General features: G+C 43.9%; 4 protein-coding genes across 5 annotated transcripts; 2 read left to right on the forward strand and 2 right to left on the reverse strand.

The window, feature by feature from the left end:
* Positions 1 to 5,579: 5,579 nt before the first annotated feature.
* PUS10 (pseudouridine synthase 10) lies at positions 5,580 to 110,900 on the forward strand. Of its 2 annotated transcripts, XM_066595732.1 has the most exons (19): positions 5,580 to 5,736; positions 9,405 to 9,540; positions 10,839 to 11,033; positions 14,488 to 14,574; positions 29,552 to 29,586; positions 32,831 to 32,942; positions 35,319 to 35,380; positions 42,304 to 42,349; positions 51,899 to 51,963; positions 55,359 to 55,444; positions 59,576 to 59,701; positions 62,178 to 62,234; positions 62,318 to 62,394; positions 66,619 to 66,671; positions 66,968 to 67,085; positions 70,283 to 70,425; positions 74,404 to 74,503; positions 77,586 to 79,765; positions 80,093 to 81,366. In XM_066595732.1, the coding sequence occupies exons 2-18, from the start codon at positions 9,415 to 9,417 to the stop codon at positions 77,622 to 77,624; spliced, it is 1,527 nt and encodes a 508-aa protein (XP_066451829.1). In that variant the 5' UTR covers positions 5,580 to 5,736; positions 9,405 to 9,414; the 3' UTR covers positions 77,625 to 79,765; positions 80,093 to 81,366. The 2 variants fall into 2 exon arrangements, with proteins under 2 accessions (XP_066451829.1, XP_066451830.1); XM_066595733.1 differs by lacking the exons at positions 77,586 to 79,765; positions 80,093 to 81,366 and adding an exon at positions 110,781 to 110,900.
* Positions 85,311 to 138,462, reverse strand: REL (REL proto-oncogene, NF-kB subunit). The gene is made up of 11 exons (XM_066595731.1): positions 138,160 to 138,462; positions 122,497 to 122,529; positions 121,347 to 121,483; positions 117,123 to 117,277; positions 115,978 to 116,069; positions 100,156 to 100,296; positions 97,158 to 97,262; positions 96,490 to 96,702; positions 93,645 to 93,698; positions 92,325 to 92,414; positions 85,311 to 90,435 (listed from the first exon to the last, which is right to left on the reverse strand). The coding sequence occupies exons 1-11, from the start codon at positions 138,164 to 138,166 to the stop codon at positions 89,753 to 89,755; spliced, it is 1,710 nt and encodes a 569-aa protein (XP_066451828.1). The 5' UTR covers positions 138,167 to 138,462; the 3' UTR covers positions 85,311 to 89,752.
* A 44,567-nt stretch (positions 138,463 to 183,029) lies between these two features.
* On the forward strand, positions 183,030 to 184,161 carry LOC136620762 (protein kinase C delta type-like). The gene is made up of 4 exons (XM_066595735.1): positions 183,030 to 183,084; positions 183,262 to 183,324; positions 183,484 to 184,038; positions 184,117 to 184,161. The coding sequence occupies exons 1-4, from the start codon at positions 183,044 to 183,046 to the stop codon at positions 184,139 to 184,141; spliced, it is 684 nt and encodes a 227-aa protein (XP_066451832.1). The 5' UTR covers positions 183,030 to 183,043; the 3' UTR covers positions 184,142 to 184,161.
* A 32,586-nt stretch (positions 184,162 to 216,747) lies between these two features.
* Positions 216,748 to 254,415, reverse strand: PAPOLG (poly(A) polymerase gamma). The gene is made up of 22 exons (XM_066595736.1): positions 254,243 to 254,415; positions 243,105 to 243,263; positions 238,436 to 238,502; positions 236,441 to 236,522; positions 236,247 to 236,356; positions 236,086 to 236,139; positions 234,156 to 234,267; positions 233,092 to 233,181; positions 231,845 to 231,983; positions 231,672 to 231,744; positions 230,947 to 231,067; positions 230,699 to 230,783; positions 229,196 to 229,249; positions 228,708 to 228,827; positions 228,428 to 228,537; positions 227,967 to 228,088; positions 227,713 to 227,888; positions 225,966 to 226,081; positions 224,751 to 224,968; positions 223,990 to 224,061; positions 219,717 to 219,776; positions 216,748 to 219,452 (listed from the first exon to the last, which is right to left on the reverse strand). Exons 1-22 carry the CDS (start codon positions 254,257 to 254,259, stop codon positions 219,354 to 219,356), a joined length of 2,256 nt encoding a protein of 751 aa, XP_066451833.1. The 5' UTR covers positions 254,260 to 254,415; the 3' UTR covers positions 216,748 to 219,353.
* Positions 254,416 to 288,358: the final 33,943 nt, after the last annotated feature.

Here is a 288,358-nt window from a genome sequence, read left to right on the forward strand (position 1 = left end):
AGGATACACGAGAACGAGGGGCGGACATCGTTTACCCGGCAGTTCGCACGCAAAAAAAATGCTACTATAGTAGCCAGTGTTTGTGTACTACATAGTAACATAGTATGTAAGGCTGAATGAAGACAATGTCCATCTAGTCCAGCCTGTCTAGCCTCCTGTGTTGATCCAGAGGAAGGCAAAAAACCCCAAGGGCAGAAGCCAATTAGCCCTTTTGGGGAAAAATTCCTTCCCGACTCCCTAATGGCAATCAGACTGTTCCCTGGATCAACCCCTAATAGTTCCTACCTGCCTGTATACCCGGATTGACAATTAACCTAAGATTTATAGCCTATAATGTCCTTCCTCTCCAGAAAGACATCAAGTCCCCTTTTAAACTCCTCTATGGATTTTGCCATCACCACTTCCTCCGGCAGAGAGTTCCACAGTCTAACTGCTCTTACAGTAAAGAATCCCCTTCTATGTTGGTGATGAAACCTACTTTCCTCTAATCGTAGCAGATGTCCTCTTGTTACCGTTGCAGTCCTGGGTGTAAACAGATCTTGGGAGAGATCCTTGTATTGTCCCCTCATGTATTTATACATCGTTATTTGATCACCCCTTAGCCGTCTTTTTTCTAGAGTAAATAATCTCAATTTGGATAGCCTCTCTGGGTATTCCAGTCCCGTCATTCCATGTATTAGTTTAATTGCCCTTCTTTGAATCCCTTCAAGCACTGTGACATCTTTCCTGAGCACCGGTGACCAGAATTGTACGCAGTATTCCATGTGAGGCCTGACAAGTGCCTTATATAATGGAAGGATAATGTTCACATCCTTCGCCCCTATACCTTTTTTAATGCACCCCAAGACTTTATTTGCCTTTGCAGCAGCTAACTGGCATTGGTTACTCCAGTTTAGTCTACTATCCACTAATACCCCCAGATCCTTTTCCATATCACTTTTCCCTAGTGGTACCCCATTAAGTGAATATTGGTGACATCCATTTCTCCTGCCCATGTGCATAGTCTTACATTTTTCAACATTGAACTTCATTTGCCATTTTCCTGCCCAAGCCCCCAGCTTATCCAGGTCCGTTTGTAGCCACACATTGTCCTCCGTTGCATTAATTATATTGTATAATTTTGTGTCATCTGCAAATATTGATATTTTGCTGTGCAGCCTCTCTATCAGGTCGTTGATAAATATGTTGAACAGAGTGGGGCCTAATACTGAACCCTGTGGCACCCCGCTAGTGATTGTGTTCCAATCAGAGTATGAGCCATTTATTACCACCCTCTGCTTTCTATCATTGAGCCAATTTTTTACCCACTTACACACGTTTTCGCCCAGTCTGAGCTGCCTCATTTTGTATATTAGCCTATTATGTGGCACGGTGTCAAAGGCTTTAGAGAAATCCAGATATACGAGATCAATAGATTCTCCCTGGTCCAGCTTAGAGCTTACTTCATCGTAGAAACTGATCAGATTTGTCAGACATGAGCGACCCTTCATGAATTCATGCTGGTGAGGAGTTATTCCCTTATTGTCCTTGAGGTACTCATCGATGGCGTCTCTCAGAATCCCCTCGAAAATTTTTCCCGTTACTGAAGTGAGACTTACTGGCCTGTAGTTACCAGGCTCACTTTTGCTCCTTTTTTTGTAAATTGGAACCATGTTGGCAATGCGCCAATCCAATGGTGCTACACCAGTCTTGATAGTGTCTAGAAATATTAGGTATAGCGGCCTAGCTATCTCGTCACTTAGTTCCCTTAGTATCCTTGGGTGTAATCCATCTGGGCCCGGTGATTTATCAATTTTAGTCTTCTTTAGTCGCTTCCGCACCTCCTCCTGCGTTAGGTATGAGATATTTTGTGAGGGGTTCATTTTATTCCCCTGCATCTCGTGTGGCATTTCCTTTTCGTTTGTGAATACACTTGAGAAGAAACTGTTTAGTAGATTTGCTTTCCCTTCGTCATCATCAATGATTTCTCCTGCATTATTTTTTAAAGGGCCAGTGCTCTCCCTGCAAATCCTTTTGCTGTTAATATAGTTGAAAAATAGCTTCGGGTTGTTTTTGCTCTCTTTGGCGATCCGTCTTTCTGCTTCCTTCTTGGCAGTTGTGATCTTATCTTTGCATATTTTGTTTTTTTCCCTGCATGATTTTAGCGCTTCTTCGCTGCCTTCTTGCTTTAGTAGTTTGAACGCTTTCTTTTTTTCGTTTATTGCCCCTCTTACCGTCTTGTCGAGCCACATTGGTTTCCTTTTAGTTGAGTTTCTTTTATTTTTAAAGGTTATGAACTGCTCACATGAGGTGATTAGGATCCTTTTGAACTCCTCCCATTTGTCCTCTGTACCGTTATTTTTGAGGATGTTGTCCCAATTAATGTTACCGATAGTAGTTCTAAGCTCATCAAATTTTGCTTTACTAAAGTTTAGTTTCTTTGTCGCTCCCTGATAAGGCTTCCTATTGATTGACAGCTGGAAGTTGATTATATTGTGGTCACTGTTCCCCACGTGCCCCTCAACCTGCACCCCCTTTATACGTTCCGGTTTGTTGGTTAGTACTAGGTCCAGAGTGGCCCTCCCTCTTGTTGGCTCCTGCACAAGTTGGTTCAGGTAATTGTCTTGAATTACTCTCAAGAACTTATCACCCCTGTGAGATTTGCAGGTTTCCTTCTCCCATGTTATATCTGGATAATTAAAGTCCCCCATGATAATTACTTCGTTGCGCTTTGACACCTCTTCTATCTGCCTTAGTAGTAAGTTTTCAGTTTCTTCTGTTGCTTTTGGTGGTCTATAGAAGACCCCTATCAGGATTTTGTTATTTTTTCCACCCTGTATTTCTACCCACAGAGATTCCACCTGTTCGTCTCCTACCCCTATATCCTCCCGTAGCCTCGGCTTCAAGTTCGATTTGACGTACAGACATACCCCTCCCCCTTTCTGGTTCCTTCGGTCCCTTCTGAAGAGATTGTACCCCTGTAAATTCACCGCCCAATCGCACTTATCATGGAGCCATGTTTCCGTAATTCCAACTATATCGTAATTTTCATCAGTCATTCTTGCTTCAAGCTCACCCACTTTACCAATCAGACTTCTTGCATTCGTGGTCATACAATTTATATCATTTTTTTTGTTTTTTAAATTTGTTTTGTTGCTATTCGTACTTATGGCTGATCTATCAGTTCTAACTGTACTAACCCCCCCCTGCTCGACCCCCATTCCCTTTGCTTGGACCCGGATCGCTAGTTACACTGGCTACCCCACTATTTCTCATTTTACCCTCCCCCCCAGTCCCTAGTTTAAACACTCCTCCAGCCTTCTAGCCATCTTATCCCCCAGCACAGCTGCACCCTCCCCATTAAGATGCAGCCCGTCCCTACGGTAGAGCCTGTAGCCGACAGCAAAGTCAGCCCAGTTCTCCAGGAACCCAAATCCCTCCTTCTTACACCAACTCCGGAGCCACTTGTTTAGCTCCCTAAGATCCTGCTGCCTTTCTAGTGTGGCTTTAGGTACAGGTAGTATTTCCGAGAAAACTACCCTGGAGGTCCTCGCCCTGAGCTTGGACCCTAGGTCCCTGAAATAATTTTTGAGGGCCCTCCATCGACCTCTAACTTGTTCATTGGTGCCAACGTGCACCATGACCGCTGGATCTTCACCAGCCCCTCCCAGTAATCTGTCAATCCGATCCGTGATGTGTCGAACTCGAGCGCCAGGAAGACAACACACCGTTCGACGATCCCGGTCTTTATGGCAGATTGTCCTCTCTGTCCCCCTAATAATTGAGTCTCCCACCACTAGAACCTGTCTAGCCTGCCCTGCACTCCCCGTCCCCGTCTCACCGCAGCAGTCATCTCCCTGGTGTTCAGAGGGCATGTCGTGCTGCAGCGGTGCTGGCTCTGTAATGGCATCGCCCTCATCTGCCAACGTTGCAGCCTTGTTGGGCTGTGCCAGTTCAGGACCAGCCTCCCTGGATCTATTCCCTCTACGCCTCCTTCTATCTGTCACCCAGCTGACTGCCTGCTCCCCCTGCTCTTCCGTACCACCATCCGCCCCCGCCTCTACCCCAGCGAGTGTCTGCTCAGTGAGCACCAAACTCCGTTCCATGATGTCAATGGCTCTCAATGTTGCCAGTTGCCCATTTAGATCCAGAATTTGGGCTTCTAAATGTGCGACGTGCACGCATCTTGCACAACAGTATACACCCTCGATCGGCTGATCAAGGACCGCATACATTGCACAAGTAGCACACTGGATGACATTGCCAGACATGGAGCTCATCCTAATGGGGATCTACAATTTACTTGTGGAAGTAGTGAAGATAGACTTGTTCACACTCCGCTCACACGCTGCCGCCTCCCCTCAACCGCTCACACGCTGCTGCAACCGCTCAACCGCTCACCCGCTGCTGCAACCACTTAACCGCTGCTGCAACCGCGCAACCTCTTAACCGCTGTTGCAACCGCTCAACCGCTCACCCGCTGCTGCAACCACGCAACCGCTCACCCGCTGCTGCCTCCGCTCACACCTCCGCTCAACCGCTCACACGCTGTTGCAACCGCTCACACGCTGCCGCTCTCGCGCAACTGGTCAAAAATTATTTTTTTTCCCCCCTCACAAACACTTAGACCCCCAGACACACACACACAGAAGACACAACTAGGGCACACCAGATACACAGAAGACACACAGCTCACAAACACACACAAAAGATACTTATCGGCTCCTCCACTCCTCCTGGTGACGTCACCCGCTCTCCCGGCGGCCGCTCACTCTGCCCTCCTGTCTCAGCTGCTCTGCTGCTCCGTTCTGGTCCCCTCTGCTGCTGCTGGCGCTGGACCCCTGGTGGCCTCTTGCCCATTCATTGAAATGGGCAATTAGTGTAATTAGTTCAATTTGTGTTCTTTCCACAAATGTTCAGGATAAAAGAGAATAATGCATATAACTTGAATATCTGGTAAACCCCTTAAGGCCCCCTGCCCAGGAGCAGGAGCCGGCCCACGGTACTCTGCAGGTCAGCCTATCTGACAGATAGGCTGATCGCGGAGAATCGGGGCAATTCGCAGCATGCTGCGAATTGCCGGCCGCGAGCAGAGAATTGCAATGATTCTCCGCTTGCGGACAGGGGCTGGCGCTTTCCATAGCAACACTATGGAAAGCTTCAGCCAGCGTAATTCGCCGGTGATTTACCACCGGCGAATTCACGGTCCCATTCACACGGCAATATTTGGAATTTACATCCAGCCAAAACCAGGAGTAAAACTTGTAGAGGAAATCTAATGGAAAGATTTGCATCTCTCCGGTATTTTAGACCCGCTCCTGGTACCGTCTCGATGAAACATAACACAACAGCGATGTAGGACAGGGGTAACCATAATGAGTGCAGGAAGCACATTTATGACTGTGAGGTTTGAAACAGACAAACAAAAAAAATAGAAACCCTACCTATTTGTGCAATGCACTATCTATGGTCATGCGCTTCACACAGCTGCCTGCAGGGGGAGCTCTTACGCTCCATTTGTTTCTCTTCTGCATTTCCCTCTCACATTGAAGCTGCTGGTCCGTCCCTGTAATTCTTCCCCCGGTTACATGTGGCCCAAACAGTTCGGTCCTTGTGTTTTAGTTCGTCTCGTCTTGCAGGACTGTTGCTGTCGGTGTGTTGGACATACATGTGCCCGGTGTGAGGCCTTCCCTGAGCTCGGAGTCAGAGTTACCTCCTGTACCGCACATTGCTGGAGGCTGTCTGACCAGTGCATTGGTAAGAGGTGCAGGATAATGCTGCAAGCAGAGGGGTTTCATGGTGTATACTTGTAAGTGAGTGAGTGAGTGAGTATATATATCTGCAGGATCGCTGTGCCATTCAGGTGATTTAACCCCTTAAGGACGCAATATTTTGTTTCTTGCCTTTTCGTTTTTTTCTCTCCACTTTTAACCCCTTAATGACGCGGCCCTTTTTTTCCCTATTTTTGTTTTTTCCTCCCCCTTTAAAAAAAATTATAACTCCTTTATTTATCCATCGCCGTCGCTGTATGAGGGCTTGTGTTTTGCGGGACGAGTTATATTTTTCACTGGTGCTATTTAATGTACCATATAATGTACTGAAAAACTTTTACAAAATTCTAAGTGGAGTGAAATGAAAAAAACCGACATTCCGCCATCTTTCAGTGCATCTTGTTTCTACGGCGCACAAACGGCAACAAAAGCGACATGATAACTTTATTCTATGGGTCAGTGCGATTACTATGATACCAGACTTAGGGCTTATTCAGACGCTTGTATATTGGCCGGGTTTTCTCACCTGGCCGATATGCGGCGTCTCTCTCTGCAGGGGGAGGAGGGTGGAAGAGCCAGGAGCAGTGCTCTGAGCTCACGCCCCCTGTCCTCCCCCTTGCCACTATTTATAATAGGAGGGGGTGGAGCTCCCCATCCCGACTCCTCCCATTGCAAATAGTGGCGAGGGAAGGAGAGGGGGCGTGAGCTCAGGGCACTGCTCCTGGCTCTTCCACCCTCCTCCCCCTGCAGAGAGAGACGCCGTATATCGGCCGGGCAACAAAACCCGGCCAATATACGGTCGTTTGAATGCGCCCTTATATAGTTTGTTTTTTGCTGGACTACTATTTTTTTTAAAGGCATTAAATTTTTTAAAATAATTTTCTGCCGCCATCTTCTGCGCACGATAACTTTTTTATTTTTCCACTGGCGTAGTTGTAAGAAGGCTCATTTTTTGCAGGATGCCCTGTAGTTTACGTTGGTACTATTTTTGAATGCACACGACTTTTTGAGCGCTTTTTATTGCATTTTTTCTGAGACAGGGTGACCAAAAAAGAGCATTTCTTGCGGGGTTTTTTTCAGACAGCGTTCACCATGCGGGGTAAATAATGCGTTACTTTGATAGATTGGACTTTCACGGATGCGACCATATCAAATATGTATTTTGATTGTTTTATGATTTTGATTCTTTTATTATAGTATGGCAAAAGGGGGTGATTTTAAACTTTTATTACTTTTTTTTTTACAATTAGTAAAACTTTATTGATCCTACTTTGTCTTTCTTTTTTAGTCCTCCTAGGCCCTGGGGGACCACAACTAGTGATGCTTTGATCGCTCCTGCAGTATGATGTAATGCCATAGCAGTAGTCTATCAAGCCACCCCACAGGAATAGCTTGATAGGCATGCTGCCAAGATAGCCCTGGGGCCTTTTAAAAGGCCCCTGGCTGCCATGACACCTGCACGGCTCCCTATGATCTCATCGGGTGGGCCGTACGGGATGCTCGAACATTGTTTAGGGGACTTAAAGGGTTAATAGTGCCAATCAGCCTTGCGGCTAATTGCAGCTATTGCCTGTGGCTGTCAGCTGTAAGAAACAGACGGCACCTGCGCTGTATGAAGAGAGATCGCGGGGCAATCTCTCTTCGCACATACCCCGACCCTGCAGGACATAACTGTACGTCCTATAGCGGAAAAGGGTTAAAAAATCATTTTATTTAACCATCGCCGTGGCTGTCTGAGGGCTTGCTTTCTGTGGGAAGACTTGTATTTCTCAATGGTGCTATATAATATATAATGTACTAGAAAATGTTAAAAAACTTCTAAGTGAAGTGAAATAGAAATTAAAAAATGAAATTCTGGGTGCGTCTTGTTTCTACGGCGCACAAACTGCATCACGAATGTCCTGGTAACTTATTCTGTGAGTCGGTACAATTACTACGATATAAAATTTATATTGTCGTTTTTGTTTTTTTTTGCTGTACTACTTCTAAAAAATAAAATTATTTTCTGACCGCCATAACTTTTTAACTTTCCGTCAACGTAGCTGTGTGAGGGCTCGTTTTTTGTAGGACGGCCTGTAGTTCCTATTGGTACGTTCTGGAGTACACATGAGTTTTTGATCGTTTTTTTATAGAATTTTTTTTCCGGGGGATTGGGTAATGGAAAAAATAAATTGTTGTGTATTTTTTTTATCTGACGACTTCACCATGTGGGGTAAATAATGCACTGGGGTGGTTTCACAGATGTGGCTGCAAATACCGGAAGGGCGCTTTTTCTTTCGTCCCAAAACCAGGCAGCTGGCTGGAAAGTGGGGTCTGCCGGGCGCTGTTCAGTTCCGCCCAGAGACGGAACCAGTCAACCGTGGAGATTCCCCTTTCTGCTCCCCAAATGGAGCAGGAAAGTGGAATTCCCAGCACAGGCGTGAAAGCGGCCTCAGGCCCCTCTCACGCAGGTGTTTAGCTAAATGCCACTCGGAACCACAGCATTTTACCGCAATTTTGAGTGGCGTTTTTGAACATCTGTCACAGCGCTTTGTAACGCACCCCATCATTGTGATGGGTGGTGGGGTGCATTAAAAAAACGTGAAAACGCTGAAGAATAGAACAGACAGCGCTCAAGAATCGCGGTGTTACAAATGCAGGTCTGAGGAACCCATTAAAATCAATTGGAGTGTTGTATCACGGTTAGTGGGGCACTTGGGACACCGAGCTAATTTGGGCAAAAACAGGGTGTGTGAGAGTGGCCTTACGTTAATAGATCACACTTTTATGGATGCAGCGATACCAAATATGTTATTATTTTTTTTTAATTATAAATATGGGAAAAAAATTTCTTATTTAGACTTTTTTTTACCTTTTATTTTTTTAGTAAACTTTTTAACCCTTTACAATCCAATTTTGGATTCAGGGTTTCCTAGGGGGCTTTCTCTTTATGTCATTATACAATGGCGCCATCTGCTGGCTAGAGCCAGTACTGCGGTATGTGACATGCTGGAGAGGCCCCCGACAACAGAGCGGCCAGTAATATACAGTAAGAATACCCTGCCGGACGTCTTCCGACATCGCAGTTGTACAACCTTCAATCAGAATGTCTATAGACGTCAGACAGTGGATTGGAAAGGGTTAAAACTGATTTTTACACTTTTTTTTGCAGTAGTTTAATTACTGCTATGTTATGATATAATACGATCTGACAGGCAATCTATTAAGCCACACCACAAGTATGGCTTGATAGGCCATCTGCATTGGGAGCTCTGAGGGCTTTCAGATGGCCGCCGGCTGCAATGGCAACGGAACGGCATCTAAAAATCTCATTGTGGTGGCCGTTCAGGACCCCAGGCTCAGATCGGGGAATTTAAATGCTGCTGTCAGAATTGACAGAATTTAGAATCTGCAGTATTTTTGAAGAGCCCCCTTTATGAGGCTTGGTAAGAGTGTCTCCCGTTCATGCAAACTATGTGCCTTGCTGCTGCTATTGTGAATGGTCATTTATATGAACAGGCACCCCTATGATAACACATTTTAGGGAAAATGCTTTGAAAGTCACGGCTTTTGGGGCAAAATCGGCTGATTTCCAGGGGTGCCAAAAGTAAGACTTGGGGTGATCATCTGTCATAAATAAAGTGTGACATTTTGTTTTGTTTTCCCGTCCCGCAGGCCATATAACATGCTTGTGATAGAAGAGAAGTACAGACCAGTTGCTGAACTCTTATTGCCTTCAGGAACATGCCCAAGATGTGTCCTTCGTTTCTGCTGCGTCGGATCCCATGCACCTTATCAGCTTCCATACAAGGTATTCTTTTTACAGTACAAAATATCTAAAGTCTTGGTTGTACGTGTGAAATAATTTTCGTGTTTATCTGAATATTTGACCCTTTTTAAAAGGCTTTGAAATAAAATATTAAGCAAATTTCACTTTTCCTTTGCTGGGGGACAGGCTAATGTTAGGGTCCTTGTACACAGGATGACTGTCATTGCTAAGGCACCCCAACAATTATTTCTCCTGGGCTTTTAAAAGGAGCAATAATCGCTCACTGAATTGAGGTGGAGCGTGCCAGAGATCTCTTCCAGGTGCCTGCCTCCATTCGGAGTAAATGGGCCTAGATGAATGACTGCCTCTTTACAAGGGGCAATAGTCGCTAGGTTTTAGGGGAGCGAAAAACCAAGCAACTCCATCAATTGAGTGATTCTGTGGGTCTTTTGAGCGATCACTCGGGCGACTATTGGCCCATGTAAAAGTATCATAAATTGTGTAGTCTTCACATAATATGTATTAATGCCACCTCGAAAAATGCTTGTCTATGTGAGATAAAGAGTCCTTTCAGGGGTTACAGCTCCAACACAAATCTTTTGGGACTAAATTTATCTAAGTGGAATTTTTAGCCATTTTTCCCTCTGCAGACTCCATCTTTAATTGTAAGTTTTTCCTAAGCTGATGGTGTAGATCAGTGTTCCCCAACTCCAGTCCTCAGGGACCGCCAACATGTCAAGTCCTCAGGATTTCCTCAGTATTTCCTCAGTATTGCACAGGTGATGTAATTATTGTCAGTGCCTTAGACATTGCAACAGGTGTGCTTACTATAGGATATCCTGAAAACATGATCTGCTGGTGGTCCCTGAGGACTGGAGTTGGGGTACCCTGGTGTAGATTACCTGCACAGCACACATAGAAAGGAGGAGGTCCTGCTCTCTTCTCTATGTAGCATAGCCTTAGTAGAAGCAGAATGGAGGATTTTGTAGAGAAGTACTGAGCAGTGATTCCTGCATTGGGGTGACGTAAAACACTTACTAGAATAGCAGCAGCTGTCTTTGTATGTCTGCCTGAATCTGCTGCCTCCTCTTTTCTCCATAGACCTCTATAGACAGCATCTACCCATATCTTTCAATGGGCTGACCCGTTTGGAGATGGATTTTAGCAGTATTTCAGAGTAATTGATCAGTGCAGGAAGCAAGGGGAGAAGTAGAAGTGGCTGATAAGTGGAGAAAGAAGCATTTTTCTCTAATAGAACATCTTGTAAAGTTTCTTAAACTTGCTCGTACTATTCATTTATGCTAAGTTTGTTGGAACGACAATGCCTATTTAAATTTTAGGAGCTGGCTGATGAGCTGTGGAAGTTCCTGGCGAGTGATGGAGATATTTCCCCACCAAGTAAGAAGGTCCGTTTAGAAGACTCAGAAGAGTGTAAAGACAAGGCACAAATTCCCAGAGATGTCGAAGCTCCTCAGACCTGCAATCTGTGCTTGGGGATTCTGCAGCACCTCTGCAGTCCGGAGTTTGTTCAAAAGGTACTGTGCAGTAAAGCAAGACGCTGCACTACTTTAGTTTCCTAGCTAAGTTACATACACCTCTTTCATAAAAGCGTAATATGGAAACATTTTAGCATTTATATTATGAGTGCAATGCCCGGATATAACTTGGTTCAGCTGAATTGAAATTAGATCGCCATAAGGTTTTGTGGTGATCTAAATTGGGAGCCTCTGGACATTGCAGCCATAATATGGCGTTCTAGCGGTAGACCAGGATTTCCCCAATTATATGGTGCTGTCTATCTGCTGGATGTTGGGAAATCCGCATCAGATACAGCTTACTGCCATGCACAATGTCTGATAACAGAAAATCAGGATTCTCTCACACCGGCTTTTTATCTACTCAGTCATCCAATAATAGACAGAACCAGTATTTTAAAGGCAATTGATATAGACTTCCAACATAGCAGCCCAATTCTTTTATTTTACCTTTCAAATTGCATGCCATTCCTGCTGTTCATAGCCTGGTACTCCTTTATCGGTCATCATTATGATAAATTTATGATTTTGTGGCAGCCTTAGGCCTCTTTCACACGGGCGCCCGTGATTTTGCTGTAAGAAAACAGCATCTTTGTGTTACGATCGTGTGGGCAAACTAAGCACGGGGCCCACACGATCGTGACCAAGAAAGGGATGGATACACACATGGGTGCACACGGGTTTCAGCCAACTGACCCTGTGCTACAAGGGAGGATGACATGGCCCTACCTAAATGGGGACATCTCCCCAATAAAGGAAGGCCCAGCGGTCTTCGGATCTGGGCCCTAGCTGATCCTATGAACCACGCACCAGAACAGGATACATACACATGCCACGTGACAGGGACAACTGGACAGAGAGAGCTGACACACACAGCTGGAATCACACCATACAGCAGCCAAAATACAAACACTAATAGGAGATGATAAGCTGAATATAAATACCAGGTATTAGTTGACATTTTGATCAAAACTTGGAAGCTAGCAGGCCACTTCACGGCTCCTAGCTATACCGCTAGTCCCTACACTAACCAGGAGTCCAGCGACGCCAACTTCTCTTGCAGCCACCATGCATAGAACCTGTTCACACCACAAACAGAGACAGAATGAGCACTGATCACACAGCAAGCTGTGACAGGACAGAACAGAGCACAGATCACACAGCAAGCTGCAACAGGACAGAACAGGTCACATAGCAATTTGAAGTAACATGACTGCTCACCCTGAACACCAGACAAACACTGACAGGAGCTGGGTTTATATGTGAGCAAAGACCCAGGGTATTGGCTAGCAGGAGATCACCACACCCAGCCAGCTCAATCATTCAACACCTGTGAGCTGTGCTGCTGGAAACCCCAGTACTACAGGTCCCAGCAGCACAACGCAACACTTTGTACCTACAATTTTTCAGCGATATCGCTGCTTTTTCTGAGAATAATCTGGCATCGCGTCTGCTTGCGATAAATACGTGCGCTTTTTCCTTTTTTTATTGTAAAAGTCAATAGGACTAGTCAAGGAGGCCGCATAGCAAAACATGGGCTACAGAAAAAATAAATCACAAATCGTGGCAAGGTAGAGCATGACGCAATTTTTTTGCTCAAAAGATAGCATCAGAGAAAACACCGCTAATGTAAAGGAACCTATTCGAAGGCATGGGCTTCACATACATGCGTTTTCTTGTGCTATTGAATCGTGGCAAAATCGCACAATTTTTGTCGCCTGTGTGAAAGCGTCCTTAAAAGCAGCATGTCACCACCATAAAATAAGTTATGGTTCTGAAAGCCCATGTTCCAAGGAGTCTGGGGATGTAGTTTTTATATTCACCCTGCTCCGCGTTCCTGCACTTTCACCCATGACAGCACTTATGAGAGAGCCTGCTTCCCTTCAGACAGGAAACAGGAACCTCCCAGATCTCTTTAAGGATAGAAATACTTTTCACCTCCTTAGTTCTTGTTTCCTGTGCATAGGACAGGTTGGAAATGCTGAGGTAGCTGCTGCTTGGCTATCTCGGCTCTTTCAAGGATTCCTCCAGAGCTTTAAAGATGGCTGCCTGCATGTCTGGTGTAAATCTCCGCATGGAGACACTGGGTAAGCCAGGAATCGTCCTCTTGCCCCCTTTCTCTGGCGGTCAGGAAGGGAAGGTTCTTTTTTTTTTGTTGGTTTCAGGGTAACCATCTCCTTCAGGTTTGGGAGAACCCCTCAGTAGTGGAGTGCTCCCTGGTTTGCTGAACCTGGACTGGAGGTTTTGCCGTATGTGACCTCTTGTTTTGTCCGGTGTCTTCATCAGCAGATGGAGTGTGTACTAATCGGGTGGACACCTAGTATGACCACTGATTGGAACTGGGGAGAGAAAGGATTGCTTTCTAAGATCCTCAGCCACTGCTTAGTGGAATAACCTTGTATGTGTAAGGGATTGGATTTCACCTTTGCCTTATCCCACAAGAATGGAAATTATGGCGGATGGCTCTCCATGCGCTCAATATCTATGGCTGATAGCCTTGGGGCTTAGAGCCCAGATATCAAAGGTGATTGACATTTCATGCCATCCAAGATGGCCAATAAACTGGGAAAAATGTTCTCTCCTACCAGATTTCCGGTTTATTTTTCTAGGAATTCTTCTAGATTCGAGGCTTCAAACCAGCTTTTTTCCTCATTAGAAAATTCAGAGAATTGTAGAGAAGATGGAGAGTATAGGGCGCTCTAATTGGATTTTAATATGGGAGTCTATGCCTGTACTGGGGATAATGACATCCTGTATTCGAGCAGTAAAATGCGATCCGTTGCAGTCAAGAACCCTTCGTCTGTGAACTACAGAACTGTAAATGCTACTCGCGGTCAGACGTAAAACAATGACTAACAAACGCTCAAAGTACTCACCTTGCACAACTGCATGTATAAGCAGATGGAATAGATAGTAACAGGGACCTGGGGATACTGATAGTTACTACAAACAGGGGGCAGGCATTCAAATATTGCCTTGCAGCTGATTGGAGTAGGGAAGACATGATGAGAAGTGTGGGAGAGGAAGTCCCGGACAGTACGGCGCTGGCGAAGCACCCCAACACCACCTATAAGTGGATTGCAAACAGCAGGGCACAGAAAAATAGGAAAATCTGCATGAAAAACTGAATTCATAAAGCTCAAACTGGGTGCTAAGCCATGCTTCAAATAATCAGAAACTACTTTCAAAGTGCTCATACTAGAAGCATGTAGGCATTTAAATCCATGCTGTTGTTTTTTAATCTCTAGTCTCACTGAAATGCTGAACTAAAAACAGTTTTTTTTTTCACTTTTCTCTTTCTATATTCTCTTCTATCCTTCTCTTGTGACTTATACCTCTTTCATGTAGTGGGCTATGGGCTATGATCTTGTTAGCAATGAAGGCAGCTTTCTCTCTCGCTGTCCATGGGTCATTGTTCTGTATTGACAATATGCATATGTGATTTTATCTCTAGATCCTTCAGAGAATCCGGTCTGCTGGGTACGAGTTCCAAGACTTTGTTTTCTCAGTGTCTTTGCCGGCACAGCTGTTAGTGAGAGAGGTACGGTAATATTTGTATTGCTGCTTACATTGTAGTAGGAGAGTATACTATTTTACTGCTATTTTGTTTACATATATAAATGTTAAAGAAATGCTGTAGTTCTTAAAAAGAAACAGTCGTCAGGATTCTTACTTTAACCCTTTCCAATCCACTGTCTGACGTCTAAAGACATTATGATTTAAGGCTATACAGCTCCGATGTTGGAAGACGTCCGTCGGGGTTCTCTTACTGTATATTGCCAGCCTCTCTGCTGTCGGAACCTATCCAACGTGTCACCTCATGTAGTACTGGCTTTAGCCAGCATATAGCGCCGTTGTGTAACAGCTGACAAAGCGTAAGCCCCCCTAGGACAACCAGAATACAAATTGGATTGGAAAGGGTTAAACTGACACCTTGGCACTTAGAGTCACATATAACACGTGCCACGTAGGGCTGGGCGCTTTTGATAGCAATTAAATGCTACGTTTGCCCTGTGTGGCCATCTGTCCCCATCTGAAGCACATTGGCTCAAGCTGACTAAGCTTCGACATCACCGGCACTTTTTATATTCGCTGGGAGCCAATGGATTTTCGCACCCAGTGTCTTGTTGGCTCAGCACTTGCCGTAGGGTAAATCTTCTACATTGCACACAGTTTGTAATGGTAATAGTTGAAACTGAGATGCAGAGGCTTCAGTTATCAACAAAGGGCTGCAAAGTGCAAGCATTTCATTTTTACTTGTGCTGACATCAGCAGCTAGATGGGGCTGACAGGCAACAGAGGGGGCATGCATTATGTAATGGCACCATGACTTGGGGCTCCAGTGGCGCAACTCTGTGGCTCATAGCAAGAGTATTTGGATAGATAGTGCAACGTTATGAACTTACGTTTTCTGGTTCCTGGACAATTTTCTGTTTTATATAAACATATGTTTGGAGTGTATTAAATGTGATTGTTAGCGCTCTAGTGACGAGTGAAAGCTTACCAAACTTTTCAGACAACTTATGCTTATTTAATAGCCTGTGTGTTTCTACTAAATCTTGCAATATACTTCCATTAAAATATTTATTTTTGTTTTACCACTTTAAATCAGCCACTGCTCGTCATTAGGCATTCATCTTCTGTAACATAGTATGTTAGATTGAATGAAGACAATGTCAATCTAGTTCAGCCTGTTTTAACCCCCCTCGTTGGTCCAGAATCATCCCCCTAGAGTAATGGGCCAGCTGTTAACATCTCTTTTCAGATGTAGTATATATGTTCTGTATATGCGTATTCACTGCATATGTACAGATAAAATCAATAGGGCCTTCTTGAGTTGTTTTTTTTTTTTTGTGTGCATGAAAAACAATGAATATGCATGCAAAACCCCCGCAATAAGCAGGGATTACACACAGTTTGGGTCTGTGAATGAGCCCTTAAAGGGGTTTTCTGAGCTTTATTTTTTTTTTATTATTCAGACCTCTAATTCATGAAAAATAAAAGGGCTTTACATGTTCCTTCCTCTCCCTTTACAAGGCATTAAAGGGGTTGTCCCGCGCCGAAACGTTTTTTTTTTTTTTTCAATAGGCCCCCGTTCGGCGCGAGACAAACCCGATGCAGGGGTAAAAAAAACAAACCGGATAGTACTTACCCGAATCCCCGCGCTGCGGCGACTTCTTACTTACCTTGCTAAGATGGCTGCCGGGATCTTCACCCACGGTGGACCGCAGGTCTTCTCCCATGGTGCACCGTGGGCTCTGTGCGTTCCATTGCCGATTCCAGCCTCCTGATTGGCTGGAATCGGCACACGTGACGGGGCGGAGCTACGAGGAGCAGCTCTCCGGCACGAGCGGCCGCATTCAGAAGGGAGAAGACCGGACTGCGCAAGCGCGTCTAATCGGGAGAAATTAGACGGCACCATGGAGACGGGGATGCTAGCAACGGAACAGGTAAGTGAATAACTTCTGTATGGCTCATAATTAATGCACGATGTATATTACAAAGTGCATTAATATGGCCATACAGAAGTGTATAACCCCACTTGCTTTCGCGGGACAACCCCTTTAAACTGAGTGGAGCTACTTGTACAGAAGAAGTCACTGAGGCAGAGGGAACTTGGTATTTGAAACTATGCCCTTCACAGATAAGATCCCTTAAAACCTAACCTTCATTAACCACTTAAGTGACGCATTTGTTCGTTATTTATGGGTTAAAAAAACATCACTTTTTTATTAGCAGTTTCAATTCTATGATTTTTTTTTCTGTACTTGGAAGTGTAATGTTTTTAAAAATATTTAGTGTAGTTTAGGAGATATGATGCAATGGGATGCAGGCAGTCCCAGCAGTAATTTTGAGGGAAGGGCCTTCCCTGAAAATCATCCCTATCTGGTGTAAAAAATATATACTCACCTCTCCAAATGGTACCCTAAAAATCATCCCTAGTTTGTGTTAAAAATCAAAAAAATATACTCACCTGTCCACCACTGTCGGGGTCCAGCGGGTCTTGCCGCATGTCTCACTGGCTTTGCAGTGAACATCTTTCAGCCAGTGGGGATTTAAAACCCCCCGCCGGCTGAAAGTGCTGTCTCTGATTGGCTGAGCGCTCAACGAATCACAGTCAGCCCTCAGCCATTCCTTGAGTGACAGTTGAGGGCTGCCTGTGATTGGTCACAGCGCTCAGCCAATCACAGGCAGCGCTTGGTCCATTCATTGAATTCTATGAATGGACGTAGCACTGCCTATGATTGGCTGAGGGCTGTGACCAATCACAGGCAGCGTTCAGCTGTCATTTAATAAATGGCTGCTGGCTGCCTGTGATTGGCTGAGCGCTCAACCAATCAGAGACACCGCTTTCAGCCGGCGGGGATTTTTAAATCCCCACAGACTGAAAGATCTGCAGTACAGAGTCGGGGAGACACGCGGCAAGACCCGCCGGACCCCGACAGCGGCGGACAGGATAGTTTATATGTATATATATGTATATATGTATATATGTGTAAGTGTGTGTGTGTGTGTATGTATATGTGTGTGTGTGTATGTATATATATATATGTATATATATATATATATATATATATATATATATATAATATAATTTTTTTTAAACATTTTTTACACACGTTTGGGATGATTTTCGGGTAAGGTCTTATATTTCAAGCTCCTCCCTGAAGATCATCACCGCTGGGTGTCCCCTCCTCAGTGAACACTGTGACGACACTGTCACAGTGTTCAGCGATGAGGGGACTGCAGCTGGGATGAAGGAATCTTCTGCCACTGCTGTTACAGCAGTGGCAGCAGATAACAATCATCGTCTATTGATTTCAATGGGGCCCGAGCCACTCTCGCACGTTGCATGGGATGCATCGGAGACAAATTAGACAAATTAAAAAATTTTCTCCAAAATGCATGCCTAACGATGGAGTCAGGGAAGTGGTTAATATAATCCTAAAAACTAAGGGCCATATAATAACATACAAGACAGACAGATAGACAACCAATCAATGTCCCTGGGGGCACTAGAGGGATCGAGTCAATGACCCAGTACAACCACCCGCTAATGGGAGAAACAGCGGTAAGTACACTAGACCAGAATATGGATGTCTCCTGGTACAGTATGCCCACCAGGCAGCAAGATTATACTTATATTCGGAATCTCGTATACATTCAGTAGTATGTGTCCCAAGGGGTAGTGCAGAGGGATAACTCTATAATACCCTACACTAGCACACTGATGAAGGATAAGAGGTGAGTAAGAAAGATCGGAGTGTGAAAGATCGGATCCACTACACTCCCAACAATTCTGCCTGATGCATTCAGAGTGACAAATAGTAGGAGTCAGAATCAGACCCCACTCATTCATGCGTCTTCTTCCTGCCTATAGTTTGAGTCCTTAGTTGAGCCTACAAAATACAACAATGCCCTACACTAGAGAAACAAAATGGTGATTCAAGACCTACATGTGGCCTGAAGACATAGCTCTTTCCTGGAGTTAAATAAGTGTTAAGATAATTCAATAGAATTAATAAGCATCATAGATGGTTTGAGCGTTTCAGTCAGACATCTAACCTCATCAGGAACCCTTAAGTGGTTTTCAAAAAGAATTCCAAATTTTGATTCATCTGACCATGGAACATTTTTCCAATTTTTAGCTTTGGCCCACAGAAGACATTAAAGTTTCTAAATTGTTGATGTATGTCTTCTTCTTCGCATGATACAGCTTTAGCTTGTATTTGTGGATTACAGGGTGTTCACAGACAATGATTTCTGGAAGTATTCCTGAGCCCATGCAGCGATTTGTATGGCTGAATCATGCCTGTGTTTAATGCATCGACGCCTGTAGTTTTGGAGTATCCGATATTGACCGTCGGCCTTGTCCCTTGTGCACATGAATTTCTCTAGATTCTATGAATCTGTTGATGATATGTTTTGTAGATGGTGGGATATTCAAAGTCTTCACAAATCATTGCATTCTTTTACATGTTAGGGTGCAAACATTTTTGGAATTGGGATTGCATCTTTGGATATATTGGTAAAGGCTTTTATAGTTCCAGTTTGCATCTCATTGTTAATAAGGAAAATGTAATCTTGTGCTTGTTAGATGGTCCCATTATTACAAGTGGCTTCTACTCCTCCTGATGGCCATGATCCAGCATCCACGTCTTTTTCCCTACAGTGGAATATTCCATGGATGTATAATATGCACATAAATGTATCTGAGCGTTCATTTTATCAGATCAGGAGCTGCTGAGTTTTGCATTTTACATTATTTCAGAGGGCATTTTTATCTTTGCTCACCGGTATGCTCAAGAAAGTGTAGAACAGCTGAGTCAGCGGATCTGCAGCCACCACTACGAGCCTCGGACCATTTCATAGTGGCTTTTCAGGTGGTAGTAGATTTATAGTGTAAAGCTGATGTAGTGACCAAAAATATAATGTACATCCACCTAATAAGCATATTTACAATTCAGAGACAAAAACTATAGTTTAAGAGAATGTTACCAGTATACCAGTAGAGGGCGCTCTTACGCAAGTAAAATATTTATGTACTTTTGCTGTGTCTTGTTTGTATACATTGAAGGAGTTTGCCGATTGTGCACAAACTTATTACATGGGCCAGTGGCGTTCATTGTGAGATGGATCGGTCCATGTTATGGCTTCTGTTGTATAAGCAGAAGCCATAATGCAGATGTGAACTCCGCCTAAGATACGCCTGAGCTGATCAATAAAGGTCCAATCACTGGGACTTCGGAACAAAGTGAATGGTGCTCATCTGCAGAGCCCCGCGGGGTCAGGAGTAGCGCTATGGAGAATTAAAATCCGAAGGGGTGACTGTTACTAGCTTTGCATCACCCTTTGTATTACTTAAACCCTTCTAGATCCTATTTGCTTGTTCCTCATTGTGGGTGGAAAACCCCTTTATTTTTAAAGCAAAAGTTCATTTTCTTGGATATTAGTGATTGACCTTTGCAGCAATGAGAAGGGAATTGCTGATATAGGGGAACCTAGTGTTTAACATCTTCAATAAAACCTCTGAGATCACCGAATTGTTCTATGCAGGTTCAGGCCAGGTTAAAGGGGTTTTCCCAACCACCTTGCCAGGGGCTGTTTGGAGAACTGCTACGTTGTCCTATGTAAATGAATGGGACTGGCTATAATAACAATCACCATGGTTGGATGGGGTGTTGCTTTGTCTAAGAAAAGTCCAAAGATTTTTCACAGCTCTGCGCTACCCTGCGTGGATGTAGTGGGGCAATTTATTAAGGGTAAAGGGTTAAAATGTCACTTTAAACATGGTAGGAATAACACTGCCACTCCTGGTTGCCCCTAATATCTAGCAGGAGCGGCTCTTGCAACTTGCAGATCGAAGTGTAGCTCTTCATAATAATGCCACTTAAAATATATTGGGACTCGAAGGGTTAAAATATGTTATTTGGCAAAAAAAGGATTATCCTCCTAGCAAGTGTAATGTATTTAGAATTTTAAGGGAGCTCTCTGGTTACTTTCTGACCTTTTTAGTGCCAGGTGCAAATGTGTGAAAAAAATATCCAACAGTACTTACCCGTCCTCGGCCTCAGTGATCCAACGATGAAGACTTGTGATTCTCCTGGTCTTTGCTGTCAGCTGAATTCAGGTGACCGTTGCCTGCCAAACACAGGCCACAGTCACCGCCTGGCATCGGTGCTTACATCCTGAGTATCAAGATGCCAGGTATTCGGAATGGTAATGCTGCGGCCTACTGAGTTCAGCTGTTAACAGAGACCGGGAGAACCGTGGGGCTGGATCGCCGAGGATGGGTAAATACTAGAGATGAGCGAGTATACTTGCTAAGGCACATTACTCGAGCGAGTAGTGCCTTAGCCGAGTATCTCCCCGCTTGTCTCTAAAGATTCGGGGGCCGGCGCGGGTGACAGGTGAGTTGCAGGGGGGGGGGGGGTGGAGAGATCTCCCCTCCGTTCCTCCCCGCTCTCTCCCGCCGCTCTCCGCCCCCCGCCGGCCCCCGAATCTTTAGAGACGAGCCGGGAGATACTCGGCTAAGGCACTACTCGCTCGAGTAATGTGCCTTAGCGAGTATACTCGCTCATCTCAAGTAAATACAGCTGGATTCGTTATTTTCACACCTCTGCACCTGGTATACAAATGTCAAAACATAACTGGTCAACCCATTTACCCCCCCCCCCCCCAGCAGTCATATTAAAATTGGAAAAACTCTTGTAGAAATGTCACTTTTTTTGTAGCTTTTGAATTTGTGTTATATAAATATATTTGATGCAGACCTTGGTCGCCTTAGGCCGGTCTCACACTGACGGGTCGGATTCCGAATGCGGGAACCTGCAGCCAAATCAGTCTGTGACCCCGGCCGGCAACCGCGCATACCTTATTTTTTTCTGTAATGCGGAAGACCGCGGACACTAAATAATTTTTTTAAATATTTGTACTCGCGGCCTATCTGCAATGTCAATTGCGGATGGGCTGCACGTTGGACAGCTTCCATTGACTTCAATCTGCACAAAAATAGAACATGGTGTGATTTTATTTCTGATTGCGGATATACAAGTGTGCGGAATACCGCGGATCGTCCACACGGGTGACTATCGCATATGAGACCAGTGCATTTTTGACTCTTTAATAACATAACTGCTTTTAGCTTTATAAACTAGTAAATCGTATATCCTTTTGTGTTCCAGCGGTCAGAACTCTTTCGTTTTTTCCTCGCTGTAGTTGTATGGTCAGGGCTGTGGAGGCGGTCAGCCAAAAATCACACACTGATTCCTTCTTGTAAGTGATAAATTATTGTATTAAAATGGCGTTCCCGAAGTTGTATAAATATTATGTTACCCTTATTCTTCGGATCATTAGGATTATGACAACACCAAGTTTATAGAGACTTTAGGGTGCATTCAGATGACCGTATATCGGCCGGGTTTTCACGCCGGCCGATATATGGCGTCTCTCTCTGCAGGGGGAGGAGGCTGGAAGAGCCGGGAGCAGTGCACTGAGCTTTCACCCCCTCTCTGCCTCCTCTTTACCCCCCTGCACTATTTTCAATGAGGAGAGGCGGGACGGGGCGGAGCTAATTCCCGGCACTTGGGCCCCGTCCCACCTCCTCTCATTGCAAATAGTGCGGAGGGGTGGAGAGGAGGCAGAGAGGGGGCGGGAGCTCAGGGCACTGCTCCCGACTCTTCCAGCCTCCTCCCCCCTGCAGAGAGAGACGCCGTATATCGGCCGGCGTGAAAACCCAGCCGATATACGGTCATCTGAATGCACCCTTATTCCGTATTATTACTTTTGCATAATATGAACATTTTTTATTTAATTTTTTTTTTTTTGCAAAAATCCTTTTTTGTGGCACTATATGCTAGCAGCAGAACGTTTTTATTTTTCAGTCGACTGAGTTGTATGAAGGCTGTTTTTTGGGGGGCCATACCATTTTTTAAAAATGATTTATTCCTGTTTTGGAGAAGCGAGATGATAAGAAAACTAGTATTTTTTTAATGGAATTTACCATGCTGGATAAATAATGTAATATTTTATAGTACGGGTTGTTATGAACATGACGATACCAATTCTGTATATTTTTTGTGTTCTCTTAATTTTTTTTCAATATTTAACACCTTCCCGCTATAGGACATACATTTATGTTGCAGGGTCGGGGTATGTACGCAGAGAGATGGCAGGGCGACCTCTCTTCATACAGTACGGGCGCCGGCTGTTTTATTACAGCTTACAGCCGGGGGCAATAGCTGCAATCAGCCACGTGGCTGATCGGCACTATTAACCCTTTAAATACCACTGTCAATTCTGATGAGATTGCAGGGAGCCATGTGGGTGTCAAGGCAGCCGGGGGCCTTCTGAAAGGCCCCAGGCCTGTCTTAACAGACTGCCTATCAAGCAGTCTCTGTGGAGTGGCTTGATAGACTGCCTGCCCGATCGCAGTATGATGTAATGCCATAGCACTAAAAAACAAAAATACATATTTGGTATTGCCACGTCCGTAAAAGTCCGATCTATCAAGGTAACGCATTATTTGTCCTGCACTGTGAACGTTGTCCGAAAAAAAAAAAAAGAAAGAAAGAACACCAGAAATGCACTTTTTCAGTCACCCTGTTTCCCTGAAAAAATGCAATGAAACGCAATCAAAATGTCATATGTATTCCAAAATGGTACCAACATAAACTACAGGATGTCCTGCAAAAATTAGCCCTTGCACAACTACGTCTACACAAAAAAACCAAAAAAAATCTGTTATTGCGCACAGATGATGGCGGCAGAAAATAATTTAAAAAATGTAAATGTCTTTGAAGAAAAATAAAAATAGTACAGCATAAAAAAACTATACAAGTTTGGTATCGTAGTAATCATACTGACCCATAGAATAAAGTTAGCATGTCATCTTTGTTGCAGTTTGTGCGCCATAGAAACAAGACTCACTGAAAGATGGCGGAATGTCCTTTTTTTTTTTTCATTTTACTCCACTTAGAATGTTTTAAAAGTTTTTCAGTACATTATGTGATACTTTACATAGCACCATTGAAAAATACAACTCATCCCGCAAACCACAAGCCCTCATACAGCGACGTCGATGGATAAATAAAGGAGTTACAATTTTTAAAAGTGGGTAGGGAAAAACGAAAATGGTGGGGAAGAGGGGAAGGCCGCGTCCTTAGGCTGCATTCACACAAACGTATATTGGCTCGGTTTTCACGCCGAGCCGATATACGTCGTCCTCATCTGCAGGGGGGGGGGGGGGAGAGGATGGAAGAGCCAGGAGCAGGAACTGAGCTACCGCCCCCTCTCTGCCTCCTCTTCACCCCTCTACACTATTTGCAATGGGGAGAGGCGGGATGGGGCGGGGCTAATTCTCGGCACGTAGCGCCGCCCCATCCCACCTCCTTTCATTGCAAATAGTGCAGAGGGGCGGAGAGGAGGTAGAGAGGGGGCGGGAGCTCAGTTCCTGCTCCTGGCTCTTCCATTCCCCCCCTTCCTCCTGCAGATGAGGACGACGTATATCGGCTCGGCGTGAAAACCGAGCCGATATACGTTCGTGTGAATCCAGCCTAAGGCGTTAAAGGGGTGTCCAGGCTGTCAGTGCAGGATACATCAGGCTCTGAGTTGACAACACTGCAGCAACCCCTATGTAGTGGTCCGCACTTTTAATTGCAGGCATAGCTCTAATTGGAATCAAATATGTTTCCTGATTGATAACAACATGAACAAAGCTTCATGTCCCCTTCCTTAGACGGGGAAACAGGAAAATCCCAGATCTTCTCTGCTGCCTGTTTGTCTCCCCCCTCCCTTTTTCTTTTGCACACGAGCTGAAGTGACAGCTGTAAAATCAGTATTCCCGACCCCACTTCAAACGGCTGCAGTCCCGGATTAGTAAGGACTGTCAACATGGTTTTGCTGTCAAATCTTGGAACCTGGAACTGCAGCCATTTGAACTACAACAAGCTCTGTTCATCTAAAACTCCATTGTCCCTTTCCTGCAGAAAATACAGCAAACAAAATAAAAAATACAAGATGTATCACTCATACGATCCAAAGAGAAAGTGAAAGAAAACTACTAAAAAAAATGATTGTATAGGCCGCCTGCAGACGGCTGGGTCAGATCCGGCTGCGAGAATTCTCGCAGCAGGATGTGGACCTGTGCCCCTGCACAGCTCTGTGTTTCACCCGCTCCCGGTGTCTCCTCTGCCCTGTGATGTGCCGGCTGCCACTCAGCCCGCGCATGCACAGGGCGGAGCCGGCTGTCACTACTGACTTTTCTGTGCAGCCTCTGCGAGACCCACGCAGAAATAGGACATGCCGTGATTTGTTTTCCGCGCATGTTTTCACGTGGACAAATCGCGGCTGTGTGCATGAGACTGCATTCTCTAATGCAGTCCTATCCAAGCGGGCGCAGGTGGAAATTCTATGGGAAATCCCGCCATGGAATTTCCGACCGTGTGCAGGGGGCCTATTAATATTAGGCTGGCTGCACATGGGTGGTTCGGATTCTGCATGTACCCAAGAATCCGACCTTGTGCTCAGCCGCCGTCCTCCCGTACCTGTATTTTCTTCTTTTCTGCACTGCGGTTGGTCCTCATGACTCGCTGTCGGAGATGCGCAGTGCAGATTTATTTTTTAACTCCTGCTTTTCCCGCCGAATCCACGGCCCATCTGCAGTGTCAATTGTGGACAAACCGCGGGTCAGACGGCTTCCATTGACTCCGTCTGTGCGGAATCCGCAGGAAAATGGAGCATGCTGTATTTTACTGTGTACTTGCACACCAAAAGTCCTAGGGATAGGGATGCCCAAATGTGCACACAATACGCTATGAGATGCGTGAAACACTGCGTAATTGCAAGAAAACCCACATCTGGAATTCATGAGACTAATTAGGTATTTCAACCGATGCGTATTTTTTTGTCGTGAGCAAAATCACAGTAAAGTGCACCACTGCGTATGCAAAAATGTGTAGTTCATTCTGCACATACGCAGTACTCAGGCGCACGCAAATACGCATGAACTTGTGTGAGAGGGGCCTTGGGGTGTGTTCACACATAATAGATTATGATGTGCATCTGCACCAAGATTCACACCATTTGTTGCAGATTTTGACACTGTTTTGTCGCGCATTCACAGCAGATTTCACCTTTTCAGTTGTAGGGGGGATTCTGCTGTAGATCTGCACAAAACTCTATGTTAAATTCCACCCCTTTTCCGCTATGTCTGAACATACTCTTACAATATATCTGGCATCTGTGATTTGTATCAATTGGCGTAGGATTTTCTCTTTTAAAGGGTTTGTTCACATCTTATGTTATGGCTCTAACGCATCTGCAAAAAATTTACGCTACTTATTGCATATTTTAAAGTGCCATTAATTTCCAGTTGCTGTACAACTGAAGAGTAGGGGGTTGAACAACTGAACTACATATACTACTGGTACTACATATATAACTACATTACTTTGCAGTGTAGTTTTGATTAAAAATTGTTTATCTACACTTTCTATGCAGATCTAAGTTAAAGGAGTTTTCCAGAGAAAATACTATCTTCAAGTTCAGTAAATGATTAGCTGGGGTCCTCCGCTTGGGACCCCTGCTGATCTTGGGCACCAGTGACACAAATACACAGGGTTCGGAGCGGAAGCTGCTGCTCCAACCCCTGTGTAGTGGCCAGTGCTTGTAACTGCAAGCACAGATCCCATTGACTTCAATGAGAGCCGCACCTGCAGATACAAGCGCCAGCCACTACACAGGGGCTGGAGTATCTGCTTCCGCTCTGACCCCTCTGTAAATGGGTGCCTGATCATCTGGGACCCCATGCGGTGGACCCCAGCTAATCCACTACTGTTGACCTATTCTGAGGATAGGTCATCAATTAGTATTTTCCTATTTATGGCACATCCACAGGATACTCTATAAACATCTGATAGATACAGGTCTGGAATCTACTGATCTCCGTCCTGCTTGATGTGGTGCTTGTCGGCTGCCACATCAGGACGGAGAAAGAATAGAATGTTGGCCACGTACGTGTGCCGCTTTCTTTCTTTATTTCTGAGGGTGTCGTGGAAGCAGATATGCACATTTGCTGAACCGTCTTTTTGACTTCGGTAGAGCACGATGGAGACAACCGCGTGCCGGCACAATCATTGCAAGGAGCTCTGAACTGTACAAGTGGGTGGCCATCACATGAGAGAAGGGTCATACTGAAACACAGCAAGTAGAGAACTTGACTACCATGAGGAATTGATACAGAAAGTATCTCAGAAAATTGCACAACTTTTTAGCATACAATGAATAGACTTTATTTGCTAAAAATTGAACCCCTCTTTAACCCTTCAAGGACATGGCCTATTTTGGGCATCAGGGCGCAACGATTTTTGGCGGATTTTAATCTCCATTTTTTTACAAGCCATAACTTTTTTATTTTTCTGTCTACGCGGCTGTATAAGGGCTTGTTTTTTGCGTGGCGAACTGTAGTTTTTATCGGTTCCATTTTTGGGTACATAGGCCATATTGTAAAACTTTTATTATTTTATGATCGCAGGGAGAGAAAACGCATCAATTCTGCCATAGATTTTTTTTAAAGCGGTAATTATGCAGCATAAATGACACAACCATTTTTTTCTGCGGGTCGGTACGATTACAACGATACCAAAATTCTTGTGTTTTTTTTTAGGTTTTTCGCCTTTTCTGCAATAAAAACCCTTTGTTTGGAAATCTTTTTTCTTTTTATTCTAAATCGCTGCAAGTCCTATAACTTTTTTATTTTTCCATGTACGGAGCTTTGTGAGGGCTTATAGTTTACGAGATGAGCTGTAGTTTTTATTGGTACCATTTTGGGTTACATACAGCTTTTTTGATCACTTTTATTGCGTTTTTTGAGAGGCACAATGCTAAAAATTAGCATTTTGCCTCAGTTTTTTAGCGTTTTTTTAACGCTTTTTGCTGTGCAGGATAAAAAACATGTCAACTTATTGTACGTGTTTTTATGGACATGACGATACCAAATATGTGGGATTTTATTTTTTTTTTATGCTAAAATGAGAAAAAGCCCCAAAAAGGTTTTTTTTTTTACATTTTTTATTTTTTTGTACATCATTTTGATATTTTTTTTACACTATTTGTGTCCCTCTGTGGGACTTGCACCATACCACTGATGATCGCTATGATAAGACATTGCAGGACTTCTCTCCTGCAATGCCTTATCGCTTACTACAGCAATCACAGGCACTGGTATCTGGCATCCTATTGCTATGGCAACCAGTCAGACTCTCTGTGATTATATCGCAAAAGACTGATAACATCACAGAGGGAGCGCGCTCCCTCTGTGAACCCTTCCCATGCTGCGATTTACATAGCTCACGTCAGGGAAGGGGTTAACAACGGGGAGCGCATCTCCGATGCACCCCCGCTGTTGCAGCTGGAGGCCGGCTATCACTGATAGTCGGCTCCCACTGCCTGATAGCGGGAGATCTCTTATGATCTCGAGCTATCCATATGACGTAAGGATACGTCCAGTTGCAGGAAGTACCCCACTGCCATGACATACCCTTACATCATATGGAGGGAAGGGGTTAACGATAATCCACTTGTTCTGTGTTGATTGCAGATCAAAACCTTCTTCTCCTTTTTGTCCGCTTGTGTCTTGTCTCTCGCTTGCATGACACTTGGTATGACTGGTGACTCATACACTGTGTCAGACAAGTATTAAGGGATTTCCCTTGTGAGTCCCTAAAGTGTTTCCCCTCCTACTACATGGTAGTGAAGAATATAACAGCACTCTTGGATGTAACATACTATTACGTCATTTTTGTCATACTTGTATGAAGTTAACGTGTGGGACTGAAGAGACATGGGGGGACGTGGGGGGGGAAGTCCCGTTCTCTACTTTACATTCTGCTTTTATTCAAACAATACAATGAAATATGATGACATCCCTTACATTTACCCTGCAGCTATATGCATGAATACATTTTTGGGTGATTTTTTTTTTCTTGTTTGTGCTCCTGCTTCTGCAATACAGATGCTGGCTATGGTAACAATTTTGGCCCATGTTTATTATCAATGATGTACTTTGCCACACTGAAATTTGAAAAGGTAGTTGACAAGAACTTAAAAGGGTTTTCCAATGACCATAACACCCCCTTCCCTAAATACTTGTAATAAATGCTATAAACTGCTACCCGCACTGTGGCACTGCAGAGGTATTGTTCCATCTCTCTTATTTGCATATTACCCAGAGGAGCATGAATGGCCTTATAAGTCTCCTCACTCACTCACCTTCTAGGTGCTCTCCCTAAGGAGAAAAGACAGCGTTCCTGAAAAACATACTGTAGCATCACTCTCTGCCCCTGGACAGAACGTGCAATTTCAGCAGGCACTGAAAACTACAGGTCCCATCTTACCCCTTCCGCTCTTGTATCCCTGTTCCACATTGCTCTGTGGAAGAGGGTAGCTGGCATGTTTACATTTCATCATCACAATAACAGCCCCTCTAGCAGTCATGTGGTATGATGGCGTCCAACACAACAAGGGAGGGCGACAGTATTCAGTCACACGGGCCATTGTTAGCGCGTCATCATACTCAAAGGAAATACTATAAAAAATTCGGAAGGTGGGTGGGGGGTTGCGGTCGGGGGTGGTGGGGGTGGGGGAGGGAGAAAGATCTCTCTCACTCTCCCCCCCGCCGCCCCCCGAATTTTTTCGGACGAGTATGCAGTTACTCGAAAATACCGATGCTCGCTCAAGTAATTGCCTTAACCGAGCATGCTCGCTCATCTCTAGTCACTCAGCCCTTATTGAAGAATTCAACCAAGATGTTGTAAAAAGAGGAGTTTTTTTTTAAATTTCAAGTATTTCAGAGCTTGACAAACAAATGGTTAATTGCAAACCCCCTGGTGAAAAACCTTCCAACCTTTAGATGCTCAGCTTTTAAATGAAAAGCCTATGTAAACATACGGAGAAGTGGTGATAGTAATCAAACTTTTTTTTTCTTCTTTCCTTTTGGGTGTGTCTATTCCTGAGTGTAGCATTCTGCATGGCTGCAAGCACAACAGGAAATGAGGTGAGTAATCGTCCCCGCACTCATCTGCTGTTACACACTTTTGTTTTTGCATCTAAAATGAAACTGAAAAACCTCCAGGTCCGTTTACTCATACAGAGCCGACTGTTTCTCATATCTTAGAAAGTGTCCCTCAAAATGCTATAAGTTATAGGGGTTGTTCGAGTTAAAAGTTTTGTCCCCCCCTATGGCCACAACATGACAAATAGCTCATACTCTCCTTTCCCTGCTCATTCCCCTGGGTCGCCCTAGTGATGTCATACTTGCAGTCGGTCATTGGCTGCAGCAGCCTGTACCGTCCTGTAAATGGGCTGCTGCAGCCTGTAAGCATGGCGTCACCAGGGAGGTGGGGGACGAGTGGGGAGTATGAGTTATTTGTTATGTTGGGGCCACTGGGGTGTTGTTTTGGACAAAATGTTTAAAGGGGTTATCCTACAAAGAAAAGTTATACCCTATCCACATAAGGGATAACTATATCTGATTTGTAGCTGTCTGACTGACCCCCATCAATCATGAGAATGGGGGCCCTGAAGGTCCCTGAGAGCGGTCTTGCATCTACACTGCCGTTTCATTTATTTCAGTGGGACTGTCGGAGATAGCCACATTCAAGCACTCGGCTGTCTCCAGCAGTCCAATTGAAATGAATCCTCTGGATACAGGTTGACTTCTATTCGTGGGACAACCCCTTTAAAAGGGACGTCTACTTTTTACATTTTTTGACATATCAGTTAGGCTTATGATCAGTCTAATAATGTATTGACCAGTACCACCAAGCAAATTTTACCCCTTTACATTGTATATTGCAGTCCACTGCCTTACTGTGGATCAACAAGGGGATTGAAACAGGCTGAACTAGATGGACATTGTCTTCATTCAGCCTAACATGCTATGTTACTATGTAACTCTGGAGGCAGACCGTCAGGCTTTGTTCACACTACCTTTATAACTTCTGCTCTTAAAGGGGTTTTCTAGGAGTACTCTAGTGATGACCTGTGCTCAGAATAGGTCATTAGTAGTTGATCGGCTGGGGACTTCTGCTGTCTGAACTGACAGCAGCACTCAGGTGAGCGGCACTGTCGCTTCAGTCCATAACTAGCACAGCACTGTATATTGTATAGTGGTTTTGCCTGGTATTGTAACTCAGTCTCACTCACTTGAATGGGACTGAGCTGCACTGCTCTCAGGCCATATGACTGATGAATGTGACTTCACATGCCGGAGAAGAGGTCGCAGTGTTCACCTGAACACCATGGCTTCTCCAATCAGCTGATCGTCAGTGATCCCGAACAGCGGACCCCACAATTAACTGTTGATGACCTATACTGAGGACAGGTTATTAGTAGTGTATTCCCAAAACACCCCTTTTAAAAGTGCCTTGTCTGGTATGATTATATTCTTTTCTGATGCATCTGATTGACTACAGATCTCGATATTCTTGCCATCAAAAACAGCATAACCCGGACAGAATGGTAAAAGATGTCATGTGGACATAGCTGGAAACATTTTTCCAGGATCAGAATAAAGCCCAATGTCCATGTGCGGATCTGATTTGCGGAATCCGTGCAGATCACCCGCGCTGAAAATCCGCAAATCAAGCCACCCATAGGGATACATGGGTGTCCGCAAATGAAATAAAGCATGCAGATTTTAGTCGATGGAAGTCATCCGATCCGCTGCCCGTCCGCAATTCAATTGGGGACAGGCCGCGGATTTCACGAGAAAGCAGGAGTTAAAAAAAAACTCCACTGTGCATGTGTGGCAGCGCGCCGGACGGCGCTATCACACATATCCGCAGTGAAGTAAATAGAAGACCCGGACGGGTAAGTAGAAGACCCGCAGTGTCCTCGGCCCCCGGCAGGGTCGGATTCCGTCGCGGGCCCGTGCATGCGGAATCCAATCCACCCGTGGACATAAGGCCTAACAGGTCTACTCCAGAAACGGCACCACCCGTGTCATTAGGCTGTGTCTGGTGATGTAGTCCGTCCCCACTGATGTGAAGATCACAGGTAAAGCAGTATCTCTGAAGCTTTGTAAAACAAGTTACATGTTGTCACCTTATGAAGCATATAACTTCCACTTTGAATCACCGGACAACCCCTTTAAAGCATATTAACCACCTTTTGTGATATGTAGAGGTACCTCATATATAACGCCCCCCCACTTTGGCTTAACCCTGGGTTTCCTTATCTTCTGATCCTGCCAGAAGTTATTCCTGGACTCCATACTTGGCTATAGTAGTTACAGTAATGACAAGCTTTGTAGTTTTGAACATCTACAAACCAAACATGAGTTCCCTCCAAGCTGGGCACGGTAATGTGGACTTTTTAGAAGCGGCTGAATTTGTTCCTCATTATCAAAAAGGAACAAAACCTTCCAGGAAATTAGGCTAGAGAAATCCAAAATAGGATTCTTTAACGGACCACTAGATGCGGTGTGGACCCTGAATCTTCAGGAGGCAAAACTGTCACCATGCTACACTGACACAAGAAATGGCAACACCCAGTTGTTCACTTATACATTTCCAGGAGACATAACAGAGGAATAGTGCAACAAAGTGCTGAGAGAGATGCTCCAGAGTTGTTATGTATACATGTATTTACTGCAGCAGACCTGTCAGGAGAGGTGACAGGTGCTCTTTAAATAAAAAGATTACTTTTGGCTTCTGGAAGTAAACAGCAGTGTTCACGATTTTGTAAATGCCCCATTTGGACGACGGCATGAATGGGTGATGTCACCACTGGGTTGTTGGCGCTCGTGCAGAGGGTTTTGACAGGCAGATCATTGCTGGGTTCTCGCTTAGCACTTCACATTCTATATGAAGCGGGGAGCGTTAACTCTGCAAGAAGCCAGCGATCCACCGAGGATTATGCTGGTTGCTGCTTTCACATGTGTCGGGCGTTCCGTTTTTTTTTCTCCGTTTGGGGAGCAGGAATCTCCTGGCCGAACGTCATCGTCTTATGACAGAACCGAACATCATAGAACGGACCACGTTGACTATAATGGGATCCGTTCAGCTTCTGCTCAGTTGTCCGGCATTAAGCCGGAAGAAAAAGTGCTGCATGCAGTGCTTTTTCATCCGGTATTTTAAGCCGGATCTGCGACACAACCTCCGACTGAAAGTCCCAACGCAGATGTGAGCCCGGCCTAATGTAGTGCTAGCCAAGTAATAAGCATCCAAAGTATATCTCCTACTTTTATGCAGTGCTGATTGTCTTCACTCACAGACCTTTTCATTATAACTACACAGAAAGCAAGACCATCTCTTGCAAAAAGCAGATATTATCCAACTGAAGGAGGCATACAAATGGATAATTCACCCCATGATCTCTGAGGAATTGGGGGTACAAGCAGTGAGCAAGGTAAGAATGTGTTCTTTGGAAATCTAAATTGAATAAACAACAATATAGAACTTGTACAGATCCTGCAACTTTAAAGCCTGGTTTAGACACAATGATTATCGCTCAAAAGATCGATCACTTTGCGCTCCGGGCGAGGGATGCAGAAGACAAGCGGAGCCGCTTGTCTTCTGCATCCAGCTGTTCTCTGCTTGGAGTGCTCAACTAGTATACAACTGAGTGCTCCGTGTGGAGTATGAAGAACACAGCTGGACAGCTGTGTTCTTTATACCCCACACGGAGCGCTCAGCTGGTATACATGGACATTGGGCCTCAAAACTTTATTTTTTTTTTTTTTTACACTACGCTGTTAATGTAGCACACATATACAATTTTTATAGCCTGACAGTAAATATATGTCAATGGCCATGCAATTTGTGTAACGGGCTGAACTATTGTTCATCCCCTTAAATAAATTGATGTAACGCATCAAACTTTAGTTTGGCACATGCTACATTTGTATATCTTGATCAGGAGAATTTTTTGTTGGCTTGTTCAACGGCAACCTCAACTTCATCTCTAAGGGGACGGTCTGACTGCCTCTCAAATCTCCTTCAAGAGGTAAAAGGGGTCAGATAGGATGGATTTTAAACTTTTGTAATCATTTGCTTCCCTCAAATAGACCTAAGAACGTGACTGCCTGTTTGCAGGGAATGGAGGCAGGCGGCTGGAGGAGATCTCTGGGCCGTTCTGTCTCCATCCATAGAACGACTATCACACTGGAGAGATGGTCGGTGGGACGGCTGTCAGGCGCTTATGTGCCCGACAGTCGTCCTGTATGAAGGGATCTTTACATGGAGCTACTATTATTCAGATAGTCGCTCAGAAAAGTAATTAAAGGGGTTGTCCGGCGCCGAAACGGGTTTGTTTTTTTTTCAATAGCCCCCCCGTTCGGCGCGAGACAAACCCGATGCAGGGGTTAAACAAGAAAACCGCACAGTGCTTACCTGAATCCCGCGCTCCGGTGACTTCTTACTTACCTGCTGAAGATGGCCGCCGGGATCTTCTCCCTCGGTGGACCGCAGGTCTTCTGTGCGGTCCATTGCCGATTCCAGCCTCCTGATTGGCTGGAATCGGCACGTGACGGGGCGAAGCTACAAGGAGCCGCTCTCCGGCACGAGCGGCCCCATTCGGAAAAGAAGAAGACCGGACTGCGCAAGTGCGTCTAATCGGGCGATTAGACGCTGAAAATTAGACGGCACCATGGAGACGAGGCCGCTAGCAACGGAACAGGTAAGTGAAAAACTTCTGATAACTTCTGTATGGCTCATAATTAATGCACAATGTACATTACAAAGTGCATTAATATGGCCATACAGAAGTGTATAGACCGACTTGCTTTCGCGGGACACTCGATCATTTGCTTACACAGTGATGGATGTGTTCGGTGAGTTATCGTTCATGCAGGGGAACTCTATGCAAATGTGTTTGCACGTTGTTTAAATACGAACGACTGTGACTTCATACCGGACAACTTTTGATCAATCCGCAACTATTTTTTTATGGAAAGCTGAAGCAATACAGCTAGCAACTTACCGCTCGTCACACTGTTGGTGGCCATGTCTCCACTGGACAACTATTGATTTGAATTTGCTCTTTCAAGCGTTTATTCGACCTATAGCCGTCTCATATAAAGGTACCTTAAGAAAGACGAGACTTTAGGCCTCATGTCCACGGGCAGATTTGATTTGTGGAAACCGCACGGGTCACCCGCACAGAAGATCCGCAATTCAAAGTGCCCACAGGAAAGCATTGGCATCCACAACTGAATTTAAACATGTGGATTTGATTGGTGGACCGTTTTGTGCGGAAAACAAATCGCAGCTGCTCCATTTCAGTGCGGATTCCGTGCGGACGGGCGATCTGCGGATTTGAAGGTTAAAATCAATTAGGGAGTTGGAGAAAAAGCTGTGTGGTGGGGCTGTGGATGATCCGCAGTGCATGCATGTACATCCGAGCGGAAAAACCATTACATCCCCGATCTCCCGCAAATGCTTTCTGCAGGTCTCCCGCTGCGGAAATCTGCATGCAGAATCCTATCGACCCGTGGACATGAGGCCTTAACTAGCTCTCCAGAATGAGTACCTTGCATAGGGAAGTCCAGATCTCCTCTTCCTTGATGCTTTTGATATAACATCACCGAACCCTGAATGTTAAGGTTTGATTAAAGACCTGTTTTAATGCTGTTTGTGGCATGTAGTAGCTTCATAGTTTCACTTTGTAGTAATCTCACAGAGAATTGGTTTCCTCTCTTGACACTTGATCACCATGCAGAAGTGTTCTCCTTTCCTCTGTTTGTTTACCGCACTTCTATCACTAATATCATGTTTTTGTTTTTAGAGTCTGTTTGAAGTTGGGGTGGTGTTTTGTCACCAAGATACAGATGAGGACTGCCACTTCCTGTAAGTAATACTGCCCAAAAGATCTTAATCTATTTTTTACTACATTGTTAGAGTCAAATTCCTCACTTATTATGTATCTTAGTCATAGTATTAGCTAAGGGAAAACACTGTGCAGGTCATTTGCACATTACTCATCTAATACATTTACAGTAATCTTTGGCTCATTCACAATAAGACTTTTTGTTTACATGCAGGTGGAACAAGCATTTACATTAGAAAGTACATCTCCTAATTAAGGGTGAATGCAGACAGCCGGGTCAGATCCCGCTGCGAGATGAGACCTGTGCCCCTGCAGTGACTCGCAGCTCACCTCCTGCGGTGTCTCTCTCTGCTCTGTGATGTGCCGGCTGGCACACAGCCGCACATGCGCAAAGCAGAGCCAGCGCGTCAGCAGTGAGGTTTTTGTGTGGGTGTCTGTCCACTCCTGACCCCTCTGTAACTTGCCCCGGGTCTGCCATCCTCTTCCCTCTCACGGCTCCTGTCACTCACCCCGCTGCTCTCCCTTGTCCGCTCCCCCCTCACGGCTCCTGTCACTCACCCCGCCGCTCTCCCTTGTCCGCTCCCCCCTCACGGCTTCTGTCACTCACCCCGCCGTTCTCCCTTGTCCACTTCCCCCTCACGACTCCTGTCACTCACCCCCGCCGCTCTTCCCTGTCCGCTCCTGGCTCCTGCGCTGTCAGTTTTCCCCCGGCCGCGCTACCATCTGCGCTAGAAATCATGGCTGAATGGAGGTCGGTGCCGCCGCTGAAGCCAGCGCAGCAGTCAAGATAAGCGGTTGATCACTTCTGCTCTGTGCCCCCACTGCCACGGCCGGCCTCCCTTCTCCACAATAATGTATCTTTGGCGGTCTCCCTCCTCAGCTGGAATGTATCTGCGCACCCACCGCCGCCTCCCTTCTCCGCTGCAATTTGTCCTCGGATCCAACAGCATCCCACAGAAGCCGTACCCACTCTCTGACTCCCTGTGCCCCGACGGGTGATAGCCGCTGTGAAGGTAGCCAATCGGGAGCAGTGGGCGCTCCCTATAACTCCCCCAGGACACATCCATGTCTCCACCCATAGTTCTGGTGGAGACAAGATGCACCAGTACCTCCCACCTTTCCCATGCTGCTTTGCATAGCCCTTCTCCAATGAGCTGTAAGGCAGCAACTGAATGCCTGTCTCTTTGTTTCAAGTAACTAGCATTGTCTCCATGTCCCTGTTACTACAGAAGTCAAATACCTACTGACAGGCAGTGGATTGCAAGGGTGCTGAAAGAGAGACCCCCTAGTAGCAGCCACTTCAAACTTGATTTTCAGCGGTAAAACAAAAAAAGGTTTAATACAAATTTCTTACAAGATTGATAATACCCACACAGGGTGTTATATGAGCCTAGGTTGTGTGAAAAGTTAGTGTCCATCTTCATTTTCATTTCTGCAAGCACTCCAGTGAAGTTAGAATTACATTGAATAATATGTCAATTTGGATACATGATATATATTTTACATATAATTAGTTTGCAAAAGTAATATCCTTGTACGCCACAATTAGCAGAAAGCCACTTAAAAAAATAATCCTGGTGTAGCTTCCATTCTAAACTGTGAGTATTGATCTGTGGGCATTGATGGGAACAGATGAGACAATTTTTCACTGCCACTGAACTAAAAGTTTGGAAAGGACACAGAGGCACTGAGATACTTAGCGTTTTCAAAAACTTAAAAAATTGGGTAAGGGCGGGGAACAAAATAACACATAATGCAATACTCACTAGACAGACGTCCCACCGGACAAGCGCAGCTGCTTCAATGCTGGTGGCTGACTTGAGCAGTGATGCACTGTGTCATGTGATCACTTATGCTAATGATTGGCTGCAGTGCTCATGTGAACAATGAACTGCATATGACCACTGCAGGAGCATCCAGGACCAGAGCAGTTGTGCTGGACTTGCTAGTGAGTTACTGCCCATAGTCACATTTTGGAAAGCCCTTTTAAACCATCTCCTTGAGTGGAGATGCACGTGCCGGCGGCAAGTATTTAGCTTTGCTCCTCAGTAATCTACCAACATCTTTTTGCAGGATGTAGGTTTATGTTCCTGAGTAGCAGTTATTATGTATATGTGTAATATTTAAATATGTTACAGTTTGTCTAAGAAAATAATTCAATAGAAAACTTAAAATTATGAAAAAACTTTTTGGGATAAATTAAAAATTTGAAACACCTAAGAGAGTGAAGGACAATAATAGAAAAAAAAAGGAAAAACAATATTTTAAAAAAAATAACATTAATCTGTTTAGTATTAACCCCTCCAGTACATCTGTCAGCTTATTTAACCCCTTAGTGACGGCCCCATTACCTTTTTACATCCTGGCTTTGTGGGCTTTAATCCTCAGGGACGTAAACACATGCATCCCCTGAGGATTAAAGCCCTGCAGGCTCTGGACGTGACAGCTCCATGTTGTAGATTCACGGAGGTAGCAGACAACCTGGCGTTGTCATGGGGGCCCGCGGGAAGGTAGTGAGTTTAAATTGAATTCTGTATTTGATGGGCAGCCAGTGCAGCGGCTGGCACAGGGCAGAGGCGTCCGAGTAGCGGCTGGACAGGAAGATGAGCCTGGCTGTCGCATTCAGGATGGATTGGAGAGGGGAGAGTCTGGCGCGGGGGAGGCCGATCAGCAGCGAGTTGCAATAATCGAGCCAAGAGTGGATGAGGGCAACGGTGAGCGTTTTTAGCGTGTCCATGGTGAGAAAAGAGCGGATTTTTGCGATGTTGTTAAGGTACAGCTGACATATTCGGGCGAGAGATTGGATATAGTGGGAAAAGGAGAGATCAGAGTCAAATATAACCCCAAGGCAGCGGGCGTGCTGTCTGGGAGTTATGGTGGCGCCACAGTAGAGGGTGGAAACACCAGTAGGTCAGTTTTTGAGGGGTTTAATTTTAGGTAGAGAGAGGAGATAGATGTCACCAGGACCTCGGTGACTGGTCCAAGGGTCCGTGATCGCTGCTATCCAGTGGATAATGGTGATCATGGAAAAGTTAAAAAAAAGTAAAACAAAGTAAAAGTTTCCCCTCCTCTCATGGATTGGATCCATGAGGGGAGGTGAAAATACTCACACCTGTCCTCCGCGATGCCCCGCATTGATATGGTCCTTCCGGGACCTCACGTCGACTTCTGCATGTGCGTGCACGATGGAAACGTTCGACGCGTGCTCAGAATGGCTGGCGCCCCGGGAAATTTAGTTTCAAAGAATTTTATTAATTTTCGGCAATTTATAGCAGTATATTATCCAAAGATAAACCCCTCGTGGGGGGATTTCAAAATGAAAAAAGTTTATGAAACAAAACATAACATAATAAGAATTAATGAAAAATCAAGGTAATGACTTCCACACATATTGTATCGCATGCTTTTTCAGATTAGTTTTGCTGCTATCTATATTTTCCTTAGGACTTCTGTATCCCTCCCTAGACGACCATTCTCCCCATCTTATTGTTGAAGGGCCTCTATAAGACCCGGAGCTCAGACACTGATTGCCACGTCTTTACGAACATCTCCATCCTATCTACCCTGATAGCTGAAAGCTTCTCGTATACCATCATACATGGGGTTCTATCCCTGATCGGACCTATCTGCAGTACAGGCGATAACCATTTATGCTGCTGATTGTTGAAGCCTAGCTGTTTATCCGCTAGTAAACATCTCTTAGGGGCCCTAACAAAGGGTTTGCCAATCACCGATGATACAAGGCCAGCTACCTGCACCCAGATTGATCTCACCTTCGAGCAGGTCCACCAGATGTGCAGAGTAGAGCCCAATTCCGCGCATCCCCGAAAGCAGGACAATGTGCGGTTCTGAATAAATTTGCTAATAATTTCGGGAACCGTATAGAATCTGTGGGGAATCTTAATTGAGGTCAATGTCTATGTTAAAGTGACACTTCAGATTTCCAAAATTTGGCTTGGTCATTAAGGCGCAAACAGGCTTTGTTAAAAGGGAACTTGTCCCCTGAAAAATCCACAGCTGTAGTGTTAAGCAGTATGACACAAGCGGAACACACATGCTTTTACCCCAAAAAAGCCTTTCAGCCTTTTTAGAAATTCTTACTTTGAAAGTAGTGCCCTCAATATGCAAATCATTCGCCTTGAGTCAAAGAGGTAGTGCCATAACCCAGCCTCTCCTCTTGCTCCCCACATCCCACTATATATGCACATCAGCGCTGACAGTGCTGAAATGACGCAATGGTGCCGTGCTCCTCTCTCTATACTTTGGTGAAATTTCACCAAAATGCGTCGGAAGACAACCGGAGAGCATGGCACCTTCATGAGACTTCAGCACTAACTACCAGCACTGATGTGCATACACAGTGGGAGGTGGCGAAGGGGAGGAGAAGTCGGTTATGGCAGTGACATGCTGACTTTGAGGGTTCATGGTGCCATGTCTTTGACTTGAGGTGAATAATTTGCATACTTAGTGCACTACTTATCTCTTTAACACCACAGGGCGTACATTTACATCCTGGGTGTAAGGGATTTGTTTGGAGTGGGATAATGAGCCGATAATGCTTCATACAAGGCAGATGTAGGATGTCTGTGATAGCAGACACCTACTTACAAGAACCCAATCAATGCTAATGCTGATCGCAGCTGTTAACCCTTTAAATGCAGCTGACCCCTATGGGTCTGCCATAAGGTATGCCCACAGCCCCCCCTCCACCTGAGCTTTCACCAAGGTTCTCACGCCTATGACAGCTTTCCTCCACTTCAGGCGGATAGTGGCCGTTCCCTACCTTGACGACATTTTGGTAAAAGCTCCTACTCGTTTGGACTATCTCTACAGTTTCTAGGTCACTCTGGGCATTTTATTACGGTTTGGGTTCAATATCAACCACCCCCCTGCCTCTCACCTCTCACGTCTGATCTTTCAGGGTCTGTCATTTGACACAAAATGGGCCCAAGTTTCGCTCCCGCCGCAGAAAGTACAACTCCTTCAGTCAAAGGTGCGCTCTCTGCAGACCATTCACCATTACATGAGTGCTTGGACTGATGGTCTCATCCTTCTAGGCCATCCCTTTCAGGCAGTTTTAAGTGCAACCTCTCCAGTGGGCCATTCTCTCCTAGTGGGACAAATCAGGAAACTCTCTGGATCGCAAGATCCGACTATCTTCACAGCTTCAACACAAACTTCTATGGTGACTAGACACTTCACAGATCGTTTGGGGCCACTGCTTTCTGACAGTTCACTGACAGGTACTCACAACGGATGCCAGTCTACCCTGCTGGGGGGCACACTGCAGAAACCTAACAGTGCAGGGCTCTGGGACAGCACAGACGTCTACCCTCCCGATAAACATTTTAGAACTTCGGCCCATTTTTCTGTCACTTCAGCACTTCACACCCCAGGTAACTGGCCTTCACCTCCAAATCCAAACTGACAACTGTTGTCACGTCCATAAATCAGCAAGGAGGGAACTACAGCTTGGTAGTCATGGTAGAAGCAGCGTAGATCTTGACATGGGCTGAAGATCACCTTCTGGCACTCTTAGCGGTTCAAATACCAGGGGTGGACAATTGGATAGCCGACTTCCCGAGCAAAATAACAGTCGACAGGAGAATGGGAGTTGCACCCTGGCTGTTCTACAAACTCTGTCAGACATGGGGTCATCCATATGTTGATCTGATGGCATCCAGATTCAGCCAAAAACTATGTGTCCAAATCCCAGGACCGTGAGGCTCAAACAGTGAATGTCCTAGTAATTCTGTGGACCGAATTCCAGTTCCCATACATCTTCCCTCCCTTTTCTCTCATACCTCGACTTCTCAAGAGGCTTCTTTGTAAGGCCGCTACGTGATTTTCTCTGCATACCTTCGCTAAATTTTTACCTTGCACACTTTTGCGTCGGCTGACACCTCTCTCGGTCGATGAGTCTTGCAGACAGCTGTAAACTGACCCCATGTATTTCAATTAGCTCTTCCCACCCTTGAGGGACTGCTCTGGAACAACCCATGGTCCTGGGCTGTGTCCCCAAGTACAGCGGCCGGGAAAATCAGCTTTTTATACTTTCTCATTTATTGGGGGACACAGCACTTGCCCAAAGCATTGTCAAACGTTGTTCACATTTTTACCATGTTCTCACCCTTGCCAGAGCATTCTTCCTGGAGGTGCTCATGGTTCTGAGCTCTTTTAAGGTTTACATTTTTCTATTTCAATGTTGTTTAACCTGTTTTTATCCACCTTGTTGCTCCTACTGCTTGCATTCAAACCAGTCAGCTTGGTGCCTGCAGGGAATAATATCGCCGGTGGAAGGATCTAAAGGCCCTTGAACACGCAATGATTATCGCTCAAAAGCCTTCTTTTGAGCGATTATCATTGTGTGTAAATGTGCTCCCATCGAGCACTTGCAGTGCCCTTTTCGTCCATCACTGATTTCGGGTCCGCATGAAATTCTCGTCCCTCAGAACAATAAGATAACACGGACCGCACGCTGTGTTCTCTGCGGGCAGCACTGATAACAGCTGATAACATTCTTTAACAGCTGTCCTGCTGGAGGACAATAGCGATGTATTTAGAGAACAGACCACCAGCTGTTCTCTAAATACACGCAATAAAGTGCTAAAGGACTGATTTAGCCTATTAGTACCTATGCAAAATGAACAGTTTCTGATGAATTTTGAGCGATCATCTGTGTGTGTAAATGTACCTTTGCACTTTCTTTGCTTAGTGTCCGCCTCCTCGCGGAAAAATCTATCCTCAAATTATGTATTCTATATTCCATTCTGTTTCTCTTCAGCTAAGAAGAATGAGGGGGCACAATGCTGTTTGGTACTCCCGGGTTAGAAGGAATAGTCTGTAGTGGGTTTGCAGCTTCATTCAGGAATTGTGCCTTGACTCAGTTGCCTAATCCCCACCGTTAGCCTTTTTATAATGAACTATTTCTTATGTTTTTTAGGGCCACAGTGTGCAAGGATTGCTTTAAACCTGCCAAAAACAAACAGGTAAGTTAGAATATGGGTTTTCATGTACAGAGTTTATAAGATGCTTTGCCTATTTGTATACTGCAGATCTCATTTACAAATGCTTGATTGAAAATGGATACGTTATAGGTCCATGAGCCATTATTAGATTATCGATGCAAAGAAAGATGGATTCAGATTGAGCCAATGAGAACAAGTAAGAGCTGCCACTAATGAGACAGAATTTACATTTAGGGGCATTTTCATAACAGCGATAACTGGATAACAGCGATCATGTGACTGGGGCCGCTCACCGCAGCCCCCGATGACTGCTCTTAGCTCTTGGTTACCTGTGGTCACACTCCTCAACCCATGGACTTTACTCTACAGGGCCGTCATGGTTTTACGGCCCTGTAGAGTAAAGCCCAGACACCCAGGACGTGAAAAGATGTATGGGTGGTCACTAAGAGGTTAATGTATGCACTGGGAGCTTTCCCGGCATACATCAAACATATCCCATAAATTCAGTGTCAAAGTAGCCTCATATAGACTTAAACCAGCAAAACAAGAGCCGTCGCCTTATTAATTTCATACTGTCATAGAGCCTTCACTTCCTCCAATCATAGTGCAGGTTGACATAAGATAACATGAAGTGTCGTCCCTGTGGATGACTCCATTGTGCAGAATGTTAGGGGATCTGGATGATGGAAGGTGTACATATCTGAATCTTTTTATAGCCGTAGATCTGTAACTTTTCCCCTTTTTTTCTTTTTTTCCAACCTCCTTCAGTTGGCTTTATATTTTCTAACACCTACAGAATGATGTTTAACGATGTCTGTAATATGTATTAATACCTTATTTAAATTAGATGTGACTAAAGAGGAAGTAATAGGAGGAGGAGGAAGTTGTGTTGGAAAATTGTCTTGTTTATTTACTCGCTGTTTCTAGGTGTGTTCTGTACGAGGTGAGAAGCACCTTGCTACTAGACTTTGTCTAAGTATATCTAGAGTACTAGTTCCCACTTGCCGTTTTACATCCTGGACCAGGTAGCCAATTGTGCAATTAAAGCACACCCAACTTTTCAGTGTACTTTTGCTCATCTGATAGCCTATGTATGTCTCATCAATCTTGGTATATACTTTAATTTTTTTTTTTTAGTTGTACCACTGTAAATCCAGTTTAAAGGGCAGCCCCTCTTCTCTCAGATCTGCAGTTAGTATGTAGATGAGAAGGTAAATAGATTAGTGATATTCCCCTTTACAGGAGGGAGAAGCCTACAGTGGCCGAAGTTTCATAGAATAGTGAGCAGTAGATTAGAGTGCCCTTGATAGATTGTTTCATAGGTCTACACGTAGAACAGTCTCAATCCCTACGCCTCTGCTGAAGATGTAAAGAAACACGTAGAGTTCCTGTCATTAGTAGGGATGAGTAACGCCCCATTTACACACAACGATTATCGCTCAAAATTCGCTCAAACAATGTCTTTTTAACAAAAATCATTGCATGTAAATGCTACCATCGTTTGCTTTTTGTCCGAATGATGATTTTTAGTTGAGTTTAAAATCCCTTGTTCAGCTGGAGAGCTGATAGCGGGGACCATAAGCTGTGTTTACCTCATGGGAATTCTGATAACATTGTAATCACCTGCAGTCCTGTGGCAGAACAAAGGGGCTGTATTCAGATAGCAGACCACCTGCTGTTATCTGCATACAGTGCAGGGAGGCTCATTTACATGCAAATTAAGCCAATGAGCTGCTAATAGGCACCTATGCAAAATGATCACTCAAACTGTCAACCATCCTATCTTTTGAACGAATTTTAAGCGATCATGTTCGCGTGTAATTGGGGCTTAAGCCACAACTGCTGCCCAACAGGTCGGAATGTGGAGACTTCAGGCTCAGATGGGAGAAAGGATGTCCATGCAGAGCCAGAAGGGGCACAGTTTCTGCTTGTGGAGAAAGTGTGACAGCACTTGTCCATGCAATTCTCTTCTGGTTAGGGCTATATTCCCTGTCATGTTATAAGACCCGTTGAAAGGTCGGACATTGACATGAAGGAAAGCTACCTTCTACTAGTTGGTGTCACTGAGGCTTCTTTTAACTTAATTTATGTTTAGAACAAGCAGAAATGTTTCGTCATTTATTAAAACACGTAACACCAAAAAGGTACAAAACAGGGCTGAATATTCTGGAAATGGTTGTGAATCAGCTGAGATACTGTGTAGCGAGAGGTGCACTGCCCAGATAACCTGATAACCAGACAGCAACCTGACAGGGAGTCTAAGAAACAAATATGAGATGGCCAGACAGATAAAAATGGGAAAATCTTAAAGAAACTCCCAAACAGATTTGGGTTCAGTTATAGTGGGCTACGTTTCATTATGTTTTTATAAGTTCTCATAATCCTTGGAATGAATCAGATGTGATTTAAGTCATCATTACAAATTTTGGGTGAAGTTAAGTTAGGCCCAATGTCCACGGGCAGATCTGATTTGTCACCCACACGGAAGATCCGCAAATCAAGCCAGCCATAGGGATACATGGGCATTCACAAATGAAATAAAGCAATGCAGATTTGATTTGCGGACCATTTGGTCCAGAAAAAAAATCGCAGCATGCTCCATTTCAGTGTGGATCCCGCACGGATGGCTTCCATTGAAATTAATGAAGCTGTCTGATCCGCAGCCCGTCCGCAATAGATTCCATGGGAAAGCAGGAGTTCAAACATTTTTTTAAAAATGTACTGCGCATGTGAGCCGGCTGGCGCTTCTGCACGCATCCGCAGACCCGAAAATAGAAGAGCCGGGCAGCACGCAGAAGACTCGGACAGGTAACTGCAAGGTCCTCAGCTGTGCGCAGGGTCGGATTTCGCTGCGGGCTCCTGCATGCGGAATCCAATCCGCCCATGCTTACCCACGAAATTTTGGTAGGTCCCTCATCAAGGTTTAGGTCTGGAGTTAGGTTCCCTTTAACCCTGCAGTTATGTTGCCTAAAGCACAGTTAACATGAACCTGGGACAATCTGCCCGCATAAACAGGCCTCACAAGAGAACTCTGTCATGATTCGCTTGTTCAAACGAGAAATGATTTGGCGTACATGGACCCTAAGACATACATACCTGCTGTGTACATACCTATCCTAGGTTTGTGCTTTGCGCAGCATGACCCTGGTGGAAAGTTCCATTTTAAGTAGTTTTTGGTGGGATTTCTCATTTTTCAGTGATCCATTACTACCAGGGGCGTAGCTAAAGGCTCATGGGCCCGGGTGCAAAAGTTTATCTGGGCCCCCCCCCCCCCAACTTTTTTTAACCCCTTAACGCAGAGACGTAACTTGAAGCTCCTGGGCCCCAATGCAAAACCTATAACAAGGCCCCCAACTATAATGCTTTATTCATAGTACTGGGCTCCCTATATGGAGAGGAGAGGCCTTATGGGCCCCCTAAGGCTTCTGGGCCCGGGTGCAACCGCATCCCCAGTAGTTACTACTAAACGGAGTGCCGCTGTGACTTCTTCCCAGAGTAATCGTTTCCATCTTTAACAATTATGGTTATAAAGTGTAGTAGCGTGAACAAGAAATGAACTGTACAAAGTATAGGCCCAATGTCCACGGGCAGATTTGATTTGTGAAATCTGTGTGGGGCATCCGCAAATCAAGCCGATCATAGTGAAGCATGAGCGCCTACAAAGGGATTAAAGCATGCAGATTTGTTTTGCACACCTTTTGGTCTGAAAAACAAATCGCAGTATGCTCCATTTTTGTGTGGTTCCCACAAACGGCTTCCATTGAAGCCGGACATGCTGTGGATCCTGCGGGAAAGCAAGAGATTTAAAAAAAAAAAAACTGTACTGTGCATGTGTGACGATGAGCCGTGATGACCATGGACAGTACAGGGAAACCGGAAGTGGAAAGATCTGTGCGGATGCCGCTGCCGGAATAATAAAGGCACGCGGGGCACACTGGCCGTGGGTCGCGCTGGATTCCGCTGGAGACAGGCTACATCTCTATTGAAGTATATGGTGAATGCAATGGCAAGGAATTAGCGAATGGCGATCAGGTAATTTGCAAGTAGCTATACAGGGGACCCCCAAAATTAATTTTACCTGTCGGCCCTGGGTACCCTAGTCTGACAGTGGAGGAATGAGGGAGGGTTTCATCATGTGCTATTCCGCCTGCTGACAAGCCGGAGGAGCTTGTGAAATCCTGATGATGTAAATTAAAGCACATTTACTAAATGTAAGGAAGGCTGTGTTGTGGTTCCTTCCTACAGGATTGACCACTTTGAGGGCCCCTTGAAAGTAAACACCGCAATCGACACACAGCCCACCAGCATTATCAAAATATTAGTGCTCCCTGCACCTTAGGAGAGTCGGACTGACTGTCAGACAACAGCCCTATCCAGCTCAGCCTACCATTAACCCCTTGAGTGGCACGCCCGGAAATTTTCCGGGATGAGCTCCACTGCTCATAGCGACATAGCCCGGAAGATTTCCGGGCTATGTATCACTATGGGAGCTGCAGAGCACAATGCCACAAGCTGTGACAGTGTGCTCTGCCTGCACTGTCCCACAGAGAACAAAGCAAGGGCTTTGAAAAACCAGCAGAAGATATTGCCGATATGCCGGCAATCTCCTGCTTTGTTTACAGGTTGCCATAGAGACCATCGGCTTGTCAGAAGCAAGCCGATGGTCTCTGTGGCAGGGAGAGCTTGGTGCTTGGCTGTGAGAGGACAGCTAGGTACCTGCTCTTACAGCAGAGATCAGAGAAAACCTCTGATCTCTGCTGTGTTAACTCTTTACATGCTGCAGTCTATGTAACTGCAGCATGTAAAGGGCTGTCACTGCAGCATGTAAAGGGCTGTCACCATCGGACCCCTGAAATGTGATCAGGGGGTCCTGATGGGTCCCTAAAGGGACAAAAAAATAAAAATAAATAAAAATAAAAAAAGTTAAAAAATTATTAAAAAAAAAAAAAAACACTTGTCTCCCTTTACTTTGTAAAAAATCAAAAATACAATCACACATGTGGTATCCATGCGTCGTAATGACCCAGAGAGGGAAGTTAATACATTATTTAACCCCTTAATGTCATGGCCCCTTTTTTTCTTTATTCCCCATTTCTTTTTTTCCTCCCCCCTGTTTAAAAAAATCAAAACTTGTCCCGCAAAAAACAAGTCCTTATATGGCCATGTCAATGGGAAAATGAAAAAGTTATGGCTCTTGAGACGCAACAGCAAAATTAGTTGAAATTCAATGATTAGACCATTTTAAAAAACCTGCCCTGGTGGGCACGACAGGGTGGTAGGAAACCCGCCACTCAAGGGGCTAAAGGGGTTGTCCAAAATATATAAAAAGCGGCCCATCACCAGAAATTATGATAAAAATATATACTCTTGCCGTGCCACCCATGCCACTTTCTGGACCAACTCTTTATGAAGATACAAAGACAAGTTTGAAAGTGGAGGCACTTAAATCTACTTCATTTTGCCTATCCATCATCCCACCGCCAAGTAACAGCACACTACTTGTGTGACCGACCTCGCAGGATAAGGGTATTTACGAGCCTAGTATTCTACAGATCCTTTGCATGGCACAGAGGTTATTCCGTTGTCTGCAGCAGGTGGCAGCACGGGTAAAAGTGGACATTTGTTAAACATTTACTTCTGTTTTCCTCGTCGTGGGACAGTTTTGCAACTTCAATTGTTGGTTCCTCTTTTGTCCATGTTGTTGAAACACATTGCTGTACTTTGTATAGACGTTGCAGTCTATGAACTGATTTGTTTGTATACTATTTAGAAGTTCTTTAATCACTTTAATGAGATTGCAGAGGAGTTTTCAAAAGTTTTTATTTAAAGGGGTTTTCTGAGATGAAAAGAAAAAATAAAGGCCCAAGGAAGGGGAATAGCATAAAATAACAAATCATCGGGCTCTGCAGTGTAGCCGTCATATGAGTTTATTGCTGGAGCCAAGTACAGATAGTCCCCGACTTGCGAACATTCGACTTACGAATTTCGCTAGATACGAACAATCTGTACAGCACAGTATGATGTAATGCTATGGCATTACATCATACTGTGCAGGGACCGGGCAGGCTTCTATCAAGCCTGATGGAAGCCTGTCCGGTCACATCGCGGTTGCTGGGCAGCCGGAGGCCTTCTGAAAGGCCCTAGGGCTGTCTATGCAGAGCGCCTAGCAAGCCGTGCGCTTGATAGGCACTCTGCATAGGCAGCCCTGGGGCCTTTCAGGAGGTCCCCGGCTGCCTAACAACCACACAGCGTCCCGCGATCACATCATGGGATGCTGTACGGGCCCCCTGAACGTCGGGTGCAGGCTGTTTCTTACAGCGGGCACCTGGCGGCAGCAGTTCCGACGAGCCGCGCCGCTCGTCAGAACTGTTAACACTTTAAATATCGCTGTCAGAGCGGTATTTAAAGTGTTAACAGTTCCGACAAGCGCCACGGCTCGTCGGAACTGCTGCCGCCGGGTGCCCGCTGTAAGAACAGCCGGCACCCGACGTTGTATGGAGCGGGATCCACCCGCGATCCCCTCCATACAACCATTTGTTCGACTTGCGAACAAAACGGACTTGCGAACGGGCTCCCGGAACGGAACCTGTTCGCAAGTCGGGGACTAACTGTAAATGAAGACTGGTGGGAAGCACTGGAGCGGTGCTGCTGGAACATTGGGAATTTATTAGCTGAGCCGGTGGCTTTCGTTATTTTATGCCGGTCACCCTTTTGGTCAATGTTTTTTAATCTTGGAAAATCCCTTTATGAATAGTTTCACGCACAGGTTTCTTTTTTTTTTTAAGAAGCCACAGCTTTTGTGACAGTTTTTTATGCCGTTTTTTGAGCGAAGCTCAGAATTGGGTTCAAAAGGAATTGGAAATCTAAGTTTTGTTCAAAGAACTGCATTCAGAACTGCACAATTTATCAGCATCTGCTTTCCATTATTGAGTTTTTAGATTACTCCAGTCCATCTGAAGTATGATATGAATGGATTTCCCTGTTTTTCTCTCATTCCTCAGTAATGCATGGTTTTCAGTTAAAGGAGTTGTCCAGATGTAAACTACTTATGGCCTACCCTTAGGATGGTAGATTGGTAGGGGTCTGCAGATCAGCTGGTTTCCAGGCCAATCCATTCATGCACTAAGCCGATTTCTGCAAAAAGTAGACAGCTGCACTCCCACTGCAGTGGCCAGGCTTTGTATTAAAGGCCATTCACTTCAGTGGAAACTTGGTCTGCAATTCCAAGCTTGGCCACTGCAGTGGGAATGGAGCTGTCTACTTCCTGCATTAATCAGCTCAGTGTATGAGCAAACTGGTCTGGTGAACAACTGATGCTCAGGAATTCTGGACAGCAGACCCCTGCTGATCTATTATTGTTGGCCTATCCTGCACATAGGCCATCAATAGTTTACAACTAGACAACCCCTTTAAATCATCTATGTTGTGTATGTATGAACCATTACCGTCTCCTGACATTTCAGAAGGGTTTAGTTACAGGTTGTCGTGAATGCAACCTGTAGGCATTCTAGCGCTACAGGTCAGGCTTGCTACGTAAGAACGACCAGGAATGGCTTGTAGCAGATCCCCGGTAGGTCCATATAAAAGGATCCTGAGGATGCCGGAGGCTGCTAGAAACGCAACAGTAAAGTATTGATGATGTAGCTGCTTTTCAAATTCGTTTTTTCATTTTTGAATCAAGTTTTTGGATTTTAAGCTTCTTCCAAGTCTTGGATGAGCTGGCCTTTCTACAGTAGTTCAGTGTCCGTGGATATACGAGTATGCTCTGTCCTCAGCACTTGGAGTTGGCTGGTGAGCTGGATTTCTCTATATTTATAACATGCAAATATTTCCTGATCCCCGTTCACAAATTCCTCTTCATTATCCATATAGTTCAATAGAAAGGTGGCTGCTTGCACATGTGGCACTGTTTCCACTAAAGTAAGCTGTACTATAAAAACTTGTCTTTACCTAAGGCTTGGAAGCCATGCATGGGGGGTCACCAATCCGATCCAACTTCGGACGTCTTCCAACAATATTATTTGGCCTTTACTGCTCTGATGTCGGAAGATGTCCAACACTCTTTTTAAAATGTGTCTGCCCGACCGCTTTGCTGTCGGAGACTGTCCAATGCGTTAACTACTGTACTTCTGGCTTTAGCCAGCAGATGGCGACGGTTGTTTTTTTGGGGGCAGATAAGGAGTATGCGGGTGGTAGAAAAATTGGAAATGGTTAATATGAGCCTATGCTCAGTGCCATTCATTCATTAAAATAAGTTGGACAGGAGATTCACAGTGCTAGCAGCTAACCCTTAGCATGCCCAAATGGTCATGGCTCGGGCCAAGCAGCTGGGGCAATGCCAACGCAGCGGGTACCAGCTGTAACACTGACACCCTGATGCAATGGCCAAAGTCTTAAGAAAGCTCATGGGTGCTGGAGAAGTAAATCATTAGCAAAGGGTTGTGGTTTGTGATGATGGAGAGGAAGAGAGTCTGGACTAGGCTGGCAAGAAAACCACTCAAAGGACTGTCTGAAACTCACAGGCTGCAAGTACAGCGTGAAAATTGAGATCACGGGGTAGTGGAGTCACTGCGGGCAGTGAACATGGTACAGTTGTCTGTCAATCCTCCATCTCATATATCAGTTGGTTCATGATATGCATTTTAGGTGACAGACTTCCTTTAATGTCATTTATGGTGAACGCCATAAAAAACTAAACCCCAAAAACTATGTTTTTTTTTAATACTCGATATGTTGGAAAAGTAAAAAAAAAAAAGTTATGTAATTAAAAAAAAAAGATAAAATTGTTTTGTGTCATTAAGGCCAAAAATGACTGCATCCTTAAGGGGTTACAGATCCGTTTAGACATCCTTGATCGTTCACTGCTAAGGGTCTCCCTCTTTTGCTTGTGTGTGAAAGCATATGAGCGCCAGTCATCCTGTCGAATACTACCGTCTCCGTGGCCAGATCACAGAGGTTTGTCCTCTTATTGAAGTAGATGTCTATGATGAGACTGAAAAAAGTAATCATCTGCTCCTTTGACAAGATCAAAAATAGACGGGAAGGAGACATGGAGACGTTCCATCATCTCTGGAGCGCTGGGTTTACTTTATTTTATGGAAACCGAGGTTCATCACCAAGGATTAATAATACCCCCTAAAGGCTCATGGGCCCAGGTGCAAAAGTTTATCTTGGGGCCCCCAACTTCTGTTAACCCCCAACCTTAGGATTACTTTTAACCCACCATTTTAACTGCCCCAATTAAGATATTAATCTTTGTCATTTTTTAAATTCTATTCACATGGCATGTTTCTTCAAGAGCTGTCATTGGTTTTTCTTTTTTTATTGTATGTTGACTGTTTGACTGACTTACATTGTGATTATCTCCCTACCATGATCCCAGTTTCACTTCCTTACCCTTAAATTAATAAATAAAGAATATATATATATATATTAATTTGAATGACATAGTTCTTATATCATTATACTACTTATGTGTTGTAGAAGAAACCAATGTGTCATGTAATGTTCCATCCGCTGTACTTTCAGCTTTGCCATGCAGATAATGGTCTAATGCTTGTGTTCCTGCAGTCTGTCTTCACTAGAATGGCGGTCGTCAAGGCTCTAGACAAGATAAAAGACAATGATTTCTGCATGTGAGTTCCGTTAACTCCACTTCTCAGTACCAAGTACATTATTAACAGAAGAGTGTGGAGGAGAAGCTGCGAAGAGGAAGTACAAAATACCTGCTAGTCGTTAATGATCTGCTGATTAATTCTTTTACATTTTTCTCCCGTCTTCTTTTTTTGGAAGCTGTTCAGAATTCACAGAATTATTGTTTGCTTTAACTATCAGAATATCTCCCACCGGTCGGCCCATCAGCGTAACGCTTCTAGATGCTTGGGTGGAATATTTCTTTCGGTTACAGCACCGTAAACATTTCTTAAAATTAATATTAAAAGGGGATATCCCGGCAAACAAACTTTCTGGAAAGGTGCTCACTGTGGTGGTGAAGCCTAAAAAAGACATACCTCAGGATCCCCCGCGCTTTCCACATGTGAGCTAATCACTAACGCAGACGTCACATGTTTCTCATGTCAGTGATGTCATCACTGCAGCTGGCGGCAGAGGGCAGCGGGGCATCGGGCACTTAGGAACGGGATGGGCTTGGGATCTGGGGAGGGGAGTATGTCTTTTTTTATGTTTAAGCCTTTCCAATCCACTGTCTGACGTCTGAAGACATTCTGATTGAAGGCTGTACAGCTCCGATGTCGGAAGACGTCCGGCAGGGTATTCTTACTGTATATTACTGGCTGCTCTGTTGTCAGGGGCCTTTACAGCATGTCTCATACTGCAGTACTGGCTCTAGCCAGCAGATGGCGCCATTGTATAATGGCAGAAAGAGAAAGCCCCCTAGGAAACCCTGAATCCAAAATTGGATTGCAAAGGGTTAACCTTTCCAAAAATATTTGTTTACTGGGATATCCCTTTTTAAAGGTCACATTTCTATTTTCCTTTGCTATGGTATTTCAACGGAATTTTATCCCATTTTTTATATATATGAGCTTGTCACCTGCGACTTCGTCCGCGTGGAATTTGTATTTTTTATCTAATCTGTGTTTTGCTGTATAATGAAACGTAAAAAGTTGAAATAATGAAAGGAATGTAACTGCAATCTGCTGTCAGCCCAGTTCTGTACGTTTTTGGTCCTCTTTTGCTAGAATATAAAGGTTTTGTGGGCTGTATAGTAATTTTCGCAGCTTGGGCCTTGCTAGTGCTACACACTAAACATGACTTGCACTTGTGCGGCATAATAAAGAAAGACCAAAAAAATAGATCAAAAATACGATTATCAAAAGAAAATTAAAGCTGCGCTGTGATTGGTTGCTATGGGCAACACGGATTTTCTTTAAAATCTCAATCTATGTTAATTTGACTTTTGTTCAAGTTTTAACCCCGGGCAATGCCAGGTATTCCTGCTAGATTAATAATTGCATATGTGCAGCAATTACATCTGCCCTCACAGGTTTGGCCGGTTGGAGGAGGTTTAGCTTATGAAGTCCCCCCCCCTTCCCCTCCGCTCCGATGCACTAATAATCGCATACGTACAGCAACGACGGCTGCCCTCACGTGTCTGCCCATTAGTGCACCCTCTTCCCCTCCGCGTCGCTGCACGGTGCTTGACTGGAACGGAGGTGCGCCTGCGCATCACCAAATAAGTCTGTCTTGTCACGCTCCCTAGACCAGGGGTCCCCAACCACCGGTCCGCGAACCAGGACCGGACCGTTAGGGTTTCTTTGCCGGTCCGCGTCGCCGCAGACCAGCACGGTACTGTTGTACCTTGATGTCACGTCACTGGAAGCTAGGGGCTGATCGGAGTTTGGAGTGAACGCCCCCTAGCTTCCAATTGGCTAGTACTGCGGCAGGGAGGACACGCTCCATCATGTGCTGTTGTCTGCTACCGGTGGCGGGGGTGGGGGCTCGCCAGCATAGCAGTGAGTGCACGGGAGCGAAGAGCATAGCGGGGTCCTCAGGAACCACGCCATCAGAACTGTATGACTTCTAACTCTACATTTCGCTTACAGCAGCCAAAATAATATTTTTTTCTATGCAATGATCCGTGATCATCTTGAATTTGTATGTGACTCCTAATTATGGCAATTCATGAATGCTTATGAAGTGTCCGACCCCTGCTCAATCCTCTTAAGATAAATCATTTAGCAACTGATTGGCCTGCTGGGCAACTTGAAGGAGTTTTCCAGGTCTAAGATCTATCCTCAGGACAGTCCATTGGCTGGAATCTACCTATCAAAACCCCAACTAGCTGTTCTTCAGGGTTGCACCAAGCTGCTGTCTGCTAGAAGCCCACAGTTCCTTTCGCTCTGTGGCGGCTAGAATAATACTGCAGTTCCTTTCCACTAGAATGGGAACTCTGCCTGGAATACCATTCCAGACCACTGCAGGATGTATGGAGCTGTGTCTCCCGCACACAGCTGCTTCATTTTTCTACCGTGCTTTCTCCAGCTGCCCCGTTGAAATGAATGGAGTGGTAGTGAGTGTGCTTGACCACTGCACCATTCATTTGACATTGGTGGAGGTCCCATTGACTTGACCATCACTGATCCAATGCTTATTTCCTATGCTGTGACAATCAAGGTCACCTCTGGTTGGTTGGCCAGTTGTTGGGCATTCATCCAAATTGTGACTAGCAAGTTGGAATTTGCAGAAATGATTCACATTATCATCCAGTAAATCCTTTTACAGTGAAAAACTCTGTTTATTACCAATAGTTTCCATATGTATAGTAAGGGTTCGTTATTTACTTAGCTGAACCTTCTTTACATGTACATAGCTAACTGATAAAGAGAGGCCTCAGGCCTGATAAGTAAATGGCTATACAGCATAATCCATCATTACATATTGTAGTAACTAACATGTAGTGTGATCCATGGTATATAAGGTTGTTCTAGTCCACCTATGTGGGTGCAGAACTGTCAAATTAACCCTCTCCAATCCACTGTCTGACGTCTGAAGACTTTATGATTTAAGGCTGTACAGCTCTGATGTTGGAAGACATCCATCGGGATTCTCTTACTGTATATTGCCAGCCTCTCTGCTGTCGGAGCCTATCCAACGTGTCACCTCATGCAGTACTGGCTTTAGCCAGCATATAGCGCCGTTGTATAACGGCAGAAAAAGAGTAAGCCCCCTAGGAAAACCAGAATACAAATTAGATTAGAAAGGGTTAAAAGACTGGTCATCAGGACTCTCCCAGATTGCTACCTGCATATCATGGATGCAAAATATAATATTGTCCTGCTTTTCCGTATCTTGTTGATATATGATTTGCATATCCTGTTTGCATTCCTGATTCTTTTATGTCTCCTTTGTTATTATATGTTGATATCTTGTATGTTTTGCACTTTGTGTAAGCTTTATTAATGCATGCACGGTTGCCACTGAAATAAGAAATGACTTCCATAGATGAGCGATTCTTAATGAGACAATGACTCAAGACTAAAAGATTTTAAATCCTTGTTCTATTTTATAGTCGCTTCCCATGGCCTCCATCTTCTCCAAAGACAGCATGTCAACTTGTTGATATCCAGTGCAACCATGCATCCGTTTTCGTGGCAGGTAATTTTTTCGTATATCTCTTGACTCTGTATTTCCCTTTAACTTGTTCATGGGAGGAATTTATATTTCATTGATTACAAAGTGTTTATTTCCTGGAGGTTAATACACCAAATCAGGCTCTGTGCTGTGGGCTTCTCCACCATTGAGTTTTCCTTCCAGCTGTGTTATCTGTTGTGCTTAAAGGGAAAATATCATCAGAAAATGACCTTTTATATAAATCACATTTTTAAAGAACTTTTAGTGTTTTTTTTTCTGTTTTTTATTTATTTTTTTAATTTTTGGCCACAAGCTATATTTAAAAAGAAAATTCCTAAAATCCTGCATTTTTCACACTGACCACAGCGCCTAATACTAGTCTGTCACTAATCTGTAGAGAAAGCTTTGGAGCAGTTATCTCACTATCACATGCAGATTACACTGAGAGGTGACAACTATATGTAGATGACACTGGATCCACCATTCACAATAGGTGATAGGCTGTGACTATGTACTCCACTTCCTTTTACAATGACCCCTGCACAGGTTACAGAGCATACCTAGAAGAGTCTGCCATATATGTCAGTGCGTCCCTTCTTGTCCATTGTGTGAATGGCCCATTAGGCTGCTGTAAACATCTCTCTAAATGCCCTTAATGTTGTTAAGTGTAGCTCAGGAAAGCTGGCCGCCTCCATAGTCATGTATAGAGAACAGAATAAAAGATTCTACAGTCAGAAAATAAAAACCGATTAGAAAAATGTTTCTCTATCTGGTTTCAGTTAATACAAAAAAATGTTAGTGACATAGTCCCTTTAAAAGGAATCTGTCATCACGTTTGAGCCCCATAACCTGAGATGGCAACTTTGCAAGGACACAACGTTGGATTAGGAGACCCTGTGAGTATCAAACACAGCTCCCTTTTCCCTCAGGTTTGAGCCCTGTAACGTAGGTTATGGGTCTCAAACATGATGACAGGTTCCCTTTGAGTTACCTTCAAAGGGGTTTTCCAGGACTAAGATATTGATGATCCATCCTCCAAGATAGATCATGAATATCAGATTGGTGGGGTTCTGCTGCTTGGAACCTCTGCTGATCAGCTGTCTGTAGTGGCTGTGGCTCTCCTGTGAGCAACGTGGCTACTAAGTTGCCTACTTGCACAGTGCCGTACATTTTATTTACTTCAATAGAACTTGGCGTGCAATACCAGCCAGAGCCACTGCATAGTGCAGTGGTTCCCAACCTTTTCGGCCTTGGGGCACCCCTGGGAAAAAGGTTTTATCGCGCGGTGCTCCTACCAAAAGGGGGTGTGGTCAGAGGCATGGTTAGGGGCATGGTTAGGGTGTGGCTTATTACAACATATTATATATTCCACATTGAATGTCAATTTTTACGTGGGATTTTTTTCACAGGGGCACCTCTAACCAAAATGTTTACATGATATACAAAATCTAGTCACTTACAACATTTTTTAATGATCATTTTTAGCTACTCCCTCCCTCCAACATTTTACATGCAGCCATTCCCTCCCCCACGCATATTAGCCTTTTACTCCCCAACTCCACACCATTCGTAACCTGATTTGTTGTTTGGATTTACGCATTCACGGTGATTGGTTGTTTAGGTTGGCTTGTGTAGAGGTGGGAAGTAAAAGGCTAATATGCCTCCCCCACTATTTTACACGCGCCATTCCCTCCCTCCACCATTTTACAAACGGTCATTCTCTCCCCTCCCTCTCTCCACCATTTTACATGCAGTCATTCTCTCCCCTCCCTCCCTCCCTCCACCATTTTACATTTGATCATTCTCTCCCCTCCCCCCACCCCCTCCACCATTTTACATGCGGTCATTCTCTCCCCTCCCTCTCTCTCTCCACCATTTTACATGCGGTCATTCTCTCCCCTCCTTCCCTCCACCTTTTTACATGTGGTCATTCTCTCCCCTCCCTCCACCTTTTTACATGTGGTCATTCTCTCCCCTCCCTCCACCTTTTTACATGTGGTCATTCTCTCCCCTCCACCATTTTACATGTGGTCATTCTCTCCCCTCCCTCCACCATTGTACATGTGGTCATTCTCTCCCCTCCCTCCACCATTGTACATGTGGTCATTCTCTCCCCTCCCTCCACCATTTTACATGTGGTCATTCTCTCCCCTCCCTCCACCATTTTACATGTGGTCATTCTCTCCCCCCCTTCACCATTTTACAAGTGGTCATTCTCTCCCCTCCCTCCATTACCCCCCCCCACGCACCCACCACCACCTTACATGTGCCCATTACCCCCTCCCCCCCCCCAAGCACCCACCATCACCTTACATGCGCCCATTACCCCCCCTCACACACACACACCCACAACCACCTTACATGCGCCTATTACCGCGCCCCTCACACACACACCCACCACCACCTTACATGCGCCCATTACCCCCTCCCCCCCCAAGCACCCACCACCACCTTACATGCGCCCATTACCCCCCCCCCCTCACACACACACACCCACAACCACCTTACATGCGCCTATTACCGCGCCCCTCACACACAAACCCACCACCACCTTACATGCACCCATTACCCCCCCCCCCCCAAGCACCCACCACCACCTTACATGCGCCCATTGCCCCCCCCCCTCACACACACCCACAACCACCTTACATGCGCCTATTACCGCGCCCCTCACACACACACCCACCACCACCTTACATGCGCCCATTACCCCCTCCCTCCTCACGCACCCACCACCACCTTACATGCCCCCATTATCTCCCCCCACCCACACACCCACCACTACCTCACATGCGCCCGTCTTCCTAATTGGCAGCCAAATATACAGTGCCACATAGCATCCATAAAATAAAAGGGTTGTACCAGAATTTCAAGTTATCACCAGTATTGTGGATAGGGGAAGATTTAATGATTGGTGGGGGTCTCTCTTCTAAGACCCCCAGCAGTTCAAAGAACAGTGGTCCCCTTTCCCTCGTCCTCCTCACTCCAAGCTTGATGACCCCCACCATCACCACCCCACCGCGGTAAGTAAGAGAATGCATGGAGCAACTGTCTCGCAAGCGTGGTACCACTCCATTCATTTTTCATGGGACTGCAGAGATAATTGACTGGCAAGCACTCTGATATTTCCATCAGCCCCATTAAAATACATGAAGCGCCGACCGTATACTGTAATGTCATTGCAGGCAGGAGAAGCATCCCTGCAGTGATGAGAAGAGGTTGACATGGGACTTCCCCGTTGGTGGAGGTCTCAATGGTGAAATCCCCACCAATCAGCATGATATCCCCTATTCCATGGATAGGGGTAACTTGTAATTCAGGCACAATCCCTGTAATGTCTATTTGCCAATGGTGTAGCACAATGAAGGGGTTAAAGTGAATCTTTCAATCTGTTTATGTGCCTTTTGGGCAAGTTCATGTAGGATTTCATGTGCTTTTTCCTGAGAAGTGACTTCTGTCTGACCACTCTGCCTTAAAGGTCTTGAGAAGTGCAAAAATGCTCCTGCAGTGTTCTCTGAACCCCATATTGGACATATGGAACTCTACTGTGTCAATTACAATTGGGTTATCATTCACTTCCATGGCAAGTGCCCTTCTCCCCCTATTCCTCAGTTTGGCCAGGTGGCCAGCTCTAGGAAGGGTCTTGGGGGTTCTAAACTACTTCCAGTTAAGGGTCATGGAGACCGTTGTCTTGACCTTGAATGCTGCAACAATTTTTTGTAATGTTCCCAAGATTTGTGACTCAAAACATCCCTGCCACCGAGGTCTACAGATGTTTCGTTTGACTCAATGCCTTTTTTTTTTTTGCTTTCACATGTATTGCCAACCCTGGGACCTTGTAAAGATAGGTCTGTGCCTTTCCAAATCACGTGCAACCAAGTAGTAGAAACATCTTGAGGATGATCATTTGAAACAGGATGCACCTGAGTTCAACTTTGTGTCATAGCACAAGGGCCTGAACGTGGATGTGATATTTCGGCTTTTTTATTTTTAATAATTGTGCGCAAATTTCTTTAAAGCCGATTGCATTTGGGAAAAAAATCGGTTTTAAACTAAGAATAGTAAATAACAAAACTATGGAAATGAGGTCTGACTACTTTCTGAATTCGCTGTAACACATTTTTAGGGCAGTTCATAGTTGTTATTACTTTGCAGGAAGATATAACAAATATTCAAGGACTTTGCCCCAGACCCCCTGGGTCATTGATGGGGAGAGGAAGATGGAGTCTTCAGTGGAGGAATTGATAACAGAACAGCTTATGGCGGTATTTAAAGTGGACAGTAAGTATGCAATATCTCTTGTAGAATGGTTTTAATTACACTCCATTTTCAAGATAGGACGGAGCATGAGAACGTGTCTGTTTACACCAGAGACTGAAAACCCAACTAGACCAAATTTTGCTCACAGCTAACATGTGGATACAGTCTTATGCAATTTAGGTAATGCTCTGAGAGCTTAATATACACTCTCCTACCAAAAGTAATTGGACGCCTAAACAAGAATCTAAAGTAGTATTTATTTCCATATGTTAATACTTAGTGGGGCCTCATTTGATCCTAATGACATCCGTCATCTCTGCAGCATACTTTCTACTAATGTCTGATACACCTCAGATGGTATTTCCCTCCATTCATTCTGCAAACAACTGGGAAATTCTCTTAAAGAAGATGCATCGGGCCGTCTACAGTGGTGCAAAGAGCATCATCATGGCACAGTTGAGCAATGGAAGAACATTCTACAGAGGGACAAATTGTGCTACTCAATCTTCAGATCAGATGGAGGTACCTGGGTGTGGAGGATGTTGGGGACGCCTTTTGTCTGAGTGTGTTCTGCCAACAGTTAAGTATGGTGGAAGTTCTGTTATGGTCTGAGGATGTTTTATGTTACATGGTTATGGTCTGTTGTTTTTAGTGCAAGAACCATGAACATGGAGGTGTAGTTTGGCATTGGAGACAATAATGTGACAATACTCTGGGAACGGTCAGCAATATTTCCAAAAAGATAACACGCCTTGTCACAAATCTAACGCCTTTTTACATTGGTTTGAGGATATGGATGTTCCATGATGGGATTGGTCTACACAGTCATGACCTGAACAATATTGAACATCTTAATGATGACCTGGAATGTTGAGTCAGGAAATATGAACAGCGTCCAACTTGTTTGAGAGCACTCACCAGACATTTGCAGGATGAATGCAGGGAAATAACTGCAGAAGTGCATCCGATGTCATTAGGGCCAAAAGCGGCCCCACTAAGTATTAACATGTAAGTAAATACTACTTTTGATTCTTGCTCAGGTGTCCAATTACTTTCGGGAGGATGGACTATTAGCAGTACAAGGCTCTGGTCACATCTGTTGCAAATTCTGTCAATTTTGATGCCGAAAAACGCAGGGCTAGTTTTTCTGTCAAAACGACAGACACCTCAGTAGATCCTAACGGACCTCATTCTAAGTCATTGCCGTGCAACAGATCCGACACGGCATTTCTGTACAGTTCCTGTTACAATGAATAGGGGCTTTACAACAAGGATCTCTTAGTGGGCACAGAAGTCTTGGAAAATGAACACACGATTTGTGAGACTTCCTCTGCTTAACCACATGAGGTCTGGGCTGTAATTATTTTTAAAAAGGTTTACGTCGCCCATTGTAGAAAAAAAAAGTGTGGTATGATATTTTTTACTGCATGCTATTGTAAAGATTAGTTTAGTCTTTTTTTTCTTACAATATATGGGCCCAGTGGAGGCCAAAAGGGCTTTTTAAAAAAAAAATTCCGTTAGGTTAATATAACCCTGTAGATATGTTTAGAGAGATATTTCTAAAAACTGCAGATTCAGGGTAATACATAATGCGATTTCTCACTCTGATAACTCCGGCTCTGATACAGAAAACAGAAAATCTGCAAACAAAATTGAAATGTTTAAATTTCACTTGCACTTTTCTTTAATGGCTGTGAAACACTTCAAAGGTCAAGAAACGTACTAAATGTGGTTTGGAATACTATTAGGGTACAGGTTTTTTTTTATAATGGGGTGATTTATAGGGGGTTGCTCTTACACTGGCCCATTAAACCTACTTCAAAACTGAACCGGTTCCTGACGATCAATGCAATCGTCTTTCCCATAACGACGTATAGTTGCGAAAATTGGACGCTCAGGAAAACGGACAGAAGGAAAATTGATGCTTTTTAACTATGGTGCTGGAGGAGAATGCTACGGATACCTTGGACTGCCATGATAACTAACAAGGTCGTGTTAGATCGTATCAAACCGAAAATATCACTAGAGGGCAAAATCATCAAACAGCGGCTCTCTTTCTTTGGCCACGTGATGCGCACTAACTCACTGGAAACAGTACTGATGCTTGGCAAGGTCAGTGGAAAGAGAAGATCAGGACGACAAAGAACAAGATGGCTAGATACAGTCAAGGCTACCAAGAAGATGTCAATCGCGGGATTGAAAGAAGCCGTGAAAGACAGGAATGATTTACTTCAGTCCATTTAAAACTGACAGTCACAGGATTGATTGTAGATTGCTATTACCAATGTCTTAAACATCAACTCACTGCTTCACAGTCCATACATGCTCACTAATCTATATTCACATCATAGTCTAGAAATAAGGAAGAACCGCATCCTTTTTACAGTATATATTAATGCAGTGTCAAGGATAAGAAAATGCCATTGCCGTATATCATATAAGTGCTTTTCATGGGAACATGAATGGATTTTTATACCACTTTTTCTGTCTTTGTAAGGTTTTAACTTCTCATCTTCAGGAAGAGAGGATGTGGATGTCAGGACTCTTGGGAGAGGTTTGTAATAAGGTACATGCTCATGAAAAAGAACATCTATCACTTGTACTAAACTGAATCTGCAGAACTCTTCTGTCTTTCAGGAAGGCCGTTTGCAATTGAACTTGTAAATCCCCACAGAGTCCAGTTCACAAGACAAGACATGAAAGATCTTCAGGAGGTGATTGTGCTACAACCATTGTGCTTTGGGGCTTATTCTCCATGAGCCTTCATCACGGACTTAATTTATGTTCTCAGTGCTCTCAGAAAGTATTAGACCCCCTATGGCGCTGTAATAAGTCTACACATATACAGTATTTATGAATGACAACCACCATGGATTGCCATGGGAGTCATTTGTGACTCCTTCAGAAGTTCAAAGGCGATGCAGTAAAAAATCACAGCAGTTCTACACAGTTGAGTCACATTACTTTGACTACCATGCAATATCCAGAGTAACTGCAGTGTGACACACGGACAGCAACTAGATGGGCTGGAGGGACTCGGTAAGGTGCTGGTAGGTTGTTTCAGGTATCTAAAGCCATGTTGATTGCATTGCAGCCCACAGTTGCTGGAGGGTGCTTAGCGGAGGAACCATAGAGTGAACATGACGGCTGAGGTAGTCCCACAGATGCTCAATTGGGTTCAAGTCTGGGGAATTAGGGGGCCAGGGAAGTTTTGGTCATGCTCTTCCAACCAATATTGGACTTGCTAGAAGATCCCAACTGCCCCAGGCAAGACAAACCGCCGTGCATGGGTATACGAGATCAGCAAGGATGGATTCACAACCAAATTGATTCAGAGTGCCTTCCACATGGATGAGCGGCCCAGAGAATGCCATGAAAAAATTCCCCAGACCATAACGCTGCTGCCACCAGCTTGTGTTCTTCTAGCATTGGTAGCAGAGTGTTTTTTTTCTCTGATGTTTCTCACCTGACACATTAACGTCCATCCATTCAATAAAGCAGAAAACATGACCCATTGGAGAAGGCAACCGTTTGCCAATCAGTGGTGGTCCAATTATGATATTGCCATGCAAAATTAAGCCTTTTTCTTCCCATGCACCTTTGTTAGCATAGGTGCCATGACCACCCATCTGCTTCAGAGCCCCATACACAGTAGGGTTTGCAGAACTGTTGTTTTAGACACACATATGGTGGTCCACTGGTTCATGTTGAGCTTCTCCACTGTAGCGTATTGGTTAGCTCTCACCCACCCTTGTAGCTGACATTCACCTCTCACATGGTGCTCCACAGTTTCCACTGTTCTTCTCAACAGTGCCATTTGTCCTCTCGTGATACACTTTTACCACAGCAGCACATAAAAACTTCACAAACTGTGCTGTTTGACAGATACTGTAACCCTTGGCCCAAAAGTCAATAATCATCCATTTTTGCAAACTATGCCTTTTACCTATGATGGCAACAAGTGATATGTGATAAGATAGCCTATCACACACCTTATATACAAACCAAGTCAGCCAACAATATTTCACTTCCTTCATTACTATGCGCTGCCAATGTCAAAAGTAGGAGGTGGTCATAATAATGTGACCTAACTATGAAGTTGTATCCATATAATTATCCTCTTCACGAAATGTAGCTGTGCGCATCTTGATGGCCACCAGATTGCTTTGAAACAGTATTACCCAACTAAGAGTCACCTGTGTCTCTTGGGTCTGCTCCATATAGTTCTCCTGCTGTTGAGAGCATCAGATACTATAGTCAAAAGTATTACCTAGGATCTCCTTGAATTACTAAAACTTTGCATTATGGTCAAAACCACATCATTGTTTATCCTAGTGTTAACCACCAATCTAAAGAAAGGAGCAAAAATCTGTCTGTACAGATAAAGTGCTCACCTTGTTGGATTGTGCGAAATGAGAATAATACCACTACGTTTCTTTTCACATTTGTATCAGAGGCTCAGTTTAGCGCATCCGGCGCAGATCTGGCATAAAACGCCAAAAAAGTAATGCATGGAGGACTTTTTGTCTGGTAAAAATGCTAGACGGGTGCATTAAACGAACGAACACCATTATAGTCAACAGAGTCCATTAGGCACAGTTTGGTTCCTTTATGAGACGGATCTGTTCATTCAGGGAATTCCACTTTCCTGCTCCCATAACAGCAGAAAAATGGAATTCTTAGCGCATATGTGAAATTAGCCTAAAGGGTTTTAACATCATGGTGCTTCGCCTGCTTACTGGAGCCATGAAACCTGAAAAAAGGTGCCAGTCCCATAATGTGTAGTAGTAATAAGTGCATTAAATGACCCTCCGGTTTCAGTACAAAATTTTGGCCTGGAACTAGAAGGAGCAGTTATATTACCTGCTGTTGGTCTTTTGTGCTGAGTTCCATTTTCAGCTGTTCAAGATGGCTGACATAATTTTCAGGGAGAAAGGAAGGGGGTGGAGTAAACCCAAAGGAGGCTTGACACCCAGGTATATAACCAGGACTCAAACAGCCTTGAGAAGGGTTACAGAAAGCAGGTGGTAGAGGTGCTGCCAGCCAGGTAAACCCACCAATGGTAGGCAGACTAGGTATGCAGAAAACAAAGCTATTGCCTTGGCGCAACTCTCCAATAAACGTCATGAGACCATAGGATGAAATATCCAACTTCTCTTTTATTTAGTGAATTCAAAGCCAGCAAAAGATACATGGGAAGATGTAAGCCCCTTAATCAGTAATGCAGGAAGAAATTATTATATGGAAGGGTAGATGCAACACACGTTGTGTATATTGCAATGATGGAGGAGAGTTTAAGGGCCACCTGCAGACGGGCGGAAATTCCGCAGTGGGATTTCCCGTGGAATTTCCGCCCCTGGAAGCTGCCATAGGATTGCGTTAACAAACGCAATCCTATGCAGAAGGCCCACGATTTGGCCGCGTGAAATCTCACGTGGCAAACAAATCGCAGCATGCTCTATTTCTGTGCGGAGCTCGCAGAGCCCACACAGAAACGTCACTCGCCGGCTCCGCTCTGCACATGCGCCGGCTGCCCGTCAGGCGGCACATGAAAGAGCCAGGGCCGCGGGGGCAGGTGAGTGTCACGCTGCTCTCTGCAGACGCTCGGGTCGGGTCCCGCTGCGAGAATTCTCGCAGCCGGATCTGACCCGACCGTCTGCAGGCGGCCTAAAAAAGAGAGGAAAAACATTAGCCACCCCAAAATAATATAAAAATATGTAAATACATAGCAAACAACCATATTACATCGTATGATCGGATGGAGGATGGCAAAGCAAGAGGTAAAAAAACAATAAAATTGATCACGGTAACAAACAAAGTTGTTCAATCAAAGTAATATTCCATATACACGTTTGCATTCTATCTTTCTTTTACTGCATTGCATTATATTCATACATTAACGTGTATGTGAAATATTGCTTTGGTTGAATACCTTTGACTGTTACCATGCTGAATTTTATTGTTTTTTGACCTCTTGCTTTACATTCCTTCATCCGGTTTGTTTATTACATATAAAAAAAATTTTTTTGGTTCATGTTTCCCCTCTCATTTTTACACTCTTCTTCCTATTCGCAATATACACAACGTATGCTGCTTTTACCCTTTTATGTGTCAGTTTCTCCCTTCATGGCTGATGAAGGGCTTTACCCCAAAACACGTATCTTTTACTGGTTTTTAATTCACTAAATAAAAGAAGTTCGATATGTTACCCTCTTGTCTCATGACTCAGACTGGAGACTTGCGCCAAGACGCCATCTTTGTTGGCGCTATGTTTAGACTTCCTAATCCCCTACAGTGTATTGATCGTGTTCGACTACCAATGCACTCAACCTATTCTCTGATTGATCTCCCTTCCTTTTAATCTACTGTCCACTGCCTGTTGTCCTGTTATGTTATCTCTAGGACAAGTGTAAACAGGGGGTGAGTCATTTAAGTGTTTAGAAAGCAGAGGGGAGGAGTACAAGAGCAGCAGAGACTTGCACAGAGGTGCCTGTAGCTAATAGTAAGTGATTGTTTACTGTGTTTTAGCTATTGGAATCACATCTGCTCCAGTGTCCTCCCTGATAATGTGTCTCTATGGGTGTGTTACATACAGTTAAGGATGAGGATATGCACTTTTCTCTGTGTGCAGTGTATAGAAAACCTCAACACAGCAAACTCCTCCTACAAGCTCAGAGAGAACTAAAAATCAGATATCGTTGCATAAGGAAAAAATGGTGTTAAATACAGGTTAAAAACCATATAATGGCCAGATATAGTGTTCCTCTTACACACACGCCAACGTATTGTAAAACGTCATGTATGCTTTGAACACCTTCCTAATGAAATAGTTCCTGAGGTCAGCACTCTAAAATTCAGCGTATTACAAAGAGAGATACAGACTTCTACAAAAATGTTTGTTCAGTATTGCCTATTTCTTCATTTTTTTCACATTTCAGGAAATCAACAACAGTGACAAAATCAAAGTCCGGGACTTGCAGATTGTTTCGAGGTGAGAATTTGTATCGGAACGCCAGGCACCTTTTGTGATTTTGTATGCGTATACCATATTGAATAGGAATCTTGTGTCAGTACAGGAAGATAATGCAGAATGATCCATGATCATCAGAAACCATAGCTGCCATAATGCTGTTGATTCCAGGTGATGTTCATGACAAATCTGCCTCAAGAATGAGCATAGACAAGTGTATACAAGGGCTTTTCACTATTTAACCATTTGTCTCTCTAAATTGATTGTGTAATACATAGATGAACTATAATTGCAATGAATGCACATTTTTATTCAAGGGAGGCAGTAGCCTACATGAAAGAAGGGGAAGAGGAGAAGACTAAGTGCTACAGCGCACTGATCTGGACGGAAAAGCCTATAGGCAAAGAAGACATAGAATTTCTCAGTGACATCAAGGTTTGTTAGTATTAGTATCACTGGTATTGTGTCATAGCTGTAGATGCCTTACTTGGAATACAAACGTGTTTAATTGTTCTGCAGTGCCTGGGCATATCTAGAAGCTGTTGGTGCAAAGCAGCACTGGAACTTGCATACAGAATCCCCATATTTTGAGTGCATTGTCTTTGTCTGATCAGGATGCGACCCCATTATGTGTTTGCTTCTGGCACATTCATTCCGCTCTATTGTAAATTAAATTCACAGAGATAGTATGAATTAAAAATAACTTTAATTGCTTAGGCCCCCTGTCCACAATCGTGTATTGGCCGGCGGATCACACAGGCTTAAGCAGGCTGAAGCTTTTCATAGTGTTGCTATGGAAAGCGCCGGCCGCGTGTCCACGAGCGGAGAATCATTGTGATTCTCCGCTCGCGGTGGGCAATTCGAAGCATGCAACGAATTGCCCCGATTCTTCGCGGTCAGCCTATCTATTAGATTAGGCTGACCGGTGGAGATTCGTGTGCGGCTCCTGCTCCCGTGGCGGAGATCTGCCACAGGACTTAGCAACACCCGTGGACAGGGGGCCTTAGTCATTAAAATGATAATATGAGAACTCAGCATCTCCTTTATTTAACCATCAGGATACAAGTAGCATAAAGTTCTGACCATGCGTAACAATAATTATCAATATGCCAAAATTAACATTCAAATAGATCGCCCACTATAATCTTTTGTAACCATCTATTAGTATCTTATGGTGGATACAATGTGCCACTAAATGTATATAAAAAAAATTGGTATAGGTTATTGGCCCAATGCGTTTCTGCTGCCGACATAGTTTCCTCAGGAGGAAGCCTGTTACGGCACGTTTGCCTTACTATGCTGACCTTAACTAGGAGGGGCTCCGCCTCCCCATTGATGCCAGTCCAACACTAGCCAATCAGAAGACTAGACATCATACTGGGATTTCGGTCACATGTCTTTGATGTCAGATTTTCATTGTTTGGCCTGAGGAGAGCTCCGCCTTTCTGTTACCATGGTTATCAGGATACTATTGTGTTCCTGTGCATATAGTTAGTTTCCCATTGAATCCTCATGTTAATGACCTTATTTATCTATTAGAGCAGTGGTAAGCTAATGTGTTAATACGGGACACCAATATATGGATTATCAAGCCAGTACATGATGCCTGTATATGGCTATATCATATATGCTAACGAATGCCCAAACCTTAGATTGTATATGGATTGTAGTTGAATACAGTTACATCGGTATGTTATAAAGACATTATATTTTGACAATTAAATGAAGCATGTGTATGACTGTATCTCATACAAATATAACTTGCGATATATACAATCATGTTATGTGCGGCGGTGTGGAAATATTAGGAGCTGACCTTACCTTACTTATGCTTAGTGTCACCCTCCATTAAAACCATGCAAATTTCAGCCGTTTACCCCTAGCAATGGTTGCGCTACCTTATTTGGTTATTCTCTGTTCTTGGAAAAAGACTCATATAAACCTATGAATAAAGTCCCTTCTGTTATGCACAGGGTAAGAACTTGATCATACTGAGCAGTTTCCAAGTCTTCCATTCAAATGAGGACATTGCATATTAACCCTTTCCAATCCACTGTCTGACGTCTGAAGACATTCTGATTGAAGGCTGTACAGCGCCGATGTCAGACGACGTCCGGCAGGGTATTCTTACTGTAAATTACTGGCCGCTCTTTTGTCGGGGGCCTCTCCAGTATGTCACATACTGCAGTACTGACTCTAGCCAGCAGATGGTGGCATTGTATAATGGCAGAAAGAGAAAGCTCCCTAGAAAACCCTGAATCCAAAATTGGATTGCAAAGGGTTAATGGCTCTTAAATAAAACCAAAATGTTTCACAGAATATAAAAACGTCTTTCTTAGTATTAGCAAAATCAATAATAAACTCAATTGATTTGTTGTTTGTATTGGATAATGTGATGCAGCAATAAATTCAGTTTTGTATATGTTCCCCTGTGGAAACTATGTCGGTAGTGGAAACGCGCTGGGTCAATAAACCATATCTATTTTGTTATACATTTATTGGTACAATGTTTGCACAATAAGATAATAATAGATGGACTTTAGTGGGTGAGGTAGTTGAATGTTAATTTTGGCACATTGACAACTGTAATGCATGGTCAGAACTTTAGGCTTCTTGTAGCCTGACGGTTAAATAAAATACAGTGAGTCTGATATTAGCATTTTAATGAGTAAACAATTATAGTTATTTCTAATTCGTACTATCTCAGTAAATTGGATTAAGGCCCATTTACACAGTCTGATGATCACTCAAATGACAGTTTGTGGGACAGCTTTGAGCGATCATTTTGCATAAACTATTAAGTCGCTACTCAGCTACTTAAGAGCAATTAAGTGTGCAAATGAAGCCTTAGCTGAATGCAGTTAATAGCCCGAGGGCTATTATCTGTGCTCAGATCCTTTGTTCTCCAGTGGGAAACAATCCTATCAGCACTCCCAGTGGAGAACTGCTGATAAGACTGACTGACGATTTTTAGGTTGGACTGAATTTAACGATCAGCTAGCAGTGCACGAAAAGTGCATGATGGGCGCACATTTAAGGCCCATTTACACGAGCTGATGATCACTAAAAAAATCGCTAATCGGTGATCGTTTTAGCGATAATTGGTGCGTGTAAATGTGCGCCCATCATGCACTTTTCGGGCACTGCTAGCTGATCGTTAAATTCAGTCCAACCTAAAAATCGTCCTTCAGCCTTATCAGAAGTTCTCCACGGGGAGTGCGGATAGCATTGTTTCCCTGTGGAGAACAAAGGATCTGAGCGCAGATAATAGCCCTTGGGCTATTAACTGCAGTCAGGGAAGGCTTCATTTGCACACTTAATTGGTACTTAAGTCGCTACTTAATGGTTTATGCAAAATAATCGCTCAAATTTGTCACTCAAACTATCCTTTGAGCGATCTTCTGCTGGTGTAAATGGGCCTTTATACGCAACAATTACCACTAAAACGATTGCCTTTTAGCGATGTTTTTTTTTTTTAAAGCGATCATCAGCTGGTGTAAATGGGCCTTTAGTCATTCTAATATTTTCAGTGATTTGTATTGTTAATTAAGTAACTTTGCTTTAAGTTCCTACATATTCTAATTATCAGTACTGTGTTATATATAATGTGTTGTCTGGGATGTCTCTTACAGGAATTGAAAATCATACAAAAAACTCCTCTCCGCGTCCTCCACAGGCGACCCCTGGCTTCACGGTCTAGAATAATTCACACTATGAAAGCAGAATACGTGGATGAACACCATTTTCGCCTGTATTTAAAGACACAAGCCGGGACGTATCCTTTCTCAACCATTACAGCAGCATTACAAATACGCAGAAGTTTTCTAATGTATGATTGATCACTTTTGTCAGGTCAGATCTGTTGCTTTTCTCAAAAGTTAGAGGAATCCAGGATTAAATTCCAGATACTTATTTATCATATTGATGGGAAGTCGAGAAACACTTTGTGTCTTTGTTAATAGAATATAGAGAAGGTTCAGGCCCGGGATCCTCCCTCAATTGCTATTTCCAGAGAATACTAGAGAACACAGCACAAATGAAGTCTAAAGCGTACAAAGTATTTTTTATATTTGTTTTATACACACTATGGAATTAGGCTGCTTGTGGGGCAGAGCGCTAAGGCAGCCACAATATATCTGATGAGTAGGGTTGAAAACAGACAGAAGTCCAACTTTTCAATCTGTCCTACGGTGTTGTTCAAAAGGAACTCATAGAATGTTTAAGGCAAGTTTCCTTAGCTTGAGGAAAATTCATTTTCTACTTCAAATCTTTGCAAATAGTATAATCCCTGGATCACCAACTCTTCTCCAGCTATCTAGTGTCTAGAACATGTAATATTAGTACACTCAAGAAAGGCGTCCAGGCCCCTCATGAACTCTTAGTGAGTTCGCCATCACTAGTCAGAGAGTTCCATAGTCTCACTGCTCTTTCAATTTCTTTCCTCTAGATGTAGACGATGCCCCCTCATTACAGTCACGGTCCTTTGTATAAGTAGATCATGGGGGAGATATTTGTATTGACCTATATTTATATATGGTAAGAGATTTTTATTTTTTCTTTAAACTTGATCATTCTAGTTTTTAGAATGTTTCTGAGTCCTGTAGTCCAGCCACTCTATGCACACTACTGCTCTATTCATTTCAAAGATACTACCAGAGAGGGCAAAGTTCAAGCACTGTGCATTGCACATTTATTTGGGGATCTTCGTGATCGGTGGGGGTCCCAGTGATTAGACCCGCACTGTACAGAAACTTAACTTTCAATGTTAGCACCACCCCTTTAACATTTTACTTTTCAAATGTTTGCCTGCTGATTCTTCAGACATCCAAAAGGATGAAGGGTTCATGAAGTAGAAGAACTTATGGACATTATCCTACTAAAAGTAATTAAACACCTGTGCAAGTATTAAAATGAGTATTTGTTTATTACTTAGTGGGACCTGCTTTGGCCGTAATGATATTGAATACTCTCCATTGCATACTTTCTACTAACGCCACATATGCTTCAGGTGACATTTCCCTACCTTCATCTTGTAAGCATCTCGCAGGTTCTCTCAAAGAAGATGGACAGTGTTCATCATTCCTGACCCGACATTTCAGTGCAACCCAAAGATATTCAGTAGGGCTTAGGTCGTGACTCTGTGCAGGCAGTCCAATCGTGGAACATCATACCCTCAAACCAACATATAACAGTGTTGGATTTGTGACAAGGCACGTTGTCTTGTTGGAAGTATTGCTGACCATTCCCAGAGTAGTACCACATTGTCAGCAGCATGTTATTGTCTAGAATGCCAAGGTACACCTCCATGTTCATGATTCTTGTCACTACAACCAATGGACAAAGACCGTACCACATTAAACATCCCCAAACCATAACAGAACCTCCGCCATAATTAACTGTTGGTACAACACGCTCAGCCAAAAAGCATTCCCCAGGCTCCTCCACAGCCAAGTATCTGCATCTGATTGGAAGATGGAGGAGCGTGATTCGTCACTCCATAGTGTGTTTTTCCATTGCTCAACTATCCAATAATGACACTTCTTCCATCATTGAACATGGAGCGGTGCATTGTGCTTCGTGATGGATGGTTTGTGTTCATAACCCATATATCCAAGAGGGTTGACTTCCTTCACAAACTACGGCTGACACCTCCAAGGGTCGGCATCTTATGTAGCATAGTTTAGGACACATGACATGCTAATAAGACACAATACTCTACTGATAGGGGTGTCCAAATACTTTTAGTACGATAGTGTTATGTGTTTTGGTCAGAGTGGTGAAAACCTTTAAAAAAGTGCATGTGTTTGTGTGTGTATGTAATATACACACTTGACAAAACTTGATTTTGTCACATTGTTAGAGAACATTTCCTACTTCTCCAAAAAATGTGGAAGCATACACCGTATATAAAGTGCATGTTTCCTTTACGAAATATAACAACGTGCCGCCAGCACATATACTCACAAGTAACTTGACAGGAGTACAATGGGACATGCAAACCCGTAGATTTCCCATGTTACGGGAACCTTTTTCGTGTCATAAGCATCAGTTCTTTTGTGTGTGATGAGTCCCCTCTTCTGTCTTGTATTTTTGCTCACAGTCTACATGGTTGGATGTAAGGTGATGTGCTGCTCACAAAAAGACCATAGGAACCTGCGAGTCACGTAGGACACACTTCCGTCATGCTTCAGCTGCACGTCAATAAAATTGAATGGAAATTGCACACTATTGAAGAGGTAGCCGAGGCCTTAGTATGACATGAATAAATACTAATTTTACATTTACAGAAGGAAGAAGTCAACAGTAAATGTAGAAAAGGGAAGGTGAACTGAGAGGACAGTGTTGATGAGACAATAGTATTTCAGGAATAACGAGGTAAACTACAATGGACATTCCGATGTGGGAAAAAACAGTGCAAAAATAACATGTTAAAGTTTAGTGGGCATTCCAGAAGACTGATGTCAGAGATATGAGCTCAACCAACCAAGCTTTTGATATAGTAGCACATGAACATGCATTTTTTCTCCTTTTCCCCTCAGCAGAACAGAGGTCATAATGATATACCTCCAAGCTCATTGTTACTTGATTAGTACAAACTTGCCTACAGGACTTCACCAGAGCAGCACCCATCCTCTGGAACGTTCTACCCCAAGGTATCTAGGCAATTCCCGATGTACGAAATTTCAGACGCGCCTTAAAAACGCACCTCTTTAGGAAGGCATACCAAATTTCCTGACCTAGTCCCCCGCCCCTCCCTATGGCTCAACACGCCTTCCACCCAGCCTATCACATACGACCTCTACCCCTGTACCTCCTTACCGCCCCACCCCGTTTGCTTTCTTATAACTGATTTCCACATGAAATCCCCTACTGCCTGTGTTCCCCATGCTTCACTCACCCCCCCTCTTTGTACCTCCTGTACCACCCCCACCCAAACTGATTGTATCTCACATTGTAATTGTTTTACTGTTTGCAATTCTCCCATGCTTGAAAGCGCTGCGGAGTAAGTTGGCGCTATACAAATGAAGATTATTATTATTATTATTAGTAGTAGTAGTAATAACCCTTAAAGGGGTGGTCTTATGAAGGCAACCCTTGTCCATATGCCCGATTAGGGCATATGAATATCATAGTGAGGAGTCCCATGCTCCAGAGTAGAAAGCCTACAGTGGTCGACTTGAGCCATCCAGGTATTACAGTAGATAGCGATTCATCTGGATGGCCGCCATATAATACAGCGACATCTGTATTACAATCTGAAAGGTATTTTCTCCATATGAGACATCATATTTAACAAAATTTCCTTGTTTAGACATTGACAACCAACATGGCTGCTCTTCTGTTGTCATCATTTTTGCATAAAATGTTTGAATGCAAGACTTAGCTTAAAATCATTGATTCTAATTTTTGGATAATGGTAAGTACGTGCCACAAATTAAAGAGGAAAGTAGAAGCAATACTGATTAGCAACTACATATATTGTCTAAACAGATTGAAAGAGAAGTCTCCAGTGAGGTAGTAGTGGAATGTAAATGATCCGCTCATTTTACACGCCGCATGATGTGTAAGGAGGAAAAGTATGTCAAGTTGAGCCAAATATACTGTATTCAACCACTTGTCCCTTTTTCGTTGATTTGTACATTAACGCACTTAGGACAGAATTAATAAATCTGCACCGTGTTTCTAATGACAGCCCTGTAGGTATAAACACAACTCCATTCTTCAAAGTTTTACTTCCTTAACAGTTATGCAGTTATATCAAAGAGTTTGCACATGGTGACTTTGGGAGAACCGTTCCAAATATAAGCTCCATGTTGAAAACTACAGCTGATATTCTTGAGCTGGATGTAGAGGTTAGTACTGGAATCTGTGTATCAGTGTCTAAGATTGGGAAGTAAGTTGTGAGTCCTACAGGGAAAAGGAGTGAATATGTATGAGCTAATCACCTGCTGGTATATGTGGATGTACAGATAATAATTGCATTAGTGTGCAAGGGTTTGGGGGACATAGTGGGATGGGGGGGGGGGGGTTGAGTTCTGAGGGGGAATGTAGAAGAGGGGTAAACAGAAAATTATTGGATTAGGGAATCTGATAGGCTTCTCTAAAGCAATGTGTTTTAGGGCATGCTTAAAATTGTGGGAGGTGGGGATTAACCTGATTGCATGGGGTAGCATATTCTAGAGACCTGGTGCAGTTTAGGAAATATCTTGGGGACTGGCATGGGGGGGGGCAGATTAAGGAGGAATTTAGTGTAAGCTCATTAGCAGATAAGAGCATGGGTAGGGTTGTAGACAGAGATGAGGGAGGAGATGTAGAGCGGTGCTGCACTGTAAGGAGCTTTATGGATGGGAATGATACGTTTGAATTGTATTCTATAGTGGATGGGTCACCAGCACAGGGTGGTAGCACCAGCTCATTCACTATCTTTCCACTGAGCTATTACAGGGCATTCTATGATAGTGCCAGGGGATGGTGGAGGAGATCAGTAGGACAGAAAGTAGAGAAAGTTACCATTACAGAGGGCTGTAATTCACTCTGGGTGAATTTTCTGCTTTAATCAGCAGTGAGGGGAAAGTGATTAGCAGCTGCTCAGAGAGAAGGTTAGAGATAGCTGTGTAGTATTGAGTGGGTGTGGCTATGCTACACACCCTCTGGAAGAGGGGGTGGGGGGAGCTGAGCTTGTGCTCCTTTATGAGAGACAACAGCAGATCAGTGCTGAGAATGCCCCTGAGCCAAAATTTATATGTAGATTGACCTGCAAACCAACTATGAGACTTTATAAATGCCCAAGAAGGAGAACTCAATGAAAAACAAACAAGTGCATCATTTTTACTGCAAGAACTTTGTAAGATATGTACACTATATGAACAAAAGTATTTGGACACTGCAGAAACACTGCAGAAAATCAGCAAATATGAAAATACTGAGTTTGCTGGGATGGGCATGGGTAAAATAAAAAGCTGCTCATTTTGTAATAAGTATTCATTCATCCGATCGTGCACTGGTGACACAAACTGAAGCGACTGATACGACACCGCCACCCGCGCCCATCTTCACAACAATCTCTTCTCAAGGCTTTGCACGAGGAATGGCGAGCTATTCCTGCACAGAGAACTTGTGGAAAGTATGCCTCCACGTGTTGCCGCTGTAATACAAAAGGAGGGCCAACACGTTACTAAATAGAATAATAAAGCACTTTTTCTTAAAAACATGCAGTGTCCAAATACTTTTGTCCATACAGTGCATATATAACCTCTAGCTTGGCTATATAAATCTGGTTTTCAGAAAGTTCCCCCTAGTGGTTGCTGTAGTCAGACGGAATATGTTAATTTATCTAAATCAGGGGTGTCAAACTCATTTTCACCGAGGGCCACATCAGGCTTATGGTGACCTTCAAAGGGCCGATGGTAAGACAGTACAGTAAGGGCTGGTTCACACAAGTGTATTTGCGTACATAATATGCAGTGAATAGAAGCCATTGGTTTCACTGAGTTCATTCACATGATGTATGTTTTCAAACAGCATGACCTATTTTGTTGCGTACTACGCACCCCAATAGGCCATTAAAGTGAATGGGCCGCGCAAATACGTGATAAATGCGAAGGAAACCTGTATATTCACTGCATATTTGCGCACCATTTCAGTGGGCCCATCTGCGTTCTTTTTTGCGTGCTCAAATATGCAGGCATAGGCGATTTTCGATTGCGCAAATACGCAGCGTATTTGTGCGACCGAAATACGATTACTCCCGTGTGAACAAGCCCTAATAGTGACCCTGATAGTGGCCCCAGTGAAAATAGTGACTCTGATAGTGGCCCCAGTAAAAATAACGACCCCCACAGTGGTCCAATTAGTAATAATAACCCCCTCAGTAGTAATACCCCCATAGCAACATTAACCCCCCTCAGTAATAATAACAAGCCCTCCTTCAGTAATAATCACAAGCCCCCACCTCAGTAATAATAATAAGCCCTCCCTCAGTAGTAATAAGCAGCCCCTTCAGTAGTAATAAGCAGCCCTCCTCAGTAATAATAAGCAGCCCTCCTCAGTAATAATAATAAGCCCCACCTCAGTAATAATAGTTCCCCCCCCAACCCATATACTTACCTCCTCCTTGCTGTCAGTGCCGCTCCCCCTCTGCTCGTGCTGAGCCCAGATGCACACTGACATCAGTGTTCGCCGGGATCAGCGCTAACAGCATGATTACCAGCGGGGAGCCTAACCCCCCTCAGTAATAGGATTAGCCCCCCTCAGTAATAATAAGCCCCACCTCAGTAATAATAATAATAAGCCCCCCTCAGTAATAGTAATAATCCCCCTTCAGTAATAATAATAAGCCCCCCTCAGTAGTAATAATAAACCCCTCTCGGTAATAATAATAAGCCCCCCTCCGTAATAATAATAAGCCCCCTCCCTCAGTAATAATAGTTCCCCCCCCAACCCATATATTTACCTCCTCCTTGCTGTCAGCGCCGCTCCCCCCTCTGCTCACGCTGAGCCCGGATGCACACTGACGTCAGAGTGTGCGCCTGGCACGCTTCTTCTCCGAGTCCTCTCCTGCAGAACTGATGAGCAGGGGACTCAGAGGAGGAGGATCCCGGCTGCACACTGACGTCACAGTGTGCGCCGGGATCAGTGCTAACAGCATGATTACCAGCGGGGAGCTGTGGCACCCCAGATGGTAATCGCTGCAGTGGTGAGCGGTGTCGGCACGCCGTGGGCCACATAACATGAGGCAGCGGGCCGGATTCGGCCCGCGGGCCTTGTGTTTGACACATGTGATCTAAATGGTTGTGTGAGGACGAACAACAAAATTATGTTCATAATTGCAGAAACTCTTTAAAATATTTATATTTCTGCTCTCAACACCACAATTTTTCAGATTGACTTTAAATAGTTAAATCCATTTTCTTTTCCCTTTTTGTCTTTTTTCAGTCGGTTGATGTGGACTGGCCACCTGCTTTAGAAGACTGACGTTTTGCAAGCGTTTTTCCTTGGTGTTTGAAGGGTGATATGAATCTTGTGAACAGTGCCACAATACTGGACAAAACAATATTAACCCTTTTTCCTCTTCCAATCTTTAAGGTACCTGTCCTGCTGTTCTATGCCCCATGCAGCCAGGATGCATAACTACAGTCCTCACTATAATGGCAGATTGCGCTGCTAGTTAGAGGTAACCAGGAGCCGAAATGATCACCTCCTTCTCATAAAAAAAACGCTAAACACCATGCTCAAAGTGAGCACTCTGTTTAGTGCTTGGGCTCAAATGCTGAAGCTTCCTTCCTACATTCAGGCTGTTGCCATGAAAACGTGACTTCTTAATCATGTTATAGGCTTCAAATTGTCTCTGGATGCATCTCTTCCCTATGTCACAGTGTAACTATACTAATAATACACAGCTGTACTGTTCATGTCCTTTACCGAGCATGCTGAGTAGACCTCCACAGAGCAGGAAAAAAGGGAACACTTGACCATTCCTCCCTACAAATGTGTTTCAGTTCATCAGTATTTCTGGGATGTCTTGCATCCCAACGCTTTTCAGGTCATACCACAGCATCTCATGTGGAAATCAGCTGTAGTGTGTGAATAACAGATGGTTTTAGTGCTGTCTGGAGTTTTGGAGGACACGAGTCGTCTATGACCGTTTTGCTGTGGGACCTCTTTGAAAATAGACCGGCCGCACTGGTATGTCCGCCCCTGGAACAAAGGATTGCAATTTTTACTGTTTACCTTTTGGTTCTTACTCACCACTTTCAGGATTGCCTGTTGTTTGCTAAGAGAGATCTTAACGAGATGCCCACGTCTAGGGACAGTAGCAACAGTCTCAAATTCCCTGATTTGTAGTATGCTATAATACGGAGTAAATAGAAACCATTATTTCAAAAGGTTTAAATTACGTGATTTTGGGTGACTTGGAAAAAAAAAAAAGCAGCACGTTTTATTTTGGTTCATGTTATGGACCAAAACAGGCCATTGAAGTCAATAGGAATGCGCAAATATGCATGATACCAATTAGCTCTTGGATAAATCATTAAGGGCGCCTGCAGACGGGCGGGTTGGATTCCGCATGCGCGGCCCTGTGCCCGGCCAGTGACCCCCGTGTAACTGTCCGCAGTCTTCTGTTCTGTTTTCCGGTAGTGCCGGCTGGGGCACATGCGCAGTACAGTATAGGCCGCTCCATTGCTAGGCGATGACGTGGATCCCACGACCTTTCTGCAATGGTGATTCCATTGACTTCAGTGGAAGCCGTCTGCATGGAAGCCGCACAGAATCGCAGCATACTGCGATTTCTCCTCTGTGAGCGGAAAATCATAATCTATTCTGCTCGTGAACATAAAATTGCGTATTGCCATAGCATGCTTTGCCCGGTACTTGCTGCGAAATCCAAAGGCGGTCTCCTGCTCCAGATTCTGCAATGAAAATCTGCCCGTGTGCATGAGGCATAAGGTTCGTTAACTTTTTCTCCCTGAACTATGGATGTTTACTCAATAACAGACATGAACAATACAACTGTTGGTGTGTTATTAGTTTAGTTACATTGTGTTTGCTTATAATTAGGATTTAGAGAACAACCAGTCCATATTTTATTAGTAAATAATGCTAAAATTTAGGTAATTACAAAGGGTGCCAGAACATGCAGCATTTCGCCACCAGAAAAACCTAGGCTGGGCTCTGCTGCTTGCGGTCGGCACCTGGGCTTGTCATACTGTTTGAATTGAGAAGTTCATGTGCCAGCAGTAATCTGTGTTTACTGCATGTGTGTTGCAGTGAGGAAATGCTGCATGTGCTAGCATCTTAGGGCTATGTCTACATGGGATGGGTTTGCTGCGGAATGTCTGCTGTGGACATTCTGCAGAAAATCCACATTAAAAAAACGCACCATTTGGTACAGATTTTGACTCAGATTTTTCTGTAGAATTTAACCCCCTCATTATATGCAGTACTGTAAATGACATGCTGCAGATTTAAAATCCGCACCGCATGTCAATTTCTGCATGGGTTATGTGTAGATGGGATTCTGAAAATCTCATCCACTTTGCTGCTATTGTCAATGCTGCAGATTTTCTGCAAGGCGGATATGCACAGGAATTTGATGGCAAATCCGCCCTTTGTAAGCCTAAGGCCTCATGTCCACGGGGAAAATCAGTTCCGCTGCGGATTTGTAACGCGGATTTGGGCTGCAGATGCAGTGCGGATGCACTGTAATTGTCTTTTATTTTTCATGCGGAGATCAATTGAGCTATGTGCTCTGTGTGCTCCCGCATGCGTGATCCGCACTAAAATGGAGCATGTCCATTTTTTTTCATGCTCCAGAAATTTTTTAATTACCATCCGCGGGTATTTATCTATCCGCGGGTGGTCAATGCATTCCTATGGGGCACGGATCCGCGTGCAGGGAAAATGCTGCGGATTTTAATTCTTATTTTCCCCATGGACATGAGGCCTAAGGGTACATTAACTTTCACTTGCAACTGCAACACGTAAAATAGAAAAAGCTTGTACAAAGATACTTTGCGCCCATTAATCTATAACGGCTAATGGTGAGAGACAAACTAGAATAGGTATACCTTTGCCTTGGATACTTTGCAACTGTGTACATTGGGCAAAGTACGCACATGGTATCATGTATATGAGAGGATTATTTTATAAAGTTACAACAATGAGTTCACAAAGCCGAAATGCTGTGTTTCTTCTGCAACAGGTTTCGGCTGAGAATTGGCTGCAGAAATCTGTAACATTTTACAGTAGCAACAATGTGGATGAGATTTCAAGGGATTTCATTACAGCTGCCGTATAAAGAACCCGCAGTGTAAATTCATCTGCGGTGTGGATTTTAAATCTGCGGTATGTCAGTATACACTGCAGATTTTTAGTGCAGATTTCACCTCTTTAAAGTTGTATCAAATGCAGAGCGAATCTCCTACTGTGTAAAAGGAACTATATGTGGACGTAGCCTAAAAAACTAAAACAAGGGAATTTTTTTCTGTTTTTCCATAGGTAAAAGTAAAAAAAAAAAAAACTTTAATGATTTTGTTTTGGTACCTTTAGTGTCACCAGTATTACAAAACAATGCAAAAAAAAATTAGCTCTTGTATACAACAACAGCAAAAAAAAGTCGCCTTCAGAATGTGTCATTCAGATGGTAAAATTTTGCCGTGGACATTGGGGCATCTGAAGGCCTCCGTAAATTGGATCATGTTGATCTATCATTTTATGTGGTTTACAGTTATTGCATATTATGTAAATTATGTTTATAAAGGAAGAAAGAATGCTGAAAGTCAACAAGGAAATGGATTATCTTCAGCATAGATTTAGCATGCTGCAGCAAAGTCACATGATGGTTAAAACACTCAATTAGGGGCTCGTTCACATCAGTTTTCCCTAGAAAACAGGAAGAAATAGCGCTGCAAGCTGTGCTATTCCATCCTGTGAATTCTGGAAAATCCTAATGAATGTGAGTGAACCCTATTGGTGTAGTATATTTAGTATATATTGTCATAGTGTTTCACTGGTTTGGGGAAGGTTATGAGGGGAATTACAGGCATTCCGTGGAGATTCCACATTGATTACAAGTGCTGAAGGAAATATATCAAACATTTAAAAATGTGTATGCTGAACTGTTTGCAGACAGGGTGCTCTGTACTGCTTGTTCACTGTATGAGCCATGTGTATTTTTGAGTTTTACATTTTTTTAAGAATAAAATTCCACACTTTGTTGTTGTGTTGTTTACTCAGGAGAGCCTTTCTTTTATAGAGATTCGGATTCCTGCCATTGAGTTAAATGATACATTTCTGGCTGCCTGCAGTCACCACTAGGGGGAGCTCACTGCATGTAGACCTATGTAGCTAGTATTATTTTTTGACTACCATATATGAGTCTTTACAATAGGAAAGATGTGTGAAAATGTATTTGTTTGTTCTTCAAAAGCTCCTACATGCCTTGATGGATCTCAGCAGAACCTGGTACACAAACTCTTCATGATCCAACTTAACAGCCCCCCTGCCCAGTTGTTTAACTGTTGCTCATTGCAACCAATGACGGCAGAGCTTTCATTTTACTGGGGTAGCTTAAGGAATTATGATTGATTGCTATGTACAACACTTTTATACACTTTTAATAAATGAGACCTATTGTATAATCTGTGGTAAAATAAGATGCTTTCGGATTCAGCGTGGTGAATATTTTAGACGTATGCTTGATCCAGAATGCCTAAAAAAACAGAAACCCATTGGACAAGTCCTGCCGAAAGAAAAGAAATTGAGGGAGTGAGACAAGCAAACAATGTGACCAGTGAAACATCCTAGATGGCTTCACTCCCATTTAAATCAATGGGAGATGAGGCCTCCAGGATCAGAAACGGAAATGTAATAAGAAGCAGCACTATCATTGATTTCAATGGGAGTGAAGGCTTGGATGATGCTTCCATCTGACCCTGATGATGACATTTGGCCCTGCTGCACTGACAGCAGGTCCTGTGATCAGCTGATTTCCATGGATCCTGAGGACTGAGTCCCATGTAATCAACTAGTGATAGCCTAGCCTGAGGATAAGTCACTAACAGTCCTTAAAGGACTTTTCCGAGGAAATCCCAAGGACTCCATTTGGGCAATTTTTTTCACTTAAATTCATGTTTTTGGGGCTGACAATCGTTTTTGAAATAGCGTTTAATAAAACAATTTGCAGTTTGTCTTCTTCAGCTTCTATATATCACTGTATGTAAAAACTGCAGACTGAATCTCAATAGATCTGCCAGTGAGGCTGGACTAATGGCTTGGTTTTCAGCCCTTATCTCTCCTATCCTGCAAGTTCTTATTGGCTAATTTATGACCACAACAAAGAAAAACTTGCAGAAGAGGAGAGAATAGAGCGAAACGAAGCTGTCAGTCCAGCAATCTATTGAGACTCAGTCTGCAGTTTCTACATACAGTAATATGTAGAAGCTGCAGAAGACAAACTGCAAACTTTTTCATTAAACCCTATTGCAAAAATGATTGTCAGTCCTATGCATGTAAATGGAAAGATAGACCTTTAAATTCAATCAGTAACACTTCAAAAAGTTACAATGTAGCCCTAGCTTCATGCTGCACACATTTTAGTCTAATGTACTATGCATGTGAAAAATACATACCGATTAAGTAGGATCCCAACAATACAGTACAATACAAAAAGTAACTAAAGACCCCCCATCTTTAAGAAGATTATGCTTTATACATTATTTAAGTCATTGCAATTGTTTCAATATAGTTCTACTTTAAATCTAGGAATTATGGTTCCTTTCCGTGACCACAGAAATGTAGGTTGCAACACCAACCTAGAAATACAGTATATTTCCATTGCACAAGCACTGACGGCAGCTTCCTCTGTCGGGTTCCTATATATTGTGTGTGAAAACAGTAATACATACTAGAGGACTTGCTGTGAGCAGCCGAGGACTCTGACGTCTAGTTATTCATTGCCTACTATGATCCGTCAGTGGCTGATGTGGGAACTTTCCTTGTAGTAGGGGCAGACTCTAAAGTTATTGGTCTATGGTAAAGTAAAAAAAAAAGAGTAGGCGGGTGTCACATGTACACCCTGTATGAATTCACACGCAACACCTCATGTCTTCCAGGTGTTAAATGTCTTTTGCATGTTCCTTCTATCAAGTACTAGGAAATAGCCTAGATTTCTATTTATAAGCCATCTCAGAACATTAATAATTAGCTAGTTATTAAAATAGCTTTCAGCACAACCAAGATGTTCGCTAGTTATTAAAATAGCTCGATTCCTAAGCCCCGTGCTGGCGGGTCTTTCATCTCTGTAAGACTTTCCATTAGTGTGTGTGCAGTAGCGTGGGCCACAGTTGTCATCAGTAACTACTCACGTGCATCAAACCAAACCAACTCTGCCTAAAAGCCTAACTACGACTACTTTGCTTTACACGTGAGGTACACTGGCGTTGCTTCCAGTTAGAGACTGGACATGTGGTTAATGCATGTGTGGGAAATTGTATGATAGCATGATCACTGACATTAGGCCATGCCAACACATGACTGTACTATACATGCTATAATAAAAGGGCATTCATATATAATGTAGTACAGGCAGCTGTAATTAAACTCTTATTTGGGTTTTGCTACTATAAGAAGTAATGGTGCTGGACCCTTAGCAAGCACTTTGACCACTCCATTCTCGGGATTGCTAAGTGGTCCCTGTCCACCTACCATGCAGGGACCTACAACACAGCCCCATTCAGTTAATTCTTCGGTCCCCCTTGGTCTCATGATTGCCATGGTTTTTTAGAGGTCGGACTTACACCGATCAGGTTATCATGACATATCTGATCAATGACCGTCAGGTAGAAAAAGAGTGTCCGTAATAGGTATAGGTAGTGGCAAATAAGCAGTTAAACGACCAGAATCTGTACGTTACACCCGCTGTGCCCATGGAATCACCATGACGTAATTGTGCAGTATATTGGATTAAAGCTGACCTACAAAAAGCATTAGGATAAATGATGCATTCTGATTGGTTCTGAAGCACACATTATTTTTCTACCCTTTAACCTATTCCAATCCACTGTCTGCCCTCTGAAGACATTATAAATTAAGGCTGTACAGCTCCGATATTGGAAGACATCCGTCGGGGTTCTCTTACTGTATATTGCCTGCCTCTCTGCTGTGGGAGCCTATCCAATGTGTCACCTCATGCAGTACTGGCTTTAGCCAGCATATAGCACCGTTGTATAATGACAGAAAAAGAGTAAGCCCTCTAGGAAAACCAGGATACAAATTGGATTGGAAAGGGTTAATCTTTACATAAAATGGATATATTTTTGAGACCACCTAATTTATAATTAGTGACACAGTACATTATTTTATTACTGTGCAAGAGCATGGCTGGCCACCAGCTTGTGGAGAGGCAGTATTGGGTGAATGTAGGCTGGGGGGGGTAATGGCTTCCTTTGACCCACCTGGCCAAATGATCTTTCGTAGCATTGAGACATTTTGTGAAGCTACATTGCTCACCCTCCTCCTGGCTCTGTCATCGTATGAGCACCCCTGTAATACCATTGCTTAGTTCTGCTACTGCATTTATGTTATGAGCTTGGTTCTATAACTGTTTTTATGTACTGAGCTTGCTTCTGGTGCTGTATTTTTGTTATAGACTTGGATTTGTTATTGTATATATGTACTGAGCTTGAATCTGGTACTGTATTTATGTTATAGGCTTGGTTCTAGTATTGTATCTGAGATTGGTTTGTGCTGTGTTTATGTTGAGTTTGGTTCTGGTGCTTTATTAATGAGCTTGGTTCTGGTGCTGTAGTTATATATTGAGCTTGGTTCTGACACTGTATTTATGGAATGAGCCTGGTTCTGGCTCTGTATTTATTCACTCAACTAATGCTGCTTTCTGCACAAGAAGAATACAGGGAGACTGCCTATCAGTGCAATATATACAGTTTTTTTTCTTATGACCGGGTAGAGGAGTGCAAAACAAATTCCACACAGGGCACCATCTAACCTAAGGCCTCCACTGTGCGGGAGCTTCCTATGGGGACATGCCCAAATAAATGTGCATCACCAATGTATAGAACAATTAATAGCATGCAGTGATATTGGATGGTCCCATAGAAATGTCAATGCTTTGAACTGAAAGCAAAAAAAAACAGCACTACATATTTTTGCTATTGATTTATTAATAATAGATGTGTTTAAAACAATCAACTACAATATACCTGGAGATTGGCATAAAACTTCAATTCCGATTTTTACAAGTTCCACATAAAAAATTAGGACATGGTAAAAAAAACAAATGTTCAAAAGACTTCTCAAAAAATGAGAAATTTGACTAAGCTTCTTATGTAGATACACAACATTGCTATATACAAGCATATGAGAACTTTATCAAGACAATAGAAATCAATCATAAGAGCTTTCTTTGGCAGTAATCTTCCATCTAGCAGTAGAAAAAAATAACGTATATCGGCACAGGAGTGCTTACAGCGCCATACTGCATGCTTTAAATATATAAGTAACTGGACTTTATCTTTGAGAACAACCGAGATGTTTCCTATAAGGATTCCAGATAATTCTGTATATACTGTACCTATACCGGGGTATGAGGTATATGAATGTATGCGGCCACTGTGTGGTCATATGACACGATGCTGCGGTTTTTATTCTGCAGGATTGTTCTATACAGCATAGCAAAACTATTTTTTATCAGAGGACAGCACTGTTAGTGATGGATCTTATAATATCTATAGCCCATGAATGCTATTAAACCGGTGCAGTGTGTAATATTGAAGCGACCCTCCGAGTTTCAGTGAACAATTCTGGAGGAAGGAGGTAGTATATTACCTAAACTTGATCTTCTCCTCCGTCACTCCATTAGGCCGGTACTGGTCCTGTTTTCTGGCAGCAAAGATGGCTGCCATCATTTTATAACTGGACTGTGCATTGTGCTGTAATTGAGCGGCGCTGATTAGCTGAGCAGCGCTGGCCAATCATAGAGCAAGTATGATGCATTGGTAGTCTAACACTACCAATGCCCTGTGGGTTACTAGTTAGTCTAAAGCGGCCAGCATGAGCATAGCTATAAGTGGTGCAGAGGTAGAAGTCTCTAGCAGACCTTGAAGCTTTAGGGAGTCCAAAGGCTCATCTATCACATAAGACACCAGCATTATAAATCGCACATGGTCGGGAGGGGGCCCTGTTGAAAATTTTGCATTGGGGTCCAAGAGCTCCTAATTACGCCACTAGGTGGTGGTCATCTTGGCCGCCTGGAAGCAGTAGTGGAACTAGCCCAAGGAAGGGACGGAGGAGAAGATCAAGTGCAGGTAGAAGACCCACTCCACCCTCAAAATGGTATCCTGAAACGGCAGAGTCACTTCAAAGCAGAACATATCCGTAAATAATTAAGAAAAGTTGGCAACTAATGCCATCTTGACTTGGCAACAACATCACTTGCAAGAAATGAATAAAATTCAGTAATTGCAATATTTTTCATGGAATGGCAGGAGATACAAAGCAGTTATTACAATGAGCGACACCATGTATACATAGCATAGGGCTCAAACACACCCTTAGCTCCTTTTTATATTTACTCGCAGCAGACGTATTGCAGAAATGTCACTTCCGTTAATCTGACCGGAGTTGTTCTGCTGGAAAACACATCGATATTTGCATTCAGTTGAACTGGGACAGTGTTATGAATTATTGCAACAAATCCGACAATTGCGAATGTACCCTAACAGATCACCAGTGACAACGCTTAAAGGGGTTGAACCACAATTACAAGTTATTCCCTATCCACAGCATAGGGGATAGCTTGCTGATCAGTGAGGTCTCACCACTGAGGCCTCCAAGAACGGGGGTCCAATGTTCCCCGTCCTCACTGCAGCATTACTGCACCCCCGCAGTGAGGAAGAGACTCAATGAAGCGCTGGTCACATTAACTCCATTTATTTTCAATGGGTCTGTTGCAATGTCCCTGCTGCACACGCTCGGGTATTTCCATCAGCCCCATCAGAATCAATGGAGCGTCGACCGTGCAAGCTCAACCAGCACTCCATTCATCGTGATGTCACTGTGAGAGGGCAAAGAAGAGACCATCACAGTAAGGCTTCTTTCACATAGCGTGAAAATGGCCGGCGGGTATACGCTACGTTGGGGTAGAAAAACCTGGTGAATGGGCACACAAATAAAACATTTGTACGCCTGTTCATATGGCCTGGTGAGCCGACCTCACCAGGACATCTCCCATTTTCCCTCCCTCCCCATTGCAGGCTTACAATGGGAGGGGGCAGGGCGGGGCTAAGCGCTCGTCCAACCCCCTCCTCCCATTGATGGCTATTGATAAGGGGTGGGGAGAGGGTGGTCGCTTGGCTCCGCCCATGTCCCGTCCCTTATCTATAGCCATCAATAGGAGGAGGTGGGGCGGATTGGTGCTTGGCTCAGCCCCGTCCCGCCCCCTCCCATTGCACAGAACGAGAGGGGAGGAAGACAAGTGAGCCTGCACGGACGGGGGAGAGAACAGAGGGAGGGAGTTTAGCAGCCACACTGCTAAACTCGCTCCCACCTACGGCCGCTGCCATGGGCTTCCATAGGGCGTATGGAAGCCCATGGCAGCGTTTTTACGTCTCGCAAATACGCCCATGTGGTCTGATGCATTGGAATCCAATGCATCAGATCACAGCGCATATCACAGCCGGCCGATATGGACTCGTGTGAAAGAAGCCTAACGGGCAGAGTAGGACAAGGGAGTTCATTCTCGAGATGGCGGAGGTCTCAGCAGAGACCCCACTGATCAGCAAGTTATCCCCTATTCTGTGGATAGGGAATAACTTGTAATTGTGGTACAACCCCTTTAATTATAGGTTTACCTTCTTTTCTTCTATATTTATATATAATGCACTGAGTTTAATTTGTTGATCCAAATAAATAAACGCTAACTACAATATTACAATGTTTCAGACACTTTTTGCTCATTTTCCTAAAAATTGTAGATAAATTCCATTTTGGAACTCTATAATCACACCCCATCGATCAGGTGCATTGGATAATGGTAACACATGTATATTGCTTAGCAAAAAATAAAGTAATCCACTCAGTGGCAAAAAAGAAGTCACTTGAAACAACAATGCTTTTTTTACATGCTAAAAAGAATTTGGTGAAATCGAATGGGCAGCTGTATATCACTTATTGACACTTGATTATATACTATTAAGAAAAGATCCAAACTGGTGCACCGAAGTGCTGTATCCACCAACATGATATATGCAGTGCCGGCTCTATGATGGATCATGAATCTGTGACACCAATGGTGGGACTACTAAGGCCAAAGTATGAGACTGCTGGCCACCTTGTTACTAGTTTATTCTTCAAATAAAAGTTGTTTACAAGTGATATGTTAATTAGCTCATTTAGCCGAGACCTAGTTAAAATGACACAGTCATTATATCTATTCATAACTATCTGCCTACTAGCAAATATTCTGGTAGTCGTTAATGTAAAAAAAAAGAGTATAAAAATAAGATCACGCCATAAGCAACATTTATACGGTAAAACAAAACTATTTAGAAAGAGCACTGTCGAAACTTTGTATCTATATCAGTACTTTTGCACTGGCCAAGCACATGGTTATTGTGGTACTTCTTCTGATTGCCTCCAAAGTGATACTAGTGGTCCCAGATGAAGTGGATTCATCCCTTGTCATCCTTGAGATTCAGAGACGTAGTTAGATTTATCTTGTGAGCCGTCTTAGCTCTGCTGAATACATCAGAGAAACCATTGTGGTGCAGGACATATATGCATGTGATTTTTCTGCCCACTGATCAGCACTTCGAGAAGACTCACCAGGTGTCAGTTTCCTGCCAGGCAGCTCTGTTCCCACAGCAGTGGCCAAGTTTGGTATTGTAAGCAAAGTTCCCATTTACTTCAATGGGAACTTTGTTTGCAATACCAAACCTGGCCACTACAGTGGGACTGGAGCTGTCTGCTTCCTGTATTGAGTGCACTGGCCTGGCAAACACCTGATCGGCAGGGGTCACTGGCGGCAGCCTACTGCTGATCTACTATTGATGGCCTATCCTTTACATAGGCCATCAGTAGTTTTCAACCCATTAAACTAACCTCCTCTGGGAAAAGTTACATTTATTGTTTCATTATATTTTGTTACCCATGAGTTGCCTATGTCTGTTTCAGTGACTTCCAAGCATCATTATGTCCATAATAGGATGACTTAAATATCTTTATAGAGAAGTAAGCACAGCCATAATACAAGAACCACTGTCTATAACAAATGGAATATACATCAGTTCTAGAAATTACTGAGGGATAGCTGAACATTTTTTAAGTGCTTCACAAATAAGACCCAAAGGAGCAGGTTCTGTTGAGGAATTGCAGAGGCCACATCTAGACACTGTTCTTGGATACAAAAACTGGAAGAGGTATAACCATACTTGTCTTTTGAAGCCTGTTCCAGAATGCAGCATGGCTATTGATTGGTCAATATTATCTTGGATTTCGCTTGTCCAGAGGAATAAGTATTAACCTAGTGGTTCCTGAGGTCTGTCAATCTAGCTTCATTGCAAAGACAACACAAATTTCTAAATGTGCTACTCATTGGCCATACTCTTTGATATATTCTCAAGGATGGTTTCGAATTCCGAATCAACACTCATAATATAGTCACCTGCTCCCAACATATCGCCACATGACTGGCTTGACATGTTGTCGGGTTGCGTAGAATGAAACTGAGGACTGTAAAAGTTGGCTTGAGGAATACTGGAGCTAGAAGACTCATTCATTGGATTCATTATCATCGGACTAGAATCTGTGTCATATGCGTCTCGGGGATATGGTGTTCCACAGATAATGTTCTCGGTAGATATGGTTGGGTAACTGGATTGCAAGAAAGTAGACATTCGAAATGTATTATTAGCCAGATCTTTCTCCGATATATTTGTGGCCTTTTGCAAAGTGGGATTAGCGTTTGAGTAAAATATAGCATTTGCATCCAAAGGGCTAGCAGGAATCTCTGGAGCTTTCCTCATTGAATAGGCTTTATGTGCTGATGTGTTCATTGTGGTGCTTATACAGTAATCACAATTCTGGACATTAGTTGCATTGGACGACATGTTTGCATGATGCCAAAGAAAATTCTGAGCACTTGGTGCTGTGGATACATTTCCTGTATCTGGCAATGTATTGAGGGTGAAAGGGAACCGTGGTACACTGGACCTTGGCAGAGTATCTATTCCATTTGGAGGTGGCACGCATGTCTCATTCATAACTAATTCTGCGAGGAGGGAAAGAAAAAACAATGTTTTAAGTCATTTGTTCATCCGATCAAAGTAGGACTGGCTGAGATAATATCATTGCAACATGATTAAAGTATACCTCCAGTGATGATGGTAGCTGCGTTGCCTATTTGCAATGCTATTGTACAGGCCATCTTACAAGGAGCTTTACGAGAGAGCTTGTGTCTCTTGCTATCAGTTAATCTTCTGGAGTTAGATTGGCTGTCAACATCTGGAGGTATATTTTAATGAGGCTACATTAAAGAGACCCTCCAATTTTGGGGAAAAAACTCTGTCCTGGGATAGGAAGTGGTGTATTACCTGCAGTTGTACTTCTCTGCCACCCCTCCGATCTGCTAGTTTTTGGCTTCTTTTTTTTTTTCTTTGCCCGTCCAATATGGCTGCAGCTTTTTTTTAACTAACCTAATACACACTGTGCACTGCTCTCTGATTGGCTAATGCTGATCACATAAGTAGGTCTGGCCAACCAGAAAGCAGGTATACTGCATTGGTAATCTAACACTATCAATGGGCTATGGGGATTAGGTATTCTAAAGATTACATTGGTTGGCCATCATGGATGGCTGAAAATTGGACCTGAAACTGATAAATTAGAAGGAGGACAGAGAAGAACAACCGCTAGTAATTTAGCCCTCTCTTTTTTTAGTCCCGGAATAGAAGTTTGTCCCAAAACCAGAGGGTCACTTTAACTACATCTAATGGTTTATATTATGGTGTGCAGTCCATGGACTAGATAAGACTCATTGAGTTCACTTTGCATATACCTCTCTTGCTAATTTTGCTGAGATCTGAAGCTAAGGCCCTTCAATTGAGTATTTTAGTTAATCCAACCTGTCGATTTTGATGCCATACTGTACTTGCAGTATATTGTCAACAACCATCCTTTGTCTATACTTAATATAAAGTTTACATAATATTTTTGGCCACGTGAGTTATTTTCAATCTATACATGTTATGCTTTCAGGGAAAATTGTCCAATATCAACGACAGTAGTGTGATTATATACTTTGTTAGGCCTCCCAACGCATCAACTTCTTGAATATTGGTTATATTTAGAGATGGGCGAGTATACTCGCTAAGGCACATTACTCGAGCGAGTAGTGCCTTAGCCGAGTATCTCCCCGCTCGTCTCTAAAGATTCGGAGGCCGGCGCGGGTGACAGGTGAGTTGCGGCGGGCAGCGGGTGGGAGAGAGAGATTTTCCCTCCATTCCTCCCCGCTCTCCCTCGCTGCTCCGCGACCCCCGCCAGCCCCTGAATCTTTAGAGACGAGCGGGGAGATACTTGGCTAAGGCACTACTCGCTCGAGTAATGTGCCTTAGCGAGTATACTCGCTCATCTCTAGTTACATTGAGTACATACCAATTGATCTCTACATGTTTGGTAATCCATTGCAAGATTCAGAAGGAGAAGCAGCTAGGCAAGACTAAGCTTTGCTCCTTCACCACATTATAGCAAACGTGCAGAAAACTAGGAGGCAAAAGACCATGGCTTCTCTCCTAAATTTCCATAGGACTACCGGTAGTTCAGACACTTGTAGAAGCTAATACAGGCGAACAGAGTTTGCTTTCTGCCTTTTTTCTTATTTATTTCTACATTTAGGCCTCCTTTTAAGTAAGCAGCAAATCTATAATTGTAAACTGACATTTACATTACAATTGTGCTAAGAAAGTAGAGCAGACCTTGCTGATTAATGTGCTCCATTCATTTCAACTTCCGGAATGGACCTATATGCACCAATGGTTGTGGTTGTGTAGGGTCACCTGACGCATTATACATTGCACTAACCTAATTAAATCTTGGAATAGGTTAATTATTAACCAAAAGACTATACATATCTCTGGTGAGATTCTGAAACTATTTCAATACCTTTCTTAATAGGTCGATCTATCACACGTAATGGTTGTATTGTCGGTAATGGTTTTGTTGCTTTTGCCACTTGATTATTTCGAAGTGAACCTGCAAGAGAAATACAACTTAATATTGTACCTATAATTGCCAAATACTAAGCCAATCCATATAGCTAATGATCTACCGTATTATAGGTGGCCCTGTTAATGTGCTAAAGTCATCAAAACTACTCTTAGTGATCCAGTCTGATTGGCCTTAACCGTGATTATGTTATGTCTCTGTTAACCAAACAGTTGGTAACAGTCATTGGAAATCTGCTCCACTGGTTGAATTACTCGTTATACCTGTTGTGCGCTATTAGGGGTAAATGTTACAGTCGTTCATGTCAGAGCTGGAACAAGGCTTGTCTTTGCCCGGGGCAAATATTTAGTGTGGCGCCTCCATGAAATGAATAGTAACACATTATATATATATTCCTATGCTGCACACATATACTGTATACTATGCGGTACTGCTGTGAATACTACATATCTCCCAACTGTCCAGAGAAATATGTGGTAAAGTGAATGTGGTTTATGCAAATATGCTTAAAAGTAAGGATTCCGAGGTAGACATGGTGTGTCACAAATGAAGATACAAATGTTGGGAGGTATGTATATTATACAGACGCGTATACACAATACATTTAGGCCGCTCTCACATGGGCGTATTGTCATTGTACTTCGTGCATGCAATTTTTCCGCATGCAGTACACAATGCCAATAGTCCATTGGTTTGTATTGGACCATTCGCACCAGCTTTTTTTTTCGTGCATGTATTACTCGTTTGAAAAGAATCACAACATGCTCTATCTTGGCGCATATTACATGCCCATAGACACCAAGATAGTGCATAGGGATTGGCAGCAAGTACGCATGTCATCGCGTACTTTCTGCAAGCTGGCACATGAGACTCTTGTGTGGTACACCGGCTCACACAGTCATGTGAGCCGACCTAATGCACATTAAGCACACAGATACATGCTCACATAAGTGTATACATACACACACCCATCTCTCCAGCTGTAAGATAGAGCGGTTTGGATCCAGTTACAACAGCTGGTAAGAAGCTCCAGCTGCTCTAGCTTACACTAGAACAGACAGAAGAAGGAGGGAGAAGGCAGAACTTCCAAAGATTTATGCCATGTGAAACCAACTCCTCAACTCCACCTGTCTGAACCTGGGGCAAGTAACTCGGGTGACCCCCTCACTATGACCCTGCATCATGGGGGGCATTTTAAAAGAAAGAATAATTTTCCAAATTGATGTTTTCACCTTGAGGAATTGTACTTTTACTCACCATAAAATTTGTGCAGCATGTCCTCATTTTTTTTCATCTTCTTAGCATAATGGTCTAAATAGGGTTCAAACAAAACACATTATTAGAGTAACCTATACATGCATAGCTATGGCTCAAGCCGAATAATAATGCAGCTCCATTTTTAAGAATTACAGCTGATACACCATATTGTTGGCACTATAAGACACACCTGGTTACAGGACGCACCCAAATTTAAGACAACTGAAAAATATTTTATGCTAATTCAAATTTCTTTGGTGGTTTAGGAAAGTGAAGGGATTAATGTCATCATTAACTTTGTTCTCATGATCCAAATTTGGAGTCCCATGCAAGGGCAGGCAGTGTGTTTTGATGGGGTTCTTAATGACCGGACACTTCAAACGGAGAAGTTAGAATGGTTAATTATTAACGATTTTACTAGAGACAAAGAAGAAAGAACCTTAGATGAATCTTATGGAGAGGTCTGCGAACGAAAACTCCGAAAAGTTCTGCAAAAAACTCATTAAAAGCCTATGTGGAATAGTCTTTAGTCCAGGCAGAGCTCCTAGGTAGATAAGTGTAGGGGGAGCCTGTATATTGTTCCATACTATGCTATAGAATGATGGGACATTCAACAGCTGGTTACATGAGAGCAGGAGGCTTACCCACAGAGCAACCACTTCACACAGCAGTGCCTTGGGTTGTCCGCTCACTCCTGCTCAAGGAGAATTTGAGGCAGGATGGTGCTAACAGCCATGTGAGGCTGGTCCGCTGAGGAGAAGTCCAGGGAGGGAGGAGGAGACACTGCACTGAGGGCTTGCCCGGGAAAGGCAGTGAGTGCCATCCGATGGGGTAGGTAACTCCAGGGGATGTTTTATTGCTGACTGTTAGTGGCAGGGAGTTTGGGCAATGTTTTAATAAATTGAGTGCCAACAGAGTAAGATGGCAGTTCTAGGCAGTCAGGTGCAAATTATAGGGGCAGTTCTTGTTTCCTGTGCCAAGCAAAGTGCTCTATAGACGCTGAGCCCAAACATTAAGGGAATGATCATGGAGGGGAAGGAGGATCTGGCACGGTCGCCTGCCCCTGAACTGTTGCTAAAAAGTGAGTCTTAGGCCTCCTTCCCACGAGCGTGACGGGCTCCGCCGCGTAATATTACGCTGTGAAGCCCGTCACGGCGCCCCCCAGAGCCCCTATACTTACCTGCGGGAGATAGCGTGAAATCGCTTCCCCGCCCACCGCCGCCGCGTCACCGCCCGTCACCGCCCACCGCCGCCGTGTCACGTGACGCGGCCGGCCGCGTCATATGGCGTCATATGACGTGCGGCGGTGGGCGGGAAAGCGTTTTTTCACGCTATCTCCCGCTGGTTACAGCGGGAGATAGCGTGAACGGACGGCTTCCATTGACTGCAATGGAAGCCGTCAGTGCGTACAGCCCGTCCTCACCCGCAGAAAATAGAGCATGCTGCGGGTGAGGACGGGAGAAATCGCGGTGCGTAATTCCGCGGTGGAATTACGCATCGTGAGCATTGTGCTATTAGGTTCAATAGAACCTAATAGCTGCGGGCAACGCAGCGGATTTTCGCCACGAATTACGCGGCGGAAATCCGTTCGTGGGAAGGAGGCCTTATAGTCTAAAAAATACAGTGTGCCTATATATAAAATATACATGAGGAAAGTCCTAGTTATATAGTTGTCTCAGCATGCAGCATTACCTGAGCCCCCAATGTCCCCTACAGGTTTCAGGTAGCCCTCGCCTACAGTACTGTTCTCCAGTCAGCATCCTACAATCATCCTCTGCTCTGCTTACAGCCATCTGCACCCAGCTGCTTTTTAATCACTTTCTCACATTTTCCTATACAGGTTTTCTCATGTCTCCCTCTGGAATTTCTTGTCTCACGCTATCCGCTATTTGTAATTCTTTGAGTGCATGAAAACTCACTTCTTCTTATAAGCATAACACTTTCCAATCCAGTGTCGGCTCTTGTTCGACATTAAGATTACCCTGCATAGCTCCAATGTTGGACAAGGGCCGACACGTTTCTAACAGTATGCAGGACAGCGTTACAATGTTGGAGGCTGTTCTTCATATGTATGTTACAGTATGCAGGAAAGTGCTTCGATGTCGGAGGCTCTTATACATGTTACAGTATGCAGGACAGCGCTCTGATGTTGGAGGCTGTTCTGCATATGCATGATACCATGTGCAGGACAGCTCTCTGATATCGGAGGCTATTCTACATGTAACAGTATGCATGACGGCACTCCAATGTCAGAGGCTGTTCTACATGTTACAGCATAAAGTACAGCGCTGCAATATCAGAGGCTGTTCTACGTGTTACAGCATGCAGTACAGCGCTGCAATTTCAGAGGCTGTTCTTCATGTTGCCATATGCAGGACAGTGCTCCGATGTCGGAGCGCTGTCCTGTATACTGTAACATACGTATGCAGAACAACAGAGTGCTGTCCTGTATACATTAGGAGCTGCATAATGGTTTCTACACCATTGCTCAACTCCTGTTCCAATAGTGCCTCAACCGGATAAAGCTAGAAGTTTGTCACCTTATTGTTTATTCCTTAAAGAAGTTGGCTGAAAATTTACAAAATTTGCCTGTCTCTGGTAAATAATGACATAAGTGAATAGAGCGAAGCTGCAATACCAAGTGTATCAAGTTTATACTGTAGTTACATTTGTCGTAACATGATGGTTACGATCGCAATAAATAAGTCTTGTAAAAATATGCAGGACAGTGTATATATATATATATACAACATGGCTCCCTGTGGGAGGCCCACCAATGTCTACTATACTATTGTTGGCAGAGGACGCATACAAATAGCACAGTTTGGGCCTTTTCAGAATTTACCTTTCTCACAAGGAATATAACGGAAGTCCATGGGTTCACTGACTTCTTGGTCCGATGGTCTTCTAAGTTGCATTTTCACCGTTGTGACTTCAGTGATGTCAAAAGGAATCGGAGGGGTCTTAAATACTATAGCAACTTGACGGTGAACATCTGCCTGCGCAAATTGTCCTTTATCTTCCCAAGTATTGGTGAAAAATCGAACCTCAATGTCATCTATAAGAGATTAAAGAGAGGAGGCAACAAGAACTTGGGTTAGAATAATATACTGTATGTGCTACATTTATCAAACCCAACAGGTGGACCTAGGTGTTAGTCGAAGCAAATATTTCCACCAGGAAATGTAAACTTTTAGGTTGTCTTCTGTCAAACTTTTTTAAATGCTCGTTTTTGCCATTCCATAAGCATAGATAGGCAGATTTATCAAGAGACAGAAATCGGGGTGACAATCCCGGTGGTGTGGGTAGTCATATTGGTTGTCAACCATCAAAAGCGCTGCGCAATAAGTTGGCGTTATACAAATAAAGATTATTATTATTCCCAAGAACAAAACTAAGAAAGGTTAGAATGCAGTTTTATTTACTAGTAATTTCCTAATTACTTTTGGAAGAAATGTTTCCTATAGTAGAAGTATAAAATATGTAGAGATAGAGTAAACGTGAAATCTGCACCTTTTTGAACTTTATCACATAACAAGAATATTTCATCTCCTCCGGCGGCGCTACCACAGTTCTTATTGACTCGGCAGATGCGAAGTTCTGCAGTGTTGGGAGCACCTGGGATGAGAAATTAGTTTAATCAATAAGTAATACAAAATATTAAATAGTAATTCACATAAAATGTGTCCTTAAGAAGCAGAAGAACGACTGTCATAGTGCAGCGAGTGTGGAGCTAAATCAACCAATCAGCTATATCTCCTTAAAAGATATTAATGCCTTTAGGGCACAATTTTTTACTTAAATACAAGTATTTTGGGCTGACAATCATTTTCACAGTAGGGTTTGATTTAAAAGGTTGCATCGTTTGACTTCTGTAGCTTCTACAACGGACCTAGATAAGCTAGGGGCTTGGGCAGAAAAATGGCAAATGAAGTTCAATATTGAAAAATGTAAGATTATGCACATGGGCAGGAGAAACGGATGTCACCAATATATACTAAATGGGGTACTGCTAGGGAAAAGTGATATGGAAAAGGACCTGGGGGTACTAGTGGATAGTAGACTAAACTGGAGTAACCAATGCCAATCAGCTGCTGCAAAGGCAAATAAAGTCTTGGGTTTTATTAAAAGCGGTATAGGGGCGAAGGATGAGAACATTATCCTTCCATTATATAATGCACTTGTCAGGCCTCACATGGAATACTGCGTACAATTCTGGGCACCGGTGCTCAGGAAAGATGTTACCGTGCTTGAGGGGGTTCAAAGAAGGGCAACTGAACTAATACATGGAATGACGGGACTGGAATACCCAGAGAGGCTATCCAAATTGGGACTATTTACTCTAGAAAAAAGACGGTTAAGGGGTGATCAAATAACGATGTATAAATACATGAGGGGACAATACAAGGATCTCTCCCAAGATCTGTTTATACCGAGGACTACAACAGTAATGAGAGGGCATCCGCTACGTTTAGAGGAAAGCAGGTTTCATCACCAACATAGAAAGGGGTTCTTTACTGTAAGAGCAGTTAGACTGTGGAAGTCTCTGCCGGAGGATGTGGTGATGGCAAAATCCATAGAGGAGTTTAAAAGGGGACTTGATGTCTTTCTGGAGAGGAAGGATATTATAGGATATAAATCTAAGGTTATTCGTTAATCCAGGTTTACAGGCAGGTAGGAACTATTAGGGGTTGATCCAGGGAACAGTCTGATTGCCATTAGGGAGTCGGGAAGGAATTTTTTTCCCCAAAAGGGCTATCTGGCTTCTGCTCTTGTTTTTTTTTTTTGCCTTCCTCTGGATCAACACAGGAGGATAGACAGGCTGGACTAGATGGACATTGTCTTCATTCAGCCTAACGAACTATGTTACTATGTTACCTTATATAGACTCTGCAGTCTTAAGTCTCAATAAGAGAAGCTAGGCTGGGCTGACAGCTCGGTTTTCAGCTCTTCCTTCTTTTCTGCACATTTTATTAGCTAATTAATGACTGCAACAAAAATAATCTTTGTTGTAGTCATAAACTAGCTGATATATGAGTGCAGGAGAGGACAGAGCAGAGGGAAGCTAAGCCCATCAGTCCAGCACACTGACAGATCTGTTGAGACTAAGGCCTCATGTCCACGGGGAAAATCAGGCCCGCTACGGATTCTACATGTAGAATCTGCAGCGGGTCCCTCCTGCCCCGCGGACATGAGCGCTGAAAATAGGAATTTAAAAGAATATACCCATCCGGAGCGGTTCGGGAAAGTCTTCTCTTCCTCACGGCCGGATCTTCTTTTTCGGCCGGCGGATGAACTCGTCACGGCTGCGGCACGTCGCCGACGTGCCGCGCGCATGCGCCGGGCACATCCGCCGAGCCGAAACAAGAAAGATGCGGCCGTGAGGAAGAGAAGACCTTCCCGGTCTGCTCCGGATGGGTAAATTCTTTTAAATTCCTATTTTAGGTCTCCCGCGGATCCGGACGGCTTCCATAGGCTTCAATAGAAGCCCGCGGGAGCCGTCCCCGCGGGAGACCCGCATGAAAATGGAGCATGGTCCAGATTTTTTCATGCTCCATTTTTAAAAAAATCATTTTTATTGACCATCCGCGGGTATTTATCTACCCGCGGGTGGTCAATGCATCCCTATGGGGTGCGGATCCGCGCGCGGGAGAAGAGTTAAAATCCGCTGCGGATTTTAATTCTTCTTTTGCCCGTGGACATGAGGCCTTAGACTGCCGTGTCAATATGCAGTGATATGTAGAAGATCCAGAAGACAAACTGTGATACATTTATAATCAAATTGTATTGTAAAAATTGTCAGCCTAAAATACATGCATTTAAAGGGAGATTCTGGGCTTTTTTAAATGATGACCTATCTCCTGGATTGGTCATCAGTAGTTGATGGATGAGGGTCTGCCACTTGGGGCCACTGTCTATCAGCTGATAGTTTGACCCACTGCAGTTAAAAAAGCCCAGAAAGCCCCTTTAAGTGGAAATACATTCACCGTAAAGGTATCCATAGCTTTTATGGTGCCCATACACTTCAATAGCTGTCAGCCAAATGCTTGTTCAGCTCCTAAGCATTTCTCCTGATGCTCCCATACACATATATGCTTGGTTCAGCCAAGCATTCATGTGTTTCACATGGGGTCATTGGAGAAAGTCACAGTCAGAGAGCTCTCATGGCAACTTATTTTCATGGGGAACAAAAGGATGAACGTTGAAATTCAACGTGCCCGATCCATCTTTCCCCCAACGTCTTTTCTCTGGGGAACGTTTCTAGACTCCCATACATATGTGAGAGGTGTCCAATTCTGCCAAAAAGCAGGTTCAGACAACTTTTGTCTAATGTGTATAAGGGCCTTTACTTTTTAGTTTATGCTTTCATTTAGTCTATGAAGATGAGAAGTAACTTTTGTGTATCATTCTTTGAGTCTGGGAAACCTTTGCACATTAATGTCTTCCAGACTTTGTGTCTTGGTAATTTTTATTGACAAGTTGATAGTTTACCATTTTCTGGAGGACTTACGGTTGTCATAAATCGGGTTGGAAACAATTGGATGTAAAGCTCTGGTGTAATTCCCATGCTCATCAGCAAGAAACACTTGGAAGCACAATCGTACAACATTTAGGTCGTAATCCTCAATCGTCAACAGCTGGTCATCTCGCACTGTGGAGGGGAAGACATTATGTGCAATATTACTTAAAGTGCACTTGTCGTCTCAGATGACTTTTCAGAATAAGCTGTTGTGTATACATGAGGAATAACACTATTTCTGGCCATTATATGGCTTGTATATGGCATCTCTCAGCAGTCTTTCACTCTGTAGGCTGTAATTCTCAGTTTTCCCTGAGCTGGTGGGTGTAAGCTATCTGCTATGATGTCTCCCATACACTGCACACAGAGGAGATCCCGTTTGCCCTATATATCTGTAGAACACTCTCATAAGTAACAGCAGCATGGAGGATGTTATACAGCAGTATGGAACATGTCTTATAATGCTCTTGAAAAATGAAAGCTGTGCAGTGATTGGTTGCTATAGGCAATATGTCAGGTTTACTGTTAGATTATTTTGATAAATCCCGATCACTGTCATTTTCACTGTGTTATTGCCATGTCATTCAATAGGCTATTCACTTTTAACAATAGATTCAGATGTGTGCAAAAAAAGGCAATGGAAAATATGCAGCTGGAAATCAATACTGAGTCATACATGGCAATAAGAATACTTTCTGAAATTTATGTGAATAGAACAAGGTGGCATTTCTCAAAGGTAAAATTAAGAAAACACCTTTCCATTGAGGTTTTATGAACTGCAAGGGTCCTCCCACATGGTATCAGATTTGGAGAGGTTTCTGCTACCCTGGGATAGGCTATGAAATTCTCAATATTGAAGTGTGTTTGTTCATCAGCTGAAATTATTTTATCAATTTCAAGAAAGCTGTTAATAAGTTCCATTCTTTTCTGTATTTATCAGATACCACTCAAAGTTGAATGTGACTTAAGACCCATTTACACGATTATCGCTCAAAATTCACTCAAAAGATGGCATATGAGCGATAATCGTTGCATGTATACGCTACCATTGTTCACTCACCATCTGATCGATGATTTTAAGGTGAGCTTAAAATTCATAATTCAGTCGGAGAGAGATAACAGGGACTACACGCTGTGTTCTGCATGGGAGTCGGAGATTACATTGTATTCTGCCGAAAGCCCATGCGTTAACGATGGAGCTGTGTGCAGAGCTAATGGACACTGATGTCAATTAACACTTTTTCAGCTTCATTTGCATGTAAAAGAGCCTCAAGGAGCTGTCTGCAGACAGCTCCATTGTTCTCGCATGGGCTTTTGGCAGAATACAATGTAATCTCCGACTCCCGTGCAGAACACAGCGTGTAGTCCCTGTTATCTCTCTCCGACTGAATTATGGATTTTAAGCTCACCTTAAAATCCTCGATCAGCCGGAGAGTGAACAATGGTAGCATATACATGCAACGATTATCGCTCATATGCCATCTTTTGAGTGAAGTTTGAGCGATAATCGTATACATGCAAAGACAATCTTTCAAACAATTGAAAGATTGACAGTTTTAGCAATCATTTTGCATAAAGTGTTAATGGACACTAATGTCAATTAACACTTTAACACTTGAGCGATAATCATTGCATGTATACGCTACCATTGGTCACTCTCTGGCTGATCGAGGATTTTAAGGTGAGCTTAAAATCCATAATTCAGTCGGAGAGAGATAACAGGGACTACACGCTGTGTTCTGCACAGGAGTCAGAGATTACATTGTATTCTGCCGAAAGCCCATGCGAGAACAATGGAGCTGTGTGTAGAGCTCAGACCACATGCTGAGCTCTGCAGACAGCTCCTTGAGGCTCTTTTACATGCAAATGAAGCTGATAAAGTGTTAATTGACATTAGTGTCCCTTAACACTTTATGCAAAATGATTGCTAAAACTGTCAATCTTTCAATTGTTTGAAAGATTGTCTTTGCCTGTAAATTGGCCTTTACAGAGTAGTAATATACTACAGATATGTACAAAACTAACCAGAGTTTGCCTGGACAAGCGTCCCTGCAGTAGAATGTGCTACATGTAGGGTTATAACATATGGCCTATTACAAAGCGGATCTGCTTGTCCTATTTGTCCAGTAACAGCACTACTCTTAATCATGGGTCGTGTCTAGTATTGCAGCTCAGCCTTGGTGTGACACTGAGACTATGCACTAAAGTGGCATTGTTTCTAGAAACATTCCTTTTTCTAATCCTTGACAACCCCTTTAAGACCTTCTTAAAATGAAAAGACAGAGTTGGTCTTAAAAAGTTATCCATTCTTCTGTACATAAAGTTTAAAGGAGATTTCCAAGTTATTGATTTTAAAGAGTTTTAGTTGTCATGTTAGTGTGAGTTGTAATCCTGTATTGTGGGATGCACCCATCTATTGGTTGGCCTCTGTGGTACCGGTCACATTGCAGATTAAGTTGCATGCAGTCGCTCCTCCCCAATCTGGGCTGGGTTGAGTGGGTGGCTGCATATAAGTCTGCAGTGGACAGTTTACCTCCTCTGGTTTATAGTCTGGCTTGCTGCATATTGTTAGGTTCTACAGCCATTGTGCCGATCCTACGGCCCTTGTGATGGTCTTATGGTGATTGTGCCTGCTCTGCAACTTATCAGGGACTGCACTTTTTGTCTCTTTTCTAGTGAAATATGTTTTTGTGTTCCCCCTCACCTCTGTGATTTTAATTTACTTTACAGTGAGATAGTGTAGGTTCTGACGTATGCGGTGTGGCCCGTCAGCTTATGCGTCTTGGCCAAAACGCTAATTAACACCCACATTTTATTAGTGTGTATTAATATTTCCTTTATGCAGTTTGCTATAGACTTCTGGGGGAGCCCAAGATGTCAGCCAGTGCAGCCCATTGTTGAGATGTGGGGCAACCCACTGTCATGTCAGTGTGAGTTGTAATCCTGTATTGTGGGACGCACCCATCTATTGGCTGGCTTCTGTGGTATTGTTCACATTGCAGATTTAGTTGCATGCAGTCGCTCCTCCCCAATCTGGGCTGGGTTGAGTGGGTGGCTACTAGAGATGAGTGAGCATACTCGGGAAGGCGATTTACTCGAAAGAGCATCGCCTTTTTCGAGTACCTGGGGCCACGGGAGGAGCAACCCCCCGCTCAACCCCGCGGCCCACCCGAATCTTCAGGGATGAGCCAGCAGTTACTCGAAAAAGGCGATGCTCTCTTGAGTAAATCGCCTTGCCGAGTATGCTTGCTCATCTCTAGTGGCTACATGTAAGTCTGAAGTGGAGAGTTTAGCTCCCCTGGTTTATAGTCTGGCTTTCTGCATATTGTTAGGTTCTACGGCCATTGCGCCGGTCTTATGGCGATTGTGCCTGCTCTGCACCCTATCAGGTATTGCATTTTTGGTTCTTTTCCAGTGAAATAAATAGTTTTAAGCCCCCTGTGCCCACAACTACATAAAAGTAATAGCATCGGCGCATTAGACAGGTGACGTAAACCTATTGATTCCCTGTAAACCTGTCATGGGGGCTTCTAATGTAGAAGCCCTGAGGCAGTTTTACGGGATGTCAATGATTACATCACTGCTGGCCTCCCATTGGCTACAATAGTCACATGGATAAACAACCCACATCACCGCTGCAGCCGATGTAAATAGAAGACTAGAGCAGTGGCGAGGGGCAACAGGGAAGCACTTCACAGCGGGGGAGAAGTATTGTAGGGGTTTTGTTTAACCCCTTATGTCTTGCCCGATGCCACCTTTTTAATAACCGTAGTACGAATAGTTTTGCAACTTTTAACATGCTTTGATTTTCAGTTCCTTAATGCTTCAAGATCTCTGCTTACTCAATAACTAGAAACAGCACTAATACACATGAAACATCTGAATAACACAACTTGCACAACTGTGGCTCATACTGACCACATAAAAATGCAAGGTTCTTAGTGCATATTTTGATCAAAGCATGTTCACCCATCTGCCACATCAAATCGCACCTGATTGGACAAGTACCTAGCCCCGAAACACATCTCTCTTTGGGCCAAAGGCCTCCAGTATACACAGGACAAGCTGGATACCTGGCTATATACTTTCATTGAGTTATGATTTACATAGGCGTATTTGCATGAGAAAATTTTTGCGCACACATTATGCCGAAAATAGAAACCATTGATTTCAATGGGTTTGTTCAAATGTGTGTATCTTGTGTACGCAATTGCGTTGCGCAAAAAAATAACACGGCATGATGTATTTTCCTGCTTATTTATACAGGAAAAGAACACATCCAAGAATTTGGCCATTTCAATGGTTGTGAGCATCGGTGCATACTTTTTGCATGCGTAACTTGCGCGTGCAAAAAGTACAGTTAAAAACAGTTGTACGGCAAATATGCAACTTTCATTACGTAAAACACTTGCAAATACACACACACAGATGTGAATGAGGCCTAAGGGACAGATGGAATGAAAGACAAAAGTGAGGGCAGCCACTCCCCGCCAATGCAATGGCCCAAGGAGTGGTGTCTTTTAGAGCTAGATACCTCTTCAGTAAAACCCCATTTACACTGACAGATGATCGCTCAAAAGTCGCTCAAACAATAGTTTGAGTCACAGTTTTGAGCGATCGTCTTTGCATAGTCTAGAGTAGCTCAGTAGCTACTAAAGAGCTATGCTGGCAGAGCGGGACACTGCCGCTATCGCTCGGTGAACAATACAGCTCTTCTGCATAAGCAAACAGCTGTATTGTTCACCGCGATTACAGGTCACGTCCCTCTGTGAACTACCAGCGGGACACAGACTGTAAGAATCTTATCAGCGCTGCCGACTGTAATATGTTCTTCGCTAAATTCAAGTAAACTAGAATTGAGCGAGGAACGACTCGTGCACGAAAACTGCACGATGTCCGTGCATTCAGACGCAATGGTTATCGCTCAAGAGACGGCTTTGAGCTAATTTTGAGCGAGGATCGTTTTGCCTGAACGTGGCGGATGGGCCCACATGCTTTGATCACATTATGTGCTAAGAACCTTGCATATTTATGCAGTTAGTAAAAACAATACTTGTGTAATTTTATTCAGATCTTAAATGTGTACGAGTGCTGAGGCGTCTGTTTCTGTAGCAGCCAAGACCACATCAAAAACATCAACAATTTGCAACAAAATGTATGCAGATTTTAGGTACAGTTTTTGATGCAGTTTTAATCATACCTCAACTGCACATTCTAAGTCACAAATGTCCTGGAAGTCTGAGAAACTTTATAACTTCAAGTTTTTCTAGCTAGATAATACAATTTCAAAAGGATGTACTTTTTTAAATCACTTGTTACAAAAAACGTATTAAGAATGTATCTACAGTGACTTGAAGCAATGGTAATGTCACCAATGTATGAAATGTGTAGGCACTGGAGGATTATTCAGCCCACGAAATATTCCTCTATCACAATTGACAACCCATCTGTGGTTAATGTTAGTATTTCAGAATCATGTGGTAATAAGAACATGTGATAGGGTTAAACATAAAACATAGTTAAATACTTCCTTCACGCCCATAGATAAAAGTAGGTGGAGGAAGATGATACCCACATTGGTAACAAGGTGCAGCCATAAGCCTATTCAAAATGTGACTTTGGGTCTTTGAGCAGAAGGTAGGAAACCGTTTGCAGAATTAAAGGTCAACAAATGTAACATATCGAGTTTATGGGGGAGAAGTATAAAACGAGTGCTGGTGAAAACTGCCCACAGCAGCCAATGACACGCCAGTCTACATTTTCACACCTGCCTTTGGCCTCATACACATGATAAAGCTATGTGAAGCCACATGGTACAACACCCAATCATGGAAATATTCTCCCACAGTACCATTGTTCCGTGGGTACTACCAACCAACACATTCTCCTGTCGTAACAGTAGCCACTAACAGAGATGATCTGGTTCTGCTAGGACCCTGCAGCTCTGTTTTGACAGAGAATACCCAGCGGTCACGTGATCACTGGATTAAATAGCAGGAGTAACATTTCCGCTTTCAATTTCTACTGCATAGCACTCATTGAGTGCTATGTAGCCTGCAAGAGAGAAGGCAGAAGTGGTTAAAAACTGCCTTCTCTTCCAGGTCCTCAGCTGTGACTAAAACCCCATGTACACACACAGATGATCACTCAAAGTTTGTCAGAGACTGACAGTTTTGAGCGATCATTTTGCATTAGCTACTAATGGGCTAATCAGCCAATTGGTAGCAAACTAGCTTCATTTGCATGTATTTAGAGAACAGTGGGTGGTCTGTTCTCTAAATACATCTTTATTGTTCTCCAGCAGGACAGCAGCTGAAAGAATGTTATCAGCACTGCTCGCGAAGAACTCAGTGTGCGGTCCCTCTTATCAGGGACGATGGGTTTTAAGCTGAGCTGAAGTCAGCGATGGACGAAAAGTGCTCGGTAAGTGCACGATGGGTGCACATTTACACACAACGATTATCGCTCAAAAAATGGCTTCTGAGCTAATTTTAAGCGATAATCGTAATGTGTAGAAGGGCCTTAAGCTGTGCAGGACAGGAGCTTTAATCTCAAACCATATTTTTTACTATCAACCGGCATTAAAGCCCAGGCCCAAGCGCTGTAAATTTACTGTGCCCCATTCTTAGGGGGTTAAGCAAATGCACTAAAAGGATAATCCATAATGCTTTGCACAACAAGGGGGCATGGCCTAGCAGGAAAAGGGGTGGTGGTGTTGGCTTACATATAATCTTTGTCAGTTAGGTCATGATATTGGCACAAACAAAGCCAACTGATAAGTGGCTTTGTGTTGCACAATACTGGTGTAGACAAAAGTGTCTAAAGATGCACCAGATTTATCATACAGCATAAGTCAATGTGATAAATTTGGTGCATTTTTAGACTGGGTACTGGTGCATCTTGTCTCCACCGGAACTAGAGGTTGAGACATGGGTTGTCCTGTTTGAGTTATAGAGGAAGGGCATGTGACAGCCACAATTTAGTATTGGCTGATGGACATGAAACTAGGTCACACCTCTCCTAGTGGCTCTGGCAATGTTCCTGCACTGCCCTGGCATCTCAGCATCTGTGCCCGCTGTAAGTGTTCCCCCTGGCAATCTGCCATCTCCACTCCCGACCCCGCTGTTGCTTTAGGCGCCACTTTACCTTCATCTCCCTTTTGCCCTGCCAGCTCCAGCGCTGTTAGAGTCCCCCTGGCCTGCCATGGGCACTAGAATCTGTCCTCCCATCCGCCTCCAGTGTTCAAGCCACCCACGCTCTCACATGGCTGCATGCATGGACCTGCCGGCACTCTTACCCCGGCCTGCAACATGGCTGTACGTACGGGAAGGGGGAATGAGCTACACTCCCGTCCCCCGCTGTCACTCTCTTTGGAGGCCTCCCATCAGCGCAGGTATCTGCTATCCCCTCGCCGACCCCGCTGTCTCTCGCCGTGCGCTATGGCTGAACAGCAGCTGTGAGTCCCTCGCCAGAGTCAGACAGCACAGTCCACGAGGGGGTGGTGAGCACATCCCTAACACAAACCTTAACCCTAAGTCATCCCTAACACTAACTCTAAGCCAGGGGGGGGGCGTTACGTGGGTGTTCCCTGTCACTCTGCCCGGCCAACCCATGTCTACACCCCTAGTTCCAGTGGAGACAAGATGTACCAGTACCTTTACACTGTCTGTTCTGAGTATACACTCGCTCACAATTACACTGGATTAGTATATCTGCTTCAATTTGCGCATTGAATGGCTGTGATTGATTAATCGAGCACTGCAGTGATTGGCAGAGCTGCGACGCTCAAGAACCAATCACAGCCAGCGCTTCCTGGAAGAGCCAGTACTGGGGGAAAACTACAAGCAAGTGCTGGAGCTGCGGAGAAGAAGTGCACCAGAGCAGAAAGCACCTGATAGGTGATGTATTGTGTTTTTTTTAGTGCAGCAAGGGGGTTATTTTAGGGGAAACAGTAGGATTTCCTACTGTGAAAGTTGCATCGCACCGCACGAAAACCGTGCTTTCGTGCGATGTAATGCGACACAAAGGAATGTTGTTTTTCTTGCAATGTAGCAGCCTACAAAACATCGCTAATGTGAAGGAACCCATTAGAAAGCATGGGCTTCACATACATGCGATTTGCAGCACTGTCACATAGTGAGAAAATTGCGCGATTTTGTCGCCTGTGTGTAAGCGGCCTAAAGCATTAGGTGAAGCTTGAAAAGCAAGTCTGCTAATTATAATGGGTGTCCACATACTTTTATCTTTGCAATGTGTGTCTTGTAACCATCTGAATATCAGACAGAATGTTTCAATGAACCACAAATTACTCAATTATTGACTCAGCAGTGCTGACATAGAGACCGAGTCTGTTCCGAAGATTAAATATGTTCTAGCTGTGATCACATAACCTGTGAACTTACGCATCACTACACATTACACTTCCTCTTTTGCGATATCTGCATCAATGATCTGCCGTCCGGCATTGTTCCTATAGTTAGAGTAATAAACATCAGTAAATAACGGTCACTTCCTCTCGCCTGCTTCTTTCTTCCAAAAGGTCCCTTATCATTATAACGCAGTCTATCGCTATATTGTAGACCAAACGCAGAGGTCATTGGTGATTATCAGCCACGCCGATGGATACATCATGCAAAGGAAATCGTCTAGCCCAGGGGTGTCTATCTAATTTTCACTAAGGGCCACATCAGCCTTATTGTTGCCTTCAAAAGGCTAATTGTAATTGTAAGACTTTATAGTAAGGTTTGTTCACATGAGCGTATTTGTGCAGCGTATTACATGTGCAATATGCAGCGAACAGAACCCATTGCTTTAATTGGGTTAATTCACATGAGCATATAACGTGATGTGCTATTAAAAAATATGCGTGTCGGGAGGGTATCATCCCTCTTAGGGCTCTTTCACGCAAGCATATATCGGCCGCCATTTTCACGGCCAGCCGATATATGCTACGATCGGAGGCGTAAAAACTTGTGAACGGGCACACAACTCTAATGTTTGGGCCCTGGCGCATATGCCCTGAGGCCACCATGCTGCTGCCCCTTTTCCCTCGCCGGCTCACCTCCGCTCTCCTCCCTTCTGGCTGTTTGCAATGGGAGAGTGTGGGACGGAGGCGAAGCTAAGCTCCTGACCCCTCCCCGCCCCTTGTTCACAGCCAGCAATTTAAGGAGGCGGGATGGGGTGGCGCTTAGCTCCTCCCCCTCCAATTGTAATCAGCCAGAGGGAAGGGAGTTTAGTAGTTATGCTGCTAAACTCCCACCTCCCTTCTCCGGCCATCATAGGAGCCCATGCAGCGGCTGACGTATTCCGGCCCAAAAGATAGCTGCTGGCCTATCTTTTGGGCCTGATGTAAAAGCTCCTGGCTCTATATTGGCTGGCCAAACTCTTTTATGTTGCGGGAATATGGCCATATGATCTGATGCATTGGAATCCAATTCATCAGATCATAGTGTTTATTGGCCGACCATGAAAACAGCGGGTCGATATATGCTCGTGTGAAAGAGCCCTTAAGGAGAGCACCTAGAAGGTGAAAGAGCAGACTTATAAGGCCATGCATGCTCCTCTGGGTAATATGCAAATAAGGAAGATGGAACAATACCTCTGCAGCTCCATCTATTGAATGGCAGCATTCCTGCAAATCAGTGACAGATCTTTTAAACAAGCCTTGTAGCAATGATTGGAAATTGAAAACCAGAATGCCTGTGTATGGATTTTGGCATGGTGTGGTGTTCAATTCCCAATCATTGTTACAAGGCTTGTTTAAAGGGGCTGTCACTGATTTGCAGGAATGCTGCCATCCAATAGGTGGCGCTGCAGAGGTATTGTTCCATCTTCCTTATTTGCATGAAAAAAAAGGCATGACCTATTTTGGTGTGTATTATGCGCCTCGATAGGCCATTAAAGTGAATGGGCTGGCACAAATACGCAGTGAATATGCAAGAATATTTGTGCACCATTTTATTGAGGCCGTCTGTGTTCTTTTTTTAGTAGGCGCAAATCCGCAGTGTATTTGTGCATACAAAAACCCGCCAGAGCGTTCACAAAATTCGTGAGTAAGCAACTTTGGTTGAAATACGCAGTGTATTTGTGTGACCGAAATGTGCCTACACCCATGTGACGGCTTTGAAAATACCATTGTGGTACATCGCCAACCAGGATTAGGGGTGTTCTCAAATGAGAACCCCCCTGTAAAGTAAGTGAACTTTCCTTACTGCTACTCTCTATACTTATGGTCCTATTCCCTGGAGCGCTGGGGTATATTTATGCAGTATGTTACTCTTCCACGATCTACATCGGGGTCCCATTGATGCTCTCCTCCTTTGGAGGCTCGTATGACCAGCAGTTGTATGGCCAAAATAATATCAGATAATCTACAAGCAAACGGGGACTTCAGGTGTGACGGACTGCCCCTTCCACGGTGGCCCGATCACGCCAGGTAAGTCACCTTCATTTTATTTGTGCACTTTGGAATTTCTCCATTTTCCTAACCTAGGAGCGCCGCCCTTGATTATTAGCTCTCATCTGTCTGCATGTTGATTGATGTTGGGTTTTCACCTGCTCTTCTATTATGTATTAGTACATTGGGAAATATATGTCTGTTTTCTTTGATTTTTCAGAATTGGCCTTTTTTTCTGTGTCTCTATTAAATGCTAGAGAAGAGAAGAATGGAAAGCAAAACTGTGATGTGAACATAACTTAAGCTGGTGCAACGGGAGCAAAAATAATGTAAAGGTGGCCCAACAAGTAAATTGCCAGCTGCTGAATGGAAAAAAGTGTGAAGATTATGCAGGAAATCAAGAAGTTTAGGCGTTTAAAAGGAAAAAAAAATCTGTGCATGAATTTAATTTTTTTGTACTTTTGTACTTCTGCAGAAAATGATTTTCCAGTCATAAATGAATGGTGCAGGTGGCTGACATTTTAGCCTTACTGTACGCTGCATCATATCATGTGATAGAAAAGTTAGCATGAAAAATTATTTTTAATTAAAGGGGTTGTCCCTCTTCTCGCAGGAACAAAGAGCTTTGTACTGGGTTGGTACTTCAGGCTGTTTCCTCTTGAAGTGAATGGGTTTTAGCCTGCATTACCAACTCAGGCCACTGTGCAATGTGTGGCGCTGTATGCTTCCTGCAACAAAAAGGCTACAAGTTCAGCGACCCCTTTAAACCATGCCATAACCCCATGCAGGCACTGAGGGAGGAAGACTTAAGACAAAAGGATGACCTATCTAGCTTGTGTAAAGCTACTTAAACAAACGCCAACTAGTTGACAACGCTCAACAAATGGCTTCTAGCAGCTTGTGTAAAACGTCTTTTAATTGGGCAAAATCTGAAATGTGGGTTTTTGCAACAGATATCCATGTTAGTGGGAAATAATCTTATCAGTTTAGCTGCATATAACCCCTGGAAACCCGGAGCGCCTCATCTTAAAACTTGGTGCAGACAGAAATTGGAACAGTAGCCTGCAGTTCGAAAGTTAAAGACATGACCTGGTTGGTTGCTCAGCCTTTTTTCAAAATTTTTTTTTGTGGTTAACAAGGTCTGCTATATTTTCTGCCTGTGAGGCTGGTTTTACACGATCGAGAAACTCGTGCGAGATTTGTGCGTTACGAGACACACAAATCTCACTTGAATATGAATCCCATTCTTTTGAATGGAGTCATATACATCAGCGGTGCAGGAGAAAAAATCACTTTTTGCATTCCTGTCGGAACTATGAACTGTCCATTTCTGTAGCACATGGACTGCAGTTGGACCGACTAGTTAAGTGAGAGACTGCTCAGTACTTTGTATCTGCCTTATACATATACTATGTAATTGGTGCTGCATAGGCACCATGCTTTTTGCATTTTGCTTTACAGATTTTGGTTGTGCCACCGCACTACAGTGTGGATTTATACAGAGGTGTAACTTAAAACTTCTGGGCCCCAATGCAAAATCTGTAACAGGGCCCCCAACTATAATGCTTTATTCATAGCACCGGACTCCCTATATGGAGAAGAGAAGCCTTATGGGCCCCCTAAGGCTCCTGGGCCCAGGTGCAACCGCAACCCCTGCATCCCCTATAGTTAGGCTCCAAGTGAGGAACACTAAGACATAGGTTAAAAGGGAGACGATAGAAGACAGTAGCCATAGACCATATGTGGTTCCTACTGAAGCTACTGTTAGCATCTGTAACAATTGGCTAGGAACCTAGTCCACTTGACAGGATTGCAGGGAGTTGAGAACCAGAAGAGGCTTGAACATCAGGAGTGCTGGTGACGCTCAGGATATGGGCCAAGGAGATTGTTATATGCTACAAGGTGGAGCCTGAAGGCAATAGTTCCATTAAGTAAGCCAGAGTTGTTATGAGAGCCGACGGTGAGCTTACAAAACTGACCGCTTGTGAGGCTAGAGAGACTGACTGTGGAGGAGAGGGATACACCGGAGTACTGTGCAGCCCACCTCTGAGACTGGGTATATTGTTGGCCGGTTTGGGGTTAGCGCTGGTGACGTCTGAGATTGCTGTTAAAATTAGCCTGGTAGGAAAGAGTGTAAACTCATGTCCAAGTCCAATTGGGCTGTGATGTGTGCCATACTAATTCTGTTCTGAAGCTTCCATTTTTGCTGCTATCATAGTTTATGACAAACCAGCCATTCTACACTAACAAATGTTCACTTTCACTTCCTGTTAGACATAAACAGTGGTTTGCAGAAGAGGAAAATATATTTCTACATAAAAAGTTACTTGGAATCTATATGTTTTTTTTATGCTTAAATATAGTGTCAACCATATTCCTAGTAGTGGCCAGCTGATCTCTTCCTGTGCAAAAATGTCCAATAGACATTATACTGATGATGAATAAACCATCTCTTTAACTACACAACAGATCTATGAAAGAGGGGCAAAGCAAAAAAAATCTAAATGTCTCTCTCCATTCTAGTGCTCACTTCTGTCACTAATCACAAACATCCCAGGAGTGGAGGACCTGGAGGTAATTGTCCTCCTAATCAGTGCCTATTGCAGAAGGTCTACCCCTAAAGAAATAAAGCCGCCCATAATTTAATACAATGCTCCAGTTTTTGGACAAATGGCTGCAGCAATATTCTGTGCACTGTTCTCTGATTGGCCAATGCTGATCACATGAGCAGCTCTGGCCAATCAAAGAGCAGATATAGTACATTGATAGTCTAATACTATGTGTGGGGCTTAAGTAGTACGAAGATTGTTTTGACCATCTTGGATAGCCACTCTGAGTCTGTGGATCGGAGGGATGTGAGATAAGAGCAACTGCAGGCAATAAATACTCCTCCCCATCCAATTTGAAAACAGAATTTTGTCTGGAAACCCGAGTCACTTTAGGGTGTATTCCACTTGATGGGCACCAAAAAAACCTGTGCCTACAGACTCCTGAGATGTAAACCAGTACTGCCTCATCCCTTTCCCGAACCTTAATGTTTTGGAGCCTGCAACTAGAGAGAGTCTTGGTTGTTCTTAGCAATGACCTAAACTGGCCATCATCCGTGACATTCAATGGCGATCCTTAAATATATACCAACCAGTCATGTGGTGTCCCTCTAAACTAACTCTACAAGAAGCAGTTAACGTAGAGCTTTTTTCTTCCTCCACGGTATGAGAACAATACGTTACATTGCACCCATCCTCTGCCACGTGAAGGTAATGAAAATGTCTTACTTTGCAACAGGAAATATAATTTTGGCATCTTCTATAATAGCAGGTGCTTTATTGTGGTTAGACCACATTGCTCCAACCTGTCTATCTATTCTTATTAAGTAGGTGGCTGGGGTGGGCTGTCTGGTTCCTTTAGCTTGTATAGATGCCAAACTGCGTGGGTTTTTACTCCGTGGAGGGTAACATGCCCTCATATTGCTATATACTCTGGGTGAGGTTGTCTGGGCATGGTGGCAGCTGATTGTTTGCCTTCAGGCAGACAGGGTGGATTCCTTGTGTTTGGTATCATGTCTTTGATGTTAAATGCTCATATAAAAAAGGCAAAAGTATTACAGAGGTGATAGTTTTATTGTCCAACCAGAAAAACTATTCATGCAAGCTTTCAAGTCTACTAGGTGCCTGATGAAGAGGCTCGAAAGCTTGCAACATATATTTTTTCCAGCTAACCAATGAAACTAGCAACTCCATAATACTTTTGCCTTTTTTTATACAAGAGTATAAGATTTTTCTGGCTAACATGGTACCACATTATTTTTCGTTCTCCGTATGTTTAGATCATTTTCCGTCTATTTAATAGTATACCGTAAAAGAAAAACTTTCTACTGTTGTTTATCTCAGAAGGCTTATAGTTTATTAGTGATACGAATGGTGGCGCCGCAGAAGTAAAATATAGATCATAAAGTTTCTTGAAACTTTAATCTTATTACAACTTGCAGGACTGGAAGCATCTCATGGTATATAAATTATAATAGCTGGGAAAATTGGATAGTGAGTAACAAATCTGCATATAATACAGAGGCACACCTACATTCCATCGTTCCTCAGCAACCAAAATATGCTGTCAAGTTGCTACAAAACAAATAGCTTCTCAATGAGTAATTGCGATGCTGTTGGCCAAGCAGCTAAATAGCAACCTGTCCTACGTACATGCAGAGGATAAATAAAAGTACATGCAGCCCAACTGCAGAAGATGACCCTATTCCTTTCTCCTTGCTTACTGGACTGTGGTAGCAAACCAGAATGTGAAGGTCCCTCCCTAAGGCCTCATGGCTTCCTCATGCATTGCAAGCATGTCATTATCCCATTATTAGGATATATGGTTATACACTAAGAACACTTAACCCTTTGTATTTGTGTGCCATCATCTCATGGGTTTTAACATGTATTACCTTGGGAATCATTTTTAGTAACATCTATTTTATTGACCTTCAGTATGGGGTAAGCCAAAAAGCATGCAGAATCAAAAGTTTAAAGGATCCATCTTTACAACCTACCTATTGACATTATTCCAAATTCTGTGAAAAATGAAGCAACTTTGCTAATAGTTTTTATTTTAAAAAATCTATCATTTTGTATTTACAGATAACATGCTATTGTCTCCATGGTTACAGACTACTAAAACATGCTGTGTAGTCTGATCTTACAATCACATTCGCACATAATTGGTAGGTTAAGATGTAGAGAGGAGATGGATGGCAATACATATGACTGAAGGATCCTATTACACAGTTTGTAGTCTGTTACCATGGAGACACATAGTTATGCATAGGAACTGTAGACACAAAAACCATTCTTTTTTGTATTTTAGATGTACTGGAGCAATAAAAAAGGAATCAGTTACATATGTAGATATAGTTTTTAAGAGCCATATACTTTCACACATAACATAGTGTCACATACTGAAATATAAATGTACAGGGTACGAACACAATAAAGAGATTGTCCAGTTCTAGACTACTGATGGCCTTCAATGGTGGATTGGCAGCGTTTGCTGCCCAGGACCCCCATTGATCAACTGGTCACTGGGCCGGTGTGCTCATAAACTGAGCTGATTTCTGCAGGAAGCAGTTGCCTGGCATGGTATTGCCGACCAAGTTCTTAATGAAACTTTGCCTATAATACCAAACCCAGGCCACTGCTGGGAGAATGGTGCTACCTGCTTGCTGCAGAAATTAGCTTCGTGCATGAACACAGCAGTCCGGAGAAGAGCTGAGCAGTGGAGGTCCTGGGCAGCAGACCCTACTGATCCACCATTGATGGGCTATCAATAGTTTATAACTGGACAATCCCTTTAAGTCCTGTAAACCAACTGGGTGGATGAAACAGAAAACAGCACCAATATTTCCAAATAAATGAAGAACCTACCTGCAAAGGGATTGATTTTCCGAATCATTCTGGAATGAATAGCATCTTTTACTTCTTTCCTTCGAACGCATTGAATGCCCAAGTTCTGGAAGCTAAAATGAAAGGACCTTTAATATCAGAATACTGTTTTACCGGACGATCATTTAGGCATCCGAGGGAAAAACCATTAATTGTTGCTTAGAGCCATTCAGCGTGTTATATCAGAGACATTTAAACATTTGAGTTTCTATTACGGCAGCTTTCTTGTCATGGTGTTGATAAGGCCAATGTTTTGTGAGATGATGGGCTGTATTACTTGCAGGTCATACTTCCTTGTGGTCCAACAACGGACGTTTGATGGGCTGTTCAGTTGGAAGTAGCTAACCCACTAGCTCATAACCCCATAATGGCAACTAATAAATGTCTCACATTGAAAGACTTCTCTTTCTCTTGGACAGTTTCTCTTTAACCTCTTAAAGGGGTTGTTCGGTACTTTTACTATTGATAACTTATCCTCAGAATAGGTCAACCATAGTTGATCAGTGAGGGTCTGCTGCTTGGGATTCCCACCGATCAGTTTATTCTTGGCACTTCTGTTGGCACTGGAAGCAGATAGTGCTGTCAGCATTGAAGCAGCCTAGTTTGGTACTGCAGGCACAGCTCCAACTGAATTCAATGGGAGCTGCTGCAATGTTGACAATAGCAAAAATCACTGACAACCCCTTTAGTGACCAATAAAGTACATGCATAACATTGGTCACTAGAGGAACAGGCAAAATACACGATGGGTGTGGTCTATGAAACATCTGTCAACTGTTAGCAATAGCCACAATCGGAGCTAGCATTTGACTAATTGCCATTGCCACTTTGGCCCTCCTGCCGCGATTGATGGATGCCGAACTGTTGCCTAGTAAAGGCTCCCAGGCCCACCATGTATTAAAGCCTATTACGTCTTACCTGTCATCCAATTAACACAAAACACTTCTATCTAGTAGAGTATAAGGGTTGTCTGGGATTAGAAAAAGGTCTGTTTTTTCCTTAGAAATATGATACTTATAATTCCACTTCATTGCTTAGAAATGTGACACAGTAAAATTAGGTAATCCTTCCCATGACTCTGCAGTTCAGGGACAGGAAGGGTTAGTGCATCAGGGAACTGTACTTACCATAAAACTCTACGATCAGCACCAAATTCGGTTTCGTAATACCCATCTCTGCAGTCTTTGCCAACCAGATCATGGGGATGTGGTCTGTATGGTTCATTTTTTGTCACTAAGGTGACTCTGACTTTGCCTTTACCATTGTAATTCATGTTCTGCAGCTGCAAGAAAGATAAGAGAGGAACACAAGATATTAACCTTGGCTCCATTGGGTCAAGCTTTAATTGATTGAGTTATTAGTTTTCTTGACACGAATGTCCACCACTCAATGACTTGTCATTTTTAGTTTCGAAATTGTGTGCTGATTAATCTCCTAGTATATCTTTCTATTGGTATATCTTTTTCTGATAAAGAGTTCCAGATTCTCTTCATAGCCATAGGGTTACATTTTGTGCTTCTTTATACTTAACTATGCAATGATTTACAAAGGTCCCCCTAGTAGTGGCGACAAACAGCTAGGATTGTATCACCTAAAGGGAATATATTATCTATAATTCATTTTTTTACTCATTAAATCCAGATACTGATACATAATCCTATTTTTCTAATCCAATTTTATTTTCTGATTGTAAATGTTTTTTCTTTGATTGTTTTATACACAATTATGGAGTCAGTGACTGATCTGAGGAAAAGTAGGGCTTCTAGAACTCTCATAAACAAAACTATGGTTAGGACTAGAACCAGGATTATATGGCTTGAAACATGTAAGCGTTCCTATTTTTATTCTCTGCTTCCCATTCCGTTGTCTTTAGAAACTGCAATAAAAGCTGTGCTGTATTTATAAGAATGCTGGAAGCCCTATTTTTCTGTGACTTGCTGGTTTGTTGCTGGAAGGTGTTTTTTCTTCCCTGCCTCTACTTAGGGCCTGATTCAATCCTGTGGTGGCGAGGTGTTATTTTTACCTTGACTGATCTGCTCTTAACAGCATTCCAAGATATGCTTTAAAGCAGTTACGTGGACCATAAGAACCTGTAGTCTGGAGATGTTCATTAACTTCTATGGAAGAGTGCTGTCGGCATGCTCTGTGACTAGTGCAGAGATCATTATGCAGGGAGAGAGAGGTGGTGAGCTGTGAACATCACCTATTGTGAATGGTGGATCCTGTGTCATCTGTATGTAGGTGTCCCTTTTCATTAATCCTGCCTGTGATCATAATGAGATGATTACAAAAAGTGATCTAAGCTGAACAGGAAGTGTCACCTTATAATGAAACTCAGTGGTCAAAGTGAAAACTTCAAGGTTTTCATTTTTTAAAATAAAAATAGTAACAAGGAAAAAAGAAAAAAAAATCACCAAAGCATTTAATAAATAATTATATCCAACATAAAAACTTGATATAAACAACAGGTCATTTTCTGAGGACACATTTCCATTAAGCAGGTTATTTGGAGCTCGGTCAGAAAAACTTGTAAACACCAAATTCTGGACTTAATTATGTTAATACATAAAACAATGTTCACTGGTGGACATTCACTTTTGGAATGAAAGCAGTTGAGCTAAGATTCAGATACCACAAAAATATTTGTATACGAGTATTTTGAGGTAGGATTTATTCATGATGGCAGGATGATGGATTAACATATTGTACACCCTAACTGTACTTGTTCAGCCCCGTACATTTACAGCTATGGTGAAACTGTGTGAACATCACCAACACGTCAAACCATGATGCGATAATGTCCATAATGGACTAACACATATAACATCACCAAGACAGAAATGGGAATGCTATCCCTAACCAACATTGTCTTGGAGGACCATGCCTAACAGTAGGGTGATTGTCCCGATAGGGATGACCTGACATCTCAAACAGAAGGAACCAAGCTTGTCCCTAGATGGAGGATAATAAAGGACATACAGCAGTTGAAAATGCTAACAGAGCTAGGAAAATGCATATAACAGATGGGGGTCACACCAGAAACAACAAACAGGACATGGTTGAGGCATATTTACACCAACAGACGGAAGAGATTCAGGCATCCATCAGCGGACAGAGGGGATTCAGGTGTTCGCACACCAATGGACATAAACCTCAGACATCTGCCCACTATCAGACGGGGGAAATGGACAGAACCAGACTTGGGGATCCAGCCAGCATTGGACGGGTAGAGCAAACAAGACAGAACTCAGTCATCTGATCACCACTGGATGGGTGGCTCAAACAAGACCGGACTTAAAAGAGAAGCATCCAAACGGCATGCATGTACACAGCATAATAACCAACACCTATGTTGGGGTGGGGCCGGAATAAATACCATATTTGGCTGATTGGCCAGCTAGGGGGACACATCTCCCTGTCGGCCAATCAGTCCACATACCACAGGAGATGTTGGGAGAAGAGTGAAGCATTGCACACTGAAGTATTCCCAGCAGACAAGGGAACTTCTGCAGTAACAGGATACACTGAGGGATTCCTGATGAATGGCTCCTAACAACAGAAGACTCGGAGAGATTTTCAAAAGATGACACCTAAAGGACCTTCTGCAGTGACAGGAACCAGGCTGACATAGAGACGCCACCCCAGTTCCATTTCCTGATTGCGGCTGGCACGTTGCAACAAACAGTAAGCTTCTTAAAGATATTAAGGTGGTTTCTGACTCTTTCTATAGTATCTTGTCCACTGATGATCCGATAGGCAAACTCTTAGGATGATATGATCAAATGCATGAAATACATAGGTGACTACAGGCTGCAGTGTATTGTTTAAGACATTAAGCTTGAACTCTATACAAATATATAATGCTTAGGATTCTGCACGACTGACTTTCTACAGGCAACTTCCTGTGGAGTAAAACATTTGTGGTGTTCACCTTGCATGAATGCTATTTCAAAAAGTATATTTTTATTTCCGAAACACATCTATTACATTGCATGTGTGTACTTGGGTTCAACATTAACACCTTCATCACTTCTAAAAATAGAAAATGACAAGTGGGTTGCTAAAGTCAGTGACACAGTTTGTAAAAAAGTTCTTCACAGAGAAATACAGTATTTAGAAAATCTATTTTTTTGGGACCAAAAGCTACAAGTTATGATAAAACCTGCATTTCTGGCAATATACCCTGTGGTTAGCAATGGAGTGCTAAAAGGAGTTATCTGCTTTCCAACATGTTGAGTTCCCCACTTTGACTTAACCATCCTCCAAAATGGAAGACCATCCTGGACACAAATCTCCATTTATCAAACAGGTAAGAGTCTTTAGCATGGCAACCCCTCTACTTATTAAACATACCATAAGAGGATATTTATTTCTTGGAAAGCAGATGGCTCCTTTAGCGCTCACTGATCCTTTGAACTTTGGAAATTAGTTTTATAATTTGGACATTTACTTCTCATATTAAGATTTCTCTCTGGGGACCATTAATATCAGAGTTTGGTGCCTAAATGATGCAACCTATGTGGAAACTTGGGTAGCAAGTTTCAGCCATCTACGAGAGAACTACCACCACTACAACCAGGCTTGAAATGTTGTTTGTTTCATTTGCCCTGATGGATTAATAAAGGAAATATATAATGGAAGTCATGTGCCTTGGACGCCTCTTGTGATATTGCTTCTTCAGGCATGGTTAAAGTTGCACATATGGGAGAGAGTGGAAGTGTTGGCTAGTGTTGAGTGAACCAAACAGGCTAACCCTGTATCGGGTTGAACTTCACTAAAAGTTTGGTTCAGTGCAAACCTAAATGTCAGGCAAGTCGTCTTGGCCAAACCCACAAAAATATTGTCTTATTCCTGATCTTCTTCTTCCTCCTCTTCTTCCTTTTCTTCTGCATTAACTTAGCCTTTAAAACAGCTCAAAAGTAAACTGCCAAAACCAAACTTTTGATAAGTTCGCTCACCACTAGTGTTGGTTGCTCCTAAGAACCAGAAGTCATTTTTGTGCAGGATCAAAAATAGACTCTAGTCCACAGCTACATTTCAGGGGAGGAAAGCTCCACCAGATGTTCCACCAGCTGCAGAAACAATCTCCACAGACCACAATGATGGGATGCTCAGTGGTTAAGTTTTATTCTGTACTGAGATATTCCACATGTGGTCAACACACTGCTATGATTACATATAGAGAAGATTTTGTATGTTCCCCATACCTGGAGGAAGTTACACGTGTAACTACACGACTCCTGGATTCTGTAGGCTAAAAAGGCGACAAGTACTAATACGAAACCAAAAGGTATTCATCTGTGTTTTATTTAATAACTGTATTATACAACTGTTTTCCTATTTATTAATACCTGGATTGATGGGTATGTGCGGTTATTTTCTGAACTGCGTTCACCAAGGATACTGCCAGCTGATCTTCCTTCACATTTGTATCGGAATCTCATGCCTCTCTGACGGGGCTGCTCGAATATTTCTATGTAAGGTTCGCCTAAAACAGAAAAGTGACCATGAACAAAACTGTGCAGCAGAAGACAAGAAAGTGATTGTGTTCTCATAACTTTATGGAATGGATACGTGGCTCCAGTTACTATGCAATTCTGTTAATTTATTTCTTGCAGTTTGTAAAAACATTGAGAATAAGGGAAGAAATACCAGGAATAATTTATGTCTTTATTTAATATTAAGTCAAATGTTTTATTGTATGGAAGCCATCTTTCTATGGTTTCTTGGCTTATTGCATCATCGGTGTAGTTCCAATCCCTGGAACCCCACCAGTCAAGAGAAAGAAGCGGCCGTGGCACTTGTTGGAGTGCTGAGGGTTCTTCAATGTTTAACCACACATAGCACAGCACATATGAGTTTTGTTTTGCTTAGTACTGCAGTTCAGCCTTGTCCACTTGAATGGGCCAAGGTGTAGTACGACGCTCAGCCACAATGCATGTGAGGCGCTATGCCTGGATAAACAATGGAAAGGCTACAGCGCAAGTGTTCTGGTCTCTTCATTCTGGAGGTCAGGGTCCAACGATCATCCACTGATAGCCTAAAAAGGAGTTTAAGCAACTTCCTATTTAATTAAACATTGTTGATACAAGGATCAACCATTCTCTCACCATCATAACAAATGTATTGGTTAACTAGCAAGCCAATAAAGCCATGACTGAAATATCTGCAAATAACCATAGACACATACTGACATATAAATATCTTTCATAGTAATTAAAAGGTTTATGAAGATACTAATAATGTGGTGAAAACCCAATTTTGTTTAAGGAAATATGGTTACATGTGGGAGTCCACATAGATTACGCATTTATGTTAATTGAGGAGGCACATTACTATATTTATTCTTATCCAACTGCTGTCTTTGCTCTTGTTACTTTAGGAATTAATTAACTTACTTAATTTACCTTAAAGGGATCTAAATTCAAAATAAGTCTATTGCCAATGCAAATGATTTCGGCATTACATTATCATAAGTACATGACAACCTACTTCACTTACCCATAAGCGTGTTGGGCATCATCATATGATGACCTGTCAGAGCAAAAAGATGATATAATTAGCAAATAGGAAATGCAATTCTGACTTGAAAGTAATCTCCATCGTAATTTTAACAACATATACTGCCTAAGACTCAATGAACTTGAACAAGGCTTGAACTAAGTGTATTATACATTTTGATCTAAACCACAGAGAGGGTCAGACTGACCCAGGAGAGGATCATTCGGTGAGCTTTGGTTCAGACACAAAAATGTTCACCTAACAAGACTTGACCAGACCAATTAGGTCAATGGAAAACCACCTTCTCTGAAGGTGACTCTACATAGATTCACTTATTAATCACAACCAATGGATCCATACTTCCTCCAGTCCTACAAGTCCGCTGTCTCGTTGTAACACTTGACTTCATCCTGTCCTTCAAACTGCACATAATAAGCCCTCGCCACCTCCTGCCACCTCCGCTCATAAAGACATCTCTAGGATACGATCTTTCCTCAACTCTGAGGCAACAAAACACTAGTGCATGCCTTCATCATAGACTACTACAACATACTTCTTTGTGGCCTCACATCCAACGCTCTTGTGCCCCTCCAATCCATCCTCAACTCTGCTGCCCTGCTAATCTGCCTTTCGCCCATTACTCCCCTACCTCACACCTCTGCCAATCCTTTCACTGGCTACCCATTGTCTAGGAATCCAATTTGAGATATTATTAAGGTCATACAAAAGCTATCCACAAACTGTCTCCTCCTTATGTGTCTGACCTAATATCCCAATACCTCCTGTCTACATGTAATCTCCTGTCCTTCCCAGACCTCCTCACATAATCATCTCCAATAGTTCCCAGGTATCACCTATATTCTGAAACTTTCTACCCCAACACATCAGACTCTCTGCCACCTGGGAAAGCTTCAAAAGGAACCTGAAAAACCAGCTATTCAGAAAAGCCCACAGGCTACAATGTACAGGAACCCCGCTGCCAACACAGCAGGAGTACCTTACACCCTCAACTACCGTCTCCTACCCCCACCCTTGTAGACTGTAAGTCCATGCAGCAGGATCCTTTCTCCCTCTGTATCAATGTGTAAACAAATAGTAATGGAAATGTTATAGAAATCTGTAAGTATCATGGCCCTTAGATATGATACAAGATCATTACTTGACATTGACTTTTGAAAGCAAATGATAGACCCCTTAATTTAGGTGATTATCGCTAAGCAAACAATCCCGAGTCTCTGTGCCATATCAAAAGACTGGAACGCTATATTTTCTCCTTAGGGGGAGCACCTAGAAGGCGAGTGAGGAGACCTATAAAGCCATTCATGCTCCTCTGGGTAATATGCAAATAAGGGAGATGCATATTACCTGTGGTGCAGAGTGTAAGCTCTCGCCTACGACCTGAAGGTTGCAAGTTCGATCCCCGCATGAATCAGGTAGCCGGCTCAAGGTTGACTCAGCCATCCTTCCGAGGTCGGTAAAATGAGAACCCAGCTTGGTGGGGGGTAATAAATAATAATTACCTGAAAGCGCTGCGGAATAAGTTGGCGCTATACAAATACCATGATTTATTTTTATTTATACCCAGAGGAGCATGAATGGCCTTAAAAGTCTCCCCACTCACCTTCTTGGTGCTCTCCCTAAGGAGAAAAGATAGCATTCCTGACCTACATCACAGGTCACTCGCTAGCCAAGCCAGAAACCTACTGCACACTGATGAGGGGCAAACACTCCAAAACAGCTGTCTGTATATGGATTCTGGCTTAGCTTTCAATTCCCAGTCATTGTTCGAAGACTTGTATAAACAGTCTAACACTGACTTGCAGGAATGCTGCCTTCCAATAGGTGGTGCTGCAAGGGTATTATTCCATCTCCCTTATTTGTATATCAAGAGACTGCCTGGTATTCTGATAGAGCTCACCTTATGAGCTAATATAAGGTTATATCATGTATGTTTTACCTCGAGCTGCATGGGTTAAGGTATTCTGTGATGAAGGTGAACTTGGAGACATTCCAACCTATTGTCTTGTGTATTTGCGGGAATTGAGAAGAAAGAATGCCGTCTGACCAGCAACGGCACATTTTGCCATATCAAAAGCATGTTACAATTTCTTAACTGCTTGAGTGCAGGAACCTCTAGTGTGCTGTGATAATCTGAGTATAAAAAACATCCTGCACTATTAAAATCTACTAAATTGGTTATATATATAATTAAAATTTATTTAATCAGCCATTGGACATGCGCAGTACAGATTTTTTTTTTAATGCCTAGGGATGACGTAAAATCCGCGACCTTTCCACAGTGTCATTGCGGAAGAGCCATGGATCGGACAGCTTTTATTGACTTCATTGGAAGCCGTCTGCATGGAATCCCCATAAAACATGCTGCGATTTTTCCTTTGCAAGCGGAAGATTGCAATTGATTTCTGCTCGTGTGGAGGAAAAAATATTTTTAATAGCATGCCATGGGCGGTATTTGGTGCAGAAAGCTATCTAATAGAAAGTCTGTCTTTGTAGCCCATAGCAACCAATCACAACGCAGCTCTCATTTCTCATACTGAGGTAAAAAGAAAGCTGCATTGGGATTGGTTGCTATGGGCAACATAGACAGATTTCCTATTAGATAGCTTTCATAAGAGTGTGGTGCTGGCCACTTTTGTGCTATGGGCAACAAAAATTTTTCTTACACAACCTTCATAAAAGTATGATATCAGACTACTTTTCCATGGTCCACCCTATACAATAAACTATTTTAATTAGATGTGTTAAGAACAATAGAGCCTGCAGAAATGTTTGAAAAACTCCACCAGTGTCTACAAAAGTAGGCAGATGGGGCAACATGCAAAGGGACCTCCACGTTGGTTTGCCCTGAGTATTTCTTGTACTCAAAATAGCTAATGCCTTTGTATTATGACTGTTATTCCTAATTCCCCCAGAATTATTTTCCTGAGCATGGACACATATATATGTATACTATATTCTAGCACTGCTATACCATCCTTTTCATTGATGAACCATGTTCTGAAATGCCACTGTTTTCCATTATCAAACTTCTAGTAGGTGTATAATAACTATTAAAAAAGACAAAGGAAGGAAGAGAAAGGCAACAATAGGAAATATGAAGGAGGGAGAAAGCAAAAGTCACAGTTTATATCTTGCCTACATGAGTCATTGATGCATCAATGAAACCTCAGAAGACATAAGACGCCAAGTCAGTATATACACAGCATGTTGTAAAGTGTTCTTCACAAGGGCCAAAACTGAAGACGTCAGTCCAAGCTGCAGATATCTTCTCAGAGTGGTGTCATAGAGAGAGTATTATATGAAAGACGAGTGTGTGATGTGTTTCCATAGATTGCACACACGCTATTGAGTTCCTACATCCATAACTTATGTATGTAAAGAGTGCCTCCACTTTCACCTCGGAGTGCTCCTGCTCTGTTGGCCATTTTCGGCTCCTTCCGGCAGCTGAAAATGTCCCGATATAATGCCATGAGCCCATCTTCAACTGTCGGAAGGAGACGAAAATGGCTGAAGTGATAGTGTAGACACTTTTTAAAAAGGTTATAGGATATATTATATTTCAGTGGCATCAACACTTTCGGCAGCTCTATCTTCAGATGCACTCTAGACCCAATGTCATAGGAAGCCAATTATCCTATGTAAGGAACCAAAGAACACATAAGCTTAACCCTTTCCAATCCAATTTGTATCCTGGTTTTCCTAGGGGGCTTACTCTTTTTCTGCCTTAATACAATGGCGCAATATGCTGGCTAAAGCCAGTACTGCATGAGGTGACACGTTGGATAGGCTCCGACAGCAGAGAGGTCGGCAATATACAGTAAGAGAACCCCGACGGACATCTTCCAACATCGGAGCTGTACAGCCTTAAATCATAATATCCTTAGAGGTCATACAGTGGATTGGAAAGGGTTAATGCAGACATCTTTCGGAACTACTGCATATGACCAAGGCAATACTCAAGATTATGTCCCCAGTATTGTCGAATGAGCCAACATGCCATGATTGTAGCATTGGCCTTTGTCTTGGGTTGATATATTAACATTTGACTTCCATACTCTACATACATGACTAGTACATGGCAATACCAGTATTTTGTGTAATACTAACTCTGACGATACATCTCAGTCTATCATCAAAAGCTTTTTTAGAGTCCTTTATGCTTTCCATTTTGATCCACTAAAAGTGGAAACATCAGTAGGAGCCTTGATGCCAGTGTGAACCTCAATGTTTTATATGTCAGATCAACCTGTATTTGTCTCTAGTGTATTAGAACAAGCATTATGGTGTGAAGGAAGACAAGAAAGAAGTTCACTACTAACGCTCTGTGCACACAGCCATAATATAGCTCAGCGCAGGAACCTTATATTTAGTACTAAGGATAGGACCAGATCCCATGAGAATAGGAAAGGATTTCCTGATCTCACACAATGAACGTCAATATCATCCTAGGAACTGAATGTATGACTCCTGCAGCGTGCCACATTACAGATATGTCTTTGAAGTTTCCAGACTGTGATTAAACACCAAACTTTCCCTATCTGAGATACAGGCAAGAAAGTGTATAAACGTCTCTATAACTAAAGGCCCATTTAGACACAATGATTATCTCTCGAAATTTGCTCAAAAGCCATCTTTTGAGCAATAATCGTTGTGTCTAAACACGCTGCCATCGTGCACTGTTCGCGCACTATTCGCTCATCGCAGATTTCTAGCAAGCTAGAAATCACCAATGACTGTTATCAGCGCTGCACACTGATTTTCTCAGCGGGCAGCGCTAATAGCATTGTTTCAGCTGGAATCCCGTTGGGTCTTCCCAGCATGATACCAGCTGAAAGCTCAGAGAATAAAGGAGCTGTCAGCGCTCATGCTGTTTCTTGGAGCTATCAGCTTAGCGGGACACTGCTGATCACTCCGAGAACAAAGCGGCTGTTTTGCATATGCAAACAGCTGCTTTGTTCTGAGTTATCAGCAGTGTCCCCCTTGGCCTGCATTTAACTCTTTAAGTAGCTAATTAGCTACTTAAAGAGTTATGCAAAGATGATCACTCAAACTGTCACTCAAACCGCCATTTGAGCTATCATCTTTCAGTTTAAATGCACCTTTACACTTGGTAGAGCTTTAAATGCAGATTATGACATGTATTCACTAATACTTGGTATTGTATGCAAATGTACTAATGTGTTTTGCTTCAGTATCGGACTTAAGTATTTGTTGGCAGGATAAACACTGAAGATGTAATTAAAATTGTTTGCTGCAATAAGAAAGACCTCATGCCAAGTGACAAGTGATCTCTTGCTACGAAGCTGGCGACAAGACAACAGCATCCATGCACTCACTTCATTGCACAGAAACTGGAATGGAGTCGCTTCCAACCAGCTTGTTGGGAAATCCCCAGAATAAAAGGGAGTTTTTGCAGAGTGTGGAAATTGATTTATTTTTTTAGTGAATATTTCCTACATCTAAAAATAGGTTTTTATCTGTCTTGCAATCGACATATTGAGCTGGGAATTAGGGTTGAAGCGACCCTCCCGTTTCAGGACAAAATTCTGTCCTAGAACAGAAGAGGTAGGAGAGTCTATAACCTGCAGACGTTCTTCTCTGCCAGCCCTCCTATCCACCAGTTTTGAGTCCTGTTTTTGGCTTGCAAAGATGGCTGCAGAAATTTTTTAATCACCTAATGCACTGCTCTCTGATTGGCCAAGCACTGATCACATGAACAGCGCCGGCCAATGAGAGAGCAGGTATAGTGTTTTAGTAGTCAAACACTACCAATGCACTGTAGGGTTTAGATAGTTGAAGATTGTGACAACCATGTTGGATGGCCAAAACCAGGACCTGGAACCGCCAGATTAGAGGAACGGCAGAGAAGAACAACTGCAGTTACTATACCCCCTCCAGTCTCCGAACAGAATTTAGTCCCAAAATTGGAGGGTCACTTAAAATACATGGCATCAGAGGCAAACTGGGTCAGGGGGCAGGCAGGGCTGATGTCTGTTGTTTCATACCATCGGACAGAATAACCTCACTCCTCGTCCCGTAGGCTCTTTCGCTCACAGTACAGTGAACACTAGATCTGGGAGGAGGATGCTCTGTGATAGTGCGTGCCATGTTGGGGTCAGCCCAGTGTGCCTGTGTGTCATCGAGCTACAGCTGGGAAGAGGAGAAGTGAGGCCATGCCTGTGTGTGCCATCAAGCTGTTGCAAACCCATATATTAATCGAAGGGACCATAGAAGGGGTGTTTATTGGGTCCACAGGGGGAGTTTTATAACTAATTGGGGTCACAGATTAGACAATAATATGAGACTCAGAGGGGGTCCTATTAGTAATTGAAATGACAGAGAGCACCCTATTACTAATTGGCGACATATATAGGATTCAGTATTACTTATTAGGGCCACAGCGGGGGGTCTTATTACTCATTGGGAGCACAGAGGGGAGTCCTGTAAGCGCTGCAGAATAAAGATTATTATTATTACTATTTGATAGATCCTATTACTTAGTGGAGCCACAGCAGGGGCACTATTACTTAGGGACCATGCACAGTCTGCATTTTTACTTACAGAATACAGAAAGCACATGGACTCACTGAATTAAATTGGTGTTTTCAGATATGCATTTTTTAGGCGGAGTGATGCCGCACATAAAAAAAATTGCAGCATGTCCTATTTTGGTCCATATTCACAGTTCCAAACCACCTAAGTCTATGCCTGTGTAAGGAAAAAAAAAAGCACCAGCATCTGTGTTCACTTTGTTTTTGTTGTGCACCCTATTGTGCATCCTGTGGACTGTGACAAAACTGACATTGCTTGGGCCTTCGTATGTTTTCTTTGCATACATGGTAAACGCTTGACACAGATGCAACGCGGACATAAGAAATTCACATATGCACCAAAACCATATCAAAAACCCCTATACACATACAGTGAAAATGGTGCGTTTTTTACAGAACATAATTGCTTATGCCCATGTGAATGAGCCCTTACTGGGGCCACAGCAGATGGAGGTAACTGCACTGTAATCACTATTGCTGTTTAGTACATTATATAATAACTGTAGTCCCGCAGTCAGGCTGTTCTGGTTCTGGTATTGTATTTATGTTATGAGCTTGTTTCTTGTTCTGTATTTATATTATGAGCTTAGCCCGCCTGCACACGAACAAGTTGGATTCTGCATGTGGGAGCCAACAGCAAAGTCCGACTCTGACCGCAGCCGGCAACCCAGCCTACCTTCTTTTCCTGTAATGCGGATGACCACGGACGCTCACCTTCGGTCATGTGCAGTACAGGGTTTTTAAAAAAAATATTTGTTTTTTAAGTGCCATTGCTAGGTGATAATGCAGGTATCTGCAACCTATTCGCAATGTCAATTACAGATGGGCTGCAGGTCGGACAGCTTCCATTGACTTCAATGAAAGCCGTACCTGCAGAGTCCACAAAAAAAAAAATCGAACATGCGATTTTAAATCAGCTCACGGAAATCGCAATCGCTATCCCTCAGTTGAGTGGACATGCGTATGTTCTATTTTTTCAATGGGTGCTGAATCCAGTCCTGTGCAGCCAGCCTTAGGGCGAGCACCCACTGGCGTTTTTTTACCTGCGTTTTGCGTTTTTCCTGCACAGGCATAGAGATAACATGTGTTCCTGTCCACTGGCGTTTTTTTTGCATTGCGTTTGCGTTTTTAACATAGGAACTGTCAGTTGCATATGTGTCCTTATTTTTCTCCATGGAAATTAATGGCAAAGCCGCGAAAACGCCGCGAAAACGCAGCGAAAAACGCCGCGGAAAACGCGCGGAAAAACGCGGGACACGCGGCGAAAACGCTGCGTTTTTTTCCCGCGGGAAACGCAAACGCCAGTGGGTGCTCGCCCTTAGTCTTGTATTTATGTTGTGAACTTGGTTCTGGTCCTGAATTTATGTTACAAGCTTGTTTCTGGTACTGCATTTATGCTATGAGCTTGATTCTGGTGCTGTACTCATGTTATGAGATTGGTTCTGCAGCTGTATTTATGTAATGAGCTTTGTTCTGGTACTGTACTTATGCTATGACCTTGGTTCTGGTGATGTATTCATGTTATAAGCTTGGCTCTGATGGTGTATATATGTGCTGAGGGTAAATCTAGTGCTGTATTCATGTTAAGGATGGAAGGACACAATGTAACTGGCTTTGTGCAGCCAGACTATGCCTACCAGTGGCAGCCAATAACCCCACATAACCGTATTTTAAAAAACATAGAGGATATGCATGTTACATGTGTTTTCTCTGTATTTTTACGCATGAAGCCAGGAAACTGTATAAAAAAACCATTAAATCAATTGATCATTTGGCTACGATATTATAGAGATGTGAAGATTGAAAGTTTTATTATTGTAAATTACGATTTTCACTCTAGTAAAGCATGATAGCTTTCACTATTCTCATTCACCTACAAATATCTGTCTCTTGTTGACACCCATCCACTCTACTGAAAGCTAAGGCAGCTAAAAAAAGACTTCTTGAGATTTCTTAGACTTAGTCATCATCCAGGATATTTTCTGACTACACATTTGGTAGAAATAGGTGAGAATAATATAAAAATTCTAATGACATAATACAAAGTAATGTAAATACTCATTTCAAAGTGAAGCAAAGGCAAACTATGACACATTTTTACAAGGTAAATGGTATTGACTTTAGTGCAACACCACAAGCCCTTTTATATCTGTCAACGCTTCTCTCAATGAAGGGCTTTTTGTGGGACAATACAAATAACATTTTAATGAAACATAAGGTTAAAGTCGTCTGGACCTAATGATTTTGGTTGTATTGGAAATCTATTGTGTATAGGGAACAAATGATTACTCCTTGAAGAGAGTTATTGTGGAAAAGAAGTATTTAGCATGTTGAATTTTACATGCTGGATAGTCTAGCAATTTTGTGATAGTGCTCCTTTAACCCTTTGCAATCCAATTTTAGATTCAGAGTTTCCTAGGGGGCTTTCTCTTTCTGCCACTATTCAATGGCGCCATCTGCTGGCTAGAGCCAGTACTGCGGTATGTGACATGCTGGAGAGGCCCCCAACAACAGAGCGGCCAGTAATATACAGTGAGAATACCCTGACGGACGTCTTCTGACATTGGAGCTGTACAGGCTTTAATCACAATGTCTTTAGACGTCAGACAGTGGATTGGAAAGGGTTAATTATTCTGCCCAAACGTTCTGCTTGCTTAACATCATTCTTAACCAATTCACCATTTTCATCCTTTAAACATCCTTTTTTTATTGTTTTTACCTCTGTTGCATGCCTCTATTAGTTTTAGCTTTCCTGACACTTGCCGTACAGTTTCTGCAGACTGCATTCTATTCTTCTTTAGCTATTCCCCCATCATTTCCTTTTTAATATCTATGTAAGTTCTGTGTTCATCCATCCAGGTCTCTTTAAATGCTTTCCATTCTTCTTTATTTTAGTGATTGTTAAAGATTGTGCTTCAAGAATCTAATTTCGCTAAACTTCCCAACCTTCTTGGTCATTTCTGTCCTTAAGAACATCCATCCATTGGATGAGAAGACCACCTGTGCTCCCAGTTCCTTCCCTTTCCTGCCTAGGTCTTCAAAGTCTCTGCAGATAGTTGCAAGGTCCTTTTATGCAGTGTCATTTGTCCCTTCATGTATTATTAGGAATGGTTGGTGTTCTGTAGGACTGAAGAGTCTTGACAGCCTATCAGACACATCTTTGATTTGTGCACCTGGAAGACAGCAAACCTCTCATGGGGTGTTAGGTCTGCAGACAGCGGCCTTTGTTCCTCTTAGTAGGGAAACCCCCACAACCACTACTTTCCTTCTTCACAACGCTTCTATTTTTCCATCCAGGAGGATTCTGAGTGCTCATCATACTGTTCTTTGTGGGCAAAGTCATTCCTTGATGTACCTCTTTGTTGCTCTCCTGCATGAAAGCCTGGTACCGGTCCTGAGGAGTACAGGTGCTGACTGACTCCTGTTCCTCCATCTTTGGGTCACATGCTTCCATTCCTCAGGTTCTGCAGGTACATTTCTTTTCTTTTAACATTCTGAAGAGTTTCTTCTGCTCTGTCAAGGAAATCCTCATCTTTCTTAATGAGTTTTAATACACCCTTTCCTCCAATAGAGACACAAGCTTACATTTCTGGCAGGTGAACTTTGGCTTTTCCTCTAGTAGGTCTAAACATATAGCATATGTTACAGCTCACCATATGGTTAATCTCCTCTTTCATGTTGCATGAACTCAGTTGATTTCCAATTCCAAAATTGTAATAGTCAAGAGTTCACATAATGATATTTAACCTATTAGATTTTACTAGGTACAATGTTCTACAAGCTGCTAGACTCGCCTAAACCTAGCGTGGCACCTTATCTGGTGGCTCTGCTCCCTTCCTCTATAGACCTACATGTTATTGATCTACAAGTGAGAAGTCACAGGCCGCAGGTAGATGCCTGTTCTCTGCTGCCTGCTTTTGCCTTATGTTGTAAAGACAGTGCATGCCATGCTGTCATGGCTTGGTGCAATCAGCCTGAGATATAGGACATAAGCCCTAAGTGCATAGAGATGTCAATGGGATACTTGACCTTGTAACCTGACTTTTTTTGTGAACCATTGGAAAGTAGCATGGTTGCTTGACTGCTTTTAACCAAATCATATTCCTATATTGCAAAAAGTATGGGACTTTACACAAAATGGTATTATGGAACCATAGGTCCTTCATATCTGCTGTGTTCTTATTTCTACGGGAAAATACCTGTGAAGTTATTGTGATGACATCACAATGTCGGCCATGGTCCACGTGACTGCACCTTTGGTACATTACCCTACCATTTAATGCTGGGCACTGATGAGTGCCCTCTTCCTGTCACTGCAGAAAGTCCCTGGGGTGTTGTCTGTCAGAAATCTCTCAGTGGGCTAAGTGTAAAATGTGTCATTCTTCACAACAACTGCTACAACATCTCTTGTGGTGTATGGCCTACAGGGAGGTGTTTTCCCTAGGCAGCCAGTCAGCCATAATGGAAATATATTTTTCCTGGGCCCGCCCCTACATGGGCGCCGGTTATTGTTCTGCCTGAGGCATTGGGTGAGGCAGCAGACTCCTGTGAGCTATGTGCCTAAAGGCTATTTATTCTGTATGGGGCTTATTCACTTCTACCACATACTGTTATATATATTGCTCTTTCCTTCTGCATTACACATCTTCTCTATCCTCCATCTTTATAATATACACTAGGCCCTTTAGGTTTCTGATGTCGGGCAGCCACTATCGGGGTGATTGCCCTGCTTCTAGGCAAAGTCTGCCACACCAAAGTTGGTAAGGGAAACCATTCCGATCTCCGTATTTCTGTTACTCTTATTTGCCCTATTTTGTGTTCCCTATATTTTGGTGATATCATACATTTCTATATTGGTCCATTGCAAACATTAATTACGTCTTGGTCTGACACATTTGTAAAGTCTGTGGAGAGGGTCTTGCACGAGCATAGCAGTAATACAGCATGCCATAGTTTATTTTCTCACTGATTCATCACATAAAAACCTCTGTGTGCCATCATCCTGGACACACGGTATGTGTGTAGTGGCCCGAAACGCATATATTTGGCCCCTCCATAACTGTCATATATGTCATGTCTTTAATGTTGATGCTCTGTGCAAATTGTCTTGTCTTTAGTTATGTGTATTGCACAGCTGGGGAAAAGAGCGGGGAAAAGAACTGACAGTTCTCTACGGTGAGCCTATCTGACAGATTTGAGTCCCACTAGTGGAGAATCGCTATGATTCTCCACTCGTGGACAGGGGGCTGCGCTTTCCATAGCAACACTATGGAAAGCATGCGCTGCGTTACTTGCGACCAGATTATCACCCCCCGAGTAACACAATGCACTATCGTCCATGGACAGGAGCCCTTAATTGTGTGTGGACTCTCTTACTTTTCCTGTCAGACATCCTTTGGAGTAAGGAATGGTGGCGTCACCCGTGACATATTTCTTTAAGACCACTACACCACCTATTCAGGTAACGATGGGAGAGGCCTGGCAGCGCCTTGGCCAAGGTTATATGCGTCCCTCAGGGGAGGAGTTGGTAGTGCCACCGTGACATCCCTTACAACTACCCTCACCATCTCCTCAGTGATGTGCCTTGTGTCTCGGTCGTTGCATGTGCGCATAGCAGGCTATAAGCACTGTGTTATAGATGTGTAGAACATGCCGCGTACGTGAAGTCTTAGGATCCGCTTTGTCTTTAGATATCCAAAACATGTTCCCACATATACAGTTTTTGAACCTTGCACTACAGAAGCAGGAAACATGTTCCAAAGTGGTTCTACTCTTTCAGTATATCGCTGCATGATATGTGGACCCGTGTAAAGAACAAACCACAACCTTGATGCTCTAGTAGTAACATTATAAGTTGGCAATACTTCTGCTACAACACTGCAAAACTTCCTGTGCTGCTCTTAATTGAACCTCCCTGAACCACAGTGTATTCACTAAGCACACCCCATTTATGTAGAACATTGATTTCCTGGTTCAAGTAAAAAGACACAAAAGGTTGGTTTTTTTGCATCATCTTTCAGCTCTTCATCCTCTATACAATGCCATGTTTGTCCCCAGTTGCTATTTTAGCTCTTCTTCAATTCCTATGCACGTAGCAGAGAAAAAAAATATTTTTGCTCCTAGGCATGAACCTAAAGTCCCCATCTGTACCTTCATTGAAGCCACATACAGAGCAGCTACCGCTTACTGGGGTTCAGTTAACTCATTCTCATCAGCCTATTAGGGCATTCTTTGGATGTCCGGCTTCTTACGGTAGGTGCCAGCAGTGACACCACTTGTTATCAGATGCTGCTGGCAGTAAGACCTGTAAAATCATGTAATATGGTGGCAGCTACTCAAAATTCTAATAATATCATGCAAACTCATGTAACTATATTTGGATAAACCAGGAAGTAAGTTATTTACTGGGCAAAATTCCCCTTTCTAATCACACTGCTTATTACGTAACTGAACACCAAAGTGCCAACAATACCAACAGGTTGGTGCATCAATCATCCCTACTTAAATATGTAATTACACCCCTTTTAATTATAATATACATTGGAATGACCCAAAAGCAGTAAGTAGATACTAACATTTTACACAATGTATGCTCATCTAATATGTGTATCATCAATCTTGTAATACACTTGTATTAAATTTTATTTTGTTTTGCCACTGAAAATCAAGCTTGAATTGTCAGCCACTAGAGGTCACTCTTACAGCAGCTTCTCATTCCACTGCCTGTCATTAGGCATTTGGCTTCTCTAGCAACATGGACATGGAGACACTGCTAGTTACTACATGTAACAGAGGGGTGATCATTCAGATGCTGACTTGCAGCAGATTGGAGGAGGGCTAGGCAAGGCACCATGGGAAAGGTGGGAGAGGAAGTCTCGACCAGTACAGTACTAGCAGAAGAGCTGGCTTAGGTCTCTCCATGACTTGTAAGTGAATTACAAACAGCAGAAAATCAGAAAAATAGGAAAATCTACATGCAAAATAAGTCAATGCCTGAAGGAAAAGCCAGAAGGAAAAGATAATCATGTACAGACAGGCTGTTTGGGGTTTTTTTCCCCCCTCATCAGTGTATAATAAGTTTCTAGCTTGCTAATAAGAGACCTATAACATGGGTCAGGAGGGGTAGCCAAGCTGGTTTCAATCTAAAAAGTGATTGCGTTCATGAGATAAAACCTTTAATACAGATTTCTGTGGGCATGAGATCCAGACGTGATCATCATTAATTGAAAGGATTGTACAGGTTATCACGGTTTTATTGACACCATATATGTGAGTGTCAACTGATGTTATGGTGGCATATGCCTAATAAACTTTATGCTGAAAATGTATTACAACTTTATTTATTTACTCCCAATTTAAAGGAGTTGTCTAATTATGAGCTATTGATGGCCTATTCCATTCATTTCAAAGTGAACTTGGCCTGCAATACTAAGCCTGGCCACTGCACTGGAAGCGGAGCTGTCTGCTTCCTACTGAAATTGGCTCTGTGCCTGAGTGCAGCAGACCTGCAAACAGCTGATCGGCAGGTGTTCTGAGGGCGGATTCCAACTTATTTCCTATTGATAACCTATCCTGAGGATAGGCCATCAATAGCTCATACCTGGACAACTCCTTTAAGTCCCATTGAGTTTTATTAACAATTGAACACATTCTCACGTTCCCATCTAGTAACCCAGATATTTCTCACCATGCACAAACAATGCAGCCCTAAAAAATTCAGCTCTCTGCTACATCTCGACAGGAAGTAGTCTTTTGCCCTCTAGTGTTCATAACTTTAAATTGAATGTACATTATATTTAAATGTTCTGTTGAGAAAGCTCCTAATGACTTAGTAAGGAAAAGGCCTTCGTGAACATATATGTAATTTATCACTAAAGTCTCACATTGCATCACGATAACTCAGTAAAGTTAAAGGGGCTGTCCGAGTTATAACGTATTGGTAAAACCCCTTCTGCATGCAGTAAAATAACAAATAGGCCTATATTCATCTATCCTTGCTCCGATGTGTCCCATGCCGGTGCTCGGTCCTCCTCGCCTGTGTTTGTTTATAGGCTGCTGCCCCACCTGGTTACGGAACGTCACAGGCTCTGCAGCCAATAGCAGAGCTCAGCAATTGAATACCGAGCTCTGTAATTGGCTGCAACACCAGTGACATCCTGTAAGCAGCTTTGGGAAGCCTGTAACAGTCATGTCTTAGGGGAGACCCAGAGCAGCAAGGTGGGACACAGCGGGAGGTAAGGGGGGGGGGGGTATAAGCCTATTTATTTTTTTACTGCCTGCAAAATGGGTTTTACTGATAAGCAATAACTTGGACAACTCCTTTAAGGATAAACCGCAGTGCTGTGTAGAAAACACATAATGATATCACAATGATCTGTGCCAGATGAAATACTCAGGTCTGTGTTACATTTTAGTATTTGATGCCCATATGATCAGCTATGATTCACAATATCATTGGACTTCCTCATCTATCTTATCAGTTAACATTGAAAAGTGACTTTACAAAACATACATGATAGAGGAATATCCAGCTTGGTTCAGAGTCTCTACAATTTGGAGAAGTGACCTATTCCCTTCTCGTGACACATACCGAGAAGGCAGAACTTCTCCTTTTTTCAGTTTTGGTGATTTTATTTTTCGTTGATTTTCTCAAATTGAATACAAAAATCATTTACATTGTACAGTAATAACAAAATCCATTTTTGTCACAAAATTCCTTTTGCCTTGCCACAATGACAGCAAGAAGATACATTAGCTATTACTAAACTGCAGACTTCACTACTCGGTTGGCAACTTCTAAGTCCTACAGTTAAACATTAGATATGTTTTTGACAGATGCAAATATAATAAAAGGCTTTCCTAGACATATTTGCTTATATACTAAGTCAGTAATGCCTGCAAGTGGCACTAAATATGAAGTATACAATAACTTCTATTAGCATTCTTGTTGTTTATAAACATTACTGTCAGGAAGCCCAAATAAGATCTGTTACCCCTAAACTCCATGATTGCTTATTTATTTTACATATGTGCATAAACGTTTCTTATCATTTGAACTTTTATAACATAAAATGATATATTTGCTACTTACCGGCCATGATGTATCACTTTTAGTGAATCTGTGTGTTTCTTCTAGGATATGTATCAAAAAGTAAACTATTGTAGCTGCTGAATGAAGTTTTCTTGCATAAAATACTGTATGGCGTAGGGAAAGGCTGTAGTCCTAGGATCAGCTGATATGGAGAAGGTTCACCACTGCTGCAGACCCATAGATGATCCTGCCAAGCACCCTTCTATCTACAGATGACCAGTGTCAAGGCAAAAAAGTTTTTTTCTTCCAGCAAGCAACTTCTTTTGCTGAGCGCAGTGTTGGGCATTGAGCAATGTGCAGATGGAGCAGACGATCACAAGTATTAGTAAGGAGGGGCCAACTGTGATGACATCTACCAGCAGTGGAAAGTCCCTGCACACTGCCTTCCCACATCACTGACATCATCACACCTTGTGCTTCAGCCATTCTACCTACTAGTGCAGGATACCTAGTGAGAGGGCTGGAGTGACACGTAGTGACGTCTGTGAGGTACAGTGGTCACTGGCGTTCTGTACACCCCCATGCCAGCTCCCAGAAACTGCCATTAAGAAGAAAAGACATCTTAGAAAGTTATAAACCATAATCAGTACAATGTCAAGTTTCACATAAGCCATCAAATATCACCGTCACCGCGTTCTAACCACATGATATGTCACTGCAGCTCCTAAAGTCTTCTAAAGGTACAATAACGTGTCCTGCACGTTCTCCACTAGAATAAATGGCTACAATGAAACCTACAAGGGCTTCTTCAGATGATGTACTTGCACGCGTTTTTGTGCACGTAAAATATTTGCACGCAATGCGCAGAGAATAGAATCCATTGAGGTAAATAGGTTCATTCTCATGAACCTGTTTTGCGTGCGTTTCGTGCCTACTCTATCTTAAGTAGTGTCTTGCAAAGCAAAGTCTCCCATAGAAAATTATGAGAGGTGCACAAATGTGCAATACGCTGCGCAATTCTGTAAGAAACAGAACACATTATTAGGCAAAATTTTTTTTAAAATCAGGACAGGGGTGTTTTGCGCATGCATGTGAACAAGCCCTGCGTATGCAAAAACTATAGTGCTATGTGCTGATGTGTGCGCAAACATACCTTGTTCACGGTGCTAATGCACTGCGCTGAAGTGTGTGTAGTTACACATACTGTAGTCTGAACAAGCCCTAAGATAAGGTGACCAAACATCCCGATTTAGGTGGGACAGTCCTGCTTTGGGACCTTGTGTCCCGCTTTCCTCCGGGACCCCCGCGGGACACCCATTTGTCCCGTTTTCGGGATGTCAGGTCACCATTAAAGTGATTACCAGCCAGGGGTCTGCGACTCCCTGGCTGGTAATCACTCTGGTGCGCCACGGCCAGATGCACACACTGACGGCAGTGTGTGCATCCGAGATCTTTGTCCCCTCTTCCCCTGACTTCGCCCTTTTGGTTCCGCAAAAGGAGAGGAGAAGGGAGGAGGTGCTGCTGCAGGCACACATACTTTTGCCCGCAGCAGTGCTGTAAAGAGGAGCAGCAACACTTTGAAGACCAGGGAGAAGGTGAGCATATGGGTTTCAAGGGGAACTCTATTAGTACTGGAGCTACTGTAGGGGTGACTGTTACTACTAGGGTTGATATAGGGGACACTATCAGTAATAGTGTTCCCTATATCAGCTTTAGTAGTAATAGTATTACTACTGGTGCTACTGTGGGGGACACTATTACTAGTGAGGGCTACTGTGGGGGTCACTATTACTAGTGAGGGCTACTGTGGGGGTCACTATTACTACTGAGGGCTACTGTGGGGGTCGCTATTACTACTGTGGGCATCACTATTACTATTGGGGGCCACTGTGGGTGTCACCATAACTACTGAGGCCACTGTGGTCATCACTATTTTTGCTGTTATCAGACCTTGAACAGAAATGATTTACTAAGACCAAGAAAGATTAATTTCAATGGGTTCTTTCACATTTCTATTTTACGTGCATTTTGGTCGCGCAAAAAAATTAGAACATGTTATATCTTTCTGTGTATTTGTGCACCAAAGATCCCCATAGAAGTCTATGGGAGGTGCGCAATGCGCAAGGAGATGCGTGAAACACTGCATAATTCTGCTAGAACAAGAACCTAGCTGGAACTAATTAGCCATTTCAATCTCTGCATCTTTGTTTGCTGTGTGCAAATGAACATGTCCTGCAGGCAGAAAAAGTACAGTGATATACACTGATGCACAAAAAAAGCATTGTTGGTTCCGCTACGCTCATGCGCGTACACTACAATTACAGCATAGCAAACTCCTGGGCAGCATCCTGCATATCTGTCAGCTGTAGACAGAGATTTTTAGTAAAATAAAAACATATAGCAAATTATATTTTTATTACCTACTGTGTCCTACATATGTCACCTCTCCCCAGAAATGTTACACCTCTTCGCTGGAAGAGTAGTGGGTCCACCACTATGGGTTTTATATGTTGCTCTATGCCCCTTACAGATGCTCTCCTTATATTGGAGCCTCTTCTTTCCATGTGGCTTTTTTTTTGGCCTTTCCTTGTTTATTGGCGCAGTTGGTCAACTTTTCCTCACTCACTCCAATTCAAAGGAACTGGAATCTGCTTTGACCAAAAACATTCATTCTGACTACTACTTTACCCAGATTTCTATCTGCACCTTTCCCCCAGACTGGGTCTACCATGCCCCTATGTATTGGTTCTTCTCATATGTTACCTCCACCTCTCCCACTTCCCGTCAATTTTTTAGTGTGTTAGTATAAAGTCCGTCTCAGGACGGTGATTGCAGTCCATATATATTAATAATCTTCCTGAGCATGGATATTTACAGTGGAATTAGGAATAATAGCTATAATGCAAAGAAGTCTGCTATCTCGAATACAAGAAATACTCCAACCAACATGGAGCTCCCTTTGCGAGTTGCCCCACTGACCTACTTTTGTAGACAGAATTTTTCAAAATCCTCCGCAGACTTTTCTTTTATTCACTTACGAACGACTGCCTATTGATTGTAATTGGAGGCAGTAAGAGCCCAGGAATGATTATCGCTGGGACAACTGGTGGGGCATCTGCCCCAACAAGTCATCCCACGTAAAACGGCCTTTAATGATGTAGGTCATGCTTTCACACACTAGGTCACCTTCAAGGCCAGGAGCCTTATGTGCCGCTGAGTATTAAGGCGGCAATATGCAGTTCTAAACTCTCGCTCACAACCTGAAGGTTGCGAGCCCAATCTCACAACCGCATGGCTCAGGATGCCGGCTCAAGGTTGTCTCAGCCTTCCATCCTTCCGAGGTCAGTAAAATGAGTACAGGGAATAAATAAATTAAATTACCTGAAAGCGCTGCAGAATAAGTTGTTGCTATACAAATAACAAGTCCCCCCTTTCCCCTTAATGCCATTCCCATAGCTACCATAACGGCAGTAGGTGGGACGGCTGTCCGAGGCCCAGTTCGAAAGAGATCTCCAGTTTTCCTTAAAGGGGTTGTCCCGCGAAAGCAAGTGGGGGTATACACTTCTGTATGACCATATTAATGCACTTTGTAATGTACATCGTGCATTAATTATGAGCCATACAGAAGTTATTCACTTACCTGTTCCGTTGCTAGCGTCCTCGTCTCCATGGTGCCGTCTAATTTCAGCGTCTAATCTCCCGATTAGACGCGCTTGCGCAGTCCGGTCTTCTCCCTTCTGAATGGGGCCGCTCGTGCTGGAGAGCTGCTCCTCGTAGCTCCGCCCCGTCACGTGTGCCGATTCCAGCCAATCAGGAGGCTGGAATCGGCAATGGAACGCACAGAGCCCACGGTGCACCATGGGAGAAGACCTGCGGTCCACCGTGGGTGAAGATCCCGGCGGCCATCTTCGCAAGGTAAGTAAGAAGTCACCGGAGCGCGGGATTCGGGTAAGTACTATCCGTTTTTTTTTTTAAACCCCTGCATCGGGTTTGTCTCGCGCCGAACGGGGGGGGGGCTATTGAAAAAAAAAAAACCCGTTTCGGCGCGGGACAACCCCTTTAAGAAATAGGGCAAATAAAACTGCATATGCCCTAATGAATCATAGGCTTAACCCTCTCCAGTGCCCCACCAAATATGCTGTATGAGCACCACATATTTTACATCCATGATAGATCCATACTTTCCTTGCTGCAAAAGGATTATGTCTAAGTAATCAAAGTACACAAAGGAGATATAAAATTTTTGAAGTTTTGAAGATGACATCTGAATGTTACTATTGAGCATCAGTACCCTGTTACAAGGTACACATCCCTCCCTAATGATTTTAGGGTCAAGCTTGTGTAGCTGCAGAGCTGCAATACCCATTGCAGTTTTTACAGCTATGTTTCCATAGTCATTGCACTTTGACTGTATAGGTCAGACCTTTAATACAATCTCAGTGCATAGATACAGTAGATAGCAGCAATCACATGTGTTATGTATGCTTTTTTACATACAATATATAAGTTAGGAAATGTAGACTATCTTAGAAGCTAGTTTATGGAAAGATCTTGTGCATAGATTCTGTGCAGCTGTGTGTTTTATTGCAATACAAGTTAGGTTGCATAGAACATTAGAAGTAGCACTGTAAGCAACTATATGGCCATTTAATACACTATCCAAGGTGGTCAACACTGAGTGTTGCCACTTCTAGTAGTATGAACAAGCCCCTTATGCATTTCCACTTACTTCTGTTCCATGCTTGTCATTCCATGGTCTTTGCACCTTCTCTACTCTTGCTTCCACATAGTGACTCACTAGAGATGATCAGAGCCTACCTGAAATAAAGGGGGTAAACTCTTTCGTTGGGGAATCAGCAAGTGAGAGTACTTGTGTCAGGACTTGAACCAGGAACCTCCTGCACTCCAAGTGGTAGCCCTTCTTATTGAGCCATCAGCCCTTGGACAGTTCCCTTTCATACCTGTTGCCTTATTTCCAGATCCTGCTAGCCCAGCCCATGTCCTAGGTCCGCTTGGTTCTTAAATGGACTTCCTATAAAAGCCTGGCCCTGCCACTGTACTAGCATGTGATTAATCTGCTTCACAGCACTGTTTAATCCAGCTCTATGTTGCCTGCTTCTCCACTATTTCTGCAAGATCTCCTGATACTGACTTCTGGCTTCCTCCCTGACTGCGTTACCAGCCTCATCCATTTGTACTGCACAGTGAGACCTCCCATTGCTGACCTCTGGCTTTTCATCCGACTACATTATCTGCCTCGTCTCTTTGTACTGCAAAAAAAGACTTCCTGATAACGACTCTTAGCTATCCTGACTACTGACTTGCACGGCCGCTACACCCACGGCTCCTATCCAGTTTTGGTAAGACGTTACATGGAGTTTGAATGGGCGAATGTGAGGGCGGATGAGCAAGAGCGCATGAATTAGGAAGTGCATGGGTGATTTAGAGCATTTCGGCAGGAATGCATTGGTTGGACTAATAACAGTGACTAAGAGTGTTGGATAGCACTAAAGCAGTAGAATAGCAGACTATGTTATGGAGTCGCTGTGGCTGGGAAACAGAGCAGTATTTGAAAAAAGGACTTGTGAAAACTGTGCCCCATGTTTTCTGATGTAGAAGGCACTATGCACTTAGTGAGCTTATCTCCGTGGATTCACGATTCAACTGTTTTCACACAGTGAGCATTAGGGAGCCGGAGTTTTGTTGTTAACTGATTGCAAGGTAATTTCTCAAAGGTAGTGCAGTGTATGACTTTCTAAGTCAACACATTTCTTTACGAAAGTAACTCCTCACTATTGTGCTTCCCTCTGAATCCTCCGGAACCACTTGATTATCTTTTTTCCTTTAGTACGTAGGGTAATTTAAAAGCAATATTGATTGAGAACACCATTCTGACAGAGGCGTTAGCTGTTCACATACTGTTCACTGCAGATCTTCCCTTTTTCATCAACTTTCCTAAAGTTTCCAAGGCCAGTAGGAGTTAGAACCCTAATGTCTGGTAATTTTGTCCTGAACTTAGGGACAGAGTTTAGCAGGACTTGTAGCATGAGATGTTGCATGATAAGCCGAAAGAAAATGTTACAATTTGTTTTCCGGTCTCTTCTCTCCAAATAAGCAATTGATATAGCTTTTTAATAATGTCCATTTTTGGTGTTCTGCTTCCTCATTAGCGTGTGACCAATATGTGGTTGCTTGTATCACAATGTACAATGGCATTTGGCTGTAGGTAATCCTGGAATTTCTTGGAAGTAAACTGGGAGCCGTTATCACTTGCAATAAGCTTAGACAAACCATGAGAAGCAAAGAAAGTCTCCAATCCAGTTAATGAAATTGCATTAGTGATAATTACTACCTCTTGTCACCATTAATAATCCACAATTACTAATACGTGGTATCCAGACATCACACAGAACAGCAGCAAGATCTTCCCATGGACCATTGGATAAAAAGCTATTTGTAACTGGTACTGATAGTTGGGGGGTCCCGAGCGGTGGACTCCCTTCCATCAATTACTGATTAGCTATTCAGATGACAGGATAGCTCATCAGTTGAAACGGACCCAGGCAACCCCTTATAAGTAGCAGTTCAAAAGCAATTCAGCTTTTATAGTACCTTTGCACAAACCTGACTATTACTAACTAAGTGGATAACTGAGTACAATGCTAATAGCACACAGTAGTGATGAGGCAGACCAAACTTCAACACAACCTATTACATCAGTAATTAGCACACAGAGTTTGTAGATAACAGAATTACTCTCCACAACCTGCACATTCAAAGAAACTTTAAGACTAACATCCAATAGTTCCAGGTTTCTTTCTGATGAAGTTCAGCCTCAGGACTCGGCTACATATTCAAGCCTTTTTTGTAATGCCCAGCATCCCAAATAATCATGTTTGTCTGGCTACTGTAATTGAAGGCCAGCTCAATCCACAAAATGTTACTATAGCTGCTAAAACTGTTCATCTTTTATTGAGGCCAGCCTCACTTACGACCTGATGCTTATGAACAACTTGATGTCCTCCAGTGGATCTTGATCCATTGGTTCCTTAGCATAGCTTTGAAATCTCTAACTGATCGTATCCCCTCAGTTGACAGCTCTCTGCAGCTTTGGCATACGCTATCATAGTCCATTACCAGATCAAGGCAGTCTCAAACTGTGTAATGAGTGCATTTCTGTAGCAGTTCTTGCTGCTCAACTGGCCATCCTCTGGTTCCTCTGCTGACTATCGCTCCCAGCAGTCCTCTCTTTACCTAGCAGAACCTTTGTACTCAGTGCACTCCCTGCGCCTTCTCCTTAAGTGGCACAGCAGTAATTCCTTTTATACAATACTGGAAGCTCTGAAAAGATCTGAGGCTTGTCCTCTGGGGAAGGTGGGACCTTCTAGCAGTGCTAATGTGTGCTGCAGCTTTTTGTCTCTTCTTGCATCTACTAGTAATTTTCATGCCATGTGTTTATTTTTGGGTCAGAAAAGCTATCTTTTCTCCTATGGCAGAACACCTAGAAAGCGAGTGAGTGAGGAGACATATTACTCTTCTGGGTAATATGCAAATAAGAGAGATGGGACAATACCTCTGCATCGCCATCTATTGGAAGGCAGCATTCCTGCAAGTCAATGTTAGACTCTTTGTGCAAGCCTTGTAACAATGACTTGAAAGCCAATCCAGAATCCATACACAGACAGCTGTTTGGGGGTGTTTGCCCCTCATCAGTGTGCAGTAGGTTTCTGCCTTGGCCAGCATGGCCAGTATTCTCTCTCGCTCCGCTGCCCCTCCTGCTTGGCCTGACAGGGAATGCAGTTTAGGGCAGCAGGAAGCTGCAATTTGTAAGGGGGAGAGTGGGACAGCACTCACCCTCTTACAACAGGAAGACTTTGATTCATGTTATTTCCGCCAAATTGTGGCCCAGCATGGTGCAACAGAAATCTGGATTAATCTTAACAGGCAATGTTTTCCATTGCTCAGTGAGCAAGATTTTTTTAGCTCTTTTGCTCACTGGAGTCTTGTCTTTCTGTTTCTCTTAAACAGCAATGACACTCAAACTGGTGATCAGCTGCTATAGCCCATCCGTGATAAGGAATGACAAGTCATATGTTTGGACACGTTCGGCCCTTTGTCCATGGCCGTTGTGGAATATAGCCAGCAATATTTTGCTGCGGTGGAGCGGTAAGGGGGGGGGGGGGGGGGCGCTAACAGGTCTCAGTGGTGAGCCCATCTGACAGCTCACCTTGGAGAGTCGCAGCAAATCGCTATTATTCTCCACGCGTGGACGCCTTGGGTGTGCTTTCCATAGCAATGCTATGGAAAGCATTCACTGCGTTACCCGTGGCTGGATTATTGCCATGGGTAACGCAATGAACAATCGCCCAATGACAAAGAGCCTTATTTGGAGCACCAGCATTGAATGTGGCTTCAATCTCCTTGAATTGACACTACGTGATCTTCAGAATGATTCTTGACATCCTCATCTAACCCCTTTCATCGATGAGTTGTTTACGTCCACAAGATCTCCTCTCGTTGGATGTTCTTCCAAGATCACTCCATTCTCGGTATGCCATCCACATTGTTGGACTAGGAAACCCAACAAAGTAGGCAGTTTTTTAAATAGTCTAGCACCGATGTCCGGGCTGCCTTTATTTTAAAGTCACTCAGAGCACTTCATTGTCCCATTCTAATGTAGATTCACACTGAAACTGATCCATGGAAAACGTACTTGATCTTATGCTGCACTCCGAGGTCACGGGTCTTGTTTCGATATAGGGAAAGGGCTGCCATTCAAGTGTACATCAGAGAATTGTAGTATAAGCAGTTTCTGAATGAGCTCTATTCTGAACTTAATGCACTTCCTCCAATAACACTTAAGATCATAGATAATAATACAAACTATACGCTGGGCGGCCCGAACACCAGTGCTCCCACTGATAGACCGTAGCTTTCAATGAAAGGTTAATAATTGACATTTGATAACCTGTTGTGGTCGGTGTGATCATTGATTAATAGATAAATGATTAGGCTATATTATTTGATATTAAAGGTCTCAAAGCAGATTGTAACAATTTAGGACTCCCTCACACGGGCGTATGTGTCCCATGTATTACACATGTAATGCACATAAAATAGGCACTACATAGCACATACGCATGTACATGCTTATTTATTGTGTATGCTAAATTCCCAAAGTCTATATTCGTGCGGAATAAGCAGCAAAATAGGTCACGATGAGTCTTTTTTCACGTGCGTAACAGGCGCATGAAAAAAACCCCACAGGTGTGAGTGGCCCAACAGATATCAATGGGCTATGAGCAGCACATAATAGATGGGTGACATACGCCGGGGTGAGTGAGCCTCAGTGTGTGTAATGGGAAAGATTTTGGCAAAACGTAGGCCAAGGAAAAAGTCTTATTGCTCCCAATAAAAGAAACAAAATTAAAGAACTTTCTATATAGCAGAATAAGCAAAAAAAAAACATCAAAAAATCATCATTAGTGACGAACCTATTTTTTGTTTTAAGGACTAAGCCATTGTCATCGGTACTCTGGAAGAGCCATAGCTTATTGACATCGCTGATGAGGGCTTTTTCTTTTGAGATAAGTTGTATTTTTTAATGGCACCACTCTGGGGTACATACAACGTGTTGTAGATCCTCTATAACATTTTTTTTTTTGGGGGGGGGGGGGAGCAGAGATGCAAACCCCCCCCCCCCCCCCACAGAAGTTCTGACATTGTTTCTTGGGTTTTGCATCCACAATGTTTACTATTCAATAAAAATTGATTGTGGAATGCAGAGGCTTAAACTGCCAGGATCTGAGGTTCCTCCATATCTGTCAGTTAGAGCAGGAGGCTGGCTGTCCGTTGTCAGCTGAGCCACCCCCAAAAAGAAGTACATGCTGGTTTAAATCCCATTAGTGAGGTCTGTAAAAAGGCGTATTGTCCGTCACTAAGGGGTTAATAAATAATGTTTCCTATATATAATGGCATTAGCAGCATAAGCATTACAAAATCATAATGCAATAGTTCCACAGTTTATATGCTGAATGACTTTAGATTTCTCTTATGTTCAGGTAGTCGGGGAGTGATATGTGCGTGCGCCGACTGCAGTCATCCCGGGCCGGTCCTTTCACTGCAGTACACATGTGTCCGTGCCCTCTTTTGGTTTACTCTTTTAACATCTTGGCTTGCCACATATGTATTATACTTATTTATTAATTATTGACTTTCTGTGTATTGGGCTTCACTCATAAATAGTGTTGAAAGAATTGAGCCAGTAGATCCCTGTTTCAGGTCGAACATTGCTAGCCAAAACCAAGCCTTTAGCAAAGTCCTACCCAAAGCAGCATTCTACTGGTTGAGTTCACTAGGGTCCTACACTGGTGTATAACACTGTAAGAGCCATAGAAGCAGATGGGAATAAACCTTTAACTATTGGGGAACCAGGCAAACCTAGATGTTGGTGCAGGGGTTGTACTAAAATAACAAGTTATTCCCTATCCCCGGGATAGAAGATTACTTGCTGATCTGTGGGGGTCTCAACGATGAGACCCCAGCTGATTTGGAGAACTCCCGTGCCCCTCTCTCCTGTCACTGCGGGGGTTGCTTCTACCCCATAGTGACATCACTCTGAATAAAGCGCTGGCCGAGCAGGTACAGTCAGCGCTTCATTCATTTCAATTGGAATGACGGAAATACCCAAGCGGGTGCCTCTCAGGTATCTCAGCAGATCCATTGAAAGTACAACTCATAAAGTACAGAAGTTGTGTAACTTTTCATTAAACAAACGATACGTTTTATTTGCTGAACGTGTAACACCCAAGTAATCCCCGTGATGTACAGTACTCTGTTACATGGGGCAAAAGTGATTTATATCAAAAAGAAAAGTAGTAGAAAAGGTGAATATGATGCAAAGTTTCCACCCAGTCTACATATAAAGATAAGAGAGAGCATTGATATCTGAACTCATCTACTACAAGCATCAGGAATGGTAACTTTCATAAAGATCTCATTTACACTTTATTATATCACCACAATTAGAATATCAATTAAATAAAAGTGCTGAAGCAGCAGACTGTACGTGTTTTTTTCTAACGTACCACAAAAAGTCAAGAGAAAGCAAAGGCATTCGTTCAGGTGGAACTGGCAGTAACGATAGATTGTGATGTAAGTGAGCTTCCTATCAGTTTCACCACGCATCCTCCTACATGGCTTCTGCACGTAACTGAACTGTGACATAGAAGACCCTTTGCACTCATCTGTACAAACCAAACACGGTAAAGAAATCTACACTGAATGGCCAGTGTAATAGGGACACCGGCCCTTTTATGATTGGAGCTTTCCTTGGAGATTAGACATATGACCCCGGATGGCTGGTATAAGATTGAGTAACTTTTTTGGTAATCAATTTCAGTCTGAATTCTCGTTAGAATGTGAAAGTCTAATGATTTGAACGATTATGTCATACACTCTCAACCTCGTGGGGTTTTCTCATGCAGCGGTGAGGGGAGTATACCGGCAATGGTGCGATCAAGGGAAAACCTACAGAGAAAGGTGGTCCTGCGGACATAAACAACTCGTTGACGAAAGGGGTCACAGGAGGATGTCAAGAATAGTTCTGATGAACGAGTGGTACACAGCCAAGCACACTGCAGCCGAATAAAACACTGGTGCTCAAACTAACGTGTCCGAATACACAACTTGCTGTTTCGTAGCACAGATGGTCTTTAACAGAAGATGACCATTTCCATTGTCTTTGCTGTCTAAAAGTGCATTCACACCAGCGATATTCTCGCTCTACTTTTGTTTAGACTTTAATTCTATATATGACCAACATAGTAGATTTCATTGGTGTAGGATGCATTATATACTCAAATTAAGGGCTTATTCACATGACCGAAAAACGCGTGTGATTTTTTTTGCGATGCGTACAAAACTCGCACATATATGCAATCCATTCTTTTGAATGGATTTATTAAGACGGGCAATTTTTTTTCTGTCAGGAAAAAAAATAAATCACAGCATGTTCTATCTTTGGGCGCTCCCTTGAAAGACATTGCGTGGCACTCGCAAGCTATCAATATGAAACACTTGTAATCCTAACACGCGGCAGAGGATTGCAGTTTCACAGAAGCATCGAACATTGGGAAGCACGACAGCGTGTTTCTTGTTCCAATATTGCGCTCACTCATGTGAATGTCACCTCAGAAACAGAAAGAGGAGACTCCAGTGGGCAAAAGAGCACAAAAATTGGTATGCTGCCACATGCAGAGTGACCTCAGTAGTAATAGGGACTCCCCACAGTGGCCTCAGTAGTTATAGTGTTTCTTATATTGGCCTCAGTAGTAATAGTATCCCCTATATCGGCCTCAGTAGTAATAGTGACCCCCACAGTGGTCTAAGTAGTATTAGTGACCCCCACAGTGGCCTCAGTGGTAATAGTGACCACCACAGTGGCCTCAGTAGTAATAGTGATCCCACAGTATCCTCAGTAGTAATAGTGACCCCCACAGTGGCCTCGGTAGTAATAATGACCCCCACAGTGGCCTCAGTAGTAATAGTGACCCCCACAGTGGCCTCAGTAGTAATAGTGACCCCCACAGTGGCCTCAGTAGTAATAGTGACTCCCACAGTGGCCTCAGTGGTACTAGTGACCACCACAGTGGCCTCAGTAGTAATAGTGATCCCACAGTATCCTCAGTAGTAATAGTGACCCCCACAGTGGCCTCAGTAGTAATAGTGACCCCCACAGTGGCCTCAGTGGTAATAGTGCACACCGCAGTGGCCTCAGTGGTAATAGTGCCCACCACAGTGGCCTCAGTAGTAATTACTGATCCCCATAGTAGCCTTAGTAGTAATAGTAATCCCCACAGTAGCCTCAGTAGTAATAGTGATCCCCACAGTAGCCTTCAATAGTAATAGTGCCCACCACAGTGGTCCCAGTAGTATTAGTGATCACCGCAGTGGCCTCACTAGTAACACTATTACTACTGGGGCTGATTTAGGGGACACTACTACTAATAGTGTCCCCTACATCAGCCACAGTATTAATAGTGACCACCACAGTAGCTCCCCAGAGACCCATATGTTTACCTTCTCCTTGTCTTCAAAGCTCCACTGCTCTTTTGCTCGGCGCTGCTGTGGGCAGAAATGTGTGCACCCGGACGCCTCATCCCTACTCCTATGGAAGCAAGGAGGAGAGGTCAGGAGAGGAACTTCCCGGATGCACACACTGCCACCAGTGTGTGCATCTCGCAGCAGTGCCACTGAGTGATTACCAGCCAAGGAGCCGCAGCACCCCAGCTGGTAATCACCTTTCATAGTGACCTGACCTTCTGAAAATGGGACAAAAGCAGGACAGCCTTTTGTCCCACTTTTGGGACGTCTGTCCTGCTTAGGGATCCTGGGGAATGCAGGACACAGGATCCCAAACAGGATTGTCCCACCTAAATCGGGATGTCTAGTCACTTTAGCCATTATTCCTGAGGAACCATTTCAACACGTAGTGGAATCTATGCTACAATGAATTGCTGTGGTTCTGAAAGCCAAAGGAGGTCCAACATGTTCCTAGATGGGGGTCTCTAATAAACATACCATTCAATGTAAATCTGAAAAACAAAGATGTTTAATAAATAATTTAAGATTTACAATAGATGACTATATCCAGCAGCTTTTTCCTATACCAGTAATCCCATATAAAAGCTCATAAAATAGTCATAGGTGCTCTAAATTCCATCCTTTAACCCCTTAATGACACGGCCCTTTTTGTCTTTTCCTCCCTCCTTTAAAAAAATCGTAACTCCTTTATTTATCCATCGACGTCGCTGTATGAGGGCTTGTTTTTTGCGGGTTGAGTTGTATTTTTAATTGGTACTATTTAATGTATCATATAAGGTACTGAAAAACTTTAAAAAAATTCTAAGTGGAGTATAATGAAAAAAAAAACAAACCACAACATTCTGCCATCTTTCGGTACGCCTTGTTTCTACGACGCACAAACTGCATGTCAATAAATGACCTGACAACTTTATTCCATGGGACAGTACTACTTTTAGTTTTTTTCAAAGACATTTCATTTTTTTAAAATAATTTTCTGCTGCCATCTTCTGCGCGCAATACCTTTTTTATTTTTCCATTGACATAGTTGTGCCAGGGCTCATTTTGTGCAGGACGTCCTGTAGTTTGCGTTGGTACCATTGGAATACATACGACTTTTTGATCGCGTTTTATTGCATTTTTTCTTTTCTTTTCTTGTAAATATGGCAAAAAGGGGGGGGGGGTGGAACTTTATTACTTTTTATTTTTTCAACAATTAGTATTATTGCTTTGATGCTTTGATCGCTCCTGCAGTATGATGTAATGCCATAGCTTTACATTATATTGCAATCTGACAGGCATTCTATCAAGCCACCCTATCGTTCGGGGGATTTAAATGCTGCTGTCAGAACTAACAACAGCAGCATTTAAAGGGTTAACAGTCGCAAATGGGCATGCGGCTGATTGCAGCTGTTGCCGCTGGGTGTCGGCTGTAATAAACAGCCTGCACCCTCAATTTATGATGAGAGATAGTTGCGCAGTCTCTCTTCATAATACCCCGACCCTGCAGGACGTAACTGTACGTCCTATAGCGGGAAGGGGTTAAATAACTGATACTGTAAGTATACAACTGTAAAAACGCTGACTGTATACGAAACAGTGAAGCTTGACTCCTATCCCAGAACCACAAAGAAGCCCAGTAGCATACAGCCGGACATCACCAGTAAATATATGAAGCACATATTAACACCATAACATACAAAAGATATGGGAACTTACCATTAGATGGCAGGGAGGATGGTACCAGATGAGGAGAATGATGAAGAGCAATACAATGGCTGGAGCAGATGGTGGAAGCAAAATAATAACCAAAAACAAACACTGTCCCTATGTTTTCTCTCCCTGATGGATCCCGCACCCCAACCATTGTCCCTATATAACCAGCAGCTCTTCCTACAGAGCCAACCACGACTGCTGTTCTGTCCCTAACGGTCCTTTTAAACGGGATGATTGTCAGGCGCTTAGGCCTTGATGGTTGTCCCAGCGGTAACTTTAGTGAATGGAGGGGAGTGTGTCGCAAATCTCTTCTGACAGCCCTCCTCCATTCACAATGAACAGGCAGATTTTCCAGGATCAAATGTTCCAGATGATCCTCCTTGAAGAGGGAGCAGAATCTGATTGTTTTCCTGTTCACCATGGATAATTGTTATAAGCCAAGGTGGACCTGGTAACATACAGCTAGGACTTTTAGAAAATAAATAAAAGGTGTCCTTTTTAGGTCTGTTTGGCTTTTCGTGCCTTTTCTGCGTCTCTAGTCTTTTTAACTGCTTTGGTTAGAGTGGGAATTATATCTTTGTGATAAAGATCATCAGATAACCCAGAATCAGACTCATCAGAGGAAGATTGCAACTTCCCTTGAACATGACTCTACAGAGGAAGCTGAGGATGGAGAGGCCTAATGTTTAACCCTTGCTTCTTTTTCTGTCTATCGGGTTGCTTTTGCTTCTTAGAAGGCTTCACTTAGAAGGCTGTCTTTTGGGCCAAGTCAAGAATTCACGCATCTCAGAATGAGCTACAGGATGCTTGGCAGGGAAACAATTTTGGCATATGGCAGAGGAAGCAATACCGGCAGATAGTGGTTGTGAGAAATAAACACAAAGCCTGCGTTTTTCTTCCCTTTTTTCCTTATTTCCTACAACTGGACATCTTTGGGTGAAAGAGTGACTTAAATTATAAATTTTTATTTTAAAGTGCAGTGTCCGAGGAGCAGGCCCAAAGCCGAGGAGACAAATCAGGAAGAACTCTGAACCTCTGGTGCAGTAACCAAGGAGCTGGCCCCAGCCTAGGAGATAGAGGGGTAGAGTTTGGGCCTTGTTACAGGGTTCTACCATCTCCCACCCTGAGGGTAACCAGGGACCCGTCCAAGGGGCAGAGAACAGGCTATTAAATGGTGGGTAACCCAACTATGGTTTACCTTAGTCCTTTGTCACATGTGACGCCACCATTCTGTCCCCTGCGGTGAATTCCAGAAGATGTAATAAAGAGTTCACACAGAGAGTTGATTATTTAAAGGCTGAACCAGGAACGGTCGGTAAAGCCGTTTACTTGAGAAAGAAACTTGAACAATCTTGGAAAAAGTCCAAAACAAATTACATCCACCGTCAGGACACTGGTGCAGGAGGACTGGTGGTGGGACATGGAGGAATCACGGGAGGACAGAGGAATTCCATGGGCCTAGTAATCTGTGGGTCTCTGTTCCCAGCTACCCTTCTTCTCACTCTCTCAAACTCTCAACTGGTGCACACTCACGTACTAGGATATGCACTCAGTGCTGCACGGTGGGCTCTCGCAAACTTGCAGCTTCTCTCTTGGTCCTTAGTAAGGAGGCCTGGATAGATGGTACCCAGGATGCACACATGCCATTCTCACTGATTCCTCCATCTTCCCTACACACAGACTAAGGGTGTCTGGGTGCAGACAGGCTCCTGTCTTGAGCACTCAAAAAACACACGCGACCATGCTCCAATTCACTGGAATGGGCAATTAGTTTAATGCTGACACTCGTGCCCCCCACATTTTACTGCACCTGGCAGTTATATAGCGATGATAGAAGCTGATTGTCTTGTACTTGTGATCTGACCTGCGGGACAGTTTTGTATTTGTATATTACATTTATTAAGTAGTTAGGCTGAAAATAACCAAAATGTTGTGAATCCATCCTTGCTCGTAGGGGACGTACATTGGACTCGTTGTTCAAGATTTCTAAATGTGCTATCTATTTGGAACCATGTGCCTTTCAACAAATTTGGCACAAATCACTCAAACGATCTCCTTTCCTTAGGGCTCCCACCCACTGGCGATATTTTCTTTCTTGCGCTGCCAGAGCATGAGAAAAATCTCGCATCGCAGCATAAGAAAGAGGCCGGTATAGAACCGGCATATCGCAAGTGGTTTCAATGGGGCTAGCGACAGCAGCGCTAGCCCCATTGGAAGCATAGGGAGAATAGCATGGATTTCTGCCACAGCTGTGACAGCTGTGGCAGGAGTTTCCTTCATCCCCGCGGGGACAGCGAGGATGAAGGAATCCTCTGCCACAGCTGTCACAGCTGTGGCAAAAGTCCAAGGCATTCTATTCTATTGCTTTCAATGAGATCGGCACTGCTGCCGATCCCATTGAAATCAATGGTTGCAGCCAAGCCCCGCAGAATGATTATCAGGGAAGGGCTTGAAATATAAGCCCTTCCCTGATAATCATCAATAAGTGTGTAAAAAAATAAAAACAATTATTACTCACCTCTCCTGCGCTCAGCCGCGTCCTCCTGCTGGCTCCACGACACTGCTATGAAGCTCTTTCAGCAGTCGGGATTTAAAAATCCCCGCCTCCTGAAAGGGCTGTGCAGATTGGCTGAGGGCTCAGCCAATCACACATAGATCTTAGCTATTCATTCATGAGTAGCTAAGAGCCAATCTACACAGCCCTTTCAGGAGGCAGGGATTTTTAAATCCCCGACTGCTAAAAGAGCTTCATAGCAGTGCCAGGGAGCCAGCAGGAGGACGCAACTGAGCGCAGGAGAGGTGAGTAATAATTTTTTTTATTTTTTAACACACTTTTGGCAGATTATCGGGGAAGGGCTTATATTTCAAGCCCTTCCCCGATAATCATTCCGCGGGGCTTGGCAGTGCTTTCAATGGGATCGGCAGCAGTGCCAATCCCATTGAAAGCAATGGGCTAGAATGCCAAGGACTTCTGCCACAGCTGTGACAGCTGTGGCAGAGGATTCTTTCATACCCGCGGTCCCCGCGGGGATGAACGAAACTCCTGTCACAGCTGTTACAGCTGTGGCAGAAGTCCCCGGTATTCTCTATCTCTTTTCAATGGGGCTAGCGCTGCTGCCGCTGGCCCCATTGAAAAGCCTGGCGATATGTCGGCGTGATGCCAATATCCCGGCGTCATACCGATTTTTTTCTCGCACTGCGATGCGAGACTTTAACTTTAGAATCGCATCGCAGTGGAGAAAATATCGCCAATGGGTGGGAGCCCTTAGACTGACATAATATAATATACACCCTTAGTAACTACGAGCCGCTGTCTGCTAATACTGGTCATTGCTTAGCAGCGTTGCCTTACAACATCTAAGTTCCCCATAGTTACTTGTTGCACCCCAATGACCAACACTCTTTAATGATGCAATGCAATCCATGCAATGGATTGTTTTAGGAATTTTTTTTTTATTGGAAAAGCAATAAGCAACATTGTAATTAATATTACCGGTCCTTTTATAGAATAAGCAACGACCACAATGACTGTCAGATCAGGCCGGTGGAGACCACAGAACTTGCTGCGGTCATCATAAACAGTCCACCATTTTCCCGAAGAGAGAGCCAAAGATCCAGAAGAAGGCGAAAAATCCCCCAGAGAGTTACTCCTTGGAGGACAAAAAATTCCTTCTTGACCCCAAATGTGGCGATCGGATATCACCCTGGATCCAGTCTAACCTGCTGCATATTGCTATATATATAGTTAGAACTTCACATAGATGTGACTGACATAAAGATTAACATAGACGTGATTCACATAAATGTGATTGACATAAGCGTGATTAGGTTAAAGCTTAACATATACGTGAGTGACAGACATGACTGACATAAAGCTTGACAAAGACGTGACTGACATAAAGCTTGACATAGACATGACTGACAGATGTGATTGACATAAAGCTTGACAGAGACGTGACTGACATAAAAGTCATTGAGATAAAGCTTGACATAGACATGACTGACATAGACGTGATTGACATAAGCGTGATTGAGATAAAGCCTGACATAGACGTGATTGACAGACGTGATACACGTAAAGCTTGACATAGATGTGACTGACATAAAGCTTAAAATAGACGTGACTGATATAGACCTAACTGACAGACATGACTGATAGATATGACTGACATAAAGCTTGACATAGGTGTGATAGAGATAAAGCTTGACATAGACTTGATTGACATAAGCGTGATTGAGATAAACCCTGACATAGACATGACTGACATGGATGTGACTGACATAGACATTACTGAGAGACGTCATTGAGATAAAGCTTGACATAGACTTGACTGACATAGACATCACTGACATAGACATGACTGACAGACGTGATTGACATAAAGCTTGACATAAACATGACTGATATAGACGTAACTGACAGACATGACTGATTGACATGACTGACATAAAGGTTGACATAGACATCACTGACATAGACATGACTGACAGACGTGATTGACATAAAGCTTGACATAGACGTGAATGACATAAACGTCATTGAGATAAAGCTTGACATTGACTAACATACAGGTTGACATAGACGTGATTGACATAGATATGTCTGAGAAAGACGTGATTGACATAAACGCCATTGAGATAAAGCTTGACATAGATGTGACTAACATAAAGCTTGACATAGACATGACTGACATAGACGTGATTGACATAGAAGTGTCTGACACAGAGGTGATTGACATAAACATCATTGAGATAAAGCTTGACATAGAAGTGTCTGACGTAGACTTGATTGACATAAGCATAATTAAGATAACGCTTGACATAGACGTGACTGAAATACGTGACTGACATAAAGCTTCACATAGACGTGACTGACATAGACGTAACTAACATAGACATGACCGACAGACGTCACTGACATAAAGCTTGACATAGACGTCACTGACAGACGTGATTGACATAGAGCTTGACATAGATGTGACAGATATAGATGTGGCTGACAGACATGACTGACATAAAGCTTGACATAGACATCACTGACAGACATGACTGACATAAAGCTTGACATAGATGTGATTGACATAGACGTCATTGAGATAAAGCTTTACATGGACATGACTGACATAAAGCTTGACATAGACGTCACTGACAGACGTGATTGACATAGAGCTTGACATAGATGTGACAGATATAGATGTGGCTGACAGACATGACTGACATAAAGCTTGACATAGACATCACTGACAGACATGACTGACATAAAGCTTGACATAGATGTGATTGACATAGACGTCATTGAGATAAAGCTTTACATGGACATGACTGACATAAAGCTTGACAAATGTCAAATTGCTGACCGAAACGTCGCTTCATTTTACTATGGGGGAATAAACTCGTTGTGATTTAATACACCCATGGATGCTGCCATATTTATTATGTATTGAAGATATATTACGGAGGTGGTCTGGCTCTGGTGAGGCTGTTGCATCCACCTAAGTTGATCACAGGAGTGGTGAAGACATAGACTTCACTGGCATAGATATGACTGACAGATGTGCCTAACATAAAGCTTGGTAAGTGCTGTGTACTGCACTACTACAATGGACATGACCGACAGACTTGATTGACATAGATGTGACTGACATAGACTTGATTGACATAAGCGTGATTGAGATAAAGGTTGACATAGATGTGACTAACATAAAGATTGGTAAATGGCCTTTGGTGTGTTTATACGGAGCGGATGGCTTGATCAAGAGATGGCCTCTTTGTGGAGGAGCCAGCGACATGTGCTGTGTATTTATACAGCCGGACAGGTGAGCGGATATTACTGCATTAGGGTGATTACCCACTAGCGTTTTTTTCCGCTCCGAATTCTCAGCGTTTTTTTCTCCAATTGTCAATGAGACTTTTTTAATGTTAAAAACACAACTTGCATTTTTGGTGCGTTGCGTTTTTACCATTAGAAAGTCCCATTGACAATTGCGGTTTTGTGCGCACTACTGACACCCACCCCACCCGGTTTCCTTACTCCTCCCAGTAGACATATTGAGATATGTTACCATCTGTCCCCAAGTACATTCATGCCATCACCCGCCCTCAGCAGAAAGTACAATGACTTTACTGGAGATGGCACAAATGTTCAGCTGTTCCTGCCGCTGCCCGTTCATGCACATGACAAGTCTCAGTGTTGGCGGAGTGATGGCAGGCATACATTGGGGCAGTGCCAATCCAGGACATGGGATCATGTGAATTATATGATGTCACAGCTACACACATCTTTTTGATCACTTTTTATTCAATTATATTGGAAGACGGGATAACAAAAACCTCACAATTCTGATATTCTGTACCTTCTGTTATAATGTTCACAATGCGGCCTAAATAGTGTGATATTTTAACCCCTTACTGCCACAGGACATATGTTTACATCCTAGCTGTGGGGCACTTAACACAACATACATCCTGTGGATGGCGGGGGCTCAGAAGTGGGCCTGTGCTATCCCGCAGCGGGAAACGTCTGTGACAATTTGAGTATTTTATGAGGCTTTTGTGGCTCTCAGACCGTGTTATACACCAGTTTTACGGGTTTTGGTGAACTTCCAATTTAAATTCAAAGCAATTCGCAAAATTTGCAAACATTTGTCGAACCAATCATTATATATCAGTTTGCAAGGTACATTATATATCAGTATGGTCCATTATACGTATCATGATACATCAGCATGTATGTACAGTATTAATACACTGCAGTATATAGCAGTATAGTATAATGTGTATATGTATTAGCATGGTGCAGTACTAATCAGTATACATCATTACATATTAGCACAGATGTATCAGTGTGGTGCAGTTTGACTCTTTGTAAAAATTTACTTTTACTTTAATTAGATGAAGGGTCTTGTCACCTGGGACCCTAAAAGTGGTTCCCCCTTGACCTATAAAAAGGCTTTCGGAGGCTTCTTGTGTGTAGTGACCTCTTTTTCCGCTTGTGTAGAACTTGTTGACCACTGGACGCCTCTACGAAGCGAGAAGCTGGATGATTGTATTGACCTGGACCGTTCTGGCCAGACGGTTAGGAGGTGTTGGGACCAGTGAATGTGTGAGGGCACACAAGGGGACCGGGCTCAGGACGCCCCCTACAGACCACCAGTAGAGAGGATTGTCTGATCACCTGACAAGCACAATCAGCTCCAACTCCTTAGTTGTCCGCCATCCAGAGACAGGTGGCGCCATCATTACACCCCTGTTTCTGTTGGAACCAGATTTATCGCCAGTAGAACATGTATGGGACCATCTGAGACGTCAACTTCGACAACCTATTAGTTTTCATATTCTAGAGGCTAAGTTACAGCAAGTGTGGACTGATATGCTGCAGGATACCATACAGAACTTGTTTGCCTTCATGTCCACACGTATCGCATTTTGTATCCAAGCTACAGTCAGTAAAACAGGGTACAAGAGCCTCTATGCCTGCCTGTATCACATCTTGTATCCAAGCTAGAGGTGGTAAAACAGGGTACTTGAGCCTCTATGCCTGCCCATATTACATCTTGTATCCAAGCTAGAGGTGGTACAACAGAGTACTAGAGCCTCCATGCCCGCCTGCTTTACATCTTGTATACAAGCTAGAGGCGGTACAACAGGATACTAGAGCCTCCATGCCCGCCTGCTTCACATCTTGTATACAAGCTAGAGGCGGTACAACAGAGTACTAGAGCCTCCATGCCCGCCTGTATCACATCTTGTATCCAAGCTAGAGGCGGTACAACAGGGTACTATAGCCTCCATGCTGCCCATATCACATCCTGTATCCAAGCTAGAGCCGGTGCAACAGGGTACCAGAGCCCCCATGCCTGCCTTTATCACATCTTGTATCCAAGCTAGAGGCGGTACAACAGGGTACTAGAGCCTCCATGCTGCCCGTATCACATCTTACATCTAAGCTAGAGGCGGTACCAGTGGCGGAGCTAAAGGCACATGGGTGCAAAGTTTATCTTGGAGGCCCCCAACTTCTCTTAACCCGTTAACGCAGAGGCATAACCTGAAGCTCTTGGGCCCTAATGCAAAACCTGTAACAGGGCTCCCAACTATAATGCTTTGTTCATAGTACTGGACTCCCTATATGAAGAACAGAGGCCTCTTGGACCCCCTAAGGCTCCTGGACCCGGGTGCAACTGCATCCCCTATAGTTACACCAGTGGGCGGTACAACAGGGTACTAGATCCTTCATGCTCACCCGTATCACATCTTGTATGCAAGCTAGAGGTGGTACAACAGGGTACTAGAGCCTCCATGCCCCCCTGTATCACATCTTGTATCCAATCTAGAGGCGGTACAACAGGGTACTAGAGCCTCAATGCCAAACTGTATCACATCTTGTATCCAAGCTAGAGGTGGTACAACAGGGTACTAGAGCTTCAATGCCCGCCTGTATCACATCTTGTGTCCTAGCCAGAGGCAGTACAACAGGATACTAGAGCCTCCGCGCCGTCCAGTAGCACATCTTGTATTGGGGGGCATTGTACATAGTATGCATCAGTAGTCTAAGACACTCCATGCTGCTCTGATCGGCCAGCACTAGTCAACCGAAGCAGGTGTAGTGACCAGCGATGTATTTTGGATTTTTTTTCTTTATAAACGCCAAATATACCAACCGAAATTTATAAAGGATATAAAGTAAAATGTGTCAGGAAACAAATCTCAGAATCACTTGAATTAGCAATAGTATATTACCAGGAAGTGATACATACCAGTGTTTTTAAAATTGTGTTTGGTCACATGGGCCAAAAGTGGTTAAAATGAACATTATTTTGGTATGAAATGTAGTAACACACTGCCACCTCGTGGACAAACCATTAATAGCAAGCTTTTAGAATCTTACACAGCATTGCCTTCTTCATACAAGGGTCCTTGCAGGTCTTCACTTCCATTCTAAGAACAACCTGCAATATTAGTTTCTGACAATACAGCAAGGATGACGTTACACAGGAACATCCTATCATTGGGACTTCCAAATAAACTGGTCACAAGGTGACCGGACTCCTGCCTAATTTATGGAGCGGTTTAATGAGTCACAGTAGCCTATGAGTTCTTATAGAAATTTGACAATTCTTCACCGACAAGAACTTTACTGATAGTAAAAATTTACAAATCTTTATTTATATACATTAAAAACGAGCCATATGCATATTTGCATTGGTAAATTCCTTAGAAATTCCTTATAGGTCCATGTGATACTTTGGACCCAATAAATATGACTACCAAGCTCACTTGTGCGTGTAGCCAAATTTTTACCCACGAATAGCAAAGCGTGTCAGGTACGATAATGTCTGACACACCCCTTTATGCCAGATATAACTTCTTAGATTAGGTTTTTGCTCTTCTCACCACCCTGAGCAGATAAAGCACAAACTGTATACTAAGCCAAAGATGGTCTATTGATATCTATATGCAGTAGTGCATTTTCTCAGAGAATGGTTTAGTAGATGTTTTATATAGACTTCCTCGGTCTTAGCACGAGTAGGAAGTTTTTAATCGATTCAATTCATTAAGATCCATCGACGCGTTTCCATGACATTATAAATATGTCATTTCATCAGGATGGAAGGAAGATTTTTACGCTTTGGCTTCGAAAAGCCCTTTTAGTTATATTACTGACAATGTGTGCTCTACGTAGTGACCTGCTTCATTGACTTTAATAGGGCTCGTTGATATCACCAGGTCTGCGCTGGTAAAGGCAAGACTGAATATACCGGGATGACTACCCTCTAATGGCCTATGAAGCTGGTCACTTAGATCCTCCTCTTAGTGTTCACCTTTAGGGAAAACACAAAGAAATTCAACCCCTCTGACAATGTTGTTCTGTGCTGATAACAGCAAGCAACAGAACGTGCATCTGCTGGAAATTGTCAAGATGCACAGTCTATATTTGATAACAATAGACAGTAGATGCATCAGCCTCTGTTAGCCACCGTTCTACCTTTCTGACAATGTAGTTCTGTGCTGATAGCAACAAGCAACAAGAACAGCATCTGCTGGAGATTATCCAGATGTAAGGTCTATATTTGATAGCAATAGCCAGCAGATGCATCCGTCTCCGTTCACCACCGTTCTAATATATGGGGGACACACAGGAGGCTGAACATTGATCTCATATATTACCCAACAAGGGATGTATAGATCATAAGAAAAGAAAGCCCATGTTGCACGGGGTATAGATGAAGATTAGAAAGCCCACATTTATGGGGCAGATAGTTCAAGAAGCCCACATTTACGGGGCAGAGGAGTCAGAGAGGTACAGAAGCCCACATTTACGGGGCAGAAAAGTCCGAGAGGTCAGGAAGCCCACATTTACGGGGCCAGACAGTCAGAGAGCACACATTAGCAGAGTGAGGATAAAGGTTGCAGCCGCACCGGCCGCGATGTACACCTAGCAGCCGACCTGGCCGCAATGAGACAGAGCTGGTCTGTGGGTGTGCTTCTCCTCCTTTAATATGCGTAGCTCCACCTCTCTTGTTTAGGGGCTTGTCCCATTTGTCCAATCAGCGTGCTGCCTCAGTCCACTCCCTCGGTGCGATCTCGCGATATTTGTGACGTCACAGCGTCACTCCGTCGCTCCGTGCATAGCGCTGCAGCATCATGTGATTCACCTCTCCTTGCGTGCGGGTTGTCCTAGTTACCGGGATGCTCGATTTCAACGCATTTCTTTTGTCGTTTTCTTCTTGTACTTATATCAAATGGTTTACATTTTCACCTTTAGCGAGAATTAGGAGTGAGATAGACTACTTTTTACCTGTTTGTATAGTTGAGCGCGTGCGCATAAAATAGCGCATGGAATAGCATCCCTCCGATAGGTTAGTCTGAAGTCCGGGAAATCGTCTATTACCGGCCTTGAGAGTAGGACGCATGCGTTGAAACCGAGCGTCCCGGTAACTAGGACAACCCGCACGCAAGGAGAGGTGAATCACATGATGCTGCAGCGCTATGCATGGAGCGACGGAGCGACGCTGTGACGTCACAAATATCGCGAGATCGCACCGGGGGAGTGGACTGAGGCAGCACGCTGATTGGACAAATGGGACAAGCCCCTAAACAAGAGAGGTGGAGCTACGCATATTAAAGGAGGAGAAGCACACCCACAGACCAGCTCTGTCTCATTGCGGCCAGGTCGGCTGCAACCTTTATCCTCACTCTGCTAATGTGTGCTCTCTGACTGTCTGGCCCCGTAAATGTGGGCTTCCTGACCTCTCGGACTTTTCTGCCCCGTAAATGTGGGCTTCTGTACCTCTCTGACTTTTCTGCCCCATAAATGTGGGCTTCTTGAACTATCTGCCCCATAAATGTGGGCTTTCCAATCTTTATCTATACCCTGTGCAACATGGGCTTTCTTTTCTTATGATCTATACATCCCTTGTTGGGTAATATATGAGATCAATGTTCAGCCTCCTGTGTGTCCCCCATATATTAGAACGGTGGTGAACGGAGACGGATGCATCTGCTGGCTATTGCTATCAAATATAGACCTTACATCTGGATAATCTCCAGCAGATGCTGTTCTTGTTGCTTGTTGCTATCAGCACAGAACTACATTGTCAGAAAGGTAGAACGGTGGCTAACAGAGGCTGATGCATCTACTGTCTATTGTTATCAAATATAGACTGTGCATCTTGACAATTTCCAGCAGATGCACGTTCTGTTGCTTGCTGTTATCAGCACAGAACAACATTGTCAGAGGGGTTGAATTTCTTTGTGTTTTCCCTAAAGGTGAACACTAAGAGGAGGATCTAAGTGACCAGCTTCATAGGCCATTAGAGGGTAGTCATCCCGGTATATTCAGTCTTGCCTTTACCAGCGCAGACCTGGTGATATCAACGAGCCCTATTAAAGTCAATGAAGCAGGTCACTACGTAGAGCACACATTGTCAGTAATATAACTAAAAGGGCTTTTCGAAGCCAAAGGGTAAAAATCTTCCTTCCATCCTGATGAAATGACATATTTATAATGTCATGGAAACGCGTCGATGGATCTTAATGAATTGAATCGATTAAAAACTTCCTACTCGTGCTAAGACCGAGGAAGTCTATATAAAACATCTACTAAACCATTCTCTGAGAAAATGCACTACTGCATATAGATATCAATAGACCATCTTTGGCTTAGTATACAGTTTGTGCTTTATCTGCTCAGGGTGGTGAGAAGAGCAAAAACCTAATCTAAGAAGTTATATCTGGCATAAAGGGGTGTGTCAGACATTATCGTACCTGACACGCTTTGCTATTCGTGGGTAAAAATTTGGCTACACGCACGAGTGAGCTTGGTAGTCATATTTATTGGGTCCAAAGTATCACATGGACCTATAAGGAATTTACCAATGCAAATATGCATATGGCTTGTTTTTAATGTATATAAATAAAGATTTGTAAATTTTTACTATCAGTAAAGTTCTTGTCGGTGAAGAATGGAGCGGTTTAATGATCCAAGCACCAAAGTCTGTAGTTGACAGCAGTTCTACAGCAGTTAGAACAAGAACATCAGATTACCGTATACAATTTGCAGTGTATGGCTGATTAGCATCCAGTGTCCCGACTGTTGAAATATACAGTCTTCGTAGAAAATCCATCCCCAGAGGGAGTTGGCGTTTTTGCTGTAAAACCCGGCATGCAGTTACATCTCAGGCAGATATGTAAATGATGAGAGTTGTGGTGATTAGATGAACGGTCTTGTCCCTGAGACACTAAAAGTGGGGGCCTATAAAAGGTTCTCCAAGGCTCCTTGTGTGTAGTGACCTCTTCTTCCGCTTGTTGACCACTAGACTCCTCTACGATGCAGAGAAGAGATTTCGCCTAGTGAACAGAGTCTGAGAGGGGCGCATTATTGGGATGTGAGAAGCTGGATGTCATATCGATGTATTGTCCTCCACCTGAACCTGAATATTGAAGGAAAATTACTTTTCAGAAGCAGAGGAATGGAGGCAGGTGACCCAAAGAAGTAGGATGGTCAGACGTCAGCCAGCACCCGTACTGCTCTATTTGGACTGTTGTGGATCAGGGTCCGATCCTACTAAAGGCGTGCAGCACAAGAAATAGACTCTGCTAAAATAATGGTCTATGAGTGCTGCTGCTTGCTATTTTACTTGGTTTCCTTCACATTTGCAATGTTATCACTCATGTGATGTTGCAAGAAAACAATCATGACAAGCCCCCAACTTTCTGCAAAGTGGGATTTTTATTATTTTTGTAATCTTCCATGTTTCCCCATGGAGCCTCCTTTTTACTGCTTCGTAAAGCACAAACTTGCAATTTCCATGTGTTGCGTTTTTAACATTAGAAAGGTCTATTGACTTTCGCGCTGAAAACTTGTGGCAAAATCACACGAGAAAATCGCAAGCGGCAGCAATGTTTTTATCAGAAAAAGCAGCGCTGACACTCAAAGATCGCAGGAAAAAAACCACGCTATTTTCTTGCAGCAATATCCTGATCTCCCGTGTGAAACTGGCCAAATAGTAAACTGCTTTAAAACGTGAAATACCCCATTTCATCTGTTCATATTGGGAAAAAAGTTGTAATACCCCCAAAAACATGAAAAATACTAATAGGAAAAAACACCACCATACCTCCAAGTGAAGGTAGAGTATAAAGCTCTGTTCACATCTGTGCCGCAGCGTCCAGCGCAGATCCAACATGAAATGCCTGCTGGAACCAAGCAGAACCCGTATTCTAGTCAATGGGGTTCATTCGGTTATTGAACCGTTTGTCCAGAGGATTCCCTTTTTCAGCTCGCATAAACACAGAAGGAAAATGGAATCCCCAACGCAAATGTGAGTGCAAACGGAGAAGATGAATGCCGCCCTCAAATATGACCCCTGTTTAATAATCTGTCGGTGAGGAATCTCAGCCTCAGGTGAAGCGTCTGTCCAGTCTTGGACCGTTCGCAAACATCCACAAGAGAAGTAAATCTACATAGTGTGAATGTAGACCCCACTGGGATCACACAAGTTTAGGCAAATCTATACATTCTCTTAGGGCTCCCACACACTTGCGATTGCGTTTTTTGTTTACGCAATTGTCAATGGGACTTTCCATTGTAAAAAACGCGACGCAACTGCGTTTTTGGTGCTTTGCGTTTCTGACATTAGAAAGTCCCATTGACAATCGCGTTAACAAAAAACGCAATCACAAGTGGGTGGGAGCCCTTAGGGTTCTTCATGGGATTACACACAATAGTTTGACCATGGAGATTTACCTCAAGTAGGGTGAATACAAATCATGTCCTGCCCGGTTTTCATTTCCTTGCAGGTAACAATGTGAAATGCTAACGGTCTGTTCCTTATCTAACAGGTGAAATACTTTGGCCGTGATCCGACCGACGGGAGAATGAGGATGTCCAGAAAAGTTCTGCATTCCCTTGCCAGCCCTGTGACCAGAACCCTCAGTGACAAGAACAGTATCGCAATGAGTGAAACCGACTCTTCAGTGCCCCCATACACACATCCTGAATACCTGTGACCCCCCCCCCCATTCGTCTGTATATTCTGTACATAACATTATAAGGACCTGATAAAATGTATTTGATATCTCATTACCTGACTTGTGATTCATTTCTTCCATCAGTCCTGCTTTGTTGTGGGGTTCTTCTCTCTTGTGTGGAAGGATTTATATTTGTGTACAGTACATAGGCTTCCATTGTAAATCTAGTACAAACCACTATAGTAGTGTGCTGCATTTAAGTATTGCAGTATTGCTCCATGCATCAGAATGTGCACTATACCCATTAACCCCTTAACACTGCAGGGGGTACAGTTACATCTTGCAGGTTTGGGGTGTGCGTGGAGGGAGATCACCGGTCGATCCTGCTCCATACAATGCAGGTGCCGGCTGTTTCTTATAGCCAACACCCACCCACAACAGCTCCGATAAGCTGTGCCGCTCATCGGAGATGTTAACCCTTTAAAAGCCTGGTCCTGTACACCCCCCCAATAAGATCGCGGGCTGCCGTGAGGTTGTCATGGCGGACGCGGGCCTTCTAAAAGGCCCCAGGACTGCCATTGCAGAGTGCCTATCAAGCCATGCCCATGACGTTGCTTGATAGAATGCCTGTCAAATCATGATATGATGTAATACCACAGCATCATACTGCAAGAGTTTTCGAAGCAAAAAACTAATTAAAATTCAGTTTAAAAAAGTTTTACTAATTAGGGCTCAGTCACACAGGCGGCGATCCGCGCATATCTCTGCGCGAAAAAAAAACGCATCACAGCTGCGGACGAATATCCGCACCTGCCAGAAAAAGAACATATGGCTGGCAATGGAGCTGGTCATGCGGATATTCGTCCCCACGCGGTCCGGGGGTTTTGCCCGTGGAAATACCCGCTGATCGCCACCTGTGTGACTGAGCCTTATTAAAAATAAAAAGCAATATGTTTGAAAAAAAAAACATATTTACAATAAAAGAATCTAAATAATAAAGCAAAAAAAAAACATTTGGTATCGCTGCGTCTGTAAAAGTACGATCTATCAAAGTATTGCGTTATTTATCCTGCACAGTGAGCACTGTCAGAAAAAAATGACAGAATTGCGCTTTTTTGATCATCCTGTCTCCAAGAAAAGTATAATAAGCGATCAAAAAGTCGTATGTACTCCAAAATGGTACAACTAGATGCTGCAGGACGTCCTGCAAAAAATTTGTCGACGGAAAAATAAAAAGATTCAGACGGTCAGAAGACGGTGGCAGAAAATAATTTAAAAAAAACGAATTATCTTTGTAAACAATAGTAGTACAGCGAAAAAATATATCAATTTGACATCATAGTAATCGTACTGACCCAGAGAATAAAGTCATCAGCTCATTTTTCCAGCAGTCTGTATGCCGTAGAAACAAGACTCACCCAATGATGGCGGAATTTAGTTTTTTGCTCATTTCACTGCAATTAGACTTTTTTTTTAAGTTTTCCAGTACATTATATAGTACTATTGAAAAATACAACTCGCCCCGCAAAAAACAAGCCCTTAGACATCTATGTTGATGGATAAATAAAAGAGTTAGGATTTTTTTTAAAAAGGGGGAGGAAAAACTGAAAATCGTGAGAAAAAAATAAAAGGGTCCGCATCCTTACGGGGTTAAAGAGAAAAAAAAAACTGAACGCCTTTATTACGTTATCCTCTAAAAAGAAGAGAGCTTAATATTTAATTAATACACAATGTACCAGCTATGACCAAACCAGAATGGGCGCACTCCCTCTCACCGGCAGTATCAGACCTTTCTAAAGCGTCCAATGCCTTTATACACAGGCTGGACTGCACTCTGTCAACCGCCACAGTGTGTGTCTAACGCTGACTATTTCACCATCCATCACCCATCCTGTGGTAGGCCCCAGAAGTGGGTTAGACCTTCATGTTCAAAGCAATCTTCCAGCACCTCTACATCGCCATCCCCGGTCCCTACAGGGACGCAAGTCACGTTAAAGGCGAACTAAGTCTCACTCAGATTCGGACCTGGACGAGGAACAGCTCTTTAAAATCTCCTCTCTGGTTGATAGCCTGATAGTTAGTTGCAGTGAAAAGGATCCTTCAGCTGAAGGGTCTCAGATATATAATAGATTGTGGCAGCATAAATGGTGCAAACAGCCTCTATAGTAAAAGAGCCTTTATTGTTCCATAGTCAGACGTGTAGGCAACGTTTCGACCATATAGGTCTTTTTCAAGCCTAGAGACAATACCAGACAATATACACAAAATAAATATACATACATCATAGAGACATGTAACAAACAGCAATGATTAACACAAATCCAACAAAGTGTAGTACATACCACTATCTGATGAAACAGAGCAGTAAGTCCATGCTCCGGATGCCCACCATGACCAATTATCCCCATATATTTAGTGATTGCGAAACAGCATCATAACCGCAGAACGTCCCCTAATTAGTGTTACTTCCGGCGTCCAAACGTCACTACCGGTGTATTTTGTCAGATGGCAGCCTGGCAACCCGATGGTATAAATGATCTGCGACATCTACTTCGACACGCATGCGTCGTATAACGTCACCACGTTGATGATGTGTGGCCGTAAGTGCTAAATGTCCTATGCTTACGTACGTACCGTGTGACGTAAGCGTGTGACGTGCTACGTCATGTGTGTCACCGCACATGCGCTGTTTGTCTAAAGCAGCGTAAGTAATACCAAATGAGCCTGTATGTCACTCCGGTGTAGTGTCCAACCCTATTGTCATGGGACACTTCCCATAACTCATCTCAAGCCCTGATATAAACATATGGCTCAATCAATCCTGATATATCTATCGAAATATCACTCATATAAAGCATATGTTAGTGTAACATTAAACATACAATTAACGCCCCACCGGGCGCGAGCCTATATCAACTCTGTATTGTCTATGTAAATATAATATTAACAACATGATTTCGGACACCCACTCTTGCATAAAACCTGATAAACCTACTAATTGGTTGATAGAATATCAGCTCAGTAATCCTATATCACAAATTACCATATGTGTCTAAAGGAACAAATCAAAAAGAGAGGGGGGAGAATTATTTTATCTTCGCAGATGTGTTCTACGGGCACCGCAATGGGTTCTAATACCGCCCCCACGTATGCGAATATTTTCATGCGACGTTTTGAGGAACAATATATACGATCTATTAAATATCTGAGTGACTTTTGGGGTTCATGGTTCACAACCCCTTGGTTGGCTATGCATTTACCCATGATCTAAAACTCACCCCCCAATGTGTGTTGGGATTAAGTGAGTGCTGCTGGATATTCTATTCAACTGAAGGGTCTGACATCTACTCTATCCGGGGAAACCTTTTCCTTCAGACGCCCGCAGGTCTTCCCTTCCCATACAGAATTTGAGGACCTTTTAGCTAGGGAATTAAACCTTCCCGGTAAACACTTCACCAAACCAGAAGATTTGGATGTCATGTATCCTTTCCCCGATGACTTGGTTAAAAAGTGGTTGTCTCTACCACTAGTGGACCTCCCAATATCCTGTTTGTCAAAGCATCACCCTGTCTATGGCTAATACATTGTCCTTTCTATCCTTTCTGGACACATGGGACATACATTTTGAATCCATAGTTTCCTTTGAGGCAGTGGGTTGGGCACTTCAACCTCTTTTGTCTTTACCTGGTTCAATAGGGCCACTAGCGAATGGGTCAAGCAACTACATTGTGACATTCTTTTGGCTCTCCACCGGAAGAATTAGACATTGTGAAGAAGATATACACAGTAACATAATATGTAGGCTGAATAAAGACCATGTCCATCTAGTTCAGCCTATTTCAACCCTTCCCCACTTCCCTTTCCTTTTCCTTGTTGGTCCAGAGGAAGGCAAAAACGAAAAACAACGAGCCAATTTAGCTCATTTGAAAGAAAAAAATTCTTCCTGAAATCATAATGGCAGCCAGAGTGATCCCTGGATCAACATTTGAGATCAGCAACCCTAATGTCTATATCCTGTAATATCATAGTGCTCTAGAAAGACAAGTAGTCTCCTCTTAAAATCCACTATGGATTTTGCAATCACCACTTCCTCAGGCAGAGAGTTCCACAGTTTCACTGCTCTTACAGTAAAGAACCCCCTTCTATGTTAGTTAATAGGCCAGGTGGAAAGATTTATCTGTGAGGCGTCCCAACATACAGCAAGATTATTGGCCCGCACCGCAGCAGTGTCAATAACCTTCCTCCAGACTTAATGTCTCAAGTTCTGGGCCGCAGATGCTGCTTCTAAGATATTATTAACGCGCCTTCCATTTGTTTGTTTGTTTGCTCACTCCTCTTTGGTGCCAGACTAAACAAGATTATTTCTGAGGCCTCTGGTGGTAGTTCTCATCTACCACAAAAGAAATCCAATCGTGTGAGATCTACATAAAAGAAAAGGCCTCCTTTTCATTCTTTTCATCACTCCAGCCCCAGGACCCTTGGATAACAAGAAATCCTCACGGGATTAAAACCGAAAGCCCTCCTTTAAACTGTGTTCTTCCTGGCTTCCCCAACCACTATCCATCAACTCTGCCTCCACTAAATCCTCAGCATGAAAGGCAACCCCCACCCAATCTTCCAAGGTAGGGGGATGTCTTGACCTATTTCTTGAGACCTGGATTGCTCACGTCTCAGATGCCTGGGTTTAGGAGGTCATCTTCTTGGGCTTCTTCAGATCCTAAATTCCAGTGTCTCCTACAAAAGCCAATGCTTTTTTGCAGACAATATAAGCACTATCCTCTCGGATGTAATAGTCCAAGTTCCTCCCTTGAATGCTTCAAATGGCTCTATTCCATTTTTTTTGTGGTACCTAAGAAGTACAGTGCTGTCAGACCAGGTAGAATTGAAGAAGTTTAAATCAATATTTCAAAGTTCCACACTTCCACATGGAGTTGTTGAGGTCCATAATTGCATGCATGGAAATGGGGGAGTTAGGTATCCTTGATGTCGATAGATGCGAATCTTCATGTCCCCATCTGTCAAGCTGTCTGTACCTTCCTACAGGGGGTCAGTCATGTCATCTCTCCATATCATTTACCTGTCCCACCCTGGGACCTCCAATCAAGTACTGGATGCACTGCAGTCTTATACTTTTAAGTTTTTGCATGATATCCCAGCTTGTCTTTTGTCCTGGAAAGTAGCGTTTTTGGTAGAGATCACTCACATCCACAGGGTTTCTGAGATCACAGCCTTGTTGGCCGAGCCTCTGTTCACATTCTTCCATCAGGACAAGATGGTCCTGCGTCCCGTGTCCTCCTTCCTACCTAAAGTGGTGTCGGCCTTTCACAACAACGAAAACATTGCCTTGCCTTCATTCTGCCCATCCACCACGGCAAAAATTAGACTTTGTACCCTTACTGGACGTAATTTTTTTGGCTCTATGAGCACTCTCTGTTATTCCAAATGGCCCGTGACATGGCTCTGTGGCTTCTAAAACTGTCCTGTCATGTCGGATCAGGCCAGCAGTGGCGGAGGCCTACCATGCCAAGGGCTGGGAGCCTCCATTTTGGATCATGGCACGCTCTACGCAGGCAGTAGATGCCTCTTGGTGCTTCTGATTGTCAAGTGCGTAAAGCCATTACATGGGCCTCTCTATACACCATCTCACACTTTTGTATCCACTGATGCCTCTCTTGGTTGAAGAGTTTTGCAAACTGCTATATAAGTGACCACATGAGTCCTTGTCTATGTTTCCCTACGACATCAAGACAGCATACGCTGGAGGTTGCTCCCCTGCTGACCTGAAGGGACAGGAAGAGGCAGAGCATAAAAGGAACCTCCTCTCCACCAACACCAGTGTTTTTCCTGTCCCTTCAGGACAGTAGCGGCAGAGCTCCAGCATGTGCTGTCACTTGCCCCCGGATTCAAGACACAGCAGAATGGTGGGCGGCATAGTTTGTGGCAGCCCCGGTTACCTCAGTGGGAAGTACCTCACCTGGGTGCTAACCATGGACTGTGTGGGCCTGGGTCCAAGTGTAGTGTCCCAGAACAATATCCTGGTCCCCTCCATAAATATCATACATGTATTGTCTCATTGTGGATGCACTATGCAAACCTGTCATGTCATTTTCTGTATGTGTGTTGCACAGCTGCGGCGTCTGAAGGGTTAACGTTAATAAAATCATTGCCTGTCAGCTCTGTCTGCTGAATGTATCTATTCTCTTGTATCATGTGGTACAAGTGAAGGTATAAATGTGAGTGCCTGAAAGCAGGAAAGGAGAGGGAGTTCCATCTTCAACTTGAGGGTCCACAAAGCCACATGGAAGCACCTTTAGCTTTCATGTAGGTGAAGATGGAGGAAGAGGAGTGACTACCCATAGCGTTTGGGGAGTGGATGTGAGAGGAGTGAGTCCCAGCAATAGAGAAAGAGAGCAACCCCCAGTTTACTAAAACAGGTACATATTTACAACACAGGTATTTTTCCTGTGCGATCCTGCCTTCCTTCAGGATCACCGTACAAAGGTACGTAATTGTGACACCCACGCAGATGCTGTGCGGAGTGTATCTAGGCTAAGCCATTTTGTCTGCCAGAGTGTTTGTGGAGTGACCCTACCCTTTTCCTCCTCCAGAGTGTACCCAATTCCAGGACCAGTGACATATAGATAACGTGGACTATAGGGCTGTATTGTTCCTGTGTATCCTCCCTAACTCTGAGCTCTTGCCTGTAACTGCTACAAGTGAATTATACCTGTAATTACCTGTTTACGAAGTTTTATTCAAGTAAAAGTTATAGCGGGCCTTAACCAGTCCTGAGGACCTGAGGTACTGCACACAAGTCTCTGTGTAATTTGCTCCACCGCATTGATTTATGGTGTGTGGGAATGGTGGTGTCACGAGTGATATTTATTACAACCCTCCTCACCCCCTTTATTGGCACTCCCAGCCAAAGCAATGTTGAAGCTTGGCAGGCAAGCCACATGGCTTTGGCAGCGTGTCATCCCTATAAGACCAAAGCATGCTAAGTGCCACCATGACACGTCAGCACTTCACCCTCCCAGCTCTTCATGTTAGCCAGGTGTCCAGGGTTACCCTTCTGGGGTGTTGCACCAGGATGGGCTTTCTGGCACCACAGCAGCTGTCATTAAGGCAGCAGCCACTGTATCTGTTCCCTAGCACTAGCAGCTGATGTCAGACACACCGCAAGGGGCGGGGCGATGGCCGGAGCGTGCGGTGGTGGGGGTAGTGGCTTGGTGCCAAATTTAAAAATGGAAAGCCTCTGCACCAGGAGAGCACTGCGGGTGGCTATTACAGGCGGGGAAGCGGCTCCTAAGGACAGGATACTGGACCCACTGTGCAGGATGTCGGCCAGGGAAGATCTAGAATATCTCCAGACTGTAAGTAGTCCTGTGAGCCAAACTAAACACACTTGCACTACACTCCCCTCACTGATGGAGTTTTCCCTCGTCTTTTCAGGACAGGCACACTCAAAAACGTAGGCATGCTAGGAGGATGAGTAAGAAATGTCCAATGTGCTTAGGGAAGCTGAATGACACCTACGCTAAAACACTTTGCATTACATGCTCAGCAAAAATCTTGCAGGAAGAAAAATCTTCCTTTATGTCTGACATCCGGTCGGTTGTCTGGGAAGAAGTACAGTCCTCCCTCTCTGAGCTTCAGCCGGGCCCTCGGGAGCCACAAGCAGGTCGACTATGGTGGCATCGGATTCTGACTCCGACATAGCTGAAGAATTCTCTTTGGGGGAATTAAGCGAAGTGGCACAGGAGGAAATGAAATAATTATGCTACACCGCTAACAGGATCAGTTGCTTAAAGCAGTCTGTAAGACTATGCAGGTTGAGGACGAAGTTCAACAACCCCGCACAGCGCATGATGATATGTTTGTGGGTCTTTTACCATAACACAGATCCATGTTTCCCGTGAATACTACTCTTAAACAGCTAATTCTGAATGAGCAGAAAAGTCTCAAACAAAGTCTATTGCTTTCAAAGGACTTTAGGGATCGGCTCTTATTTTCAGAGGAAGATGTCGCTACCTTTGACGAAACACGAAAAATAGACACAGCCATTTCCATGGTTGCAAAAAAATCTGAATTACCATTTGATGACATGTCTCATGTTAAAGACCCGATGGACAATATGGTGGATATGGTCATGCAAAAGGCCAGGTTCACATCATGCTTGGTCATAAAAACCAACATTGTAGCCACCTCAGTAGCACCTCTACTCAAGCCCATAACTCTAAAGGGAAATTGCAAATAAAATCAGGCGCAGGTTTCATAGGCGGGATCATCTCCAGGAATTCTTCCTAGACGTGCCTGCTTCAATTTTGTTTCTCAATTCACTGTTCCCTAATGTTGAGGCAGAAGACACTGAATAGGAGTCATGGAAGCTTTGGTAAGGGCTGAAGCTGTGAAGAAGTGTTAGCCCTTGTATCCATCAAATTTCTGAGAAGAGGCGAGTGTTCCATAACAAAAACGATTGGGTAATTTTACCCCCGCTGGGTCCACTTCAGGTGGCACGTTCTAGGATTCTGAAAACTCTTCTTCATGTTTATAGACTGAATTGAAACTCATCCAAATCCAACCTTTTCTGGCTTGCTCCATTCCTCCTTGAAGGATCTTATCTGTTACTGAATGACTAGGAAGAACCTCTGCTTAAACACAGGGAAACTAAAAAATATTTACTGTCCTTTAGGGTACCTTTTACACAGTACGACTATCGGGCACATGACTGCCTGACAACTGTTCCAGTGACTGTCGATCTTGTGTTTTTACACAGGCATGATAATCAATCACAGAATGAAGGTGGAGAGGCCCAAGAAATCTTCAGGCTGCCCACCTCCATTTACTGTGAACAGGCATTGGCTCAGGGATTGAGCGACTTCTATTTACACTGAGCGAGAAGTCGCTCCCATTCAGGTCACTGAAACAGAAGGATTAGCTACTACAGGGTGACTTCTCGCTCAGTGTCCTGTCATGGACTGTGTGTACATGGGCAGACTGTCATCTATAATTGCTCGTTTGAGATATTATTCTGGAGACTATCGGCCCATGTAATGTACCTTTAGACCCACCTTGTTCTTGTCAACCTCTACTGACTTATCCGTCTTGACATGATGGGAGGCTTACTTCTTTTTGCAATTATAGTTATTCTCAACACAGGAGGTATTAGAAACTATATCTAAGCTGACATCGGATTCAGGCTGCTTGTTATCCTTCGATCAGGAGAATTGTTTACGTTTGGATCTTTTAACTTTCAGAAAAGTTAGATTTAAACCAGCCTAAATAAATGATTTGTCTCAGAGGTTGAAAGAAAACATCTTGTGGTGGAGTATGAGGCTCACAAATCATCAGGGAGAGGTTGAGAGTAGGAGATGCAGAGTCTATGCATAGATTTCCTTTTCATCGTGCCAGGACTACTAAATGACAGGCTGGACATCTGCAACACAAAGACAAAATTGGTGCCATGTTTCTTCCTACCTTCATCCCTGCAGTGATGCGAAGTGTGTTTTCACATGAAAACACCTCGTATCCTTGGGACTTTCACATGGCAAGGAGCGCGATATTGGGGTGGGATTCACGGCCCCATATCGCGCTCACCCCGGTGAAGCCAGCCTAAAAAGTACAGTAAAATATGTGCCAATATGCACGCAAAAAAGCCTCATACATATAGCACATACGTTGTGCTGAGGCGTGCGCAAAAATACATCCGCCTGTGTGGAGCCGCTCTAAATGTGTAACTGTCACCCCAAAAATCAGACCGGAATAGGACCGCGTTAATAAACATGTCTACAGAGTAAGGGGAAAAACAAATGGACATATGGGCAACTCCGCTCACCGCTACGGAGCATAGCGGCACGTGAACAGGGTTTTTTTCTTCTCTGGCTTGTGAACTAACATCACACTAGATGTGCTTCTTGGGGATTATTTAAATGGATGGGAAACTAAGCCGTTGATTACAATGGGTTAATGTACATTAGTGATGTTTTTTTGCTCGCACTGCTAGTGAAGATTGAAAAATTGCAGCGTGTCCTATTTTTGTGCGATTTTGTTCAAGAATGCCCACCGTTTATTATGGGTGTATGGAAAAAAATTACAAAAATCACACTCGCATGTCATGTGATTTTTGGCCTTAAACAGATGAGTGTGATACATGGAGAATAGAACCCATTAATTTCAATGGGTTCATTCCCACTTTTTTTGCCCTATCTTGTGCGCACCAAAGAGTCCCATAGAGGCCTATAGGAGGTGCGCAAGCCGTACATCTGCCCCCACGGGTATGCACTAAGCACAGCGTATACCTGCAATCACTGGCACCACGTTAGGCAAGTTAGCCTTTTAAATCAGGGAGCAGTGATTCGCTTGTGTGAACAAGTGGTTCCTGCAGACATACGCTCCATATCTGTGCAGGCATGAGTGTTAAATACTGCGCAAAGAAATGCGCAGGAGTCAGCGTATTATGTTACACGCTCGTCTGTCACAGCCCTAAACATGGCTATATCTTGTACACAACCTCTCCTTCTCCCAGACTTCAGATTGGACTCACAAACTTGTCTAATAAAATAGTCTTTATTGTCTCAGTCTAAATAAAAAGTCTTATAATACCGTATATACATCACTGCGCCAATTTACAGCCCCCAACAGTAACTCACACCACGACCGCTTGTTTATAAGACCCTCCTAATATTTCTATATGACTCCTTTCTAACATTTCACACCTCAGAATAAACCCCGATTGTGGATGAATCCCTCTATAACCTCTATAAAAGCATCTCCGCCCGCTACACCCAGATCTGCGCTGGCGAGGGCGCTGCACATTGTAACTTATGCAAATACACATCATGCATCTGGATGATGGGCCCTTAATGAATGGAGCAGAAAATGACCCTCACAGGTCTTTATTATTCCTCTCATTAGTGCAATTTATGATTTTTTCCTCCACCGGGTTCATTTCAATTTCCACACAACTGTAAGTTTTTTAAAACTCCAGAAGTTTCTGATGAGCTATGGGCACTGCTGCCAACCCAGACATGAAGTGCCATCTCTGCCCCATCTACTAATAATGTGCACTGGAAGAACCAGCTATGAATTTCTCCATTTCCCTGGGCTCTAGACCATCACTCATGGTGCCCACATCACTGTGTATATGGCAGAGCAGGGTACTGGCAAGCTGATGCCCACATCAGCTTCAGTGACCTTTGACCTCCACTCGGCCAATTGCCATTTCCTTTCAACTGACGACGGCAGCAGTTGGATCGAAGACTACTGTATTGAGAAAAATGGCGTCCAATGGACATAACGGAGACGGCAAAAAGCGTAAAAGAGGAGAGAACAGTGTGAGCGAACTCACTCAGATAAAGAAGAAGAGGAGCGGAGAGGATGAGGAGCCAAGACCGGGCACCAGCCAGGACCTCGTACCATCAGACCGCGGATTTAACATCCATCGCTTCACCGCCCTACAGCTCTTGGGCAGAGGAAGCTTCAGCGAGGTAGGTTATATAACTGTTATTTTCTGGTAATGGCGCAGTGACGGCTCCATTTACACCGGCGGATTTTTCATCAGTATTTTGTGATCCAAATCCAGGAGCTGCTCCAAAATATGGAAGAAATGCCGATCCTTCCATTATACTTCCTCGCTGGACTTTCCACTTCTGGTTTTCACTCACAAAATACTAATGAAAAATGCGCCGGTGTGAAGGAGCCCTGACACTAATTCTTCCATTTACTGTGCAGCCTATTGCTCCCTGTTATCAGTCAGGTACCCCGCAGGAGAGGCTTAGGATACTTCTACATGGGACAACTGGCAGACGCTCAAGCGCCCAAAAGCCGTCCCCATGATTATTGCTTCTGTTCTTCATACACCAGACATGATGGACAGCGGGACGCTTCATGTCTTGTGCCAGCGGGGACGGCGTTGACACAATCATAGAGGGCATTTTCTGCACATTTCCTTTTTTCTGGGACTGGTAATGATTGAGCCATTATAATAACATGGCTTATTTCTAGATCGCATTATAATTAATTTCTTGGTGGCTTGTTGCTAGGCAACTGTGGTGCTAAACTTTCCCTGCACTCCGGGACCTCGCTGCTGGACAGCGGGACATTTCGGGGTCCTTCTCTGCACGCTCCTTCATGCCCTGGCGTTAGTGCGGGTGTTTATAATGGGATGAAGCTGGCAGGTTACAAGACTCAGTAACCCCTGATGAAAAGTATCTACTGTTTTATAACAAATAAACGTTTTATTTCTGTTTGTGCTTCTTTGTATTATTTATATTGTGTGTTTGGAAAAAGCTTTTAATTATTTTATTGTTTGTATATATATGAATTTATAAGCTTTTTCTGCTCAAGAGACAGAAAGTATGGATGAAATGTATTTATCAACTTTATGAATGTGGTGATTTTTTGGGGGGAGGGGGGGGGGCTTATTTATTCATTTAGTGATTGTTAGAATTATGTACACTCAAAATTCACAAAGACAGCGTAGTCTATGCAAGATTGGAAAGCCCCTCTCAGAATACACTTAAAGGGGTTGTCCGGCCATGACAAACACACATATGGCCATTACAAAGCACTTTCTAATATAGTGTGTGCTCTGTAAATGAACCATACAGAAGATATATACTTACCTGAACGGGTGTCCCCCCCCCCCCCCCCTCAGGCTTACAAATCAGTCGTCCTTGGATATGAGAAATCCCATCTTCATTTGTCGCGTAGGCGCAGTGTATCCTGTCAGCTTCTCTGGAACGCACATCTGCTCCATAGCGCATGCGTAGTCATTGTAGCTTCATAGTTGTCTGCCTGCTCCTGCTGACAGCCCTGAAGCTGATCCACAGCTGCATCCACTGGCCGACTGTCCTCAGCTGTAGGATAAGTGGCATGGGGTGGCACTATTACTGCTGGGGCAACTACTGGGGGTCACTATTACTGATGGGGCAAATATTGGGGGTCATTATTACTGCTGGGGCAACTATTGGGGGTCAGTATTACTCCTGGGGAAACTATTGCAGGTCACCATTAGTGCTGGGGCAACTACTGGGGGTCACTATTACTGCTGGCGCAACTATTGGGGGTCGCTATTATTGCTGGGGCAACTGTGGGGGGTCACTATTACAGCTGGGGCAACTATCGGGGGACACTATTAGTGCTGTAGCAAACATTGAGGGTCACTATTAGTACTGGGGCAACTATTGGGGGTCACTATTAGTGCTGGGGAAACTGTTGGGGGTCACTATTACTACTGTGGCAACTATTGGGGGGTCTGCATTACAAATGGGCAACTATTGGGGGGGTCACTATTACCACTAAGGCAACTATTGGGAGTCTGTATTACTACTAGGCAACTATTGGGGGTCACTATTATGCCTGGGGCAACTATTGGTGTCACTATTTCTGCTGGGGAAACTATTGGGGGTCACTATTAGTGCTGTAGTAACCACTGAGGGTCACTAGTAGTACTGGGGCAACTATTGGGGGGTCACTATTTCTGTTGGGCCAGCTATTGGAGATCACTATTAGTGCTGGGGCAACTATTGGGAATCAGTATTAGTCCTGGTGCAACTATGAGGGGTTACTATTATTGATGGGGCAACTATTAAGGGTCACTTTTTCTGCTAGGGCAACTGTGGGAGGGGGGGGCAGCATTACTTCTGGGTAAACTATTGGGGGTCACTATTAGTGCTGCGGAAATATTGTGGGTCACCATTAGCGCTGGGGCAACTATTGGGGGTCATTATTTATGCTGGGGCAATTATTGGGTGTCACTATTTCTGCTGGGGCAACTGAGGGGGGGGGGTCAATATTACTGCTGGGGCAACTATTGGGGGGCACTATTAGTGCAGGGGCAACAATTGGGGGTCATTATTAGTGCTGGGGCAACTGTTGGGGGTCACTATTACTGCTTGGGCAACAGTTTGGGGTCACTATTGCTACGGGGGCAATTATTGGGAAGTCGGTATTACAAATGGGGCAACTATTGGGGGTCACTATTACCACTGGAACAACTATGGGGGGGTCTGTATTACAAATGGGGCAACTATTGGGGGTCACTATTACGACTGGGGCAACTATTGGGGGTCACTATTACCACGGGGACAGCTATTGGGGGTCAGTATTTCTGCTGGGGCAACTATTGAGGTCACTATTTCTGCTGGGACAATTATTGGGGGTCACTATTAGTACTGGGGCAACTATTGGGGTCATTATTTCTGCTGGGGCAACTATCGGGGTTACTATTACTGCTGGGGGAACTATTGGAGGTCACTATTAGTGCTGGGGCAACTATTGGAGGTCACTATTAGTACTGGGGCATCTATTGGGGTCACTATTAGTGCTGGGGCAACTATTGGGGTCACTATTAGTGCTGGGGCAACTATTGGGGGGGTCACTATTGCTACTGGGGCAACTGTTGGGGGTCACTATTACTACTGGGGCAGCTGTTGGGGGTCACTATTAACACTGGCGCAACTGTTGGGAGTCACTATTACGTTGCGTTTACACGTAACAATTATCGCGCACTTTTGTTTGTTTGACTGAATTTTGAGCCACAATCGTTATGTGTAAATGGGCCTTATTGTCTATGTTAGAAGAGTCAGGTATTTGGGGCTGTGAATCCCCACGGTATGAATGGCCACTAGCGGTCTCAACCGTTCCCAATGTCTGTGTGACATCTCCTTCTGTGGGAATTGTATTGCTGGTCGATAAGAGGATATGGCAGATTAAATATCTGATGGAATGAAGCATCCGACGAGTATTCTTACACAACTCCAACACGCTCATGTAAATGGAACTGCGTAAGACAATACAATTAATTGTCTGCGAGCTACAGCCAATTACATGGGCTTACAGAGCTCGCATAATACGCAATTCCTATATGGTCATGTGACCCGGCCTTATGCTCACGGGGCGGATTGTAAATCTGCCTCATGGCAATTCATGTTGGGAATTTTCAGCATGAATTTTATCCCTTCAAATAAGGGTTAAAATCCACGTCTTTCATGCAGATGGTGATGCAGATTTGCAATGTGTGGACCTAGCCTTAGGCTATCTACACACGGCTGAGCGCGATATCGAGCCGTGAAACTTGGCCTGATATCACACTCACTTATCTGTGATTTACTCCAGGTAAAGTAGCAATCGGCATTTGGAAACCTCGCAGCGCACGCCATGCCGTGTGTTTTCCTGTCCCATTGAAAACAATGGGCAATGAGTTCCGAGGAACGTGCAAAGAGAGCGTGTTGCAATTTTTTTTTTCTGCACCAAAATGCAGTGTGGGAAAAAAAGAGAAGAACACTCATGTATATGACTTCATTAAAAAGAATGCCGTTATTCTTTGTGTGTCTCGCAACATAAAAATCTTGCGCGATCTTCTTGGCCATGTGAAAGTGGCCTATTGATATATCCCCCCATGTACTAAATGATTTTCCCCTCTTGCCGCTGTCAGTGATAGTTTCATATTTGTTTTCTTGAGGTGGTCCTGGCATCTTTCCCTGGAACGAACACCTTCATGGCCATCAAGGTCGTCGGCAGAGGAAAGAGCAAGGCAGACATCATAAGGAGAGAGCGACGGATACTCCTCAAGGCCCAAGACTGCCCCTTCATCTGCCATCTGTACGCCACACAGCAGTCTGCAGACCGGGCCTACTTCATCACGGAGTATCTGTCCGGAGGAAGCCTTGCAGCAATGATCAGGATGTGCGGCAGCTTGGACATCAACCATGTGAGGTGAGTAAATGACTAATCAGGAGACGGGGTGAAGGGGGGGGTACTGAGGGCGACATGACGGATATAGAAGAGTGGAGGCCATAAACAGCGCCTCTTCTCTTCTGGTGGGGACAATATGATGGTGACATGATGGCAGGAGACTGATGTCATGTCATTGATACTACACTCTCCTCCCAGATTCTACACAGCGGAGATAGCATGCGGCCTCCAGTTCCTGCACCGACGCTACATCATCCACCGGTAAGCACAACTCTCCCACATCTCCCTGTTTCCTTACGACGGTGGAGATAATGTACCCAGCTCTTCCAGAGTCCTGAATTAGGACTGGTTTTGCTGCAGTACATTCCTAAGTTCTCAGTATCCCTGAACAGATTAACATTTCTCTTTTTTTCATTGCAGTGACATAAAGCCGGCGAACATCATGCTGGACAGAGATGGACACATCCGCCTGATTGACCTGGGGCTGGCCCAAGACGGCGGCGTCCCCTCTAAGAAGATCAGCGGAGTGACGGGCACATATCGATTCATGGCCCCAGAGGTGCTTCGTGAGAAGGACTACGACGCAGCAGTGGACTGGTGGAGCCTGGGGATTGTCATATCCTGGATGGTGACAGGACAGTCCCCTTTCTACCACGGCTCCTCCAGGAGAAAGATCATCAAGTCCATCACCAAAAAGAAGCCCAAATTTCCATCTTGGCTTGATGCTGACGTAAAGCATCTGGTGAAGAGACTGCTGCGGAAGAAGCCTAAGAAGCGGCTGGGTGTCCACAAGAACATCAGAGGTCACCGATTCTTCAACACTATAGATTGGGAGGAGCTGGAACTGAGAAGAGCAGAGCCGCCATTCAAACCCTTCAGCAGAATTCCCAGGAATCGAGACCTGCCGTGGCCAGAGAATGGGACACCCCTTCACCCTGTGGACGGATTCTCGTACATTTCACCAAGCTGGACCCGGTAAGATCTTCCTCCTCTAGGGATGACGTTCTTCATTATTATTGCTCCTGTAATTAATATGTCTCTGCTTCTTCTTAGGATGACGAGAAGAATCCGATTGTGAAGGAAGCCACAACCATCTGGTAAGTATCCTCTATACACACCTACACATACATATCTATACACCTATATACACACAGGACACCTACAATTATATTCATACACTGCAGCAGAACTTCACATACCGTAGAAAGTTTAATATATTAACGCAGTTGGAGAAAATAACTATTTTTTTATATCAGATACAAATCAGATCCTGATACAAGTCGTCATGTTACAGTAGTTCACTGGTTTACATGCACAACTGGTAAAACTGACAATTCTCTCTTATGTCTTGTAGGCTTGGCCCGCACCAACTGTCTGCTGAACCCACGACTCTGCTGGTGTGGAAGACCCCGGCTTACCAACATCCTCTCTCCATCAACTGCATCTGCATTACCATCATGCTATCCCGAACCTTGACATCCTCCGGCTGGCATCGGACATCATCCTCTCCTGAAGACCCTCTACACCCCCAGGAGAGGCCTGTGCTTGATTGGTAACTGGCGAGTTCAGGAAAAATAGCCCGAGTGACTATTATCCCTGAACTCCTGGATACTAGTAAGACCTCGGCACAGGCCGGGTAAGTAGCACGCACCATATACATGAAGGTTAGACACAAGTGTAGACACTAACACATACATAGACACAAGTATGCACACAGATAGGTGTAGTTGTCGGCTTTGATCCTGGGACTTGCTCTGATCGCCATATTTGGGGTCAGGAAGGAATTTTTCCAACTTGAGAACAATTGGCTCATACCTCAAAGAGGTTTTTGCCTTCCACTTGACCAACCCATAGCCTTAAATAGGGTTAGGTCTTATTTATAAGGAAATAGCCACATAAATGACATAATATAAACATAAAGAAATACAATCCTTAGCTGACATCACATACACTAGGGAGGTGAGCGGCTGGCGTTTGATCTTGGGATTTATTCTGGTTGCCATATTTGGAGTCAGGAAGGAATTTTTCCCCCTTAGAACAGGATAATTGGCTCTTTCCTCAAGGGGGTTTTCGCCTTCCTCTGGATCAACACAGTCTATAAACAGGTTTAGTTCAACACACTTTATATTTCACACAAACAATAAATGGTAACGGATTTATTTAGATTGATAGAAACAATAATACATTTTAAAAAGTCAGGTCAGATGTCGGCTTTGATCCTGGGACTTGATCCGATTGCCATATTTGGGGTCAGGAAGGAATTTTTCCCCTTTATACAAGGATAATTGGCTTTTTCCTATCAAAGGGTTTTCGCCTTCCTCTGGATCAACGCAGCCTCAAAATTCCCCATAATAAAATCTACCATTTCCAAGAACTAGAAATAAAATGTTCCTTCTCCCTCCAGAAATCTTTGTGTCTGTGTCTTTATTTCCATTGGATGCCTTATTTAATGTTCTCCCAATGCCACTTTTCTTTTAACCATCTATGACCCCCACGATGTCATATAAGATCTCTGGGGATCTATCGACATACAAGAATTCAATAGTAAGACACCTGGTCGGTACAGAGAGGTCCTGCATCCCGAGACTCTGGCGGCAGACCACTCCCCCCTACAGTGGCAATATGGCTCAACACGATGCAGGAGTTGATGGAAATGGAGGACCTTACAGCGACACTCAGAGGATCCCAGGAAAAATTTACAAAAACATGGTATTACTGGTTAGAGTTCCAAAATACGACGGAATACCAGAGGCTCAAAAACCCCAATAACTGAGGGCCCGTGAACCCGTACCCCATCCCTCCCCTGTGTGTCCAAACCCCTAATGTCTTTTCCTGTCTTTAGTTCAGGTTCAATGTTTAATTGTTAAATATGACTGAGATAAGATGTGTTAGGGCCAGACAGTTCTGAGACCAGTTGTACCCGAAGTTAAAACTAAGTAAGAATTATATCCAAACGGAGCATACACCCACCCACCAACCCAAGCAACAAATGAAACCGACAAGGAAATCAAGAACCCCTTATTGCTTTACTCCGTGAGTCGCAGAGAAGAACAGAAAATCGCATAGTTTGATCTGTTATACATATCTGTTCTCGGAAAGTGGTTTTTGGTAAACTGTAACTAAATTGAAAATGAGAAATAAAGAATTAAAAAAAAAAGATATTTGGGGGACATTGATTTTCTTTTTTAAAAAAAAACAAAAAACACTTTTTCACTGTAGTTGGGGCATCCATAAGAGCCCCAATTACAGGAGAAAATATCCCCCTGTAGTAAAAGAAATCATTAATAGAGCTGATCTAGGACTACTAGGACCCTGCAGCTTTGCTGTGCCAAGGGATCCCGGCAGTCACGTGATTGCCGGGTCATGTAGTGGAAGTTATATTTCCACTTCCACTTCTTAGTACATACACTCATTGAGCACTATGTACTCGGGAATGAGAAAGCAGAAAGGGTTAAAAACTGCTTCTATCTTCTCCTCCGGATTTACAACTGAGACTAACATCTGACAACCTGACCTGCTTCTGATTGATTGCAGGAGCAGAGGCTTTAATCCCACGCCATATGTCTGCTATTGGGTGGGATTAAAGCCCAGGACCAAGTGCCGTAAAAATTTACAGCGCTTTGTCCTTAAGGGGTTAAAACTGAGCAATGCTTACCCTCCTGCTGCGATCCAGCACTGTGGTCCCGGCGGTTGTTGTGACAAAAATGTCACCGGAAATCAGGTGACTGCTGCAGCGTCACGTTTCCGAACTCCTAGCATCATGGCGCTCAGGATGAGTTGTGACTTTCGCACCACAGCAAATGCCGGCAGGGGAGGGGTTAGTACTGCTCGGTTTATTCTACTGCAGCCGGGCTACATTCACATGGGCGAGTGGTACATCAGGGTGAGAGGTGGCGCTTGGAATGGGTGATTTTTAATAACGATGCTTTTATAACGGTGTTTTTGATTAAAAATCGCACCACATGGCGTCTGTGAAATTGTGATCTTCTCTGTTAAGATCGCAAATTTTCTATTTTTAATGGGATACATTGCACGCCATGTGATGTCTTTTAAGGTCCCATCGCAAACAGTAGATGAAGTGTTCCACGGGAATGCCCAAAGCGCCAAGGGGCTGTGATTTTTTTTTCCTCTTGCTGCTTCGCTTGTATGAAGTACCAGAATAACGCCTTCAACAGAGCTGGATCTACTTCTAAAAAGTCGCATAACCCCTGGAAATCCCCTTTAAGATCCCAGCATGCAATGCTTTCTGATATTGGGAAACTAGCAGAACTTGCTGTGACTGGAGTAGAAAATAGAAGGTTAAGTTTTTCAAAGTTCCCCAACATGAGCATTAAGCATTCCTAAAAACGTAGATTTGCTGCCGATCTCCTTCCTTGTAGCCACAGGTGGTGCGCCAGGCGCTGTCATCGGCCCCCTCTGATTGGTTGACTGTTTATTTTCCTGCTCTTCCACCTTGGTCATAAAAATAAACCGCGTCCATTTATTTACTCGTTCACTAGAAAGCCTTATGAATAGAAGCCTGTAGAGGGCAACAGAGAGCATCAGCGAAGCAGCAGATGCCATATTTTTTTCTGGCATGTCTTCTCTAGACAACGGTCATCAGTCAGAGGAGCAGTCTATGGATGTCAGTTGTGTTGCCCACATCCAATATGTCTGCCACGGATCTCCCCACCCTGCGCCATTTCACAGAAGTCTTTGCATCACTTTTTGACCCCGACGGGACTTAGTACCCGGTGCTTGCCCAGTGTCCCCAGTAGTAGTGAGGGAAGTTCCCCCTAGTAGGTTGTGATGGGGGTGGGAAGGAGCCCCCAGTAGGATATGAGGGAGAAAGGAGGGGTGCTCCCCAGTAGTGGTGAGGGGGGAGGAGGGAGCCCCCCATTAATGATTAAAGGGAGCCCCCTATGGTTGCACACAGTGGGGGCACACGCTAATCCTGTGAGCCCCACCAGTATTAAGGGGTCACCCCCGGGTGTATAAAATGTGAGTTTGTATAAATTGTGTGTTACATATGTGTTTTCTGTGTGCAGCTGTTACATCCGTGTTTCTCAGGTAAGTAGTGCGAACAATACCTGCTTACGCTACAGAAGGAAGTCAACAATAATACCAAATCTTATTGGCGCCTTGTACAAGCTCCCCTCCCCGAGCAACTAACAGCCTATAGAGGGCCTGCCACCTGCCTACACCCCAGACGCTAGCGGGTTGTATTTCTTATATTCGCCTGCCTCTGAACCACTTATTGAACAAAAATCTGTCATTTGAACTACGGATGTCAGCGGCAGGCGAGTAAAAGAAATACATCCCCAGCCCCCTGGACATCACTGCTAGAGTTTGGGGGTGAAGGCATCTGGCAGGTCCTATAAATATCATATGGGCAAAAGAACCTCTCCTGCAAAAGTAAACCTCCCCGCGGATACATATTAGATATCTGAGCCCGTATTGTAGTGGCCCAGCGGGTCCTACAGAACATTCACATACACTCTTGTCCTGTCTCACCTGTCTATGTGCCGTCCATGGGCATAGAAGGAGCCGTCTGTAGGAGAGACCATGTTTCTCCCCTTCTATCTTTGACCTGATGTCATCTGCAATCCTATTGGCTGAAAGTCAGGTTTAATTTCACTGATGCAGAGTTCCCAGGGTGGGGAAACAAACACACTAGTCCCTCTGCAAGAGTGGGAGGAGACCAGAAAGTGCGGAAACTGAACAGAGGAGATAAAAGGAGGAGTTAGTGGACAGTTAGGCAGACTCAGCCAGACATCAGAGAGGAGAGGCTACAGTCAGCCATGAGGGAAGGGAGGAGGTACACGTGCAGAAGCAAGTCAGAAATTCAACACGCTCCTGTCAAGGTTGAACATGGTGAAAACCCGTTCCCTTATCATCCTGCTGCAGAGGGAGTCAGAGCCTTTCCGAGGTCGCCCCTCTACAAACAGTGGGTCATAGCTATCCGAATTCAAAGCCAGGATTAGTCACTCAGTCACCTGCTACCTGACTTCAGCTACACTTCACCAAACTCGATTTAACTCTTCAGTTAGAATATCTAGGGGAAAGTTGTCTGTCAAGTTCAGTCCAGAGTAAAGTAGGGAGAGAGTGTTGAAGTCAGTCCCTAATCAAAACAAATACTGCTGTGTTTCCCATCATGTTCAATTGTCTGCATAGTGCTGCATCTCCGTGTTCTGTTTTCCAAGAACCTTGTGGAGAATTGTAAACTGTTACTTTTTCAAACGTTGGAGTGCTGGTATCACCGTGACAAGAATAGGCCTTCCTGCCGCCCAGAATATGGTACATTCCGCGGGCCATTGCAGTATGACAACAACATCTAATATAAATAAGCCTGCATGTTTTTTTTGCACCACACTTTACCCCTTTGAGAAAGAGAGCAATAGAGAGAGCAAGAAACAGTGAGAGAAAGAGCAATAGAGAGACAGAGTGATAGAGACAGAGAGACAACAATGGACGTGACAGAGCGATAGAGAGAAAGTGAGAGCGAGAGAGACAGTGAGGAAGCGATAGACAGTGAGAGAGCGATAGAGAGAAACAATAGAGAGACAGACAGAGAGCAATAGAAAGACAGTCAGGGAGCGATAGACAGTGAGAGAAAGAGAGCTAGAACGATAGAGACAGTGAAAGAAAGAGAGCTAGAGAGAGACAGTGAGAGATAGAGAGAGACAACGATAGAGAGAGCGATAGAGAGAAAGACAGTGATAGAGAGACAATGATAGAGAGAGACAGTGAAAGACAGTGGTAGAAAGAGTGATAGAGAGAGACAATAGAGAGACAGAGAAAGAGAGCAATAGAGAGAGCGATAGAGAGACAGTGAGAAAGAGCAATAAAGAGACAACAATAGACAGAGAAAGAGAGAGCAATAGAGACAGAGACAAATAGAGAGTGATAGAGGACAGTGAGAGAGCGTGATAAAGAGAAAGTGAGAGAGCGATAGAGAGGGAGTGAGAGAAAGAACAACAGACAAAGACAGCGATAGAGAGAAAAGTTTGAGAGACAGAGCGCGATAGAGAGAAAGACAGCAACAGAGAGACAACGATAGAGAGACAGAGAGAGCAATAGAGAAAGAGACAGCGATAGAGACAGAGAGCGTGATAGAGAGACAGTGAGAGAGAGTGAAAGACAGCGATAGAGATAACGATAGAGAGACAGAGTGAGAGAGCGATAGAGACAGTGAGAGAAAGAGCGATAAAAAGATATGATAGAGAGACAGACAGAGAAAAAGTGATAGAAACACAGAGAGAAAGTGATAGAGAGACAGAGAGCGATAGACAGAGAGAGCTACTGAGACAGAGAGAGTGATAGACAGAGAGCACTCGAGAAATAGAGAGACAGAAAGAAAGAGGGGGAGAGATAGTGAGACAGAGATCCAAAATTCATATGCACCGTCACAAAAAGAGTCAGAGACTGTGACTCAATTATAAAATCCACTCTCTGAGAGAGAAGTGACAGCATCCAAGGTGCACAAATAGTAGCCTTTTTATTCCTCCACCAATGTGATGTTTTGCCCCCTGGGGGTCTTTGTCAAGCTTTACACATAACACACAAGCTGCCAGCGCTATATATCATCTACATGTCAGCCACCCCCTATCACAGCTGTAGTCCATCTATACATGAGCCTTATGTTGGTTAACCATCTCCATGCCAAACCCATCTATTACATGTTCCATCTGACTCCATGTGATTCCTGCCTGTCCCGGCGTCTCATCAGCGCTAGTGCGCATGCGCGAGAGCTTCATCACACTCCCCATATCTCCTACTGACAGCTGTGAGGGGGGATCTCTGTCACTAATGCGCAGGCCCGGGATTATATCATCTATCGCGATAGTTACAGCGGGACTCCGGTCCTCATATGCAGGATGCCGATCTCACATAAGGGCATTCCCAGCTGTCAGGCCGCTGCCCGTTTATTACACTCTCCATCCACATTCTAGTCCAGCATCCATGCGTGACCAGTGGATAAGCTGCGGAATCCTTCATGTATCGCTGCCCTTCTCTGATTGTATATGGGCTAATATAGCATGTATTTCGGACACATACAGCCTGCCCTGTATTACATGTGGAGCTCCAAGAATAAACACGTATGGCCGCCTGCACACGGGCGGGTCGGATCCCCTGCGAGAATTCTCACAGCGGGACCAGACCCTGCAGGGACCAGTGCGGGTCTCACCTTCTCCCGCAGCTCTGGCTCTCTGATGTAACGGCTGTCGGCCAGCCAGCCCATGTGCAGAGCGGAGCCGGTGGTCCGGGAGTGACATTTGTGTGCAGGCCTCTGCAAGACCTGCACAGAAATAGAGCATGCTGCGATTTGTTTTCCACGTGTGATTTCACGCGGACAAATCGCGGCCGCTGCCTAGGATTGCGTTTTTTAATGCATTCCCATGGCAGCTTCCACAAGCGGAAATTCTGCAGGAAATTCCGCCGCAGAATTTCCGCCCATGTGCAGGGGGCCTATGGCTCATATGTCACATTCTTCACCCCCGGTATATCCTCATAGCCCACACTAAGGGGTGGAGTCTAAACATGAGGGGGAGGGGCAAAAGCACGAACCTGGGAAACTTCCCACATCCCTATGTACCCATATACCACTGTCTCTATTAACCGCCCATATAGTTATGGCGATATAAGATCTAGTAATCACATGACCACAGGATCCTTCTTACATAACAAATCAATTGTTTATTTTTTAGCCAAACGTAAGGGCCAAAGACCAGCATCATTCTGTATAATTCCTGATGTTACTCCCCTGGTGGCGGACGAGCCGGATCATACTGTGGCAGTCATCACTGACATGTACCCCCCTGCAATATTAATATAACATAACAATGTAACATACAGAATCAGATACTGTTCATATCCGCCGTCACCAACCCTCTATCAGGGCGGACAAACGGAGAATGTTCCATATATGCGGCATATAATATACTCCAAATGTAGCCCTTCTGGTGTCATTGTGTCTACAGTAAAAATCCCCCGTAACTCACGTATTATCAGCATAAGGACTCTATCACCCCCCTATCAAGAGGCGGCGCCTAATCAGTGACTCAAACCAGAACTGACTAATTGCTGGTTTGTGCTCCATGAAGCATCTTGAACCTGGAAGTTTTGTGTTTTGTGTGTGAATAGTGCTTTTATGTTTCCCGGATCTCTTGTAGTATAACCCACATAGCCTATGCCGCAGGGCAGGTTAACAAATATATTACATGGGACGAGGCACACGGAAATCTCCCCTTTCACCACTAAGTGGATGTCTAAATTCATCACCCTTAACTTTACCGCAGCATGCACAACCCAAGCATGGGAAATTACCAGAGGCGCCAATGTCCATTGTGTCAGACCATCTTTATTCATCAGCATCCTCCATATGAGGACCGGAGTCCCGCTGTAAACATCGCCATAGATGATGCAATCCCGCGCCTGCACGTTAGTGACAGAGATCCCCCCTCACAGCTGTCAGTAGGAGATACGGTGAGAGTGATGAAGCTCTCGAGCATGAGATGCCGCGACAGGCAGGAATCACATGGAGGCAGATGGAACATGTTATATATGGGTATGGCATAGGCATGTGGTCAGGGGGCGGAGCTTATCACGACATGTGATTTTACCTCCATCGTTATAAAAAGTACAGGGCCGGTTCAAAAAAGACCGGGAGCAAATTCTGCAGCATTTCTGCATCCAAAACAATCAAACTCTGTATCATTGCTGCGGATTCTGACTGGAAATCAGTCGTGTACCCGCAGCTGATGTCATATTATGCGGCGCTCCCCCTCACCTCCTCTGTAGGCTTCACACTGTCAGCGCTGCCCGGCTTCCTGTTCCCAGTAGCCTGTAGTAGCCTCACTTGACCAGCATTACCTGACCAGCACCGCCGCACCTGACCCAGCCGCTGGGAACCAGAAGCTTGGGAACACTGACAGCGGGAAGCCTTCAGAGGAGAGGGGGAGCGCAGCATACTATGACATCAGCTGCGGGTACACGGCTGCTTTCCAGTCAAAAACTCCACCAATAATACAGATTTTGACAGTTTTTTTTTTAAATGCAGGATTTGCTGCGGATATTCTGCAGCATTTCTACCACGTGTAAATATCTCCTAAGTCAACTTGAGGTGTGCTGCCACGTGCAGACTGGCCCCAGTAGTAATAGTGCCCCCTATATTGGCCTCAGTAGTAATAGTGCCCCCCACAGTATTCCCAGCAATATTAGTGACCCCCACAGTAGACCCACTAGTATCATTGCTCCCCTAAACCAGCCCAGCAATAATAGGTCCCCCCACAGTAGTCCCACAGTATTAGTGCTCCCCTCTACCAGCCCCAGCAAAAATAGTGACCCCCACAGTGATCCATATACTTATCCTCCTCCTGGTCTTCACAGCACCGATGCTCCTCTCAGCACTATTGCCGGAAGTGTGTGTGCACCAGCAGCAGCGCCTCCTCCCCTCTCAAATCCTCTCTTTCAAATATTTTAAACTGGAAAAAACACTGCAGGTCGCTATGTCATTTTTCTGCTAAAAGGATGGAAATCAAACAGTAACGCCTCTTCTGTGGTTGTCTTTTATTATATGCATTGTGCAATGGAAAAATTCACATTTTTGGTTCCATTTTTGTTGTCCATTTAACGAATTGTCTTTTGCGTTATCTGTCGGATGAAGTGAAGGTAATGTCTCCTTTAGGACCTAAAATTTCATTTGACGTAACTGTGTATGACCCCTGCCATTATGTAGTGATAACAAACCTAATCGGACTGCATAATCCCAAATGGGAAACTGCTCTGCAATATGCAGAAGCAGGGTGTTCAATGTGTCTTTGCCGAACCGATCTTCACATAAACTCTGCCGGATACGTTGGAAGCAAATCACGAACAGCACTCTTTTGTCCCCTTGATATGAGCCTTACATTGATTCCAGTAAGACTCTGTTGTCACATTTATGGGAATGTGGCTGCATAGACCGCCCAGATTTATATAGAATTTATGCCAGAAATGTAAGTCAGGTCAGACCCGGCATACATTACTGCGAAGGTCCATGCAGCTGCCGGGATGCTCCAAATATTTGGAGAGGCTTGCACCTTTTCATGTATTAAGCGCATTCACTCCAGCGTCCGAGATGCACAGCTTAGTAAATTCCACCTATGTTTTGCATGTCAACACCAGTTGAAGAAAGGAATCAAATCATGGATTTTTGTGACTGATGAGAAATGTCCTCTGTTGCCCGTAGCAACCCCTCAGAACTCATTAGTACACTCCTTGTCAAGAAAAAACAACCCCCCCCCCCTCCCGCCCAAGAAGTTGTCAGAATAGAATGAACTTTCTCTGTGTGATTGTAACGTTAAAAAAAGTGATTACAGTAGCTTGGATACAAGATGTGATACAGGTGGGTATGGAGGCTCTAGTACCCTGTTGTACTGCCTCTAGCTTGGATACAAGATGTGATACAGGTGGGTATGGAGGCTCTAGTACCCTGTTGTACCACCTCTGACTTGGATACAAGATGTAATACGGGCGCGCATGGAAGCTCTAATGTCATGTCGCTCTGCTTCTAGCGTGATTACAGGATGTGACACTGGCGGGCATGGTGGCTCTAGTACCCTGTTGTATTGCCTCTGGCTTGGATACAACATATGATACTAGCGGGCATGGAGGCTCTAGTACCCTGTTTTACCACCTCTTGCTTGGATACAAGATGTGATCCGGGTGGCATGGAGGTTTTTAGTACCCTGTTGGGTTGCCTCTAGCTTCGATACAAGATGTGACATGGGCAGACATGGAGAATCTAGTAGCCTGTTGGCGCACCTCTAGCTTGGATATAAGATGTGATACGGGCGGGCATGGAGGCTTTAGCACCCTGTTGTACCGCCTCTAGCTTGGATACAAGATGCGATACGGGTGGGCATGGAGGCTCTCGTACCCCATTGTACCACCTCTAGCTTTAATACAAGATATGATATGGGCTGGCATGGAGGCTTTAGTACCCTGTTGGGCTGTTTCTATTGATGATAAATCTGGCGACTGGTGAAGCCATGGAAGTATTGCAATGTTTTTGGAGACATTCCTGTGACACTCTTGTGTGCGGCTGAGCATTATCCTGCTGGGAAATGCCTCTTGAAAGCCACCATGAGAGGAACACATGGGACTGTAAGATGTCCTAAATATATCACTGAGCTGTCATTGTCCCTCATACCACTACTAGGGGTGACCGACTGTTATATGTGATGGCCCCCCAGATTTGACTTAATGCCAAACTGTTGGTGCAAGGCTTGACAATTCGGTGCAATTTAGTGCAAATCGTTTAAACTCATGATAAATGTGATGTAAAGCATGTAAAACAGTTTTCTGGTGTAATTTGTGTCAGGAAAATATTTTGAATAGTAAATAAGCCCCACTGTCTGCAGATGTTAGTATGTGAGTGAGGGGAGATAGCCCCTCCCCCACACCTAAGAAACTTCCCAGTTACTGCAGAAGCTCAATATTTAAATATTTATTTGCCTTTAGAAAAAAAATCAATACTTGCCTATTCCTCCCTCATCAGTCTTCTTACCGCATCTTCTCCTCCCCGATCTTCTCCTGGCTCCTCCAGTCCCCAGGTCACCTCACCTCCAGCCAGCTAGATCCTCTTCTTTCTGTTTTGGAGTGTCCGTTAGCTGCAGCTCACTTCCTGCAGGGCAGTGAACGCTACGAGTGATTTAGTGTTCACTGCCTAGCAGTGAATGCCGAATCCTTCACAGCCTGTTTTAGGGCGCATGCATGATATTTCGCTCCTACCGTTTCGTGTAGCATATAAAACCCTACGGGCTAAAGCAGGCTGCCGGGGATTCCCTACTAGGCAGTGAACGCTACCTATATAACATTCACTGCCCTGCAGGAAGCAGAATGCTGAGAATGTACACTTTGTCACAGGAAGAAGAGGATCCGGACAGCTGGAGGTGAGGTGACTCGGGGGACTGGAGGAGCCAGGAGAAGATCGGGGAGGAGAAGATCTGATAAGAAGACTACCGGGGAGGAATAGGTAAGTACACTTTTTTTTTTAAATAACAGAACCCCTTTAATAATCAGTGGATTACAGAGGAGCCGGAAGGGAGACCCCTGGTAGCAGCCACTTCAGACTTCATTTACCGTGGTAAAACAACATTTGTAAAGCTGATTGAGATACATGCAGGCTATTAGATGAGCATAAGTTGTGTGAACAGTTAGTGCCCCTTTAATTGTGTTATATTTTTCTAGGTGTCGGCATTTCTGCTCCTGTTGCTGGTGTTGCAGTCGGTTTAATTACAAAGTGTAGCAAAGAAAAACCAGATGACATAGAGGATTATCGCATACTGACTGATATACTAGTGAGTACAAGTTGGGGGGGGTTCATGCTGCTATAGCTAAAAGGTGTTATCTGGCTTTTAAGAACTGATGGCCATGAATAGCTGATCAATGGGGAGTCCACCACCTCGGCCCCGCTGATCAGCTGATTCAGGGGGCCACGGATCTAGAGCTGGCACAACAGTCACTTCAAAGTTTACATCTGTCTGGTAAGTGGCTCTTATGCCCCTCTTAGACGAGCCGATTCTCGTTTCAGCGGGCTAGTGATGTCACCACTAACTCATTGGCACTCGTTGAGAATCGTTGACTTCTCGTTCAGTGTTCCATATCCTATGTTACACACTGAGCGGGGATGCTTAACCCCAACGATAAGTGAATGAGCCAACGGTGACTTTTAGTCCTGGTGAATCTGAACGACGAATGAAAAGTGCACAATTCTTATTCGGTTATTGGCGTTCGTTTAAACCGAATAATTATGGTTCACTTTCGCTCATTTGAACCATGTTTTTGACCGACAATCATAATAACGCAGCATTACTCAGAGCACCGTACTATTCCTGGCAGCCCTACTGAGTACTGCAGCATAGTGACATAGTATGATAGGCTGCATGAAGACACTGTACATCTAGTTCAGCTTGTTTGAACCTCCCCCTTGTTGGTCCAGAAGAAGGCAAAAAACCCAGTGAGCCAATTGGCTCCTATGGAGGAAAAAAAAATTCCTTCCTTGTCGCATTCACTTCAATGGGACGGCTAGAGATAGTCAAGCACTTATCTCATGGCTTCTATTGTATACAGAAGTGTGAACCAACACTTGGCATTATTGGAGCGTGTCTGCACTTGGGTTGTGTAGGATGATCTTGGATCACGTGCGCCATCATTACATACATTACAAGGAGCAGACTGGCTGTATGTTTATTACTAAATCTATAGCCTACATGTGATTCTAGATATCTACCTAGCTCTTTATCTATCTATGTGTGGTGTAGGTATTGCAGGCAAAGTTTCCATTCGAGTTTATACTTCTGATATGAGCAGAGATCCCAATGATAAACTTTTTCCCACTCATTTTACATATTACTGACTAGAGGTATAAATGTGAGGTTCTTGGCGCACATTTTATTCCAATTGTGCGAGCCCATCTGCCACGTCACGGCGACCTCATTCAGATGGGTCCCTACACTAAGACTAGATTTGTAGAAGAGGAGATACTCAGATGTGGCGTGTGTCACTTCTCAATGTGGCTCATGTCATCCTCTGTTAGAGCACAGAATCACATGGTCCTCTATATGCATCAATATGATGCAGAACCTTTTAATAACTGAGATAGTTTGCAGTTGTTACACTGCACACATTGTATCTATACACTTTGAGGTGGCTTTTATTCTACATTATGTGCGTCATTCCAGCAGGAGCCTTGCTGTATGCTACCTTATATGATAACACCAATAGACAGATAATAGTGATGTGAGTGACTATACAGGTAAAGTATCACATTGCAATGGTAAAGTGTTCCCCGGGAATATATAACAAGCTGCTAGATAACCCATCACTAGAGCTGCTCTAACCTGTTATCCTCATCTGTGGTCAGGAACATCTTTACACTGTGCGCCCCCTGCAGGCCAGATCCAGAGATCAGCACTCAGGGTTCTGTAGGGTCACAGTGAGGATATAAGGTCAGAGCGCATGTAGTGATCAGCTATGTATCTGCTATATAAATGCTACTTACATATAACCAGAGAATCCCTATAAAGCCGACCAATTACACTGGAGATCTCCTGTTCTACATATACAGTGTCAGTATAGGGACCCATCTGAATAAGGAGCCCTGGAGGGCCCGATGGGAAGAGAAATGTCATTTACATCCTGCTCTGCTTATTTAGTGACAATACCGAGTGTAATTGGAAGGCTTTGTCCATTGCAGCTTGTCCTGTATTCTCTTCTGTACGGTCAGTCACATCAGGGTCAGAACTTATCACATAATACAGTCACAGAAACATTAACAGGATACAATAAGAAGCTGATACTTAAGATACTACTATTATCTCAAGCAATTAACAATATGTTATACTTTATTGTATATACTGTGTACATAAATACAATGACATTCACATTACATTAATTACATTGAAATGCATCACATATACACATATTCATATAATATCCATACAGGCATAAAGGTACATATACATATAGGGACATATACATTTATATATACTCACAGTCTTCTGGCTCCCTAAGGATATAACATGAATACATTTGTGGGCATCAATCATATATACAGATATTAATGTGCTAAGGAGGTTCACAGAAACATTAACAGGATATAAAAACATATCACATACATATATTACAGAATTAATAGTACACAGATGTATATGCATATATGGATACATTTACACTTATATATACTCACAGTCTTCTGGCTCCCTAAGGATATAACATGAATACATTTGTGGGCATCAATCATGTATACAGATATTGATGTGCTAATGAGGTTCACAGAAACATTAACAGGATCTAAAAACATATCACATACATATATTACAGAATTAATAGTACACAGATGTATATGCATATATAGATACATTTACACTTATGTATACTCACAGTCTTTAAATGTGAAGGCAGCCTAACTAATGGGAAAGATGCTTTTGTTATATATTATATACGGTACATGGGCATCAGTATATACAAACTTTACATAAAAATAAACAGGCATAACACCAAAAAGTAAAGTACAAATATCATATGTATAAACACTGTGTGCACATTATGTGTAGATTATGTATAAATATATATAAAACATGTGGACATTTATAATATGTACAGACATTGCAGTATTAATAATAAATACACAAATAGTATGTACAAAAATATGTTATGTACATTGCATATGATATTACCAACATAAATATAAATAAGATATGGGGACATTGCAGAATATATATCTACACTATTATATACATACAGATGCTGACACTATATACAGACAGAACATATGAGTATTCACGATAGGTTGTAACACTAATGATTAACATATGCCCTAAGGTGTAGGTTACTGATGTGTTACTATTCAGACATGTGACTTGGAATAAACAAAAAGAATGAAACTACTAGCAGACATGTATATGATAATGCCTCATGTCCACGGGCATGAACGGTTTCAAAGTGCGGAATCCCGCAGCGGTTTCCCACCGTGCCCACAGCCATGAGGCCTAAAAAACATTTTCTTACCTGTCCGGAGCCAGTGCGTGTCTTCTTTGTCCACAGCCAGATCTTCTTTCTTCTGCACTGCGGATGCACTCGGCATGCTGGCCAACGTGCCACGCGCATGCGCAGTGAATTTTTTATTTATTTAAATCTGTTGCTTTCCCGCTGCACGTCCACAAAATCAGCTGCGGGTGTGCTACAGATTGGACGGCTTCCATTAACTTTAATGAAAGCCGTAAGTGCAGGATCCACAGAAAAATTGAGCATGCTATGTTTTGTGGGGTTAAATAGAAAACCATTGCACATACAAGCATATAATATTTAACACATTAACTATTTAGCTGCTGCTTATACTAGCAGGGTGCTATATTTTGCCCAATCTAGGAGACAATACATATATCCCCTTATCCATTCTAAGTATTTAGCTGCTGCTTATACTAGCAGGGTGCTATATCTTGTCCAGGCTAGGAGACTTAATACATATGTCCCCTTATTCATTGTAAGTATTCAGCTGCTGCTTATACTAGCAGGATGCTATATCTTGTCCAGGCTAGGAGACTTAATACATATGTCCCCTTATCCATTGTAAGTATTTAGCTGCTGCTTATACTAGCAGGGTGCTATATCTTTCTCAGGCTAGGAGACTTAATACATATGTCCCCATTTTCATTTAAGCTATTTAGCTGTTGCTTGTACTTGCAGGGTGCTATATAATAAATATATGCTTTGTATTATGCTCTCAGGGACTCATATCATTATGTGGGGATTTTTATGTCATGTGTTTTTATACTTGTGTGTATTTCTGTGTTTTTCACATTATTATACTTACCTGGCTTCCTATTGATCACTACTATGATGGTGTTATGGAACTCCTCTTGTCCTTTGGCTCCTGCCATGTTCTCTTGGAGTCACTTGCTGTCGGCTCTATATCAACAAGATAATTTGGTATTTGTGACTTGGAAGCTGTGATCGCTGTGAAATATCTATAATCAAGGCCGTGTTGACATCTAACCATAGAAAGCAAGAGAAGAGCACAATATCCTCAGAGATAAAGACTCAGAATCAGTCTTACCAGTGAGGAGCCTGCGGGCAGCAAATGCCCTCCATAGGGGATAAGGGCTCGCTCGCCCAGGTGGATTTACACAACATATTACAAGCACAGATTTTGCATGCATAATACTCAGTAAATAGAACCCATTGATTTCAGTTACATGCAATGTGCGATCGCGTGAAAAATCTGCAGCATGATCTTTCTTGGTGTCATTTGTGCACCGCAAGAGCCTATTGAAATCAATGCAGTCAACATTTGTGTGCGCAAACATGTGGCAAATACATGCCAAAGCCGGCAAAATAAGCGGCATCAGTGCAATTCGGTCACACAAACACGCGGCATATTTGTGTGGCTGAAATGCCCTTACGCCCGTGTGAATGAGCCCTAAACACAGCACAACTATAGATCTTCTACTAGAGCTTCCAGTATAGTTCTCCATCACATGTCTACTCGTACTGAATGGGGAGAAGAACATCACCCACCAATAACTGACTGCACACAACTGACAACTATCAAATTGATGAGCAGCAATCCCATTGGTGGTCGCCTACTGATGTTACTATGGCAACAGAAACAACTCACGATTGATAAGGAAATACCTTGTCACATAATACAGTCACAGAAACATTAACAGGATACAATAAGAAGCTTACACTGAAGATACTACTATTATCTCAAGCAATTAACAATATGTTATACTTTATTGTATATACTGTGTACATAAATACAATGACATTCACATTACATTAATTACATTGAAGTGCATCACATATACACATATTCATATAATATCCATACAGGCATAAAGGTACATATACATATGAGGACATATACATTTATATATACTCACAGTCTTCTGGCTCCCTAAGGATATAACATGAATACATTTGTGGGCATCAATCATGTATACAGATATTGATGTGCTAATGAGGTTCACAGAAACATTAACAGGATCTAAAAACATATCACATACATATATTACAGAATTAATAGTACACAGATGTATATGCATATATAGATACATTTACACTTATGTATACTCACAGTCTTTAAATGTGAAGGCAGCCTAACTAATGGGAAAGATGCTTTTGTTATATATTATATACATGGGCATCAGTATATACAAACTTTACATAAAAATAAACAGGCATAACACCACAAAGTAAAGTACAAATATCATATGTATAAACACTGTGTTCATGTTATGTGTAGATTATGTATAAATATATATAAAACATGTGGACATTTATAATATGTACAGACATTGCAGTATTAATAATAAATACACAAATAGTATGTACAAAAATATGTTATGTACATTGCATATGATATTACCAACATAAATATAAATAAGATATGGGGACATTGCAGAATATATATATACACTATTATATACATACAGATGCTGACACTATATACAGACAGAACATATGAGTATTCACGATAGGTTGTAACACTAATGATTAACATATGCCCTAAGGTGTAGGTTACTGATGTGTTACTATTCAGACATGTGATTTGGAAAAAACAAAAAGAATGAAACTGCTAGCAGACATGTATATGATAATGCCTCGTGTCCAGGGGCATGAACAGTTTCAAAGTGCGGAATCCCGCAGCGGTTTCCCACCGTGCCCACAGCCATGAGGCCTAAAAACCATTTTCTTACCTGTCCGGAGCCAGTGCGTGTCTTCTTTGTCCACAGCCAGATCTTCTTTCTTCTGCACTACGGATGCACTCGGCATGCTGGCCGACGTGCCCCGCGCATGCGCAGTGAATTTTTTATTTATATAAATCTGTTGCTTTCCCGCGGGTCCGCTGCACATCCACAAAATCAGCTGCGGGTGTGCTACAGATTGGACGGCTTCCATTAACTTCAATGAAAGCCGTAAGTGCAGGATCCACAGAAAAATTGAGCATGCTATGTTTTGTGGGGTTAAATAGAAAAACATTGCACATACAAGCATATAATATTAAACACATTAACTATTTAGCTTCTGCTTATACTAGCAGGGTGCTATATTTTGCCCAATCTAGGAGACAATACATATGTCCCCTTATCCATTCTAAGTATTTAGCTGCTGCTTATACTAGCAGGGTGCTATATCTTGTCCAGGCTAGGAGACTTAATACATATGTCCCCTTGTCCATTGTAAGTATTTAGCTGCTGCTTATACTAGCAGGGTGCTTTATCTTGTCCAGGCTAGGAGACTTAATACATATGTCCCCTTGTCCATTGTAAGTATTTAGCTGCTGCTTATACTAGCAGGGTGCTATATCTTTCCCAGGCTAGGAGACTTAATACATATGTCCCCATTTTCATTTAAGCTATTTAGCTGTTGCTTGTACTTGCAGGGTGCTATATAATAAATATATGCTTTGTATTATGCTCTCAGGGACTCATATCATTATGTGGGGATTTTTATGTCATGTGTTTTTATACTTGTGTGTATTTCTGTGTTTTTCACATTATTATACTTACCTGGCTTCCTATTGATCACTATTATGATGGTCTTATGGAACTCCTCTTGTCCTTTGGCTCCTGTCATGTTCTCTTGGAGTCACTTGCTGTCGGGTCTATATCAACAAGATAATTTGGTATTTGTGACTGATAGGCTGTGATTGCTGTGAAATATCTATAATCGAGGCCGTGTTGACATCTAACCATAGAAAGCAAGAGAAGAGCACAATATCCTCAGAGATAAAGACTCAGAATCAGTCTTAGCAGTGAGGAGCCTGCGGGCAGCAAATGCCCTCCATAGGGGATAAGCGCTCGCTCACCCGCGTGGATTTACACAACATATTACGCACACAAATTTCGCATGCATAATACTCAGTAAATAGAACCCATTGATTTCAGTTACATGCAATGTGCGATCGCGTGAAAAATCCGCACCATGACCTTTCTTGATGTCATTTATGCACCGCAAGAGCTTATTGAAATCAATGCAGTCAACATTTGTGTGCGCAAACATGTGGCAAATACATGGCGAAGCCGGCAAAATAAGCGGCATCAGTGCAATTCAGTCACACAAACACGCGGCATATTTGTGTGGCTGAAATGCCCTTACGCCCGTGTGAATGAGCCCTAAACACAGGACAACTATAGATCTTCTACTAGAGCTTCCAGTATAGTTCTCCATCATATGTCTACTAGTACTGAATGGGGAGAAGAACATCACCCACCAATAACTGACTGCACACAACTGACAACTATCAAATTGACGAGCAGCAATCCTATTTGTGGTCACCTACTGATGTTACTATGGCAACAGAAACAACTCACGATTGATAAGGAAATACCTCTATGTCATTAGACTGCATGTACATTTACCATGTGTATAAGATTGCTATTATGACGCCTATTTTCCATAAAGAGTAAAAATATCAGGTAATTGGTAGTTCAGAGTTCAAATAAAATATATTACTAAATCTATATCCTATATATAGTACTGCATTTCATGTAACGCTACAGCACAGTGCACCTCCTCCCCCTCCATGCAGACTCTAGTCTCCTGTTCCCATCTACTTACTGTATTGTTGGATGATGAAGCGATGATGACTCCACCTCTTCAGAGTCAGTGCTGTTGCTCAGGTGGCAGCGAGAGTGATGTCATACCACTTATGGCAGATGCCTTGGTGACGATGAGGTCACAACACTGGAGTTCTGCAACTGCTTAAAGTGGTATTACAGTAATATAAAGTTATTCATAGGATAGGGCAGAACTAACATTATACTCATAATTATCCCCCCCCCCCCCCCCCGCAAATTAGGTTTGTCAGATTTACAGACTTTCAGCTGTTTGTAAAAATCAATCAAATAAAAGCAATTTAAATAAATCTACACGACTGATATAAAAGTGGTTTCTCCAAACTGAACCCAAAATGCCACTTTTAATAACTCCTGCAGCCTGAGAATAATCATACATTGCAGTCTATCCTTAGGATAAGCCACAAATTTAACTTCTTGAACAACCCCTTTAAGGACAACAATCCATTCTATGAAGTGACTTTTTACTGGCAAGGAGCATGAAAAGTAGAAACTTTGTAAACTATGTAGGTAATGATTGGAAACCCACCCGCTCTTCATCTCAGTGATCTAGAGGCCCAGTTACAACAAATGTGGACTGATATGCCATAGGATACCATACAAAGCGAGTATGCCTCTATACCTGCCCATACCGCATCTTGTATCCAAGCTAGAGGTGGTACAACAGGGTACTAGAGCCTTCATGCTGCCCGTATCACATCTTGTATCCAAGCTAGAGGTGGTACAACAGGGTACTAGAGCCTCTATACCTGCCCGTACCGCATCTTGTATCCAAGCTAGAGGTGGTACAACAGGGTACTAGAGCCTCCATGCCCGTCCGTATCACATCTTGTATCCAAGCTAGAGGTGGTACAACAGGGTACTAGAGCCTTCATGCTGCCCGTATCACATCTTGTATCCAAGCTAGAGGTGGTACAACAGGGTACTAGAGCCTCTATACCTGCCCATACCGCATCTTGTATCCAAGCTAGAGGTGGTACAACAGGGTACTAGAGCCTCCATGCCCGTCCGTATCACATCTTGTATCCAAGCTAGAGGTGGTACAACAGGGTACTAGAGCCTCCTTACCCACTTGTATCACATCTTATATCCAAGCTAGAGGTGGTAGAACAGGTTACTAGATCCTCCATGCTGCCCGTATCACATCTTGTATCCAAGCTAGAGATGGTACCAGGGGCGCAGCTAGAGGCTCATATGCCCGGGTGCAAAAGTTTATCTTGGGGGCCCCCAACTTCTCCTAACCCTTTAATACAGAGGCATAACCTAAAGCTCTTGGGCCCCAATGCAAAACCTGTAACAGGTCCCCCAACTATAATGCTTTATTCATAGTACTGGGCTCCCTATATGCAGAAAAGAGGCCTTATGGGCCCCCTAAAGCTCCTGGGCCTGGGAGCAACAGCATCCCCTGCATCCACTATAGTTACACCAGTGGGCGGTTCAATAGGGTACTAGAGCCTCCATGACCACTCATATCACATCTTGTATACAAGCTAGAGGTGGTACAACAGGGTATTAGACCCTTCATGACCACTCATATCACATCTTGTATACAAGCTAGAGGTGGTACAACAGGGTACTAGACCCTCCATGCCAACTCATATCACATCTTGTATACAAGCTAGAGGTAGTACAACAGGGTACTAGACCCTCCATGCCCACTCATATCACATCTTGTATCCAAGCTAGAAGCGCTACAACAGGGTACCACAGCCTCTATGCCTGCCTGTATCACATCTTGTATCCAAGCTAGAGGCGGTACAACAGGATACTAGAGCCTCCATGCCCCCGCCCCCCATATCACATCTTGTATCCAAGCTAGAAGCGGTACAACAGAGTACTAGATTCTACATGCCCACCCATATCACCTCTTGTATACAAGCTAGAGGTGGTACAACAGGGTACTAAACCCTCCATGCCCACTCATATCACATCTTGTATCCAAGCTAGAAGCGCTACAACAGGGTACCACAGCCTCTATGCCTGCCTGTATCACATCTTGTATCCAAGCTAGAGGCGGTACAACAGGATACTAGAGCCTCCATGCCCCCGCCCCCCGTATCACATCTTGTATCCAAGCTAGAAGCGGTACAACAGGGTACTAGATTCTACATGCCCACCCATATCACATCTTGTATACAAGCTAGAAGCGGTACAACAGGATACTAGAGCCTCCATGCCCCCGCCCCCCGTATCACATCTTGTATCCAAGCTAGAAGCGGTACAACAGGGTACTAGATTCTACATGCCCACTCATATCACATCTTGTATACAAGCTAGAGCTGATACAACAGGGCACTAGAGCCTCCATGCCCACCTGTATCATATCTTGTATCCAAGCTAGAGCTGATACAACAGGGCACTAGATCCTGCCAGTAGCACATCTTGTATTGGGGGGCATTGTACATAGTATGCATCAGTAGTCTAAGACACTGCATGCTGCTCTGATCGGCCAGCACTAGTCAACCGAAGCAGGTGTAGTGTCTTAGACCAGAGATGTATACTTATACACTCTGTTTTCCACATTTTCTCTGCATTTTGGATTTTTTTCTTAATAAATGTAAAACATACCAACCGAAATTTACAAAGGATATAAAGTAAAATGTGTCACGAAAAAAATCTCATAATCACTTGAATTAGCAATAGTCTATTACCATGAAGTGATACATACCAGATTTTACAAATTGGTCACATGGGCCAAAAGTGGTTAAAATGAACATTATTTTGGTATGAAATGCAGTAACACACTGCCACCTCGTGGACAAACCATTAATAGCAAGCTTTTAGAATCTTACACAGCATTGCCTTCTTCATACAAGGGTCCTTGCAGGTCTTCACTTCCATTCTAAGAACAACCTGCAATATTAGTTTCTGACAATACAGCAAGGATGACGTTACAGAGGAACATCGTATCATTGGGACTTCCAAATAAACTGGTCACAAGGTGACCGGACTCCTGCCTAATTTATGGAGCGGTTTAATGATCCAAGCACCAAAGTCTGTAGTTGACATAGCAGTTCTACAGCAGTTAGAACAAGAACATCAGATTATCATATACAATTTGCAGTGTATGGCCCTTTAGCATCCAGTGTCCCGACTGCTGAAATATACAGTCTTCGGCCGCCTGCACACGAGCGTTCCGGATTCCGCTAGCGGATTTTCACGCGCGTATGGCACCTAAATGTGCTTGCGGATAGGTGCGGATGCGTGAAAAATCACGCGCGGATATACGCGGATGTGTTGCGGAAAAGAACGCGCAGAAAAACCAGCAGACACCCCTTATTGTAAACCCAACCCCTAGAGAACTGCTCATTCCTTGGAAAACAGCTTAAAAACCAACACCCAGACTCCGTTTTGTCCCTCTTGCTTGTGCGAGCACCGTTAAATTATTCTGGCAACATGCTTTCACCCGGTGAGCAGATGTCTTTGTGGGCATGGTTGATCCATGTAACTTTTTTCAGGCGCTTCTCCAGCGTGACTTTATTTCAGTCACTGCAAAAAAATTCACAAGAGGAAGGCCGCCTGCACAGGGGCGGAAATCCCGCGGCGGTATTTCCCGCGGGATTTCCGCCGCTGAAAGTCTGCATAGGAGTGCATTACAATACGCACTCCTATGCAGACGGCCGCGGTTTGGCCGCGCGAAACCTCGCGCGGCAAACAAACCGCGGCATGTCCTATTTTTGTGCGGGGCTCGCACTCACCCGGCCGCCGGCTACGGTCTGCGCATGCGTCGGCTGCGCGGCAGCCGGCACATGAAAGAGCCGGGGCCGCCAGGCGCGGGTGAGTACGCGCTCGTCACTGCAGGCTCTCGGGTCTGGTCCCGCGGCGAGAATTCTCGCTGCCGGATCCGACCCGCTCGTCTGCAGGCGGCCGAATTCATTACTACATATTTTGCATTCTTAGATCCTGCATTGGCAAGAAATACTATCTATCTCTCTCTACAAATTTGCCTGTGAAGCTCTGCTGTGTGTTGGGACTAGAGATGAGCGAACGTACTCGGTAAAGCACTACTCGTCCGAGTAATGTGCTTTATCCGAGTACCTCCCCGCTTGTCCTGAAAGATTCGGGGAGCGCCGCGGAGCGGGGAGCTGCAGGGGAGAGCGGGGAGGAACGAAGGGGAGATCTCTCTCTCCTTCTCTCCCGCCCGCTCTCCCCTGCTCCCCGCCGCAACTCACCTGTCAGCAGTGGCGCTCCCCGAATCTTTCAGGACGAGCGGGGAGGTACTCGGATAAAGCACATTACTCGGACAAGTAGTGCTTTACCGAGTACGTTCGCTCATCTCTAGTTGGGACGCCTCCTACCATGCCTACTTCCTGTAGTCATAGCAACCAGTGACTCCATCTGCAGCTGCACTACGGATGTACTGCGTGAAAAAACGCACCCATTCACTTGTATTGGAGGCTTCACGCGTAGAATCCGACCCAAATTAGAACAGGTCGCAGATTTTTTCACGCGCGTGAAAAAACGCGATACAAATCCGTCCGTCTGGGGACAACTGCGGATCCCCATAGGAGTATATTGGCTGCGGTCTGGGGCAGATAATGTGCCTAAAATAACGCGCTGGAAATTCCGTTCGTGTGCAGGCACCCTTCGTGAAAGAAAATCCATCCCCAGACGGAGTTGTCGATTTTGCTGTAAAACTCGGCATGCAGTTACATCTCAGGCAGATATGTAAATTATCAGAGTTGTGGTGATTATATGAACGGTCTTGTCCCTAAGACACTAAAAGTGGTCCCCCCCCCCCATGACCTATAAAAGGCTCTTAGAGGCTCCTTGTGTAGTGACTAGAGATGAGCGAACGTACTCGTCCGAGCTTGATGCTCGGGCGAATATTAGGGTGTTCGGGATGTTCGTTATTCGTAACGAACACCACACGATGTTCGGATGTTCGGGTTACTTTAACTTTCTTCCCTGAGAAATCATTTCTATATGCGCTCAATGGGGCCGGCGGCAGCAGCGCCAACCCCATTGAGAACATATAGAAGACAAATCCTTCTTCTCTGCCACAGCTGTAACAGCTGTGACAGAGAAGAACAATGTTTGCCCATTGAATTCAATGGAACCGGCAATACAGCCGACTCCACTGAATGCAATGGGCTGCCGGCGATCGCGGGATGAATTGTCGGAAAGGGGTTAAATATATAAGCCCTTTCCTGCAATTCATCCAGAAATGTGTAAAAATAAAAAATATATATATACTCACCTGGTGCCGGCAGACGGAGTTCAGCGCGGCAGGCTGCAGTTCTCCTGAACTGCTCTGAACAGCTGTGAGTAGTATTCAGCAGCCGGGGATTTAAAATCCCCGCCTGCTGAATAAGATGCCTCTGAATGGTCACAGCCTGACCAATCAGAGGCCAGCCCTCACTCACACCCATTCATGAATTCATGAATGGGTGAGTGAGGGCTGCCTCTGATTGGCTCAGGGGCACTCCTGCCCCTGAGCCAATCAGAGGCAGCCCTCACTCACCCATTCATGAATTCATGAATGGGTGTGAGTGAGGGCTGGCCTCTGATTGGTCAGGCTGTGACCATTCAGAGGCATCTTATTCAGCAGGCGGGGATTTTAAATCCCCGGCTGCTGAATACTACTCACAACTGTTCAGAGCAGTTCAGGAGAACTGCAGCCTGCCGCGCTGAACTCCGTCTGTCGGCACCAGGTGAGTATATATATATTTTTTATTTTTACACATTTCTGGATGAATTGCAGGAAAGGGCTTATATATTTAACCCCTTTCCGACAATTCATCCCGCGATCGCCGGCAGCCCATTGCATTCAGTGGAGTCGGCTGTATTGACGGCTCCATTGAATTCAATGGGCTAACATCGTTCTTCTCTGCCACAGCTGTTACAGCTGTGGCAGAGGAGAACTTGCTGTGTGGTTCCCATCATTTTCTTGAATTGCCAAGATTTTCACACATGAAAACCTTAGCGAGCATCGGCGAAATACAAAAATGTTCCGGTCGCCCATTGACTTCAATGGGGTTCGTTATTCGAAACGAACACCCGAACATCGCGGGAAGTTCGTTTCGAATAACGCGAACCCGAACATTTTGGTGTTCGCTCATCTTTAGTAGTGACCTCTTCTTCCGCTTGTGTAGAGCCTGTTGACCACTAGACACCTCTACAACACAAGAGATGTCACCCCGTTACCAGAGTGTGGGAGGGGGTGTGTTATTGGGAGAAGCTGGATGTCATATCGATGTATTGTCCTCCACGTAGGCCGTTCTGTTAGGAGGTGTTGGAATCAGTTGGTACGTGAGGGCGCACAAGGCGACCGGCTCAGGACACTCTCAGCAGACCACCAGTAGAGGGGATCGTCTGATCATCCAACAAGCATGAACAGTTCCAACTGTTTCATTGTTCGCCACCCAGAGGTAGGTGGCACCATCATTACGGACCTCTGTGTCTGTTCGAAACATTTCTAGACAGTTGCCTGAAGAACATTTGGTCTTATTGCACCCATTACGTGTACTGCCTTTGACCCCCACCCACCGTCACCTACATTTTCAGTGGTGTTGTGTACGACGAAACTCAACTGCTATGGATGGAATCGGGTTGTCTTCAGCGAGCAATCCTGGTTGTTTCAGTGCTGACAACGGCCGTGTTTGTGTCTGGAGACCTAGGGGATGAGTGCCTCAATCCTGCCTTAGCTGTGGATCGGCACAGTGCCCCTTGCTGGTGTGCTGGTCTGTGGGGCCATCGTATACGACAGTCTGTCACCCCTAGTAGTGGTATGAGGGGCAATGACAGCTCAGTGATATGTTGAGGACATCCTGCAGCCACATGTGTTCCTCTCATGGCGGCTTCCAAGAGGGATTCTCCAGCAGGAGAATGCTCGGCCGCGCACACAAGGGGGGGGTCACAGGAATGTCCCCACAACATTGTCACACTTCTATGGCTGCCCGGTCACCAGATTTATGGCCAATAGCTTTGTGGGACCATCTGGGACGCCAACTTCGACAACTCTTCACTTTCCCTGGAGGATGCAGACAGCACTTAGCAGAGAGGGCTATGCCAGCACAGGGAGCAGGTGCCATCTTGGATTCTGGTACGCACCTTCATACCGCTCTGTTCAGCAACTCACAAGTGGTGGCACAGCTCTGACAGTCCTAACCTACCACCCTCCAAGGTAGGAAGCTCCATACTAACCCCATCATAGTGCAAACAGCTCCACAGCCATGTTAAGGAGTATTTACATTTAGGGTTCATTCACACGAATGTATGCTGTCCTGGTCGGTGAAATATGCGCTTCCATGGACCAGAACTGTGTAGTCACTGCATATTTGGACCTTCTTGCTATTTTTTTGTGTGTACATATTTACTGCAATTTTTCACATGTGCAAAAAAAAAAAAAAAAGGCCTCATAAATGTCTCCTGCCTTCATGCATAAATACATAACATATCATGCATTATTACGCGATCTCATTGACTTTAATGGGCAATTTCTGTCCGTAATATGGACCAAGACAGGACATACTGCATGTCCGAATATCCCAATGCAAATCAATGGTGTTTACGCTTTCCCTTATAATATTGCCCTATGAAAGCAACCATATTGCCCTAGGTGAAAATGAGTTTGACACCCCCTGATCTAGAGGCTGTTATAGCAAATGTGGACTGATATACCGCAGGATAATATACAGAACCTGTATGCCTTCATCATCACCATATCACATCTTGTATCCAAGGTAGAGGCGGTACAACAGGGTACTTGAGCCTCCATGCCGACCCGTATCACATCTTGTATCCAAGCTAGAGGCGGTACAACTGCGCACTGGAGCTGCTCTTCATGGTGGCAGTTTTCTGCAATACATGATCCTATTGCTCTGATATTGTAATCACTTACTTATATCACACTTTGACCCCTTTGCAGGACCTTTAGGTGGATGATTTTGGTGTCTTTAAATTCGTTAGATCCTCTCCACCCCCATAAAATCATAAAAATTTGAGTTTGATTGAGTTAGGTGTCAGGACAGGTCAAAGTTGCAAAGTTAAAGGAGTTTTGTCATTAGGAAAAAAACAAAACAATGCTTACCTCTTCCTCCCCCTTACCTACCTGAGTAGGTAAGTGTGTGTATATATATATATATTATATTATATATATATTATATTTTTTCTTTTTTTTTTCTTTTTAATGTCCGAATCCCTTTAACCCTTTAATGACACGGCCTATTTTGGCATTGAGAACCAAGCGATTTTTGGTATTTTTCCATCTCCATATTTTAAAAGCCATAACTTTATTTTTCCGTCGATGCGGTTGTATAAGAGCTTGTTTTTTGCGTGGCGAACTGTAGATTTTTTTGGTACCATTTTTAGGTACATAGACTATATTGTAAAACTTTTATTATTTTTTTTATGATCGTAGCGAGAGAAAACAATCAGTTCTGCCATAGATTTTTTTTTAATTTTTTTAAAAGCGTTAATTATGCAGCATAAATGATACACATTTTTTTCTGCGGGCCGAAACTGTTACAACGATACCAAAATTCTTATTTTTTTAGGTTTTTCCACTTTTCCACAATAAAAACCCTTTTTTTTTAAATAATTTTTTTCTAAACTCACTACATTCAAAGTGCTATAACTTTTTTTTTTTTCCATGTACGGAGCTCTGTGAGGGCTTATTTTTTGCGAGACGAGCTGTAGTTTTTATTGGTACCATTTTGGGGTACATACGTTTTTTTAAAATCACTTTTATTGCGTTTTATGGGAGGCAAAATGCTAAAGATTAGTATTTTGCCTCAGTTTTTTAGCATTTTTTGAACGCTTTTTGCCATGCAGGGTAAAAAGCATGTTCAATGTATTGTATGTGTCTTTCCGGAAGCAACAATACCAAATATGTGGGGGTTTTAATTTTTTTAATGCTGATATGAGAAAAAGCATAAAAAAAAGGGGTTTTCATCATTTTTTTTGTTACATTTTTATCTACTTAGATAGCGGCAGGGAAGGGGTTAACAGGGGGGGGGGGGGGGGGGGGGAGATCTGCTATGATCTCGCGCTATCCCCATGACGTAAGGGTACGTCATTTTGCGGGGAGTACCCGCCTCCCATGACATACCCTTACGTCATGGGGCAGGAAGGAGTTAAGTGAATTGGTGCCGTTGCTTCAGGCGCTAGGGAGAGTGAAGTGTTGCTAACCCTCACTGTCCCTAGCAGCTGAAGTGCAACAGCCGATCCCATCAAAACCCCTGGATGGAAGGTGTTTTCACATGGAAAGAGCCTCACATCTCTGTGGGGCTACAGGAATCCCCTGCTGCATATGTCATAGCCGCAGCAGCGGATCGGAATGAGAAGACAGAGAGGCACAAGTATATAGTGGTCTCTAGTAGATCTGCTGTAGAGTATTACAAGATATTACCGCAGATACACCAAATATACCAGGGGCTCCACAGTAACATATACTATACTAAGTGGTGTAATATACAGACATGTAATATGCACTATTAGAAGAGCCTTGAGTAGCACAGAGTGTTAGGGTAGTAGAAATAAAGTCTTAGGCCCCCTGTCCACAACCGTGAATTCGCCAGCAAATCACGCAGGCTGAAGCGTTGCTATGGAAAGCGCCGACCCCTGTCCATGAGCGGAGAATCATTGCGATTCTCCGCGATCAGCCTGTCAGATAGGCTGACCTGCGGAGAACCGTGTGCCGGCTCCTGCTCACGGGCGGCGGCAATCCGCCGCGAGATACGGCAATGCCCGTGGACAGGGGGCCTTAAGATCTTTAATTCCAGCATGGTTCAGGTAGCCAACTCAGGCCTCCTGCACACGGGCGTATTTACATTGCGGAGTCCGTGGCAAATACAGCCCATAGTATTCAATGGCAAACTGCCATTTCATCTCCACGAGCAGAAGTAGATTGTGATTTTTCCGCTAGCGGAGAATAAAGCATGGTCTGCTGCGATTTTGTGCAGGTTATGCACGGCTGGCTTTCATTGACTTCAATGGAAGCCGTCCGTCTTGCAGCACTTCTGCAGTGAGCACTGTGGAAGGCCACGGCAGCTACTACGCATGCGTGAGGGAGTGCCAGACGCATCCACAGTGTGTGCAGAAGCCGCCAGTCATTTAAGCTGGGGTCACCGGGTCGAACTCCGCTCCGGGAGGCCTCAAGGTTGACTCAGCCTTTCATCCTGCCGAAGTTTGTTTTACCAACGGCTGTGATTGGTTCTTGAGCGCCACAGCTCAGCCAAGCAGAGCCAGCACTTCCTGGAGGCACGGTTTTTGAACCCCTCACCAGCACTGACTGAAAAATACAAGCAAGTGCGCCGGGGCATACAGCGCCTGATAAGTAATAATTACAATTTTTTTTTTTTTTTTTAGGGCTCAAACATGAGGACTTCCTACTGTAGAAGTTGCATCGCACCACACCGCAACGCACAAATAAACACATTTTTGTGCAATGCAACACCATCGCTCAACCATTTTATCCAGAAATAAAAATGAATTGTTCAGTTGTTACAGGGCAAAGGCAATCGTTCTGTTGTCTCCATGCCCTGGCACAGTACCCAGCAAGATCAAAGATCCAGTGAATGCCAATATGATCTCTATCCATGTAAGGCCTCTCACAGTGCATACTGCAGGTTTTTTTGGAGCTGGTTTGAGGAGTTCCGTTAGTCTTTGGGAGCGTGGTACTGTGTATTACATGCGCAAAAACCATAGTAACATGCTGTGACCATATGCTCGCGTGAGAGACGCATGAAAGCAGCTCAATGGTGCGGTCACACTGCAATTAGGGCTGTCAGTTAGAATGCCATTTCTCGGATCAGTTTTAATTCGGTTGCTCTGCTTTAAAAAATAAACAATTTCTTATTTTTTAAATGGCAGGCAAAGCAGGTTTTCAGTTTCCATTCAAGTCAACAAAAATACAGTATATCCAGATGCGTTGGAGCTAAAGCAGAGCCCATTGAAGGAGCCTGTAGCTGAAAATAAAAATAGTCTCCAACCCTAAAATACACTTTGTAAAAGCAAAAATCAAGCATGTAGTTGTCCTTTTGGTGCAAACCATAGTTATAGCTCAGACAGATATGCAAATTATTCGAGTTGTGGCTGTGATGAATGGTCTTGCCACCGTTAGCCTATAAAAAGGATCTTAGAGGCTCCTTATGTGCTGTGACCTCTTTCTCAGCTTGTGTAGAGCTTGTTGACCACTAGACTCCTCTATGACACAAACAAAAAAGATTTCACCCCATTACCAAAGTTCGAGAGGTAGGTGGGTGGGTGTGTGGCTTAATTGTAATGTGAGTACCTGGACGGTCATATCAATGAATTGCCACCACCTGGGCCGTTCTGACCTGACTATTAGGACCAGTGGATGCATGAGGGCACGCACGAGGACAATGCTTAAGACGCCCTCAACAGAATACCTGTAGAGACGATCATCCGACAGGCAGCTCCAACTGTTGTTATCCACCAGCCACAGACAGGTGGTAGTATTGATACAGGCGCAGGGCTTGGGGGGGGAGGGGGGGGCATCACTGAAGATCAGTTTAAAGGTGGTGTACCTTTAGTTATGAAGTTATTCCCTATCCTGTGAAGAGGGGTTTAACTTCATGATTGGTGGAGGCTCTGACTGCTGGGACCCCCACCAATACCAAGAACTGGGATCCAGTAGAGGTTGTGCAGGTGTGTCAGTGCTCTATTCACTTTAGTGACAGCGCTGGAGGTGACCAAAGCACTTGCACTAAATCTTCGGGAGTTTTAATAAAATGAATGGAGAAGGTTTGTGCCTGCACAAACTCTACGCTCCCCACTCGGGAACTGATCAGGCACAACCCCTGTAAAACAGCACTTCCACTCAAATTTTATACAGTCAAGTTAGTAAATCAGAACTTAAAGTAGATTTGCCAAATGGCTAATTTTGCGTAGACACTAGCATTTATGCATTCGGTTTTGTCCTTGGTGGCTATTTTGCCCAACGACAGGAAATGCAGCCATATTGGAAGGCACTTTTTAAAGTTTGTATCCGAGAAGCCATCAACTTTAGGTTTGGCATCAGTTTAGAATCTAATATACAAGGACTTATGATTTGCATCCAACTATTACTCTATTACATTTTTAGGTTGCCTTCACACACTTGAGTTTCACCTTGTTGGGGGACCATGCAGAGACTCACTCACCTTAAGTTCACAAATCAGTTTTAAGCTGTCCCAGTATTCTAGTATTATCTTAGTCAATCATGCTTAGTGGTGGTCTTATGTTCAGTCACTTATGACCTGTTCTACACTTTTGTATCATGTGATTTAAGAAACATTTTAGTAATAAAGTTTGCAGTTCTTGTAGACAACTACTTTTTCTGTCTATATATAGCAAAAAAGGAAATGGTTTTCTATATACTATACATGAATATGCATTTTGCTGTAACTTTGTGGCCCTCTTCATCTACTATATAGTGTGTAATCACTTGTGTACCTCTCGATCTTATGATGTCCCCAAATTGTTCACAAACTATCCAGGAATAGACGATAAAAGCAGAATGCATGACACGCAAAGGCTTTGCGCGCGTGCGTGCTTGCCAAAACCAAAGACTGGATCTTCACACGCATTAGAACACACCAGACAGAAACAAGAGGCGGGAGAGTTATTGCTTTTTCTCTTTTTTTATTTGTGTTTGAAAAGGTGATGCAGTTTTACATATAAAAAAGTCTGTATACAATAGTTTATATTACAAAACAGTGCAAGAAATAGTACAACAGCGGAGTTGATAAGCCAGTAAGTATGCCTGCTCTGTAAGACATGGAAGTTAAATGGTGATTGGAGGGAAGAAAAAAAAAAACATTAAAAAAAAAAACTTTGATGATACATAGAGTTCCTGAGCGAAGTTGTGTAGATCTATGTGAAGTTTCTATTGCTGGCAGATGGACTTTAGTCGTACAACCAAGCACCGTGTTTCAATATCTGCTATGTTGCAAGTCTATTGGTCAGTTTCACTGCTGCTGTAGGGGTTTCTGCCAGCAGGGCATTAGACATTTCTTAATCATGCGGTTTTTCTATAACAATCACCATATAATAAATGTTTGATCACTTGGAGCCTCGTTGACAACTAGTACGGATGTCCCTAGTCCCACATCCATCCCACTACCAGAGCGGAGTAGTTCATATAGAGACAGTCAGGTGTCCATACAAAGTCTATAAGAGCTACAGAGACAACCGGGTGCTCAATTCCTGTAAATGATTGTAGTACATGAAACTACCCCAATTTGAAGACTGCTGTCTGCAATTCCACTATGCACTTCTGTATTAGTTATCATGGGGATCCCAGTGACTCCAAATCTTATCACCTATTTTATGGTGAAGCAATAAATCCTTATTTGGTGGTTTTGACCCTTCAGGGCCATCTTTCCCATTAGAAAGGCAATGTGGAGCCAGATGCCAGAATAAGAATGTTTAGAATATAAAATAGAGGGAAAACCAAGGCTTTAAAAAACGTAATTTAGAGGGGTTGTCCAGACAATTTTTTTTTTTTGCAACAAACAGCTTAGAATACCATAAAATAAGATTAGTAATACTCACCATATGAATCCTTTCGGTCAAGTGCCCCCGCCATCTGTTTACTTGGCATGTGACTGCTGCAGCCAACATGGACCACAGAGATGACCTTACAGGCGTTAACACATCATCGCTACAACTAGCCATTTTATAACAACCAATACCATTTTCAACCATTAAAAAAAAATGGTGACACTAGACAACCCCTTTAAACATAAAATGCCAGCACAGCATACAAACAAGAAGTTATAGCAGCCAAAGTTCAGCAATTGTAGAGATTTTGCCTTTTCCCTATCCAGCTGCAGTAAGCCATTTTTTATGAATGCGACAGCAGAAGTGCTGCCATATTGGCTGTTTTTTGGTTGTTTTCTTTAAAGCGACCCTCTGGTCCAGGACAAAAGATGGCTGCACAGCTTCTCTGAGTACCTAATGCATGCTGGGTATTAGTATAAATCATTAGTCTAAGACACTGCAAAGCAGCATGTTGTGCCTTTACACTTAGTATGAACCATCAGGTAGTCACAAGCGGTGCAGCCATCTTTGTTTGTCCAAGATCATAAGGTCGCCTTAATTGTAAGACGGCTGCTTACTGGTCATTTTGCAAAAAATCCCCACTGCCAAGTTTCTTTTTGAAGAAGTTCTTAAAACTTTAGCTACTGCTTTAATTTGCTGGTGGAAATCCCCCTTAAAAAGCAATCATCAGTACACACAGTCCATTATGAGAACTGCAACACAGCATTTCAGAATTTGGAGGCAGCGACAACAACTGTACAATAAAAAGGGAAATCAAATTAAATGGATCAATTCGGGACATTTGTACATATAAACATGAAAAGTGTTCATAGAAGTTTCCAGTCTCCATAGGAGACATTTCACTTGGTTTTCCAGATACTGCACAAAAACTGTAAATCTGCATTGATAGCAAAGCCTTAAGTTTTAGAGAACCTGACAAAAAAAGTGAGGCTTTAAATTGTATGTTGTCAAGTCCAGGAAAACAAAAAAAATCAGCTTCCCAAGACCATACATGAGGTAATGTAAAGCAATACTGGCTTTTATTTTCATGTTTACACATACAAACGTGGAGACGAAAATGTGATACAAAAAACAAGAAGTCTCATTACAATGAGTTTTTTTTTTCTTTTTTTTACATTTTTAAATATTTTTAAAGTTTTCAAAAAAATTGCAAAAAACAAACAAATTTACAGGGCCTTGCGGGTGCAAAGCTCAGCATTTTTATATATAGATTTTTTTTATAAATTTTATACAAAAAAAGAGCAAAAAGAAAAGCAAACTCGCTAAAAAGGAATATAAAATTGTATGTAGGATATCCTGGCAGTAGGTGGCATAGGGGAGAGACCCGTATTATTCCACACACTTGGAGAAGTGCCTGTTCTTTAAAGATGTCCTCAGTAGAGTGCATTTTGTTGCCAGTGGGGCCAAAGCCATCAATTGAAATTCTTGATCTTGATGGTAGCATAGTTACTGCCAAGGATGGAATTAATAAAAAAGGACAGAGAAACAAGGTCGTCTTGTCCAGCAAGTCTTTGGCACTACCCATGAGCCTGCTCAAAGTCATCAATTCCCCTCCAAAAAAAAACCTCCTGGTCACGAAGTGTTTAAAAGGACATGTTTCATTCGGTACAGCCTCCTACAAAATCACAACCATGATCAACTGACCCCAAAATACCGCTAGGTTATGTAGTGTGGTTACCGGTTAAGCGTTAGTCTGATAGAATTTTTAATGACCCGAATATTACTGGTTGGCGCAGGAGAAGATGCATCTGGTAGTTCTTTACTGGGTAGCCTCTATAAACAGATTAAAACATCAGGTTGATATTAAAACTCTTAAAAAACGGATCTTTAACACATTAAACACAATGGTACAACTTTATATGCTGCCCAATAAAACATGCATAGAGAAAATAAAAAGTCTACATATAAAAAGGAGTGTCTCTCCGACACATAGTACTGTACAAAGCAGTCGGGTACAGAAAAGCATCTTAAAAGTTACCCTTTGTGAAGACACAGGAACGGTCACCAATGTGAATATATAGATTTCATGGATAGTACCTGTGATCTGGTGCGCTGAATAGTCGGAATGGGCATAGCTTCTCCAGCAATTATCCTTTCCTGTAAAACAAGAGGTTGAAGGGAGAGGGAAGAGGGGCAACAAGAGACCCAGTCATTCTTAGATTAACCCATTATCTCGTGCACTCCTGGCAATATAATACAACCCCTTAATATAATCTTTCTAGAAGCTAGGAAACCTGTAACCCACTTTCACATGATGGTATTTGTAAACCAAAGCCAGAAGAAACCCAACACAAGCTTCAAGTCTATGCCCAGGTAGGCTGCGGATCCGCAGTGTAGATTTGGTGTATTCTTAACGCCCTCATTTGAAGAGGTGGAATCCGCATTGCAAACCCATTGCAGCCAATTCACGTGTTGCTGATTTGTAATCTGCACCACACGACAGTTTCCGCATGGATTTTGGGTGGATTTTTACTTCGGTATGCGAATGAAATTCTTAATGCGAATGAAATTCTTAAAAAGCTCATTCACACTGCATATGCTATGGGCTTTCAGTGCAGGCAGTCTGCATGGAAAACATGTGGCAAATTGGTAGTGTGAACATTGTCTAATGGAAAGATTTGCACATCTGTTTTGGAGCCAGTTCTGCTTTTGGCTAACACATAGTGAGGCAAAATACTGATCAAATGCCGATGTGTGAAAGTGGCTTTAGGAATGTTCACACGTACCGCAATTTATGTGGTTCGTCTGCAGCAGGAAATCTGCATCCGTTTGTGTCAAAAAACCTGTCAATCTGTATTGGTGCGGATCTGCAGTAGAATTCACCCAATTGAAAACGATGAACTCTGATGTGGATCTGCATCAAAAACCCAAGAGAAAATGTGCACTACATGGTGTGAATGTTGACATATTTTGGAGTAGATATGAATCCAAATCCGCTACGTGTGAACATTCTTTGAGTGTTTAAGTCACTGATTTGCTGTGGATTTTGGCAAGTGGGCCACATTTGGCTGTAATACAGAAACATTTGGCTGTAATACAGAAACATGTCCCAAACAAAAATAAAAAAATACAAAAAAAATACAAAAAAAACCAAACATTTTTGAGGCAGTTTCAGACAAAATTAGAAGTGGATCTAGCAGAAAGGAGAATTCCTTTCATACATTTCCTAGGAAACCACTTTTGGCACATGTCTCAAAAAGCTGAATCAAACTACCAGAAAACTGAAAACATGCTTTTAACAATTATTTTATAGCATTTCCCGCACCGAGTTTTTTTTTTTTACCCCTTAATGACCTCCAATGCACCTTTTTATAGCTATCATTAATTGGTTTTAAACCTGCACACTTTATTTTTTACAGCACTGCAGGTTTAACCCCTTGAGTGGCACGTCCGGAAATTTTCCTGGACGAGCTCCACTGCCCATAGCAATATAGCCCGGAAGATTTCCGGGCTATGTATCACTATGGGAGCTGCAGAGCACAATGCCACAAGCTGTGGCATTGTGCTCTGCCTACACAGTCCCACAGAGAACCAGTGCAGGACTTCAAAAAAACAGAAGCAGTAAGATATTGTCAATCTGCCGGCAATGTCCCGCTTCTGAATTCAAACTCCTGCACTGGTTTACAGGTTGCCATAGAGACCATGGACTTGTCAGAAGCAAGCGGATGGTCTCTGTGGCAGGGAGAGCTGGTGCTTGGCTGTCAGAGGACAGCCAGGCACCAGCTTTTACAACAGAGATCAGCGAAAACCCCCGATCTCCGCTGTGTTAAGCCTTTAAATGCTGCAGTCTATGTGACTGCAGCATGTAAAGGGCTGTCACCATGGGACCCCGTGGAAGTCCCCTAAAAGGGACAAAAAAACCCCAAAAAAAAACGTCTTCCTTTACTTGTGTAATTTTAGGTTTATTTTTTTTACAATGTGGTATCCCTGCATCATAATGACCCAGAGGAGGAAGTTAGTACATTATTTAACTCCTTAATAACAGCACCTGCCCCCCCTTAAAAAATCATAACTCCTTTATTTATGCATAGACGTCGCTGTATGAGGTTTGTTTTTTGCGGAATGAGTTGTGTCTTTCAATGGTGCTATTTAAAGTACCGTATAATGTACTGAAAAACTTACACAACATTCTAAGTGGAGTAAAATGAAAAAAACCCAAACATTCCGCCATCTTTCAGTGCGTTTTGTTTCTACAGCGCACAAACTGTAACAAAATGACCTGATAACTTTATTCTATAGGTCAGTACGATTACAATACCACCAAAATTATTCTATAGGTCAGTACGATTACAATACCACCAAAATTAGTTTTTTGGCTGTAGTACTTGTATTTTTTTCCAAGACATTTAATTTAAAAAAATTATTTTCTGCTGCGCACAATAACTTATTTTTCTGTCAATTTACTTGAGCAAGGGCTCATTTTTTGAGAGATGTCCTGTAGTTTACGTTTGTACTAATTCGGAATACATACAACTTTTTGATCGCTTTTTATTGAATTTTTTCTGGGAGACAGGGTGACTGAAAGTGCATTTGTGGTGTTCATATTTTATTTTTTCTTCTTCGGACTACGTTCACCGTGCGGGGTAAGTAATGCACCACTTAGATAGATCAGACATTTGCGGATGCAGCGATACCAAATATGTATTTTTCTTTTAGGATTTAATTTTTTTTATTATAGATATGGCAAAAGGAGGGTGATTTAAACGTTTCTTACTTTTTTTTTTTTTTAAGTGAAAAAGTCGTGAAAAAGAAAAGAAAAAAAACTATTACAATTTGGTATTGGCATAATCATACTGGTCTGTAGAATTACTTTAATACATTTATACTGCTCAGAGAATGCAGTGAAAAATAAAAAAAAAAAAAAGCCAGAATTACAGATTTTGTTAATCTTGGCACAAAAAAAAAAAAAGGAATAAAAAGCAAACAAAATTTTACATGTTCCAAAAAAATTAGATAAATGAAGACTAGAGTTTATCCCGCAAAAACAAGGCCTTCTAGGGCTCTGGCAATGGAAAAATAAAATGAATACGGCTCTTGGAATGTGGCGACACAAAAGCAAACCTTTAAGAAAAAAGTTTTAAAGTGTACAAAAATAGCAAAAAAACTGTATAAACTTGGTATCACCGGAATCGTGCTGACTCAGAATAATGTTATCACACTATCTATTCTGCACGCCACAAAAATGAAATCGAACGGCAAACTTTTTCCCCCAATCTCCCTACAAAATGTTTTACAAAAGTTATGCAATACATTATATATATCCAAAAATGATGCCATCAAAAAGTACAACTTGTCCCGCAAAAAACAAGCCCTCATATGGCTGTCACTGGAAAAATGAAAGTTATGGCTGTTGGAACGCGACTGCAAAATTAGTTGAAATTAAATGATTAGACCACTTAAAAAAACCTGCCCTGGTGGGTACGACAGAGTGACAAGAAACCCGCCACTCAACGGGTTGAAAGGACCCCACTGTGTAAAAACAAACAGAAGTAAACTCACCCCTCTGCAAACCAGCGATTGCTGTGACACAACACATGCCATATTCTCCTGGCATCTGCTCTTACATCCTTAGCATTATGATGCTAGGAGTTCAATAATGTGACGCTGCAGCCACTCATTGGCTTCAACAGTCATGCGAATTCCTGTAACATTTGTCACAATCATCCCCGGGACCACAGGGGGCTGCAGCGCTGGATCCCAGCAGCCACAGAAAGGCAATTATACCGGTTTTTACACATAGTGTAGGTGTAGAAGAAAAAAAGGAAGAAGTGGAGCTACTGCGATGAAGATCCAGTGAGGAAATGGTGGAATAATAGTTTCAATATATAGTTTCTTATTTCCGTATGTGGTGAAAAGGAATCTGTGCAACAAGTTCCATGTGCTGCCAAATCAGCAACTGTGCAACCTAGGTAGGTTGGCCAGTGAGATAACGGGTAAAGAAAGACGCTGATCGAGGGGCACGACCTCTTTCAGAAAATTGTGCACATGCTGGTATTTTCAAAATAAAGCCACGCTTTCTTCTAAATATCCAAGCATGTGCACAATTTTCTAAAAAGGGGGTCGCGTCACTCGATCAGTCTTTCTTCTCTAACCAGTTTTTACACACAGGACCCTATTGAAAATGGGTTGTCCATTAACAAATGTCTCATGACCGGAACAGCCTGGCCTCAGCTGTCTGGCAGCCAGGCTACTACTCTAAAAGCCAGGACTGAAGAAACCTCTGGTCCCACCCATTTACCCCCTTACATGGAGTAACCAAGGGGTTAAACTGCCAGACAACCCCTTTAACTGCTTATAATGCCCAGCTTACCACAGGTTTTTCTCTTTCCTCCTTTTCAGGAACAGAAGGCAGTGCAAATGCAGAGTCAGGCACTCCTAGGAGCTAAAAGGACAACTTTATTAATAAAGTTTCCCATAAGTAAATATCATTGTTAAAAAGAATAAACTTTCATTGAATAATGTCATAAATTCTCTTTAAAAGGGCCGTATATCCATTTTAACTGAACAAGTGGCGGCAAAACCATATGTATGACATGGCTAAAAGCAGAAGTATTGTGACTGAGAGCTACACAACTATTAAGTGTGCACATGGCTCGAAACAATAAGTTGGTCATTCACATTTTCTGCTGTCTTGGGATAAAATGTAGCATTCAAACCGCAGGCTCGCCTGTTTTTGTTTTTTTTAGATTGAATTAGGACCGATAAGGACTAGTTTGGGAGACCCTGCACTAAGGGGTTAGGATGTACAGTAATCAGAAGTGAACAAATTACTTTTAATGATTCAGTTCAAAGTCTTCTTGTTCTACATAAAAATCCAATGCTTAACAAATGAATGGAGAATTAGGCCGCAGTGATCCTAGATGAGGCTTTGTCAACGTAAGGCCCAGTCATCATTTATGCTGGTTGAGAAAGGAGTAGCTGAAAAGCAATGCTCAAACAAAACCCACAAGAAGCTATGAAATACTAAAATATAAGTCTAAACCGCCATAAAATCTTTGTTGGCTCTTTTCATTCATTCATTCATTCAATCTCCTATAGCAAAAAAAAGGGGGAAAAAAAGTGTATTTAAACCTTTTCTGTATCTTTCAATCGCTTTGGAGAGGTTTCTATGCTTGGAGGTTGAGTCCTCTTAGCTGCAGCACTTTTAGGGCTTACACTTTCCAATTCATTGGGAGGTTCCTGGGGAGGGCTAGGCGGAGACGTAAGGGGCGAAACATTAAGTCCTACTACAGTTGAGATTGTGAAGCCAGTGTGACTGAGGGTTTTCAATGCTATGGCACGATCAGAGTCTGTAAATCAAGAACATAAAGAGCGTGTTACTAAAACATGCGCCAATAAAACATGGCTACTACTGAAGAAAAAGCTAGAGAAGCGAATGAAAACCAAAACGACAAACTTAGTTTAAACACATTCTACTGAAGGACTTCTAGTCTGGTCAAAAAGGCTGCCATATTTTCAGACCCCATATCCCTCATGTGAAAGCTTAAGCGCCATACAGCCATCCCATGTAAAAGTACCCTTACAATGAAAGGTAATACCTAAACAGGCTGAGACTTTGTTTTTTCCTCCCCTTTTAAAAAATTGTAACTCCTTCATTTATCCAGCGACGCTGCTGTATGAAGGCGGGGCGAGTTGTACTTTTCAAATGGTGCCATTTAATGTACCATATAATGTACTGAATCAACTTTCAGTGCGTCTGGTTTCTACGGCGCACAAACTGCAACAAAAATGGTCTAACTTTATTCTATGGGTCAGTACGATTACTGCGATACCAAACTTTTTTTGCTGTACTAGTTGTATTTTTTCCTCAAAGATATTTTTTTCAGAAGGCCCCCAGCTGCCATGACAGCAGCACAGTTCCCTGCGATCTCATCGTGGGGGGCCATACAGGACTCCCAATAATGGTTGGGGGATTTAAAGGGTTAACAGGTCCAATGATCTGCGCGACTTATCAGAGCTATTGTCATTGGGTATCGGCTGTAAGAAACAGCTGCCACCCGCATTGTATGGAGGGAGATCATCCTGCAATCTCCCTACATACATGTCCTACAGCTGTAGGACGTAAAATCACTATAGTCCGGTCACTAAGGGGTTATTGAGTAAGTTTACTTCCAACGTTTCAAAGTTTTCATTGGGAGGGAGGCGACATTTTTTCGTGGTGACCAGACTTTTGTCTTACAAAGGACCCGTATTCACAAATGCAACAAAAGTATAAAAACAGATACAGATGCAATACAGGAAAAATGTATGAAGAAAAAAAAAAAAAAGCAAATAAATGAAACTTACTTGAGCCAACAACAGGAATAACCTGCCCCCAAGCAGCGTTTGAAGGCACAACGGTAGTCACTTGTTTCTGGGTAGAGGGGAACAGATTTGCTGGAGTGATCTCGGATACAAGCTTCCTAAATGACAGGTTTCATGTTAATAAGACAAAGTTATTATGCAGAGGAAGAAAAAAAAACAAAAACAAAACAGGCAACAATTTTGCTTTTAATGACGACTTGATTGCAACAATGCATTTTAACCCAATAAAGAATAGAATGCTTCAGTCCTAAAATGCACCACTTTTTAGAAACTTTAGCCTTGTGGTTTTATGACCTTATTTTTTTGCATATGGCTTGACAATTTCCGTTGCTTTTTTTCCATCACATAAGGCTATTTTTAAAAGACCCCCTTTCTTCTTATTAGGGGCAATGCGCGCAAAAAAGTTTTTTTTTAAATTTACATTTACGTCAAAATGAAGTATAGGAATGGGTTCGCCTTTTTGCTTTGAACTTTTTGATATGTAATTTGTATCATCTCTGATATCTGGATGGATATCATGATGGATTAGGTTGGCATCAGCGGTGGGTCATTTTTATTTTATAATTTTTTTTAATATTTATGTCCCCCCATGATGTCATAAGACCACCAGGGAACATTCACACTTTCATTTCAAACTTCCACTGTAACTGGAGCGCTGACATGCCAGGGGCAACCAGCCATCACATGATTGCCATGTTCTGTGCAGGACATGGCACTGCCGTTTGCTGCATTCACTAGATAGCGCTAGGTAGTCTGTAAAATAGAAGGCTGAAGCAGCTAAAAATAGCTTCTGTCTTCTCCTTTGGGTCCTCGGCTGTATCTGACAGCAGATAATCAGACCTGCTCCTGCTAGATTTCAAAAGAAACAGCTTTAAACCCGTGCCGTATATGAATAGCACTTCGTCCTTAATGGGTTAAGAGGTTTATGTTAAGTCCAGAACTAGGGAAAATTATCCAGCAGGGATTTTGCCCCAAGTCTGCAAAAAAATCCTCCAATTACATGCTATTTGTCATGAATTTAGATGCGCATTCCATTCTACATATTGCAAAAAAGTGAAAGCAGTGTCCTTTCTGTACTGATTTTTTCCATAACATGGGCTTTTAACCCTTTCCCATTTAATTTTGGATTCAGGGTTTCCTAAAAGGCTCTTTTTGCTGTTATACAATGGTGCCATCTGCTGGCTAAAGCCAGTGTGTGTGGGCCAGAGAGGCTCCCGACAGTGTTGCGGCTGACAATAGACGGTAAGAATACCCTGTCGGACGTCTTCTGACATTGGAGCTGTACAAGCTTCAATCAGAATGTAGAAAGAAGTCAGACAGTGGATTGGAAAGGGTTAAAGTAAATAGTCTGGGCTTTGCAACACAAAATCTACAAAACAGCCAGCAGACCTGACCCAGCCTTCGATGCCATGATATGACAGTACCGATAGAAACTGAAGTGTTCATATTCTTGTTTCATTACATGAAAGTGGGTACATAAAAGACAACTGAAAACAGTTAATTACATCTCTAATGTAAGGGATGTATTAGAGAATATTCACACATGATAGAAAATTCTGCCACTGTCACATTCACTGAGCCAAATGGAATCAGTTTTCTGCATCAAGTCTATTGCATGTGAATACACTCCAGCCAAGTTGTTAAAGTAAATTGACAAACAGGTGTTTGAAAACGCAGAAACTTAGCAATTAAAGTGTATTGTGAAGAAGCAGGATGAGGTTCGGCTCACCTGTGCACCTCTGGCAGAGTAGGACTGTTCGGTCTGGATGTTTTGTGGCAAGATGTCGGAGACTGACATGGTGTCCCTGTGTCGGTATCTCTAGAGCTGTCCAGACCATTACCATCCAAGGAGGATCGCTTGAAAAAAATACCTGAAGTTGACTTTGTGATTTCTGGAACACTTTGCTGCAAAAGGTCATGCAAAAGGATTAGCTAAAAATTCAATGAGCAGAAGTAGGTCATAGAGTAGAAATTCTTCATTACCTTCTTTCTCCTCTGTAGAGCTTCTGGCGGAAGGTACTGATTGAGCTGTTTCCTCCGCACGTGAGTAGCTTCAATCCTCATTCCCTTCTTAAGCATGTTAATATTGTTAGCTTGTCTGTAAACTAAAAAGCAAAACCAATAAAAAGTTCTACACAGTCTTCAAAACACACAATCACAAAGGAAAAAAAAAAGGCTTGTTTACTCCCGTTTTCGTTCATTCACCAAAACTACCCTGATGGGACTAATTTCATAGGAAGGGTGCAACTCAGATATTAGATGTGTATTAGAGACCAATACAGGTTACTACAGTGTCGCAAAATGTCACCGTAGCACTAGGTCTAGGAAAGAGCCAAACACTTAAATGCAAACCTATATGCAAACAACTAGCAAATGTCTGTAAAGTGTCAAATTCTGTATCCCCTTACCCACTCTTTGCAAAGAGTTGAAAATGAAGAACTCACCAGTATCTGTGAAGGACTGTATATCATGCGTTAAGTCAATGTTGACACTTTCAGCATTCTCCACTTTCTTAAAAATGATCCCAAGAAACCACATTGACATATACTCATTACTGGAAGAGAAAAAACAAACTTACTAGTGACCTATGCAAAATTCGACTTTACCTTCTAGCGGCCTTGAAAGACCCACTATACACTTGTCATTTAGAGAACATATGGTTGCATATGTATCAATACAATTGAAATGTCCCAGAAATCAAGTCTAGAACATGGTAGCACTTACTCTTTACAGTGATCTCGGCCTCCAGGAAAAGACTGAGGATTTACATGTGCAAGTGTAATGAACTCATTCCTCTCCAAGTTCCCAACAAGTACACGGATTTTTGATTCAACTAACCCAATCCTATAGAAAGAAAAGATTCCTCATGGTTCATATTCTGCCACATGCTTCAGCCTGCATGTTCTTTTTACAAAGGCCAAACAAAGCAAAATTAATTTTCTCTCTTAAGGACATTTTACAGATCCTTTAAACTTTCAATGACGAGATTAAATATTATGCATCTTAAAGCAGTTTAATAGCAAATATAACATTTGGAGTATACTTCAAAGTAAAACAATTATCCCCGTATGTAGCAGTTTTGTAAAACTATAAGAGGAGACCTTTGAGGATTTTGAGATTGTACAGCTCAATACATTTGTTAATACAATAATTGTAAGTCATTGGGAAGCCTTTGCATCCAAGTAAATGACAAGTGCTGTATACATATTTACCATTCCAGATGATGTTCTTCTGTGAATGCACTGGCAGTCAACACAATATAATGCCTAAAATTAAGACGGTGGGGAGAAAAAGAAAAATAAGTCGGTCTTTTGTTAGGAGATCAAGCAGTTTCCCCGAGTAACTATTACATTGGTGGCAATGGGGTATGCATTTTATATTAAAAATATATAAACCCAGTGCTACTTTCCTGCTGCCAAGATGCCCACCCGCCGCATGCTCAGGTCCTCTATTTACTTTGGCTGCAGTGGTCACATGAGTCGTTTACCTACGGACCACTGCTGCCAACAGAAGCCCCAACAGGAATGTAATCCTACATCAAAACCCAAAGTGACAGATTCACCGGACATTACCATGCCAAAAGCCCTGGTAACGTTAGAGGTTTGTGCTGCTGCAGTGGCGGTCTGACACCACAGCGAGTATTACTTTAGTTACGGGGTATCCACAACTTTTCAAAAAGAAAAAAAAAAAAAAACTCTTAAAAATTGTCAGTCAACCCCTTTAAAGGTCTGTGGTCATTTTATGTTACTTTCCAACTAAGTAGAAAATAAACCTGTGGACCTTAAGAGGGTGCAGTCATTACAAAAAAAAAAAAAATAGGGCTGGGCATGATGAAAAAAATAAAAAGCATACTTACCCGTCTTCAGCCCTCCAGGAACCAGTTGAGCAGCTCCCAGGTGACTGCAATCAGAGGCTGCATGGTCATCGCCTGAACTCATTGCATAAGCACTCACATCCCCGATGCCATGATGAGTCAACTGACTTCTAGCAAGTATCTGCAGGGATTAGGGTAACAGGAGCTGCTCAGCTGGGTCCTGGGGGGAGGGAAGTGGGGTGGGCTGAAGACAGGTGAGCATGCTGTTTTAAATTATATTTAATGCCCAGCCTCTACAATTTTTTTTTTGTACACTGCACAACCCCTTTGTCCATTTCTGATATGTTATCAATCAAGTCGTTTAAAAAAGACATAAGTACTGCTATGGCTTTTTTTTTTTTTTCTTCAAACTTGGAACATAGTTCTATTGAAGCTGGACTCAGACATCTCAAGCAGTCCAAAATAAAAGAAAACAAACTGTGCTGCCCATAATCACTGTATAGATTTCATTTTTCCTTGTAGAAGATTTGCTGAGAATTTCCAGGAGTGGAAAGTCTGCACTAGTATCTGCCATACTGGAGGGATCCTTTCCTGCAGCAGATCTGCTATGAGGAAACTCACCCCAAGATGTGAAAACTGTTGTGATTGGTTGCTTTGGGCAGAGTTCTTTTAAAGCAATTTTCATATATTTCCTCTACGATGTATTGACATGTTTCGCTCAAACCACAGTGACCAGATGCTACTATAATGTCTGCAGCATTTCAAAAACATGTACATAGTACACAGAGATCGTCATATTGTTCAAAATGCAGCATGACAGAAAAAGGGGGTATATTTTTAGTTACAATTTTTTTCCTCTCGAAAAGAAAAAAAGTAGAACAAAAAAAAAACAAACCCTTACTTGTACTTCTGAAAAAAGTTGGGTGGTTCAAACAATTTAGACCAGTCCACTTTGCCTAGAAGGATTTCATCTGTGATCGCAAGACCTTGGAGGGAAACAAGCCATGTTTAGAAACAAAATTCAAGCTCTCTGATATATGTAAACACTGCTGTCCTCTACTTCCAAATGGCAATATATTACAAAGACCTAAATTTCATCAGCTACAAATCCTCTGACTAATGGCTGACAGTGCAGTGGAACGACCGTACCTTGTCTGAATTCTTCTACCATGATTGTGCGAGTTGAGGTTGAAGCATTGTATGTAGAGTTCTGCTGAGGATACGCTGGAGTAATTATAGGCATGAGGTGATATCTGTCCGCTGGATTTACCTGAATAGGAGTGCAGGGAGGAATGAAATGTAGAACGGACCACTTATACATGCAAAGAAAAAAGTAGTTCTACCTAAACACTACCTTGGGTCTACACAAAACTATACAGTGTCAGATATGGGGCTCGTTCACACGGCCGTATGAGTACAACACAGAGTCTCGCAGCGTTGTACTCATTGCAGCCCTTACACTGTGCTGGCAGAGATCGCATACGGGCTGCGATGGGCCGGGACTATGATGTTACGGACATGCGCAGTGTGACTTTTTCAAATTCCCCGCTCTGTACTAAATGCTGCCCTCTAGCAGGCATTGCAAGGGGCAAGTGTTTCAATACGGAGCCCTTCAAGGACTGCGTATGAAACACAGGGAAGAAGCATGCTGCAGTTCATTTCTCCTGTGTTTTATACACGTCCACTCGCGGTTCAAATGCAGCTGTTAAGGTACAATGAAAGGCCATAGACTTTCATTCACCACGTCACGCACAGGAAAAAAAAGCGAGCGTAATACGCCAGTGTGAATGAGCCCATACAGTTACATTCTGATAAATCATGTAAATATAAAGATATCCAACCCTACAGTCAGTAATGAACATTAATTCACTTACCCTAGGGTCCCAAATTGGCAGATTTAGGTTACTCTCTTCTGGCTGTTTTAGTAATACTGGGTTAGGCCATTCCCTGTAGGGAGAGAGGGAAGCGGACCATTAGGTATAGTGAAACATGTTTTCTGTACTTACAGCATGCCCATTTTACTAGATAATTTAACACAATCACTCACCACTTAGAAAAGACGAGGAAAAACTTATGTACAAGCGTAGCTGCAACTGCATTTGGGTACAGCTGGCAAGTCCTTGCTACCAACATGGCCCACGAAACACCACCGAGAAAACCCAACATGTTTGAATAAATACCACGCCCTTAGAGGAAAAAAAAAAACAAAACAAACATGATTTTGTATGGTGTTTAAAAAAAAAAAAAAAAAAAAGGCAAAAGATAGCTAGGTTTCCCTATCCTACAGAAGTTCTTACAGGCTGCACAAAACAAACCTTCAGTTACAATAAGTATAATACCACTGAGTGGTTTGAGTTACGCAAATTCATCTAGAAGGGCTCCCCCCCACACTTGCGTTTGTGTTTTTAACATTAGAAAGTCCCATTGACAATCGCGTTACCAAAAAACGCAAGTGTGTGGGAGCCCTAAGACAGCTAAATAGGCCACCTCCTAAAAATATAATTGTGTTCTCTGGGGAAATTACAGGATAAGGGGATAACGTGCTGATCATTAGGAATCATGGAACAAGAGCTTTAAAAAAAACTTGACTAAGGCCACTCTCACATAGACGATCGTAAAAACACAGCGTTTGTAGATGCAGCGTTTTTACTAGAGCAGACCTGCTTTGTACAGAGTTCAGGGTGAGCGCTAGCCTGCGTTGTAACTGCTTTTAGTGCTGTAACAATGCAGGTAAAGCAAGCCAATGACATCACCACTTTCAGTGGCATAGAATGCTGCGCACAGCGTCCTACTGCCTTGAAAATATTCCCATTGATGTCAATGGACAAAGCATAATGCTTAAAAACGTTTAAACGCCCAGAAACCGAACAGACAGCACTCGGAAATCGAAAGAGAAGCCCCATTGAAAATCGGGAGGAGTCCTACAGCGTTTAGCTCTGCGTTTGAAATGCCACACTAAACGCTGTACGAAGCAGGCTGTGTGAAAGCAGCCTAAGATTAGGGCAAAAAAGTCAAGAAAAAGCAGTTTTTCAAGGGTCATTGCATAAAAATCAACGTGGCCAAGATGCAAAATATTTTCATGACTAAAGTTATATATTGAAGTTCCATAACCGTAGGAAAAACTAAAAAAAGCTTTAGATTTAAATCCTTATCAACATTACAAAAGACAGAAGAGACCGCCATATTTCTCAACACTTCTGGACCATAACAAGCGGTTCAGTCTAGTGGTTTCTCTGTAAGAAATACCTTCCTCCATGACCTCTATGGCTCACTAAGAGAAGCATTGATACTTACTTTTTGCCCACAGCTTTACGGCTCTCAAAGTTAACCTGAAATTTTCTTTATTTGGTACCAAATACAAAATTTCATCTGTAACTCTGCAACCTGCAATGAGATCAAGAGAATCTTCATAGCATCCCACCAGTGGGTAATCCCCTCCAGGCAGTCAGGTATACCAAGCTTGTTATGACATACTATATATTGGTTAGTAATTGGTAGTACTTTCGGGATATCCATAATCTCATTAGTACTTCCCAACAGCTTTGTGTAGGAAAAAGGCAAAGTATTTTATACTTTTAGATTTTGGCCAAAACTTGTAAACTGTTTTGCCATTGCCCATGCTGAAGTAAGCAGGTAAAATATTGCCATGCTGCTATTCCTGCTCTAAAACGGACAGCTCTTGCTGCTGCTGGCCTCTCGAAAACTCTGGATTCAGAGTAGTCATTGCTACAATCGTTTCACTGGGCCAGTAATCAATACAGCTGTAAAAGCTTAGCAGATCATTTTATCCTCCTGCAAGAAATTAAGACTGGAGTAAAGGCCCATTTAGACAACGATTATCGCTCAAAAGATGTCTTTTGAGCGATAATTGTTGTGTCATTTACAGTGCAAGATGATCGTTTCAACGTTGATCACCTTGCGCTCCGAGCGGAGGATGCAGAAGACAAGCAGGGTGTCCCCGCTTGTCTTCTGCATCCAGCTGTTCTCCACTCCGAGCACCCAGCTATCATACAACCGAGCGCTCCGAGTGGAGGATGCAGAAGACAAGTGGGGTGTCCTCGCTTGTCTTCTGTATGCAGCTGTTCTCTGCTCTGAGCGCCCGGCTGTTACACAGCCGAGCGGGGTATGTAGAACAGAGCTGGACCGCTCTGTTCTTCATACTCCGCCTGTGTTCAGGGAGCAGGAAACAGCTAAAACAATAGCATCAGCTGTATCCCTGATAAGTCTCACCGTTGTCTTTCACTCAGCGATGGCATAACGAAAACCGCACGATGTCAGTGCAGTTACACACAATGATTATCGCTCAAAAGACGGCTTTTGAGCGATCGTCTCTGAATGGGCCTTAAGACCGCTCTTACCATTCAAGCTCCTTATGCACCTTATGTCCAAGCTTCTCAGCCACGAATCATCACGCAAGTCCAGATTATCAGGAATACATTGTAACGGCAGCCTCGCAAAAACCAAATCAATCTATTGGAGGAGATAAACAAAAACAAACATAGCCTTAACTGGCTACATTTTTTATTTTCGAGACATTTACTGCGTGAAGTCAGTGGCCGATGTTCTTAGGCTAAATTTATACGGGCAATTTTCATGTGCAATTTCTTTGCGTTGTGAGATGCACAGAAGTCATATGTGAAAAGAATCCATTGTTTCCAGAGTTCATTTACATGAGCAATTCTTCACTCATAGCAATAGTGCAAGACGGAAAAACGGCAGCAAGTCCTATTTTGGGACAATCCTGTTAAACAATCACCAAATATTGTGCTACGGGTAAATTAAAAAAAAAATTGCATCAACCCCGCATGCAACAGCCATTCGTTTTTTCCCCATTTTAACTATTGTAACACCCCATGTAACCCCCCCCCCCCCACCCATGCACAATTAGTGCTATATAGGTCCAATTTTCTCAGTCTTCCCTGTGTAAATACGGCCTTGAAAAGGGAACCTGTCACCACTTTTTACCATTCTAAACCAAGCCCAGTACTAAAATCAACAGCTGTTTAGAAAACGTATTTTCCCATTGCTCTTTATAAATCCATACATGAAGAATCCCTGTTTAAAGAGTTCCGGTGCAGAATGTAAGTTATGCAGACCAGTCTGGTGGCTGGGCAGTATCTAGTCTGTAGGCTTTCTCCGTATGTCCAGCCCTTCGTTCTTCTACAATAGCACGTCACACAGCTCTGCAAGACCTTGCACTGCTACTGACAGGCACATGCACAGAATCACCATATAATACATGTGGATAAGTTAATATACGGCGGTGTAAGATTTTGCAGCGCTGTTTGGATGGCATTTAGTACGTCACAGGAGAAGAGTGGGGCGAAGTTGTGGGAAAAACCCAGACGAGAGAGACATGGTTACAGTCAAACAGTGTGATGAAAAAAATCAACAGTCCAGAGAGCTGGCCCCAAATAAACATATGTGAAAACAGTTACAGCTGCCAAGTAATAGCATCTATGTCTAGTTAAAGGGGTTTTCTGGGCAAAAACCTATTCCTCGTGATAGGTAATGATAGTCAGAGACTGTCCCTTACTTTTAGCACCATAATCCAAACTTAATCAGCAGAAAGAAGGTGGTGATCTGCCACATTTAGGAATGCAAGTGTTCTACTTGCTTCCCCAGTGAGCGCTGGAAGCCTCCGCTGCAATGCACTGAGCGTTGCTGCCAAGTAGTCCACCAGTTTCAATCTTCTAATGGGCAGACTACTTCACAGCTCAGCTCAATGCACTGCAGTAGCGGCTTCCAGCACTCACATAAGGGGAGGCACCTACATCCACGGACTCAGCAGGTCACCTACTTTTAGCCCATAAGCTTAGATTATTGTGCCAGAAGTAGATGAATGTCTCTTCAAATCGCCGGGAAACCAGTGATGAACCGACTGCCTGGAGTGCTGTCAGTGCCCCGAGACAACGTGTGTCATAAGGTGCAGGAGCAGAAATACCCAGCTGGCTTCACTCCTACTGAAATCAATGGGAGCTGAAGCGGACGTTACACTTCGGAATTCATCCCCAATGTCAATGGCTGAAGTGCAGGAAGTGTAATAACTGGCTTCAGTTCCAATTGATATCAATGAGAGTTAAGCCAGCTAGAGCACTTCCACTCATCTCCTATGACACATGTCCAGCCTGCAGCATACACAGCGGGGTGGGCGATCAGCTCATCGCTGGGTCCCCGGTGATTAAGCTGTTAATGCCCCAAGGATAGTTTTTGCCCACAAAAGTCCTTTAAGCATTTAATATTAGTACAATGGCAAATGCAAGCCTGTGTGAACATTCTCACGCTTACCTCAATATTATGGAATTCAAACTTTATTACAGGAACAAAGGCGTCCTCGACAGCCTGACCACACAAAGAAAAGTCAAATAGGCATATGTATATTAATAAGAACACATCGTAACATAGTAGGTTAGTCAGGAAAAAAAAAAAAAAAAAAAAAAGAAACTTACCCGAACGTTTCTTATTCCATCCTGAATTTTCAGCTTTTCAACAAATGACTGAAAAAAATCTGAGCGCTCAACATGTCTGGGAGCAACGCAGAGGGCATCAATATCGGCACCTGGCACAGAAGGAAGTAACAAAGTTTTCTAGGAGAGCACCAATCCCAGAATTAAGCAATAGGCAAGGAGACATGCCGACAAACCTTTAGTGTGAACACCAAGTCGATAGGAGCCAAAAGTGAAGATTTTCCCCCCAGCTGCTGCTATTACAGTCGGTGGAAGACTCTGTAAGAATAAGCATCATCATTAACATTGCAGTGCTGCCATCTATTATACCGTGCAACCTGAAATCAAATGGATTTACTCATCATGGCAACTAATTATCTAACTGCAGACCCGGCGGCGATCAATTGATCACCACAGGCTTGAAGCCAAACACGTGGGCGACCATACACTGCCCTTATTCCCTTGGTATGTAAACCAAGTATTACACGGTACCCATCAAGTTTAATATTAAAAGGGTTGTCTCAAAGGTTGGTGGTCTTTCATCAGTGGCTCGAGATATGATATGCCACAAGTGTCTTTGTTGAGGCAATCCCTTTAAACATCACATTTTTTCGAGTAAGAACCAGTCTGAGATCTGTCAACAATTAAAGGGGTTGTCTCGCGGCAGCAAGTGGGGTTAAGCACTTCTGTATGGCCATATTAATGCACTTTGTAATATACATCGTGCATTAAATATGAGCCATACAGAAGTTATTCACTTACCTGCTCCATTGCTAGCGTCCCCGTCGCCATGGATCCGTCTAAATTCGCTGTCTTCTGGCGTTTTTAGACGCGCTTGCGCAGTCCGGTCTTCTGCCTTGTGAATGGGGCCGCTCGTGCCGGAGAGCTGGTCCCGCGTCGTCATCGTAGCTCCGCCCCATCACGTGTGCCGATTCCAGCCAATCAGGAGGCTGGAATCGGCAATGGACCGCACAGAGCCCACGGTGCACCATGGGAGAAGACCCGTGGTGCATCGTGGGTGACGATCCCGGCGGCCATCTTGGAGAAGGAAGAAAGAAGACGTTGCAGAGCAGGGATTTGGGTAAGTAATATATATTTTTTTATTTATTTATTTATTTTAACCCATCCTTTGGGTGTGTCTCGCGCCGAACGGGGGGGGGGCCTATTGAAGAAAAAAAAAACGTTTCGGCGCGAGACAACCCCTTTAAGGCCTCATGTCCACGGGGAAAATCAGATCCGCTGCAGATTCTACATGGAGAATCTGCAGCGGGTCCCTCCTGCCCCGCGGACATGAGCGCCGAAAATAAGAATTTAAAAGTATTTACCATCCGGCGCGGGCGGAGAAGATCAGCTGTTCCTCACGGCCGGATCTTCATTTTCGGCCGGCGGATGAATTCCTGACGCCGGCGGCACGTCGCCGGCACGTCGTCGACGTGCCGCGCGCATGCGCCGGGCACATCCGCCGAGCCGAAGCAAGGAAGATGCGGCCGTGAGGAACAGCTGACCTTACCCGCCCGCGCCGGATGGTAAATACTTTAAATTCCTATTTTAGGTCTCCCGCGGATCCGGACGGCTTCCATAGGCTTCAATAGAAGCCCGCGGGAGCCGTCCCCGCGGGAGACCCGCACGAAAATGGAGCATGGTCCGGATTTTTCCATGCTCCATTTTTTTTTAAATCCCTTTTATTGACGATCCGCGGGTATTTATCTACCCGCGGGTGGTCAATGCATCCCTATGGGATGCGGATCCGCATGCGGGAGATCCGCTGCGGATCTTAAATCATATTTTGCCCGTGGACATGAGCCCTAAGGTTTGTGTCACACAAGCTTATGCACATTTGCAACATGTTTTTGCGGATCAGGCATTGCCCATTTGTGTGCCCAACATCCCTTACTGTACTTTGAGTGTGCAAGTCCTGTGCAACTGTGCACGCAAAAAGACAAAGCCATGCACCGATGCTCTCAGCCATGGAAATGGACAATTAGTTTAATGATCAAGGTGTTTTCCCTGTGTAAATGCACAGGACAACAGCATACTGTGGGATTGTTTGTGAGTGACTGAAATGCGCATGCAAAAAACATGCAAACGTAAACCGATTGAAAGAAATGAATCTATTTTCCGCTTCTAGCGCGCTTAAAGTTTTCATGTGGAAATACTTCCGTGTGGTAGAGACCTAACAGCGAGGCACTTACCTTACATTCCCCAAGTTCAGAAATCCATTCTTTGACCAAACCGTTCAGTTTTCCCAGAACAAACATCCTTAAAATAAAAGGAAAAGATAGTTATACAAGAAATAGTAATTGCCAGATGTAGATTGTCAGAAGTGCCAAGATGGAGCAGTATCCTATAACGGCTAGTAAATCCAACCACGTGGCCAGTGCTGGCCATACACATTAGCTAGAAGTGGACGATTGGTCATTCAAAAAAGTTTCGCAGACACGGCCATAAAGACTTTGGCCATTTTGAACGGTTACTGCCACTATAAACTAAACATATTCAACATTACCAGCTGAGGGACACGCAAGCTTTCTGGGAAGATCATTCTGGGATACAAGATCTTTCATCAGTAAGTTGGATAAAAATTTCAAAGTTTTCAAAGAACGACAATCAGTTGGCCAAGATGATCACTGCTCATTGTTAACCCCTTAGTGACGACCCAATTGTGTTTTTATGTCCTGCCATTGCAGGACGTGTATGGAGGGAGATTGCCATCTCCCTCCATACATCGCATGTGTCAGCTGTGGGCAACAGCCATGGACACACCGTGCGGGGCTGTTAACCGTTTAAATGCCACTATAAATTCTGACAGCAGCATTTAAATCCCCAGAACAAAGTTCAGGGTCCCGTAAAAACAAAAAAGCTCCATCACTAAGGGGTTAAATTCCACCTGACAATTGTTTTTTCCATCAACTTTAGGCTAGATTTACACAGCGATTGAGATTTTTTGCTGCATGAAAATTGTGTCTTCGTTCCCGTGATTTTTGAGCGCCAGGTTTTTTTTTTTGAAGAATAATCTTGCATCGCTGCCGCCTGCTATAGAGCCGTGCGCTCTATCTCAAACGTCAATAGGACTTTTTAATGTAATATTGCCAACGCAAGTTTGTGTTGTGATGCGATGAAAAGGAGGCTCCATAGGGAACACATGGGAGCTTAACAAAAAATAAATAAAATAAAATCACACAGATAGAAAAATCACGGCATTCTTTCTTGCATCAGTCAAAACATTGCTAATTGTTTCAGAAATCTGCGCTTTTTACTCATGCGATTTTATCGCCTGTGTGAAACCACCCCAAGTCTAAAAATGTCCCCGTTGCCATGGATCCGTCTAATTCTGATGTCTTCTTGCTTTTTTAGACCCGCTTGCGCTGTGCGGTCTTCTGGCTGGTGAATGGGGCCGCTCGTGCCGGAGAGCTGGTCACCGCGTCGTCATCGTAGCTCCGCCCCATCACGTGTGCCGATTCCAGCCAATCAGGAGGCTGGAATCGGCAATGGAACGCACAGAGCCCATGGTGCACCATGGGAGAAGACCCACGGTGCACCGTGGGAGAAAACCGCAGTGCATCCCTGGGAAAGGACCGGCGGCCATCTTTGGGAGAAGATTTTTTAAAGTCCTTATTGCGTCGGATCGGTGAGTAGCAAGCGGTTTAAAAAACGCTTTAATTTGCTATTTTATGCCAGGGGGGTGACAGGAGGAATGGGGTAAGGTAAAATTTTGAGGTTTGCCGCGAGACAACCCCTTTAAGGTGCTGTCAATTCTTTGGGATTTCCAAAGAAAACACAACTCTGCAGCATTATATTGTGAGTCTGAGATCCCACACAACTTTTAAGGAATACTCATACACCTACAGAAGTCTACAGAGCCCCACTGGACCGCTATAGGCCTCCAAAAAAATAGTAATAACTGGAGGTACCTTAAAAGATTTTGAAAGTGTTTCTAGTACAATTGATTAAATTATAGTAAAATTGCTAAAAATGTTCAGACTGGAACCACTAATCCTGACTCTAGAATCAGAATGTTACACACTTTGTTGCCGTCCTCCGTGGTTAGCAGAAGTCTACAGCCACCTTATTGTATTACTACAGTACTGATGGCCATGGATTCCCTTATTATATCACTATATGTTCACATACATGGAAGTTAGTCACGATTAATAGATCAATTCGCCCTTTTAGAGCTAAAGTAGAGATCATGGAGCTGGATAGTTTTCTGGATTCCCATCACACTACAAATACTAGAATGTTCATCACCTGCCTGAAAGGACCGATAATCTACCACATCTTCACTTAACATAGATACAACTAAAATACAGGTCCGGGGTCCTTTAACATGGGGCAATTCGTTATCCCAGCGATCATCGCACCTACGCTTTCACAAAGCAGCGATAGCTTACGAATTGAGGCGAGCCGCACACTAGATCTCTTTCCGCCTCGCCTCCATTTGGAGTAAACAGGCAATCTTTCATACATGAACTGCCTTTTTAGGCCGGGCTCACACGAACGATCCGGATTCATTATGCGGTTTCTTGCAGAGGAATCTGGCTGAGACCCTGGCTGGGGACCCCACGTACCTTCTCACTCTAATGCGGACGACAACAGCCGCTTGCCAATGCTAAAACTCCGTACCCCCCCCCCCCCCTCCCCACCATCGCTAGACGATGATGCGAGTACCTGCAGCCTATCCACAATGTCCATTGAAGATGGGCTGCAGGTCAGATTGCTTCCATTTCTGCAGCAAAATAGAGCATGCAGCAATTTTTCCTCTGCAAGTGGAAGACATAACTAGTTTCAAGGAGTGTAAAGGAAAAAGCAATATTTACATACCTTCAATGCATGCAGTTTGCTGCAAATATTGTTGGCTCGCAGCAAGGAGGCTGGAGATGTCACTCCTAACTCTCCCCCACCCCTCTCCATTCACTAACACAGCAGCCGTTCAGTACTGAACGGCTGCTGTTTACACTGAACGATTGTCGTTCAGCTCATCTTTCATCGTTTAGGCTGCATACAATCCTGAATGATGATCGATCAGTGTAAATAGCAGCCATTCAGTACTGAACAGCCACTGTGTTAAGTGAATGGAGAGGGGTGGGGGGGAGAGCAAGGAGAGAAATCTTCTCCAGCCCTCCTGGCCCTCTGCTGGCCGCTCTGTCAGAGAACCAGCGATACTCGCTGCTGTGTAACAGCACAGGAGCAAGTATGTGCAGGAATGAGTGTCGGGCATCATTTGCCTGACATTCGTCCCGTGTAAATGGGGCTTTACATGGATTCTATGGCTCTCTGGGTGGCGCCCTACAAGTGTGGCTTTGTCATGTGCATAGGGCATAGTCTGGAAAGCTTTCTTTGAAGAGTTTCCGGAAGTTTTAAACCACCCAATTATCTGGCATGAACATTAGCATGAACACTGGGTCATGTTAAACAAAAATCAGCCAACAATCTCAGTAACTGCTTGTCAGCAAGCATACAGAAGCATTTTCCTAAGTGAACGGGGAGATTTACAGCTGGGAGTATGGGGATGAATGATCACAGTAACAAATCGTTCGTCCCCATACTTGTGATTCTTGATCAGTGTAATGGAAATGCAGAAGAGAGTCGATCATAATACTTTGTCGATCAACAATCGTTTTACTGGGCTGAAAATCAGCCTGTGTAAGAGGACCCTCAGAGACCATCCTGGAAGTTGGTCTTTAGTGTTAAGAATCTGCTATGTGGGTTTACAAGTACAGAAGCTGCGCATTATGTGCCAACACAACCAAATCCAACCTCCCTCTAGATGTGGATCACTCTTTCAGCAGTTTACCTGAGAACTGTGAATAATGCAATCTCAGAAGTACTTTTAACCCCTTAAGGACCAAGCACTGTAAAATTTACAGCACTTGATCCTGGGTTATATTCCCCACTTATAGTAGAAATACGGTACAGGATCAGGTCAGGTCCTCGGCTGTCAGACACCGCCTTGGAACCGGAGAAGGGAGAAGTGGTTTTAAACGCCTTCTCCTTTCCAGGCTACATAGTGCTCAATTAGAACTATGTACTAAAAAGTGAAAGCAGAAGTGTTAGTTCTGCTATGTGACCTGGGGATTATGTGACTGCTGGTTGTCCCGTCACAGCAGGGCTGGAGGGTCCTAGAAGACCCCAGATTCGCTGTTGGTGATGTCACTACCAGGGGGATGTTTTCCCTTGTAACGGGGGTTCCTACAGTCAAATTGGAAGTGTGAAATAAAAACAGACAATGAGAATATCCCCCAGAGGTCTTATATAATGCCACTGGGGACAAAGGTTTAAGAAGAAGAAGAAAAAAAAAAAAATGGTAACAGAAATACATACATAAGACCCACTGCCAATACCAACCTAAACTGTTGCCATATGCCCCCTGTAAACCAAAACTATACAAATTAAAAACAAAATGAGGAGCCCATTCCTGTACTTTATTTTAGCTAAGTACTAATTTTAAAGCTAAACTAAGTTTAAAAAAAAAATATATAAATATTTTTCCACTTTTTACCCCAATAAAACTAAAGCATGGAAAAGAAGTCTGAAAAGTAAATAAAAATATCCTTATAGGTTTTAGGGGAAAAAGGCAAAAGTTTTGTTGGCTGAACCCCCCCCCCCCCCCCCCCCCAAAATAAATAAATAGCGCAATAAAACCACCACAGGCTCCTCCTTCACTGGAATGGTTGTGAATAAGACTTTGAAGGGGATGCAGAGCTACATTAGCCCTGCAGTCCCTTATATTTAGGGCCAGCAGAGTTCCAAGAGATTGGAACTCCCCAGGTGATTGTGATGGCATAATCCTAGCGATACATCGCTTTCCTTGAAGTTATTCCAATTTCATAAAGATTAGAGTGAGACCCCAAGATGACCTACCTGTGGTGAAGTTCTTCCTCATCTTCAAAAACGCCAAAAGGTCTCATGGCTTCAATCAGCTTCTGGGTGTAGAGGTGATCAATGTCTTTGGGACCAGCCCAACTAATTGGGGAAGTAATGCCAAAGTGCTTTTGAGGCTGCACCTCGAAATGGCCATTTCTGTGGAGCAAAAGTAAAGAGTCATGAATCAGGTATATCCAGGGACAGAAGTCTTAAAAACGGCCTTAGAAGACCACAGTATGAACAGGATAGGATGAGGCAGGTTGCCTTGGGCAGCTCCTCTGTAGCAGTCTAGTAGCTTTGTGTGTATGTTATTGAATAGACCCCCATCAATGAATAGGCTAAATATATTAAGCTTTCACTAAATTCTCGTCCACAAGCCTGTCGAATATAGTACGTTTTGTACCACTTCACACAGAAAACAGTTATTTGCAGCCTCTTGAAAGAAAATGTTCCCTAAACTTATCCAGGGCCTGCCTGGTGAAAGTTGTCCATTAGACAGCACACATCTACGATTCCCTTGATATAAGGGTGGTTCCAAGGTGCGACACCTAAATAAATGGAAAACAGTGATTGGAATGCCATTCTGAGTGTGGCATGCTATGGGGACGGGGGCAAATCTATGAGGAGCAGTGTCTAACAGCGGCCATTTTGAAAGTCAGATTAGATTTACCGGTAATCGGTTTTTCAGAGTCTCCATAACAGCACCGCCTGAGATCACCTCCTCCTGATAGGACAGGAACAAACAGGTTTAAAGCCCCCCCCCCCCTCTCCCCTCTTCCTCAGCAACTTATAACAAACCACCAGAGGTAGGAGCTCAACTAAAATAACTACCTATAATGGTATGCTTTAACAGCAATAAATTATATTTCTTCAGGGGAGGGGGTTTTAATATATGGGTGCTGTGGGGAGACTCCCTGAAAAACAGATTACAGGTAAATCTAATCTGACTTCCCCCCCCCCCCCCCCCCCCAATCGTCGTCTCAACAGCACCATCTGAGACGTCCAAATAAATTTAATCAGGGTGGGATTACGGCCGATGGCCAGATCCCCGCCCGCCTGAATATTTAGTTTGTAGTGTTTGGTGAAGTTGTGCAGCTTTTTCCATACAGCCGCTTTGTATATCAATGCCAAGGCCCATTCAGCCCAAGATGTGGGTACTGCCCTAGTAGGGTGGGCTTTAAGGCAGTTTCATCCATCACAGCGTAGGCCTCAGTGATAGCCAGGTGGATCCACCTGGCAATGGAGTTTTATGCTGCCTTTTCCCCCCTATTGGGGTTATAAAACTGGATGAAAAAGTTATTCTGCCTCCACTGGCTTGTGGAGTTGATGTACTGTAGTACCGCTTTAACATCCGGACCGTTAAATCTTCGTTTCTGATCATTTTTAGGACTATTAGAAAATTAGGGAATTATTATGTCTTGTGACCTATGGGAGGGCAATGCTACCTTAGGTATGAAAGAGAGCTAGTTTAAATATCCTATTTTTGGTGACTGTTGGCAAACAGATAGGGCCTGCAGCTCGCTTATTCCTCTTGCTGAAAAAAAAAAATGGAGCTGAGGATAAAGCTCTAAGGACCCAATTCAGGTTCCAATTGGGGACTAGGTTAAGGATTCTAGGTTTTAACCGGTCTGCAGCTTTAAGAAACTGGCAATCCAGCTAATTTCAGAGAGTCTGGTGTCATAAAAAGCACTAGGAACCACTAGTTGGACCTTCAGTGTGCTCAGCCAGAGGCCCTTGTCCAAGCCTTCCTGAAGGAATTCAACTATTACAGGGTAGTCAGGGGAATAAAACTGGATGTTCTTCTGGCACAATGATGCAATTTTTTTTCCAGATTTTGCATACATGTATTTCTTCTTAGTTATTTTTCTTCTGGATAAAAGTTTTGCGTCACTTTTTCAGAGACGCCTCTTCCTGGTAGCATGGATTTCTCAATATCCATGCTGCAAGATGGATGTCCGATGGCTTAGGGAACTTTGGATCAGAAGGTCCGGCCGAGCAGGGAAAGTGGACTGGGAACTGCAGACTTTATTAGCAGGCCAAACCAACTTCTTTGTCAGAAGGGGCCTACTAGTATGTGGGTGCACCATTGATAACGGAACTTTCGGAGGGCCCTTAGAATTAGTGGGATTGGGGAAAATGCACAGACGAACCCCCTGCCGAAATCTTGTGTTAGCGTGTCCATTGCTGCCAGGTGGTCCCCTGGGCCGAGGAGAATCTTTCAACTTTCAGATTTTTCCTTGAAAAAAAAAAAAAAGTCTGTCTGTGGGATCCCCACCTGTCTGTCACGAATCTGAAAGCATCCACAGAAAGGGACTATTCCCCTAGGTCTATGCGCTGTCAACTGAGTCCGTCTTCTGATTTAGAGCTCCCCTCAAGTGGGTCGCTGAAATTGATAATACATGCTGTTCTGCCCAGTGTAAGATCTTTTGAGAGATGTTCTCGGATACCTTGTTCCATCTGCTGCCGAATATGGGCTACTGCTATGACATTGTCAGACAGGATTTTCAGATGTTTGCTGAGGGTGGAATTTCCCGACCGTTTGAGAGCCTTCCAGAATGCCAGAAGCTTCCTGTAATTTGAGGACCGTGTTGATCCGTAGGGGTCAGGACTCCTGGAGGTACAAGTCTCCTATGTGATCACCCCTGCCCTGGGCGTTTGCGTCTGTTTCGACTGGATTTTGTAGCCAATGAACCCATCAAAAGGTTTGAGATCGACAGCCACCAACGCAGGAATAACCTCCCTGTGTTTTCTATATGCATTTTTCTGCCCCAGGTAGAGAGAATTGCCCCTTGTAGGGTCCTTTTATGAGATTGACCCCCATGCCATCGCCAGGATGCATGAGGTTAGTTTCCCTTGGGCCTCATGTCCACGGTAAAAAGATTTAAAATCCGCAGTGTTTTTCCCCGCACGCGGATCCCCGCTCCATAGGGATGCATTGGAAACCCGCAGGTAGTTAAATACCTGCGGATGTCACTTTTCCCCTTCAGGCGTGGATTGCATGTGTGGGGAAAAAATGGACATGCTCCATTTTAGTGTACGTCTCCCGTGGGGACGGCTCCCGCAGGCTTCTATTGAAGCCTATAGAAGCCGTCTGGGTCCATGGTACACCCGTGCCTGAATTTCTGCTCTCCGCACGTGGGGGGGAGCAGTTAAAAAGAAAAAAAAAAAAATGAAGTGCCTGGCGCATGCACGCGGCATGCTGCCGGCGTGACGAGCACATCCGCCGGGCCGAAGAAAGAAGATCCATCCGCGATGGAGGGCAGGTCCGCAGCGGCCGGACAGGTGAGTAAATTCTTCTTTTTAGCCTCATGTCTGCGGGAAATGAGACCCGCTGCGGGATTTTCCATGATTCTCCGCGGCGGGCCTGATTTTCCCCGTGGACACGAGGCCTAACAGTGACATGGCTGTCCAGATGGAGCATGTCTTGTGCTTCAAAAATGTTCTCATGTGAAGCTGCAGCTCCTGTATCTTGGTTGCGGGAAAGAAGGAGCACTGACTGAGGTGGAGCAGGATACCCAAGTAGGGCACGATCAGAATTGATCTCTGCCTTAAGCTGGCTGCCAGCTCCGCCATGGTCTTTGTAAAGCTGTGGGGGGCTGACATTTCCTATTTTCTTGCCTTCCATTTGGGATGCCTTGTTCTTTCCCACCCCCATGCACAGTGCAAATCTGAGGAGTTTCGGGGACTCTGCATGAATTGGTATGTCAAAAATAGACATCCTTCAGGTCCATGGAAGACATGAAGGCTCCCTTTCTTATTAGCTTTACTGCTGAGCTCACGGACTCCATTATTGAACCTTCTGTATCTTAAGTAGGCATTTAGTGGTTTTAAATTTATGATCACGTGGGATTTTCCCCTTTTTTTAAAATCAGGAACAACCTGGAGTAGTGGCCTGTAGACCTTTCCTTCTGGGGAAATGGAGTTACTGCGTGCAATTGCAGCGAATCCCATACTCCTTGTTGGAGAAGATGTAATTGATGGCTTTGGCCCGAGGTGGTCAAGACATTTTGTTTGGGAAGAGAAAGGAGCTCTATCCGGTATCCTTGCTCTTGAATCTTGGGGATCCAGGCACTCACAAAATGGGGCGCATAGGCTCAAGGCGGCCTGCAGTCTTGCCTCTACTGGGATAGTGTCAAGGCTTTGGTTAGGAGAACTCCCCCTGATGGGGGTTAAAGAGAATGCCTCTCCCTCTCCCCCCTTTGAGGAGCTCCAGAAGCCCGATTTGCCCTAGCCTCTAAATGGCTCTGAGTGGGCCCGAAAAAAAGGTTTCCGCTTCTGTCTCTCCTTGGGAAAAACTCTTATCTGAAGCCTTCTTCAGGATTTTATCTAGAGCTGGGACAAACAAATTACCTGTGAAATGGTAATGAGCACAGCTTGCTCTTGGAGGCCAAGTCTCTTGACCAGGACTTAAACCACAACACCGTCAGACTAGAGTTCGATAAAGCTGCTGTGTGTGTGCCGACAGTTTGGCTGTCTCAGCTGATGCGTCTGCCAAGATGGCGAGCGAGTCCAGAATTTGCTCTCTCGGGGTTTTCTTAGAGATATGCATCTCTAATTGGTTCAACCAAACGTTTAGTGTTCTGGCCATGCAGGTGGCCGCCACGCCGGGTCCGAGTAGGCTAGAAGCGGCTTCGCAGGTCTTTTTTAGGAGGCTTTCAGCCTGCTGATCCATAAGATCATTTAGTTGGGTGGCATCCTTGAAAGGCAGAGTCGTACGTTTAGTCTGCACAGTCCTCCCCAGAAAAGGGGTAGCGTGTTTTAATGTTTTTAGTAGTGAAAGACCCCATATCAGGCCTACTCCATTCTTTAATTTTTGCACATTGCCATGGACCAGAAAGGTGTGCTTACATCTTTTGCCTAAGCCACTGAAGACCTGGTCCTAAATGGTACGTGGCCTTCTAGGAGAAGATAGACCGCAGCCCGCACATAAAGCCCCCCTGGATCACAGTGGGGAAGAACCCAGCCTGGGGGAACTGCCTGTGCAGTGTCCCAGGGGAAGATCCTCAAGAAGGGAGAACAGCCTCTGTTAACTCCGATCCTTTGTAAGTAGGCCTTTGTTTCCTTTATGCCAGGAGCTCCTGCTCCCAGCACCCCTCTGGACACTTGGCTCCTGACAGGACACGAAAAATACTGAGGAAGGTGGGAGTGGGTGGAGATCTTTAGGTGGCACCAATAGGGAAAAGCCACCATCTTGGAAAAAGGTCAATATTTTTAAATGGGAAGAAGTTCATGTGACATCTGTATTGGAGAGAGAATTTGATAGAAAATCCAAAAATTTGTGCTCCAGTACCATGTATGTATTATTCCTTTGTTACAAACATTTGGCTGTGACATTAACAGGCAAGGAGAGGACAGAGATTGTGCTGATCTCCAGGGAGTGCAGTACCCAAGTCATCGTAGCAGTTTTCAATATTCGGCACCCTAACAGATCACCCGTCTGCCATGGCATAGTTGGCAAATTGCTTGCCAAAATTCCAAACAGGTTCTGTATTTTTTCGACATTGCCATCCTGAGAAGCCGGCTTGCACACGCCTTATTGGAGTTTGGCATAACACTGGATCATGACTTCTGGTGGGCTGTATTTTACTGTTTATGTGTTTTTCTGCAAGAGCCCCCATTATAGCACCCGGCGTCGGTCACAGAAGAGCGGGGTGCGTTGAACCACCATTGGATACTGGCGCTTCACAAAGCGAGCCTATACAAGATTCAGTTGATGCATCATCTTAATAAGGACGATCCCGATAGGTGTGTTGAATATGTGGAATGGGCATCACAGCAACGAGACCAACATTTAACAGAGAGGTTACTGTTCTGTGATGAAGCAAACATCTATGTGAACAGAGAAAACCTGCGCTACAGGTCCAAAACCCCACACTTCACAGATCCCTACAAGATAGGTGGTGCACAGAAAGTCACGGTGTGGTGTGAGGTACGAAGATAGTGGGTCCATTTTTCACCAGTAACCTTACTGTTGCCAAGTATTTGGTTATGTAGCAAGGCGTTCCCATCACAATGCATCAGAGATGGCATATTCCTAGTGTTCTTCCAGCACGATGGTGCGCCCCCCCCCCCCCCTCCCGCAAGGCTTTAGATCAGCTGCTTCCAGGGAAGTAAATTGGACATCATGGCCCAGTGCAGTGAGCCCACACTCACTGGACCACTCCCATTTGACATCTACTTGTGGGGTGATGTGTTTAGTCCAGGGTTTACACAGTGAAAACGTATTTCTATTGAGGTGTTGCTCTCAGTACATCATGAATGGAAGAGGAGGATAAGCCTTGATTATTCGAAACAAAGGGGAGCACAGACATAGAGGATATCCTGTAGTGGATTACGGATGTGTTCTATGTCACGGACTAACTGATAATTTTGACAGGAATAAAAGGTACATGGCATTGGAGCACAGATTTGGATTCCTCGTCAAATTCTCTATCGGATACATATGTCACATGTACCCCCTCCAATTTGAAAATATTGACTTGGTTCTAAGATAGCGTCATTCAAAATGGCCATTTTGGGCACTGAACATCTCCGATTTGCCCCCTTCCTATTAACTTGCTACAAACAGGATGGCGTTCCCAACCACAGCTTTCCACTTATTCATGTCTTGCCATATCTTTAGATCACCTTATAGGTTTAGGACAGGGAACTCTAAAGTAGAGAAACCCTGTATGGTCTACAATTACTTGATTTAGGTCTATGGCCAATTGGTGCAGAAATCTTTGTCAGCACAGATAAGTCACACAGATTAATGGGAATCTGTCACCAGCAAATAGCCGACTCTCAAAAAGCACCATTTAGCAGTAAGTGAAAATCTTAAAATAAAGCAATTTCGCAAGAAGTTGACTCCTCGTGACTTGTGCAAGTCATGCTTTTTGCTACGTAACTCACAGGAGACATTGGCATAACTGTGCTATTAGATTACACAGCTAGGGGCTCTATCACACGCGCATATTACCTGAACAAAGCCCATGCATGTAATACGCGGTACCAATCCCTACATTACTATCAATAGTGCTTCACGCACAAAAAAAAAAAATGCAAGCAAGCACCATCTTGGTGTATTATGTGCACATACATGCCAAGATAGTGTATGGGGATTGCCAACACACAGCAAGTACACCATGCATTGCATCCTGCTGCATGCTCCCATGTGGGAGATATACCTGCAGCGCGCAGGGAAAAAACCCTCATATAAGAGCCCTCGGGTCGTTTCGACTCAGCCGAGAAAATCACGTGAGATTTGTCTGTTGTACGATGCACGAATATAAACCCCATTCTTTTGAATGGGGTCATACACACACTGTGGTGTGTCCTATCTTTGTGCTGAAACGCCCGTTTGCAATGGGGCCGGTGGCAGCAGCGCACCACATGATAGGTGTCCGCCATGTGAGGTTTCCCCATTGAAAACAATGGGAGAAACTCCACGATCCTCTTCAACAGCAAGTAACCTGTCTGCATAGAAGCTGGAGACAAGACCAAGTGCTTATGGCCGCCTGCAGACGGGCGGAAATTCCACGGCAGGATTTCCTGCGGACTTACGCAATCCTACGCAGACGGCCGCGATTTGGCCGCGCGAAATCTCACACGGCAAACAAATCGCGGCATGCTCCATTTCTGTGTGGGGCTCACTCACCGGCCGCAGGCCCCGCTCTGCGCATGCGCCGGCACATGAAAGAGCCGGGGCCACGGGAGCAGGTGAGTGTCATGCTGCTCTGTGCAGACGCTCAGGTCGGGTTCCGCTGCGAGAATTCTCGCAGCCGGATCCGACCCGGCCGTCTGCAGGCGGCCTAAATCAAGACTGTTTACAAAGTTCATGTTTAATGTACCGGAGCAAAAATGGTTGGAAATGTGGCTACATCTTTAGGCCAGTTTCACACAAGCGCATTATGGGAACATACATGTGTCCGTAATACAGACAAGTGTCCAGACCCGACTGCGGGCCTACCTACCTGAAATCAGATGCCAAGGATGTTCCAAGTCCGAGTCAGTAGGCCAGGCCACTGGTCTGTATTCTGGATGTGTATTGTGTACATAATACTCATGTGAAATTGACATTAAAAGGGGTTTTCTGGGCAAATATTATTGAGGACCTTGTGCACAGGATAGGTCAACAACCTCCCCCCCCAGTGTATGGAGCAGAAGCTGCTGCTCCGACCTACGTAGTGGCTGCTGCTTGTAACTGCAGGCGCTGCTTCCATTTTTGATGAGCTGTGTTTGCAATTACCAGTGTCGGCCACTACACAGGTGTCAGAGCAGCTGCTTTCGCTCCGTATACTGCAGCGCCACTGACAGCACACAACTGATCAGCCAGGATGCCGAGCGGTGGACCCAAGTCAAACTATGGACGACCTATTCTCAGGAATAGTCATCAATGGTACTTAAAGGTTAGACACTAATGAGGTTAGAAGGGTCTTCCTGCGAAACAAAGAAAACAATACGGATTATGTAAGAAAAAGGACTGAATTTCCCCCAGTGAGTACAGTGCGGTATTACAGCACAAGCCAACAGTAAAGTCCCGTTCATCTGCCTTCACTTGTACTGGAGTGACGGTCACACATGTCTATATGTACAGTGCAGAAGCCCCCTCGTCTCTGACCAAACCGTCTGGAAGAGGGTCAGGTGACCTCTATAAAGGGGGCATCATCCCTGGAAGACTCCCGACACGCTGACAAGTTGTCCGCTGGGCGGATGAACAATTACTACTACAGTAATGGAAGCTTTAAAATAGTTCCTGCTGCCATGTAAGCATTTGGAGGCTTCATAAATAGCTCCCGGGGTCGCAGTATCGCAGCTTGGCTATATACACACACCGCCCTGCCAACCACATGGGCTTTTACATGTCTGCATAAAGGCAATACACCCCCCATACATAGCAACCTTCATGAAGGAAACCCCAGATCTCCCCGCGCTCGTTTACACCAACAAGTATGGGATTAAAGGGCTTTTCCCACATCTTAAAATTACTTTGCAAGCAGTCTGTCCTTCTGGTTGCTGCTGAGCAGGACATGTGACTGCTGCAGCCAATCACCAACTATAAAAGGTCATCAGCACCCGCGATTGGCTGCAGCAGTCACATGTCCTGGTCAGCAGCAACCAAAAGGACAGAGTGCTTGTGGGGCAAATTGTAGTGGGAAAAGCCCTTTAAAATTGGTATATTAGCCAGAAGCACTCGGAACCCCAGCCAATCAGGCGCCTGCTGTCAGCGCAGTAATACACAGGGGTCGGAGCGGAAGCTACTGGGCTGACCCGTGCCGTGGCTGGCTTTTCATTGATTTGAATGAGACCCGTTAAGGTGCGTTCACCCGCGGATTTGATGACGATTTTTGGCACCACTGTTGTAGATTAACGAGGATCCAGAGTAGACTCACTTCTTCAATTGCAAGAGTGAAGTCTGCTGTGGCCCCACTACATGGGAATGTATCCTTAGGCCGGATTGGATTCTGCATGTGGGAGCCCGCAGTGTAATCCGGCTCTGACCACGGCTGGCGACCCTGCATTCTCCTGTATTGCGGATGATGGCGGCAGCTCACCAGCGGTCATGCACAGTACAGATTATTTTTTTTAGTCTGTACCCATGGCCTATCCACAATGCAGATTGCAGTAATGGCTGTGCTTTCATGTGAGTAGATCTACCAATGTTCTATTCTTTCAACATGTGCGGAATTCCACGGATCATTCGCGCAGACGACAATTGTGGGTTCCGCAATTCAAATCCGCCCGTGTGCAGCTGGCCTTAGATTGATGTTAGGCCCAATGTCTCTAGAACTACACCGCGGGCGTGTGCGTACGACGCTGAGGGTCTCCCTGCAGTGCTTTACCTATAGTGTAGCCATATGCTCTGCTTGCAGAGACCGTGTATGGAACTGCATATACCAGCGCCTCATCTGTCATGGACAAGCGGAGTGCGTTTTTTTTTTTTTTTAATTCCCCGCTGCATCGGATGCGTATTAAAACACCGCGGATACGCAATTTACTGCGTATGGACAGCATATGATACGCAGCACATACACGTGTAGAGCGCTCGCAGTACGTGTGTAGTGCAATAGAGGGTTCTGCGGTTTATCTCTTTTGCGTATCGATCCAGTGTCCAGACACCGGTGTGCATGGAGCGATGAAAGTGACCCCATACACTGCGTATCATGCGGCCGCGCTACGAACGTGAGATATGTGGTGAAAACACGGTCATGGACAGGAGCATTAAGGAAAAGAGAAAACCAGCGCTAATCGTGCTCTGAGGCCGGGCGCATATGCTGCGTAAAAAAAAAAAAAAAAAGTTTACCGGCGTACGGGGCCGCGTAGCACCGCATACATGATTGCACATGCATGAACAGCGCACCTCACTGGGCGGGTGGAGAACTGGATGGGTCCCGACAACAGATGTGACACCAGAGACAAGTCGCTGCCCCGCTGAGAGACAACGCGGGTTTGATGGTGCGAAGGGTGGAATCCGATTTTTTGCTGTAGGGAAAAAAATATTGGGGTTCCCCCATCCCCCGCCCGTATTTTATACTTTGCTTTTGGCGCTGCACAGAATACCTAGAAATGGCGTGAAGTATTAGTCACGACATACGATTTTAGGGACCGCTTGGCGTTTCATACAACTTCTGTCGCCTGTAATATGGACACCAGCAGGGACATGCGCAGAACGGGACGTGAAAAGCACCTAAATATTTGTGCGCACGTGTGGGAAGCCGCAGTCAGAGCCAGGAGCGCAAAACCGACAAGCTGTGCCATTTCACGTGATAAACAGGTGTAGAGCGCGACAGACGCCTCAGATCACAGACGGCGGACACCGCCAGTCATGTGACACATCGGGCGCAGCTGACAGAACACGAACAAATGCTGCCATCGGTGACTGCCAGTCATGTGACGCATCGTGCGCAGCAGACAGAACACTGACGGATGCGGCGATTGGACAAGACAAGTCACATGACACATCATGCGCAGCTGATAGAACACGAACTGCCACCAGACGGAGGCGGCCATTGGACAACAAAGTCATGTGACATTGCAGGCAGAATATAAAATATTATAAAAATTCCCTCCCCCTCTCTTTTCAGTATTTTTGACAGAACCCACAGCCAGGAGTGAGGAAACAACGGTACCGGCCGCAGCGCTGCTCGCATACTCACGTGAACATTTCTCTCATGGCTCCCGGGTCAGGGAGGAAATGAAGAGCCGGCAGCCGTCAACCAACCCCGAAACTGTCAAGACGAACTGTCCAATACACCGGCCGGACGTCCGCCGAGCTTTATTTATAACTACACAAAGCGCTCAACATGGCGGCCAGCCGGCGGCTCCCTAACCTCCCGGCATGCACCGCGCGCAGGCATAGAGTTGGAGGCATTTCAAACTGAGCGTTGTGCGCCTTTGGCGGCCTCTAGCGGCCCCTGAGGGGTACTTCCCTGTGCTAGTAGGGTTAGAGCGGTGAGCTGTGCTGGTGTGGACGGTTTACCTGCTGATAGTCGTATAGAGTCATGGAGGTAAACTAGTGCGGATACAAAGTCGGTCAGCTGCCTTTAGTAACCAGTCGGGTAATCGGATTTCATTTTCCATCCAGCATTAGACGTGATTGGTTGGAATGGAGAAATGCCGCACTTTTTGATCGGCGCATGAGCTTGCATTTACGTGGGCGAGTGCAATATCGGTACGTTTCAATATCGCATTTGCAAACTCATGATTTTTACGTGAGGGCGACGCGTTTTGCAAGAGTATCGCTCTGCACTTGCGGTTTTCACGCATGTAAATATCACCCGTTATTCCCCAGGGGAGCAAAAATAATCGTAAATGCGAGCGTGATGCGATATTTTTTCAGCTCCCGTTGGGAATAATTGGTGATTCTTCAACAGATCCACACAAAAACCGGACAGGCCGGCGCGTTTCTCTGGCTGCGCTGCAAGAGAAAAATCATACGTGTAAATGCAGCCGCTAAAAACAAAACGCTCTTTTTCCGTGCAATTTTTTTGTTGTGTGTATCTCGCAATGCACAGAAATGTTCTATTTCCCTGATGGAATGGCGCACACAAAAGGCGCACTTGTGAACGAACCCATTGAAATCAGTGGGTACCATTCACTGCACGTTGTGCGCATGAATATGGCTGTGTGACTCCGGCGTTGGGCCTGCGCCACACAAGCGTATTTGTGGTATACGCAGAAAATAGAACCCATCGCTTTCAATGGGCTCGTTCACAAGTGCGTATTTTGCGTTCTCAATTGCGTTGTGCAAAAAGAACAAAAAAACGCAGCGTGTTCTGTTTTCCTACACATTTGCGCAGGGAAAGAACACATCTTGAACTTGTTAAACTAATTGTCCGTTTCAGTGTCTGAGAGCAGCGGGGCCTCCATGGTGGGTACAATCAAGGGTTTCTAAGAGATGCTCCGTATCACCACGGGTTTATGAGAGATCGCTCCTGTACCCGTCTGATCTGCTTCTATGAGGAGGTAAGTTCTAGACTGGAGCAGGAAGTCACTGGATCAGTATTGGTGTATCCAGAAGAATGGGTGGAGACAAGCTGCACGCCCACAACCAACGCGCACAACTTGATTGGCTGGGCAGGAGAGTGGGTGCCCATCATCTCCCCTCTGACCTCATGTCACTTACCTCTCCGCCGCTCTCCCTTGTCCCTTTCCCAGCTCCTGCACGGTCAGTCTCCTCGCTGCCGTCACATATTGCAGCCACTATGCGAGGCTGGCCAGCGATGGGACTGACAGCGGCTGACTGACTGCGCCGGAGCAGGGAGGGGAGATGGCTGAGCGCCACGCATGGAAGTCTGTAAGCGCCGGACACATTGCAGTGCTGATGGGAGGCTGACGGGGAGAGTGACCACAGGGAACGCACTGCGGCGGAGCCTGTAGGTGACAACTTCCAGAGGGAAGATGATGTTACAGTGGCGAAGATGGAAGGCAGGAGGCGAGATGGCAGAGCGCATGGGAGAGCTGAAGCTGGCAAGGGAATCATGGGAGAGAAGCAAGAAAAGTCACTTGCAGGGTCACCAGCAGCAAGAGCGTACATGGCACCCCAGCAGGGGGACAGGCTCGGCAGCAGCGTAGATGGGATTTCGCAAACGAGAAGATGATGGGCACCCATTCTGCTGTCCAGCCAATCAAGTTGTGTGCGTTGGTTGTGGGTGTGCATTTTGTCTCCACCCATTTTTCTGGATACACCAGTATCCACTGGATCTTCTGTATTTGGGCTTCTCCAAAGCGGTTGATACTGTGTCGGATAAAAGGTTCATATATATAATTAGAATGTTTGGTCTGGGGAGAATGTGTGTAAGTGGGTAATTACCTGGGTACCACAGGGGGCAGTATTGGGCCCTAATCTTTTTAATATATTTTTTAACCCCTTAAAGGGGTTGTCTCATGAAAGCATGTGGGGTTAAGCACTTCTGTATGGCCATATTAATGCACTTTGTAATGTACATTGTGCATTAATTATGAGCCATACAGAAGTTATTCACTTACCTGCTCCGTTGCTGGCGTCCCCGTCTCCATGGATCCATCTAAAATCGCCTCTTCTGGCGATTTTAGACGCGCTTGCGCTGTGCGGTCTTCTCCCTTCTGAATGGGGCCGCTCGTGCCAGAGATCGGCTCCTTGTAGCTCCGCCCCGTCACGTGTGCCGATTCCAGCCAATCAGGAGGCTGGAATCGGCAATGGACTGCACAGTGAAGATCCCGGCGGCCATCTTACTAAGGTAAGTAAGAAGTCGCCGCAGCGCGGGGATTCGGGTAAGTACTACCCGTCTTTTTTTTTTTTAAGACATGCATCGGGTTTGTCTCGCGCCGAACGGGGGGCCTATTGAATAAAAAAAAAAAACGTTTCGGCGTGAGACAACCCCTTTAAGGACGCGGCGCCTTTTTTTTCCCCATTTTCGTTTTTTTCTCCCCCCTTTTAAAAAATTGTAACTCCATTATTTATCCATCGACGTCGCTGTATGAAGGCTTGTGTTTTGCGGGACGAGTTGTATTTTTCAATGGTGCTATTTAAAGTACCGTATAATGTACTGAAAAACTTAAAAAAATTTTAAGTGCAGTAAAATAAAAATAAAAAAAGTAATTCCGCCATCTTTCGGTGCGTCTTGTTGCTACGGCGCACAAACTGCAACAAAAATTACCTGATAACTTTATTCTATGGGTCAGTACGATTACTAATAGAGATGAGCGAACGTACTCGGTAAGGGCGATTTCGCAATCGAGCACCGCGATTTTCGAGTACTTCACTACTCGGGTGAAAAGTACTCGGGTGCGCTGTGGGGCGGGGGGGTTGCAGCGGGGAGTGGGGGGGAGAGGGAGAGAGAGAGGGCTCCCCCCTGTTCCCCGCTGCTACCCCCCGCTCCCCTCTGCAACCCCCCGCTCCCCTCTGCAACCCCCCGCTCACCCCCGGCGCACCCGAGTACTTTTCACCCGAGTAGTGAAGTACTCGAAAATCGCGGTGCTCGATTGCGAAATCGCCCTTACTGAGTACGTTCGCTCATCTCTAATTACTAACATACCAAGCATATAGGTTTTTTTGCTGTACTACTTACATTTTTTTCAAAGACATTTAATTTTTAAATTATTTTCTATCCCTATATTCTGCATTAACTTTCTTTTTATTTCTTCATCTACGTAGTTCTGCGAGGGCTCATTTTTTGTGAGATATCCTTTAGTTTATGTTGGTACCATTTTGGAATGCATACGACTTTTTGATCACTTTTTATTGCATTTTTTCTGGGAGACGGTGAATTTTTTTGTTTTTACAAGTACTTGGATAAAAATAGAGTAATTAACAAACAAGTCATGCCAGACTAATCTAATTTCCTTCTATAACAGTATCACTCTTTGGGTTGATCAGGGAAATGTGGTGGATATAGTTTTTCTTGACTTTAGTAAAGCATTTGACAAAGTATCTCATATCATACTTATTGAAAAAATGGCCAAATATGGGATTGACAAGGCAACTGTTAGGTGGATACAGAACTGGCTGAGTAATCGTACTCAAAGAGTGGTCATATATGGCTGCACACCCAATTGGAAGAATGTATCAACTGGGGTACCACAAGGTTCTGTCCTAGGACCAGTGTTGTTCAACATTTTTATAAATGATCTGGAGAAGGGAATTAATAGGAAACTGATCAAATTTGCCAACGACACAAAGCTAGGAGGGATAGCTAACACTAGGGAAGAGAGGGAGAGAGTATTCAAAAAGATCTAGAAAAGCTTGCACAGTAGGCAGCAACTAACAAAATGGTATTTAACAAGGAGAAATGCAAAGTCGTACATCTGGGCAAGACAAATGAAGAAAGCACATACAGAATGTGAGGATATGGGCTAAGCAGCAACACATGTGAAAAAGACTGGGGTATACTAATAGATCATAGACTGAACATGAGTTAACAATTTGATGCAGCAGCCAAAAAGACAAACACAATCCTGGGATGTATTAAGAGAAGCATACAGTCTAGATCACGTGAGGTAATTATCCCCCTCTACTCTTCCTTAGTCAGACCTCATCTGGAATACTGTGTCCAGTTCTGGGCACCCCACTTTAAAAAAGACATAGACAAACTGGAGCAAGTTCAGAGAAGAGTTACCAGGATGGTGAGCAGTCTGCAAATCATGTCCTATGAGGAACGGTTAAAGGATCTGGGAATGTTTAGCTTACAAAAAAGAAGGCCGAGAGGGGACTTAAAGGAGATGTCTCGAGGAAGCAGTGATTTTTTTTTTTTTGCCCAGTCCCCCTAATTAAACATACATTACTAATTACCCCTGTAAATTACTTTCCTAGCTGGTTTCTACTTACCGTTCCAGCGTTTCAGCAACTTATAAAAGTTTCCCCAAGATGGCCGCCGGCTCTTTCCCCGTCGCTCGCTGCAGCCCGACGTGCGCGCTCCCGAGACGCTGCCAGCTGTGTCTTCATGGCAACCGGACGCCAAGCAGCCGCCGACCGGACGCCCCGCAGCCGCCGACCAGTCACCCACCGCCAGGCAGAAGGTAACCGGCGCAGCCCCCCCCCCAGCGACAGCCCCCCCGGCCTAGCGCTAGTTCCCCCATCACAGCGGCAGCCCCCCCGGCGCAGCGACAGCCCCCCCATCACAGCGGCAGCCCCCCCGGCGCAGCGACAGCCCCCCCCCGGCCTAGCGCTAGTTCCCCCATCACATCGGCAGCCCCCCCGGCGCAGCGACAGCCCCCCCGGCCCAGCGCTAGTTCCCCCGGCGCCAGCCCGGCGCAGCGGCAGCCCCCCCCCCCGACCCATCACTTACCTGGGACGCTTCTCGGGGCTGCTGGGCTGGGCTGGGCTTCTCCGCTGGGCAGCTCCAGTTTCTGCACCTTCCTCTAACAGAGGAAGGTACAGAATGGCCGCTCCAGCGCGCTCCCGAGCAGTGACAGCTCGCCTGCGCATGCGCAGAAGAGCTGTAGCGGGGAGCACACTGAAGCGGCTCGTGCTGAATGGAGAAGACCGGACTGCGCAAGCGCGTCTAAAAAAGCAAGCTGCCGGCGAATTTAGACGGAACCATGGAGACGAGGACGCTAGCAACGGAGCAGGTAAGTGGAATAACTTCTGTATGGCTCATATTTAATGCACGATGTATATTACAAAGTGCATTAATATGGCCATACGGAAGTGTATAACCCCACTTGGTTTCGCGAGACCACCCCTTTAATAGCTGTCTACAATTATCTGAAGGGTTCTCACAGTGCAGAGGGATCAGCCCTATTCTCATTTGCACAAGGAAAGACCAGAAGCAATGGGATGAGACTGAAAGGGAGGAGACTAGGGATGAGCGAGTATACTCGCTAAGGCACTACTCGCTCGAGTAATGTGCCTTAGCCGAGTATCTCCCTGCTCGTCCCTAAAGATTCGGGGGCCACCGCAGCTGACAGGTGAGTTGCGGCGGGGAGCAGGGGAGAGCGGGCCGGAGAAAGGGAGAGAGAGAGATCTCCCCTCCGTTCCTCCCTGCTCTCCCCTGCAGCTCCCCGCCCCGCGGGGGCACCCAAATCTTTCGGGACGAGCAGGGAGATACTCGGCTAAGGCACATTACTCGAGCGAGTAGTGCCTTAGCGAGTATACTCGCTCATCCCTAGAGGAGACACAAATTAAAAATTAGAAAAAAACTTTCTGACAGTGAGGGTGATCAATGAGTGGCACAGGTTACCACGGGAGGTGGTGAGTTCTCCTTCAATGGAAGTATTCAAACAAAGGCTGGACAAATATCTATCTGGGATGATTTAGTAAATCCTGCACTGAGCAGGGGGTTGGACCCGATGACCCTGGAGGTCCCCTCCAACTCTACCATTCTATGATTCTACTTCAGAAGGGTTGGTGATCCGTGGATTATTCCGATTACAATATTGGAGTTGGGAAGGAATTTTTTCACAGCTGGATAAACATTGGTGGTGAGGGCTGAACTTGCTGGACATGTGTCTTTCTCCATCCTAATGTACCATTCGTTTCTTGGGACATGACAGATGCTACCTGTTCTCATAGAAGAAAGGTTGTCACCTCTGCACTGGCCTGTTCTTTGGTAAATTAGGAGTGCCACCTTTGCACTATCCTAATAATCCTTATATAGTGCCAACGTATTGCGCAGCACTTTACAAAGTCTCTTAGGAGATGAGGGGGGCCACTTTTGCATTGCGCTCTTCTTGAAGAGTACGACCGAAGCACTATCCTATTCTTGGTTGATGAGGGGCCCTATTTTTGAACTATGGTACTCTATTGTTCAGAAATATGGGTTGCCACTTTTGCCCCAGTGGAGGGCAGATTTCTTGTGACTATAAAACATAAGCCGGACTGTTCCCTATGTTTAAAGGAATGCGTCATCTGCTTCCCATAGATCTATATGTCTATCTGAACAAATGGCACATATCTCCAGTACAATAAGTGCCGGCACCGCTACCTCCTCAGCCAGTCCTCTACCTCCCTGTCTTCATTCCTCCCACTGGTACTGCAGCCTCTCAGCACTGCGGTCTATACGGACTCCTCCTACCGAGCTCTGGGGGAGGCGTTCATATACACAGCGGTGCTGAGAGGCTTCAGTCCCAATGTGAGGGTCCCATAAGTTGATGCCCCGTGGGCCAATGTTACTGATTAATATGAGTCAATTTCGGTCACTAATATAATGAGAGGGTCACTAAGGGGCACTATTATGGGATACAGAGGGCATGGTTTTGCATAAAAGGGGGTGTAGCCAGTCTTAAAAACTTGTTGCAGCGTGCTGCTACAGTTGTCCCTCTTTTTGTTGTTGGGAGGTATACGTTCCATGTGATCTTACCCTTTACAAGCTATACAATAAATGCCACCTCTGTGATCCTCACCTGGCGCGTGAATGCGAGTCTTTCAATTCTTGCCCACCACATTCTTATAATAATAATTCAGTGGGGACAGTGCTTCACTCATACGCCGCCTCCTTTCCATTGAAATGTATGGAGAAAATGGTAGCTGGGAAACAGCAAATGGGGATCAGGTAATAATAGCATGTACCATGTTTCCCCCAAAAAAGGACCTTGTCTTATATTAATTTTTGCCCCAAAAGAGGCGCTAGGTCTTATTTTCGGGGAGGAAGGGTCTTATTACACTTACCTAGCAGGCTCAGTCCAGGTCCCTCACGCTGCTCTCTAGAGCTCCGATGCGCTGAGCCACGCCATTGATTGGCCAATTCATAAATCCTGCCCCTACAATGCAATGGCTGTGATTGGTTCTTCGACTACGTACTCAGCCAATCAATGCAGTGCTCAATGAACCAATCACAGGCATCAAATTGATTCATCGAGCGCTGCATTGATTGGCTGAGCAGCTCAAGAACCAAATCAGAGCCATCGCTTCGTGGAGGTGGGATTTATGAATACCGTAACCAGGAAGTGATCTTCTGTGGGCGGCCGAGAATTGCAAGAAGCGCGTCAGAGCTCCGGAGAGCAGCAGGAGGGTAGGACTTATATTTCAAGCCTCCCCGAAAATCCTGAAAAATCAGGGTAGGGCTTATTTCAGGCTATGTCTTATTTTCAGGGAAACGGTATGTGTACTGTGAGCTCCAAGAATGTATTTTACTGGTAATCCATAGACATCCCTGTATAACGCTGTTGTCCTGGCTTTTGAGTTTATGTATGGTTTACCGCTGTTTAATGAACATATGATGTAACAGAACTGAGGCTTTAAGAGAGGGCGGGAGAGGAGAAACAGAGCTGAGCAGGAAGAAGAGATGGAAAGTAGTTGAAAGTGGTGCAGAACAGAGGTTGAAGCAGGAGTCTCTCCTGGTGTACTGCAGTGACCTAGATACAGTCTGAGGCCTCATTTACATGGGGGAATTTAATCAGCTAACTTACATGCGCAAAAAAAACACGACTATTAGAACCTATGGTTTTCTATGAAAACATTCAGACAAAAGAATTTTAGCGGAACAAAAAAAAATTGCACCTAAAAGGATTTGACATGCGTGACTGAAATTCTCTGCTGCGTGAAAAGATAGAACATGAACTATCTTTGGTGCGCAAAGCGTTGAAGCTTCCATAGACTCCTACGGGAGGTGGGGGGCAAAGGGAGATCAATTCCCCAGCAGTGCGATGCCAGGGTTTCCCTGCAGGTGAGAATAAGGAAATCCCCAGCAGCACAATGCTAGTGATCCCCTGCAGGGGTAAATAAGGAAATCCCCAGGAGTGCGATGCCGGGGATCCCCTGCTGTCACTGGTTTGGGGGGGTGCGGGTGCCGACATGTCACTTGGCGCCCGGGGGGGGGGGGGGGGGTGGAGGCTGGGCTGACACTGGTCGGGGAAGGGGGGGGGGGGGTGCTGGGCTGTCACCACTTGTGGGGGGTTGCCGGCATGACATTTGGCACGGGGGGGTTGGTGTTGCGGTTGCCGGGCTGTCACTGGTTGGGAAGGGGGGGGGGGTGCGGGTGCCTGCATGTCACTTGCATGGGGGTGCGGGTGCCGGGCTGTCACTGGCCAGGGGCGAGTGTGCGGGTGCCGGCATGACACTTGGCATGGGGGGCAGGCTCCTGCATGTCACTTGGCGCCCAGGGGGGGTGAGTGGGGTTACGGTTACCAGGCTGCCACTGGTCGGGGAGGGGGGGGGTTCCGTCATGACACTGGTCTAGGGGGGGGTGGCATGCACCAGTCTGTCATTGTTCTTGGAGGGGTGGGGAAGCGGGTGCCGGCATGTCACTGGTCTGGGGTCGGGTGTGGGGGTGCCGGGCTGTAACTGGTCCTGCTGGTGGCGGGGAGTGGGGTTCTATCAAATAGACTTGTCTCCGTGGGTTCTGTCACATAGACTTTTTGCAGTGGGGGTGCTCTCACATAGACTTTTCGCTGGGGATGGGGGTGCTGTCACATAGACTTTTGGCCTTCTGGTGCTGTCACATAGACTTTTTCGTCGTCGGGTGCTCTCACATAGACTTTTGGCCGTCGGGTGCTGTCCAAAAAAACTTGTCGCCATCGGGTTCTGTAAAAAAAAACTTGTCGCAGTCGGGTGCTGTCACATAGACTTTTGGCCATCAGGTGCTGTCACATAGACTTTTGGCCGTCGGTGCTGTAAAAATAAACTTGTCGCTGTCGGGTACTGTCACATAGATTTTTGGCCATCGGGTGCTGTCTCATAGACTTTTGGCCGTCGGTGCTGTAAAAAAAAACTTGTCGCTGTCGGGTGCTGTCACATAGACTTTTGGCCGTCGGGTGCTGTAAAAAAAAACTTGTCGCCGTCGAGTGCTGTCACATAGACTTTTGGCTGTCGGGTGCTGTCACATAGACTTTTGGCCGGGGGAAGAGGGGGGGGGGGGGGGGTGTTATCACAGTAAATTGTCGCATGGGGTGGGAGGGGGGCTGTGACAGTAATTTGTCACACATGGTGTAATCCTGCGTGTGGAGGGGGAGGGGGAGCTGTGTTATCTATATATAGGTGTCGCAGTACTTGTGGCGGGGAGGGGTGGTGGGTGCTGTCAGTGTACTTGTGGGGGGGGAGCACTGTGGAGGGGGTGGCACTGTGGGGGGGCACTGTATGTGAGCACTGTGGGAGGGGACACTGGGGGGGCATTGTGGGGGGAGGGGGGTCACTATGGAGGGGGCACTGTGGGGGAAGGGACACTGGGGGGTACATGTGTGTGAGGGCACTGTGGCGGGGGGCACTGTGGTGGGGCCTGTGTGGGGGGGGGGGCATTGTGGAGGAGGCACTGTAGAGTGGGCACTTTGGGGTGGCGTGTGTGTGGGGGGCACTTTGGAGGGAGGGGCACTGTGAAGGGTGCATGTGTGGGGGGGCACTGTGAGGGGGCATGTGTGTGGGTGGGCACTTTGGAGGGAACAGCACTTTAGAGGAGGCACTGTTTGGGGGAGGGGCACTGGGGGGTGCATGTGTGTGGTGGGGCACTGTGGGTGGGCACTTTGGAGGGAGGGGCACTTTAGAGAGGGGCCCTTGGGGGGAGGGGCACTTTAAAGGGGGCGCTATGCAAAACTTTGGAGTGGGCAGTGTGGGGGGGCACTTTGGATGGGGCACTGTGGGGGGAGGGGCACTGGGGGTGCATGTGTATGGGGGCACTGTGGAGGGACACTGTGGGGGGGTGGCACTGTTGGGTGGCATGTGTTTGTGGGGGGCACTTTGGAAGGAGGAGCACTTTAGGGGGGCACTGTGGGAGGAGCATGTGTGGGGGGGCACTTTGGGAGGGGGGCATGTGTGTGAGGGCACGGAGCGAGGTACTTTGGAGGGGGCACTGTAGTAAGGGGCATGTGTGGTCGGACACTGTGGGGGGAGTGGCACTTTGGGGGGGGCACTGTGGGGGAGATGTGTGTGTGTTTTGTGTTACTTTCACTTTCAATTATTCAATGGCAGAGGATCGCGATCCTCTGCCATTAAAAGTACTGCTAGAGATCGCAATCTCCTGCTACTGCTGTGACAGCTGTCCTAGTGTCCAGTGATGAGGGGACATGCCGGGGAGATGAAGGAATCTCCTGCTACAGCTGTCACAGCAGTAACAGGAGATCGCACTGCTCTCCTATTGCTTTGAATGGAGCCGGGCGTCTCCATTATGACGCCGGTCCTCCAGTCATGTGACCAGCGTCAATAGGAGCGCGCACGCTGAGGAGAGAGAGACAGCAGTGCATCATGGGAACTACCCAGCTGCGCCATCTTTCAGAAATCCTTCAGGCCAGCTTTATAAAGGGAATAAAAGGAATAAGGTTAGCAAATGATCGATTTTTATGTGTAAAGCTGTTGTGTATGATGCTTTTACTCTACAGGGCGACGGGACAACCCCTTTAACAACCATTCGTATGGACTCTTGGACTTTATTGACAGACTGAAGTAGCAGGTCAAAAGGTATTGTTTTACCGTTTACAATTAAAGGGGTTTCCCAGGGAGAATACTATTGATGACCTATCCTCAGGATAGGTCCTTGTGAAGTCGGCCTTACTCACCTTATTTTATCCCCTGCCACCCCTGTTCCAAGTGGGCCTGGTCCAAAACTATTCTCATGGTGCAGCAACGACACGGGGACGTGATCCCACCGCAGCCAATTACCGGATATTGCAGGTCACCGTTTCAGCTGCTGCTTGGTTACAGAATAAAAGCCACACAAGCACACTTTTCTTTTCTTTTCTTTTTTTTTTTTTACAAGAAATACATTTTATTGAGTATAAGTCCGAGACATAAAATTATCTAAAGTTATTTTATAGGTCGTTACATACGTGACAATAAGAAGTAAAACATCATTTATGAGTGCTCAATGTATACTGTTATAAAAGCTAAGAATAATTTACGCTCGCTACTGTAACTGCATAACTGAAGAGGGCGCTCCAGGTGTGCTTACACTCTTCTCTCTAGTTAAGGCAGAGGTGTTTAATATAATAGTGTATAAATGCCTGCTTTATATTTTCCTTATTTTCAAACCTACTTGGTCCTCCTGTGCCCCAAGATGTGTCCCCACTGCTGGTTTTATTAGTGTTCTGCCCTCCGCTGCTCTGTTCACAGGCACTGTGTAAGGAGAAGCTGTTCTATGCTGCAGACGGCGTCTCCCCATCACAAGGCCTGTTCCCCACTGGACCTGATGTGCATTGGGTGTACAGTAAATTGAAATCAAAGGGAGTATGCTTGTGTGTTTTTTTTGTGTACGCAAAAGTTACAGTAAAATGCACACACAAGTGCGCAAATATAGAAACCACATTCATGGCTTTCTTTACGTGTCTTTTTTCCTACCTGTGCTCGGAACGCGACGTGCTCTATTTTTCTGCGCAATTACACACATAAAGCCACCATAAGCCCGAAATTCTGCGGGATTACCTGCTTACTAAGTAGGCTGCCCTGCCTACTCAAACATGGAGCTGCTGGAACCGCCCATTGTGAGCAGTCCCAGCAGCGCAATAAAGTACAGTAAAATGATCTAATGCGGGCGCAATAGCCCGCGATCGTGTGCCATGCATAGCGCATATACATCCCACAATAGCGAGTGTATTTACGCTCGTGCAAGACCGCCCTTACTGTTTGGGCTCATTCATACGGGTGTATTTTAGCAACCGAAAATCGCAATTTCCTGCGCATTTAGGCCATTCCTGCAGGTTTTCGTGTGCGCTAATACACTGCATATTTTTTGCATGCAGAAAAACATGCGGAAGGGCCCATTGATTTGCCGCACAAATACGCAGGTTTTCTGCACGTTCACTACATATTTGTGCTGGCCTATTCAATAGTTTATTGAAGTGCGTAATATGCACCAAAATTATACATGCTGTGTTTTTTTATTTTTTCACTAGCCATGCGAAGAAATACACATATGTGATCGAACCCACGTAAAAATGATGCGTGTATAATGCTGCACAAATACGCCTGTATAAACTGGAAATAGGAAGCAGTGGAATACAATACAATGTTATTTGTATAGCGCTAACTTAATCTGCAGCGCTTTCAGGTAATTTATTGATTTATTACCCCCCACCAAGCTGGGTTCTCATTTTACCGAGCTCAGAAGGATAACCTTCAGCCAGCTACCTGAACCACACGGGGATTGAACTCACAACCTTCAGGTCATGAGTGAGAACTTAGGACTGCACTTGTGCTGCCGTAACACTCTGTGCCACACAAGGCTTTGGAAGAAAGAATAACATCTTTGTCAAATATCACCTTGCACCTGTTCCCCGGATTGTTACAAATTTCTAGTCCGGTTCCCCATTACATTTTAAATTGTAGGCAAGATTAATTAAGTGACTCACCTGCCTCTGAAGCCGTCCAGTAATGGAACGTAGCTGTGAGTTTAGTGAAGCTGGACTAATTTCACAGCCTTCAATCAGGCCCCCTTCTTTGATCGGCTCATTCTCTCTCAGCAGGCCAGTAGATCGCCGCAGGACACAAGTGCTTCGTTTGCACTCACATTAATTTTGCTTTTTGTTTGTCTTTAGCTGCTGGAGATTAATGAATAAAAGGAGTGTTTAAAGTTGCCACCCATTCTCTTTTAATCACGATGCGGGAAGATTTCTCCGGGAACCTGAAGTCCTCGGCGGAGTCTATAGTAGGAGCGCAAGCAAATACTAAAATACAGATAGATTCTGTTTCCACAGTTCCAGAATAAGTGGATCATTGTTCTTTTTCACTTATTTGTTTCTGAACCAAATTGACAATTCCTATCAGTTAAGACCAGTTAATCAATTTTTTCTTTAATTAGTTAAAAAACGTAATCTGAAAAAATAAAGTCAATAGAGGACATTTTTGTACAGCATAATGACATATCAAAATTGATCAAAATTTTCTTTTTGCGTGTAACAGCTATCTATTCTATTGTACTGACAGGAAGCAAAAGCTTCCATTAAGGGCTTATTCACACGAGCGGATATCGGACAGCGTTTCGACAGCCCGCCGATATACGCTGCCAACTGATGCATTGGATTCCAATGCATTAGATCACATAGGCTTATTCCCGTGGCGTAAAAGCGGCGTGACTGCCAAACTCCCTCCCCCTTCTCTCTTCCCTTTTAGTTGTTTGCAATGGGAGGGCGTAGGACAGGGTCGGAGCTAATCTTTGTCCTGTCCTGCACCCTCTTATTGCTGGCTCAGACAAGGGGAGGGAGCAGGAGCTCAGCTCCGCCCCCTCCAATTGCAAACAGCCGCACGGGAGTAGAGAAGTGTGAGCCAGCATGAGGGAGGGAAGAGGGACACAGTGGCTCCACCGGCAGTATATGCCGTCGGGCGTCTCCCCCCCGCCTGATAGCATATACGCTGAGCCCGTGCATCACATGGTAGCGTATATCTGCTGGCCATGAAAACGATGGCCGATATACGCTCGTGTGAATAAGCCCTAAGGCAGCTCTCACACAGGTGTTAGCAAAACGCTGAGTTTTACTGCAATTTTAAGCTGCGTTTTTAAACGCATTATACAGCGTTTGATAACGTTTTTTTAATGTGATGAGGTGCGTTGAAAAAAAAAACTACTACACACTGATGAGGGGCAAACGCCCCGAAATAGCTGTCTGTGCATGGATTCTTGCTTTGCTTTCAATTCCCAGTCATTGTTACAAGGCTTGTATAAAGAGTCTAACATTGATCTGAAGGAATGCTGCCTTCCAATAGGTGGCGCTGCAGAGGTATTGTTCCATCTCTTTTATTTGCAAAAAACTCTTAAATGCATGAAAATAGAGCAGATTCCAATGCAATTGTTCCGGCGCGTAAAGTCGGCAAGTCGAAAAAGATGGCACATACCCTGCAGATTGTGGATGGCTGCTTTTATGCGCAGCTCGAAAAGATAGGTCTTGCCCCATTTTTTGGCCACAATAAGCCGGCAGCTCCCATGAAGCCTATGGGAGCTGCAGTTAATGGGAGGGACTGTAGCAGCGGCTTGCGCTGTCCCTAGGTTTCTATGGGAGCTTGTATTGCCGCGATCAGACGGCAAAGCGAGGGGGAGTGAGGGGAATTATACACCGCACCTGGCTGCGTGACTGGGCGAGATTAAGGATAATAATTACCTCTTTGGAATCTATCTCTTCAACTCTCCATGTATTATAGCATTGTCTCCGCTTGTCTTCTGCATCCAGCTGTTCCCCGCTCCGAGCGCCCGGCTGTTATACAGCTGAGTGCTCGGAGTGGAGGATGCAGAAGACAAGCGGGGTATCTCCGCTTGTCTTCTGCATTCAGCTGTTTTCTGCACGGAGCACCCAGCAGTTATACAGCTGAGGGCTCTGTGCTGGGTATGGAGAGCAGAGCTGGACCGCTCTGTTCTTCATACCCAGCCTGTCATCGGGGAGCGGGATACAGCTGAAACAATAGTATCAGCTGTATCCCGCTGTGAATCCCTGACAAGACTAATGTTGAAAGACAACGATGAACAACAGCTTAAAACTGCACGATGTCAGTGCATTTACACACAATGATTATCACTTAAAAGACGGATTTTGAGCGATAATTGTTGTGTCTAACTGGGCCTCTACACATTCTTCTTTGATTAAGGCTGCCTGCAGATGGACGGGTCGGATCCTGCTGCGAGAATTCTCGCAGCGGGATCCGACCCATGCCCCTGAAGTGACCACTGTGGCTCACCTGCTCACGGCGTCTCCTCACTCTGCTATGTGCCGGCCGGTGCATGCGTAGTGCGGCCGGTGTGTCAGCGGTGACGTTTCTGTGCGGGCTTCTATGAGGCTTGCACAGAAATAGGACATGCTGCGATTTGTTTTCACGCGGTGAAATCACGGCTGTCTGCATAGGATTGCATTATCTAATGCAATCCCATGGCAGCGGGCACAGGCAGAAATTCTGCAGGAAGTCCCGCCCGCGTGCAGGGGGCCTAAGTAGTTTTTTTTTGCGTGTTTTCTTAATGTTTGTGCTCTAAAAAACTGTTGTGGACTTATTTAGTGTGTAATTTTTATAGCATTGTATAGCATGTTAGGATTGTTGCCTTGTGCCACTGATGTCCGAGGATTGAATCTGATGAGGGCCAACATCTGCATGGAGTCTATAGGTTTATTAAATATCTGCTTGGAGTCTATAGGTTTATTAAATATCTGCATGGAGTCTATAGGTTTATTAAATATCTGCTTGGAGTCTATAGGTTTATTAAATATCTGCATGGAGTCTATAGGTTTATTAAATATCTGCTTGGAGTCTATAGGTCATCTCCGCGCTTGCATGTGTTTGTTTTTAGCACTTCAGTTCCATCCTAGACTCCATAAGCCGACACCTGGTACTCTCACAATTGGCGGAAACGTACCTCCCAAGTTACCAAAAATGTAAAAAGGGGCAACTCCTCCGTAGCAATTATTGTTCAAGATTCGCTTATGCGACCGAAAATGAGCGATAATTGTTGAATGTAAATGCGTGCATCGTGCACTTTTCGTTTGAACGATGATTTTAAGGGGAACTTAAAATCCATTGTTCAGCTACAGAGAGGTAAAGCAAAAACATTTATCTGTCAGTAGACTACATACTGTTATCTCCATGAGAGTTGGCAGATAAAATTGTAATTTGCCGGCAGTCTCAAGAAGAACAATGCAGCTGTTTGCAGAGCTAGGCATGGGAATAATCACAGGCTGGGCTCTGCAAACAGCTTCTGGAGGCCCTTTTACATGCAAATGAAGATGATAAAGTGATATAGGCCATTAACACTTTATGCATATAGATCGCAAAATCTTTCAGTCGTTTGAAAAATTATCTTTATGTGTAAAAGGGCCTTAAACCATACCTTTAATCTGATTCACTCCCTATTTTACCCAAACTATTGTCACTGGTCTCCTCTTTATAATACTAGGGGTCACTTGTCTCTTCTTTACTATACTGTGCATATCACACTGTAGGCCATGTCTTCTACTCTGATCTGTCCTATATACCCTTCTGTGTATCTCCTATGCTGATATCTCATCTTATTTCTCTCTTAGGCCTCTTTCACATGAGCGATGCGTTTTCACGCAGGCCAAAATTTCACGAATGAAGAATAGCCGCGATCAGGTCCCGATCAAACTCTTTTTTTTTTTTGCCGATTCACATGGGCAGCTGTGGCATTGTTTGACGAAAAAATACGCTGCTGCACGGAAATCCCTCGGGTAGCAGAAAATTCTCGGAATGACACAGTTAAACTCCCTCCCCCTCTTTTTTTTCAGCTCCCATACAAGCATATAAGAGCCTCCAGCGTATTTTGGCAAAACATAGGGTAAGATGTATCTTTTCCAACTGCGTATAAAGTCGGTCACTGATGTCCTATTATTTATATGGCTAAAAATGGCTCATCTGAATCCATAGATTGGGAACCAATGCTTCCGATGTTCACCATATTTATCGCGGCTAAATTAACTGCGTAAAAACGCTTGTTTGAATGAGACCTTACTGCTTTGCGGTACAGAGAAACTGTGGATGAAGTTGCTGGTGAGGGCGCTTAACTCCCAAATAGGCAGGAAGTAGAGCATACGCGTTATCATGATGAGGGAACTTTACTAGCGCTGTTCATGATGACCCCAATACCCTGGGCATAGGGAGATAAACTATTCGAGGTAAGGAGGAAGTAAGCATAGGCTGGGTGGAGTAGGTCCTATAACGATAAAGATGACTATGGTGCCACTGGCACAAAATAGGGAATCCACAAACCTCCCAGGATAGTGTAACAGCCCCTGAAATATGGGACTGTCTGACTGCGTTCATAATGGTTGGGGGCTAAGCAGAAGTAAAAGACTACAGTACTTCCTGGGAGAAGAATGAATGGCCCTGTGTCCAAGTACTGCAGTGGAGTATTGGAGTACCACAGACCCTTCTTTCGACTGAACACTCAGAGTTAAATGCCCACCAATCACAGTGATAACATCTACAAGGGGCAGCATGTTGGCTCAGTGGTTAGAACTGTTACCTTGCGGTTCTGGGTTTAATTCCTACCAAGGACAGCATCTGCATGGAGTCTATATGGATTTGCATGGGTTTCCTCCCACACTCCAAAAACTTGCTGCTAGAGTGTGAGCCCAAATGGGAACATCAAGTGCTACACAGTGCTTTGGAATAGAATTAGGCATACTTGTAAAAATAAATAAAATATATGCTAATATTTACTGCAATGCACAATTCTTTACTGATTAATGTCATAACTTATCTTATGAAAGAATTGGAGTTCTGTTTTTCGATTACAAAGCACTAAATTGCCTGTGTAGCCATTGGTGCCCCGGGAAAGCTGATTACAGCTGATTTCATTGTATCAGCTGTCAGCCCCGCCGGCAGACCAAAGAGAATTTATTCAGAGAACAGCAGGCGGTCCTCTGAATAAATTCAGCTCCCAGCAGCTCACACACTGCTAATTGGTATTAATAGGCATTAGTACCAATTAGTAGATTATGCAAAATAATCACTCAAAAGCCATCTTTTGAGCGATAATCGTTGTGTGTAAATGTGCCCAGCTTTCTGCAAACGATGGAATTCAGTTTGGCTTGAAATCCGTCGCTCTGCAGAACAGATAATAAGACGGACCGCACGCTGTTCTGCCCGGGCAAAGCTGATTACAGCTGATTTCATTGTATCAGCTTTCAGCCCCACCGGCAGACCAAAGAGAATTTATTCAGAGAACAGCAGGCGGTCCTCTGAATAAATTCAGCTCCCAGCAGCTCACACACTGCTAATTGGTACTAATAGGCATTAGTACCAATTAGTAGATTATGCAAAATGATCGCTCAAAAGCTATCTTTTGAGTGATCATCTTTGTGTGTAAATACACCTTAATTTATTCTGGCTGCAGGCAGCCACCAATTTGAGGGAACTGATGGTAGACAGACTATATTGTGCCTATTGAATTTAATAAATGTGTATACAATCAAAAGACTCCGAGTGGGGGCTGCAGGCTATCAGCATTTTATCACTTACCTCTATGGCTTTGTGATCAAATGCTTATGTTAATAGGTTCGCATTTGCTTTAATCCCTTAATGACGCAGCCTTTTTTGGACCTAAGGCCTTCTTCACAGGGGCGTATGCATTTTCACGCAGGCCGCATTGCAACCAAAAATTGTGCGATCAAGTCCCGAGCTTAATTAGCATTTTCTCGTTCATTCACATGGCCATGTGTGATGCATTAGCAAAAAATGTGCCGCAGCATGGAAATCCCTTGGTCGGGATAAGGCAGGGGTGTCAAACTCATTTTTACCTAGGGCCACATCGGGCTTATGGTGACCTTCAAAGAGCCGATTGTAAGACACACAAGCGTATTTGCGTACATAATATGCAGTGAATAGAAGCCATTGATTTCACTGAGTTCATACACATGATGTATATTTTCACACAGCATGACCTATTTTGTTGCATACTACGCACCACGATACGCCATTGAAGTGAATAGGCCGCGCAAATACATGGTGAAGGCGCAGGAAACCCATGTATTCACTGCATATTTGCGCACCATCTCAGTGGGCCCATCTGCGCTCTTTTGTGCGTGCCCAAATATGCAGGCATAAGCGATTTTCGATTGCGCAAATATGCAGCGTATTTGTGCGACCGAAATACGATTACGCCCGTGTGAACGAGCCCTAATAGTGAGCCTGATAGTGGTCGCAGTAGTCATAGTGACTCTCATAGTGGTCCCAGTAAAAATATTGACCCCCACAGTGGCCCCATTAGTAAAAGCGACCCCCACAGTGGCCCCAGTAGTAATAGCGAGCCTCACAGTGGCCCCAGTAGTAATAGTAACCCCCACAGTAATATATACCCCCTCACTAGTAATAACCCCTCAGCAACATCATCCCCAGCAGCAATATTAACCCCCCCAATAGCAGTAATATTACCCCCCCAGCAGCATAACCCCCTCCACCAGCAGCATAACCCCCCCAAGCAGCAATAATATTAACCCCCCCCCAGCAGCAGTAATATTAACCTCCCCAGCAGCAGTAATATAAACCCCCCCCAGCAGCAGTAATATTAACCCCCCCAGCAGCAGTAATATTAACCCCCCTAGCAGCAGTAATATTAATTAACTCCCCCCAGCAGCAGTAATATTAATTTACCCCCCCCCCAGCAGCAGTAATATTAATTAACCCCCCCCAGCAGCAGTGATATTAATTAACCCCCCCTGCAGCAGTACTATTACCCCCCCAGCAGCAGTAATATTAACCCCGCCCCAAGCAACAGTAAAATTACCCCCCCCAGCAGCAGTAATATTAATTAACCCCCCCCAGCAGCAGTTATATTAATTCCCCCCCAGCAGCAGTAATATTACCCCCCCAGCAGCAGTAATATTAATGAACCCACCCCCAGCAGCAGTAATATTAATTAACCCAGCCCCCAGCAGTAGTAATATTAATTAACCCACCCCCCAGCAGCAGTAATATTAATTAACCCCCTCAGCAGCAGTAATATTGACCCCCCCAGCAGCAGTAATATTAACACCCCCCCAGCAGCAGTAATATTAACCCCTCCAGCAGCAGTAATATTAACACCCCCCCAGCAGCAGTAATATTACCCCCCCAGCAGCAGTAATATTATTTAACCCACACCCAGCAGCAGTAATATTAACGCCCCCCCAGCAGCAGTAATATTTATTAACCCCCCCCCCAGCAGCAGTAATATTAGTTAACCACCTCCCCAGCAGCAGTAATATTAATTACCCCCCCCAGCAGCAATAATAGTAATTACCCCCCCAGCAGCAATAATATTAATTTAGCCCCCCAGCTGCAGTAATATTAATTAACCCCCCCCAGCAGCAATAATATTAATTACCCCCCCAGCAGCAATAATATTAATTTACTCCCCAGCAGCAGTAATATTAATTAACCCCCCCAGCAGCAGTAATATTAATTAACCCCCCCCAACAGCAGTTATATTAATTACCCCCCCCCCAGCAGCAGTAATGCTAACCCCCCCCCAGAAGCAGTAATATTAATTAACCCCCCAGCAGCAGTAATATTAATTAACCCCCCCAGCCAGCAGCAGTAATATTAACCCCCCCCCAGCAGCAGTAATATTAACCCCCCCCCAGCAGCAGTAATATTAGTTAACCTACCCAGCAGCAGTTATAATAACCCCCCCCAGCAGCAGTAATATTAACCCCCCCAAACAGTAATATTAACCCCTTCCAGCACCAATATTAAACCACACGCAGCACTAATATTAACCCTCCCCCAACCCTTATACTTACCTGCTCCCTGCAGTCAGCGCCGCTCCCCTTCTGTTTGCGCTGATCCTGGCTACACACTGATGGCAGTGTGTGGGCCCGACACTCTTTCTCCCTGAGTCCTCTCCTGCAGAACTGAAGAGCAGGGGACTCAGGGGAGGAGGATCCTGGCTGCACACTGACGTCAGTGTGCGCCCGGAACAGCGGTAATATTGCGATTACCAGTGGGGAGCTGCAGCACCCCAGCTGGTAATCGCTTCAGTGGTGAGCGGCGTCGGCATGCCGTGGGCCATATAACATGAGGCAGCGGGTCAGATTGAGCCCGCGGGCCTTGTGTTTGACACATGTGGGATAAGGCCTCGGAATGATTTCTAATGCCTAAATAGAGGCACCTGTAAGCTTTTCCCTGTGTTGGATGCTGCAAAACTGCCTCCCTATTTTTGCAGCTCCCATAGGACCGTATATTGGTCGAAAGATAGGGCAAAGTCTATTTTTTCCATCAGTGTATAAATTCAGGCGACAATTTCGGATGCGTATGTCCGATTTTTTTTTCTGGCGTGACGTTTTAACATGGCTAAAAATCGGTCCTCTGAAAGAATACATTGGAAACCAAAGCTTCAGATAGTTGCAATTCTCAGCTGACTTATAAAACGGGCTAAGTAGCCACATAAAAACGCTGGTATGAATAAGGCCACTCTCACACATGCGCTTTTTACCTCACAAAACGCCGCAATATAATGCTTCCATTGATTTCAAGGGGCCCTCGCAGATAGGTACTCGAATGCGGTTTTTTCTAATGCCACGATTTTCGGGCCCTGCCTGCTCTATTTTGCTGTATTTTTGTGCTTTTTAACGCACCTCATCACCCATCACAATGATGGGTTGCATTCAAAATCGTGCCGTTTTGCCAATGCTGTGTGTGAGAGTGGCCTGAGGCTGCAATGATTGTTCGGGGATTTTCATTCACACTTTTCAGAAGCCGGAACTTTTGTTATTTTTCTGTCAACATGGCCCCATATGAGGGCTTGCTTTTTGCGTGACAAGTTGTAGTTTTTATTGGTACCACTTTTTTGGGTACAGATAATGTATAACTTTTCTTAATTTTTGGAGGACAGACAGAAGAAAACACATCAATTCTGCTTTTTTTTTTTTTACAGCGTTAATTATGCAGCATTTCTTTTGCGGGCTGGTATGATTATAACAAAATACCAAAATTGTAGATTTTTTTATGTTTTTCCACTTTTACACAATAAAACCATGTGCAAAACCAAGCATGTCAAGCTGTAGTTTTTATTGCTACCATTTTGGGGTGTATATGGCTTTTTGAATCACTGTAATTACTTTTTTTGGACTGTGAAATGAACAAAAAAGGCATGCTTTTTTTTATAATGTTTGCCATGCAGGATAAAAAAGTTAAATTTATTTCACTGATCATTACAGATGCAACAATAGCAAACAGGTAGATTTTTACACTTTTGTCGTATATTTTTTAAACAAAGAAGGGAAAGTGCGCAAAAAGCGTCAATTTTTTAAAATGTGTTTTTTCTTTTACTTTTTTTTCTCACTCCTTTTATGCCCCTGTAGAGGACTTGAACTTGCACTGCTATGCTTGCACTGAGAAGGTGTGCCTATCCTCTGTGAACACTTAACATGTCGCGATCAACATTGATCACAGCATGTAAGGTGTTAATAGCGGGATTCACTGTTGTCACCAATTCCCACTGTTGCAATGGGAGGTCGACTTTCAATCACAGCCAGCTCCCGCTGTGAATAACACATGCTCATCTTATGACCCTGCACCATCTATAGGACAAAAGTTTATGTCCATTTGCTGGAACCCCTTCCCAGCCAGGACGTACATTTACATCCTGAGAGTTAAATAGACACTAACTTTTCAAACAACCTGTGCCTATATGACACCCAGTGTGATAATTAGCAAAACTGCTATTTACTTTATTTCCATAAAATTATGGTATTGTTCCAAAAAAAATAATTCTAAAACTGTCTCCCTTTCTTCTAGTTTGCTGTCCATTGCCTGCTCTCAATTGACTGGAGATGTAGAGACTTTAGAAAATGAGAGGAGCCGGGGAAGGAGTCATTGTTTTTAATTAAAATATATAGAGAGCAGAGGGAAGGGAAGGAGAAACTCACACAAACACTGCCAGTAAGCTCTTAGTCACTTTTTATTGTGTTTTAGCTATAGAAATCACATCTCCACTGCTCACTCTTGCTGTACACTGTCCTAAAACATGATTTTATGTCTGAGTGTATGTTACAGACATTTAGAGAGAAGAATCCACAGTTCTCTGTGTACAGTTTATAGAACACAGCACAGCAGCAGATTCCCCCACCAATCTTGAGAGGACGGAAAATCCAATGTACACCCAGCATAGTTAAAATGGGGGGAAATACAGGATACAAGTCATATAAAGTCCAGAAATAGTTTTGTATTTTTTTATACAGACACAAGACTGCTTTTTCTGAAATGTCAGGTATACATTAACTTGTTAAAATTAAGAAATGATGTATTTTTATGTAGCAATGATATATAGTTTCACCCATACACTACACATATTAGAATAGATGATAAACAGCTATTCCAACTAACCGTAATGTATACATAAATATACACGTCTAATGTATATTCCTCACACCGTCTGCTAAATGTGAATGGCAGACTGAGAACACGCTGCGTTCTCTGTAGATTGAATCACACATTTCTGCCCATCAGACAAAAGCAGAATCTGAATAACAATGATTTGAGGAAGCATCTAGATTAAATATTAATATGTTGCATTATACTTAACGCTGATGTAATTAGAGCTAACGGAATTGACTATTTTGGGGACAATGTGCCAAAACACGGTGATACTCAACTTATCTGTACAAAGAGAGCAATCTCCACTTTACTTTGTAACGAGTTCGCTGTCCCATCACACACTAACAAGGCTGAATGATTTGCTGCCATAAAGAGCTATTGTGTGGGAGTCTGTCCATATTTGTATAGCTACAATTATCTATTCTTAAGCATTTTCCGCTGCCGGCTTATCTTTCATGGTCCAGACCTGTCTGTCTCCTCCGTGTTTTGTTTGTATATGTTTGGTTTTATTCACGACTCAGAATTTCTCAGACCCGAGTTCATTTGAGTACTATTTATATTTTTAATGCAATTTAGTTTGTGGTATCTCAATCATGTGACGTCAGGGATAGACAGAAGCCATATGAATGGAGTGAATACTTCTGTCCCATCTTAATAGTTAAGAATCTTTTCCATTGGAGCTATCATCTGTAATCTTATTATCTTTGTATGATCTGAAATGGACAGTATTGTTAGGAAGTTCTTCTAGATAATAACATCACCCTTTTTACTTACTGGCAAAAGTTGGAAAATTGTTAGAATTTGTTGCTTATGATAAAAATGCAGTAGTTGTACTCTGTAAAGTGAGGTCAAAAGATAGTAATAAAGAAATAAACATAGAAAAGTATATTGTAACTGTCGCGGGAGCCCTAAACCGAAGCCCTTATGCATATGTAGTACTTTCATGCTATACAGGCACTGTAATGTTGGCAAACAAAAGAAAGTCGGAGATTTGGAGTGGGGGTCATGTAGATCGGGTGTGAGGGTCATGGAGATCTATAGGCCCATTTACACACAAAGATAATCTTTCAAACCAGTGAAAGATTTTGCGATCTATAATTAAAGTGTTAATTATATTCGCATCAATGTGGCCAGATTATTTTGTGTGTCACTGGACTGAAAAAACTCCACTTTCCTTGCCTACCTCATCCTCCACTGTATGTAGAACTGCAGTCCTAGATCTTGCGCTGTCCCAGTTGTCTCTTTCCGACAAGTTCAGCGTTACGAAGATGGTGAGCAAACCACGTTCTGTGAAGAACTATTAAAGGATTTTGCAAAAAAGAAGGCTGAGAGGAGACAATAGCTGTCTACAAATATCTGAAGGGCTGTCACAGTAGAGAGGAATCAGCCCTATTCTCATTTGCACAAGGAAAGACTAGAAGCAATGGGATGAAACTGAAAGGCGGGAGACACAGATATTAGAAAAAAACTTTCTGACAGTGAGGGTGATTAATGAGTGGAACTGGTTGCCACGGGAGGTAGTGAGTTTTCCTTCAGTGGAAGTGTTCAAACAGAGGCTGGACAGATATTTGTCTGGGATGATTAGTGAATCCTGCATTGAGCAGGGGGTTAGACTTGATGACCCTGGAGGTCGTTTCCAATGCTACCATTCTATGACTGTCAATGTCAGTTGTATCTACTTTGCAGGGCTGTTAGGAGACACTCCAATAGAAAAATACAATCACAAATAAAATACAGTTTTCACTAAACCACAAGGAACTCAATAGAACTCTTCACTGTCTAAGAACACATGATCCATAAAGGATTCCGGGTAGGGTCTATAGTTTATAGGTGGTAGAGCATATGGCAGAGGTAACATAGTAACATAGTATGTAAAGCCGAATGAAGACAATGTCCATCTAGTTTAGGCTGTTTATCCTCCTATGTTGTTGATCCAGAGGAAGGCAAAAAAAAACACCAAGAGGCAGGAGCCTATTAGCCCTTTTGGGGAAAAATTCCTTCCCGTTTCCCTAATGGCAATCGGACTAATCCGTGGATCAACCTCTAATAGTTCCTACCTGCCTGTATACCTGGATTAACAATTAACCTAAGATTAATATCTTGTAATATCCTCCCCCTCTAGAAAGACATCAAGTCCCCTTTTAAACTCCTCTATGGATTTTGCCATCACCGCATCCTCAGGCAGAGAGTTCCACAGTCTCACTTCTCTTACTGTAAAGAACCCTTTTCTGTGTTGGCGATGAAACGTGCTTTCTTCTAGATGTAGTGGATGCCTTCTTGTTACTGTCGCAGTCCTGGGTGTAAACAGATCATGTGAGAGATCCTTGTATGGTCCCCTCATGTATTTATACATAGTTATTTTCTCACCCCTTAGCCATCTTTTTTCCAAGGTAAAAAATCCCAATTTGGATAGCCTCTCTGGGTATTCTAGTCCCTTCATTCCATGTATTAGTTTAGTTGCCCTTTTTTTGAACCTCCTCAAGCACGGTGACATCTTTCCTGAGCACCGGTGTCCAGAACTGTACACAGTATTCCATGTGTGGCCTGACTAGTGCCTTATATAATGGAAGGATAATGTTCTCATCCTTCGCCCCTATATCTCTTTTAATGCACCCCAAGACTCTATTAGCTTTTGCAGCAGCTGACTGGCATTGGTTATTCCAGTTTAATCTATAATCCACTAGTACCCCCAGGTCTTTTTCCATATCACTTTTCCCTAGCGGTACCCCATTTAGTGTATATTGGTAACATCCGTTTTTACTGCCCATGTGCATAACCTTACATTTTTCAACATTAAACTTCATTTGTCATTTTTCTGCCCAAGCCCCCAGCTTATCTAGGTCCGTTTGTAGCCGTATCTTGTCCTCCGTTGCATTAATTATATTGTATAATTTTGTGTCATCTGCAAATATTGATATTTTACTGTGCAGCCCCTCTATCAGGTCGTTGATAAATATATTGAACAGAATGGGGCCCAATACTGAACCCTGTGGCACCCCGCTAGCGACGGTGGCCCAATCAGAGTATGAACCATTTATTACCACCCTCTGCTTTCTGCTTTCTGAGCCAATTCTTTACCCAGATACACACGTTTTACCCCAGACCGAGCTGTCTCGTTTTATATATATTATATTTAGCTTATTATGCTGCGTCAAATGCTTTAGACAAGTCCAGATATACCAGATCTATAGACTCTCCCAGGTCCAGCTTAGAGCTTACTTCATCGTAGAAGCTGATCAGATTGGTCTGACACGAACGATCCTTCATGAATCCATGCTGGTGAGGAGTTATTCCGTTGTTCTCCTTGAGGTATTCTTCGATGGCGTCTCTCAGAAGCCCCTCAAATATTTTTCCAGTTATTGAAGTGATACTTACCAGCCTGTAGTTACCAAGCTCACTTTTGGACCCCTTTTTGTAAATTGGAACCACGTTGGCAATGCGCCAATCCAATGGTACAACCCCGGTCTTGATAGTATCCATAAATATTAGATATAGTGGCCTAGCTATCACATCACTTAGTTCCCTTAGAACCCTTGGGTGTATTCCATCTGGGCCTGGCGATTTATCGATTTTAGTCTTTTTTAACCTGTTCCACACCTCCTCTTGTGTTAGGTGTGAGATATTTTGTGAGGGGTTCATTTTATTCCCCTGCATCTCATATAGCATTTCCTTTTCGTTTGTGAATACGTTTGAAAAGAAGCTATTTAATAGGTTTGCCTTCCCTTCATCATCTTCAATGACTTCCCCTGCATTATTTGTTAAAGGGCCAGTGCTCTCAGTGCAAATCCTTTTGCTGTTAATATAGTTGAAGAATAGTTTCAGGTTGTTTTTGCTCTCTTTGGCGATCAGTCTTTCAGCCTCCTCCTTAGCAATTTTGATCTTATCTTTGCATATTTTGTTTTTTTCCCTGTACGATTTTAGCGCTTCTTCACTGCCTTTTTGCTTTAGTAGTTTGAACGTTTTTTCTTTTTTTCGTTTATTGCCCCCCTTACCGTCTTGTCGAGCCACATTGGTTTCCTTTTACTTGAAGTTCTTTTATTTTTGAAGGGTATGAACGGCTCACATGAGGTGATTAGGATCCTTTTGAACTTTTCCCATTTGTCCTCTGTACTGATATTTTTGAGGATGTTGTCCCAATTAATGTTGCCAATAATAGTTCTAAGCTGATCAAATTTTGCTTTACTAAAGTTTAATTTATTTGTCGCTCCCTGATAAGGCTTCTTATTGAATGACAGCTGGAAGTTGATTATATTGTTGTCACTGTTTCCCAAGTGCCCCTCAACCTGTACCCCCGTTATTCGGTCAGGTTTATTAGTTAGTACTAAGTCATCAGAGTGGCCCTCGCCCTCGCTCTCCTGCACAAGTTGAATAAGGTACTTATCTAGAATTGTTCTCAAGAATTTATCACCCCTATGAGAATTGCAGGTTTCATTTTCCCATGTTATATCCGGATAATTAAATTCCCTCATGATAATTACTTTGTTGCGCTTTGACACCTCTTCTATCTGCCTTAATAGTAAGGTTTCGGTTTATTCTGTTGCTTTTGGTGGTCTATAGAAAACCCCTATTAGGATTTTGTTATTTTTTTTCCCTGTATTTCTACCCATAGAGATTCCACATTATCACCTCCTGCCCTTATGTCCTCCCTTAGCCTCGGCACTAAGTAAGATTTAACGTACAGACATACCCCTCCCCCTTTCTGGTTTCCACTGTCTCTTCTGAAGAGATTGTAACCCTGTAAATTTGCTGCCCAATCACACTTATCAAGCCATGATTCCGTTATTCCAACTATATCATAGTTTTCATCAGTCATTCTTGCTTCAAGCTCACCCACTTTACCGATCAGACTTCTTGCATTCGTCATACAATTTATACAGTTTTTTTGTTCTTTAAATTCATTTTGTTACTAATGGTACTATTCGCTGATCTGTCAGTTCTGACTGTACTAACCTAACCCCCTGCTTGACCCCCATTCCCATAGCTTAGACCCAGGGCGCTAGCTACACTGACTACCCCCTTATTTCTCTTTTTGCCCTCCCCCCAATCCCTAGTTTAAACACTCCTCCAGCCTTTTAGCCATCTTCTCCCCCAGCACAGCTGCACTCTCCCCATTAAGATGCAGCCCGTCCCTACGGTAGAGCCTGTAGCCGACAGCAAAGTCAGCCCAGTTCTCCAGGAACCCAAATCCCTCCTTCTTACACCAACTCCGGAGTCACTTGTTTACCTCCCTAAGATGCTGCTGCCTTTTTACTGTGGCTTTAGGTGCAGGTAGTATTTCAGAGAAAAATACCCTGGAGGTCCTCGCCCTAATCTTGGACCCTCAGTCCCTGAAATCATTTTTGAGGGCTCTCCATTGACCTCTAATTTGTTCATTGGTGCCAACATGCACCATGACTGCTGGATCCTCACCAGCCCCTCCCAGTAATCTGTCAATACGATCCGCGATGTCTCGAACTTAAGCGCCAGGAAGACAGCACACCGTTCGACGATCCCGGTCTTTATGGCAGATTGCCCTGTCTGACCCCCTTATAATTGAGTCCCCCACCACTATGACATGTCTACCCAGCCCTGCACTCCCCGTCCCCATCTCACTGGAGCAGTCAGCTCCCTGGTGTTCAGAGGGCATGTCATGCTGCAGCGGTGCTGGCTCTGTAATGGCATCGCCCTCATCTGCCAACTAGATATATTCTCCAGCAATACATTCATCCTCTTTACCATTCGACTTTTTAAATGGTATTGTAAGGGGGTGCACACAAGCATTAATAAAATACAATGGGTCTGTAGGGGTACTGTTTCTCCTTGTGGATAGTAGTGGACTGCATTGGTAACGGTCCTATACACATATAGTTCAATTACTTCTAATAATCTCTAAACCTGCTAGCTCTCACAGAAACGTGGATACAGCAGTCTGACACGGCCTCCCCTGCTGCATTGTCTTACATTGGCCTGCAGTTCTCCCATACTCCAAGACCGGAAAACAGGCGAGATGGAGGAATAGGTACTCGTCACTTCCTCTGTTCACCACACCACTTATGCTAGAGACTCTCTTCCCTCACACCTCTTGCCTGTGTTTATCTCCCACCTCACTATATTCAATTTTTCTCTGGCTTCTAACCCTCTTCATTCAAACATGCTATCATATCCCCACTGCTTAAGAAAATGAACCTTGACTCGTCCTATGCTGCCAACTACCAACCCATCTCAAACCTCCCCTTCATCTCCAAACTCTTAGAACGCTGGCTTTACTCATACCTTATAAGCTATCTCTCAAAAAACTTTCTTTCTGACCCCCTACAGTCTGCAGAAACTGCCCTGACTAAAGTGTCAAATGACTTCCTGACCGCTAAATCGAGGGGTGACCTCTCCTTACTCATCCTCCTCGATCTCTCTGCAGCATTGGACACTGTTGACCACAAACTCCTCCTCAGTATGCTTCGCTCTTTTGGACTAAAGGACACTGCTCTTTCCTGGTTCTCCTCTTACCTATCTGACTGCTCATTCAGCGTATCCTTTGCAGGCTCTACCTCCTCTCCTCTTCCACTTGCTGTTGGGGTTCGCCAGGGCTTGGTCCTCGGCCCCCTCCTTTTCTCCATCTGCACAGCCCCTATTGGACAAACCTTCAGAAGATTTGGCTTTCAGTACCATCTCTGCTGACAACACCCAACTGTATACCACTTTTCCCGTGACGTCACAGCACCTTTCCTTCAGAATGTCACCGACTGTCTGTCTACTGTCTCTGATACTACGTCCTCTCTCTACCTAAAACTGAACCTCTCAAAAACTGATCTCCTGTTTTCGCACTCTGCCAATCGACCTCATCCTGACATCTCCATAACACCCGCTGCATTGGGGTTATATTCAACTCTAATCTCTCCTTTACTCCCCACATCCAATCTCTTGCCCGAACATTTCACCTGCACCTCAAGAACATCACAAGAATCTGCCCTTTTCTCACCGTGGACATGCTAAAAGCACTCACAATTTCCCTCATCTGCTCTCGGCTCAATTATTGCAACTCACTGCTTATCAGCCTCTCCCGCACCAGACTCTCCCCTCTTCAATCCATCCTGAATGCGGCAGCCAGGCTCATCTTCCTCTCCAGCCACTACTCGGGCGCCTCTGCCCTGTACCAATCATTGCACTGGCTGCTCATCAAATGCAGAATTCAATTTAAACTCACTATCCTCATCCACAAAGCTCTCAATAGCACCGTAGTGCTCTACATTGCCTCCCTTATCTCAATCAACCACCCAGCCCGTGTCTTCTGCTCGGCTAACAAAATCAGATTAGGTGTGCCTTTAACTCAAACCTCTCATTCCCCCCTTCAAGACTTCTCAAGAGCAGCACCAGTCCTCTGGAACGCATTATCCGAAGCTATCCAGGCAATCCCCGACACACAAAACTTCAGGCATGCTCTAAAAATGCACCTCTTCAGGGAGGCATACCACATTCCCTAAACCAAACCCCTCTGTATTCCACCTGATAACATGCTGCCTGTCCTAGTGACTGCAATCCCTGCTAGCTGCAATCAACCGCCCCCTGCAGTCATACCAATTAAGCCACTAAGGGAGATGGAATAAATCCTCCACAGTGCCACCTATTGAAAGGCAGCATTCCTTCATGCCAAAGTCAGACTTTTTATACAAGCCTTGTTACAATGACCGGGAATTACAAGCAAAGCCAGACTCCATGTACATACAGCTGTTTCAGGGTTTTTGCCCTTCATCAGTGTACAGTAGGAGTCTGGCTTTGCTAGTGAGAGGCCTGGGATGGGGGTCAGAAACGCTATCTTTTCTCCTTAGAGCAAATATACTATAAACTAAGTGAGGAGAATCATATGGCCATGCACGCTCCTCTGGGTAATATGCAAATAAGGGAGATGGAATAAATCCTCCACAGTGCATAGTTTATAGTATAATTAAGCCACTATACAGCTTCAGTCTGACCCTTGTCTATGTGTATAGCATCCCACACTCTCCACCTCGCCATACCGTGCACATCTTCAGCCCTTTACCTTCTGTATCACCCCATTACTTGTAGTATGTAAGCTCGTTGGTGCAGGACCCTCACCCCTCCAGCAATTGATTACTACATGTAAGTGTGGTTTTGTCTCTGTCTTATAAGCGCTGCAGAATATATTGGTGTTATATAAATAAAGATTACAATTAATTAATTCTTATTAAATACCACAAATCATGGCAGACTATTTCTTTGATAAAAAAAACTCCATTAAATCATCTGCAATTTACAGTTCTGGTTGCTTTAGGCCGCCTGTCCATGGGCATTGCATTTTTCCACCGCGTTTTTCCATCCATGGGCAAGCGGATTTCCGTCGTGGGAGAACACTAAAGTCACTGCAATTTTCACGATGACCCTATCATTATAATAACTTCATCGCAGAAAATCACGCCGCATTTCTGCTTGTGTACATCGGGCTGCTCCTTTCTTAGTTATCCTATAAAAAGCGTTTAATGCGTTACCCACGTGCAGATTATCGCCACGGATAACGCAATGAAGAATCGCCCGTGGACAGGAGGCCTTATTCATACTGAGTGTTTATTCTCTACAACGTGTGAAGCTGTATTATTCGGTATTGTACATATTGTAATATTCGTAAGAGCTAGCTTGTCATAGTTAGCGGTGAGGAGTTTTGCCGTGAAAGTTGCCTTGCTATACTGTTAATTCTTTACAGTTATACATCCGCCTATGTGAAGGAGCCCTTAAGGCCCTTTTAGACTGAACAATTAGCATTCAGAAATGAATGAATAATTAATGATAGTCATTCACTTTTCATTCATTTTATGCAGGATTAAAACCATCGCTGGCTCATTCACTTATCGTTCAGTTTAAACAGCACTCGTTTAGTTGTTCTCAACCACTTATACAGCGAATGTGAATGATTTTTCGTTTGAAAGAGCCAACAAAGTATCTGCCCAAGAAAACCCTCACATCATTCGCTCATTTGAGCGAATCAGTTACGGACCCTTAGAGTACATGGAATTCAGTTTCCGTAATTTACTATAGAATCCCACATTAGGATTCTGCATATATTTTATGACGCTCCTAGAATAGTTCTTAGTAAATCAAGCACTCCGTACATTGATGTTTGACTTCATTATACAATGACCTTCTTTCCGCATCTTTATGTTTAGTTAGACTTGTAATAATCAGAGTTCAAGATCATTAAGCAGTGTCACACTCCTTTGAGTAAAACCTACTCTCAAGCCCTATAAAGATCGCGTGCCCATATTACGGCATTTAACGAAAAGGTCCTCGCCATAGCACATGGAGGGTTCGTATTATTTTATTTTATCATCAAATAGAAGCGAAAATTGCAAGTGAAGTGTCTTTTCTTAAGGACTAATCATTTAGGCCTATTGCACTAAATATAGAGGACATTCATTAAATCATTAAACTGCCTGCAATAAACCTCACAAAGTCATTACACAGTTATTCCCAAGCTAGGAAGGTGGTGTTGCCTTAAGCACAGTTTAATCAAATTAGATAGTGTGTTATGTCTTGGGGTTTCTCCTATTGATATTCATTAAAATACATGATTTATCACTAATCTGGGGAAGATATCTCCCCCCTTTTCCAAATGAATTTTTGAAATGTCAAGAGGGAGAAAAACAGAACATTTTATTGTTATAATAATTCAACATTCATGGGACACATTTACATTTTATATACTGTGCAATTTGCAAGCAGATAATGGGTCTAATCCTTCTGTAAGATTTTTTTTTTCCCTTACTTAAAGTATTCACAAAAAAGGAACCCGCAGGGATAGTTAAGTTCTCCAGTCTGATAGGCAGAAGTTATTACAAGGATTAAGCTGCATCATTATTATATTTATTTGGTATCTTAAAACTAACAGCAATTAAATATCAATGCATAGTTATTAGCTGTGTAAGTACACCAGAACATGTAGATGTGGCAGATTTATAGCCTACAATGTGCTTGAATGATATCTCTAATACCGTGAGATCATCAGTGATGTCATCGCTTTCATCCTATCATAGCATAGGCAATGTGTGTGGTGTTACATTTTTCATAGGGCTCATGCATACAGTAGAACTGTTTGCGTGGAGTCTGTACAGCAGTGGTGCCATGCAGGCTCTGTTGGGTGCTATATATATATGGAGCTAGCAACGTTCCAATGAAGACTACCTTTGGATTCGTTGTACCTGATAGACCATGCCAAGATTTGTTTTCTACATTCATTAACTGTCATTGACTGCCATTAAAGCCAAAAGCATACTTAAAGGGGTTGTACCAGAATTACAAGTTATCTCCTATCTGTAGGATTGGGGATAACTTTTGATTGGTGATGGTCTCACCGCGATTCAGAGAAAGGCAGAGTCACATCTCCCTTCCTTCTCGTCAGTGCGGGGATGCTTTCCCTGCTTGCAGTGATGTCATAGTAATTGGAGTGCTGACTGAGCACGTGTGATCAGCACTTCATTATTTCAGTGAGGCTAATGGAAATATTCGAGCACTTGCCACCCTGCTATCGCCATAGTCTCATTGAAAATGAATAGAGTGGCAGCGTCATGTATACCAGCAGCCAGGAATTTGAAGTTCCCTGCAACCATGGGGGGTATTATTAGGTCAGTTCCAAGTGCCATGCGAATTATATTACAGAATT

The sequence above is a fragment of the Eleutherodactylus coqui genome, chromosome 3 (assembly GCF_035609145.1).
Source record: "Eleutherodactylus coqui strain aEleCoq1 chromosome 3, aEleCoq1.hap1, whole genome shotgun sequence".
Classification (NCBI taxonomy): Eukaryota; Metazoa; Chordata; class Amphibia; order Anura; family Eleutherodactylidae; genus Eleutherodactylus; species Eleutherodactylus coqui.

Coding starts and splice junctions, on each gene's coding strand:
- PUS10 (XM_066595732.1), top strand. CDS start 9,415: ATGCTTGTGATAGAAGAGAAGTACAGACCAGTTGCTGAACTCTTATTG. Junction 29,587..32,830: donor CAAGCACAACAGGAAATGAG/GTGAGTAATCGT, acceptor ATAACTACACAG/AAAGCAAGACCATCTCTTGC. Junction 51,964..55,358: donor AAAGACAATGATTTCTGCAT/GTGAGTTCCGTT, acceptor TCTATTTTATAG/TCGCTTCCCATGGCCTCCAT.
- REL (XM_066595731.1), bottom strand. Junction 96,703..97,157: donor ATGTGATAAAGTTCAAAAAG/GTGCAGATTTCA, acceptor AATCTCTTATAG/ATGACATTGAGGTTCGATTT. Junction 93,699..96,489: donor TTATATTCCTTGTGAGAAAG/GTAAATTCTGAA, acceptor AACCCTATTTAG/ACCATTATGCTAAGAAGATG.
- LOC136620762 (XM_066595735.1), top strand. CDS start 183,044: ATGATCAGGATGTGCGGCAGCTTGGACATCAACCATGTGAG. Junction 183,085..183,261: donor TTGGACATCAACCATGTGAG/GTGAGTAAATGA, acceptor CTCTCCTCCCAG/ATTCTACACAGCGGAGATAG. Junction 184,039..184,116: donor ATTTCACCAAGCTGGACCCG/GTAAGATCTTCC, acceptor GCTTCTTCTTAG/GATGACGAGAAGAATCCGAT.
- PAPOLG (XM_066595736.1), bottom strand. Junction 231,984..233,091: donor CGTAAAGCTGTGGGCAAAAA/GTAAGTATCAAT, acceptor TTTTCCTCTAAG/GGCGTGGTATTTATTCAAAC. Junction 226,082..227,712: donor ACTCTGCCAGAGGTGCACAG/GTGAGCCGAACC, acceptor CCTGTCATTTAG/GAAGCTTGTATCCGAGATCA.